The following is a 268,385-nucleotide window of genomic DNA, read 5'->3' on the forward strand; positions in this document are numbered from 1 at the left end:
CCCTAATGGTAGTGCCCTGCTTAAACAGCCATCCCCACCAACGGGCCGCAGTGTCCTGCTTTTGGGGGTGTTCCGGTGAAAATCACAGAGAGAATAGATGAGAGCTTGGCATTCCCCCGACAGTGATGACCACGTCTTTTTTCGGGGGCGCGAAGAGCAGTGCCCTTCAGGTATCATAGGCATGTATAGTCAATGCTGCATTCAGAGCTTGGAGAACACAGCTTTGCAAGTAGGGTTCATAGAGGAAAGTCCACAGTCTACACAAATGTTTACAATGAATAAAGGATGGACATAAAAGTAGCATCTCTCATTTTCTCACATCTACGCTACATCCAGTATTCACTGTTAACGCTTGGAGTGTATGGTCTTTCCTTTCTTCATAGGGTTCAATCAGTGCCAGATGAGTTGTGTTCACTATGCAAGGAACACAATGAACTCATAACTCCCCACCATCCCGATATTAGCAGGACAGTCCTGCTTTTTGGGCACTGTCCCACCTACGGGCCGCAGTATCCCACGGGTGGCCAGAGGCGGAGTCTGCCAACGCTGCTCTAGTTGAGCAGCGGTGAATGGATCGCATGTCCATTTAATGCCTGTAGAGGTTAGGGGCAGCACAGCAGCTGCCTGAGTGCTGGGCTCACCCCCAGCATGACAAGAAAAAGGAGAGTCACCCACTAGGAGGCGTGGAATAGCAGGCATAATGTCACACCGCTTATTGTGTGTGCGCGGGCTTACCTACAGCGTCTTGATCTGGGACTGCAGAATATTGGGATGTATGCACAACTCCCAAAATACCACAGGTGCAGAAAAATTCCCCATGTGTAAGAGACCTAACAATCTTAAAGGACCTGATGGCATTTAAATACTACATTATGGTATAAAACTTACAACCAGATAAATATGCAAGAATAATATAATGACAATCTGGGTGACATGTCGGAATTTCATGTTCAAATGCAATTTCCAACTTAAATCTGCATTCCTTATTGTAACACATTTTATAGAATACCAATAAAGACAAATGTTTTTACACACATGAACAGGAGGAGAATGTACATGCCATTACAGTAGTATTACGCACTTTAGCAGAATTATAAAGTACACTTTATAACTTGGCAGTTGCTTATTAATTATATTTCTATTTTGAATTTAAAAAAAAAAATACATATCCTTACTGCAGATACTGTTGAAAAATGTTAGTTTTCATTTTCAAATTAAAATGGGATAACATTTATATTTTAGTAGTTACTAAATTAATAGCAGTACAAGAATATCCGCTACACCAAATACACAATTGCACTGCTTTGGCTTGCATGTAGGCAAGTCCATGAATGGGTAAAAGGTCAAAGCAAGCTCTGCGAAGTATTAAATATGTTAAAAAGGTAAACAGCTAGGATTATACAAACTAAATTGCATAGGATATTTAAATATAAGGCAAAGCAGGTGTTCAGTTAAAAATGTCAATGAAAAGGGCAGGGTGGTATAAAAACATTGTATACTTGGCTATCTAATCGCAGAAATCACAGTATTGTGCTAGCACTGGAAACATTAATGGTAGCCGTCTCAATGAAACTTTACAGTAAAATAACCTTTACATATTAACATGCTTACATCTCACTGTAAAAACCTGATCAGTGTATTAAGCACAACAGTGCTTTTGAAGTACCTGATTAATATTAGTCTACCTTCTGTATGCCATTTAAAAAAAATGCTATTTAAAAATAAGATGACAAAAAAGACTGCAGACACCATACGCGGTGTGCACATTAATTTAATTGCTTGTGTCTATCAATGCAAGATCCTACCCTGCAGAATCTTTACCAAATGAACATAGAACATAAAAACACAGTATTGAAGAAATTACTTACAGAATTGACCATTACCATTAATATTTGGTTAAAATATTACAGATTTTTACTTCACATCACCTCCCAGATGTTTCAGTACTCCAACATAAAAGATTTCTGTAGAGCTGCTTTAAGTGGTTAAAGTTATGACATCACACTTTACAGAACCACAAAAACCTAAGTTGATTTATTGCAAAAAAAAAACTGCTAGCAACATTAATAAATAGATATGTAAAAATAACAGGCTTATCAGAACTAAATGTATTTAAGGATTAAGCTGTAATTACCAGTAAAAGCATGTTTCTATGAATACCAGATTCAATTTTTGTAAATCTATTTAAAAAGAGAGTATCCAATTCTGGACAAACCCCATTACATGTCCTGTCAATCATTTGTAGTCAACAGGGGTTGTAAGACCTACAGCACAACACAACTTCTTAATCCTTTCTCAATAGTTCCAATGAAATCAACTAAATTTGGCAGGATGGATTGTAAAACCATGTGTGACAATGAGCAAGTAATTGCAGAGGTTCCTGGAGGTGTGTTTGGGGTTATATTAGGGGTGATTGTTTAAAATTACACAACCCCTTTAGGACAGTGTCAAAAAGCATTCAAAGTCTTTAATGGTTTTAATGAAAGAACTAGGGCTTGTACGACCCTGAACAAGGGTCAATGTGAAAAACTCTACCTATTACTTTATGGGAGTCTTTACATATGTCAAGTTACCCAATTGTTTTACATATTAGGTCAACTTGATGTTCAGGTTTAGAGGCCCTTTAATTAACATAAATTACAAATTAAACCAGCCCTCCAAATAATAATTTTGAGGCTGGTGGGAAAATAAAATGACACTTAATTATATGTATTTTTAATTAACAATCTGTAATGATATTCTAATTACATAGGCTGTAAAAATGAATTGCATAACTGAACATATGGTTCTGCAGGTTGGATACAGACTGTATTATAACTTTGGAACTGAATATCAGAGGCTAAATGAAGGGTGGTAATTTCTGAAGTCCAAAACAAATAAATGTCACACAGATGATCATATCAATATAAAATAAAGGAAGCATACGTTTAAAATCAGAAGATACAACAATTACTGCTTTGACTATGATAGAAGGCCAGCATTATGTTACTATGCACTGCAATGTATTAGTGGCCTGTCTACCACATTAAAGTTCATCTAGCTTTTAGTTGTATTAGTGTATGAAATAAAACTAAGACATTAGCTGTGTTAATAGCAAAGCTAGTGTTAGGAACAAGAACCATTGTTTCCACCACAAAAAGTGCATAAAACATAGTAATACTACAAAACATGGCTAAATATGTTGAACAAATGGTCCTTGTTGGGTTTTCAGAGTAAAGTATTTACATTTAAGTCTGACGGTTACAGTGCACAATTCAGTCTGGGTCTCACTGTCTTCTGAAATGTCCCTTAAGAGGCAAATTCCATTTTCACAGAATTTATTACAGAAGACTTCAGGTGCACCGATAGACTCGCTTGACGCGCAGGAGGGTTTCTCATGCTAGAAACATTCATTTGACGCTCTTAGTTGGTGGTTCGGAATCGGTAGACTGTCTCTCATCAGTCCATGCTTTTCTGGTATTAGTCAGAGCAAGCGTTTTCTCTTTATCAACTACAACATAATCCACCTTCTCTTCTGCAGCACTGCTCCCCGAGCCGCTGCTCTTTTTCTAAAGAGTCAAATGAAATCATCACCATTAATCACCAATCAAAACAATTCATTTTTTCAATATAATATAGTTCTGCCAGATTTTCTTACAATAAAGTTTATTAACATGCATATTAAAAATTCATTAACATGCAACATTTTTTAATTAGATTGCAGCATAACATTGCTGTTTTTACCCCATGTTATGCAATTCGCTCTTGTGACTCACATATCGCTTATCCCCACCCTGTGTCTTTCTTGTTTACTCAATGGAGGACCCCACTCTCGGCGCAGTACATAATACAGATGCAAAATTCTTTATGCTGGGTGGGTGGCACATAGCAGAATGAATTGTTACTTGAAGAGCAGTGCGCCTCCCTTAACCATGCGAGCACAGCCAGAAGGCATCTATGTGTATGGAGTCTATGGCGCTTGCATTAGACAGACACCATGCATTACTGTATAATAGATATTTTTTGTGATTAGTGGAAAGCTTATTTTATATTCCCAGAATTAAACAGTAACCAATTTATATAGAATCCATCTCCTGGCATGTTTGTTAAATCTGGCATCATTGTGCAACAAATCATTATTTTTGTTCCACTGTGCTCTAACACAATAGCAGTCTATGTAGACCCAATTACAGTCCTATAACCAGGGTAGAATAGCTGAAGATCCAACTTTGCTGCCTAAATCATCTTATTTCTAAATCCTTTTCTTTGTCAATTCCTTTCTGGACGATTCATTTATGTAGGCTACAGAGATCTTTCTAATATTAAATATGTAGTCCATCCAAATCAAATATTATATGTTTTCCCACACTGCCAGGAACGTCTGCCATTTGGAAGACATTCTGGGGGCGCCTCTGTAATGTCTAATATGTCTACCACCACTAGCAAGAGAATCCTGAATTCCAGCAATTCTGACTCATGGGGGTTTTGTGTTAGGAGAATGAATTGAATGACTGTCGCACTTATATGACTGAAGCATTGGAATTCCCAATTCTCTTGCAAGACAAGCTCTGCTAGTCAGGGTCAGAGGGTTTAACAAAACTACAGAAAAAAAGTGGGAAAAATAAATTTGATGCATATAAAAAGGATTTTTTAGATTGTATTTCTCTTTTCATTTGGAGAGAGAGAGAGAGAGAGAGAGAGAGGGAGAGAGAGACAGAGAGAGAGACAGAGAGAGAGAGGGAGAGAGAGAGGGAGAGAGAGAGACAGAGAGAGAGAGAGGGAGAGACAGAGAGGAAGAGAGAGAGAGAGAGGGAGAGAGACAGACAGAGAGAGAGAGAGAGAGAGAGGGAGAGAGAGGGAGAGAGAGAGAGAGAGAGAGAGAGAGAGGGAGACAGACAGAGACAGAGAGAGGGAGACAGAGAGACACAGAGAGAGAGAGAGAGAGAGAGAGAAAGAGAGAGAATATCTGTATTTGCACTAAATGATAATTGATTCATTAAGTCACATACTTTTCTTGGAGGTGTTGACTTGCCAGAGTCCAGATCCAAGTCTAAGTATTCAACCTGCTTGTCTCCTTTAGGTTTCACCATGGGACTATTCCCTCCATCAAGGCTGTTGCTCTCAAATAAACTCTGCAATTATAAAAATGGTGAGTAAATTAAATACTCCAAATACAATGAGCACCCAATAGTTCAAAGCACGTATGCAAAGAGACAGGGTTAAGTTAGGGTATGTACACACACAAACAATGTATTGAAACGGACTATGAGGACACAAATTCATGGCCAGATCTCAGTGCTAATAACTAGACTAAGCTTTCTGGCATTTAATCGATGAAAAAACAAAAAAACAAAAAAAGAGGACTCAACATATTAGTTAGAAAGAAAAGCACTGTCTTAAGTGAGAGAAGAAGAAATTATAAAAAACAGTATAAGGGCATCAATAGTTGTGATCCCACAGAGCTTGTTATACATACAGATAAAATATACAAAGACCTTTTATAAACAAGTATCATATGTATACCCAAATGGGATAATTTTATTGGTGCAACAGTTATGTAGCACATATTAGCAATACTGTTAAAGTGCACTTGTAACTTACAATATGACTATAAAAGACTATCAATTTATTAGAAACCAGTGACAGCACAGATATCTTAAGTCCAATGATCAGTAGTTCCCATAAACCTAATAGACTGCATTCTCCAAAAAAATCAGTTCAGTCTGCCATGGTGTAGGTGCAACTAGGGGGAGATGCATGATCTTTATTTTAAGGATTCTTATAAAAGATGTTTATTTTTATTACAAAGCACTGCTGGGTGAGAAATCACAGAAGCAAATAAACCTACTAAAACTGAAAACAATACATTGATGCAAGATACTTGAAATTGTTTACTTAACCCAGCTATCACATTATTTAATGTGATTATTTAATATACTGGCTATTCTGAACCCGGGTAGAGATCCTTACAAATATCCAAATTATAGGACAGTGTTGGCTAACCTTGACACTCCAGCTGTTGTGGAACTATATATCCCAGCATGCCCTGCCACAGTTTTAGCATGCCCTAATAGCAAAACTGTAGCAGTGCATGCTGGGTTATGTAGTTCCATAACAGCTGGAGTGTCAAGGTTAGCCAACACTGTTATAGGTCAATATCAGCAATGAATGTTATTTCAAATTATGTGACAATTATTAGCAAAAAACTGGGCTTCTCTGGCAAATTCATTCATGGCCTCTTGGCCCTATATTGCTTTTTTTCTTGGCTAATGAAGTAAAATTTTCCCCCTTGGAATCACCAATCGTATTTAATGGACCCTGATCCACCCTGTAATAGTCCCCTTGCAGTATGTGATCAAGCCAACAAACTCCATGCACTAATGGTTTTGCACCCTCCCATGACACTTGCTTTTTGATAGCCCATGATTTATTATAGGCCATACTTCACTGACATTGAAACCACTGCTGACAGTAGTTAGAAAGCATATGAATTACATTACTTGTGACAATTATTTCCCCTCCTTTGCTGACATCAAGGCAAAATTCAACATTCCCAATAAGAATGTTTTTCAATGTTGAAAATAACACACTTTTAGAGGAAAATAAGCAACTGCCTACCGCCTATCTAGTAGACCACTAAATATATTTGTCTTTTAATAATATGAACCAGGCATCAAGGAAAGGCCCTGGCGAACTCCTGCGAGTCTTCCCATATTTTTTAAAGCAGCAATCATTTTAAAGAAATAATCCAGTTGGTTTTGCATTTAAAATTATTGCATTTAAAAATACGGGAAGAGGAGTTCCCGAAATGGCTGCAGCTCGAAACCTATTACATAAGCCCCCCCTTGTGTCCAAGTTATATGCAGAACTGAAAGTATTGTTAGGTCTGTGAGACCCAACCGAGGCAGCTTGGGAGGCAGACCTTAGGTGAAGAAGATTGGGTAGAGATGAGACATACACAGATGTATCAGCAGACTGCATTAAGAATAAAAGGGAATAAATACAAGTTGTTACATCAATGGTACATAACAATACATAAAATAAATCCAGATATCTCCAAACAGACAGTGGAGGGGCTGCCCAGCAAAAGTATCATTCCTCTATATATGGTGGCCTTGGTCAAGGCTCTCTGCATCTTAGATATCTAAAATTTTGAACACTCCGTATTATTGATTGACATCCCCCTCTCACTGAGATTCTTCCTCCTTCATCTTATGGTTCCACTTGACGCTCAATAATCAGAAAGAATTTATACAATCTATTTGTTAGACCGCTAGCAGATTAGATATAGCCTACAGATCTTTTTAGCCAAGATGTTCTTCATAGAATCTGGTATACCTACCATATGAAGCTCATAATAACATAATATATAACTGCTCCAAAGCCTTCATTAAATCTTGGAAACTATCCTGCTTTACTGCTCATCCCATTTAATTAAGAATACTTGAGATCAGATAGCCATAAAAGTATGTTCTCATCACAAAATAAAACTAAAGTAGAAATTCTGTAGGTTCCCTTATAGTAGGCCTTCCGGGATTACTAATCTTAAAAACAGTTATGCTTTCACACCTGTGCCCTTACCCACTACTGGGCACACATACAGCTATATTGGCACATACACCAGCAAAATGGGTATGGCCGGTCCCAACAAATTATACCCATGAATCTCTAGATCTCAAAATTGTCTTGAAATTTTGGCTTGCCAGAAATTCAGGTTGGCAGATGAAAGCTGTTGGACTGTGCATAGTCACCTCGTGACTGCACACCCTGGACCTCATTTTATTTGTCATGAGTCACGTCACCGACATTTGTGGCCAAATTGGAAATTTTGCAGGTTCAGCTGATGGATAACCAGTTTACTAAGAATACAAGATGCTACTTTGCTATGGATGTATACATTTTTGTTACATTTGTTACTCTGCCTGAACACAAACATTCAAAACTGTAAAACAAAGTATAAAAAAAAACCAGTACATTATTATTAAAAGACACATTTTGAATATGACTCTGAAAAATTTGAAGTCATGAGACAGTAAAGCTAGGGAAGGAAATTGTAAAGAAATAGATTTTACATACTGGGCCATCACTGGGAAGATTTGGGTTCATGGGTACATAATTCTCTTCACTGTCCTGCGAGTCACTGCTGGAAGCTGTACTATGAACCGAATCTGGTCTTGGAGGCATAGGGAACCTGGAAGAGCTAATAGCCACATATTATTATTATTATTATTGAGTATTTTTTATTGAAATGTATTGAAATTTAGATATGAATAAACAAATTAAAAATAGTAACAATTACAACATATTAAAATATATTAAAATGAGCATGAGCAAAAAAAGAGACACAGAACAGCAACACACTGGGTATGGAGGAGAATTCAGATAATACAAATATATAATAGCTACATAGCAGGGGTTGGAGAAAAATAACAGGAGAATTAAGCATCTGAAAAATGTGTAGAATTATATACACAGGAGTGAGGCATAGTGAGGCAGCCGAGACACCCACAAAGTATGATAGAAATAGGGTATCCAGAGCCAAGAGGGGGAGAGTCAAGAAGCTATCTAGCGGCCGCAAAGATCTCCAATAATTTAGGAACAAAGAAACCCAAGTGGGTAGAGGTAAATGGGAATCCCATGAACCCCCGGAGCTTTATGTGAAGGGTAAGCCTTCATAGCATCCTCAACTTCTTCAAGGGATGTAGGAAAATCCAGATACAGAGTGCTAGAATCGACAAGGTCAGAAGGATAATTCAGAAGGGGAGTAGAGGACCAGAGACCTATAAACATCAACAAAGTGTGCACAAAAATGAACAGCCCCGGTGCACAGTGGTGGGAGCAGCACTGAACAGATTTTCAGGAAAACGACATTTTGTAGTGAACTCTCCCAGAAATAACCTGCACTTTGTTTAATTTTGATCTGTCAAGTTATAGCTGCGCAATGACAAAAACTAAATTTATTGACATCATCAATGCAAGAGATAGTGGTGGCACCATGCTCGTGGCCAATAAGGGGTGGGGTGGGCGGGTTAGAGGTGCTTTGGACCCGCATTCACTGAAATAGGATAGGTCACATAGCAGTCTGTGCACAGGGCACACAGTGACATTGGTGTGAGTGGTGAGTGAAGGCGCTGCTGCCACCAGTCTGTATAGTGCTGCGGGTCACGTGGGCAACACCCAAAATAGGGTCCCTATGCAAAGTAATACAAATAGTATACCTGAAACAAAACAAAATGTAGATAGAAGCGATTTTATCGTCAGTGAAGCCGCAGGCAATAGCTAGTAAGCCATAAATCTACCAGCTTGGTCCACTTGCAAATAAGAATCATGAGCAGAGAAAAGATGATGATGCTTCGATTTGTCAAGAAGAAAATTAGTTCACTGCTTGAGAACAGTTAGCCATTCAACCCTACCTGCTGAAAGGCCGCTAGCACAATAAACATCCTCAAATGCTCGAAATCTAAGTTCTAAGAGGGGAATTTAATTGTTATTGGGTGCCCGGAAGTAATGGGCACCCGACGGGCAATATTCAACTGTTTTGCTGATGGGTGCATGTGCTGAAGACGCCCATTAATAATCGCAGTTGTCACGCCCAAATGCACCGGGATTAGCCACGCAAAGTGGCTAAACCTGTGCAAACTACTAGGTGTTATTAGTTTGGGTGCCCAAAAGCCTAACTGTTGGAGGATTTTGGCTTGCCTCCATAGGAGAGTAAGAGCACAAATAATGGGCACCCGCAGCACTCACACTGATCGGCACACACAATTAAATTGCTCTAGGTCAACTCAGATGGGAGCTATGGCAGCCCTTAACAATTGAATTCTTCCTAAATCTGCCTCCTACTTCTTGTGAAAAACCAGGGTACCTGGGAAAAAAAAAAATCTTAAAAAGTATCCCAATCTAAGGTGGCAGAAGGGCCAAACAAATTAATAGCAAAGAACTCCTACTAGGCTACAAGCAGTTTCATAGGCTGCCCTATCTGTGTCAACCTAAAAGGGTTAGGTCTTCAAAAGGAGGCACCCCTAGGAACGTGTAGGTTCAGTGGCAACAGCAAAGGAAAGTGGTTTGAGACCTCTCTAGACAAATACAAAGGGGTAAATTTACTAAAGTGAGTTTTTAGAAGTGAGTTTTAACTAGCACCTTCTAGAAGATAATAGCTAGAATCTGATTGGTTGCTATGGGCAACATCACTTTTAAAACTCACACATAAAAATTCACACTTTATAGTTTAAATAACCTGTAGTCTCATGAAGAGACAGCATAAAAGAGCAAATTAGGATAATACTCAAGTGCATAATAGTTACATTCTGGAATGGCACCCCAGCCATGGGCTTGCAGATCAAGCCATGTTGCGGTCTCCTGAATTCACACAAACTATAGGAGAAATCTTTAAAAAAAAAAAAATGTAAACTTTGGCAATTACAAAGGACCCTTTGTTCTAGCAAGATAAAATATAGAACTCAGGCCTTATAAAACAGAATCTTGGCAAAAAATATTATCGGGGAGCCCCCCTTGGAAGGGGCCAAGTTGGTATATGGTGAGAGCGTTTAGTAGTAAATTGAGGAGTAAAGGAATCGCATCTAAAAGCCATAGTCAACCAGGATTCAAGGAACTGCTCTGGATTAGCACCCTCAATTTTCTTAAGCCAACTAAACGAATATAATTGTGGCAGAGAATTACTTCAATATCTGTAAATTTTTGCTGGCACACTGGTCGACTAACCTCCTTATTGAGATCTCAGATGGCAAACACAGGAACACTACAATACTCCAATTTGTATATATGATTCTCACCAATCCTATCCCTCATTCTCCTGCATATCTTGGCAGATAAGGAATACATCAATATGGACCTCCACCACAAGGTCAGTTACCCATTTCATGTAATATGTCTGTGCAATGGCTTGAAGAAGCTGTTCTTTAGTTACAGCAGAAGGATCAGCCGAGACATGAGAAGAGTGTGCAGGAGCGCGAACCCTCCAACGTCTTCAATGGACACAGAACGGGAGAACTTTACCATCCTGGCAACCGCCAAGGCCTGTGACTTCCAACTCATAAGGGGAGTATAACAGGAGATGGGTAAAGGAGGAAGTGGGGAATAGTAGACCAAGACAGAGGTCAACCAGGTAGCAGCAGGTAAGTTACAATATCAGGGCCTCACTGTAACACTGAACTGAAAACTGGAGTTGAGGAGCTGACAGAATACCTTTTTCCCCAGCAGTCACTAAGTAGCCCAAGGAGTCCAGCACCACAACAACTGCAAGTAGAAGCAGATTTCTCAGCAGCAGCAGAAGCGATGCAGAAACAACATCAGGTTTTCAAGATGGCAGATGGTCGACGACATCAGCAGGAAGCCAACAACGCAACAGCTGCCGGACAATAGCAGTCACCAGGCAGGAGCCGTCAGGCGCCAAGGAAAAGTCCCACATCCCAGCAGAGCAGCAAGCAGGAGAGTGCGGCAATGGCGGCTAGGAGGCCCCAAGGCAGAATAGAGCAGTGGTGAGGCAGATCTGGGGACCAGATCCCACAAAGTGCAACAGGAGAGTGTCTGGTAAGGGACATGGGAGACCTCCATTGGCCACAGGATAAATGAAAGATACACGCTGAAAAAGTTTGGCCAAAAGAATCTTTTTTTCCCCCTTGTGTGTTAATACACAAACTCAGGAACAAATAAGCAATTAAAAATAAAAAATAAATTTGTTTGTAAACCCAGTATTTTAAATAGACAAAACAGAAAACAATGGGGGAGATGTATTATAACGGCACTGAGACACAGCGCATCAGCACTAGGCTGATGCGCTGTGTACTCAGGCAGGGATCGCCAGAGGGGGGAGTTAACACTCCTCCGCTCAGGCCGATGAGATATTCATACATCTCATCGTTAGTGCTTCCTGCTTCGCCTCGGTAAAGAGGCTAAGCAGGAAGCGATATAGCGGCACTTAACGTGCAGCTATAATACATCTCCCCCATTGTATTAAAAGAACCAAGAATACTAAAAGATGTAATGGGGGTCTTCAAAGTAATTATCTTGGTAATGTTTTACAATATAAACAATAATGCTTAATACTACTTACTCTCGTGTGAAGCTTCTAGTGACAGGAGAGCGTACAGGCAATTCTTCCCACTCAGGTACCGGCTTTATTTCCAATGGTGCTGGCTTTACTGCACAAAAACACACAAAGGTGAAAATGATTTTGATGTTAAACTAATAAAATTATTTATGCCACAAACCTTGAATGTAAGGAGTTTTTTCCTACAGCATAGCTAATACTAGCATCTATGTGTGACAGTGCCCATACCCTGTCATAACATAATACAGATATGGGATATGTGTGTGTTATATTTTCCAGAGTTTTGGATAAAATGCCTAAAATATAGCAAATTACACTCATTCCTCTTCAAAATATTTTTTTATGCCTTCTTTCCCTTTCTGCTTTTAAAAACGTTGCTGATAATGGATTCCCTGAGAAAATATCCCTTTTACATCTGCTAAGCAGCAGAGACCAAACTATTGTTCTATTAGGCATTCTAACTAAAGATGGCAGCTTTCTTTGCACTACATTGGGACTACTGACAGAAGTCTGCTGGGTATAGGAAAATACCTCCCGTCGTCATCAGAATTTTATATGAAACGCTTTAGAAACGTTCACATAAGCAAACTCGCATTTTAGGCTTAGTTGTCCTTTAAATTTAACAAAGTGATATTTAATTTTGTTTATGTTATTAACACAGAATACCCATTACTGTGAATTGTTTAGATTTACAGGTTTATGCAATTTCTGTGCATGTTGTTATATTACAGTAAAAATACTCTGTACTACACAAACTCAAGAGCTTAGTTATCACATAGTGGGGTAGATGTATTATAGCGGCACTTAACGTGCTGCTATAACGCTTCCCACTACACCTCTTTACCGAGGCGAAGCAGGAGGCATTACCGATGAGATGTATGAACATCTAACTCTCCCCTCCGGCGCTACCCGCTAGTGACCACAGCGAATCAGCCTAGTGCTGATGCACTGTGTGTCAGTCCCGGCCGGCTCCACTGAGCATGCGCGGGATCTCGCAAGTATCGCGAGATCCCCATGCGCAGCCTGGAACAGACAGCTGCCACAGCAGGGACAGCGCTGTCCCTGCTATGGGGATGGGGCAGCGCCAGGCTGTAGCTGTCGATAGCGACAGCTACAGCGGGCCGAACGGTCAGGCGATCTGACCGTTCATACATAGCCCAGGCCAACAGCGCTGCTATCTTGTAGATAGCAGTGCCGATAATGACAGGTTACAGCCCAAACCCCGATCATACATCGGGGAGAAGCGGTATCAGCGCACATAACATGCGTTGATACCGCATCATACATCTCCCCCAGTGAGTGAAGTCACAACCAGATAAACCTCTGTTATGTGATCTAATAAATAGAAACCCATGATAAATTAGTTCACTAATCAAACCGTAGCAAAAAGATTTGGACATAGACTCGCACACAAATAAATATAATACATAGTATGATTTACATATTAAAGCTAAGGGGGAAAAAACATTTTGATCGACTAATTATCAAAGTTTAAATTTTTATGCGATATAAGGTTGGAAAATGGACACAGAAAAAAACAAAAGAATTTCTAGTAAAAACTTGCATACACAGTTTACAAATAACATTTCTCTTTACAAAGCCAAGGCTATAGGCATAGCTAACTGCAGTGCTGTTAACATACGGTGCAGTGCAGACATCAGCATTGCTTTACATGTGTGCACAACAGTTGAAAACAGGACAGAGAGGAGAACTAAAGTACATACCCTTTTTTCTTCTGGGAAATTCACCTATGGTTTGTGAATCAGTTCGCTCTAAACCAGGAGGTTTAGGTCTTAAAATTTTAGGGCTTTGACCTAATTGGCAAAAAGAAGACTTTAATAAAATTTTTATCTGTGTAATAAAAATAAAATAAGGCAGGAACGAAAAGTGGGATTCTGCATTGAAAGCAGCGGAACCCAGGCAGCACAGCAGGGTTAATTTACTCAGCAAAAGCAGCCCTGTCCAGAAACCAATTTACAGCTGAGCTGCTCTCATGCTGAAAGTAGAAGCACCAAATTGTAAAGAAAAATATGCTGCATGCCAATAGCTTGTCTGAAGCCAGCAAAACAGAAGGATTATTAAAAGGTAACCTTTATCCTCCATTTCCGTCCCCCACAGCAACTGCTCAGTGTACACACAATACTCACCTCATTTTATTTTTCATTTAAATAAATTGTAAAAAATTATTTCAGTGATCACCTGTATAGTGGGTAGCAACCCTGTATTGCCACAAAAAAATGCCATAACTAAATAAAAATAGAGGTAAAAAAAATAATATATTGTGTAAGGACAGAAGTATTGAAATGTTTGTTGTAAGGCAGGGGTAGCCAACCCTGGTCCTCGAGAGCTACAAACAGTGCATTTTCCAGGTCTCCTCTCAATCACAATTGAAATAATTAGCTCCACCTGTGGATCTGTTTAAATGTGTTAGTGAGTAATAAATACACCTGTGCACCAGCTAGGTGGTCTGGAAAACGTGAACTGTATTGCAGCATACACACTTGGCGATTAGGAAAGACAGTACGATTACGACATCGTATTCGTACAGTCGTTCCTGATCCCCTGTAGTGCCTACACTGAACGAGATGTTATTAAGTGAAGGCACCCCCCTCCCTCATCCCAGAACATGGCCAATCTGTCGTTATCGGCAGATTGACCTGCATGTTCAGGCGATGATAGATGTTGGAAATGACCAGCGGGAGCGCGCATCGCTGGTCGTTTCCGACATTATAGTTCATGGTTATTGAGAGATTGAACGATTACAATGTCGTAATCGTTCGATCGCTCATTAATATCGCCTAGTGTGTACGCTGCTTTATAGCTCTCGAGGACAAAGGTTGGCTACTCCTGTTGTAAGGGAGCCAGCATCAATTTAAAACCCATTCTGATTAAAATATATCACCACAGACCAGTTATTTTCAACCTGTTTTCAACTTACGGCACAGTCCCTCACTGATTGTGTGCTTTAGCAAGTAGCAGTCCCTCACAGGAAAAAGAACCACACACATATTGCCCCCACAAAAAAATAAAATAAAACACAATGGCCACCACAATACAAACACACACACGGCCCCACAGAAAAAATAAACTAACCAGCTGAGAAGGCTCACTGTTGTCCCTGTCCTGTCCCTCATCAGCTGGAGTTGCTCAGTCACACTCAGTGATTGAGCACACAATGCAGAGCTGGGAGCAGTGTGCAATGCGGAGTATGTGACCTATGTCATGCCACCACGTCTCCATGGGTCACAGCCTGGGCATGCCTGAACCTCCCTGATGAGCCCAGCACTGCCCAGGCCATTAGTACAAGTACAGTCAGCTCTGACTACAATGACCTCGCGGCACACTTGACAACCGCTCAAGGTCCACTAGTTGAAAAACGCTGCCATAGGCTGACCCTTTTATAAAAGGAAAATAAGTTGTGGCATATTAGTGTATCCTACCTAGGGGGATATCCAATCAGCCGCAGTAAATTACTGTGGCTAATTACCTCGCCTGGGGCTATCCAATTAGTCCCAAAGTTGGCCTGACGACAGCACTTATCAGTTTTTTCTTTTTCGGGACCTAATGTGTCCCGTAAAAGAATCCACAATAACTGCCGTCTTTTCACCTGAAAAAAAAAGGTGAAAACACATAGGTCCGCGAGCTTATCGCGGCACCTATTGGTTTTCGTGAGAACTATCCTATTATTTCGACCGAAATAGGATAGGGTGAAAAAAAACATTGGCATTGATCGTGGGGGTCAATTAATGCCCGAACAATGTTCGGGGCTAATTGGATACCGCTCCTAGTAGTTATGCATTCAAGTTTAAATGTAGCTTGAATTTTAACAATGACTTGTGTTACACTGAACTATTCAAGAAGAATGTACAGTATAGCACAATACAAAGCTAAGACACTGTATAATTACATTCAAATACAGTGAGGACCTGCTGTCAATCCCCACCTTCCCTTGTACCAGTGTGGGTGGTGGCTTGAGAAAATAATCTCCCCAACTCGTGATCGACTCTAACCGATGTCAGTCAACCCTGGGCTTAGTTGTCAAACTTTGATTGAAACTTTAATTAAGTAGTAAGGTCACATGTACATTGCTTGGCAATTAATAAAATGATGGCAAAGATGAACAAAACGGTTTCGATGAATAAAATGCTGTAGATAGACCCTGGAATTAAATTTGCCAGACATCTTCTGTTGACCTCACATCAACATGTAGAGTTTGGATAGAGCATCCATAAGAAGCCTTTATGTATATTTCTTATTATATTATTGTTGTTTGCCACATCAGCAGCTGGAATGTCTATCATGTTTTAAAAACTCTACTTTGAAAACCTTAGCCACACTGCTCAATGAAGTACATATGAAAGTGTAAAATCACCAGTAGTTGCTTGGCCACATCTGTTCAATAAAATAGCTCTGTTGTGATGAGCTATATCAAGCAACAGAACTTCATGGAATAAGGCCACCTTATAAGTAGGGTATAGATTCTTGGAAATGTAAACACTCAACCCAATGTTCAGAACAGTAAAATAATTTTAAGAATGAAACAATCCTGTAATGGCAGTGTTATGGCACACGGGTTAGAATTACTGTCTCAAAGCAGATGGACCATCTGCTTTAAGACCGTAACTAATTTTCAGTAAGTCAGCTGAATGTATGAAATTAAGATCTTTCTCCAATAAGGTACACAATCCACAGCACAACTGACCCCTTCACAGCACATCCCTCTATTTTGCACTCTTTTCATAAAAAAGTGTAAAATTAAAAAAGGGTCAATTGTTAAAAAACAATAAATAAATAAATTCTGTACTCACAGTAAAATCAATTCAATTCCTCTGAGTCCATCTGGGGGATACTGTGACTCTGGGTTTAGTGCAGAGGCTGAGGAGTAGGCATTAAATAGTTAACTATAGGAGATGAAACTCCTCTTAAGCACTCCCACCCTCTCCAGCTAGTCCATTATTTATCTAACAAAGCCAAAAGGAGAACACAAAATCACCAAAATATATATAACTGAAACATGTCAGAAGCACAAGCAAGTTAACACATAATGTGGGGATGCAGTATCCCCCAATGGAATCAGAGGAATTGATTTTTCGGTGAGTACAGAAAAGTCCTCTTTCGTCTCATCTGGGGGATACTGTGATTTTAGAACTTCCCAAAGCAAGCATCAAGTTCAAGAGGGCGGGTGGGGGAGACCTGCACAGGCATATGTACAGAGGACCAAGTCACCGCTCTGCACAGTTACTCAACCGAGGCATCCTGTTGCACTGCCAAAGACGTATTCACGGTCCGAGGAGAATGCGCCCGGATAGGGTCAGGAACCAGCTCACCTAAATCAAAGTGAGCCTGCTTAATAGTAGCAGTGATCCAATGAGCCATGGATTGTTTGGACATAGGTCAACCACGCCGGTGAGAGTCAGAGGACCAAGAGACAGTCCGACTTCTGAACCACCACGGTTCGGCCAATTTAAATCGACAAATGCTCTGACAACAGCCAGGAATAGGAGAGGGCTATCAGAAACATCAGGATTAAAAGCCGGTAAAACAAATCTCCTGATTCAGATGGAGTGAATAATTATAAGGAGAACTGGCTGATAATGCTACCAATTACAAGACTCGCCAAGCAGAGGCAATGGCCAGAAGAAAAGCAACTTTCCAAGAGAGCCAACACAAACCCACTGACTCCACAGGCTCCAAAAAAGCCAGTTGGAGAGCTGCCAAGACTAAATTTAGGTCCCAAGGGGAACAGGTGGAACATATGACAACTACACATTCAGCACCCCTTGCATGAACGCCTGAACATTCGGAAGCGAAGCCAGACGCATCTCAAAAAGGATTGATAAGGCCGAAACCTGACCCCACAATGAGGATAGGTGAAGGCCTTGAGACAAACCCTCCTGCAAAAAGGCAAGGAGGCGTGGTAAGCAAAACAGAGAAGCAAAAACACCTCGGCGCTCACACCAACCAATATAAGCTCTCCACACCAGGTGGTAAACGGCGGAAATGGTTGGTTTACAAGCCTGGAGCAGAGTCCTTGCGACAGCTGCAGAAAACCCTTTGTACCTTAAGAAGTTGGTTTCAAGGGCGATGTCGACAAAGCCAGCCGATGCTTAGCTGGGTGCAGGAACGGTCCTTGGTGTGAAGATAATCCCCGCAGTAGCAGCTGCCACGGCAGTTTCGACAGACATAAATAGAAGGTCCACATACCATGGCCAGTCTGGAGCAATTAGACATTGGGCCATCTCTCTACTGACACTATGAAGCACCAGCAGCATCATGGAGAAGGGCAGGAACAGATAACAGATGAGAAGACCATCTCACAGTGAAAGCATCCATGAAGACCGCCTGAGGATCTATGGACCACGCTCCGTAATGAGGCAACTTCTTGTTCAGTATGGACACCATGTGGTAGATGTCTGGGAGACCCAAGCATTCAACAATAAAGGTGGTACGTATCCTGGTGCAAAGCCCACTTGCCCGGGTGAACCTTATGCTGCCTGAGGATATCGGTCTTCCAAATTTTCGATCCACGGACTCAAAATGTCAGAAATGGGTGGAACAAACCTATGCAAAACTCTAGCAGTCTCCGCCATGGCCTGTTAGCTCCTCGTCCTGCCCTGGAGGTTGATATATGCCACAGCCATAGCATTGTCTGACTGGAGTTAGAGAGGTTTGCCCTGAAGAAGACATTGAGCCCGCACAACAGGACATTTCACATCGCCCGAAGTTACAATACATTGATGGAAAGGGCAGCCTCCTCCCTGGACCAGAGACCGTTACTGGAATCCAGGCATCAATGCTCCCTATCCTGAAAGACTAACATCCATCGAGACCAGGGTCGAGTTCCATATTGAGAACTGACAACCCTTGGACAGGTTGGGGAAGCGAAGCCACCAAACCAAGGGGACAGAGGGAACAATTGCCTGTCCAGGCGAAGGTGCAATTCAATGCAGCAGGGCCCTGGATGGAAGAGAGTACATGGTATTGCTTCTAAGGTCGCAACGATCTTCCCCAGTAATTGCATACATTGCAGAGTGGATAACCGATGAGGAAACACAACCGACTGCACCCAGGATTGTAGTGCTTGAATTTTTGCTACTGGGAGAAAGACCCGTCAACTGGTTGTATCAAACAGAAGTCCCAGGAAGACCATCCTCTGTGCCAGCACTAGGTTGGATTTGGGAAAATTGATCATCGAAACGTCTTCCTACAACATGGATACCACCACCCGCAGCTGCCTGTAAAAGAGTCCGTGAGAGTACTTTTACCAACAAGTCATTATAGTAAGGGATGACAGCAATTCCCGTGCGACACAACAGAGCAATCAATGGCGCCAAGACCATGGTGAATACTCTATGGGTGGTAAACAGGCTGCAGGGTAGTCCCAAAACTCGAAGTAACTAAACCCAATGGTGAACCGGTGGAACTCATAATCTTGCTCCCAAAATGGAAACGTGCAAATAGGCATCCCTGATGTCGAGTGATGACAGGAACTCCCGTCCTTTCATGGAAGCCTCCAGACTTCAGTGCTTCAATGGAAGACTAATTTTGAATTTTTGCACTTTTGAGATGAGGGTTTAACCATTTTAGGTTTAGAATTGGACAAAAAGACCTGTCTGTGCCTGCACCAGAAAAAGATTGGAGTAAAACCCCATCCCCTGTGGGGGCACAGGAACCGGAGATACTAACACCTGAAGTCAGGAGAGATTCTACTGCCCCGAGCAAGTTAACTCACCAGATCCAGTTCCCTGGAAGAGTGGAGGTAAAAATCTCAGTATATCCTAAAGACAGGCCAAGTCCAGCTATCCATAAATGACCAGAACAGGAGAAGACAGACTCCTACCCTCAGAGTTCTGACCTGGAATAAGTCATGCGGACGGCTTGTCACACTGACTAGGGCTATGTCTGCGGGATAACCTGGCCACATGACCTTGGGCACTGCTGGCCCTATGGCTTGCAAAGAGGCCCCTGGTGGGTCAAGAGAAATGAAAGGACCGAAATCGGGAAGGCCTGGTATGGGCAGAAACAACAGAGATCTGTAGTCTTACCTCCAGTCACCTGAGTGATGATCCTGTCAAGCTCATGATAAAAAAAAAAGAGAATCTCCCGCACAAATGGAATCACTTCCAACACCTTCTTTGATTCGGTTTCTGCCTGCCAGGATCACAACCAGACGGTTCTTCTGGCATAAATAGACAAGGTGGACAAACCAGAAAAGAGTGAAATTACATCCAAAGACGCATGACCGACCTAGATGGAGGTCTGCTTCAAGTGGTCAACAAGGACCAGGAAGTATGAGTGTACACACTGCACCAGTTGGTCCGACCAGACCCCTATAGCCTTGGTCACGAAGGTCCCTGATAATGAAGTGACGTCCCTGCAAGAAAAAACAGCAACCTAAGTAAAGCTTCACACTTTCGGTCTGTGGCATCCTACAAATAGCGCTACTTGTCGAGGGAAGAACCGTGGCCCTCGCAATATATGCATCCACCAAAGGGGGAACCTCCCACTTTGTCGTGTCTGCATCCACAAAGGGGTAGATGTACCGGAACCCAAAGATGAGCTTAAAACGCATGCCAGGCTTCTTCTAACACAAATGCAAAAGGAGTTCATGTAAACTGCTTCCTTTTCCTTTTAAAAAATTCACTGTAGCTTGGAGGAGCATTTTGATAAGCATAGTGCAGCTGTAAGTCTATGAGGGGTGTAACCTTAAATATATACGTATATATTATAGAGGTAAATATATAGAATTGTATTTTTTTTAATCAAGTCCCAGTGGGACTGAACCCATAACCTTAATCATAGTAAAGAGCTACTGTTGGATTTTATATATTAATATATATAATATAAATATATTAATGAAAGAAACTAAGGGCCTGATTCATATTTGTACCTAATGCCGATGTTCACGCAACTGATCGCTTATTGGCTGACTGCACACGGGCCAAGGTACATTTACATTCTCTCCGAGCAACACTGCAATCACAAAGTGATTGCCAGAAAGGGACCGCTTGGAGGTGTTAACGGGGAGTAGTTAGAAAAATGCAGGCATCATGGCCATTTATCTGCAGTCAGCTGCGAGCTCGCACTTGCTAAAACATGGCACCTGTGTCACTACTGCTTTGTCCAGTCTGCGTAGCCATAGGTCTGCCCTTAACCTCGATGTTCATAGTAGTTGTGTATAGGCTGTGAATGTGTACGCAATTGCGAATTATTTTGCGATAACTCCGGTGGGCGTCTCTTCATTTATGGGCGGCACCTTCACTGGCAAACAGAAAATTGCAACTGCGAATGCAAATGTGTACAAACATGAATTATACCCTAAGTAAACTAAACTAACTAAGGTGAAAGGAAGCAAACTATAACCAAAACTATTGTAAAACTACAAGCTAGTAACTAGCATCACTCCCTGTACTGTAGAATCCTCGGTGCAAGTGGCATCTGGCATCACAGCCAGGGAAACTGAAGCAGGAAGACAAAGAGCTAAGCTCTGCCCCTTGCTCCAGGAAAGCTGGGAAGATGGTGCACGCCATGTAACATGGCACCAGGGACAGGAAAAAAATGGGAACCGGTAGTCAGCAGCCCATCGCCCCTGGAACTAGAGCTACCATTACCTGTTCCAGTTCCAGGAAATCTGTCCGATGCCGCTCAGCTGTACCCACTGTGGCAGTGCTCTGAAAGATTGCTGCACTCCGGGATGTGGTGCGGGCTTCAAGGCAATTGCTTGTAAAGCAGCCTGTCAAGGTGAATGATCCCACAGCACCTGCAGGTGCTAGGTGACTCTCTGCCGGGAGTAGACTACTGTACAGTCATGGGTCTATTCGCTGGCTGCCGGCGCGGCTTTCTAATGTCCGCTCTCAAACTAAGCCCGACTCCAGAAGGGGATTCAGTCTACTGGATCATAAAATCAGTAGTCAAGCCTTGGGTGGTATATCTATATATATTTTTTTTTAAAGAGCACTATGTAATATTTGTGAAACAAACTTGTACATGGAGATGAATTTACTCAGAATGTTACAGCCAGCCACCACCCAGCTATACTTCACACAATTTACAATGAAGTGCATTTGTATTGCCATACAAATTAATAGCCATCAAGCTTATAAACTACACGGAAGTGTCAAAAGTCATGGGATAGATGCCACGTATAGTGTAGGATCCTCTCTAGCCCGACAAAAAGCAGCAACTCGGCGTTGCATCGATTCCACAAGTGAACGGAAGAGCTCTGGGCAGATCTTTACCACGCCATTTGGATAGCTTCCCACAGGTCCCTCATATTTGTAGGTGCAGGATCTTGGGTGCAAATGAACCTCTCCACCACGTCACATAAATGCTCGATTCATGTCGGACGAACACGGTGGCCACTCTATTTGTCAGCACTCTAGAGCATGCTCCTCAAACCAATTCTGAACAACTTGGGACCGATGAATAGTGTCATTAACCTGCTGAAGTATTCCATTGTTGTGGGGGTATATGAAGTCCATGAAGGGCTGCAAATGGTCATCAAACAATGCAAGGTAGTGGTTAGGTGGAGCAGTGACCCAACCAATGCCACATGAACACACCCCACACCATTATGGAACCACCACCAGCCTGCATGGTGCCTTGTTGACAACTGGGGTCCATGGCCTCATGGGGTCTACCAAAACCTACCATCAGCCTGAAACAACTGGAAACGTGACTCATCGGACCACGTCATGTTGACAGTCCTTCAGGGTGCAATTATCAATGTCACGAGCCCAGATGAGGAGCTGTGTCCGGTGTCGTAGTGTTAACAGGGGCACTCTGGTGGTCTTCTGCTAAAGAACACCGCACTGACCTGCTGGATATGCATCTGGTACATCCTGCATTGAATGTGGATGTGATCTAAGCCAGTGTCACTTGTATATTACCACGGACAATTCTGGCCAGATGCTGCTAGTCTCAATAATTAAGCACCTGTGGTCAGTCACTGCGCTGTCCACAGTGGGTAGGAAAGGCTTCCATGAGGTATTCCTGGTACCCATGTGACACCATAGATCGAGGAAAGTTGAATGTCCGCACAACTTCGGATATGGAATGTCCCATCCCTCGAGGACCCACTAACATGCCCCATTCCAACTACGATATATCAGATCGCCTTGTCTTGAGCAACCTATCCGATGTTCAAACTAACTCACAAGGTGTCATATTACAACTGATGCAGGTCTGGTCATTTCCAAAATGTCACAGTACAGTGACACAACCTACCATTACATTTACATAATGCTATCCCATGACTTTTGGCACTTCAGTGTATGCATTCAGGATGTATTTTACTAGCAAATATATTTATGTGAAAAAAATAAATCAACAACATAATGTTGCACCAACATCTATTGCTAATTCCAGGTATTAAACCCCTAGAGATTCAACCTTTTAAATCAAGAGGGTTTAAAATATGAAAAATCAGTAAATCTGGCAAATGTTAGATATATTTCTTCATAATCAGAGGTGCATTTATAAAATGTAGCACTTCTGTCCATTTACAACATATTCAAATCATAACAACTGGATTAGATCCCATTTCAGCTAGTGATATTTACTTGTATCTAAAGTTGTGAATATTACCACGTGGAATAATTTATTCCTAAGCAGAAGTTTATGGTCAGTGTACACAGGTTATTTAGAAGTCCATTTAAAATTAATGGTACAGTACAAAGTTGTACATGCTTTGCTATTAATCTTGCAAGAGTCCTCTTAACAACCTGCGTAAACTAACTGTCCAAATCTGCATAGGAATCAAAGTTCACATGAATAGAACATTTCAAAGCTGGATAAATAAAAATCATGTAAATGGGGAATGACAAACATATAAAGTATTTCATATGCTGCCCTCTCTATTACATAAGCATTTATGCTACAATTGCACAACGCGGTAGCCATAAAATCACTGCAGAAATGAAACCAAACATGAAAAAATTAAAAGAAAACATTTGGACTCTCTAAAACAGTGGAAAAGGGAAGGTTGACAAAGCTTTTCACAGTGAAATGTGTGTCAAGAAACCACAGGTTGACATGGTTTATTTATTATATAATGCGGAATATACAATTTAAGAAAGCCAATCACTAATATACATACAGTTGTCCACGTAACAGAGAAATATGGATAAAGCAGATTCAATATCTATCTGCTGTAAATTGTGTAATACCCCTTTCAGACAGAAATCCAAATTACCGGGTTAAACATTTCAACCCGGTAATTTGGTGATTTACACGGGAACTTTTTCTGTCTGAAAGGGTCATCCCGGGTCTAAATTCCCGGGACTTCGACCCAGGAATTTACCAGGGTCGCAGACACGGGAATTTAGTCCCGGGTTGACCCTTTCAGACAGAAAACATACCCGTGTAAATCAGCAAATTACTGGGTTGAAATTTTTGACCCGGTAATTTGCTCTTCTGTCTGAAGGGGGGTACAGACTGGGAATGGAAAAACAACCCGGTACTCAAAAGTCTGGAAAAATACGTGTTTTTTGCCATTTTCTGTCTGAAAGTGGTAGAGCAAAATGCTTAGTGCTACAATGAAAAATAATTAGGTTATTCTTTAAAAATGTTATTATAGGTTGAGTATCCCATATCCAAATATTCCAAAATACAGAACTTTTTTTTAGCATGCCTGAGATAGTGAAACCTTTGCTTTTTGATAGTTTAATGTACACAAGCTTTGTTTAAGCCACAAAATTATTGAAAATATTGTATAAAATTACCTGCAGGCTGTGTGTATAAGGTGTATATGAAACATAAATACATAATGTGTTTAGATTTGGGTCCCATATTTCATTATGGTATGCAAATATTCCAAAATACGGAATATTCCGATATATAAAATACCCCTGGTCCCAAGCATTTTGGATATGGGAGACTCAGCCTGTATATCCAATATTAAATGTGTAACAACAATTACAGCTGAATTACACTCAATCTGTATGTCCCTATTGGAGCTAATCTATACCCATTAACAGGAATTAAATACATAGTACATTGTGATCTGAAGCATTCTCTGTTGATTCTTTTGGCATGCAAATTTTATTGACGGCGCAATAAGAACATATTCTATTTGATCGTTAAGCACTCTTTGTTACCTTTCTTTGCATGTAAATTTAAACATTCCAAAGGGAATTTTAGATTATACTTGCATATTAACTACCTGTAGCAGTCTGTATATACCACGAGATGCAGTCAGCATCCCGGTGTGCGAGATGCCGATGGTCTAAAAACCGGCGCCAGAATGCCGACAGTGTCGTGATCCTGGCTCCAGTACCCCAACCGCCAGCATCCCGAAGGTAAGTATCCGGGGTTAGGTACTAAGGGATGAGGTTAGGCTTAAGCACTTGGGAGGGAGGGTTAGGGTAGGGGTAGTATACTTATCTACAGGTTACGGGATTCTAACTGTCGGGATGCCGCTGGGGTATTTGGACTGGCGGCATCCCAAGTGCCGGGAACCCATACCCAACCCTATACCACTACTAGTGTTGATTATAGGTAAACACCAGGTTTGGGTTAAAGTACACTGTATTTGTACCTGTGAGTAATTGTATTGGATGGCTAAATATTAATACCTAATGTTGCAACTAAGTAATTAGTTTGTAAAACACTATGGGTCATATTCAATATGGGGCGAAAAGTCAGAGGTCGGACTTTTTGCCCTCATCGCCGTTTTTTGCAGGGATAAAGTATCGGGCGGGTGCCCGCTTATTCCGGCATTCAGTTAGGATCCGTCGAAAACAGGACCCGGCGGAAAGGTAAGTATGGAAAAGTCCATTCAATTTTCGGGAAATCTTCCTGTGACCCCGCTAAAGATGTCCTGACATGGGGGATCACTATGGGTACCACCGATTTGGGCTGCTGAAGGTAGTCTGGGTTTTTAATAGCCGCGTCAGGTGCATAAATGCGGTTTTAGAAGAGATGAAGAATAGCATTTAGTTTTTTTGTGAAAAATAACTAGTCCCATCAAATTTGGGGTACATGAAAATGGGTGCAAGCATAATTTTAAGTCCCTACAGTCATTTTTTTTTAAATTCTTCAAAAATGCACCTGCATGCTAGAAAACACTTGCCGCATACTTGGGAAGCCCTCTTGAATGAATTTAGCTACTTTAGAAGTTTGTCCATTATTTTTTTGATCACCCCAAAATAAAAGTAAATTTTTTGGGGTGACCAAAGGACATTTTTTTTTAAAATTTTGACATAGAAAACCTTTGGAGGACATTACAAGGGATGCAGACTACTCTTCATTACTTTATACCCCAAAACCCCAATTCTGCACTTTTTTTCGCCATGTAGTACATGGTGAAAACTTATCCCCGTTTTATAACAGAGACTTTTTGCACCTGTGAAAAAGTCTTTGTAATTGAATATGGAGATAAGTGAAACTGGCGAAAATGACGTCATCGGCGATAAATTATTGCTGATAACGGGTTTTCGCAGCCTAATTGAATACGGCCCTATGTACCAAATCTCAGCACGACTACTTCAAATACTTTGTAACAGCAATATTAATTACATTAAAATAAAAGCGACTAGACAATCACATGTGTAACTGCAATCTGCAGCACTACAGATTGTTATATTGGCACTTGAATAGAACCAGAATCTCTTAAGGAGATCCATTATATACAGGCAACTATTAGCAGAAATAACTTATGAAACAGTGATGTGCTAACATACGAATGTGCCAATACAGAACAACAGACTTCTGCATAATATAACCGCAATGGATTTCTCTTATTTGGACAAATGATACGACTAAACGCTACTGTAATTGTATCTAATATTACCTTTTTTTTTTTGTATGATTGCGAATATGCACTTTTAGTGGGAATCAGTTGGGAAGGCGATGGACGGAATCCCGACCGCCGGCTTCCCGACTGTCTAATCCCGGTAAGGGGTTAAAAGACAGGCGTTGATATCCCAACGCCGGGAGCCCGACAACCGCCTTACCGATCGAAGGTAAGCCGGGTGCGGACAGCGGGGAAGGGGGGGGGGGTTAGGCTTAGGCAATTGGGGGGGAGGTTAGGGTTAGGCACCCCTAAGGGAGGGTTAGGGGGTAGAATTAGGTTAGTAAATACTTATCTTTGACGATCAGGATTTGTTCCTCTGCCAGGATGCCGCTGTCGGGATTAGAACCGCGGGCCATGCGGCCGGCAGTGAATCGTATGTATTCCCCGTTAGTTACTGAACAGTTTAAATATCAATTGCGGTCTACAGTTTACTGTGTATAGCTGCCTGCTGCTACTGATCGATATGCCTGATATCTATTACCTTTTGGTACGCATATATGAATTATTTGTGTTCTGCAAATAAATTGTGAAATCTTTTAAAGTGCTATGTTGTGCCCACTTATTTTCTTCTTTTAGACCTTTGTGTATGCCCAAATGATTTGGGGTAATTTATGAACAGGAAGCTGCTGAATTTTAATTGGAAGTTCTTAGTGTAAAATACTTGCATATATTTGTGAAGGAGTTAATGCAGAAAATTCATTTTGGGATTATTTATTATTCCACCTGTGTCCTGGATTTCTCGTGAAGTGCAGCTGTGTTGTGTGTTTACGTATGTACGTATGTATGTATGTATGTATGTATGTATGTATGTATACGTTCCAGTCCCGAAGGACCTTTGTCAAGGCTTCAGTATTAAGTCAGTCACATAGTAACAGATGTACAACAGAAGCATCAGTCTTCAAAGCATAACAAGTGCAAATAAACTAGTCTCTATTTATACCGACCTTACCTCAAGAAATGCGGCAAACAAGATGTGTCATGTGGGGTGTAGACTGGAACAGACGTCACTTCTGATACCGGAAGTGACTGACTTAATGCTTAAGTCTTGACAAAGGTCCTTCTGGACTGAAACATTTACATACCACTCACATGTTATATTGGATCTGGATGATTAAAACGTGAAATCTTATTTTAAACCTCTGGTGAGTGCACTCCTGTGCTCCTTTACGTCATATTTATGGATGAATAATGCACTTATACATGGACTATTTTTGAATGGCCCTTAAGGCAGCACCCCTATCTTTGTTGTACATTCTGGGATGTGAGTACGGGACTACACAATATGTATACAAATATTATCATATACACACATATATACATACACACACATATACACTCATATATACACATCTATAGATCGTTCCCGCTAGGCTGTTTTAGCGGGGCGCCGCACCCGGCATCTATTCCCGTAAGTGCCAGGCATTCCCCCAAGAGCGACGAAAACTTTGGGCGCGCACAGAAGTGCCCTATACACACATGCATGCACATATATTGTATACACATACTTTTTTCCTTTGCTGCTACACTAGGGTTGTGGGAATATATATTTTTATAGATAAAAAAAAATGTTAACATAGATATTTTATATATATATATATATATATATATATATATATATATATATATATATATACACACATACATACATACATATACACACACACACACACATAAAAACACAATGGCAGGGTCTCTTATTTACAACCCTGCTCATTAATGCTAATAACTAATCAGAAAATTGAAGAGCGATTATATAGAAGAAGGGATTACATCACTTTAAAGTACATATGTCAAATTAAAATGTAATATTAAGTCAGTTACAACAATAGAAAAATAAAAATAAAATATAAAAGGAGTTCATTTTTTGAGCGCATTTATTTTATTGTATTTCCAAACAGCCTATATATAAAACAGATTATCTGATCTTAAGGTTTTAATTAAAAATTTACAGCAGAGTGAACGATAAAAACTTATCTAACATTAGGATTAACAATATAAAACTAAACATGTCTAAATCAAAACAAACTGAATACTGGACTTCCAGTGTCAAGTGCCCAACGTTTTTTTTTTTTCCCAGAGCATATTTTAGAATGTTAATGAAACAGGATTATTGGGCCAATACTACTCTCCAGTGTCTTCTCTACTCATTAAGTCTATGAAATTAATACAGCAGCAAGGCACTTTAAACACTGGGGTATGTGATCAGACAACTCAGCCAGGTCTATAAAACTCCTATACAAATACACAAGTATCCTACATTCTTTTATCCCCCACCCCTCATACAAAATCAGAGTTTTCCCTTTTATGCTACATCTTCACTTCAAATTAATATTTTAGGTCTAAAGCTTGAAGAGTACAAAGCTGAGTTGTGACTTTATACACAGACCCCAATGTTTTGTTTTACCAACACAAACAAATGGGAAGCACTGCCTGCATATCCCATTAAAACCACATACAGAAATGCACACGTCATAAAATGGCAAAGCATACTGCAATTATATTCAACTAAATATGTCAAATTATTTGAAATGTAGCTCGTTAGAAAATTCTTAATTGAATTGTGATCACTTTTAATAATGGCTGCAGCTTCTTTTCACAACATAATCAGATTGCTGTAGTTTTATGCATTTATTACCTAAAGTGAAATAAAATAGATTGTAAAGTTTGTTTGAAATGTTAAATTCTAGGTTGTTAATACAAGTTGCTTCTATTGGAAAAATAATTTGTAAATGTCACATTTAAAGCCATGCTGACTGACCCCAGTTGTTTTTAAGCTTTCATAAGTGATTTATCTAATGGAGTGATACAGAAACATTTGTACATTATATAATGTGTAAAAACGATTTCAAATAGATGTTAGAACTGCTCCAGACTTTTCAAATAAAACCTGTATGTCTGCACTAAAAAAATTATTTACCCCATGTTATAGACGTCCCTAGACGAGGAGACCATTGATGGTTGACTGTTTTATACCATTGTCTGGAAACCATTGACATGTACATATGAAAGGAGCCGTGGCCGTGCACTCACAGCATGTGATTTGGTTCCCTTGCTCATACCCCCTCTCATGGTGGCTATTTATTGTTGGTTAGCAAATGACTTAGTTGGTTCTATACTACACAACTGGGAGAGCAGAGATAACCAGCTTTATGTTGCCTTCCCAGAAACTCCAGCTTGTAGGAATGGCGCCTTAGGAACATTATCCTAGGCGGTAATGCAGTTTTAAACTTACATATAAAATCTTATATAAACCTCTTAATACACACCAGTGACAACACAGGAAATTAGCTTTTTCAAGTCCAGTGTATGCTTAAAAGCTGCTTAGCCACATCTCATTGTATTTGCAATCACTCCCATTGAGATAAAAATACAGTTTCAATGACATTGGCACATGCCCGATGCACTGAAATAGAACATGGCGCATGTGGAAAAAATACTTCCGCGTGACGCAGTCTTTCCATGACAATATGTGCCACCTCATTTGTTACTATGAATTTAGTTTTCACGTCTGCGCTCAACTTAAATATTTTACAGACACACAATTTTAAAGCCAGTGTGTGTGTTGCCCATCAAATTAAAAGAAACTGGAATTTACACACACACAAAAAGTGTAAAACAGCAGCGCAGTGTTGGTCTACATACAATAACCTTGCTTGTTACTAGATGTTTTTGCAAAAGAGAACAATAACATTCTCCTCACAGCTGTAAGTCACACAGTACAGGCAAGTCACACAGGATTACATATGTGCTGCTTTGTAAAATACTGCAGAGCCTACTTATTTAAGCTTTCAGTAAAATATGTACATTTGACCACATCACCAGTGTATATTTGACCACATCACCAGTGTATATTTGACCACATCACCAGTTTAAAAACATGCCTTGTTTTCATTAAGCACCAGTTTAAGGAAAGTCCATGAAGAGCTGTTGTTATAGCTGGGTCAATGTGACTTCTCATGGTACATGTTGAAAGCTCCTCACTTATCTCGAATTCTGCAGAACCCACTGCCCTATAATGCAGCCCCCATTGCACAGCGTGTGCACAATGTAGAATACCCAGTGTCCGCAGCAGACGTCACAGCCTAGAGTGGAACTAAAAGTCTGCTGCCCAAGCTTGGCCTAGTGATTAATGCAGTTGTGACAGGTACACTTTAAACATATTAAATCCTCTCAAAGTATTAACAAGCCCATCTATTTGGTAAAAATGTCACATTCTCTTGAATATAGAAGCAACTTGTATTTTACACTATTTCCGTTATAAAATGAATTGATTCATGACTGACACAAAGATGAATGTTTTTAGGTACATATCATGATTATTCAGTGCTTTTTTAGATTTTAAATTTACAAAATGACAGACCTGATTCTTTTATGGAAAAAAACTGCAGTACAGTAAAGTTAGTATAACCTACAGATGAGTTACAGTTATCTCCAGTTATTCACTTATGTCATTAATAACATATTTAGAACATTCCAAAGTTCTGATTTGATCCCAATTAAAAGCACTCTAATGTAAATTATTTATTATTATTAATGGTGTACTGTGCAGTGAAATGTTTACGTTGGACATAGTTTGATAACTTTTTGTGAAATTAAACCTATAAAAAGGTCCAGGTCCTCCCTTTATCTGGTCTGTCATTTCCAGTTCTACTAACCAGGCCAGCGGTGATTATACAAACAACCCTTATTGCCAGGACAAATTCCAAAATATTTTACGGTGAAGAATTCTCATGTGTTTTACACAAAATATTTGAGTGTAGGACATACAAAAAAGTGATACTGCAAGCAGAGTGAACACCACCTTTGCAGAAGCTAGGAAAAAGTCTGCAAATGTAAAACTACTGTACATCAACCCGATATCTGTTCAACAAACACAATAAAAACACTAAAACAGAATAGGGTTAGGGTATCTTTAATATTCACGAGCTCTGAGCCATCTGTAAGGGATTCCTCTATTTAACAGAAATGTATTTATATGTATGAATAAGGATTAACTGTTGACCCATCTGTGTACAGATTATATTTAAAAAAAAGTGGTTTAGTTAGAGATTATGGATCTTAAATATTCTAGCAGCACCTTTCCAAACCAAAAATATCACCATCAGTCTTTTAGTTGCTTTTCAGAAAGCAGGTTAGATTTTTAGCAGCAGTTGTAGTATTGCTCACTAGAGGCAACAGCAAGCAGCAGTTTTCTCTGCAAACCCAACCTACCTTTTCTATCTGGTTTGAGATTTCTATCCACTGGAGGAGGTCCAGAGTCAGTAGAGGGAACTGACCTCCTTGGAGGGGTCTGTGGGCTGGACCTGAAGCCCATATGGGCTGGTGGTGGTACTTGCATCCCAAATGATGAGAAGTCAAAAGTGCTTGGAGTCATAGGTACATAGTTGGTTTCTTGGATAGGTTCCGTGAAGCTGTTGGAATGCTGCCGAGGTGGAGAATTGGGGTTCATAGGAACGTAGTTTTCATCTAACTCATCAGTGGAGAAACTTCCCACTGTTAACATGCTTCTGTTTTTCTGCAAGAGTAAGGTCATACATTTAATGGTGAATGCATGAAGGTATACAGTTATACATGTATGTATGAATGTATGTTAACTCAATAAAGCAAACACAAATACTTACAAAATGACTGTGAAAGCCCTCAAGAGAGCTAGATCTGTCACTGGTAAAGGGACGGGGAATATCATAGAAATCTTGAGAACTCATATCTACAAACACAAATACAGTACATAAACAGTTATAAACAGTTATGACATGAAAAAGAATAAGATGAGAAGAAAATATAGTTAAGATGAACACAGTTAATTTTGTCGACAAAAATTTGGACTAAAAGTCAGTCAACTTTTTTTGAGGACTAAATTGAAATAATAATATAAACATTTTGATGAAATTGTTAGATTTTAAATTTAGTTTGTTTTAGTTGCTTATTTAAAATTGTTAAAATTAACACTGATACTACATACACTACTTTACAAATTTAACATAACCCTACTTCAAAAATATAAACAACAAGTATGTGTTCTAGATATTTGCAGAAAATAAATATGACCTGTGTGAAGGAAAACAGCAAATTATAACTTACCAATAATTTTGTTTCTTCAAAATACTTAATGGCAGCCATTACATCCCTTTCCCCTAGTATTAGACTGGAAGTTTTTCCCTACCTGGTCCGCCCACTCTTGGTATACAGGTCCCCTCCCCCTATCCCTCCTCAGTCTTTTAGGCGTCTCCTCACCTCTTAGGGAAAATACATTATGGAGGGTGTATTATAGGCTGCCATGAAGTATGTCTTAGAAATAAAATTATCGGCAAGTTATAATTTGCAGTTTTCTTCTTCTTACTTCATGGCAGCCATTACTATGAGATATACCAAAGCATAATATATATATGGGAGGGGAGTAAATAGTCAACAGCAACAAATCATGCTAAAATGACTGAATTTATTCAAGCCAATACCCCTCTGAGGACATGACTCCCAAAGTGGGCTTCTGAAATATCCAAAGCATAATGCCTTGAGAAGGTACGAACAGATGACCAGGTAGCTGCTGCACAGATGTCTTTCACAGATACTTCAGCCTTATTTACCCTTGAAACTGCCATTGCTCTGGTTGAGTGCGCCTTCAGATTCTTTGGAGCTTTATGCCAATTTTCTTCAAACACAAACAATCGTTTAATCCATCTTGCGATGGTCTGTTTTGTGGGTGCCCCAACTATCCTTGCACCCGTGTACAGGACAAACAAATGTTTAGTCTTCCGAAATTCTTTAAACTGTCTAGATAGACAGAAATCCACAGCGCCAGATCGAACATGCTCTTCTCGCTCATCTTTTGGTTGCAGAAACAATTAAGGCAAAATAATTTCTTGGTTTAGATGAAATTTAGTTGATACCACTTTTAGCAAGAAACTTGGATTTGTCCTGAGAACAACTTTGTCTGGTAGGATATTTAAATAGGCCTCTTCTACACCAATAATGCTTGAAGTTCACCAATTCTTCTTGCTGAAGTGATAGCAGTTAGGCAGACCACTTTCCAAGTTAGTAGCTTTATTGGAATTTCATGTAATGGTTCGAACGGAGTCATCATTAATGCATCCAGTATTAGGTTCAAATCCCACGGGGCTAAGGTCGATCTCACTTGAGTTCATTCTTTTCATTGCTTGGCAGAACATTTTTACAAGATTCTCCTCAGATAGTCTTCTATCCAATAAAATACTTACTGCCGCTATTTGCAGCATAATGGTTGAAGTCGTCAGACCTTTCTCAAACCCATCATGTAAAAACTGCAGCACTTGAGGTGTATCAGCCGTCATCACATCAAATCTTGAGCCAGCCCAAAATATAAATGTTTTCCAGATTCTAATGATATCTGAAGATACTCTCTTTCTTGCATGCATAAGAAACTCTACCACTTGTTCAGACAATCCCTTTTGTTTTAGTAGTTCCCATTCAATTTCCACACCATCAAATGAAGAGACTTTGAAGATTCGGATGTAACAACTTGATCTATCAGACCTGGCGTGACTGGCAAAGTCCATGGATCTTCCACTGCCATTCTCACTACTGTTGGGAACCACACTCTTTTTGACCAAAAAGGAAGCACTATTATCACCTCTACTCGTTCTGCTCTGATCTTTTTTAGCACATGCAAAATCATTGGAAATGGTGGGAACACATATCCCAGTTTGCACTTCCATGGTAGAGAGAAAAAGTGTCCAATCCACTTGTTTGCGGTAGGTGGTATCTGGAGAAAAAGCCTTGTACCTATGTGTTCTGATGGGTTGCCATCAAATCTATCTGTAGACGACCAAACTTCATCACTATACTCTGGAAAACTTGGACATCCAGTTCCCATTCTCCTGGTAGCACTTTGTGTTTGCTGAGGAAATCTGCAATGACATGGTCCTTCCCTGGTACACGAATGGCTGACAGGGAACAGAGCTGTTTTTCTGCCTAATTGAGGATTGTTGACATTGTTGACACTTGTTACATTAGGACTCGGGTTCTGGTACCATCTTGATGATTCAGATATTCCACTACTACTATATTATCTTTAGCTTTTTCCCTTTAAAGTGATCTTGGAAACCCTAATTTTCTTCTGATTTGAGGAAATCAACCTTTCTTTGGCATTCCAGAGTCCTTGCAGACTTAACGCTAACAGATGTGCTCCCCATCCTGTCGAGCTTGTGTCGGTAGTTAGAACCAAATACTGCGTTTCTGACAATGATGTTGTTGTGGAGTTTCTCTTTGTACTTATTCACCACCTTAGGAGAATCTCTCAATGTAGGTTTATCCGGTAAAATAAAGCAAACCCTTTCCTGCTGTACTGAAGTAGGTTCCACTGTAAAATCCCCATTCATTCTCCACCATGCCCATAGCATTATATCTATGGTAGATGACATCATTCCCAATAGGTGTAGCCCAGAACTGTATTTTGCCGCATACCTGAACTAAAGACGCCAGTCTTCGGATCATTGTACATCTTTCTTCTGATAGACACTCAAAAATACAATATAGCACTGTCTGCACAACCAGAAATGGTATTTGCTGTGCGATTTAAATGACTTTTCCCAATTTATTATCCAGCCGTGATACTGAAGAAACTTTATGGTTCTGTGCATGGCTTCTCTCACTCTGTCTCTTGAGCCTCCAGCAATTAGCAGATCGTCTAGATATGGCTATACTGCTATACCTTGTGTTCTTAGGTAAGATATAAGGGTCACCAACACCTTTGTAAATTTTCTTGGCGACGTAGTCAAACCGAAAGGTAGGCAAGTATATGGGAGATATTTTCCTTGAATGCATAAATCTCAGAAACTTTCAATATTTTCTGCATACTGGAACATGAAAATAGCATCCTTTAGATCTAATGATGCTAGGAATTGTTTTGTCTCATGCCCATCAAACTGGATTTAAAGTTCAGGGTTTCCATATGAAATTTCTTAACTCTCACACATTTGTTCAACTGTCAGAGATCTAAAATGGTTTGGAATCCTCCTTTAGCTTTCTCTACCAAAATAGATTGGAGAATAAAAAACGCTCTTCTCTTCTGACCGCGGGACAACTTGCACAGCTTTTGGAGCTTATCAATTTCCTTATGCTGTCTTCTAAAATTTTGACCTCCAAAGTTGGCCCTAGAACCCTTCATTCCACCAATTTGTCTGTTTTGGGGATATCTAAAAATGCTATCCTGTATTCCTGCGACACTACTTCCAGAACACAGCAGTCTCGATCAGACTCCGTCCACTGACTGGTGAACTCCAGAAGTCCCCTACTGGCACATGTGTCGGGATCCTGTAGTAGTCATTGTCTCTGATTGCCTCTACTGTAGGGCTTATAAAAGGATTGTCTCCATTTCTGCCACTGTATTGCCGCCCAGGTTTAGAACTACTGGCTTCTTTATACTGCTGCTTCGCAGATGGCATAGGATACCTACTTCGTTTATCCTGAGGTTACAGATTTACCTCCCATCTTTAGTAAAATTGTTTCCAATTCAATACCAAAAAGTAGGAAACCCTTGAATGGTAAGGAGACCAGCTTATTTTTTGAATGGATATTAGCTGCCCAAGGATGCAGTCATAGAGCTTGTCTTGCCATCCCTCTTGCAGTCATAGATTTTGCAGAAAACTATCATATCAAGCGATGCTTCGCACAGATATTTGATAGCTTTACTCATAATAGAAAAACTCCTCTGTAAATAATTCCTTGAAAGTTTTTCTAGATCTGTATGCATACTAGATGCTCATAGTTTCAAGGTTCTGGATACTGACGCTATTACGACACCGGGCTTCAGGGACACTGCTGCAGAGCTATGCAATTTCTTTAAAGACCTTTCAATTCTTTTATCCATGCTGTCCTTTAGAATTGCCCCACCCTCTAAAGGGATAGTAGTTTTAGAAATAACCTCAGCTACAGCTGCATCAGCTTTATAAAATTGTTCATCCTTGATAGGATACATCCCATCAATTCTCTTAACATTAGCAGACATTTAACATTTTGCCATTTTTTATCAATAATCTCTATCATAACTTTATGTAATGGAAAATGTCTGCTTCCTTTGGTTCTATCTCCAAATAGGAAATCCTGTTAATCACCAATTTTCACTGTATCATTCTAATTCATAATAAATATATATATATTTCTTCAATAGACTATCCACAATATCCAAATTTAATGTTTCTTCATCATCATCATCATCATCATGAACTTCACCAGACTACTCACTAGATACATTCTCTTCATCATGTTCGAGAACAAACTCCGGTGAAATTGATTAATAGTTTGAATAGACTAGTTTGGGATCTAGATCTCTTAGCTCCCTGTGACCGCAAAAATTCTTCCTTAGTAACAGATTTTTTTTTCATCCATTTCATTAAGTCTTGTAACTGTTTGACTGACTAGCCGACAGGGAAGAATCTTTCTGACAGTCATTGCAGAACTTAAGTCCATGTTTCTTCTTATAGTTTTTTTCTTCTTATAGTATCTCTTCCTAGGTCCTTTTAAAGCTGGAGACACACTGCAGTACAAAATATCTATTACAAAACACCCTAACTAACGCTAATATAATAACCAAAAAGTGCAATCTACGAGGACTTACCTCTCCTAGGAACATACAGCTTTTCTGGGGAGAAGGCTCCTTTTCCATTATTTGTCAGAGGCTAGATACCAGCAACAGCCAAGTAATCGTATTGGAAGGTGGCAAAGCAGCTCCATTCCGTCTGGTGTGTGGTACCATCTTTAATCCTCTCACCCCTCGGTTGAACTCCTGCAGCAGCATGCTGCCGCTGGGATGGCCGCGTCATCGGGACTTGCGCCCACCGCTATCCGTCCCCAGCACCGTTACCTTGCACAGCTTACCTGGCACTTCCACCCACCATTCCATGTGGGGGAGGACAGAAACAAGCAGCGGGACCACCTGTAGCGGCAGTAACACCGGGGTACATTGGACGCGCTCAGGGGTCCATTCGATGACAATCCTCAGCCTCTCCCCAGGGTGCTACCCTCCTCCAGATTGTAGCTACCAGAGGCGCATTTACTGGGAATAAAAATGAGGTAAGTCCCTTAGAACAATAAACAACAAACTTCCTACACTCCCTCTAACTAGGAGACAGGAAAAAGACTGAAGAGGGATAGAGGGGGGAGGGGGGACCTATATACTCAGAGTGGGCGGACCCAGTTGGGAAAAAACTTCTTGTCTAATACTAGGTGAAATCTCAGAGTAATGGCTGCCATGAAGTAAGAAGAAATATGATTGTGTATTACACTTGTTCTCACAAACTTAAGGCATTAATTTGTATATGACATATGGAGGAGTGCTATGGTAAGTCAGTAACACATTCTCACTCACCTTACTATGCCTAGAACACTAAACACATACTTAAAAGGTATGCTGACTTCGAGAGAATTTTAGAGAAAAGTTATTCAGTAAAGGCCATTACAGTATCATGAAACTGCAAAAATTAGGACTAAAATTAGACTAAAATTAAAACTGAGGTCCACTGACTAAATCTTGACTGAAACCAAGCAAAAAAAAAAAAAAAAGACTAAAATGTGACTTTAAACCAACTACAATTTTAAATAAGCTAAGTCAAAAACTAAATTTTAAATCCTTGTCAAAATGAACACTGGATGGACATACACCTTAAAATAGGGAGCCTTGAGCAGGGAAACCTAACGGGTCCAGGTTTCAAGGATATCCATGGTTGACCACAGATGGCTAAATCCAGAGATTCCCATTTTACAGATTTTGGGAACTTCTGCCTTAAGATCATCTGTCCAACCATCTAACTAGTCCGTTTTCCCAGTATTTGGGAGCAATGATCGATGGTAATTTGCTCCCATACATTACCAGATTTTTGTCCTAACCAGAAAAATTATTTAATGCTTGGACAGATAATCTTAAAGTGTAAGGCCAGCTTTAATCTCACACTATAGTTACTGTAATGATATGGGTAGGTGATTGGGAAAGTGATACAGGTTGAGTCTCCCATATCCAAATATTCCAAAATACGGAATTGTTTTGGCATGACAGATAATGAAACCTTTGATTTTTGATGGTTCAATGTACACAAACTTTGTTTAAAAGCACAAAATTATTAAAAATATTGTATAAAATTACCTTCAGGCTGTGTGTATAAGGTGTATATGAAACATAAATGAATTTCCTTTCTGTACACAAACTTTGTTTGAACCACAAAATTGTTTAATATATTGTATAAAATTACCTGCAGGCTGTGTGTATAAGGTGTATATAACACAAATGCATTCTGTGTGTATATTTGGGTCCTATTCCCAAGATATTTCATTATGGTATGCAATTATTCCAAAATATGAAATATTCCGATATCCAAAATACCCCTGGTCCCAAGCATTTTGGATATGGGAGGACTCAACCTGTAGTTGGTAATGACATTGCAATAAAAGGTCTATTTAATAACATAACTGAAACACACAAAACACTTATAGCCATAGCAATCACATTTGCGTTCATATTATCATATGCAGTGTAGCCACAGACCTTGCATGTAGATACAACAGTACCAGAACACAGACGTAAACATCTGTTGATTTAGCCAAGAGACAAGAAACAAGTGTACATGTAGAACAACGGTGGAAATTTAAGGCCTTAACCACACAGGCATTGAAAATTTATTTTCAAAAGCATAGACAATAACTTTGTCCTGGCTTCTAACAGTGCGTAGTCTCAAACTGTCCCTCCAGGAAAATGTACTTAACGAACCCCTCACAAACCTTTATTATATATTACTAGCTCTTATACTTGTGAACATTGCAGGCCAAGGCAAAATTTATGCAAAACAATAGGTTGGCAGAATGTGCGCTCCTTAAAAATGTGTTTACTTGGCTATAAGGTGTGTTAAATGATTACAATCAACACTTACTCGTTCAATGATGTTTATATTGTTGAATTAATGATCAGATAATATAGTAGAAAACGGTATTCTCAATGTCAGGTGGTGTGTAGGAAGAAGGCTCACTATGTATAACACCAGTTGTTCTCAACTCCAATCCTTAACACTTAACTATTTATTTCCACAAAAACGCTCAGAAATTGTCTTTTTTTTATTTAATAAAGTTTAAAAAGTATTTTTTAATAATATAGTTAAATATTTTATTGAAAAAAATTATAGCCCCCCCCAGTGGTTATAAATCCTAACAGTACCACTCCACTCCCTTAGTAGTATAAAAAAATAAAAAAAATAATCAGTTTTCTAAATCAACTACCCCTGTAAAAAGCCTGTTTTCTTGCACCACCTCCTACCATGTGACCAGTATTTTTTATTATTATTATTTGACCCCTCCAGCCTAATATGGCTTTATTTTACCCCTCCCCTACAGATACTAGATCCCCAGGGGTTTACCTCCCCACCTCCATTGGCATATACCCCCTCCCCCACATGCAGAGCACAGTGGAGGTCGAGTGAGGGGGGGGGGGGGTCTGATGATCAGTCCCCCCCTTGCTGTAGAGATTACAAAAATAGTGCTTGGAGGGGAATTAAGTTCCCCTCCAAGCACTTCTGGCTGCGGTCGTATCACATACGACACACTTCTGGCTGCGGTCGTATCACATACGACGTCGCCAGGCAAGTGGTTAAGAACTACCAATAGATCACAATTTCAGGACTTCTGGTCTGTGGAAGCACGTGGGAGAATTACTGATCCATCAAAATAGATTAACTCACCTGTGCATGATTAAAAAAAAAATGCAAAAACATGACCTGTTAGAGGTACTTGAGGATTGGAGTTGAGAACCACTGAATCAGACATATGTAAACTCAGCTATGGCTTATTTAAAGGAAAGCTCACTTGGCAAGTTACATTAAAGAATGCTGTACCAGCATATGGAGGAGCCTCTTCTCATTTTTGTCTGTTGGAATAGTAAAATACTAAAAATATTTCAGAAATAGAGTAGAGCGCTGTTTGTTTAAGGCAGTGTTTACCACCTCCAGTCCTTAGGGAACCCTTACAGTGTATTCATTACGGACTGACATTTAAAAAAATCCACAGGTAGGTACTAATTATTTCACTTGTGATTCTGTGGAGAAACTTGAAAAACATGCACTGCTCGTGTTCCTTGAGGACTGGAGTTGGTAAAAACTGGCTTAAGGTTTAGTGCACAGATTGGTTTAATTTGTCCACACAGGGGTTTATTTTTAATTTAGCATCAATGAACTAGGGATTATTGATCCCTATTACACAATCTTCTTCTCCATCTAATGGATGGAAATATAGTGAGAGCATTGTACACAACTTGCACAGTACATTAAAGAAACTTACCTTTCCTATATTTATTTAGCTCTAAACTAGAAACTGTATTACTACGTGATGCTGAAATTCCACCTGTGGGGACACAGTAGCTGCTGTCAGTCTCTGAGGCAGTGCGGTTTAGACTGTGTTCAGCTGGGGAGCGCTCAGAAGAGTAATTAGGTTTTGGAGGTCTGGGTGGGGGAACGTCTGCAATTGTCTCTAACTTTGATAAAGATTGCCCCAAAGAGTTTTCATGAACAGTCCTGGGTATTTGATAAGTGCTTCCCGAGCTAGGAGGAATGTCATAGCTTATAGAAAAATGCCTCAGCTGTGATTCTAACAAAGATGCTCCAGACAAATTAAAAACACTCTGGTCAGCATCCACGTCTGTACCAGAAGGGGACACAGCTTTTGGCAAAATATCTTGCGAGTAGCTTCTCGGTAGGTTGTAAAAACTTGATTCTGAAGAGGAGCCAGTACGGGATGGAGAGTCATATACACTAGTCTGCTGGAAATACCCATTTAAGGCATGTTTCTGTGTGGAGGAACCTTTAGGAGTGGCAACATTGTCATTGCAGTCCGTTTCAGATGGTACCGACTTTATAGAATCCGCGTGAGACCTGAACACAAGGACAAATATTTAGACTTTTTGAAAATGCAAAAGTATCATCAACAACATATGCTAACTCTGCTTTGTAATGAGAAAGAAACAAAACATATTACAGAGGACAAGTAAAAATCAACAATTAATGCAGATAAAAAAATAAATTCTGATGTGCCGCCTCCGAAAGCACAATTATCACACATCCTTTATAACTACCACTGTTCCGCATAGATTTTCTTTTCATTCAAGCTCCAGTGATGGAATGTTTATGCCCCCCAGGGGAAAGTGCTCAGGTGATTCTGATCATTCATTGTAACAACCAGAACCATTGTATATCATCACACCATGCCTTAAACTATTTATGGGATGTATTCGCACACAGGACTACTGCACCGTGGCACAAATATTATGTAAGTGACAACATTGTTGTTGCCTAAGGTGGCACAGCAGTGGGAAAAAGGCGATTTTGCATGATGAAAAGGGAGTTTGGCTTAATGCAGGGATTTTCAACCCCAAATCCTCAAGTAGCTCCAATGGGTCATGTTTTCAGGATTTCGGTCTGTGGAAACAGGTGACATAATAACTGACCAAGCAAAATAGATGAGCTCCCTGTGAATTAAATCCTGAAAACATGACCTGTTAAGGTACTTGAGGATTGGAACTGAAAACCTCTGGCGTGCTATGTGCTTGTTTGAAGGAGGCGGGAGGAGAATTACAGTGTGCCCGGGGCACAAAAACTCTTAGTTACACCTCTGGGTATACGTTAATGTTTTAGAACACCCGAGTGCTCCGTAAGTAAAGATGTTCGATAGGTGGACATTTAATTTGTTTCTAGAGGGGAGCTGGCACAACAGAAAAAAAACTGATGAGAAAACTTCAATGTTAGAAATGCATCATTCAGAAAATTAACCACTACAAAAGGTTAGTCTTTTAAAGTAAAACTAAACAGAGATTAATGGATGGTAAGTTATGTCTCCCAAGATTGTCATATCATAAGTACCATTCCTGCAACACAATGCCTGGGAGAACACAATGTGTGATGACGTTCAGTAACAGGGGCACTGAAGATCATACATTCACAATATTAACTGTTAAATCTACAAAGCCAAAGTCATCATTCCATTTTAATCCAAAATACACAACTGGGTGAATCGCAATACACATGCAGGGTGCACTTCATTGCAGTAACCTCACACTCACTGCCAAGAGATCTTTTTGCTCTCGAAATCTTCAAGTAGCAGGTACTCCTCATCTGATGCAAGTGATGAACTAAATTCAGAGCAAACTGCAGCGGCAAGAGATTTGTGCGGTATAGCAGGGGTCCTCAACTCTGGTACTCTGTGGTTCACACAACACAGACATAGAACGTTCCAATTGACTGCAATCATTTTTAGACCACCATCATGTGCCAAATATGTTAGACCAAAATACACATCTCATACACCCAGTGTGTTGAAAAACGCAGATGGTTAAATCTTTTTTCTATGGTAGTCTACCTCCGAGATCCAGCCTTAGTGGATATTGACACTTAACAGAGCACAGATTAACAAATGGAAGCAAACAAGTATTACATTAGAGAATCTTACCAGTACAATTATGTAAATACTCCTGTTTGAACACTGACTTGATGAGAACACACATCTATTTACTAAAGTCTCCAAAAAAAAAAAAGTTAAAAAACCCCCACAACATTCCCGTTTATGTTGGAACAAACATGACTAAATTTGGACCAGTAGTTGTAATCTGTATAATTTATGCCCATATCCATGGCTATGTCAGTGTATAAATTTGTAATTTTATACCACATTACTCCAAAGTGATCAGCCTGATCCAACTGTGGCCGGAAGTAACAGCAGAAAATTTGGCTAATCAATGGCAGAAAATAGGAAAATGTATTAAAATAATAACAATACACTTGACTTTTATACCAGTGTCCCCTTCAAAAAAAAAAAAAAAAAAGACCATCAGGTCTAATATTTAATAAATGTAAAATAAAGAGTTGGTAAGACACCAAACTTTCTTATGACGGCTAAACGAGAACTGTGCTATATGTTTGACAGGAAACATAATTTGTACTACACCTGTGAATGGAAACATGATAGCTCTGTAATGTACTGCCCTACACCAGTCCTGAAATAGGATCTAATTCCCGTTATTATTAAAACTACAAGGACTATTTCTATTATATTACATCACAATATTTGCTTCCAGCGCTTTAAAGTACAAAATTTGGCTACAAAAACTATGCTGTGCAGTGTGTGTACAATCAGCCCAAAATGATCTTTGAAATCTCCCAAACATATAAAAAGGTATAAATCTCAGCGCTATTTATTTCACAAATTAAAAACTGAAAAAAGCAAAAGTAGAAAGATGCATAAAATACAAATTAAAAGATATGGAGAATGAAACATTTATCCAACCACATAAAAATGTACACTTGTCACTCATTGCCCTTCTTCTGTGCCCTTTGGAATGCAAGGACTGTTTGCAACAAACTGGCCTCTGTTCTTCATCTCCAAATCTCTTAACGCTGGGCACAGATTCCCCACTGCTCTCTCAATCTGGGGTCTCTCTTTCTTATACCCCTCAAAATGAAAAAAAGGTGTTGTTGGGGCTGTATATTCACTTCCTACTCTGAGCCTTCTTTCTCTTCATCTATTGCCCTAAATCTCCCTTTGCCTCCCAGCTCAGAGAGGATTGTATATCTCCCCAGTCCTTTTGACACTCTTCAATCTGGTTTATGTCCCGTCCACTTCGCAGAAACTGCCATCACAAACGACCTTCTCACTGCAAAAGCCAATATTCGCTTCTCACCCTCTTAGACCGGTCACCTCTGACACAGAAGACCATGCAGCTGCTCATCTCATTTACTTGCCTTTCAGCATAGGCCTCTCCCCTTACTTCACTGGCTTTGTCCTTCAGAATTCACATCCTCAATAAGTCAAACTTTCTACCAATCTCAGTAGCTCCAAACGTGCACTCAAAACACATTACAACTAGGGGTGTGCAACGGCCACTTTTCGTGTTTTGTGTTTTGGATCTGGATCTTTCTTCGTGTTTTGGATATGGATTGGTTTTGCCAAAACCACTCTTCCGTGTTTTGGGTTCTGGGTTTTGTGTTTTGGATCTGTATTTTTTTTTTTTTTAAAAAGAATAAAAACAGCTAAAATCACAGAATGTGTTGGTTTTTCTGCTCCTATGCTATTATTAACCTCAATAACCTTAATTTCCAGTCTATTCTGAACACCTCACAATAGTGTTTGTGGGCCCCCACAAAACAAGCTGGCAATTAATCTGTCCCTGCACAAACTGGCTCTACGGAGGCAAGATGTCGTCCTCATCCTCCTCATCCACCGATTCCTCACCCTCTTCAGTGTTGTGTACATCCTCATCCTCACAGAGTATTAATTTGTCCCTGCTGGAATCCACCACCACAGGTCCCTCTGTACGTTCTGGAGGCTGGTCTCCCTGGAAGAGTTGATAATTCATTTTATGAACATCATTTTCTCCACATTTTGTGGAAGCAACCTCCTACGCCTTTCGCTGACAAGGTTCCCGGCTGCACTAAACACTCTTTTGGAGTACACACTGGAGGGGGGGAAACTCAGGTAAAATAGAGCCAGTTTGTACAGGGGCCTCCAAATTGCCTCTTTTTCCTGCCAGTACAGGTACGGACTGTCTGACGTGCCTACTTGGATGCTGTCACCGATGTAATCCTCCACCATTCTGTCAATGGTGACAGTATCATATGCAGTGACAGTAGACATGTCAGAAATTGTTGCCAGAAATTCAGTCCGGACCAGATGTCCAAACTTGGTCCTGCCTGCCCTGCATCACCACCAGTGGGTTGCTTAGGATACCTGAGTTTTTTCCTGGCAGCCCCAGTTGCGGGAGAAAATGAAGAAGGAGCTGTTGACGTGTCACGTTCCGCTTCAGCTGACAGTGTTTTCACCAGCAGGTCTTTGCACCTCTGCAGGCTTGTGTCGGCCGGAAAGAGAGACACCACATAGGCTTTAAACCTAGGATCGAGCATGGTGGCCAAAATGTAGTGGTCTGATTTCAACAGATTGACCACCCTGGAATCCTGGCAAAGTGAATGAAGGGCTTCATCCACAAGTCCCACATGCTGAGTGGAATCGCTCCGTCTTAGCTCCTCCTTCACTTTCTCCAGCTGCTTCTGCAAAAGCCTGATGAGGGGAATGACCTGACTCAAGCTGGCAGTGTCTGAACTGACTTCACGTGTGGCAAGTTCGAAGGGTTGGAGAACCTTGCACAACACGGAAATCATTCTCCACTGCGCTTGAGTGAGGTGCATACCCCCTCCTTTGCCTATGTCATAGGTGGATGTATAGGCTTGAATGGCCTTTTGCTGCTTCTCCATCCTCTGAAGCATATAGAGCAGGGGTCTTCAAACTTGGCCCTCCAGCTGCTGTGGAACTACACATCCCAGCATGCACTGCCACCTTTTTGATATAACAGCATGCTAAAACTCTTGCTTCAGGTGATGGCGGGGCAGGTTCAAGAGTGTTTGCTGGCGCTCCAGTCTTCGGCACGCAGTCGCTGAACAGCGAAAGTGGCCAGACATTTTTCGGGCCAGTCAAAGCGTCTCCTGCACGCCCGTCGCTTTTCAGAAAATCCTGCACCACCAAGTTTATTGTGTGAGCAAAACATGGGACGTGCTGGAATTTGCCCAGATGTAACAATATTGGTGGCGTTGTCAGATATCACAAATCCCCAGGAGATTCTAAGTGGGGTAAGCCACTGGGCGATGATTTCCCTCAGTTTCTCTAAGAGGTTGTCGGCGGTGTGCCTCTTACTGAAACCGGTGATACATAGCGTAGCCTGCCTTGGAACGAGCTGGCGTTTCTGAGATGCTGCTACTGGTGACGCTGCTGCTGTTTGCTGCGTAAGGTGATACATCTACCAAGTGGGCTGTCACAGTCATATAGTCCTTAGTCTGCCCTGTCCCACTTGTCCACATATCCGTGGTTAAGTGGACATTGGGTACAACCACAATTTTCAGGACACTGAGGACACTTTTTCTGACGTTTCTGTACAGTCTCGGTATCGCCTGCCTAGTGAAGTGGAATCTAGACGGGATTTGGAACAGAGGACACACTACATCCATCAATTGTCTAAATCCCACTGCACTAATGGCGGATACCGGATGCACGTCTAACACCAACATAGCAGTCAAGGCCTCAGTTATACGTTTTGCTTCAGGATGACTGCTGTCGTACTTCATCCTCCTCGCTAAGGACTGTTGGAGGGTCAATTGTTTAGTAAAAGTAGTGGTGTTCCTACTTCCTCTCTGGGATGATGAACGACTCCAAGCAGCAGCAACAGCAGGAGGCGTAGCAATGCAGGATCCTCCGGAGGAATCCCGGATAGGAGAGTCAGTCATGCCAGTGACATGGCCTGTAGGACTACTTCCGATCCTGACTAAGGATGAAATTGACGAGGAGGGAGTTGACGGTGTGGTTTGCAGGCGCTTGGATACAACAGGACAACGGGATTTAGGTGTCCTTGGACTGCTTACGGTCTTACAGAGTTCGCAAAATACGCGCTATAGCGCGTATTTACGCGCTACAGGCTGTTGGGGACCCAATTTTTAAAACCAAGTGGGTCCCACAGGACGCGCTATTTGCAGCCAATCGTCGCCGACCGCGGCATCCTCACAACCAATAGCCGCCGACAGAGTTTCCTGATCTACATCTAGTCCCCGCAACTCACCCAATCTCCAGGCAGCTCCGACAAGACACCAGGACAGCCAGGCTCCGCCCACTCCCCGGGAGAAACAGCAGCAGCACCTCCAGCCAATCACTGGCTTTGTCTCTTTAGCCAATTGCAGCCTGCATTGTCTTCCTCCCCCTCTCTGAGCCCGCCAGCGCAGCGCGTCGGTTTGCTGGTCTCTTTCCTCCAGCTCAGGTCGGTCTCCTGCGGTGCATTGCATCTATGCCATGAGAGAATGTTAGGCTTAAGTCTATGACCCTGTATGTGTAGATGTGTCTCCCCTGTGCCTGCAGTGCCTTAGAGCCTACCCCCAGTACTGCCTGTACTATCTATCCATCTGCTATCTACCCTTACCCCTTCCCTACTCCTAACCTAACCCCGTCTTTGCCCCTCAGTCCTGCCCAGCTGCTATCTACCCTTGCCCCCTCCCTACTCCCATAGTGCCTGCCCCTAACGTAATCCTTACACCCCAGTACTGTCCTAGTTGCTATCTACCTCCTCCCTACCCCCAAAGCACTGTCCCCAGTACTGCCTGCCCCTAACCCCCTCCTTGCTCCAATGCTGTCCCAGATGATTTCTACCCTTACCCCCCTACCCTTAGCACTGTCTGCCCCTAGATCTATCCTTGCCCCCATCACTTTCCCAACTGCTGTCTGCACATATCTCCACCTTGCCCCCAGCACTGCCTGTCCTTACCCCCCACTTCTCTCTGCCTCTATCTCCAGCTCTACCCCAACTACTGCTTACCCTTAACCCCCTATACCCCAACTGCTATCTTACCCCAGCACTGTATCAATATAATGTGATGGGACCCAGAAAAAGAGGAATAGGACCCCAATTTTGTAAAGTGAGGGGTCCCTGGGACCCACAAATTTTTCCGCTCACCGCGATCACTGGTCTTAGCCAAAGTTTCAGAACTTGACAGTAACTTTTTATGAACGCGCTGCAGGTGCCGTATAAGGGAGGATGTTCCTAGGTGGTTAAAGTCCCTACCCCTACTTATTTCACCTTTACATATGGTACATATGGCAAGACAGTTGTTGTCCGGATTTGGATAGAAATATTGCCAGACCAAAGAGGTGGAATGTTTGGTCTTCTGCCTAGGCATGACCGTGATGGGCTTTTTCATCCCACGGACAACAACTGTCTCCCCCGGAGCCTGATTTAAACAAACCACATCACCATCAGAATCCTCCTCACCAGCTTCCTCCTCAGCGCCAGCTACACCAGTATCCTCATCCTGTTGTACTTCAACAGTGACATCTTCAACTTGCATATCAGCAAGTGGACTGTGGGTGCTCCTTTCAGCACTTGCAGGGGGCGTGCAAATGGTGGAAAGAGCCACCTCTTCCCGTCCAGTGCTGGGAAGGTCAGGCATCGCAACCGCCACCACACTTGGACTCTCCTTGGGGATTTGTGATATCTTCTTAGAACGCACAGTTCTTCGCTGTGCTTTTGCCAGCTTAACTCTTTTGATTTTTTTAGCGGGAGGAGGGCTTCCATCGTCATGTGAAGCTGAACCACTAGTCATGAACATAGGGAAAGACCTTAGCCGTTCCTTGCCACTCCGTGTCGTAAATGGCATATTGGCAAGTTTACGTTTCTCTTCAGATGATTTAAATGTTTTTTTTTTAAGGTCATTTTCCTGAACTTTGTCATTTGGGATTGTATATGCCCTCTACTATGACATTGGGCATCGGCCTTGGCAGACGACGTTGATGGCATGTTATCGTCTATGTCATGACTATGGCAGCAGCTTCAGCACTAGGAGGAAGTGGTTCTTGATCTTTCCCTATTTTATTTTTATCGGAGAAAGTTTGGTCCTCCATTTATGTTATATTGATATATACGTGCGGCTAAGGCGCACACAAACACAGAAAATAATTTTTTATTTTTGTTGGAGACTAGTGCACCACCCTTTAAGAAATGAGCCAGCCGGCTCTTTACTTGTGGGGCACAGGCGCACGCTTGGCACTGCTGCTTTGAGGATGCACGTACAGTGCAGACAATTCACAAACACAGAAGAAAATGTTTAATTTTTGTTGGAGTGCACTTTGGGGGTTACACCACCCTTTAACAGACAACAGACAGACACACGCTTGGCGCTGCTCCCTTGTTGATGCATGTGCAGCCACAGTGCACACAATTCACAAACACAGAAAATATTTTTTTATTTTGTTTGGAGTGCACTTTGGGGGTTACAGCACCCTTTAACGGTCAAGCCAGCCGGCCCTTTACTTATGGGACACAGGCGCACGCTTGGCACTACTTTGTTGATGCACGTGCGGCTACTGCGCACACAATTCACAAACACAGAAAAAAATATTAATTTTTTTTGCACTTGGGGGGGAGCACCCCTGATGGACAGAGCACCCCCTGGACAACACTACAGCACCCCTTTAGGACTGGGACACTGCACAGGACTTTGGAGTGGACACAGCCCCTATGGACAACTGACTGCACAACACAGCCCAGCCAGCCCCTATGGACTTTGGAGGAGTGGACACAGCCCCTATGGACAACAGCAGCACAGCACAACACAGCCAGCCCCTATGGACTTTGGAGGAGTATACACAGCCCCTATGGACAACAGCAACACAGCACAACACAGCCAGCCCCTATGGACTTTGGAGGAGTGTATACAGCCCCTATGGACAACAGCAGCACAGCACAGCACTACACTACACAGCCCAGCCAGCCCTAACTCCCACCCTCCTTCTTCACTGTCCACAGCCGAGTGAGAAAATGGCGCCGACGCGAATACCTTATATAGAATCCAAAACCTGCGAGACACGGAAAGAGGGATGATGACGTTATGCCTCGATTTCAGATCAGAGTCAGGCGGGAAAAGTCGAGCCTGACTCGGATCGGGGGGGGGGGGGGGGGGGGATTCGGATTTCAGAAATCCGAACCCGCTCACCCCTAATTACAACGTATCAGCCGCCCACCTAAATCTCCGCCCTTGACCTGCTCTTCTTCACAGTTTACCCTCACCATGTAGGCTCTCATGGGTGGGCCCTATTTCCTCTTGCTCCACCCTTAGCATTATCCATGTCATCTGTGCCCCTTGTCTTTTATCTCCAAGTTCATTCAACTCTGATACTGTATGCTTGCCCTTTCCTTGTGTGCAGGTTAATTAGGTGTCAAACTGACACTGAACACCCTGTGACTTGCCATTGCTTATAATCATTTTATTACAGTATGTTGTTCCCAGATATGTCAGTTTACCCAGTGTTGTTCTCCTATACATAGTAATGGAGTGGACAAGGGGGCGGCTCACCCTCCCAAACATTTCAAAGGCGGTGGCCGCAGATTGCCAGGGGCTGTGCTTTAGCAATAGGTTACAAGGCCCCTGCATTTCACGGCAGAGAAGGGTTAATGTGCGGTCTAAGACTGCACAATACATCTCCTCCTCTGTGCAGGGGCTGGAAGGAGAGGAAGGGAAGGAGAGGGAAGGGAAGGAGAGGGAAGGGAGGGAATCGGAACGATTTTATTGCCCCCCCCCAACATATAATCGTTCCGACACCCCTGCTTCTATGTCATATTACACTGTTAATATATAATATATAAAGTCTACCACAACTGGAAAGCTGACCAAATATTTCTTCTTAAATTAACTATTTTTAATCATAATTATTTGATCTTTTTAAAGGCATATGCCAGATCGCCCAGCCATATCAAATAAACAGGTTTGATATTCCATAAAACTCCAGGGACCAATACCAGAATCTTTTAAAATCACTAAGGATTTGTAAGGAATTCTTGTCTTTGAACAAAGGCTGGTTACACTGCGATATGTTGTGCATGTGTTACACAGACATTGAATATCAACGGATTCCATTGAAACTGAAATGCCAGTAAACAGCTCTATCTTTTTTCTTTATTCGGATAATCCATGTTCACTGCTTCAATGTAAATGAAATATCATAAAAACAAGAGATATGGTAAGAACTTACCTTTGTTATCTCTGTTTCTACGAAGTCCATAGGGTCCACAGGGTGACCTTGGGGGTATAGCTGGATCCTGGATCCTTGGGCACCACGGAGTTAAAGCTTTTAGCTGCTCCCAGGATGCACTTGGGTCCAACCTCCCCTATACCCCGCCCCCGAGCCACAGGCACCTCAGTTGGTAAGCAGCCCAGGCCGGAGGAGGAGACGAAACAGAGAGAAGGAAGACTGGAACACACAAGAACCATACTCACAGAAATGGGAGACGGAAAACCGGTGACCAGTCACAGAGCCCATATGAAGCCAGGTGCGTCAGGGCGGGTGCCCTGTGGACCCTATGGACTTCGTAGAAACAGAGATAACAAAGGTAAGTTCTTACCATATCTCTTGTTTTCTACTTCAGGGTCCATAGGGGTCCACAGGGTGACCTTGGGGATGTCCCAAAGCAGTCCAACTAAGGGCGGGGACGCTCCTGTGCTGATAGGAGAACCCGGCGCCCAAAGGATGCATCCTGAGAGGCAAAGGTGTCAAACACATAGAACCTCAAAAAGGTCTGAATGGAAGACCAGGTGGCCGCCTTACAGAGCTGAACAGCAGAGGCGTTACGGCTAGCAGCCCAAGAAGGGCCCACGGACCGAGTGGAATGAGCCTTAACAGAGGCTGGAACAGGTAAACCCTCCTGCATATAAGCCTCAATAATAACAGAACGAAGCCAACGGGCTAGAGTCTGTTTGTTGGCAGGCCAACCCCTCTTGTGAAAACCAAAGAGGATAAACAAAGAATCCGACTTCCTCACAGAACTAGTCCGGTCCACATAAACCTGGAGTGCCCTTACAACGTCTAAGGAAGTCTCCCCAGCCGAAAGATCAGGTGACTGAAAGGCTGGTACAACAATTTCCTGATTAATGTGGAACCTGGAAACCACCTTAGGCAGGAAATCAGGACGAGTGCGAAGCACCGCTCTGTCCTGATGAAAAATCAGAAAAGGGGGACGACAAGAAAGCGCCCCCAAATCTGAAACCCTCCTGGCAGAAGCAATTGCCAAGAGGAAAACAGTTTTAAAAGTTAGCCACTTGAGCTCCACTGACTCCAAGGGCTCAAAAGGAGGACCCTGTAAGGCCCTAAGAACCACCGCCAAATCCCACGGGGCCACAGGTGGCACAAAGGGAGGCTGGATTCTCAAAACACCCTGGAAAAAGGTGTGTACGTCCGGCATAGCAGCGATCCTGCGCTGGAACCACACCGACAGACCAGACACGTGTACCTTCAGTGAAGAAAGACGTAATCCTAAGTCCAAACCAGACTGAAGGAAAGCCAGAATACGCGAAACTCGGAACACCTGGGGATCATAGTTTCTGGCCTCGCACCACTGAAAGTAAGTGTGCCACACTCTGTGATAGATCCTCGCGGAAGCAGGCTTGCGCGCCCTCAGCATGGTGGTAATAACGGAGCTAGAAAAGCCCCGAGACCTCAGGACGGCTGTCTCAAGAGCCACGCCGTCAAAGATAGTCGACCCAGATCCGGGTGAAGACAGGGCCCCCGAGACAACAGGTCCCGCCGTTGAGGTAGGAGGTACGGAGCGTCGATGGACAGGCTCCGCAGATCGGAGTACCACGGCCTTCTGGGCCACGCTGGGGCCACCAGGATCAGTGTGCCTCCGTCCTGTTTGAACTTGCGCAGGACCCGAGGCAGCAGAGATATCGGAGGGAACAAGTAAGCCAGTTGAAACAGCCATTTCACCGACAGCGCGTCTATCAGACTTGCGCCTGCGTCCCTTGTCCTTGACCCGTACACAGGCAGCTTGTGATTGTAACGGGACGCCATCAGGTCCAGCTCTGGCAGCCCCCACTTGTCCACGAGTAGTTGGAATACCTCTGGATGAAGCGACCATTCCCCGGGATGCACATCGTAACGGCTGAGGAAGTCTGCCTCCCAATTGAGGACTCCTGGGATGAAAACTGCCGAGAGAGCTGGAAGATAGCGCTCCGCCCAAGCCAGGACGCGGGACACCTCCGACATCGCAGCTCGACTGCGAGTCCCTCCCTGGTGATTGATGTACGCCACCGTGGTGGCGTTGTCTGACTGCACCTGAACGGCCCTCCCGTGAAGAGCGGTGCCGGACGACTGCAGGGCTCTGTATACTGCCCGCAGTTCCAGGATGTTGATGGGAAGAATTGCTTCCTCCGCCGACCAACGACCCTGAAGTGACAAGGAGCCTGTCACCGCCCCCCAACCCCGGAGACTGGCATCTGTCGTGAGCAGAACCCATTCCGGGATCCAAAAGGGGCGCCCCTCCAGGAGATGCGCTGTCTGCAGCCACCAGGCTAGGGACAGACGCACCTCCGAGGACAACACCAGCATCTGAGAGCGGATCCTGTGTGGCAATCCGTTCCATTCTGAAAGAATCAGCCCCTGCAGGGGCCTGGAATGGAACTGGGCAAACTCCACCATGTCGAATGCCGACACCATGGACCCCAAAACTCTCATCGCTGAGTGCACCGACACTCTGCCACTGCTCAGACAACTGTGAATCCGCAGCTGTAAGGAGGAGACCTTCTCTGGAGTCAGAAAAATCCGTTGCTGACGAGAGTCCAGCAGGGCCCCCAAATGAACCATCCGTTGTGATGGGATGAGGGAGGATTTCTTCCAGTTGATCAACCAGCCGTGCGCCTGTAGACAAGCGACCGTCAGGTGGAGATGCTGGATCAGTACCTCCGGGGAGCTTGCCAGCAAGAGGAGGTCGTCTAGATACGGTAGCAACCGTATCCCCTGGCTCCGAAGGTGAGCCGCCATGACCGCCATCACCTTGGTAAATACCCTTGGTGCCGTGGAGAGGCCAAAGGGTAGAGCCCTGAATTGGTAGTGGTTGTGGAGAATAGCAAACCGCAGAAACCGTTGGTGCGATGTTGCTATAGGCACATGGAGGTAGGCGTCCTGGATATCCAGGGAGACCATATAATCCCCCGGTTCCATCGCCAGTATGATGGAACGCAAAGTTTCCATCCGGAATTTGGGAACCCTGAGAAACCTGTTCAGGGACTTCAAATTGAGGATGGGGCGATGAGAGCCATTGGGTTTCTGCACCAGAAACAGCGTAGAGTAATACCCCATCCCACGTTGAGACTGTGGTACGGGTATAATGACCCCCGCCGTCAGCAAGGCCTCTATGGCTTCCTGAACCTGCAAGGCCTTGGTTTTGTCCTGAGAAGGACTTGTGCAAAAAAACTGGCAAGGCGGCCTGTGCCGAAAAGACAGGGCGTACCCCTGGGAGACCACTTCTCGCACCCAGGCATCCGTGGTGGTATTGTGCCAGCACTGGGCGAATTGAAGAAGTCGGCCTCCCACTCTGGGGTCCCCCAGAGGGAGGCCCGTCCCATCACGCAGAAGGCTTATCTTCTGGCTTGGAAGAAGGGCGCCTAGCACTCCAGGCTTGCTTCTTTGGCTTTGAGGCGGTCTTGGGTGCGGACTGCCTCGGGAAGGACTGACCCTTTGCCTTGCCCTGAACCCGAAAGGAACGAAACGCCGAGCTCCGGACCTTAGCAGGTGTAGTAGCTGAAGGGAGGAAGGCTGACTTGGATTTTGCCAGGGTATCTACTATTTTGTCCAGGTCCGGACCAAATAGTAATTCCCCATTAAAAGGTAAGGCCTCCAAGCCTTTCTTTGAATCCGCGTCTGCTCTCCAAGACCGCAACCACAAGGATCTACGAGCAGACACTGCTGCCGCCGAAACCCTAGAGGTCAACAGGCTAGCATCCAAAGATGCTTCTCCAATGTAGGAGGCGGCATCTCTCATCTGTCCTAACAACGCCCTCTGGACGTCCGGAGATTCATCCGTAAACGTGTCCTCCAAGGCGTTGGCCCACCCCTCAATGGCCTTGGCCACCCAGGAGATGGCAATGGACGGCCGGGCTACAGCCCCTGAGAGAGAATAAATAGACTTTAGACAAGTCTCCACCTTCCAGTCCGTAGGATCCTTCAGCGAGGATATAGACGGCAATGGCAAAGTAGCACTCCTGATGAGGCGTGTTACATGGGAATCGACTGCAGGCGGAGTTTCCCATTTCTTACAATGCGCTTCCGGGAATGGATAATTGGACGCCAAGCGTTTCTGTGGCAGGAAACGCTTACTGGGCGTCTGCCAGGCCACCGCCATGTGATCAGTCAACTGATCAGACAAGGGGAACGCTGTAGAAGTAACCTTAGCTTTTTTAAAACTAGGATACCTTGACTTGGGAGCGGGTGCCTCATCCTCAATCAGAAGAATAGCCCGCACCGCCTTAACCAGAGCCCGCACATTGATGGAAGACTTAGTGTCTACCTCCTGGACTGAGGCATCTGAGGCTGAGTCATCCTGTACCTCACCATCATCCGAGAACCCCTCAGAATCCGAAAGATGCGCAGCCTGTGCCATGACTGAGCGTTTAGACGCCCTGGAGGGCACGTCACTGCGCAACATCGACTGAAAAGCCGAAGATGCTGCCGCCAAATCTTGGACAGTGTGGGAAAGCGCATCCACCCAGGGTGGAGGAGCTGTCACAGGAGCCTGAAACGGCACCACAGCCGGCTGTGCCACAGGGGTGGACTGAATATACATTGGCAACCCCGCATAGGGACCAACAGGCTGAGACCCCGGGGGAGTCTGCAATAATTGTGGGACACCCGGGGAATGGGGGATGGCAGGCTGGGGCAACGCCCTAGTAGGGGCGGCAGTCGGTACCGACAGACGGTCCGCGATGGACACCAGCACCTGGGAAAACATCGCCCATGGTGGCTCCTGCGAAATGGGAGGTTTAGACGTACCAGGGACCGCCTGGCACCGTCCGCACAGGCCGTCCTGTGACAAATCCTCCCTATCCACTCCTGCAGAACAGCGCCTGCAGGAGAACAATGCTGGAGCCCCGGAGTGCTCAATCTCCTCCTCAGACATGACTTAGGAAGAAAACGTGCGCACTCACCAGTGTGCTGAACAACAGCCCACAATATGGCACCGTGTAGCACACAACTGTATGTGACGGACCTCACAAATACGTGATCTATATAGGTGAGGTCAGTAGAAACACCCTTCCCCCGCACACCTGTAGGGCTTGTAGGAGAAGGAAAGGGATAGGTACAGGCTGACAGTAAGTAGAAAAAAGACACAGACAGGCAGCACTAGCAAAAGTCACATACCATGCAGGAAGATATACTCACTGCACCTTTCCACTACAATCAACCTCCCAGATTCAGTGTCTGGGAGGGCTATAGCGCTGTGTACACTGTCCTTCTGCAGGGGAGAGGTACACAGGGGGACCGGTCCGCGTGCTCCCTGAGAGTATCCACGCTGCCACAGAGAAAATGGCCGCTGGAGACCTCAGAGGAGGAGTGGCCGAGTATCTGCAGCTCAGCGACGCCAGACTCCGAGCTGAAAGGCGCGCTGAGCTGAGGGGAGGAGCCGCTAGACAGGGAAGGCTTCCTCCCCTGGCTAGCATATTAACCCCCGGGTTGCCGGCATCCCGCTTGCCGCGATATTAACCCTGGTGGTCTAGTGGTCTGGCGGGGTATGCCTCCGCTGGAGGGGGGGCCCGCCGCCACCGCTAGCGCCCCCGGTCTGTCCCCTAGACCGGGGGCATGGGACTGCATTTGAAAGGAACCCGCGCACCGCCGCTAATCAGCGGTGCGCGGCTTACCTGATCTCCCCGGCGTCTTCCGGCAGCAGTCCCGGGGGAAGCCAGAGTCCGGCTAGTACAGACTCTGGCTTCCCCCGCCGCGATCCCCAGTTCAGTGCTGGCGTCGCGGCGCCAGCAGGGAGAAGGAGCGGCAGCGTGGGCGTCTGTACAGACAGCCCAGCGCTGCCGCTCTGGAGAAAAACTGTAGTAAAAAATAAATAAATTTAACTAAGTTAAATAAAAAATTAAAAGCTTTAGGGGGCTGCTCCTGCAGCCCACCCCGCAGGGTGACCCGACTCCGGCCGGGCACCATCTAAAACTGAGGTGCCTGTGGCTCGGGGGCGGGGTATAGGGGAGGTTGGACCCAAGTGCATCCTGGGAGCAGCTAAAAGCTTTAACTCCGTGGTGCCCGAGGATCCAGCTATACCCCCAAGGTCACCCTGTGGACCCCTATGGACCCTGAAGTAGAAACATCACATTCCGTCACAGCAGAACTGATAACGCTGCTACCTAACTAACAATTCAGAAACATTTACCTTGACGGCTCTGGTTTCTTGCTTTGGCAGTTGATTAACAGCAGATAGTCCTGGGGATCTTCCTGGCTGTTTGCAGATTCTAAGGGTGGTATATTGAGGAGCTGGTAGGGTGGAGGGAGTGGACCATGGTGTGACACTGTCTGAGTGGAGAATTCGGAACTTGCAGCCATAGGAATCTCAGTTGGGGCCTGCACAGGAACACCATGAGGTTTCACATCTGCAAAAGCAAATACATAGAATGTATACAAGAGGTTGCCATTCATTCATCTTACTAACTAAAATTTGTTAATGAGCCCCATGTCATGATCAAATTAGTATATGCAAAACTGTAATGAATCTGGAAATCCTATTCTAGTAAGCCTAAACAGCCTGCAACAAGGATCTGCTATAAAATTACACTCCATTCTTTTTTCGGGATGCGGTCACAATATCAGCTGTCGTGACGCCGGCGCCAGAATCCAGAGACCTGTCAGAATCCCGGCACCGTCATCCCGACGGTAAGTATTCTGGTTAGAATTAGGGTGGAAGTTAGGTTTAGGGTGCGGGGAAGGGAGGGTTAGGTTTAGGAGAATGATTAAGATACTTAGCGATAGCTGTCGGTATCTTAACCCTATTGGGATGTCGGCATCAGGATTTTGACTGCCGGGACCCCGAGCGCAGGCATGCTGTACCCAACCCCTCTTTTCAGTGTTGTTCCATTTGATTGGACGCTTTAATTATTGAATAAACTTTACCTATAAGTTACCAAAAACAATATGGGAATAGCAGACTAGTCATACAGAATAGAAAGGAGACTAAAAAAACGGTTAGATAGCAGTGTAAGAAATATATGTACATATGTAAGACAAAAGTGGATTTTGCTTATAAACATACCGTAACATTATACTTTACCTAGCAGACTACAAATCTTTGTTCTTTTGCAAAGCTGGCATTATACCAGACAACAGGATCATAGACCTTTTTCTTGTAATAACCCATTAAACAAAAGTACTGTAAATGCGATTGCTTCTTAAAACAGGAGATGCCTATACTGTACTTATTGGGGTTTAGCAAAAGCCATCTAGCATAAACTATTGTAAAAAGTCACCCTCTTCATGTAGGATTCAAACTAATATTTGTAAACAGACCTGCATATCTGAAAAGATAAAAATTCAGTTACTGTAGCAATTTGCTAAGATACTCCGCTCCCTAAAGGCTGAACTCCATTTGTTTAAAAAAGAAAAAAAGTTTCAAATAGAGAAAAAAAAAAAAATAAATTTAAATGTGTAATTTAATAGATTAAAAAAACAAAAAACAGCAGAACTTAAATAAAAGTTTTCCTACTCGCTGCCCTTGTTATTGCCATCCCGATATGATCTCAATGTTTACAGAAGCTTTGAAGATTGAAGACGATTAAATGGTCTTCTTAAATAGAAGCAAACAAATTAGGCCAAAAACTACCTTTTCTAGAACATAAAAACATATGGTAAGAAATGTGTAAAAGATGGGTATACACTGGAGCGACAGGCATTCATTCAGACATCGGAACGAATGCCCTTGAGCGGGGATTGCCTGTACAAACTAGAACGAGGTAATGAAGGAAGGAACAATCACTATTCCTTTATTAGCACACCACAGGTCCCTAGTATTATCGCTAGGTCTGAGGTGCAGCACATCAAACCTAGCGGCTGCTGCTAGCGACCGCGGGAGCGAGCAATCACCCACACGCACTGAGCGATGTAGGCTATTTGTCACTACGAAACGGCAAATCAATCCAACATCGCTCCAGTGTGTACCCAGCATTAGAATAAAGACAACCAATGTGATGTGGTAAAATAAAATATTGGAGGTAATAAAATGGCATAAGAGGGTGAGCAAACAAGTGCTAGTTGTTGAAACTAGACCCTACTCAAAATCCATTGTGGATGAGATCATTTGAAAAGGAAAATGTAGCAGAGATTGAAGCTGAAAAATGGACAGAAAGCCTAAACCCAAAACTTGTTTTCTAGTACATAAGTAGCAAGCAAAACAAATGTAAAATATTGGGCCACTAAATGGGGTAAAAAAAAAAAACTATAGAAGTGAAAAGAAAGCTTATCTTTCAAATGATTATGTCATCAGTACTCATAACAGATGAAGAGTACCCGCAAATAGCAATAATGCACACCAACACATTTCAGTGAGAAGGCAGAGATGGCACCCACCCACATGCTCTAATGGACGCAAATATGGCAAATGGTATAATATTATTTCTTACTCATTCATAACTGGGTCATTGCCAGAACACTGGTATCACATTTGCTTTCTGACCATCTTTAAAAAGCAAACATAATGATAACCAGGACACTATAGCCCTGTAAGTCTAATTTTTGTCATCAGTATTATGTGCAGAAGTGCATTAAAAGCTTATGCTGAATTAAGACACTAACTTTTCAGATGCGAATACCACAAACCAAAATCTACAATGGACAGCACAAAGGGTAAACAAGCTTACAGTCAAACAAAATCTGAAATTGCCAGCAATTTGGTTTCAATAACGGCAGGCGCCTCAAGTTTCATGCTAATTGGCTCTTTCACATGGTTTTACCTGGTTATATAATTGTATACATGTAAGCATTAAGAATGTTCAAACATGTATATAGCTTATTTAATCAATATTAACAGTATATCAATTTTGTGTGGGTTCATTATATTAGACTATATGATTCTTAAATGGTTTTAAAAACCAACAATAAAAGCTTAACTACTGTCCTAATTTTATAGGTCAAGGATCAGAAATCTGAGTGTCCGCCCTGAGTGTGTTCTGTGCTGCATAGGTTCAGACCAAGGACCTCAATGTGCTAAGATTGTATATTCGCCTCGAGAGAGAGACAGACATTTGATGTTGGCATTTTGCAGATGTCGACATTAATGATGTTTGAACGTTGACATCATCAGTGTTGTCCTTCTGCTGTCAATATTGTGAATGTGGACACGCTGAACGGCAACATCTTGACTGCATATTGACTTTTACAGTACAATGATAAGATTACCAATAATTTTTTAGTAAATACTATGAGATGGAGAGTAATCCTGGGTACACACTAGGATTACTGATCAGTCAGCAAACCAAACCGCCGTCCTAGCGGCCAATTGGTAAACTTGTATAGTTTACCAATCTCCGCTAGGACGGCGTCTCGATGTGTCTGGGCTGACATCACAATTTTTGGGTAATCAAATTTGCCTGCCTAGTTGAGATGTTCGTGTTGGCGGTCCCTGCAGCAAGTGTATGGGTGGTCGGTGGGTTGCCCGTACACACAGCCAGATTCACAAATTTATATTTCAGATATAATGGCATCGGCTCTGCTGCATGGCCGACTTGAGATGTCGTTCACAGACATGGGGTGTACAAACCCGCCAATGCACTCGCAATGTAATGTAGTCATTTTTAAAGAACTTTAGTATGGACTAGACAACCCATTCCATTTAATAATTAAAAACAAAGCAAATCAGAGCAACTTAATGACACCATAAAAAAAAAAAAACCCACAGCCAGTCTCAAACAACATGAAATTGAAACAATTTCATACCATTAGGTTACTTAGTTTCCTAGTCTTCTGATAACTTCACAACACAAAGCATAAAAGTTTACATGTTCTGTGAACAATGGTACTATATTAAAGCGCTGTCATCTGAATGGGATTTGAAAAGTCACTAAACAAACTATATTTTAGGTTTAGTTGTCCTTTAAAGCATATTATTTACTAAAAACAGAGTGGTACGGAATGTCACTGTAATTGTAACCTGTCAGCAGACAGCTGTACGCTTCACGTGTGACAACAATAGTGGTTGCAAAGAATGAAGACTGAAGCACAAATAGACCAATGTCTATTTCTTCAAGCAGAAGCATAAAGGCTGTTATTAACTTAAAACTTACAGTATGTTAAGTATATGTGTAAACTTGATGTACATCATTTTCTTAGGTTAAAAGGAGAAAAAAAAAAAATCTCATTGTGTAAAAACATTGAACATGAACACGGCATGAAAATGAATGCACCTCAAATGTGACATACAGATCACCAATTAGATAGATTCTTCTAGATGTTTCTCAGAGTGCCCAAGATGGCAGCCTCTCCCTGATCAGATTCTGCACTTCTGCAGAGAAACAAGTTAGTTTAACCAGATACCGCAGTACATGTGTCATAATACAGTAGGAGGGCATTATCCTTCTATAGTATAACCAGGACATACTTATATGGGATTGGGTACAGGACACAGGCGGTCAGAGCCGCAATACTGACAGCGGCATCCCGACAGTCAGAATCCCGAACCAACTAGGCGAGTACCCTAACCCTCCCCACCCCCTGAAGCCTAACCCCTAAAGGGGCATATCCATTAGCAGATACATTTGAACGATGAACGATTTATCGTTCAGTCGTTCAATTTATCTGCTAATGGATAGGCTCTGAACGATAAAAATGCGCACTCCCGCGGCCGACAAATTAGGTCTTTTGTCTCTCCAACATGTTGGTCAATTATCGTTTATCGCTGGCAGATATTAGAACTATCTGTCGCGGTAAACAACGAACGTTTTTTTAATGAAAATGACTAGAAACCTAAAAAAAAAAATCCACTCCCAGAATGAGGTCATGCAATATCGATCGTCGTTTGCAAAAATCTGTCATGTACATGACCGATATCTGTCACAGCAGCCCCAGGAATTTTCAAGAGATAAATCTTTTGTCTTTCAGAAAGATCTGCTAATGGATAGGCCCCTTAACTCTCCCCTTCCGCAGACTAACCCTCCCCCCCTCCCCGCAGCCCAACCATAACCCTCCACTCTTGCAGCCTAACCCTGTCACCTTCCGCAGCCTAACCCCCACCTCCGCAGCCCAACCATAACCATCCGCTCTTGCAGTCTAACCCTAACTCTCCTCCTAGTGCCTAACCTTCCCCCTAACACTTACCATCGGAAATGCCAGCTGTCGGGAATTCTGGCGCCGAGATTCTAAGCTCCAGAATCCAGACCGCCGGGATGCCAACTGCATCCCCCTACATGTGCTCATAATAAATAGAATCCTGCCCTACACAGAAATAGAGATTGAAAAAAGGCCACAACAGAAACGCATCTCTATCACCTATAGCTGATGCCTGCACTGATAGCTAGCTTCATCGCAAAGCCTTCTAGAATTTTTAACATAGGAAGCAGCAGTAGAAAAAGGGCACAGTCTTCTACATGACTCTTCATGCACCTCAAACATCTTATCTGCCCAGACAGTGGGAAGTTTAACAAAAGGGATTAGAGACTACATAGAAAAATGCCTGCACTGTGACCCCTAACCAGAAATCTCCTACAGGAAAATGTAAGTATTGTTTCCCATCATCCGCTGCACAAGATCTGTTGGCTGCACAACTATCCACAATAGTAAGATTGAAATTAAAAAAAAAAAAAGTACTGCTCATCTCACAGCTTCTGAGAGACAGAAAACCTTTATCAAAGAAACAAACACAGTTCCTATAGAAGTTCATTGGGATCCCAGATGGCTCATTCTCTGAGACATTCATGAATGGGTTTATGATCGTTTGCAATTTGGACTATACTTTCAATGAGACACCATCTGTTCCTGTCATCATATCCGCAAAAATGTTTTGACCAAACAAATGAGATTAAAATGTAAGAGACCCATACAATAAAGGCCCAATATGTCCTTAGTCTCTTAAAACTAAGAAATCCTATATAAAAAGGCTTAAATTAGTATTTTTTTTAGAAAAAAGAAATATTGACGATGGTGGTCCTAACGATAGTTGGCAGGGCTTAGAATTTCCAGCCAGACCCAGCATCTCATAAAAATGTAGGGACAGTGAGCTTTCCGGTTCCACAAATGTGGATGTTGTCATCCACTGATGTATATAGGGGGGAGATAAAATAGGCACATTTGCATTCTGGGGGAAAGTTTACAGTTCTTCAATACCACCATCTTCAGAGCACCAGGAAGGAGAAGAACAGTCCATGATAATGATATTCACTGGACACACAGAATATGCCTATATTAGAACAGACATTTTAGCACAAAACATCAGAGGATGCACCTAATTGACAGCCTTTAAATGCCAATGTTTTTCTGCAAATAGCTACAATCATTTATTTTATGTGCGAACATATTTATTAAAAAAGAAATTCCTTTAAATATATCTCTGTATTTACTGCTGGCGGAATGGGGACTTACATATTTCTGAATTGATGTTTATCATGGATGTCCTAACCAACTGCTAGTCAGGGGCAAAACAAACATGTATTATGAATTTATTGCCCATTGACATATGTTTTATCAGTTATTATCCTGCTGCTCTTCCTTGCTGTGAAAATACTCCAGATTGTCAGTTAACACAGGTTTAACCTTGAATCGTTTGCCCTAAATAGGAAAAAGTAATGTGGTGCATAGAGCCAAAAGCAACTCTAAAAGGTCTGAGTAAGTGATTGACAGGTTTTGGGAGGACAGAATTTTAAAACCTGTTTTAAAAGAACAGCCCAGCATGGGCAAAATGAATATGGCACTGTCAGTGGCTCACCCTGGCACAGACCTGTTTCTTCAACGTTTTCAAATATGAAGCGATATGGGATTGCCACAAAAGGGAGCAGACTGGTGCCAAACACGTGTCTATGTCTATGGGGTCTATTTACTAAGCTGTATTAGGAGATAAAGTGAACAGTGATAAGGTACCAGCCAATCAGCTCCTAACTGTAATTTTCCAACACAGCCTGTGACATGGCAGTTAGGAGCTCATTGGCTGGTACCTTATCACCGTTCACTTTATTTCCTAATACAGCGTAGTAAATAGACCCCTATAAGCTTTAACAGAACTTTGTATTCAATTGTCTCTATACATTGCTAGCCAACAAAAGCAATTACTCCCTCTATTACTTACTAACTGTACTTTGTCACATCTTTAGGTTTCACATATTGGAAAAAAAAAATCTATTATGTTTTAGGTTTCTGTGGTTTTGCTGCTGTATAACACTGTTGTGCTACAGGTTTGTTTTAGGTCAGAGCAGCTAAATATAATTGGCATTTGAACATAATACCATTGTTTCTGCATAATCTGGTCGACCACTGCATTTCTCCATTAAAAAACAAAACCGTAAAACAGCTGCCATTTAGGAAATCTGTAGGTTTCCTTTAAAAGGACATTTTACAGTTAAAAGAGCAAATACTAAACAAATCAAATGTGAACTATATACAATATTGACAATTTGTTGTAGCCTGAATTTTTTTTTTTTTTTTTTCACATTGTTCCAATTCTAACTAAATCTGCACTTGATTTATTTTTATAGCCTTTGTTAGATCAGACACTTTTTTCTCCATTTGCAGAAAACCATATCATTCCCACTGATTTTCTCTAGTGTGCCTCTCGTCACTGTACACGGTGTGTGCTTTCTACAAGGTAATTAGACTGGGGGTGCAGTCTCCATCGTTTATTGGGCAAAGACTTACCTTCTTCAGTTGGATTGAATCCACAGATGTCACATATGTTCCGAACCCACTTATTCATTTCCTCTTCACTTTCAGCCACCAAATAAAAGATACGGTCAATGGTTTTTATATCAAAAATATAACTATGTTCAAATTCTTTTTTTGGGAATACCAGTCCAGCATCAACTTGTTCACACAGGTTCAAGTCAATAATACGAATAGGCTTCTTTGCATGGTCATTCTTATAGTATTCTAGCACATCGGGATCTCCCGTTAGACGTCCGCTGCGTAGGATGAACCATCTCCGCTTCCATGCCTAGGAAAAAAAAAAATAGGATGTGATTAATCTTCTATTATGCTACACTAGTTGTGAATGATCAGTAAATCTGCTGAACATTATACTTGCTAATATTAAGTACCAAATCCTCTACTGAGAGAATAGTTTAACATTGGTAAAAGCATAAATAGACACAATCAGAACCGTTAGAGCCAAGATGGACTTTTTGGTAGTTAATATTTTACACAAATCAACTTGTACGTTGCTAGTTTAATGCATAATGTAAAACTGATCATATATTGAGACCCAACTGCTCTTAGACCTGTGATTTCAAGTCAAGAATAGAGAAAAATTAAGAAGTTTCATTGTTCTTCCATTAATAACGCACAGTTACATATATTTAAAGCATTTTTTCCTCGTACCAATTTCCTTGTTACCAATTTCAAAGACTCTCCTAATTAGAGTAGTTCAGCCTATGCTTTCGGTGTTTAGAACCAAATATGAGCCTAGAATGTCACATGTGGCCTCCTAAACCATTAATATGGCATGACTGTTCATGGGTACAAGACTGCTTAAAAACAAAATTTACGTTTCAAACCGAACGCATTTTAAACATATTCACATATACTCTTGGGCCACCATAAGTTTGAGAGAAAAACAAGAACACACTGTGTAAAGTGAAATGAATTCAATTTAATAGACATCTTTAAGTTGTCATACCAAAACGTCTGGTAAAGTGTGAAACAGCTGTATGGAATGGTTGTGAATAGAGTAAACTGTGCAATGCCAGACTGCTCACAAATCTACTATATTAATAAATGCTGAGAGTAGTGTGTATACTCCAAAGTCTCCTCAAGACTTTCATACCTGCTATCAGCAGCAACTGGGGGTACCAGTGGCAGAAATGCAAGGGTCTATGGCATGTAACCCCTTTCTTTTTAAACATTAGCACTGCTGAAGTTACAAATTGTGGACTACTTTACAGCACCTTAGTCCGTGAATGTACACTGCAATAACAATAAAGGCAACGCAATTGTTCATGTACTGGTCAACACCACAGAAAAGCGGTATTTTACACAATGCGTTATGCTTTGTGACTCAGCCCAGCTACGGCACAAAACAATAAGTACATATGAATGAGATTTTAAACAAAACGCTGTTACAGAAGCAAATTCTAAGCTCTTATTTTTAGAACTTTACATAAAAACGTCCCACATAAAATCCTAGGATTGCATCACAGCAATAAGTTTTAAATTAGTGTCAGAGTGCAAAGATGTCACTAACATTACTAAATAGTCATCCTTTTCAACACATCCTCAACTTCCCCTTCTCCAAAAAATAATGTCGGAATAGTTTGGATTACTCATCAAAATGACTGTTTATGGCTTTGTGTTTTTCTCAGATGTCTAATTGCTTTGCCTAGTGCATAAGCACACTGCTGTTTAGTACATAAGCACCTGCTACTCTGTGTTTTTCTTTTCCCCCCCAACAATAATGAGTCACTCATTTGGCCTGGCACAGATTAAACTAGAATGAGGGAAAAAGCAAATCACTAACTGTGCACTTTAATAGGGGAAATACAAAGGTCCTCTGGCTGTGAGTACAAAGAAGAGTTCAGTAGTAGCATAAAGCTTAATGCCAGACAAGCACACTGACATCAGCAGCCATGCTAATCATAGTACAAAAGTGCCTCTGCTTTGTCAGACTGAACAAAACACCACATAAATTACTCTTTGTAATTGGAGAATCTCTCACATTCTTACAGCACTTCTATTTTTGGATTTAACCCATTCTTAACTGCAACAAAATATTTTGCCTACTCATGTTATTAGAATACATTTAAAAAGCATAAAAACATTATATAAAGTTTTAAAAAGTACCATTTATCTGACAAGTTCAACACAAATATGTTTCCAGGTGTAGTACAAAAGACAGTTAAAAGGTTGACAATGTCTTGATAGACACCAGATGTGAGACAGGCATTGTTGACCTTGTAACTGTCTATCTATATGCTTAGTAAATGGACCCCAAGGTCACCTGCAGCTTTCTTACTAATTATTGTAGATGACTGTAAGGTGCTGGCCTTCCAACCGTGTGTCAAAAAATTTAAATTCCAAGATAAAAAAAATAAAAGCAATTGTACATGCATATGGCGTTAATAAACGCTGCTATGCATGCTGTAAGTGGCCGGGTGTATCGCATGCAATATGTGATGTTTGATACATCCCACCCACAATATTACTGCGACAAAAAGTAATGCAAATATAAAACTAGGGCACGTATTCAATTTGAGACGAAAAACCAGAATCGGCGAAAAAAGTTTCACAGATGACGTCATTTCGCCAGGCGAAAAAGTATTGCCGTATTCAATTTGAAAGACTTTCTGCCTAGGCGGAAAGTCAATGCAATGTAATAGGCGGAAAAGTTTAGCCTATGAATAGCAGGCGGAAAAAAGTGCAGAATTGGGGTTTTGGGGTGCAACGTTGTGGGAACCCCCGTGCAGCCCTCAGACAGTCCCCCAAAGGTAAACTGCTTCAAAAAAAAAAAAAAAAAAAACACTTTCAATTTGGGGGCGAAAAAAAAATGTTGGGGGACAAAGTTAAAAACTAGTGAACTTGACTCTGGGGGGTCCCCAAGTATTCCCCAGGTGTTTTTTTCATTGCAGGTGCTTGCGGCAGGTGGGTTTTTCACATTTTTTTTAAACTTAACTTTAACAACTGTAAAATATGCTGGCCCCCATTTTCAAGTACCCAAATTTGCTGGGATAAGTTATTTTCTGCAAAAAAACCTCCTGAATACTATTCTGCACCACTTATACAAAAACGCTATTTAGCAGCTATTGAGCCAGTTTAAAAACACCAAATACCTTCAGCAAGCCAAATCGGGGGTAACCATAGCTAACCCCCATGTCAGAGCATCTTTTGGGGGGTGTCAGGCTGATTTCCCCAAATGTGACAGTACTTTCCACTTGTTTAATTTTCCCCGGGTCCCATTTTCTCGTACTTTCAAATCGAATACGGGGATACGCAGGAACACGCACGATACTTTTCCGCCTGCATAACACGCGATGTAGGTGAAAAGTCCGGGAGGCGCAAAAGTATCGCAGGTCCGCTCAAATTGAAGACGGCTCTAGGTGAGAAATTAGAAATTTTTGTCCTAAATTATCCCTATAATTTTATGATGCAGATGTAATTGTCATGGAAAGTCCACCATGTGTAATGATTTAATAAACTGGTAAAAACTATTTAATAAGTATATAATGGGCAGCAGCAAGGAACAGGATATTGTCTTCCATTATTTAAACCTGAAATTTGGGGAAACCGTAAATTTTTCCAATGATTTTACTCCAATTAGCTTGGAACTAGGGCAGAACTATGGGAGACAATGGAGGCGCCTGCAGCCGGGCTCCAGCACTGAACGGGAACCTTGAAAAACATAAAATGGGGTCTGACTAGAATGGCAAAAAACACACTGCCTTGGACAGCTGCCTCAATTTAACTGCATATTTATGCCCATCCAAGCGTACATATATAGTAAAAATATTACATACACAGTCAAGTTACAGCCATTTAAGTTTTAAAAACATTTAAATAAGTCACTATTACAGAACACAATATAAAGTCATGATTAAATATAAGTAGTAAAAGCATTTCTTCATAGGATTTTCAAACCAAAAAATATGTTTTATTTGAAATAGGGAAAATGGTTTACAATGAAGACAGTTAAAACTTTAAATATAAGTTAATTAGCACTTTAGGAAATTGTTTTCCAGGAAGTAAAATTGATATGTAACCGAACAAAATAAGGAAAAAACAGGCTGAATGGAAGTTTCCACTCCACTGACCACCATCCTGATCATCTGTTCTGTATGCACATTTGGATAACATTTCCTGTTTTTGAACTATTGTCACCACTTGCTAGTTTTGTGCTGTTGAAACTAACTTTAGAATAGCTGTGTAAACAAATGAAAAGTTATGATCATAGCAATGAATGTGCAAAAAGCAAATATAATTTTAAAAAGGGGGATCATCCAATATATACACAACTGTTTATTTTCACTTACAATTGCTTAAAAAATAAAAATAATCTATGTAATAAATAAAAGACATACGGTAAGTTGGGTAAGTATACAATATATTGACCTATCCAACGATGCACAGTGGATCAAAACAAAGAGTGTGTACACCCAAATTCATCCTTTGATGTATTGGTTGGTCGCACCACGCGATCCCGACAGTCATTGGGCCATTTTCAGGATAAAATCTAATTGTTCAGATCCATACATGGAATTAAATTGTTTCATCATCTGATCAAATGGTCAGACAGTCTGGAAAAAAACAAAAACAGTAAGCTTCCCATACAACTTACTATACATGTAGTAAATGAAATGGGAAGTTACACAGCAGTTTTCCTAAGGTGTAAAGGGTCATGTTGTAGGGTCAGAAAAATGCTTCAGTTCACTGATGTTTGGAGGACATTTGTTTCTGGATTCTTTTCTTTTTCAGCCATTTAACTGTGGAATTGATAGTGTACTTCACCTCTACTCCCCTTTAACTCCAGAAATTCTGGTATGAAAAAGGCATTTACTGTGGATTCAATGGCTGTGAGGTGACCAGGTCCTTTGACTACCACACAAATCCAAAGCACCATTCCTCCGCCATCGTGCAAGGCAATGGATAGGGTGTGCCCACTTTGGTCTCATCTCGAGAATACAGTTCTAATAGGTGCAATTTGTTCAGATAGGACTTTGCCAACCTAACTCTTACTGCAAAGTTTTGGAAAGGGGTTTTCATCTGGCTACAATTTAATGAAAGCCACACTATTCTACTGGCAGGGTCATGAACTCTACAGATTTATGTCCATGCAGTAAATGTTAGATTCCTGATTGAAGCTGTTGCATTATTGGTGATTTACTAGAGCTTTGTCTGATCTTTGGGTCAATTTGATGGGACTTCCAATAAAAGGAAGTTTGGCAATGGTCTCCATTGTACCCCATGTATAAATAATACTTCTAACAGTATGGTTAAGAGGGAGAGAATCCCCACATGCAAAAGCCCCCATCATCCAGAAAAGGGGGGAGGGGGTGACTGCAGAGGCAGCATGGTTAAATTAACTAGGAAGTTTGAAGCCCCATATCAGGGGAAAAGAGGGGTGAAGCCCTCCTGAGGGAGGGCAGAAAAAGCAGAGGAACTACAATGAGAGGAAGTGCTGCACAGAAGGCTGAAGGGGAACTGTATGAAACCTTTGAAAGGGATAAAGTGGAGAAATTGCTCATAGCCGATTGGTTGCTATGGGCAACTTCTCCACTTTCTCTCCAAGGTTTGAAACATCTCCTTCCATACAGTTGTATCCATCACAACTGCAATATTCATTAGGCCAGGTTTAGCTAGCAGACTTATAGGGGGAGCTTTATAGCGGAGAAGTTGCTCATAGCAACCAATCAACTTCTGCCATTTGTCTAGCACAGTCTGTAAAATGAGGTAGAAGCTGGTTGCTATGGGCAACTTCTCCAATTTATCTCTCTTGAAGGTTTGATATATCTCCCCCCTGGTTAGTATGTACTATGCTATACTTTCCAGAGCTTGGACCCGATGGGTAATGCCATTGTTACCCAATAGAAGCCTATGGACTTGTTACTGTAATTCTTCTGGGAGGGATCCAGTCAGATTTCTACGCGACATTGCATGTGCAGAGGGATTTATGGGTATTAAAGCTGGAAGTGCCTCCATCACAAAATACAGCTCTTATTGGGAGAGCTGTCCTTTGTAATTTTAATCGCATTTCTAGGTACATTCTGGTGTAAGGGTCTTTCCATGCCAAATCATCACAAAAAAGTAACTTTTCAACCTGACTGTCTCAGATTTTCATGACATTTGGTAGGATGATAGACGGTATAAAGTAACTTACATATGTAAAATTTTAGCCCTCAGTGATACACAGTGTTCATGCTACAGGATTGCAAACATTACCAAAAATTTTATATTTATGCTTGTAAGGTCAACTAAAACCAATCATATCTTTGCTTCTAATTGTGGTAGAACTTTCATGTTGGTCTTGTTTTGAAGCTAAGGGACCAGAGTTTTCATAAAAAATAGTTTTATATTTAAATATTGACTTTTATATTTAAAGGTCACATGATGGAACCTTTGACCTTGAATATCTAAAAAAGTGCATGTTTAATTTTTTTGTAGATAATGTATGTTATACACTTAAGCTAGCCATAGACATAGCGATGTGCTCACGATGAGCCGATGTGTATAATGAGCCAATGTGTATGATTTCCCTTGAAACTCGTGTGCAGATCTGCACACGATCTCCACACGATTTGGTGTCCAATCTTCAAACGATCTCTCCTGCATCTAGACTTCCACAGTGCATCGTGTCCTAGATTGTCAGATCTGCCCTACTGCACGGTAGATCAGACGATGCGATGTGCGACCAGCGGGAACTCGCATCGCATCGTGATTGAGAGTGGGGACTCACAATTTACTCTCAATTTGGCCATATTTTACACGATCTGTCATTCCAATGTGTCAGAATCGGCCAGATCGGGTAAAATATCGCTGTGTGTGTGGCCAGCATTAAATACAATCTCTCTTTGGTACAAGTTTAATTTTGGGAAGCCTTTGGGAATAGCAGTAAAAAATTATTAAGTACTGCAGTTGATCCCTTCTTGCACTAACCCTGCAAATGGCAAGTTCAGACTTGTTTTGTAGTGTCTCTCTCTGTGTTCTAGGGATGGCCATCGATGGTCTTCAATCGATGGTCACCATCGATGATAACCATTGATGGTACAATATCAATCTATGGTGAACCATAGATGGCTTGCACCACTCTATGGCCACTGCTGACGGGTGTCTGGCAAGCCGCGGGCTAATAAAAAAAACAAACAAAAAAAAACCAGGAGGTGGGGCTTAGCAGACAGTCAGGGGGAAGGGCTAAGCTCTGGTTCATAAATATTACAAAAAAACATCGGTTTCCACTTTGCCACCGCTGGCAGAAAAGAACTGGCTCACTGCCATCAATGGCAAAACCATCAACCATCGGTAGTAAACAACTGATATTTGTAAACTATTGATGGTCGATGGCCATCCCTACTGTGTTCTTCTCAGTCTCGCTGCAGCTTCTGCATTGTGAACTAGTGATAGAAGGGACTTAGACACTTTACCTAATACAGTTTATCAGTGAATAGTGGTAGTTTGATCAAGAGTGTGACAAATGAATAAAAAGTACATCAAGACTCAGTGCTGCAACCCAATTTATATTAAAGGACACAGCAGCCGTAGAAAACAATCAGGCATAGCTGGAATATTGAATATATCCTTTTTTATAACTTCTGCAATTTTTACATCTTTCCTTTTGCAATAGTTTTATTATTTCATTCTTTTCCTCTTGATAGATGATGCTCCCACACTGCTTAAACTTTCATTCAATGACTGCAAAGCTAATTCAGTCCTGCATGTTGCCACTTGTGTCACTTTTCTGAACAATTTATGTGTTTGGTCCTTCCTCAGCAGTTAAAGAATCCCTTTTTAATTTGTTTTACAGTTATCACAAATCATTTGGTCACTATTGACATGTGGCTGTATTTTAATCATCCATGGTAGCAACTTCCTTAATTGTTTCCTACTGCTACTATCCTTTAATATCAAATTGGTTGCAGCACTGAGGCCCTGATTCAGAGCCGGACGCTCTGACAGAGCGCTCGCTCTGAATCTGGGCCGTCCTTCTTAATTTTAGAGCGGCCTCCTGGCCGCTTGTATAGCTGTGGGTGACCACCCACAGCTATAGCGAGCGGACAGGAAGATGGTCGCGATGGTCAAGACCATCGCGACCATCGGGCTTGCGACGAGACCCGTGTGGTAGGGTCTCGTTGCCGCAAGCCCTGGAGTGCTTTCGGCTCTATCAGAGCTCCCACTGACATCACTTGTGATGTCAGTGGGGCCGGCCCCAGACGGTAGGGGTTCCCATGGGAACGCCTCCGTCTGGGAAGCCACGCCCACCAAAGGGGGCGTGCTGTCACTCACCATCGACAGCACGCCCTCTTTGTAGCGAGACCCAGAGCTATCCGGGTCTCGCGCATGACGGAGCCACCTCTATCGTGCGCATGTGCACTGGGCCAACATCAACTCTCTTGCGAGCGCTCAGCGCTAGCGAGCGGGTCTGAATTAGGCCCCGAGTCCTAATGTAATTCTTATCCATTTGTCACGCTCTTAATCAAACTGCCACTATTCACTGATAAACTGTATTAGATAAACCAGAAGTTCCCAAACACAGTCCTCAAGGCACCCCAACAGTTCAGGTTTTCGAGATATCCATGTTTGAGCACAGGCTGTTAAATCAGACTGTGGTCAAGTATGAATATCCTTAAAACCTGGACTGTTAGGGTGCCCTGAGGACAGAGTTTGGGAACCTCTGAGATAAAAACTGTCTTAGGCCCTCATTCAGAGCCGTACGCTCTGAGCAGAGCGCACGCTCTGAATGAGGGCCGGGCTCCATTTTCATGGAGCGTCCTCCTGGACGCTCGTATAGCTGTGGGTCACCACCCATTTGCGAGCCGGAGCCTGCGGTTGAGGTTTTCAACCGCAAGCTCCGGAGTGATTTTGGCTCTATCAGAGCCAAAATCACTCCCACTGACATCACTAGTGATGTCAGTGGGCCGGCTTCTGACGGGAGGCGTTCCCGTGGGAACGCCCCCGTCAGGGAGGCACGCCCCGGCACGCCCACCAAAGGGGGCGTGCTGTCAATCAACATTGACAGCACGCCCCCTTTGATCGGACACAACGAGCGAAGGACTTTCCTTCGCTCGTCGCGTCTGGCGCATGCGCACGACGGTGCTTCCTCCGTCGTGCGCATGCTCAGTCCATAACATCGACCCACTTGCGAGCGGACAGCCGCTCGCGAGTGGGTCTGAATCAGGCCCTTAGTCCCTTGTATCATACTTGCCTACTCTCCCAAAACGACTGGGAGCCTCACGAAAATCTGGTGGCTCCGCCCCTCCCCCCAAGCAAGTCTCCCAGCCGGCTGCCTGAAACCCTCTTGCAGCTCCGACACAATGCCCCACAGCATGCCGAATTGCTTCATCATGGCCTCGCCACCTGCTTCACAATGCCAGTCATCTCTGGGCCAAAATTACGCGATCGCGTGGTTACTGCAGCACTTTCTAATGCTGGGTAATATCCATAGCCACGCCACGCCCCCCATTATGCCGACCTGGCTGCCCCTCCCGAAGGCAAGCCTGTCATGTATCACTAGTTCACAATGCAGTAGCTGCAGCCAGACTGAGTGGTGCAAACCATCGATGGTTCACCATAGATTGTTATTGTACCATTGGTGGGTATCACCGATGGCACCATCGATGGAAGCCGACCGATGGTTATCCCTAGAACACAGCGCGAGACACAAGACAAGTCTAAACTTGCCAGTTGCATTGTTAGTGTAAGAAGGGTTCAACTGACATACTTAATATTTTTTTTTACTCCTGTTCCCAAAGGCTTCCCAAAATGAAACTTATACCAAACAGAAATAGTATTTAAGTGTATAACATACATTATCTACAAAAAAATTAAACATGCACTTTTTTTTAGATATTCAAGGTCAAAGGTTACATCATGTGACCTTGTAATGTAAAAGTCAATATTTAAATATAAAACAATTTTTTATGAAAACTCTGGTCCCTTAGCTTCAAAACAAGACCAACATGAAAGTTCTGCCACAATTAGAAGCAAAGGTAGATTGGTTTTAGTTGACCTTACAAGCACACATTTTAAATTTTTGGTAATGTTTGCAATCCTGTAGCATGAACACCGTGTATCACTGAGGACTCAAATTTTACATATGCAAGTTACTTTATACCGTCTATCATCCTACCATATTTCATGAAAATCTGAGACTGTCGGGTTGGAAGTTGTGATGATTTGGCATGGAATGACCTGTAATGAACACCAGTATGACCCCGGTAAGTGGCGGGATGTACCATATCGTGGATGCGTTACTTTGTATATCCCACCCCCTAAGTGAGAGCTGTGATTACTAAATAAAAGTTCTGCTATGTGAAAGAAATAAAAAAATAAGAGCATCATATATGGAGAGTTGCAGAGTCAGCGTGAGTAGCAGCTCTGAGTAACACGTAACACCTGTGGAGTGAATAACTGCTTAAGAGTTGTGCTTATGCCTAGTCCCTGTAACTGAAGATCAGCACCTGCCTGATAAAAGAAGGGGAATAGGTTTGGGATGACGACCACTAGCAAGGAGATGTTTATATTTTCATTGACACAACCCAAGTACTGTGCAGGAGTGGAGAAGGTGTGCGTTCAGCATCTCAGCGGTCAGGATGCCAACGCTTACATTACCGACGCCGGACAGAATCCCGATGTCGGCATCCCTACCGCCGGGATGCCGCAAATAAGTAAAGGGGTGGGGGGAGGGTTAGGGTGCAGGAAGGGGAGATTAGGTTCAGACAATGGTGGGGTTAGGGTTAGGCACCAAAGAGGGAGGCTTAGGGTAGGGAAAGGGGGAGGGTTAGTATACCGAAAAACAAGTGTCGGTATGTTAACCCTGTCGGGATCCCGGTGTTGGGATTCTGACCGCCAGGATCCCAACTGCCAGTATTTCATACCGATTCCGTGGAGAAGATGTAGATCTTTTTCTTTTATAATTTTGTTGTGTACTCATGCACCTCATACCAGATACAGGGCTCCATTTACTAACGAAACATAACCCCTTTAGCACTCGCTAAAGGGGTTATGCCACTTCTCTGCATTTAATAAACAGCAGTAATCTTAGATTACTGCTGTTTTCACAGCATCGCTCTCACCATCTTCAGTGAAGCCTTCCAGGCACTGCCGGGTTCACGTGTCATACACATGTGCAGATGGACTGTCACGCATGTGCATAACACTGGAGCCCCGTTGCTGGCAGCGTTAGGACTTTGCTAAACCCGCCGGAGGGGTAGTATTAATAATTACTAGTGGCACTGTCGTTTGTATCACAGTGATACTAAACGAAAATTGACGCTGGTTTTTATGTTCGTTTATAAATGGGGCCCATACAATCTTAAGGGGTTTACAAAAGTAAGCAAAGAATATTCTGGCAGTGTGATCTTTAGGTGGTCACAGAGTATTAAGGTTTTCACTCTTTTAGGATAAGGGGCTACTGATCTAGTATAACAGTAGTGGCATAAGAAGCCAGTGAGGTAATTAAACAAAGAACCCTGTTTGCATGTTGGAGCTATCCCCTGAAAGGTACTTGTTGGAACAGCTTTCTGAATGCTTCCAGGTTCAATGGTTTTGTAGGCATGCAACTTTTTCTCAGCAGTTGTAAATGATAGGATCTACCTACATAAATGGGAGTTACATTTTGTTTTAGGATGCGATTATATCATGAAAAGCACTTGTGCAACAATGTACAACAAAAATGATCAGTGTGTCATTCACCTTCATGTGTTAGCAGCCTGCTGGGAAAAAACTGCAGCTAGATTTCAAGTCAATTTGGAAAGTATCCCAACCATAAATCTAGTTGTAGGCAAATGAAATGAATTAATAATTACAAAAAAGCAATACATGCAACAAAATTGAGCTAAGCACGTCAGTTGCACATGCAAATTCATATCCAAAGTAAGTGTTACTTCCTCAGTCTCATTACATGCCAGACTGAATTGCTTTAATAGTAGTAACCATTATTCAGGAACACTTCATTAAATCCATGGACACAATACACCACTGCAATATTAGGACACCACAAAACTACACATTAAAGGAACACTACTGAAACAGAACAGAGGATAGAGAACGTTCACAATTCAAGATGCTCTGCGAAACAACAACATCCCAACACAGGAATGTGACCTGCAATAGTAGAAAACAATTGTGTGTCCATACAGCAAATCTGGTAAATGAATGTTAAAAGCTAAAAATGTTAAAAACTAGAAAACAGCTTTAACAAAAAGAAACAAAGCAAGAAGAAAAACGAAAAGAAAAAAAAAGACATACCACAATCCCATACCACACCACGGCAGAGAATCAGGAATACAAAGCAAGGGTGGAGCCCATTCAACAGCTCTGTTTTCCAGCTAAGCCAGTTATCTGGGATATTAATTGTTATCTATTGTCAAATTTGCATTCGTTCAATAAGGACACATCCGTTGCTCTTAGCAGAGGAGACCCAGCAAGAAAGGCTTTAAAACCATTGCATCGCCACATCCCTGGCAGCAATCGAGTTAGACGGGGAGAGAAGAAAAACAGCTCCATTCACGCAACAGGACATTGGAAGTGCTGGTCTGAAAAGCACATATTACACGGCACCAGCATCATCCCCAGCATGGACTTTCTTTTCCTTTGAAATAATAACTGCAAACACAGAGGGGGGAAGCAAATTACCTTTGTTTCTCAGCAGAAACATGAAATGGTGTCCTGTCTATAAGTGAAGGTAGTTTTAACGTGCAGGGCTGATTTTCTTTCCTGTAAGCTTCCCATCTCCATGCAGTACCCCATCCTAATAACCTTTGACCAACAGGAAGGAGACACAATGGAAGTGGAAATAACAGTGGCTGCAATCATCTAGTATGATTTAATGCATGGGAGGTTGGGGGTTTACTTTTCCCTCTTGCAGCTAGAGGGGAGATTGATGGAAAAAAGTCAGCTCTTCTCCCCAGCAATGCACAAACTTTAAATCAAGTGTTGGCTCTAATAGTCGTTTTATAGGAAAATGATGGACGTAACAGAGGAATATTACACTGACTCCATACTTGCAAACTCTGGCCCTGTTCATTTGGGTCATTTTATAAATGTCAGCATCTGTTAAATGTACAACAGTATGAAATGCATTGGTTTCTAAATCACAAATACAGTCTTGATTCATGCAATCTAGGAGTATGTAGACTATGACAATGGTATGGTTTCACAAAAATATAATAATTAACAGCAGCTGAGGTATGGAGGGTATAGGTAGTATATATGCTCATGATGATCCACACACTTTATATATTAAATCAATAAAAAAAAAAAAAGAAAAGTTAAGTACTACAAGTAATTTCTGATGCATTGGCTTCCTGGCTCCTCGCATTTGTCCAGCCCTGCTTTAGGAATAGAAGATAATAACTTAAATAAAATACCTTTTCTGCAAAAATAAATAAATAAATTAAAAAAAGTAAAAACATTATATTAGCCTGTACTCTAACATCAACACTACTTGCATACTTTCACACAAACAATATTTATATACATAGCTAATGGCATGCTTATATAGACATTGGTTTTGCCACTCACAGATACGTATGTGCGATATTGGACATTTTCCTCAATAAAAAAAAAAATGAGCACGTCTAATTTGTCTCATGTGTTTGATTTGAGTCTCATTATCTACTTTTAGGACTTGTGTGAAAATCTGAGGTAGTTTTAGGCCAAATTTCAGCAGGAAATATGGAAAATTCTGAAGGGTTCCCAAACTTTCAAACACCACTGTATGTCTGTAAGACGCTATTACTAGTTTTAACACTTAGCAGTTTACATAACGTGTGGAGCAGGCAGCCCGACGGGACCCCCGGGGGGACTTCGGGTTAGGCACCCCCCGGGAGGGTTAGGGTAGGGAAAGGGGGGGTTAGGCAACACTGGGGGGGGGGGAGGGGGTTTAGGCACTAACAAGGGGGGAGATTAGGGTTAGGCACAACTAAGGGAGGGTTATGGTTGGGGGAGGGAGGGTTAGGTTACTTACCAACCCCAGTCGGGCATTAGGTCCGTCGGGGTTCCGCTGTCGGTATTTGATCTGGCGGCTATTCAGCCGCCGGCATTAAATACAGTTTCTGTTGAGCATACATGGTTTTACCATATTAGGTGCATTTGCAATAGATTTCAAAGAATAGACGCTTGGTTAACCACTCAACCTCCATTTTTTCTGTTGTGAATACTTGCATGTAACTTTGCAGTAGGTATTTTGAAATCCAAATTTGAATACCTCCTCAAAGATGCAACCTTGAAAATGTATTGCTTGGCGATTCCATTTTCATAACAATCTGTATACTGGGTTGTACTGTCTTATTTAGATTTACCTGAAAAAGTAAGCATGTCCAAGACACACACCTAAATCTAAAAGGCAGAGAATATTTTCTCCATTTAATGGAGATGAAAATCAATACTATTTATAAAACAACAACCTCTTATTAATGAACTGCCTCTCCCAACATATAGAAAATAAATATGGGCCACTCCTCTGAACCCTCCCTTCCCCCCAGAATCACGCCAGATTACTTAAAAGGCAGACGGTAGCAATCATTTTTAATTGACTGACTTTTATGACACTTGAGCCTCAATAACAATGATCAGATTGATGAAGTCGAATATAATGAATCCAAAACAATTCTAAAAATAGAAAAGGTAGATACAAGAAATATTCAAATTACATAAACGAGATTTGCTCATTTCACTGGCCAAATGTTGATTTGATATCTGTATGTTTGAAATCTGACAACACTATAATTATTTAATATGTTTTGGCTCTAACACTGGAGGCATTAACTCACACTAGCTGACTATCAGTGAATGTCACGGAGACTCCCTGACAATGTGGTGATCTCCATGATTCCCTGAAGAATTTAGCAATCACTCTGAGACTCTACTGGGTGTTTGCTACCCAAAAATGACATCATCATCCTCTGGAGGAAACACTGGGCAGAAGAATAAAGAGATTGGGTGCTACAGGAAAATGGCTGGCGTCCAAGGATATAAGATGAATTACAGGTGATTTTGTGCTCAAGGAAGTGTGCTGATTTATCGAAGATGTGTGTTCCATTACAGGGCATGTTTGTTGCATTACAGGGTGTGTGCGCTTCATTACACAGAATGTATGCTGAATTGCATTAAGCTGGTGGAAGGGAGATCGTAAGAGATCTGGATTACTTTGTACATCTGTCCGGAGTGGTAGTAATCCCAGACAGGGTGTGTCCAGAAATCATGCTCAGCTCCTACTAACCTTGCGAGTTCAGTTCCCATGCTCTCTGTGGTGACTGTGGGCCTGATTTACTACAGAACTAAACTGCGAATGCAAACGATGTTCAACTGCGATAGTATGCTAATTCATTGAGATTGCAATGCTGCCGCTGCACTACATAAGAACGCCTACTTTACCATACACACATCCGTAATGTTTAGCAAGACTGAGAAACCATCGGTACAATAGAGTACCGTCGCAGCCTCATGCGCAGTATGCAACAATCGGCCGATTGCGTGCGTATTAGCTGATCAGGCCTTGTGTTCCTTCCTGCAGTGAAATCTAATTATGGCCAGTTAAAGTGGGGTAACTCCTGGAGGCCATGGAAGCATTAGCCTCCCGACGCCAGCTGCCAGGGGGTGTCTAGAGGGGAGTCGCTGCCACATCTTCACATGGTGCAGACAGTATACATACAGTTTGTGTAAATGGCTGTGCACTACAGGCAGTGTGCCGCTTTTTACACCTGATGCAGTTACACAGTCTGTATTGCGTAAATGTCCCTGCCTCCTGGATTTCACCTCTTAAGCTGGGTACACACTGAGCGATGTGTACCCAGCCGATATGGGGAGATGCTTGGGGGGGGAGTGATGGGGTTGTTAGGGGGTGGCGTCTGGAGACCAAACCTCAGGACTCTCTGTTGGGAGATCCACCATTGGCCAGTAACCCCCTACTGTTTGCCTGCATGTATTTACAGTCTGCTAGCTCCCACTTAGCTCCTACCGACACTCAGCAGGAGCCAGGCCTGACAAGAGAGCACAGCAGCAAGGGACCCCGTACTGTGAGCATCAGTCTGAGGCACTGAATGCAGGCCAGTGGTGAAGACTATGTAATGCTTTTTCATGACAAGCTCCTACCACATAACTGTGTGCGCACATGTGCCTGGGTCCTCATATTACTCCCAACAATTGCTCTCCCTCGCACTCTGAGGCCACACTTTACTTTCCAAGAACAGACTAGGTCCAGTTGTCCATTAGAAGTCTATAATTCAGATAACACATTGTGCTAGAAGGATGCTACAGGCAATGCCAGGGAATGTTGTGAAAGCCTGAGCAGACCTGGCAAGGTTGTGTCTTTTGTCATTTTACCGCAGACTTTAAAAAAGGTACCAAACATTTATTACACTTGCAGAATTACCTTCTTTCATTATAAATAACAGTTGTGTTTAGCGGCTGTCCTGTAACAGGTTTCCTAGGTAACTAAGGACAGCTAAAAAGTAGTCTAGTCAGGGAATCCGACCCAGCTCCCTCCCTGGTCTGCACTATAGAAAAATATGGCTGGTGGGGACGTGCAAGTGACCATGTGTGCTCCAACGGCGAGTGTAGGGAGGGGAGTAAAGTTTTTATTCACCTTCCCCTGAATGCAGCAGTTCATGAGGTGTGATGTCTAACCCACCAGCTTTTCCTAGTTGGCAAATCTCAAAATGAACAATTTACATGTATGACACCCCAATTCTAGAAAAAGTAAAGTACTCTCTTTTCGTCAAGACTTCAGGGTCTATATACTAAAGCTTGGAGAGAGATAAAGTGAACGGAGAAAAAGGTACCAATCAATCAGCTCCTAACTGTTATATTTCAAAGTCAGCCTGTAAACTGACAGGAGCGGATTCTCTCTCCAAGATTTAGTACATAGGCAATATGGTGTAAAATGGTAACTGTGCACAGTAAGCGCTGCAGTTACCGCTTCTCTGCACTACTGCATGTAGTAATCAGAATCGGTCACTAAACCCTGCTACAATTAGCGTCCAAATTTAAAAAGAGGCAATTTCCCCCCCCATAAATGTACACAAATGCTGAGCAACACTATTAGGCTGCTTTTCACACTCAGTCAGCCAGCAGCGTTCCCCACTGTGTGTATATTGTTTTCACATTAGGTCATCTGTAAGACCTGAACTTGTACCAGCCTGGCTGGATTCAATCAGCTAATGAGATGAGGTCATCATTGTGTGGTTTCGCAGTACAGGCCATTACTTTAATTCCCTGACATCCTAATGCAGTAGTGCCATCCACTCACTAATCTGTTTACTAAAGTATTTAGAAAGGAACAGTAGTAAAGCAATACCGAACAAGCAAATTGGCAGCATTTTATATCTAAGCTAATCAATGACAGGACAATTAAACAGCCTTTTATGTAAAAAAATATATTCTGCTCATCTTAGAAACATAGAATTTGACTGCAGATAAGAACCACTTGGCCCATCTAGTCTGTCCTTTTTTTATCTTAATATATAAAAAACAAAATGTCCTGACTCACTAACTCATCACCGCCCAGCCCAGACCCCTGAACCTAGAAACATGAAGTTTAGGGAGTATATTCATCTTCCATGACCTAAGCAACCACTAAGCAAGGATTTTTCAAAATTTGACTCCTAAGGGGCTGAAAAGGGGTAAAATGTGGTGATGGGCCATATTGCTTTATAACCCCAAGTACTTTGGGACTGTAAGCTCATCATCTGGGACGAGAGTACCATGGTGCACAAAGGGTTTTTTGTGGCACCGAGCAGAACCCTCAAAGACATCAAGGGAAACTATGGAGTGATGGGGTGGTGTCACCATGCTGCTGGCTGGAGACTTCCGCCAGACTCTGCCAGTAGTACAGATGTGAACTCGAGCTGACGAAGTTAAGTTGTGCATCGAGGCGTCGTATCTGTGGCCCCTCATCTAGAAATTCTCTCTCAGGAAGCATGAGGGTCCACTTGAGTGGCAATGTCTCTACTGGGCAATTCTCCAAACTCCTGCTCAAAAGAGGGGACGGAGAGTATCCAGAGTCAGAGGAAAAAGGTGACCATCCCTTCAGACCTAGGCACAGTAGTGAAGACCCTAGCTGACTTCAAAGCCAGGATGTACCCCGATACTGTAGATATCCAAAAACAAATCCATAGACTGGCTGTGCGAGTGTGCCATTCAGACCCCCAAGAATGGCACCCTACCATCATTAACGACATTCTACTTCTGTACTCCATTTCTGCCCCTTTGAACTACTGGTCAGTGGACTCAGTAGTGCAAATGGATGATGTGGTCCACTGTCCCATAAAGTTCCTCAACACCCTCAACTCTCCTAGCACACAATCTTCCCCTCAAAGTGGGGGTTCCAGTGATTTTGTAGCGGAACCTCAACCCATCCAAACTCCGCAAGTAAAGGCCCTCCACAGGAACATCATAGAGGCCACTGTTTTCAATAGCTGCGCTCGGGGGGAGTGGGTGTTCATACCACGCATACCATCAGAGTACTCCTATGCGTTCAACAGGCTACAGTTTGCTCTCAAGGTCTGCTATACAATGCCCAACAAGTCCCAGGGGCAGTCGCTGAAGGTGGCAGGGATTGACTAAGGGAGGACTACCACCCTCCTTTACCCAAGACACATAAAATGAACCAAGCATATAAAAGTTAAAATTGGATGAAGGAAATGGAAATCTATATAATGAAAAAGCATGTCTGTCTGACCACAGTTTTGGACCTAGCTCCACCGAATTTGGCATGGTGGTGTAGTTTGACCAGGATTAGGTTTTTGCCTAAGTTTGAACTTAGGTGCATACACACAACGATTTTTTTAAAGATTTGTCGATAACGACGTAGTTATCGTAAAAAATAAATTGTTCAGTTTAGGAGTTATAATGATGAACGATGATCACAAATGCAGACTCCCGTTTGTACTTATCGTTCATCGTCTATTTTAGCAAACATGACAATTTTCATTAAGGGAAGGAACATTCTTTGTTCATCGTTCAAAAAATCGTTCATTACACTTCAAAAAATCGTTCACTTTTTCAAGGGAAAATCCAACAGAAAATCGGTGGTTACAAAATAGTTACGTGTGAACGCACCTTAAAGGTGCCCACAAATATAGCGATGTGCTCACGATCAGCCGATGTGTACGAATTCCCTTGAAACTCTCCCCGGCAGCTCTACACACGATCTCCACACGATTTGGTGTCCAATCTTCATACGATGTCTCCTGCATCCAGACTTTCACAGTTCATTGCTTTCCTGGATTGTCAGATCTGCCCTACAGCACGGCAGATCTGACGATGCGATGTGCGACCAACGGGGACGCGCATTGCATCGCTATAGTGAGTACTCACGATTTTGGCATAATTTACACACTTTGTCACCACAATTTGTCGAAATCGGCCAAATAGTGTAAAATATCACTATGTGTGTGGCCAGCTTTAGTGTCAAACTTTATAACTCATGCAAGTTTATATTAAATCCAGAGTTAAGGCCCCCCATACAAGGTGCGATATGCACCTTGCGACGCGACGGCCGATTCGATGGCCGACATGTCAGGCGGTCCCCACACACAGAATGATCTGCTGCCCGACATGACGGTACGCATCACCAGATCTCTTGTGCAGCAAGTAAGATCTGGAGGAGATATACGATACCACAGGAGCGCGCAGTGGCCAATATCCACACACGGAACAATATAGCAGCGATATAGTCCCTTTTAAAAAGTGACTATATATATTAGTCAGCCCTTTGTGTTTGCATGCAAGTGCGTAACTAGAACTTTGTGGGCCACATAGGAAGATCTTAAAAGGGCTGCCCCAGAGGTAAATAACATACATTTGCCCCCACACAGAGCCCATTCAGGTTAGGCCACACATTATGCCACGCAGTAGTAGTTCCCCTTACACATTATACCACACAGTAATGCCATTTACAGATTATGCCACATAGTAGTAATAACCCATATAAACACATTCAACACAATAGTAGTGCTCCTTACACATTATGCTGCACAGTATTTCCCCTTATAACATAATGCCACGCAGTAATGCCCCTCACATTATGCACCCCCCCAGCAACTTACCTCCTCATGGCCCTCCAGCAGCCTCTCATCTCCCAGTGTGTGCCATCAGCAGCCAGCAGGTGTATATTTGGTACCGGGCTGCCAGCTAATTACAGCTGGCGCACCAGCAGGCAATGGCAGAAATTTATCTCAATCTGGCGCCAGTTGCCAGCCAATTGGGGCTCGCGGACCAGCAGCCAATCAGGTGCTGCCCCTGCTGATTAGCTGCCGGTTCGCGAGCGGCTATTGCCCTGCGACTGGCGGTGCTGTCTCTCCGTGTCTACAGCTGGCGCTCCGGCAGGCAATCAGTTGGCAGGCTAGCACCAATTCAAAACATCTGACAGCTCGGGTACCATAGCAGCCTCACCCCTTGCACCCACGGTAGTTACACAATTGTTTGCATGCATGTTAACAAACAGTGGGGTCCTTTTCAGGATCAATGGAATGGGGTTATAGGCGAGCACAATGTAATCATAGGCTGTAGGTGTACTTCAGGGTCCAGTCTTCAACCCGGGTAATGCCAGGTATCCCAGCTAGTAGTAAATATCTAAGGTCTACTAGGTTGAAATCAGGTACATCAGCTGGTAGTCTATGAAATATGATTTTCTGCATGAGCTACTGTAAATTGACCATACTGAAAATTAATGAACACTGAAAATATAAGACCGTTAGTGCATACCCCCTGCATTTCAACAATCAAAAACCTACAAGCAGCTGGATCCTGCCTTGCAGTACCAGATAGCAAACACCGAAAACTCAAAACATTTGAACCCTTCAGAAAAATTTGGACTCGAGGAGTATGCCATTATAAAAATATGGATGCCAACTATTGAGTAAACCTAGAAGTAAAACTAAAGTCGAAACACATTTAAAACCAAAGCATTGATGTATTTAAAAATGATAAATGGGTAACTAGCTCTGACGTATTAGAAGAACCATGTCTCAGCAATTCCTGAGAATCCATGTTCATAGGTCTCAAAGTGTGCATTACTGCTTATTTAAAGAGCACTTTTCTCCTACGCAGTGAAATAGACAACACGTACTATACACAACAAACTAAAATGGACTTTATGTCCCTCTCTGGTGACTGCAGTTTAAAATTGACTTTAAATAACAGGGATATATACACTTGTTCAACATTCAGAATGTCGACAAGCAGGAAATCGGCAGTAGTATGCCGGCGTCTGTATACTGATAAAGTTAAAATGCAGCTAAAAAGCATTTTAACAGTATTGGCAGTATAACTGTAAAGATGTTGGTAAAGCAGCATGTTTACAGTTATACTGTCAACAATGTTAAAATGCTTTAAGCTGCATTTTAACTTTGTCGTTACACCGGCAGCGGCATTATACTACTGCTGATCTTCTGCATGTCAACATTATGAATGTGAAGAATGCTTTCCATATAAAATGTGCTTATTCTGCTGTGTGGTGCCACCAGAAAAGCTTACATCAGACACACTGGCCTGCACAAGTAGTTTTCCTAATAAAAGCACAATCCAATTTAGTCCAAAATCCTATTTTGTAGCATAACAGTAGGTCTTTGACTTTTTTAGGTGGGAAACTAGATTAGCTAACAAAAAGGTGAAAACATACATAATTCAATAAAGATGGTACCCTGGATGGAAATCAAATGAAACCTATTGTTCCAAAGCTGTGAGAAAGCAATGATTGCTTGTTTATAGCATATTTCACTTTTTTTGCTTCTAAATGCACACCATATATGCCATTTGCTGCATTACCTATTCTGAGAGGTAAGTACAACTCTTGAGTCAGGTTTGCATGGCTACAGACAGTGGTCTCTCAACCTGATCTGTTCCTCCCCTTACTAACCTCCCTCTATGCAGCGGACGTGTGTGGATAGGGTGGAGGGGGTGTATTAACATAACGCGGGGATTGGTATGTGTGGGGTCAATGTAAAGGGAGGTTGCCGGGGGCTATATGCAAAGTGGCATCTCCATTAAACGGTATCCAACCACAATGTACATCATTAGAATGGACATAAGATCAACAAGAAAATGTCAACATGGTTAAGATTAAATGTTCATAATGTTGACATTTTGACACCAGACTGTCGACAGTAAATTGTGGTGTTATTTTTAGGGTTAAGATAAAATCTACAAAAAACCTGTATGTCGACATTGTGGTTTCGACGCACTCAATATCGACAATTTAACCATGTTGACATTTGCGAATATGAACATATTGCTGACATTCATAACCTGTCGACATTCTGAATGTCAACTTTTCATATTACACCCTATTAAATGTGTATGCTACTAATTTTATTTTAGGGCTTGTCACAGACGGAGGCTTGCTTCTTAACTAAGACAGATATTTAATGAAGGAGGCTACTTATTAAATGTAATGCTCATAATTTGATGACCAGATAGCTGGCAACAAAGGTATTTGACTTAACTTTCCAGGAATAATATATATCCACAGGAACCCAACATTCCTGGATCCAGACATGCAGGTATGCCTTGAGGAATGGACAAAAATCCCAGGGGCAAGATGTGGCAAGCTCATAGAGACTTATCCAAAGCGACTTGCAGCTGTAAATGCCGCAAAAGGTGACTCGACAAAGTACTGACTTTAGGGGGGTGAATAGCTATGCACACTGAAGTTTTCTGTTATGTTGTCCTAAATGTTGCTTGATTCACAATATAAAAAAAACAAAAAAACACAACTGCACAGTTGTAAGCATGTTCTGTGAGTGAAATGATGCACATCTTCAAACAATCCATTTTAATTCCAGGTTGTGAGGCAACAAAACATGAAAAATGCAATTGAGGTGTGAATACTTTTGCAAGGCACTGTCCATTTTTACAGCTAGCTGTGTGATCTGAACTGGGGACTGCAGCACAAAAGCAAGTTAAATCCCAGTGTTGGACACAAGGCAGATTATAGATATAAGGGCCTATGTATCAAAGCTTGATGAGAGAGGAAATTGTGAGATATAAATCACCAATCAGCTTCTAATTTACATTTTATAAGCTGTGTATGAAAAAATGACAGTTAGGAGCTGATTGGTTAATACTTTTTCTCTCACAATTTTATCTCTAAATCAAGCTTTGATACATGTACCCCATAGTGCAATATTCAAATAGAGTAGGAGAGTCTGTATTAAAAAGCCTACTTACTTATTAAAATGTATAGCTATAAAACTTTATGTAACTATCGTTTGGATTACTCTGCAGTCCTGGTTGAGCTAAATTCCAGACTGCAGGGCTGCATTTGTAATGCCCAAGGCTAAGTGCTGTACTCATACTATATAAAAATGTTTACAAGTATTGACTTGGCACTTTCAGATAATTCTACTTCTGTGTGACCCATACAAAAGTGTATTGAATGGCAAAATTACCTGTTAAGTTTATTGGGTCAAAAGGCACAGCTATTAACATGTTAATTAAGCCTTTAATAATTTGCACTAGGGATCTGGTCTTGTGGTATAGCTTTATTTCAGAGTTTTGAATAAGAAAGAGATAGCCTAGCCTAAATTACTTTTTAACCCGAACAGTGTGGTGTGTAACACAGAGGGGGTCATCATCCCTGTTCAATATTCAAAGGATAAACACAATTATCAGATTAATATCATTTGGGTTGAACTCCAAATTGGGAATGCTTCATTGCCTGATAATAAAAGTGAATATTTGTAAAAACAAAGATTATGAACTAATCCTAATTGGTTAAAATGACAGGAGGAAAAGAATTACCCCCTGCTGTAGAGTATGCTGGAATTGTATAAAAATTAGCTCAGTATATGCATAACCTCTTTAAGAGGACTTCTGTATCATCTTGCATGTTGCGGAGTTATTGCCTTTGTAAAGACATACCCTTTGAGCAACAAACTTCCCAGAATAGTGCAAAATGCTATTCTGTCTTCAGCTGATCCGAGCTACAAACTCTACAAACTCAAGACCTACAGTCTACAAACTCAAGACCTCTGCCACCTGGGAGTCGCCGGTCACAATCCTGACTGCAGAATGCCAGTTTAGGATTTATGATAGGCATCGAAATACCGACACCTATCATAATCCCAACGCCGCAATCCATGACGTGTGCCCAAACGAGGTAAATCCGGGGCGCCTCTCCTGTTAGCCGCGGGTGGGGGCATTAGGTTTAGGGCAGTTAGCAGGGTTGGCGTTAGGTTTAGGTGGGAGGGGGGGGGGAAGGTTAGGCACCCCTAGGGGGGAGGGTTAGGCACCCCTAAGAGAGGGTTGAGGGGGCAAGAGGGGAGGGTTAGATCACTTGCCTGCCGCTGTCGGGCTCACGTAGTCGGTATTTGAACCGGCGGCTAAAAACAGCCACCAGCATTTCAATCCCATTCCCAGACACCTACCAAGTGAGTGACCAGTGGAGAATCAGCAGATACCAGAAAGGTACTGTTCCTGGTGCCGGTGGTCAGATCCTGGGAGTAGGAGGTTCCAGGTGGCAATTCCAGATGTGGAGCCTGTTGGTGGCAAGTAAGCCCACTCTGGTTGCTTAAACAAGAGTAACCTCCTCTACGAACAAATCTGTGATCGTCTGGCAGAGTAAGGTCATCCGGTCACAGACCCCTACCCATTGTAATAGCTGGAGAAGGACAAAGAAATTATTATTTTTTTTACTTTTATACCACACAATTAGTATTGTTCTGGTATCTACAGAAAGCTTATTACCAACAGGAGCACTAGGGATCATTTCTGAAAGAGCAAAATTGTGGGCCTGCTGTGCAAGTGACGTGTCATCATGGGCCATTTTTAATCTAACGCTATGGATTTTTAATGATATGCATGAAATCTGCGTGTGCAGGTGCACAGCAATTGACATGTTATGACAGGAAGAACTGGATGAATCAGGCTAACTACTTCTACTCATACTCACAATAATACTAATACTACTCATTACCGGGAAGAAATTAAAATTCTATTTAACAGAGGGTGCATTTAGGGGAAATGCCTTATTTTCAGGCATAAGCAGAGCATTTGATCAGGAAGATCTGGTTTGACTATCCTCCAGGATAAAAGCGGCCAACCCCAACTGTAGACACCAGCCTTTCCTTTAATGCAATTGTTTGGGATTAATAGCTCTTGAAGTGGCAACAGTAAAGCAGTGGTCGGTATGACTAAACCAAAACAGTTTATTTAGCTTAGAGAACAGTTTCCAATGATTTCAGAAACAAAAATATTTCAGCCAAACTTTGTCATGGGGGAAGTATTTTCCCTGTGCATTACAGACACCATTGTGCACCCTGCTGTGGCACACCAGGTATATTGTTTTGCTTTGCACTGTAATTGAAAAATTTATTTGGCTGTACATGAATTTAACTACTCTTTACTACTCCGCTCCATTTTTTACAATGTTTACACAGAACAAAAGCTGGCAGGTCTACATACACACTTCTGGGTTTGTGCAATTGTAAGCAGTATGTATTATAGCAGGTTTGCCTGATTGTGCTGCTTTTAAAGAACAGACCCTGACATTTTTCTATCAATGAGCAGGGTCGGGACGCCAGTATGAAAGGGGTCTCAGCTTGGTCGTACCCGTGCACAAAAACCCAGATGCGACCCGGCAATGCGGTGTGAAAGTGGTAGAACTTAAAATTCACAATGAATGAATAGATTAAAAAAAAAAAAAACCACTATGAGAAAATACAATTATATCCAAAAAAAAAAAACCATGCACACACAAGAGATTTCATGTTACTCATTTACAATTTGTATGTTATGTGTTGAAGTGATGGGATAAGCAAAAAACACACGTTACCACACTTTCATCTTCAGCCATGTCTAATTACATTAATGATTTTCAAAGCTTCTACATACTAATGGATTGTAACAGTTGATCTCTGTAGCACCTTAATAAAAAAATGTATAAACACAAAAAGAAAAAAAAATTTTTGCCCTTCCTCACACATCCATCACACTGTGCAAGTAATCATTTCAGTAGGCTCAGACACACTGCACTTTAATGCCATTACAGAGGCTTGAAAGCTTTAATGCTCATTAAAATTGTATAAGGCTGAATGAAAGATTCTCATTAGCCCAGAAGATAAAGTGCATCAAATAACAACCACATGTGAAAGCTGAACAAATATAGAAAATATGATCTCTAGAAATCAAAAATACTAATTTACAATCAAAATCACAAAAATAAATAGTCCCATTTTAAGAAATCATTTGTCAAGTTATAAAACCAAAGTCACAAAGATAGGTGTATGCATTGTGTCACATACAGAAATATTACCTTTAGCCTTATCTGTACGGACAGGTTTTGTTTCCATACAATTCTGCCCCAGTGCAATACATTTAAGCAAGTATGTGTAATACTACTCAATAGAATAACATTTTCTATTTGGATATTTGTACAATTGCAGCACTAAATCCAAGTACAGCCTAACCTTTACCCAAAGCTCTTACTATACAAAAGTCATTACATTTAGCAAACCAGCATGGTCAATACTAAATAACGCAGTAAAAATGTACTGGATTGAACCTATCAGCAGAAGTAGACTTAGCCGAATAGTAAAATTGAAAACAGAAAGCAAACCTGTTTCCCATGGTATCTCTAAGAACACAGCATCCCATTAGTCTGTAGGAGCACAGCCCTGCAATGTATGACTGACCTTGGTCAAAGTTAGTGACTACAACTACTCTGCATTAATAACACAAATGCAGTAATACACAGGGGGCTACCAGGAGCATGATCTGATTGGTGGACTGTGACAGCTCTTTTGCATAAAGATAATACTGCCTCACATATTTGTTTTTCTTTAATGTTATATAATGGGAACATAATAATCAAGGATACATAAATCCCTCTTTGAAAAAGTGTGCATTCAACAAGAAAAAGGTCATGGTTTCTCTTTAAATAAATAAACCTTAAGCAGTGTAGGCAGCCAACTAACATTATGTTCCACACAGATGCTGTGGAAGAGACTTGCAATAGGCATATTACATCTTAAGTGTTGATTTAAAGACATTCAGCAAACTCGCGTGAATACAATCATGCATTCAAAGCTGCACTATCAGGGAGTAAAATATTTTACGAATGCGCTTGCACTGTTTAGCTGCTCACAGATGAAATCTGATTGGTCCTCCCGATTACAACCCCGCCCAATCACCAACAGCACTAATAAGATTATTCTTATAATTAGTGAATTTAACAGTTATCTCGACTGACCTAATTTACAAACTAGGGCCCCCATTTACTAACGAGTTTTATCACCAGAACAAGTGATAAATGTCACTGTGTATGATAAATGGTGCTCCAGCCAATCCGCTCCCAACTGTCATTTTTCTAACCGTTGACAGTTGGGAGCTGATTGGCTGGAGCACCATTTATCATACACAGTGACATTTATCACTTGTTCTGGTGATAAAAGTCGTTAGTAAGTGAGGCCCTAGGTTTAATAACAAAAAGGAAGGAGAGAACACCTTCTGTCTTCTACACAAAGGGCCCCATTTACAAACAAAAAATAACCCCTTTAGCGCTCGCTAAAGGGGTTATGCCAGGTTTCAGTATTTAGTAAACAGCGATAATCTTAGATTACCACTGTATTTACAGCATCGCTCTCGCCATCTTTGAGAGGGGTAAGTATTACTAAATACCAGTGGAATTTTCATTTGTATCACAGTTATACTAAATGAAAATTCCCGCTGGTATTTCGTTTCGTTTGTAAATGGGGCCCAAAATGTATAAAACCGTGCACATAGTAATTTCATCTAGCAGCCCCTGAGGCCTGGGACAGGATCATAGTAGTAAAAGTTTCCAAGTACTGCAGCTTTATTATCAAAATGATTTGCCAGCACATATGTAGAGCTGAATTACAAAGACACTGCACTTCTAAATTGTTTAACTATATCTATCCATTTTAATAACCTATATATAGATAGTGTAGATGCATATATATGCCATTCGCATTGCCAGACAACTGTACTGTAGATTGAAATATTATCCACCACATTACATTGAAGGGCTGCATTCTCCTAAATATTGGTTCAGGGCCACAATTGTTGGAAGTGACAGGTGCACTTTAGAGCAACACAGAGTTGTACCGTATATACAAATCCTGGTAAACGTAGTCAGGATTACACATTGTAAATTGGCACGGTTTCCTTAAGAACAGAACATTATTGTAATGGAGTACTGAGATATGTGTTTTGTTATTGTATAAAAACTATGGTTACAAGCCGCAATAAATAAGCTTACCATATGAGAAACCCTAGCCGTGCTATAATAAGTTTCCATTTCTTTTCCCACAAACACGCTTCCAACATTAAAATGTATTGTATTTAATATCTGAAACACTGCTCATTGTATAGAACAAGTGCGTGATTGTTTGTTCTTGGTAAATGTGAAGCAATTACAGCTCTTTATTCATCAGAACTCTGTTTCCAAGACACACAATAAGACTTGTGTGTATTGATGCTGGTGACGGACATTCGATGTAGGATAACCCCATTGAACGCGGAGCCCTTAACATTAAGCACAATAAGTTTAACAGTATATTAAATCAAGCCTGACATAGGATAGATGACCTTGTCATAGACACAGAACAGATGGTCCACTTGTGGTCTGTCACTAGCTTTAGAACATCTTCATACTAGCTGTAATAACCAAAGTCTATCATTATAATGATCACTGATCCCTATGCTAATCATTGGCTTATTTATAACAAACAAGTTTTGCAGCCCTATACCAGCAATAAAATATGAACTGAGCACAATACAAATACATAAGGGGCAAGAGAAACAATGAGATTAGTAAAAGCCAATACAGTGAGACAATAGTAAAGGTATTAAGTTAGACTAGACAAGTACAACAAAAGTAAAACAATCAAAGAGGATAAGGAAACAAGAAGTAGTCTAGGCCAGCGGTTCTCAAACTCAGGGCCTGATTCAGAGGCGCTCGCTCTGAATCAGGGTGGGGATTTTGAATTTTTTTTTTTGGCCTCCAGGCCGCTCGCTAAGCTGTGGGTGACCATCCACAGCTTTTACGAGTGGCCTGGCGATGGTCGCGATTATCTCAGGTCTCGCAAGCCCGATTGGACTTCCTGCTCTAATAGAGCAGGAAGTCCACTACTGACATCACGAATGTCAGTAGGGCCGCCCACAAACGCCAGGCGTTCCTAAGAGAACGCCTGCGTTTGTGCAGCCACCCCCCCCCTCCCCGCCTACAAAACGGGGTGAGCTGTCAATCAACATCGACAGCCGCCCCATCTTGTAGTGACACCCATTGCAACGGAGCTGCCGTCACAGTACGGGTCTCGCGCATGCGCACGCCGGAGGCGGCGCATGCGCAGTCGGGGAACATCGACCCGCTTGCGAGCGGGTTTGAATCAGGCCCTCAGTCCTCAGGCCCCACACAGGTCACATTTTCCATGTCACTCAGCAGATGCACAGGTGTATTCATTACTCACTGACACCGTTTAAAAGATCCACAGGTGGAGCTAACAATTTCACTTTTGATTCTGTGAGGAGACCTGGAAAACATGCACTGTTTGGTGTCCTGAGGACAGAGTTTGAGAACTTGTGGTCTAGGCCATATTTGTGAGAACCAACATGGAGCGAGAGGAGGGAGTAGTTTTAGGATGGGATAGGAAAGAACACAGGCATGGTAGGGTTGGAGATAAAAATGAGGAAGGGACAAATGGAGCAAGAGCTGAGAGCAATCTAGTATGGGCAGGGTAGGCAAGAGGGAAGAAAAAAAAAGTATGTTTTGAAGAAGAATAAGGAAGTATTTTGGATCAGAAATGTAGGACAGGAGAACATTAAAGAGACGGCTTTATTGGTGAGGGTGAGCAGCTTGCATTGCGTCCCGAAGCAAATGGGGAGCCAAAACAGGGCTTTGCAGAGGCACATGAGAAGAGGAAGATTACCCATGCCGCAGTCACATTCAGAATGATAGCCATATTCAAGGCAATAGATGACAGGATCGAGAATGAGGGTATAGGTGAAATCCAGGGAGAGGAATGTTTTGAAGATGTAGGTGACAGGATTATGTAAGGGACTAGATGTTGGGAATGGAGTTATGGATGGAGCCAATTATGATCCCCTAGTAGTAATCATGAGGAAAAGGGGAGCGGTAGACTATTTCAACCTTAAGGAAATGGGAGGTGAGAATAGGGCAGCGAACAGAGACACTTAGGAATATATTTACTAAAGTGAGAGTTTTTAGAAGTGGAGATGTTGCCCAAAGCAACCAGATCCACTTAACATTTAACAAGCACCTTCTAGAACAGTGATTCCCAATCGCGGTCCTCAAGGCACACAAACAGTCCTGGTTTTAGTGATATCCATGCTTAAGCATAGATTGTTAAATCAAAATAACTGAGGTACTGATTAATGCACCTATGCTCAAGTATGGCTATCCTTAAAACCTGGACTGTTAGTGTGCCTTGAGGACCGTGGTTGGGAACAGCTGTTCTAGAAGATAATCGCTAGAATTTGATTGGTTGCTATGGGCAACATTTCCACTTCTAAAAACTCACTTTAGTCAATGTACACCTTAGAGTTCGCCAAGAGTAGGTCATTAGTCACTTTGATGAGGATAGAATCAGAGGACTGGAGAGTCGGAGCCCCATTGTAATGGGTCAAGGAGAGAAAGTGAAAAAGGTGAGAAAATATGTTAAATGCAAAACATATAGGCAATTCAGAAATGACCGATTAGAAGCAAATCATAGATCACAATAAAGCACAATCTGTAATCCATTTTTAGATACTTACATCTGTACTAAAAATAAAAAATAATGAAAGATCCATTCAGGATGTGTGGCTTCTATGGCGAACACACCTGAGCAGTATGGATCTTGCACGCTCCTAATAGGCCCAAAAACAACAAGTCTTTGCCAACATAAAAAATGCACATATTTTACATCCATAGAGCAATATTGTGAGTTTGCCAGCAGGGTCTTCCTACCTCTAGATCTGTCTGTTATTACCCAGTTTTGTTCTATTAATGTTCCCACTGTAAAGCGCAACGGAATATGTTGCGCTATATAAGAAACTGTTAATAAATAAATCTCACATTCCAATGAAAGAATAAAAACAGGTAAAATTTTTTCAACAATGACAAATCAAAGTGAATGTTTTTAGTCTCATAGAGTGTACACTATATTTGTTTTCCACTTATTTTTTGTAAAAATAGCCCACACATCTTTAGACTAAATGTTGGAGCAGCGCTGGAACACCCCTATTTGATCCCGCTTTCTTCTAGTAACTTTTTGGTGGAGTTCAATCTAATTACTACTAAACCTCCACTGGACCTTTTTGATTGGTGCAAGTTATCTTCACTTCTCACTAACTTCACTCAAGCAACGGCCTTTTTTATCTGAAATATTCAGCCAGTAAATTCACTAGCAGAAAGTGACATCACTGACCACAGAGCCATAATAGGGCGGCAGTAAGCCCTGTGTCGGCCTCACTCCCTAAACCCATGACGTGACACTTAGGGGCAGGGCCGTCGGCTCTTGAAAGTTGAGCACTGCCCAGAGCTCCACAGGCTGGCAGCCATGAGCATCCCTTGGACGCTCAAGGTGGCTCTGCAGCAACGATACAGGGTGCCATTGGACTAGGTCATTTAAAGCTGTGTTAGGATGTCATGTGTAAAAAAAAAAAAAATACACAAGTTAAATTAAAAAAATATATATATGTTTAGATTGCAGGTCTAGATTAAAATGTTTAGATTGCAGATTTGCCATTACTATATAATTTAGAGAACATCTATTACGCCATTTATTCACCAAATTAATCATTCATTTGTTGGTGGTGGTGAGCGGGAGGTCTGCTCGCTCAAACACCGCACTGTAGACAGTGGCTACAAAGAGGGGCCACCTTAAGAAAAAGGTCTTCTAGGTACTAGTACAGCTTTAAATAGAGATCCTGCAAGAAATATATTCTAGGAATGTAATACATACCAAAGATATTATCTGTTCATGAAAGGAAATAAAAAAATGTCCATGAAGGCTTTTTTTTAATGTAATGCTAATTTCAAAATATGTTCAGGAAAACAGTGTGCACGCTCATCCATGAGGCATTCAATTGTCTAGCAAGGCCAGATATCAGTATTACTTGAATCAGACACACAATATTCTACTCAGGATACTAGGAAAATAAACAAAATGTTTTTTTTATGCCCCCTACCCATTTAAATGGGGGTGTATTATCATTTTAGTATGTTTGTCCTAATTTATGATTAATTCACCAAGACACAGACATTTTTTCTACTGCTCTCATTCACCTGCATGAACAACTGATAACTACCATGCAGCGATAACAAGAGTCCTTTACTCTTGCAGAACGTGTCTACAAGCCAAAAAAAGGATGTTGAAATCCATCATCCATCAGTCCTCCTCAATACGCTCTAAGATGAGCTCCACCCTAAACTGCATCGAGATTGTGTTAGATGAAACTAAACACATTGAATATTTCATAAAGGTCAGTTTGTAACCATATAAATTTCCAGATTGACAGAAACACAAAAGAGAAGAGAAGGAAATGCCTAATGTGGTGCACTTGGAAATAGGTTCTCTATGCCATGGTTCAGGTGTATTATACAATGTATATATGGATTAACCCATGCATCTTCAGAACCTCATTTCATCCACTGTAAATTAAAATTACAGATGGGTACTGTTATAGTCACCAGTTCATGTAGATTAAATCTGTTATTACACAGCTATAGTTAATAGGTAGTGTTTTCCTAATGCTCCTGTGAGGAGGCTAATTATACAAAAATCCAAATCTGTGAGTAAAGAATAACCTTATGTGAACATAAAGATACAGGAGTGATACTGAGTGACCTATATATAGGCATATAAGAATATCAGTGATTGTTATAATCACAGGAGCATTTGGAAAACACTACCTATTAACTATAGGTGAGTAATAACAGATTTAGGCTGTATTCAATTAGTTTCACACCCGCGATACTTTTTCGCATGCCGCACTTTGCGTGTTTTAGCCGCGGAAGCTTATCGTGCGCGTCCCCACTAATCGCCGTATTCAATTCCAAAGGACGCGAAAACGCATCCCAGCGAAACTAACAGGCGAAAAGTGTTGGCAGAATTGGGGACATCAGCCTGACAGCCCCCAAAAGATGCAATAACATTGGGGGTCAATGTAGATGTCCCCGATTAGCCCTACTGAAGCTATTTGGGTTATTCAAGTGCTGCCAATTGCTCTCAAATAGCAGCTTTGCACAAGTGGTGAAGAATAGCATTAGGCAGTTTTTTTTTGGTGAAAATAAGTATTCCTGTCAAATTTGGGGTACTTGAAAATAGGTGCAAGCATAGTTTTAATTGCTGCAAAAAACGCACCTTCAGCAAACACCTGCAATAAAAAAAACAAAAAACAAAACACCTCCTCCATACTATCAGACCCCCCTGAAGTCTATTTTGTACCCCCACTTTGTACTTTTGACCCCATTTTCAATGTGCTTTTTTGGGGTGTTCCTCTTTGCTTTTTTTGACGGTTATCCTTTGGGGGTGCAGAGTGGTTTCTGCACCTTTGCACCCCAAAACTGCAATTCTGCACTTTTTTTCACCGGCTATTCAGAGGCAAAACTTTTTTGCCGAGAACAGTGTATTGACTTTCTGCAATGGCGAAAACTCACAAGAATTGAATACGGCGGAAACTTTCTGCCTGGCGAAATGACGTCACTCGCGATACTTTACCGCGGATTCAGACTTTTCGCCTGGAATTGAATACAGCCCTTAATCTATATGATCTGGTTAATATAACAGCGCCCATCTGTAATTTTAATTTACAGTGGATGAGATGAGGTTCTGAAGATGCATGGGTTAAACAATATATCCATTGTATAATACACCTGAACCATGACAGAGAACCTTCGGCCAATTAGGGTCAACTAATTAATTGTTCAGACAGACTATTGTGGATACCCTTATTAGAAACAAACAAAATTACTCTTAAATAAAGGGAGATACACCATCCAAGATATACACTATATGGGTATTCCACTTTTTGGATCCATAAATTATTTTGTGGGAGAGTAGGGGCGTTGCAATACATATATTTTAATTCACATAATTCTGAACTATTTTGACACTATCTATTTTTAATCTAATTTTTGCTGTTAATTTTGTCATATGTATGTTGTTACTAATTAGACATTAATAAAAGTTATATTTTAAATACTTATTCCAAGTGCACTACGTTAGGCAGTTCATTCTTTTCTCTGTGTGTTTCTGTTGGTACATGATATATGCCTGTAGTAGCACCCCCCAACTCACTATAAATTAAGGGGGTTAGCACTGTTCCCTACCAAGGGGTACACAGTTTTTTATAGTGCAGCTGGGAAACCTGTGTGTAAATTTCCAGATTGTACAGCTTTAAATCAGGATTTTGGTTACTTACCGATAAGTCCCTTTCTCAGATTTCACAAGGGACACTGGAGTCTCAGTACAGTGGGTATAAACGTGGGTTAACCGGTAGCTGGCACTTTAAGTAATCTGTATGGTAGCTAGCTCCTCCCCCTCTATACCCCCCCACAGGTCAGTCTATAAAAAAAAAAAAAAACTGTGCCCGAGGAGAGCTGGAAAATAAGGAGAAAAGAAACTACAACATACATAAACAAACCAGAAAAGTTTTATGAAAGAAAACACAACTTTTCAAGCAGACCATGGTGACAAACAGCTGTCTGAACCAAGACAACAAACTTATGAAGGTGTAACAGCACCGGGCGGGCGCCCAGTGTCCCCTGTGGAATCGGAGAAAGGGATTTATCGGTAAGTAACCAAAATCCTGATTTCTCCTTCATCCACTAGGGAACACTGGAGTCTCAGTACAGTGGGGACGTCCCAGAGCTCCAGTCCCGGGCGGGACAGCACTGAGAACCCTGCAAAACAGCACGGCCATACTGCGAAGCAGAGGCCGCAAAGGTGTCAAAACAGTAAAAAAAAAAAAAAAAAAAAAAAACTCAACAAAAAAGTATGCCTGCCTGACCAGGTGGCCGCTCGACAAAGATTAGTCAAAGAAACCCCACGGGCAGCCGCCCATGAAGGTTCCACCGAGCACGTTGAATGTGCCGTAATAGAAACCAGCGGCTGTTTAGAAGCGGCCAGATAAGCTTGTCTGATTGTCAGACGAATCCAACGAGAAATAGTCTGTTTCAAAGCCAGCCAACCATATAAAAACAAACAGACAAAAAGCACATCCGACTTCCTGATAGTTGCTGTTCTCTCCAAATGAATCCGAAGAGCTCTAACAATGTCTAAGGATTTGGAGCCCTGAGAATCTTCCTTTAACACTGGAACTGACATTGGCTGGTTTATGTGAAACGCAGACACCACCTTAGGAAGAAAAGACATCTGCGTATGAAGCTCAGTCCTATCCTCATGGAACACGAGGAAAGGCGAGCGTCAGGATAGAGCCCCAAGCTCCAACACACGTCTAGCTGAGGCGAGTGCCAAAAGAAGAAGAACCACCTTCCAAGTTAAAAACTTAATCTCCGTCTGTAGCCGTTCAAACAAAGCAGACTGTAGAAACGAAAGAACCAAAGTCTAAGTCCCATGGAGCCGTAGGAGGCACAAATGGAGATTGTATTCTGATTACTCTCTGTAGAAAGGTCTGGACATCCGGCAATAAGGCTAGTTTCCTCTGAAAGAAAATGGACAGTGCCGACACCTGAACCTACAAAGATCGTAGACGAAGGCCTGCTGATAAACCGGCTTGCAGAAAAAGAAGAAGACGGGAAAACTTGAAATCAGACGAGGGTGAACTGCGGCGTTCACACCAAGATACATATGCCTTCCAGATACGATAATAATGTTTTGATGTGACTTCCTTCCGAGCCCTTATCATGGTAGGAATCACACTGGAAGGAATACCCTTCTTTCTTAGGATGGCCCTTTCAACAGCCACGCCGTCAAACGAAGCCGCTTTTAGTCCTGATAGATAAACGGACCCTGTAGGAGTAGATCGTCTTGCAGAGGTAGAGGCCACGGATAGTCTATCAACAGATGCCGAGACCTGAGTACCACGCTCGTCTGGGCCAATCTGGAGCCACCAGAAACACCTTGGCCCTTTCTCTTTTTATTCTTTGAAGCAGACGAGGAAGAAGCGGAATTGGAGGGAACAGGTACACGTAGTGAAACTGCCAAGGCGCTGTCAGTGCATCCACAACCACTGCTTGAGGATCCCTTGTTCGAGAGTCGTACAGCGGTAATTGATGGTTCAACCTCGATGCCATGAGATCTACTTGAGGTTGATCCCAACGCTGAATCAGTTGTTGAAAGACCTGAGGATTGAGCGCCCATTCCCCTGGATGAATGTCCTGTCGACTGAGGTAGTCGGCCTCACAATTTTCTACCCCTGGGATGAAGATTGCCGATACCGCCACTGCAAATTCCTCTGCCCAAAGCAGAATGCGGCTTACTTCCCTCATGGCGGCCTGTCTCTTGGTGCCGCCCTGTCTGTTTATATATGCCACAGCTGTGGCATTGTCTGACTGCACTCGGATTGCTCGACCCTGTGACAGAGGCTTTGCAAGCTGAAGAGCATAGAACACTGCCCTTAATTCTAGGATGTTTATAGGTAGTACTGCCTCCCACTGAGTCCGGCCCTGGAAGTGTCCTCCCAGAGTCACTGCCCGCACCCTCTCAGACTTGTGCCCGTGGTGAGGAGAATCCAATCCCACACTGCAAAACGCTTTCCTGCTAACAGGTGAGAGGAATTCAGCCACCAAAGGACAGATGTTAGAGTCCTGGAGGACAATAGCACTCGCTTTTGAAGAAAGAGATGTGACCCCGACCACTGGGACAGTAGATCCAATTGAAATGGCCGAGCATGAAATCTCCCGTTCTGGATGGACTTGAAAGTCGCCACCATTTTCCCTAGATTTCGAACACACAGATGTACTGATACTCTTCAATGACGCAGTATCAATCGCATCATGTGCTGAATGGAGATACCTTGTCCAGAGGAAGGAACAACTTCTGTTCCACAGTGTCCAAAATCATCCACAAGAACAGCAGGTGCTGTGTAGGTTGTAGACATGACTTTTGGTAATTGAGGATCCAACCGTGTTGTAAAAGTAGACTCTGAGTTACCTATATGTCTTGTAACAATTGTGTTACCACCGGCGCTTTGATAAGGAGATCGTCCAAATATGGAACGATAGCAACACCCTGCCTCCGAAGCATGGCCATCATCACTGCCATTACTTTTGTGAAAACTCTTGGTGCTGAGGAAAGACCGAAAGGTAATGCCTGAAATTGAAAAATTAGTCTTTCAATGCAAACCGAAGGAATGCCTGATGCGGAGGCAAGATGGGAATGTGAAGGTAGGCATCCTTTATGTCCAAGGACACAAGAAACTTTTCCTTCTCAAGGCCGGCAATGACCGACTGCAGGGACTCCATTTTGAACCTGAAAGCACGCAGATAAGGATTGAGATCCTTCAAGTTCAGAATGGGTCTCACCGATCTGTCTGGTTTTGGAACCACAAACAAGCTGGAGTAAAAGCCCTGACCACGCTGATGGTTCGGAACATTCACTACCACTCAAGACAACAGAAGCCTGTCTCTTGCCCCCTGAATCACAACCCATTTTTCTACTGACACTGGTAACTCGGTTGTGAAAAAACGAGGTGGTGGTTGGATTTTGAAATCCAACTTCAACCCCTGGGTAATGATGTCCCGAACCCAGGAGTCCTGGCAAGACTGGTTCCATTCTTCTTTGAAGTTCTGCAGTCGACCTCCCACCTCGGGATCCCCCAAATGAGAAGGTAGAGTGTCATGCAGAAGGTTTAACCGTAGATTTGTCCTGTTGGGACGAGGATGCAGTGACTCTTCCTCGGTCTCTGTAACCCCGGGAGATAGCAGGAGCTCCTCTGGAACGGCCTCTAAATCTCCCTGGAACACGAAAGGATGGTCCTTTAACTTGTTTTCTGGGAGGCGGAGCCGCTGACGGCAGATAAGTTGAATGCCCACCTGTGGCCTGTGAAATCCATTTTCTAATTCGGAACCAAACAGGACATCTCCTGTGTAAGGAAGAGCCTCCACTGCTCTCAGACTCATCATCAGCCTGCCACTGTCGTAGCCAATGAGCTCTTCTGGCGGAGATAGCTAAGGCCGAGGACCTAGCAGAAAGGTTACATATGTCCTTTGCGGCTTCCCCTAGGAAAGTGGCTGATTCTGCAATCTGATCTGCCAACTGAATCAGCTCTTGGACTTGGACCCCTGTCTTAAGGCCCTCTGAAAGCTGTGTAGCCCATGCTTCTACAGCCTTATTGACCCAGCAGCTAAATAGCGTGGGATGAAGGGACACACCTGCCACTGTATAAACAGATTTTAAGGTGTTTTCTAACTTCCTGTCGGAAGATTCTTTTAGGGAGACTGTTCCTGGTACAGGGAGTACTATCTTCTGAGACAGATGGGATACTGAAGGGTCTACCGCAGGAGTTTCTTCACATAATTTTCTGCTTTCTGCAAAAAATGGGTAATAAGATAAAAGCTTACATGATTTTTTAAACTTTTTATCTGGGTGTTTCCATGCCGAGGTTAGGATATCATCCAGTTCCTCAGACTCCGGAAAAGTGGCGGCCTGTCTTTGTCTTTTATTAAAAATAGACTGTCTATCCTCCACTGGATCTATATCTTCAACAAGTAATACTTGGCTTACTGCCGCAATCAGCACCTCTACGCCATGAGATACAGGTTCCGATACCTGAGGAATCTGTTCCTCTGGTTCCTGGACCTCACCTTCCTCTGTCTCCTGTATCTCCTCTTCCTCAGATTCATCCCACCTAAGGGGATTAGGAAACAGTCTTTTCGTAGGGACCTTAGATGACGAGGCTGGAGGAGGTACCTGGCTCGACATAACCTTTGCGAGTCCCTCTACAGATCTGGCTAATGAACGAGCCCAGCCTGGTTCTAAGATGGCAGAAGACAGAGCTCTGGCCAACTCTCTGTCTCTGCGAGAAGCTTCCAGCTCTACAGACAGATGGGACATGACTGATGCAAATTGATCAGTCCAGTTAGGCTGCAGTGGTGTCAGTAGTCCGTGACTCTGAAACACACTTATCACACAGAAGGGAAGTTTTTGACTGTCCCTGTGTAAATTTCTCTGCACACTTTTTACAGGAGAAAGATTTCTGTGCAGCTTTAGATCCCTTAGAAGACATTGTAATCCACTGGTCACACACACACACACACACACACACACATTCAAGGTAAAGGACAGTGAGATACACACAGACACAGAGACTGTATAGAAAAAGGAGAGATAAGAGCGTAGAGGGAGATATGCTTTTGCCTCACTAGTGCTGATACTATGACCAGTGCTGTTACACACCATATCACTGTGTAATATATGAGCTGTACTTTAGTAAAACAGCTAGCCTGACCCCACTGTGCACTCACAGACTTGGCAGGCAGGACAGTCTCCGTTCAGCAGCAGCTTCTTATGCTCTAAAATGGCCACCAGCCTCTTTCTGGGAGCGCTGGGGCTGCTGGGAGGCAGGAGCAGAATTGAATATTAGGCTCCGCCTCCCCTGAAATGGTGCCCGTTCTCCGCGCTGAGCGGGCTGCTTTCCCTCATACCCGCCACTGTCCTGGCTCTCCTGCTACTCAGGCAGCCAGGACAACACTAACCTTGTCCAGCCTAATGCTGCCGGCGGCGGACGTTGCTGGTGGGAGACCACGACGTGCACACCGCACGCAGCGCGTCTTGGTCTCCCCAGAGACTGTGGTCTCTGCAGCGGAAGACCCCAGTGCGAACCGCCAGCAGCTGTGGTGGGGTCTCCCTGGCAGACAGGCAGGGGCAGTGAGCTGCCTGTTTGATCCTCAGCGCATATTCTCTGCTGTAGGATCTTCTTTTAATTTCTTAGAAAGCCCTGAAGGAGTGATCCAGCTCCCAGGGCACAACATTTAGACTGACCTGTGGGGGGTATAGAGGGGGAGGTGCTAGCTACCATACAGATTTAAGTGCCAGCTCCTGGTTAACCCACTTCTATACCCACTGTACTGAGACTTCAGTGTCCCCTAGTGGATGAAGGAGAAAGGAACAGTTTAATTAATGGTCAATAAAAGGAAGGATGCTGAGTGACTAAGAATAATTAAACGCACTAAACAAGACAAAAAAAAAAAAACAAGTGAGGAAAGCTAGATTTATTTCAAAGTCACTTTCCTTCCGGGTTCGGACCCGCATGTGTACGGAGCATGCGCGGTAGTCGGCTTATGCATGGGTCAGTGGGGGCCAATGGGTAGGGATCGAAAGATCCCGACACTGAGAAATATGAATCAGAGTAGCACATAGGCTACTATGCCCTAATGACCAATTGAACATAAATGTAAACACAATTTATGTTATAGTAGGGATTACGCTCTCTTTAGTGAATGTTGTAGATGTTGTAGATTGGACCCCACTTGCAGAAACACTGTGAGTGAAATAATGCAGACTGGATATATACCAAGGGGGATGTACAGAGTAATTTATTGATGTCACTCGCAGTATAGTGAGGACTAACTGTTTAAAATACATGCATGTGGCAGCTAATAATCTGCGTGGTTTATGCAGGTGAACCTATGCAGGTGGTGGGGAGAGATGGGAGGGGGAATGGACAGGCACTGGACAGATGGATCGTGCAGGGGACAGTCCAGTGACGTGACTAAGTGTGCAGGGGGATGGCGTCCCGCACCCCACTGCACTGAGCAGCTGATGGTAGTTATGAGCTGTTAGTATCACAAAGTCAGGGTTGAAGTATAACAAGTCTAGATGACAGTCTTGGTGAGGCCTCACCTTATCTTCTTTCTTGGTCCGGGTCCTGGTATCTTCTTTTGGCAGTCTTCATCCACTCCTGCTATAGCCGTTGGTCAGACCGTGTTCCAGCGTGCGCCTTCAGTGCGGCTGCTGGTTTGGTCTCCACAGTATGTCAGGTGCTGAATCCCGTCCGGACCCGCAATCTCGCGAGATCTCGCGGGCTGGAGGGGAAGAGCAGGCTCCAGACTACTGTGCGCTCAACTCTGCTGGAAGGAGACTTGGGCAAGCGGAGGGACGTGTGATAGATGTGTGTGATGAGAAGCTCCTACGCGTGTCGGCTACCTCTAGCCTTCCTCAGGGAGTTGTGAATAGCACCATCTTAGAGATGGGAATATATAGAGTCCTGTGGGCGGGAAGTCTGTAATTAGTCACTGGGCTGTTAGGGGTTGTCATGGTAACGATCGGGCTGCACTGCTGTCCAGAGTGAGAATGACAGGTGATTTGGATTGTCTGAATAAGGTCACCAGGGCAACTGAATAATGTGAATGAACCTGCATGGTGCTTAAGCATAATATAAAACAGCGAACATTTTGTGAAGTTAGGGAAATAAAGGCGGTTGCCCTTTGGTTAATTGAATGAAAATAATAAAAAAAACAAAAACAAAAACATGGGTAAACTGAAGTTTAAAAAGGAATGGAAATGGGTGCAGTCCATACTTGTTGATGGCTATAGAATTGGCAATGTGTAGGAAAGACGTATATATATATTATTATTAATCATAATAATGGCCATAGTAATGTGCCAAGTATGGTGTTGGAAGGGTTACAGTACAAGTATATGTACTGGGCAGCACCTGTGTACATCATGCCATATGGAAATGGCGCTGGTACCGATGTGGGGTAGATGCATAATCGAGGGGATAACACTAGTTGTTTTAATGGACATATATGCACTGCATTGGTTCTTAGCCCGTAATGACCGTTTTTACCTCATTCTCCAAATTGAGTCCATGTGGGGCAAGTGTATTCAGTTCTATCATCCATTTTAGCTCCTCTGTATTAATCTTTTTGTCATAGTTGCCCCCTCTCCAATTCTTGGGTACTAATTTTATTCCTATGTAGTCGAGACCTGTCGGGTCTTGATTGTGTTGATCCTTATAATGTTTGGACAGGCTGTGGGTTTCCAGTCCTCTTCTGATGTTTGTAATGTGTTCAGAAACTCTCACCTTTAATTTCCTTTTTGTTCTTCCCACATATTGTTTTCCACATTGACATGTGAGGAGATAAATCACCCCCATGCTGTTACATGTAAGATGATCTTGAATTTTATATGTTTTTTGTTTCTGGTTGGAGTTGAAGAGGCATCTTTTTTTGGTGGAAATTGGGTTTAATTTACATGCTTGGCATGATCCACAGTAGTGGAAACCTGGGGTCAGTTGTTGGCCTGTCAGTGTCTTCTGTGCAAATGTCTTACTCTTTATATGATTCCGAACAAGTTTTTGTTGCAAGTTTGGTGCTCTCCTAAAGGTCAATCTAGGTCTGAGTGGTAGCAGGTCATTAAGGACTTCATCCTCTAAGAGGATGTGCCAGTGTTTTTGGATGATTCTGTTCAGATGCTTATAATCCTTACTGAATTGGGTGATGAAGGCAGTGTTTGTTGTTTTTTGTGCAGTGTGACCGGTTGTGTATGACAGTAAAGGTTCTCTTTCCTCTCTTTCTACTTTTTCAAAAGCAGCCTGAACTATTTCTGGTTTGTAGCCTTTGTTCACGAACTGTTGTTTCATCAGCTGCCCTTGTGCTTCGTAGTCTGATGTTTTACTGCAATTCCTTCTAACTCGTTTGAATTGGCCTAGGGGGATATTGTCTAACCAAATCGGGTTACGTCCGCTTGTTGAGAGTATATAGCTGTTGACGTCTACTTTCTTTTGATATGTTCTGGTTCCTATCGTCCCTTGTTCAATGTATAGGGTTATGTCTAAAAAGTTAACTTCCGCCTTGCTATAGTTGGTTGTAAAAGAGAGGTGGTTATCATTGTTATTGATGTAATTGAGAAATTGTATGAGTTCCTTTTCTTCCCCCTTCCATACAAACAGTACGTCTATATAGCGACGCCAGAGGACCAGGTTTGCACCGAATTCGTGTTCTGACCAGATGTTAAGGTCCTCCCACTTACTGAGAAATAGGTTGGCGTAACTCGGGGCAAACCTGGTTCCCATCGCTGTCCCAGTGTCCTGTCTGTAAAATGAGCCCTCAAACCAAAAATAGTTGTGTTGTAATGTGTTGCAATCAGGGTATCATCAGCACACAGACATGGGGCACTCATTTTTTAGAGCTGGAAGCAGGCGCACTAGCCTGCGGAAAGATACAACTATCACAGACCAAGAGGAAACTAGAGTTAGGGGATGCAGAGGAGTGTCAAACAAAACATCCCAAAAGTCAGGAACATCAGAAACATCTAACACCAAGGCCATAGGAACAGGCATATTTAACCTAAGTAACATGAAGCTGGAAAAGGAACACATTACTTTGTTAGATAAAGGTCTGAAATTTGCACCCACTACAGGCCTTAACAAATTCGAAACTTATTTAGGTTTGCATCGCTTTACCAGAAAAATAACACTAGCAAAATACTTCAGCAAAAATCCACGCACACAACAGAAAAGTGATAAATTTAAACATACAGACTTCAAACCATCTTCCACTTTTTACCCATTACATCTAAAGGGTTCATTGATATAGACATTTCATAAACTAGTCATCAAAGACATTGATAAACTAGTCACTAAGCCCCAACCCGTAAACATGAACATCACTAGGAAAGAGAGACAAGCATTAAAAGACCTAAGCACCAATAACGACCTAGTCATTAAGCCAGCAGATAAGGGAGGAGGTTTAGTCTTACTTAACAAACAAGACTATTACAGAATGCACCAGATTAGTAAGCGACATAAAAAATTTACACGAAATTACCTACAGATCCAACCAAACAATACCAAACTAAACTTCGGGATTTACTACAAAAAGGCCGTGACCGAGGCATCCTGACGGAAAAAAAATATAATTATTTGGACAACTCTCATCCAGTAATTCCCGTTATATATTACTTGCCCAAAATCCACAAAAGTATTACCAACCCACCAGGGCGGCCAATAATATCAGGCATAGACTCCTTGACCAGCAACTTGTCCCAGTATATAGACCACTTTTTACAGACCCATGTACGAAATCAGAAATCTCACATAAGAGACACCACTGATATCCTAAAATATTTGGAGAACTTAGAATGGCATACAGATTACTGGCTATGCACAAGTGACATAACATCACTCTACACGGTTATAGACCACCAACAGGGAACAGACGCCGTTAAACATTTTCTGCAACAGGATGTAGACATGGACTCGCAACAGATTCAATTCATAACTGAATGCATATTGTTTATATTACAACACAACTATTTTTGGTTTTAGGGCTCATTTTACAGACAGGACACTGGGACAGCGATGGGGACCAGGTTTGCCCCTAGTTACGCAAACCTATTTCTCAGTAGGTGGGAGGACCTTAACATCTGGTCAGAACACGAATTCGGGGCAAACATGGTCCTCTGGCGTCGCTATATAGACGTACTGTTTGTATGGAAGGGGGAAGAAAAGGAACTCATACAATTTCTCAATTACATCAATAACAATGATAACCACCTCTCTTTTACAACCAACTATAGCAAGGCGGAAGTTAACTTTTTAGACATAACCCTATACATTGAACAAGGGACGATAGGAACCAGAACATATCAAAAGAAAGTAGACGTCAACAGCTATATACTCTCAACAAGCGGACGTCACCCGATTTGGTTAGACAATATCCCCCTAGGCCAATTCAAACGAGTTAGAAGGAATTGCAGTAAAACATCAGACTACCAAGCACAAGGGCAGCTGATGAAACAACAGTTCGTGAACAAAGGCTACAAACCAGAAATAGTTCAGGCTGCTTTTGAAAAAGTAGAAAGAGAGGAAAGAGAACCTTTACTGTCATACACAACCGGTCACACTGCACAAAAAACAACAAACACTGCCTTCATCACCCAATTCAGTAAGGATTATAAGCATCTGAACAGAATCATCCAAAAACACTGGCACATCCTTAATGACTTGCTAGCACTAAGACCTAGATTGACCTTTAGGAGAGCACCAAACTTGCAACAAAAACTTGTTCGGAATCATATAAAGAGTAAGACATTTGCACAGAAGACACTGACAGGCCAACAACTGACCCCAGGTTTCCACTACTGTGGATCATGCCAAGCATGTAAATTAAACCCAATTTCCACCAAAAAAAGATGCCTCTTCAACTCCAACCAGAAACAAAAAACATATAAAATTCAAGATCATCTTACATGTAACAGCATGGGGGTGATTTATCTCCTCACATGTCAATGTGGAAAACAATATGTGGGAAGAACAAAAAGGAAATTAAAGGTGAGAGTTTCTGAACACATTACAAACATCAGAAGAGGACTGGAAACCCACAGCCTGTCCAAACATTATAAGGATCAACACAATCAAGACCCGACAGGTCTCGACTACATAGGAATAAAATTAGTACCCAAGAATTGGAGAGGGGGCAACTATGACAAAAAGATTAATACAGAGGAGCTAAAATGGATGATAGAACTGAATACACTTGCCCCACATGGACTCAATTTGGAGAATGAGGTAAAAACGGTCATTACGGGCTAAGAACCAATGCAGTGCATATATGTCCATTAAAACAACTAGTGTTATCCCCTCGATTATGCATCTACCCCACATCGGTACCAGCGCCATTTCCATATGGCATGATGTACACAGGTGCTGCCCAGTACATATACTTGTACTGTAACCCTTCCAACACCATACTTGGCACATTACTATGGCCATTATTATGATTAATAACAATAACAATAATACCATTTGGCAATCATTATTTATTTATTTTCCTAAACATATATGTGTGTCTTTTGATATATATAATTAATTTCATTCTTATTCCAAATCAAGTTAGTTTAATTTATTTATTCTCATATAATGTATACCACTCCAAAATAACCGGTATTGATTATTCAACACCAACCCCTCATATATATATATATATATATATATATATATATATATATACATATATATATACATATATATATATATATATATATATATATATACACAAACACATACATACACATACATATACATATGTATATACATATATATATATATATATATATATACACACACACATTATATATATATATACACACACACACACGTCTTTCCTACACATTGCCAATTCTATAGCCATCAACAAGTATGGACTGCACCCATTTCCATTCCTTTTTAAACTTCAGTTTACCCATGTTTTTATTTTTTTATTTTTTTTAATTTTTTATTATTTTCATTCAATTAACCAAAGGGCAACCGCCTTTATTTCCCTAACTTCACAAAATGTTCGCTGTTTTATATTATGCTTAAGCACCATGCAGGTTCATTCACATTATTCTGTTGCCCTGGTGACCTTATTCAGACAATCCAAATCACCTGTCATTCTCACTCTGGACAGCAGTGCAGCCCGATCGTTACCATGACAACCCCTAACAGCCCAGTGACTAATTACAGACTTCCCGCCCACAGGACTCTATATATTCCCATCTCTAAGATGGTGCTATTCACAACTCCCTGAGGAAGGCTAGAGGTTAGCAGACACGCGTAGGAGCTTCTCATCACACACATCTATCACACGTCCCTCCGCTTGCCCAGGTCTCCTCCCAGCAGAGTTGAGCACACAGTAGTCTGGAGCCTGCTCTTCCCCTCCAGCCCGCGAGATCTCGCGAGATTGCGGGGCCGGACGGGATTCAGCACCTGACATACTGTGGAGACCAAACCAGCAGCCGCACTGAAGGCGCACGCTGGAACACGGTCTGACCAACGGCTATAGCAGGAGTGGATGAAGACTGCCAAAAGAAGATACCAGGACCCGGACCAAGAAAGAAGATAAGGTGAGGCCTCACCAAGACTGTCATCTAGACTTGTTATACTTCAACCCTGACTTTGTGATACTAACAGCTCATAACTACCATCAGCTGCTCAGTGCAGTGGGGTGCGGGACGCCATCCCCCTGCACACTTAGTCACGTCACTGGACTGTCCCCTGCACGATCCATCTGTCCAGTGCCTGTCCATTCCCCCTCCCCCCACCACCTGCATATGTTCACCTGCATAAACCACGCAGATTATTAGCTGCCACATGCATGTATTTTAAACAGTTAGTCCTCACTATACTGCGAGTGACATCAATAAATTACTCTGTACATCCCCATTAGTATATATCCAGTCTGCATTATTTCACTCAGTGTGTTTCTGCAAGTGGGGTCCAATCTACAACATTCACTAAAGAGAGCGCGATCCCTACTATAACAAATTGTGTTTACATTTATGTTCAATTGGTCATTTAACACAATAGTTTAGATTGGGGCATCTAAACATTGGGATCTGTAGCACTCACATCAATTGCTTCTAGTACCTACAGTGAGCGCCGAGAAACGGATCTACGTGATCTCCCTCTACATGCTATGCCCTAATGCCTTCAGAAGATGGCATTAGCTTTTGGGGCCAAGCTCCGGAATGTAAATCATTTAGGAGCTTGGTAAATCTGGCAGTTTTACAATTTGTGAGCTGCTCTTCAGGCCTCAAATAGCGGGAACACAGCCAATACCGGATATAATTGCTGAGGCCCCTGCTTGTTATATCCTGAGGACCCTCATCTTCTGCAGGACAGACGTTTTCGGGGGATTTCCCGCAAAATATCTTTGGTAAATATGCCCCACAGTGGCAGATAAGATTGTTAAAAACTAAATGCAACACTAAGATCCTTCTAAAGGACCAATAAATCAAAATGACATTATGTTATATTATAAAAAAAAGTTCAGATATTTGGACTCAACTATATTTTACATTGTAATGACATTAGCTGTGCAATTGAGTGCTGTTATCAGCCAAGGTGGCCATTTCCTGCAGTGGGATTACTGACAAGGTTTGCTATGTATGGAAAAAATATCTTATCCTCAGTACTGCTTTTGAAGCATGTACATTTGTTACATTAGTATCTGTTATTATACAAGCCTCATCGTATTTAAAATATCATAAAATATGATCATTTTATTATTTACATTTTAGACAGGCGTAGACATTTTCGGGTAAATGTAATAGGGTGCAGAGTTCTGACAACGGCGAGTCCTGTGCGAGACTGGCCGATGTTTTAAAGTAGCAGTTATTTAACAGGTAAAACCTGGTTGATTTTACCTGTTAAATGGCTGCTACATTTAAACATCGTCCAGTCTCGCATGCGACTCGCCGATGTTACAACTCCGCACCTTAGATTACATTTACCCCTTTGTTACACATCAACACAAATGAAAGTATGAAATTACGGTACTTCCTCTATCTTTGCGGCCCCCTGCTGGAGGCGCTGGTTACGCTACTTAAGTATCTTCACTAGTCAGTGAAGATACTTAAGTAGCGTAAAGATCAGCCAGTGTCCAACGTCATTCCCTACCATCCAAGTGGGCATGGAGGTGGAATATATCCATGTGGTGAGCGAAGCGAGCCACCGTGCCCGCTGCGTGGCGAGCCCGCAAGGGGCAGAATGGTATTTCCTCATCTTTACGCTACTTGCGTATCTTCACTGACTAGCAGGGGGCCGAAAGATGAGAAAGTACCGAAATTACTTTTGGACAGAGCGAATAACAGTTTTCCAAAAAAAAGAAAAAAACAGTTGTGCTGAAAAACTTTGAAGGAACTTTGTAAACAGCTGAATAGGGAGCTAATTACACAATAGTGCTGCTGTTAATTATGGAAATAGGTTTAATTTAAAAATGGAAAATACGTGAAGCAAAACAGACTGCAAATACTCCCTTGGTCCTCCTCAGTAACATGAAAAAAGAAAATGTAACTAAAGTTGCAACTACTATATTTAAGGAATTTGCTTCCTTTGTCTGTTTCCTGAGACAAAAATACTTCTCTTGCAATGGGAAACTTCAGGTCTACAAATAGTCAAGTAAAGTGCTTCCTTGCAGCTCATTATCTGTGGGCAATGCACCATGGGTAATCTTTATATGGACTAAAGTTAACCATATAGTACAGGGTTCCAATTACTGTTCGGTGCACTATACGCTGCTTACTACCAATTCAACCTAATTATTAAGCTATTCTTCTTTAATGTGTCCAGAATGTCGAACATGTGCTCTTGCTGTCTTTATTGCTGTACAGACTGTAGCGTTGCCAACTTCTGAAAATAAATAGAAGTTGCAATAAACTAGTTGTTTCCTCAACTGAATGTCACCACTGTTTCACCCGCTGCAATTACTGTAGTCATACCAATGTGATATTTTCCTAAAAACTAACAGTTGAACCTCAGTATGTTGTTTTTAAAAGTAAAGGCAATTTGCTAAAGGTGGGTACACACCTGACATATCTACAGTTCGAGTAATCTGCAGATATATCTGTAGATGATGGTTGTTCATATACATTGAGCGACCATCATCTATACGGTAGCTGTGGGTCCCACTGGGTATGACCCCTCCCTGCTGCTTTGCTGTATGTGTACACACTTGCCGATGGACAGATAAGTCTGCAGACATATTTGTCCATAGGCTGTGCAGCACAGCCAGTGCAATATGTCTGAACGACGTCGTTCACAGATATATCGTCTGTACACACTGGCCAACGGGCAGCAGATATATTGGCTGATCAATTCATCTGCCAATATATCGACCAGTGTGTACCCAGCAAAAGTCTCACTTGCAAGGGTTTTGTTTCAAAACCTATTGTTGTGCAAGGTCAACGGATTCTGCCATTTTTCATGATGGATCATATGAAAATAATGATAGGTTGCAATGCTCGGCTTGCATCTTTAGATATCTCCTTATACAATGTTCCAGTGAGAAGAATGATAACTTCCATTTATATTAATAAAAGCAAATACATTTTGTCCAATACACAAATCTTACCAAGCTCACCTTTTTTCTGCAGCCCATTTTTCTCAGGATAAAACATCTAACCTCTTTCTTTTTTAAGAAACGCATATTTATGGACATTTTTTTGTCTAGCACAATATAGTTAGAAACAAAGTACCTAAAGATTACTAAACCATAGATTATTCATGTGTTAGTAGGCTATTTAGTCTTTCAGGAATCAAAGAATAAAGGCATTGACTTTGGGACTGGGTTCAAATAAACTATGGCTGTAGTGCACAACAGGTGACTGCAAGTAAGGGCACCCACTGTACCTTCTAGCTTGAATATAGTTGGAGAACGTTTACGTCCTTATTTACTAATCAAAAACCAACCGAGGTATGGTGGATTTAGAAGTGTACTTACAGTGAAAGCGAAGATGGTAACATACAAGTGGGTCTTGATGCCAGGACTGAGGCATCTATATACTAAGCCTTGGAGAGAGATAAAGTGGACGGAGTTAAAGTACCAACTAATCAGCTCCCCGACTGTCTAATCCCAGCGTTGCCTGTCAAAGATGATGCGGGGGGGGGAGGAAGAGCTAGGTTTGGGGCTCCCGGGGAGGGGGGACTTAGAGTCAGGCACCCCCCCCTGGGAGGGTTAGGTTTACGCTAGGGGAAGGGGGGGTTAGGCACCCCTAAGGGTGGGTTAGGCTTAGTACATAGACTCAACGACCATGTGACAGTATCATTGGCCAAATAGTGATCAAGCTGTTCAGATATAGGCCCAAACAGCCACATAGCAACAAATGTGCTGAAGTATAGAAAATTAGCGTTCCCGCTATACTGCGGTCTGGGCAGGGCACTAATGGAGCTGGCAGGGAAGGGGGGCGGGTCATTGTGACATGCCTCCAATTTGTCACACTTTGGGGCGTGCCTAGTACTTACGGAGGTGCTGGGCTTCCCCCAAGCTCTCTCTTCATGGTGAATAGATGCCATGTGCATGGCGTCTATTCACCCAGGTGGTGATCGTTCACTGCAACTTTTCCCATTCATGGGACAGTGTTACACTTACAGCTCAGCTTTATACATTTAATACAAACTAGTGTTTGCCCACAGCTTTGCTCGCGTGGATGTCTGTTGCTGCTCAGCAGAACTAATTTTATAAAGACAGTAGTGGAATCTAATATTGTGATGTATATTTTATATTGTAGACATTGATTACAAAGTGTCTTTGTAAACAATATTTGCAGTTTTTCATTCAGGAATTAACACAAAAGATGCTTGGGGCGATCAACTTGTGAGCAAGCCACTTAACCTACAGTAACACTGAAAGGTTGCAAGTAACATGAGCAGCTACTCTATGATATGTAGTATTTGTCTTGGTGCGCCATCTACTGGATTGTCATGTATACTGCAACCTCATGAGTCAAGAAAAGCCTCAGTGCTTAATATATAGTTGGATTTGCCTGCAACATAGATCTTGACTCATAATAAATAAATATATTCATACATATATGTATGTTCATTCTAGTACCCTGCACCTGTCACAAACCATGCAGCTCCTCTTTCCTGCCTGAGGTGTTGCTCTCTGCTCTGGTGCTTCTAGCACACTTTGGTCTGTATCTCAGCGGTTTGTTGTATTAGCTGAGTGTGCTAAAAGCACCAGAGAGCGACACCCCAGGAAGGAAAGAGGAACTGCACGGTTTGTGACAGGTGCAGGGTGCCATAATGAAGATCGACAGATATCCATTTTGGTTGAGGTGCCTGTGCTGGTCTCTAAAGTTCATAAACAGTCCCTGAAAGTATATTTGTCCCAATATTTATATACATCTAGTTATTTTGGCTTGAGGAGTCTGCACACTGCAGGCGCAGAGGGTGAAGCATCTGGCTTTTCCTTTATTGCTCCTCTCCCTGACATCACATTGAGATAATACATACCTCAGTTTGTTTCTAGGTAACTAAGCTACACAATATTAAAACGAAATCCAAAATTAATCCCATAGTTTTTACGTGATGCCGGAACGAGCAGAAACAAAAATTATGAAAAAAAAATGTTGTCTCCATAGTTCATACACTGTCCCAAGGAGTACAATTCTCCAAAAAACAGACACAACCATTACAATTTCATTAGAAGTTTAGATTTCTACACCAATCCTGGAAATCAACCAGTCACAGGCCCAATTTTAGTTTTTTAGCAATTTTGCACAAGCACAATTTTAACAAGCTATTATCTCCTAGTCTAAAGCTGGCCACGCACATGGCGATCTGCACACAATCAGCTGATGTGTACGATTTCCCTTGAAACTCTCCCTGGCAGCTCTGCACACAATTTGGTGTCCAATCTTCAAACTATTTCTCCTGCAGTCAGACTTTCACAGTGCATCGTGTCCTAGATTGTCTGATCTGCCCTACTGCAAGGCAGATCTGACGATGCGATGTGCGACCAGCAGGGACGCACATCGCATCGTGATCGTGAGTGGGGACTCACGATTTACTCACCATTTGGCCATATTTTACACGATCTGTCGTTCCAATGTGTCGGAATCGGCCAGATCGGGTAAAATATCGCTGTGTGTGTGGCCAGTATAAGGGTTATTTTATTTAGCAACAATGCAAAAACACTAAGCAGGGTTTCCATTTAAAAAAAAAAAAAAAAAGAGAAAAGAGAAAGATATGATCACCTGCTTGAGACAGTATACCACAAGGCAAACCAAACCAGAAAATCAAGTTTCAATTACATTGTATGTAAACAGGTCTTAGGGCAAAGCTGTGGCAAGTTAAAACATTTATCAGATTAGGGGGAAAAAAATAAATAAAAAGTACACAGCGCTTGACACACTTTGAATTTCCCAACTCCATGTTTTATTTAAGTGAAAACTGCTCTTTGCCAGATTCCACAATACTAAAGACTGATCCAATCTTAGTTTTACAGGTGTCCATCATTATTCTATATTTCTTTCAGTTTAAGTGAATGTTCCCACAATGGCATTCTATTTACACAACATAAAAATACAATTTGAAGGCATGAAAAGAACCTGAGAAGGTTTCCCCATGCACACTTGAATTCTGTGCGAGTCTCCCCCACAACTGCTGCAAGATATTCCAGGAATCTAATACAGAAAAAAAAAAAAAGTTCATGTTCTTCCAGATTTCCTGACCCCAATTTCAAAGTGTGTCCCCTTAATCTTGATATAAATTTTACTTTTAAAATATGTTTAAAGGTTTCTATATCTGTCCCTCCTTTCCTCTAAAAGGCCCCCCATATATATATCAGCAATCAATTGGGGCAAAACTGCCTTTTGCAGTTTATTGTGTAAAAGATTCTGACGAAAAAGTGATTGGAATTGGTGAATCAGGTTGTCCAACATGTTGGATTTCACAGACCAATCGGGGCTGTAGCTTGCTAGTGTATGGTAGCAATCAGCCAATTTGTGATTTTTTTTGTGATTGCCTATCTAAAGAAGACTTTAGGCGCGTATCCACTTGCCAATATAAATGGACAATTGAACGATTAAGACATCGTTATCGTTCATTAATCATGCAGTAAAATGCCGGCGACCAGCGATACGCGCTCCCGCTGGTTGTTGTCAGCATCGCTCATCGTCTGAACATGACGGTCAACCTGACGATATGGTCAGGTTGAGTATGTTCGGTGATGAGGGAGGGTGCCTGCACTGAACGACATATCGTTCAGTGTGGGCACTGCCAGTAATGAACGATTGTACGATAACTATATTGTAATCGTTCAGTCCTTCATTGTCGGCAAGTGGATACGCACCATTACATGTATAGGTTGAAGTCTTTCATGATAGGTTGTGTTATGCAGTCCATGCATCATTTTTAACAATGCATTTTTTTTTCAGATAGGGCCTTGGGAGAGAGGGCCTAATTCAGTTGGCCAATGTTTTAAGCCTGCCATGTGACTTAATCGCACTGCGCATGTGTCCCGATGGTTACTGCTGAGACAGAGTGAATTTAGACGCAAGAGCCGTTGATTTCAGTGGGCATTCCTGGGAGGTTACAAGGGAGTGCTTGGGCAGACGAGAGCATATCTGACAGCGACTGCAGGCACTGTAAAGTTAACACAGGAGGCAATGCTCAGACAAGAAAAATTGCACCTGCTGGTGCGAGCGATGGAAAAATGTACAGAGACGGATTAGGGCAGTTGCAAATGGGCGTCTCAATATGATCACAATTAGTGATCAGTTAGGCTGCATAGCCATAGGCTGCTATAGTCAGTCTTAGATTCAAAGTGTTAGATTATAAAAGTGTAATTACAATTTGATAACGAAGACGGAGTTACGCTGGAGAAAAACTGAGTGAGAACATCCTCAAAGCCAGAACACATTCTGAACGACATCAAGCAACAACAAATTTATGTGAATTACCTAATTCACCATCACTAACAGCTGCTGTATGCATATCCAGGAACTCCTTACTGCACTCACTGCTTGGACATTGCAAGTACTTCCCTATCGGCGTGCTGCTTTTGTTGATTGAGCTTGTTGTCCAAAACACTTCTGACTGGTTCGGCTCTGTACATTGTAATTTTTGCCTTCGTACTACTGAAAATCCTGTTTGTATTGCCTTTTTCCATTGCATCACATCTATCCACTTTAATCAATCTTTATTTTAATAACTAATTCCTGCACCCACTACTCACATCTCTCTATATTTCACTTTTGGAGATGCGCTCATCAGCAGTACTGTTCTTTTACCTGTATTTTTGAGCAGTTAACAACTTTTAGCCACACCGTCTCTACATCACACAGCTTCCACTCCAGATTTCATCTCGCTTATTACCTCGTCCACAGCATGAACACTCTTACTTCCAACACCCCCCATATTCAGTGTCCACATAATCCTCTACTTTATCCATACCTATCCTCCCCCTCTTGTCTCCTCCACTTGCTGTCCCCCCTTTTTTCTCTCTCATCAGTCTGCTTTCCAACTCTCTGCTTCTTTCCCCCACCTTACCTGTTCCTCCACTCTCAACCACCTCCTTCCCTCGCCTTGCTACTCCACCACTAAGCCCCATTCCCTCCTGGTTCTGCCTGTCACCTCCAGGGCTGCCAAGAGGAATTCGGGGCCCGGGTACAGCAACATCCTGTGGGACCACAGCATGCTGGGCATGGCTGCACACAGTTGCGGGTGGGTCTAGCATGTGAGAAGCACCCACTCACAGAAGCATGGCATAGCACCCAGCAGCTGGGAAACACTATTTAGCTCACTGTCCATGAGCTAAATAGGACACAGTGGGACCACAAAAACTCACAATGTCACAATTTTTGTAGTCATGGAGGCCAACTTCCACATGGGTCAAAATGGACCACAGCTATCTTCGATGCAGGCTAGACAGACATAAGAGGCTATAGAACCAGAGAAGCAAATTCCTTTCACCTGAACAAGTTCTATGCCGACATTAATGCAGACATTCAAATCTGAAACACATTCAGACATCATACCTAGCCTTTAAAAGGTTAAAGCAGACACATCTAAATTAAGTTAATGAATCATATTGAGACTAGCTTTCCTGAACTGGTCAGTTTACAAAATGAGCTGACTGTACATAAGGCAACAGAATCAGAGTTGGAAATTATTAAACATAAAATGGAGGACAGACCACAATGGATGATCAGCCTGTGAGTGGTCCCTCAAGTAGACTTCCAAAAATGTACACTACCCTGTTCCACTGCATGCTGCCACAAACTTACCAATTACTCATAGATCATATACTAAAGCAGGGTACACACTTACCGATGTCTGTACCTAGCAATGCTACGCCCGATGGGCTGACATATTACATGATCCGGTGCACAACATGTCAAGCACCGGCTTCATTCACCTGCCTGCCATCAGCAGCTGGGTTGTTTTGTCAGCCCTACATGCAGGCAGAATGAACGACCCCGACGAACGACCTGCATGGTCGTCCATAGTAGGTACACATTTGCCGATGTGGACGATATGTCGGCCCGATCCGCCGGATTGGGTGACATATCTAATGCACAGGTTCTCAAACGCGGTCCTCGGGACCCCAAACGTTGCATGTTTTGCAGGTCTCCAGACAGAATCACAAGTGAAATTAGCTCCACCTGTGGATCTTTTAAAATGTGTCAGTGAGTAATGAACACACCTGTGCACCTGCCGGGTGACCTGGAAAACGTGACCTGTGTGGGGTCCTGAGGACCGAGTTTGAGAACCACTTATCTAATGTGTACCCACCTTAAGACATCCAAAAAGTCAAAGAACTGATGACTTCCTCAATGCCTAATAAAATGGCATTTATTCCATGTTAAAAAGCAAATAATTAAGAAAGCTAAACCACTACAGAAATGATTTATTAAGCAGCTACTTTAGCCAGAACAAAATAACTTCAATTCAATCACACTGGTCATCAAAATGCATATCTGCCTAGCTAAAGAAACAGGGTCTCATTCAGACCCGCTCGCAAGCGGGTCGATGGTACCCAAATGCGCATGCGTGAGACCCGAATAACGACGGTCAAGCCGTCGTTATGGGTCTCGCACCAAAGGGTGCGTGCTGTCGATGGTGACTGATAGCACGCCCCCTTTGGTGGGCGTGCCGGGGGCGTGGCTCCAGGGCTTGCGGCAGCGAGACCCTACCGCAGGGTCTCATCGCAAGCCCGATGGTCGCGATGGTCTTGACCATCGCGACCATCATCATGGACGCTCGCATAAGCTGTGGGTGGTAACCCACAGCTATGCGAGCGTCCAAGAGGCCGCTCCATTTTCAGTTAGGACGCTCCATTTTCAGAGCCGGACGCTCTGGTCAGAGCGTCCGGCTCTGAATCAGGCCCACAGTCTCCTCCAATAGCAAACAAACCATCTCATTTACAGAAGCTGGCTACAAAGTACTGGAATAATCTTATAGCGTACCCAAAAAATGATAATAAAAACACAAAAACATATGCTTCATGCTGGGTATACACTGATCTATCATTCGTACAGATGATGAATTATATATTGTTAAGTGTGTCAGCTCGTGTGTACTCACAATATACCTGGGAACAACGTTGTTCATAGATATAGTGTCGGCCATGCAGCACAGCAGATGTGATATATTGTGGGATACTGTATTCAATTCTTTACTAAAAGATAAAAAATTTACTGTGTATGTATATCAACTGATTCACCCTGATTAGTTAATTTAAAAACACACTACAGTACATTTCTCTGAAATTGCTCACATTAGCAAGTTAATGCTTTGATCATTTCTTTGTCAATTACATATTAATTTTCTTCTTAAAGCAATTTTATTATTTTTCCCACCATTAATGGGAGAGTCCAGTCTAGTTTTTGTTAATCCTCTCGAATGGCTTTCAGTGCAAGGAAAGTACATTTGCCTTTTCCCAGTCACCTGAAATTACACCTGCAGCGATTGGTTGGATAGTTTGGTTAATGGTAGTGCAAGCCCTAATCTTTATCATTGTATATATCATGCAGACCCATTTATCTACATTTGACTTAAAAAAATAATTGTATCCTATCTTCAGTGTGATCGCTTCACTCTCCACTCCCCCACTACCCCCTAATGTCTTAAAGCAGCATTCTATGGGCGGTATTCAATTGTTGCGAACCTGTACGTGCCCAACAGGAGCTATTCCATTGTTTCCCCTGACGGGCGGGATTAGCTGCCAGCGCACCATTTCAGCTCGCAGCCCCAGCGGGGTGCGAACTGAAATGGGCGAAAAGTGACATGTTTGCGCACCCAAACATCACTTTTCGCCCAGCACTTTGGTCGGGGGTAGCTGTTTTACGCGGCTAAACCCGACCACTTTGGGTGCGTTCAGCCTGAAAAACTGCAACAATTGAATAGCGCCTTGCGATCTCCCGTCACTTTAGATGGGAGAACGGGCGCGCTATAACAATTGAATACCGTCCAATTAGTTGTTATATTTCTACTGTCCAAGCTCTATGTCTGCAGTTTTGTACTGGCTTGGACACCAATGTCTATTACACTTTTGGCCAGGGCTATGAACCCCCAGGCAAAATGCAGCACCTGGGGCTCCAATGAGGGAAGTGGTGGTGTAGATAATTTTTTTTCCTTAACCATGTAATTCAAATACAGAACAGCTTCTAGTAGAATTTGCAAAACAATATTAAATTCCGATAGTCTACACATGTAAAACTGTAAACATTTAAATTTCCCAATGAAATTCTATACAATTCTTTACGATTGGACACTTGGTACAGTGATATTTGCAGATCTACAGGATACAAATACATGTAGTATTGTCTGAGAAATTAATTATGCTACCGTGATGCAAACACGACAATAGGCCTGATTCATTGCTGAACCCAGTTTCCTGATTATCGGGAATTATAAGTAATTAGTAGTATATATCTATATTTGTGACAAAGTAGGGGACTTACCATATGTCTTTGGAAGAGATTCCGCTTTCACTATTGTACAGTCAGACAAATCAAACAGAACACCTGGGCAAATCAGCTGTATCTAAGGAAGGAAGGAGCTCTCAAGGTGGCCACACACATGGCGATTTGCACACGATGAGCCGATGTGTACGATTTCCCTTGAAACTCCCCCCGGCAGCTCAGCACACGATTTCCACATGATCTGCACACAATTTGGTGTCCAATCTTCATCATACGATTTCTCCTGCATCCAGACTTTCACAGTGCATCGGGTCCTAGATTGTCAGATCTGCCCTACTGCACGGCAGATCTGACGATGCGATGTGCAACCAGCGGGGACGCGCATCGCGATCGTGAGTGGGGACTCACGATTTGACCATATTTTACACGATCTGTCGTTCCAATGTGTCGGAATCGGCCTGATCGGGTAAAATATCGCTATGTGTGTGGCCAGCATCAGACTCAGGGGGATAAGTGAACATGGGGGTTAAAACAGCCAATTAGGAGATAGTTGTGGTGGACCTTATGCTTTAATAAAAATTCTGGATCCTGTGGGTGGGGCGACTTATGTTAGGTCAGCTGGCTGATCTGATAGTCAGTTGGACTGTGTTAGCTTAGTGCTAGATATCGCCAAGAAGAAAACAGTTTATTTGATGAAAGAAGACATTAAAAATTTTCAACAACTATGCTTTGATGCAACACTGAAATAGGAGAGAAAATATACCTTCTTCATTGCAAACAGAGATATGACTGGCTAAACTGCTATGGTACAGTAGTTTACCTTTTTACCAATATTTGTTTATTTGGGATTGCTACATTATTTTTTCTTTAATTATTATTATTTAATTTGGATGTGTTAAACAACAGCACTAGCTTAGATGGCAGATATGCTATGGGAGAGCTTCTCTGGAAGTTTCGGCAACACGGAGCCCATCTCCTGTAAACCCGAATGATTAGGTCACCAGTGTTTCTACTGAATTTAGAAGGGAGATTACATTTTACAGTACATAGAGATTGCTTTATCTATATGACCAGCAAGAGATTCTGGCTCACTGAAGTGGTTGACAACCACATGACACTGGCACTCACTAAATATCATTACTCCTACACGTGGTATCAACCATCACACTGAGGGCCTGAAGAACTGTGTGTTAGAGAACAATTGGGGTAGATGTATGAAGCAGTAAAAAAAGAGTGGAGAAGTGTGCCAGCTTTGAGGTTGCATTTATCAAATACATTCTATAAAATGATAGGTAGAAGCCGATTGGTTGCCATGGTAACTTCGCCCCTGGCACACTTCTCCATTCTTTTCATTGCTTCATACAAATGTAAAAATAAGGTGTGCAGGTAATGTGACCTTACTTCAGTGGAGCTTTGCGAAGCACTGAACGAGTATCAGCTTTGTTATGTACATAATAAACTATTTGAGTGCTTAATTTTACCACCACTTACTTATAGGATCCCTAAAACTACAGAAGAATTTAAAACATTTGCACAAGCACATCTAGAGTTCCTGCTAGACTGCGGGCTGTGCAGGGTACTGGGGGAGCCGGCAGGGAGCCTCTGTGCTCCCGAAAAAGGAGCGTCTACATTTCCTAACAAAGGTTCACTCTTCAGGGCTTTTGACACAAGGTTCACTCTTCACAAGGTTCACGCTTGACACAAGGTTCACTCTTCAGGGCTTTTTCACTAGGGTTTGGTATAACAGGTAAACAATAATTAGATATAGCGTTCCTGCTAGGCTGTTTTAGCGGGGCGCTGCGCCCTGCCCTATTTCTAAAGGGCAAAAAGTACCCACCCTCCGGCACGGTGCCCCGCTGAAACAGCCTGCGGGTACCATCCCTACCCAAGGGTCACAGTGTCCCGCGGGTGGAGAAAACTGCGGTGTACTGGTCACCGCCAGTGAATGGATGCCAGGCGCATGTGCCCGGCATCCATTCACACTGACAGCAGAGCTTGGGGACAGCCCGGCATTTCCGTAAGTTGCTGAGCACACCCCCAAGAGTGACAAAAAGCACCTTAAAGACATGCCCCCTTTTCATTGGTCATGCCCCCAAATCGGGGGGGGGGGGGGGGCATGAAGATGTGCCCTCTCTCGCCATGCCCCGGACCTAGAGTCTACACTAACATAGATAATGTCTAGAGAGACAGCAGTTGTTAAACAGGAAGTAGGTCGACAGGGACAAAAGGACAACACTTTTTTTTGTAGTCCTGGTCTTCACCCTAACCCTCCACTTAGTGCCTAACCCTATCTGTCCCTTCTAGTGCCTATCCCTAGCCCTCCTGTAAGTGTAGACCATATTTGTACAGACAATTTTTGTGTCACTCTTTTCACCCTGTCGACCTTCTGTGTCAACCATTTGTCCCTGTCAACTTACTGCCTGTCTAACATCCGTTGTCTACCTAGACATTGACAATCTAATTACTATCTATGGCTGGAACCCTGTTCTCTATGCAATGCTTAAAAGCTGGGTACACACCTGACAGATATATATGCAGATCGAGTGATCTGCAGATGATGGCCGTTCATACACACTGAACGGCCATCATCTGCTTGTGCCCTCGGGTCCCGGCGGCTGGGGGGTGGGCCAGGGGCGTTTCCCGCCCCCCTCCTCGCAGCTGCCGCTGTGTGTACGGGCAGTCCGCACAGCCAATGCAATATGTCGGTGAACGACGACGTTCACCGACATATTGCGGGAACACACTGGGCGACATGCAGCAGATATTGGCCAATCAATTGATCGGCCAATGTATCTGTCAGTGTGTACCCAGCATTAGAGCACTGTACATGCACACTGACACCATAACAGGTATTTGTGCCTATACTAGAACCTCAATAGCAACTGAAAGACAGATTTACCCAATATAGAAGCGTAGCAGCTTATTTACGAATTTCTTTGCATTACACCAGCGTGATCTCATCTTTTATGCATTTAAGTAATTTCTTTTAAAACTGATCTGTCACAGTCACATAAGAATCTCTGGAATTACCCAATTGACCCTGTTAAAAAAATATATAGCAAACGGTTGTAATTATATTTGATATAATCTACAATGCTTTGAGACGGGATAGTTAGTCAGAAAATGGTCGCCGGAATCTTGACAGCAGTCGGAATCCAAGGGCCAGAATCTCAACGGTAATTATTAGGGTTAGGCTGCAGGGGAGGGGATAGGCACTAGGGGGAGGGTTAGGCTGCAAGAGGGGAGGATTAGGACACTTACCTAGTTGGGTCAGAATTCTGACTGTTGGAATACTGCTGTCTGTATTCTGACCGCCGGGATCACGTACTCAATCCTTTGCTAGCACGGCCCTCTTACAACTCTATAACCCAGTCTTATTTAATTATTGTTTTCTAAAATGCAATGGAATATGCTTGCTGGCACTATATACATGTTAATAAATTATAGGAGAGCTCTTTAAGCTACCAATGTGCTTATTGAATATGCATACCACTTATTTGCAAAAAACAGCACTGGTATGAACTGCCTAAAATAGACACAGATATGGGTCCTGTGGTTTCACACCACCACCAAAAAAAAAAAAAAAAAAAAGTTTGAGAAACTGGAGAGGGATTTTTCTTAAGAAATTTATCTCTACAAATAATCTGTATGGAACATTATTTTCTGGTCATTTTGAGTTTTGACAAACAGAACAAAAAATGACAGCTATAAAGGCTGTTTAGCTGTAGTGAATCTATCTGCTCTGTGTGCCAGGTAATTGTCAGATACAGTAGCACTAGTTTCAATATGTACAGCTGCATTTTCCAGTAGTATTTAATTTGTTGGGTTTGCTGCCACCAACAACTACTCGATGATTTCTAGAGGAAAACTGATGGTGTGACAAAGTAAAGGTTATTGGGTGATGCAGTTGGAACATATTTTCAGTGATATTCACCGAGCTAACCATGGAAGAGAAATTACCAGTGACACTATCCATGGAAAGGGTAAACCATGCACCTACCTAGCACACAAGTGGGGCTGATTCTGAGATTGGAGCAAAGCAAAAAAAAAAAAAAAGAGCAACTTGGCAATACCTTTCTGCATTGCAGGAGAGGTACATGTAAAATGTGTATAGAGATTTAGGGCTCTATTTACTAAGCAGTGTTAGGAGACAGAGTAAAAAGTGATAAGGTGCCAGCCAATCAGCTCCCAACTGTCATCTCACAGGCTGTGTTTGAAAAATGTCTCCTAACACTACTTCGTAAATAAACCCCTTAGATATGGTAGGGAAGTGTCCAAAATCAAATTCACATTGCAGTATAAAAATAAAGCTGTTCTGCATCTGTGGGTAAATATATTTACCCCAGTGTGATGATCCTTACTTATACTCCTTTTACACTGGCCAATTACACATCAATAATTCGGGTTAACCTGGCTCAGTGTAAAAGGGACAAGGGTTGGATTCCCGGCAGCAATCCAACCCAGGTAGTGAGCACAGTTGAACACTGGTGTATCCCTGCAGTGTGAACGGGTGACCCCAGTCATCCGACACGGGTCCCTTTCCCAGCATAGGAAGATGTGGAACCCCAGCACTTGGAGATGATGTCATCTCCCAAGCATTGGCAGGAGAGAACCACTGCACCCGTGTGCAGTGTAAATGGCGCCGACCCGGGAAACACACAGCTGTAGCCGCAATCTGGAAGGGTATCTGACCAGTGTTGGAAAAGCGTTCTAAATCATGGGTCAGACCCGGGATTTTGGTGTAAGCGGGGTAATTATGCACAACCATGAGTGAGAGGAACAACAACCCCTACTGTATATGTTTGAATCAGGCCATTGTTACATATTTATCAAGTCCAGGGACTGGTTAGTAGTTTAGTTGAGATCTAGAGGGGTATTCAATATGAAACGTTAACTTCACTGTCAAAGTTAACGTTTCCTATCGGAGTCTTTACCTGCGTTAAAGTATCGGGCGCGCTCCCGCTTATCCCCGTATTCAATATAAATTTAACAAAAACGGGAAATTCCGAAGTTGGTTTTGCGTAAAGTTACGAATTTTTCCTTAAAAAAATTGTAAGACCCCCCTAAAGTTGTAAAAACATGGGGGATCACTATGGGTACCCCCATTTTAGCCTTTAATTGAAAGTCGGGGATTTAAATAGCCGCAGCAGGTGTTTTTTTTCCGACATTGAAGAAGTGATGCAGAAGAGCACTAAGGTTATTTTTTTCATTTTTTTAAGTGGTCCCATCAAATTTGGGGTACATGAAAATGGGTACTAGCATATTTTTATGTCCATAAAGTAAGTTTTTAAAAATTCTGCATTTGTGCACCTGCCGCTATAAATCTATTTTAGAAAACACCTGCCGCATACTTGCAGAATAGCCCTGAACCTATTTCCCTATTCTTAAACAATTTTTTCCCATTTTTTTTTTTCACCCCAATTTTTTAATTCATTTTTTGGGGTGTCCCTATTTTTTTTTTAAACTTTTTTTAACAGTTCTTTTTTAAATGTCATTCCCAGGGGTGCAGGCTATTTTTTTTTAAGCCTGCACCCCTAAACCCCAATTCTGCACTTTTTTTTCGACACCTATTCAATGGTGAAAAGTTATCCCCGTTTTTTATCAAAGACTTTTCAAAACTGCGATAAGTCTTTGAAATTGAATATGGTGTAAAAGTAAAACCTGCAATAATGACGTCATACCTCCGATATTAACGCAAAAACAATGTTTTCGCTCCCATATTGAATACCCCTCCTAATGTCTTTTGGACATACAGTTGCACCAAAAGTAAAATAGGGAGGAGGGGAAACATTACAGGTAAACGGACCTTACTAACTTACATGAATACTTTGTTTCAATGTTAACCGTAATTGTGCTTTCGTTCTTTTGAATGTTTATGAAGTAAAGTGCTATATACCAGAACAGTTTTTCCCAACCCCATAACCAAGTTAATGACAGAAAATGTGTTGTCTTTGAGTCCATTAACGCAGAACATCCTTACAAAACAGTTTAGTGGTTTACAAATGTTGTGGGGTTCAAGCTACTAGACAGCTACTTTGAGGCACTTTACTGACAATTATAATAAAACCAGAAAGAAAGAAAGAAAAACAGGAGTAGCTCCAAGTTGACTGCCTTAACCCTAACTGTGAATGTTTAACGTCTTAACAATGTTTTCTTAAAACCATGAAAATGCAGTTAAAAGTACAGAAAACAAAACAAAAAAAATACTGTTTCTTTCAATAAGTATGTACTGAAGGACATTAATAGAATCTGTTTTGTCGCCTCATTTGTATAGTGTAAGTTGGAAAAAGAAATCCAGTTTCATAGGTTGCTAAGGACAACATCGCATTTTTCATTCAAGTATCCTATAAAGCTGCACTACAATCTACTAAAAGGGGGTCATGTAGAGGCCACAGCCCCAGGGGCTGCTCCAAGAAAGATCCACCCATCCCTGTTGCTGTTATTTAAAAGGTGGTTAACACAAGTGTCCCACAGGGCTCCAGCTGGTGAAAGAGTAGAATCTGCATTAGCAGATATCACTAGGTGGTAGTGCCACTTTAAAAACAAACTAAAAAAACAATAGATTAAATACAATTGTAAACTGAAAATTTATCATTATATACAGATGTGTCCTGTTACATCTTTGCTGCGTACGCAGCAAGTCACGCCATGCATGGTGGGAAGCGTGTGCCTGGGAGCGAATACGTGCACTGAGTTTGCCATAGGAAAGCATGCAGTAATCGCATGGCGCTATGCGTGCGCATGTTTGTAGCAGGACACATCTGTAGCTTTTCAATAACCAGCATCTACGCACGTTTAAAAAAAACCAAAAAAACCATGCAGCCTGAGACAAAAACCTTTCTTAACTTTAACAAAGTGTTCAAAGCCTGCTCTCAAAGCATCTTGGCAGTAAAGCTGCCAGTACGGGGCAGCAAACTAGCAGCAATTGACAGGGGAGAAGTCGACTATGCCATAGTTGGGGTGCTATACGATGTAATGAGGAGAGCTCTTTTCAAAGCATGAAGTTGGCTGAATGATGGTTGAGTAGATCAGACTGGTATGAAAACCAAACCGAAAGATTCAGACAATTTTTTAGCCATTTTCAGGCTATGAACAATCATCGTTCCATGATATACACTGTCATTTAGTTGCCTGGTTTGCATGATTATCATGAAGTGTATGGCCAGCTGAAGACTACAGCTTCGGGATTCTAATTGAGCGCCTGAAAAATTTCTGTGGACTGGATGGCACAGTTCTTAGCTGGTTCAAATCATTTCTCACTGGCAGGTGACACAGAGTTTCTTCTGGAGTAAACTCTTCATCACCAGTGCCACTGCCATGCAGTGTCCCACAGGGTTCTATACTATCTCCCATGCTTTTAGCAGTATACATGCTACCATTGGGTGAAATAATCAGACGTCATGGCCTGGTCTACCACTGCTATGCAGATGATACACAACTGTACCTGTCCTTTGCTCCAGGTACAAAGGACCCAATAACAACCCTAAATGGCTGCTTAGCTGAGCTTCAGGAGTGGATGCGTGCCAGTTGGCTGCGATTGAACCCTGATAAAACAGAGGTCCTTATGATAGGTCACAAGTCAGGGCTACAGCATAGCCAACCAACAGGGCTTACACTTGGGGGTTCAGAATTACAAAACACTAAACATGTGCGGAATCTTGGTGTTGTCCTGGATAGTGGCTTGACACTTAAACATCAGGTATCAACCACAATCAAATCCTCATTCTTTCATCTGAGGAACATAGCCAGAATCAAACACTTAATTCCCTCAGAAGATCTGCCTAAAGTCATACATGCATTTATTTATATCATCACACCTAGACTACTGCAACGCCCTCTACCTCGGTCTCCCAGCAAAAGAATTACACCGCTTGCAGATGGTACAAAATGCAGCTACCAGGCTATTAACCAACCAGCCCCGTTCCAGCCACATAACACCCATTCTCTACTCCAGTGATTCCCAACCACAGTCCTCAAGGCACACTAACAGTGCTGGTTTTAGTGATATCCATGTTTCAGTACAGGTGGATAAATCAAAATAACTGAGGTACTAATTGAGCCACCTGTGCTCAAGTGTGGCTATCCTTAAAACATGGACCGTTAGTGTGCCTTGAGGACCGTGGTTGGGAACCCCTGCTCTACTCCCTTCACTGGCTGCCTGTCAGATGGCGAATTGTTTTCAAGATAGGCTTACTAACTTACAAAGCCCTTCATGACCATGGCCCAGGGTACCTGAAGCAGCTTCTGATTCTTTACTGTACCACTCGATTACTGCGATCCGTTGATGAAGGACTATTAACAGTACCTAGAATCTCACGGAATTCGTCTGGGGGTCGAGCTTTCAGTTTTGTGGCTCCAACCTTTTGGAACTCACTTCCCCACACAGTTCGAGAGGCCTCCACTCTAGAATCCTTCAAAAATAGACTCAAGACTTACCTCTTCACCCAAGCAATTTCACTAATGTCCCTTGTTTAAGCTTATTTAGTATTTTGTACTGTAAATGTAAAGCACTTTGAGTCCTTTAGGAGAAAAGCGCTATATTAAATGATTATTATTATTGGTTATGTGGGCCATACATCTAGTGTGTCAATCCCAGAATCCCTGATGCTGATTGACCAAATTCTACAAGTTAAAAATAACCAATTTAGATAATTTTTTGGACAAAATCGGCGAATCAAGATTGTCCAACATGTTGGTTTTTGCCGATCACCTGACCCAGGCATTGGCAGAATAGGGAATTCGCCCAATACACTTCTGGGGCGGGATGCAGGACGCGATACATCCCGCCACCCTTCGCATGCATTAATTACGCCGTTATGCATGATGACAAGGCAAGAGGACAACTCACTCGGTAAGAGCTATCCTTTGCGAGTGAGGGACTTCCGAGTCTATGACCCAGAAGTCCCACTGACGTCCCTCTGTGCATGCGCAGAAGGACCCTCGCTGTGGGGGGTTGCTGGACGGGATCGCTCAAGGGGGCGTCGCGAATAGAAGTCCATATCTGAAGATGGCGTTGTCCACCGCAACAAAGCCTGGGAATCTATCACATTCCAAGGCTTGATGCATGTGAGAAATGCGGTCAGACCCTCGAAAACAGCATTTTCAGGGGTTTGACCGCATTTCTGACTTTGTTGCATGCCGCCCCAGATGTATGGCTTTTAGAACACTTGGGTTTCTTTTTATGTGCTCATTATTCCTATTTGTTTAGACAATTTATTTTCCGGTGCTTCGACCCTGTGTGTAAGAGGGATCCAATCAGATCCCTCCCAGCTCCTGCCATCTTGTGCGCGTGTTCTGTGAATGCGCAGAAGGATGCCAGAGGGACTTCTGGATCGTAAACCCAAAAATCCCTCTATCGCAAAGGACAGTTCCTATCAGGAGAGTTGCCCTTTGCAATTTTCTAGGTGCATACCGGCGATATCGCGGTATGTACCAGATAACTGGCGGTATGCATAGCAACGCGGATGCAATGCTTAGTACATCCCGCCATATAGCTTTAATGGAGTTGTATGCTGAATAGGTAAAGAAACACAAGTGTATCAAAATCAAATAAACTTGTGCATCTCTTAGATCATGGTTGATTTGTAAATAAGTGTTTTATTATTATTTCAGTCAATTTCCGATTAATATAAGCTCTATCAAAAATAATAATAATAATAATGATGTTATTTATATAGCGTTTTTCTCCTAAAAGGACTCACAGCACAAAATGCAAAACAAGCTTAACAATAGACATTAGTGAAATGCTTTGGTGAATAATATTTATTTTACATAACTCCACTATAGCACTGTTTTACTGTTTATATACAGATGTGTCCTTTCTTATCGATACACCATGCAGCGCGATATGCCAGGCGTGAGATGCCTGGTCCCGTGAGACTGCTAGCGTCTGGCAGTTTTTAATGAGTCTTTTTTTTTTTTAGTTGGAAAATGTGTCTACGTTGCAATGCGACGCGATTAGGATGCACCAGGAGACTGTGCCGTTTCATTTGCTATGTGATACTTGTACCTGCGTGCGACTGAGATTGAAAACGAAACTTGGTGTGGAAAAAAGATGCAGCCGTTGCAGATGGGGAGATGTACTAAGCCTTAAAAAGTGATAAAGTGAAGTGATAAAGTACCAACCAGCTACTGTCACTTTACAGGCTGTGTTTGAAAAATAGCAGTTAGGAACTGATTAGTTTGTACTTTATCACTCTCAAGGCCAAGTACATCCCCCCTAGGTCGCACACAGATATACAAGTGTCACATATCAAATTAATCAGCACAGTCTCCTGGTCCGTCCTAGTCACATTGCATTGCGACATAGCAGCTATCAGTATTCAATTTGAGGCGAAAAGTCCAAGGTCGGACTTTTCGCCATCATCGCCGTTTTAGTAGGGGATAAAGTATCGGGTGCATGCCCGTTCATCCCCGTATTCAATTAGGATTCGGCGAAAACGGGACCTGGCAGAAAAGTAAGTAGCAAAAAGTCCTGCCAGTTTTTGGGGAAATCATGTTGTCACCCCCCAAAAGATGACATGGGGGATCACTATGGGTACCCCCGATTTGGGCTACTGAAGGTAGTCGGGTTTTTAATAGCCGCGACAGGTGCTTAAATGCGGCTTTAGAAGAAGTGGTGAGAATAGCAATTAGGTTTTTTTTGTGGGGGAAAATAACTAGTCCCATCAAACTTGGGGTACATGAAAATGGGTGCAAGCATATTTTTAAGTCCCTAAAGTAATTTTTTAAAATTCTTCAAAAATCCACCTGCCGCTACCACCCGCATTTTAGAAAACACCTGCCGAATACTTGGGAGCCCCCCTGAGGCAATTTTGCTAGTTTTAAAGTTTGTCACCCAACTTTTTTTTTCACCCTCAAAATGAATATCTTTTTTGGGGCGTCCTAAGGATTTGTATACAAAATGTTTTACAAAGATTACATTAAGGGGACATTCCAAAGGCTGCAGGCTTTTTTTTTTTATTCTGCACCCGTAAACCCAAATTTTGCACTTTTTTCGCCACCTATTCACTGGAAAAAACTTATCCCCTTTTTTTTTTACAAAGACTTTTCACTACAAAAAGTCTTTGAAATTGAATATGGGGATAAGTAAAACAGGCGAAAATGACGTCATCGGCGATACTGAATATGGCCCTTAGACGCATTTCTGGCAAAAACACGCAAAAAAGATGTCAGACACTAGTAGTCTCATGGGACCAGACACGCCATGAGGGGCTGGTTGGCGCAACTGCAGCAAAGACGAGTGAGGACACATCTGTAGGCAAAATAACAGCAAACTTCTTTAAATAGCTCTTTCTTGTTTTGTGCATAAACCAAAGAGCAGCGAGATATGTTGTCATCATACCTACGGAATCTTATATTGTTAACAGAAAATGTGGACTCCAGCAAAATCTGAAGAAAGTGAATGCAAAGCTTAGCTCGGCAGCAGATGATAAGCACAGTTCAGCAAACTTCCAAGTTACAATATTTCGATTTGCTTAATACTACAAGTATTATGGGCATCTACCGGTCATAAAAAGTAATTTTAATTAAGAATATTTCTGTACATTTTCTCACGAATGTGATATTTATACTATTTATTGTAGAGATGTTCAGCAAATTAGTGCTGTACAAACTGGTAAAATAAACATAACCAAAAATGCGCATCAGATACATGTTTTACACGAGTCTTCTATACGTTTCACTCTCACGAACAGAATGTACTGTGATTGTGGCATATAATAATGCATGACAAATAGTCATTCTGCTCTCATTTTTTTTAAGCCGTTTTCTGGCTTTAGCAGCTTAGAGGTGTAAACAAGTCTGTATAGAGATCAAAAGGACAGGTAAATGTATACTAGTTTGCTCTACAAATAGAATGTTCTTTTACGTTATTGCCATCAGTACTCAACTTGCAGCCTTTCCACTGTCTGCAGGAATCTGCCCTCTCAGCACACTGTTACGTCCTGAGAAGAAATCTGTCAGCCAGGGTTCCCACACAGACTATACTACCCACAAGAGCAGACTGTTTTGAAACAGAACTCTTAGCTCTGAGTAACACCAGCAGTGCACACTACAAACATAAGCCATGCTCCCTCCCATTAGTTAGGACAACTGGCACAGATATCACCCAACCCCCTCCATAGGTGGCATGTGTCCCAATAGGAATGAAGAATGGAATGCTGTGCAGTTTATAGCTCTGTTTGCAGTCATACAAGAATATATACAAGGACTCATATGCAATACAAAATTAATGCAACCAAATATAAACCTGAGTTATACCATAACTTGTTTTAGAATTCAAACACAATTTTTTTTTATTTTTAAATTTATATAAATATCTGCTTTATAGAAACATAGGGTCCCATTTAACGAGATATATGCCCTTTAGTACTCGCTAAAGGGGTTATGTTCTTCTTTCAATATTTAACAAAACAGTGTAAACTAATTTAAGATGCCTACACACTAGACGACTCGCAAACCATGCAATATTGTCAACGATTTTCCTTGATCTCCCCGACACTCCTGGACATATGGTATCCTGCTTTAAACTGTGCAATCTGACCAATGACCTATCGTGCGTTGATAACGAGATTGCCAGATTTTACTGCATGTAGGTGAGATCTGAGGATATGACAAACGACCCGAGGGGCTGTACATCGGGATCATTATTGTTCGCGGACACTACACGATTTGACGTTCCAATGCGTCGGAAAAGGCCAAATTGTGCAAAAATAAAAGTCTAGTGTGGTATTGCTGTATTTCACCATCAACTACACCAAGGGTTCCCAAACTCCGCCATTAGTCTAGGTTTTAAGGATATTCATGCTTGAGTAAAGATGGTTAAAATCAAAATGACAGGTATTAAGTCACCTATGCTCAAGCATGGATATCCTTAAAACAAGGACTGTAATGGCGTAAGCCAGAGCTTCCCAAACTCCACCATCTATAGATCACAAGAGCAACATGATCTCCATTGCCTGCAATGAGGACCCAGCAACAGCCTTTCAAGCTTCAGAGATGCCTCCAGGCGTTGCTGTGTCCCCGCCAGGTGAAAGTGTCAGGCGCATGTGCAGACTGGCCCGTTGTGCATGCGCATGACAGAGAAGCTCCACGCTGCCAGCAGAAGAGCGGAGAATGCAGACGAGGAGAGGGACGTCGTCTGACCATGCCGCAGAGGTAAGTAATGTTAAATATCAGCGGCATATTTGCTAATATCACTGCGATACTAAATTAAATATACACTGCTGGTAAATCTCATTGATAAGTTATGTAATAACAACATCAACAACAACAACAACAAAAAAAAGAAGTTCAGGCCACTCTCAGAGTTCTGGAGACAGATATGAAACAATGTTACTTTAGAGTCAGCACTTTCCTAATAAATAAAGCACAGGCCAGGCACTACTTTCCATAGAGAACTACAGCAAACTGTCCAGGAAATACCTGAAAAGGAGGAGGAGAGGTAACTCCAGGCAGATTACTCTATACAGGAATAAATCAGCAAATGCTGTAACAAGAGGTGACACTATTATCTCCAGTACAGACAGATCCAATGTCAAAAATAATAACTCTCTATAGGGCACAGCCAAAACGCAGCAGCGCTTGTAAACACAATGCACATGCCTCATAACCCCCTCCCTGTGCACTGCTGTGGGCACTCATGGCACATGCCTCATAACCCCCTCCCTGTGCACTGCTGTGGGCACTCATGGCACATGCCTCATAACCCCCTCCCTGTACACTGCTGTGGGCACTCATGGCACATGCCTCATAACCCCCTCCCTGTACACTGCTGTGGGCACTCATGGCACATGCCTCATAACCCCCTCCCTGTGCACTGCTGTGGGCACTCATGGCACATGCCTCATAACCCTCTCCCTGTGCACTGCTGTGGGCACTCATGGCACATGCCTCATTAACTCCCTCCCTGTGCACTGCTGTGGGCACCCATGGCACATGCCTCATAACTCCCTCCCTGTGCACTGCTGTGGGCACCCATGGCACATGCCTCATAACTCCCTCCCTGTGCACCCATGGCACATGCCTCATAACTCCTTCCCTGTGCATTGCTGTGGACACTCATGTAGTTAGTTTACCCCCTCCCTGGCCACGGCTACGGGGACCCATGAAGTAATGTTACCCCCTACCTGTGTCTTGCTGCGGGCACCCATGTACTTAGGTTACCCCCTCCCTGTGTCCGGCTGCGTGCACCCATGTAGTGTAGTTATGTCACCCACCCTTGTGGGGGGCTACAGGCACCCATGTAGTTAGGTCACCCCTGCCCTGCAGTAGTGACCCAAGGCACGCTGAGGCCCACTCCCTGCTTTCTCCTACTCCAGCCAAACTCGCAGAGTGTAGGATACTTACAAAACGCTTCAACTTTTTCTCCGGCGGTGATTTGCGGAGCCAGCCCGAGCATACCACCTCCCCGCCGCCTCCAGATCCCACTCCGCCGGCTCCTCCGGAGCTCATCATCCTTCTACCGCTCAGCACCGCAGAGAGTCCCCTCCTGGTGTCCACCGGGAGCAGGATGATGGAGCCGAGCTCCAGGGTCGATCAGCTGCCCGGGTACTGCGCTTAGGGCCGCACACGCTGAGACTCCAAAACTTTGGAAAACTTTTAGCTCCGCTCCTGTGTTATTATCCGGGATAGAAGGAGGGGAGAGGTCCGGGGAGAAAGAGGATCAGGCCGGCTCCCCACCCTCCTCTGGCCGCCCCTTTCCCCGGCAGGAGTCGCTGGGCGGCAGGCTTCTTCTTCTTCTCTCCTTCCTTTGGCTACAAGTTCCCCCCTTAGGAACAGTAGTCGGAACTCTCTCAGCATACACTCTAGCAGTGATCCCGGACAAGGGGGTATGTGGGGGGGATGGAGTCGCTCGGAGCGCTGTCCTCTGACCCTGCAGGGGATAGATCGTGCGACAGACACATTTTTTCCCCCAACAGTGAATCTTTATTTTTTTCCTCCCTCCTTCTCCCAGTTCCTTCCCCTCCTTCCTCCCCCGCCCCTCGCTGCCAGCGTCGTCCTGCCGTCCCTCCCTCTGTCCTCCACGCCTCTCCCGTCTCTTCTGCACATAATTATATCATTCTCTCTGTGTAATTTGACTGCGCTGGGTTCCTTAGGATTGCCACCAGCGCACAGTGCCCTGTGTACCCATCAGTGCCCTGTGTATCCATCATGAAAACTATTCATGAACCCATTCCTCGCTGGCCCATTGCTGTCATAACTTTTTTAAACTAATGTAATTTATGGATTATATATATACTGTATATAGCTTTATGTAATGAATATTCTGTAGGTGGTTTTCAAAGTCAGTAGCTTTATTCAGTCTAGTAGTTGCTAAAACATAACCCAGGTGTGTTTGCACTGTCAGGGGTCACAGCGCAGGCTTCAAAAGTGTCCTAAAAACGCATGAACAGGTGTCCCCATGTCATTCATTAATCAGTGTTCTGTAAATCCATCTACGTTACATTCACTTCCAATACATGCAGCATAAGCCAGCTAACCAGTGTTTTTACTTTTCTATTTGTTTTTTCCCATAAATCCTATGATATTTGATAACAATCGGGGCAAAATTTTCCCCATAAATCTAGAAAAATTATCTATTTATGCATTTTTTTCTTATGTACAGTGGGCCTGATTCCGAGATGGACGCTAATGCGATTTTTATTATGCAGATCGAGCAAATGTTTGCCATTGCGCATGCGTATAAGCTGCACTGCGCACACGCTGTGATTGTCTTTGCGATTCCGGACGCACAGAGGATCCTTTCGCAAAGTGAGCGACAGGTAGTTAGCGTTTGGGGGAGGTAATGGGGTGGTCAGTAAAATGCAGATGTTTCTGACCATTTAAACAGCGTTACTCTGCGTGCCAGGAGAGCTGCCAAGTCTACGGCTGGTGAGACCTGAGTTACATGGCCGCTTCATGTGCGTTGATGCAACCGATAATAACACAGGTAAGCGACGTCGTACACATATGAGAAGGCAGCAGTGGGCGTCCCTATGCTTGGGTCGGCTTTGGAACTATTAGCATATTTTCGCAGCTGCGTTCCGTGCAAAACCGCAGCTGCGATCGCATTAGCGTCCATCTCTGAATCAGGCCGTGTTTTGTTAGCATTCACATTAGGTATGTACCACAGCACTTTAAGGACACATTTTGGTGAAATCTGGAATTGGAAACACTGGAACTAACCCATAGAGCTAGAATCAATACTAATGATAAGAATAGAAATCACGGATATACTAAGAATCGTGTTAGCCAAATCAATCAAAAATGCAGCCAGCTGGGGGGATCACAGTATAAAACCAGCCCCATACTGGTCAGGACAAGTGTGGAAATCCTGGAAAAGTGGAGAGCCCAAAAATAAAATGGGGTTTCCCTCCTGAGGATCTACCAGGGAAGAGTATAAATCCCCTTCGCTAGCCGTACCCTGGAAGTGACATGAGTGTGGGCGGAAGTGAAGATTTCTGCCCACACTTTCCATGAAAATAAGAAAGTTGGTCCCTTGCGGGCTCGCTTCACTCGCCACGCTGCAAGCTCAGTGGCTCACTTCGCTCGCCACATGATTATATTTGTCCTCTATGCCCATTTGGATGGTAGGGAATGACGGACACTGGCAGATAATGTCATTGTACAGAAACGGAAAGGGATCTATCTCTTACCGATCTTACTGCTTTTTCTATGGCTTTTGCTGCCATAGAAACCATCCGCTGATTGGCTAAGGATGTCCAACTCTTAGCCAATCAGTGCTTCACCATTCTCTAGTGCAGTGACCTACGGGAACACTTAAGGTGCGTACACACTTGGCGGTATTACTGAGCGATTGCACAATTACGACATTGTAATCGTGCAATCGCTCAGTAATCATGCACAAATCGTGCACAATAATGTCGGGAACGACCAGCAATGCACGCTCCCGCTGGTCGTTTCCGACATCTATCATCGCCTGAACATGCAGGCCAATCTGCCGATAACGTCAGATTGGCCATGTTCAGGAATGATGGAGGGCGCCTACACTGAACGACATATCGTCGTAATCGTACTGTATTTCCTAATCGCCTAGTGTGTACGCATCTTTAGATGTCGGGTAGAACTGTACAGAGTGTATAGTGTGTCTGTGGGCTCAGGTATTTGCGGTTTTTAGTTTTGCCAAGACCCTGGCCAGTGTCAAAGCCGGATGATTGGCAGACAGGGTTTGCGTGACGCCATCTTGCGAATGGCGACAAGACTCCATTTTAGAATTAGAGTACACAGCGCCATATTTTCAAAACAACACATAGTACACAAAACACAGCGCTAAATTGCTAATTAGTAGCACATTCAGCTTTTGAACGATCCCTACACAACCAATACTGACTTAGTCCCATACACTCAGAGATACCTTTCCAGCTTAGTGCTGCTCGCTAAGTACCCCCCAGACGCACAACGCTATTTAGTGTTGTTTCTCCCCGCATACATACACTGCACACTTACATAAAAGGTTTCATAGCTCCAAAGTGTAATATTCAAGATTTATTCATTTGTTACAAATGCTGTGAACAAAGGTTATTTGGTATCTTAGGCTTAATACATGATAAGTAAACCATGTTTGGTGTTATCCTGATCTGCACTTTCTCAACAGCTTCCCGGTATCATCGGTGTTAAGATCGCAACATGCATTCTCAACTTATGGACCGTAGAAAGTTAAAGCACCAAAATGTACTTTGTAAAATTAACAGCCTAGATTTGCATGCAGGGGGGAATAAGGAGACAACAAGCTCTTGGAGGCTGATCTGTGTCCATTTGAAGTGACCTGTTTAGCATTTGTATCACACTGTTGGGATAGGAGTTTCCAGGTGGGGGTTTGGGAGGCCCTTTTCACAGGTGAGGGGAGGAGTATGGCATTCTGAGAACACACAGGCTGGCAGACACACTTGGAGCAGGGAATTGAGAGAGAGAGGTCTTCCTATCACAAGACAACCAAAAAATGGGACTTTGTACCCCGGGAACATGGCTAAGTATATTGTTGCTAAACTGTACAGTAGTTAGTCTATTTGGGTCTCTGTAGCTAGTTGTGTGTTTTTATCTGTAATGTAGCTTATAAAGATTGTGTGTAGTTTGGTAAGGGAATTCATAAGTCTGTGTTAGCATACAGTGGATGATATAATGTGATCTAGTCTGTAATGTTATCATCTACACTGTAGTGTACAATAGTCTGCTCATACTGGTTGTTTTAGCAGCATGCAGGAAAGGGATTGATTATGGAGTTTTTGTAATATTTGTAATGATTGATGCTGGTTGATATAATTGTTTGAGATCCCCTGGTGAGCTGTGTTAGGGCCTTCCCATGTGCTTGAACAATAGTACTGCTTGGGAGAGATAGGCTTAGTATGTGTTGTATACTCATGAATGTAATCATAATATGGAAGTTTAATTAATAACAGCTTTGAATGGTACAAGTAATAATCGTGTGTAAGATAGACATTGCAGTTCTTGTTAAAGATGGTTACCAGCAAGTGGGTTAGACAATGGCATTACATGTGATACTCCCCTCCCCCCCATTGAAACATGTGCTTGAATCATGGAAGTTGTGAATTAATAGTCTTGTTATTATAGTTATAATTCTACCCAGTTTTGTTGTTGTATAGTGCAATTAGGTTGTTGTAGTTATTATAAGTATGATCATTAATGGTGATGTCAGTAGGGCCTCCAACAAATGGCAGGCGTTCCTTCTGGAACGCCTTCGTTTGTGCAGCCACCCCCCCCCTCCCCGCCTACAAAATGGGGCAAGCTGTCGATCAACATTGACAGCCACCCCGTCTTGTAGCGAGCCCCAGAGTGAGTGATTTCTCACTCGCTCTGGGGCTCGCGCATGTGCAATGGCCCACCATCGACCCGCTTGCGAGCGCTATGCGCTCGCGAGCGGGTCTGAATCAGGCCCTAAGTACCTTTATCTCCTAGTCTAGCTCACGGTCAGATCCCATTCCATGTGTACTCTGTGACCCACCTGCTATGGCTGGCTGAAAAGTCTAACTATGTATTATTTACAATAGGCATGGACCTTGCACCAAAAGTGTACATCATCATATCAGATATTGGTACAGTAGTCCTCATGCCAGAGTAGCTTCTGAGTGTTTGAAACCCCATTCTGACTGGCCATCCAGGTCTTAGAGACCAGTCCATGGGAAAGATCCTGTTACTTATGAGGGCAGGGTTTGGGGCTCAGTATTGAATAGTCATTGATTTCATAGTGGTGGCCATGGACATTCATAGAGCTATTAACATTTAATTATAATACATAAATTACATAAAATAGCTACATATAAGAACTGACAGAGAAGTGCTACCAGCATTTATAACAACAAAAAGGGCAGTCAAAAGGGTGTAATTGATATTGGCTGGTACCACACTCTCATTAATGTGCTCATCATCTTTCTTATTAACATTAAAACGCTGTTTCAGAGATAGAGGGGCTGATTCTGAGCCATACACTGCTGTAAACAACGTTAGCACATTTTGGCGTAGTCGCATCTGTGACTTTATGCTCACGCTAGCATCAGCCATTCTCTAGTGTACAACCGTGCGTCTCCATGCGGAAGGTCTGGGACGCCCACTTTGAGCGGCTGCAGTTGCAACCTATGGGAGCACAACCATGGACCAGCTCCATTCTGGGAGCAGAATCTCCATCAGAGTATGTCCTCCAATGTATGTGGTTAATCAACCTATCCTGCTACACACCCATGACACTCCCATAACACACCCATAAGAAGGAATATCTCCTTGTGTCTGTATAGCCACCTCCCAGTGCCCGCCCATGAATGCCCAATACACTCCAGAGTCCGTGTGGTTAATAATTTCCTGCAGTCAAGCTCTAAAAATATAGCATTTTCGGAGCTTGATAAATTTAGGTCCCCATATTAGTGTATGAGCAGAGCCGTAACTAGACTTTTTGGTGCCCTGTGCCAGAAAGAGCATTGGTTCCCCCCTCATTTTTCAAAGGGACATAATGCACCCAAAGAAGGGCCATTTCTTCATGGGGAAGGGCCAGGTAAGAGATAGGAGAGGCCAGGAGATGCTGGGGATGAAATAAGAGGAGCTACAAGCAAGAATGATAATAAACAGAAATTTGACAGGTTCAAACAGTGGGGCTGATTCAGACCCGCTCGCAAACGGGTCGATGTTTGCCCCCTGGGCATGCGCCACCTCCGGCATGCTCGAGACCCAGCCAACGATGGGCGCTCCGTCGCTACGGGTCTCGCACCAAAATGGGGTGGCTGTCGACTGTGATTGACAGCTTGCCCCGTTTTGGAGGCGGGCAGGGGGGGTGGCTACACAAACGGAGGCGTTCCCGAAGGAATGCCTCCGTTTGTGGGAGGCACCACTGACATTACCAGTGATGTCAGTGGTGAGATTCCTGCTCTATTTAGAGCAGGAAGCTCACTGGGGCTGGCGGGACTGGGGCTTGGTCGGAACCATCACCTGGCCGCTCGCAAAAGCTGTGGGTGGTCACTCACAGCTTAGCGAGTGGCCAGGAGGCCAGCTTCATTAAAAAAAAAAAAAAAAAACACGCCCTGATTCTGAGCGAGTGCTCTGATAGAGCGTCCGGCTCTGAATCAGGATCAGTGTCCACCTGACCTGTGGTGCCCTGTGCGATGGCACCGGCCGCACTACCCTAGCTACAGCCCTGTGTATGAGGACAGCTGGCAGCATTGGGGCTAAAAGGTAAGCAGGAGATATCAGTGATAATTTATACAAAAGTTGGTGACAATGTTAATTTTAATTTGCTTTTGTAGAAATTAAGTGATGATTAATAGACCCCTATGTATTATCTGGTTGAACCTCTGCTATATCATATGACAATTACATTGGTTATATTGCTTCGTAAACAGGCATTTTCCTGACCACGTGATCCCCTATGAGTATGAATACCGACTGTAGTCACTGTTTCCCCAGGGAGGAACAACTTCTTCAGAGGTTCCCCAATGCAAAGAAACCACATATAGGTGAGGCAGAATCTCAAGCGACTGGCCTATACCTGCCACGGACCTGAATATGGGGGGGAACCAAAAAACTTGGGTGTACAGGGCCCCATAATTTCTGTTGCCAACCCTGCTTACAGGGCCAAACTCCAAAAAGTTGCACTTTTTATAGCTTGATACATAAGGTTAGGCTAAATCCCCATTGAGACTAATGGGGACTGTGGTCTGCAGTGCTCCTTTTGCAGGAGATTGCTATGATATCTCCTGCATTAGGTTATAGCTACATACAGGGGCTGGCTGGCAACTTTTAGCCTGGGGGGCAAATGCATGCAGGCGGCTCTGGCATAGGAGTAGCGTGTAGCCAGGGTGCCCAAAGAACGTGCATGCGCGAGAGGACCCCCTTATGCAGACCTCCAGTAGTGCCCCCAGTAGTGATCCCCCCTATGCAGTGCCCCTTATACAGTGCCCCCAGTAGTGGTCCCCCTGTGCAATGCCCCTTGTGCCCCCAGTAGTAAGTCCCTTATATAGTGCCCCCAGTAATGGTACCCCTATGCAGTGCCCCTTATATAGTCCCCCCAGTAACAGTCCACCCCACAGGCAGTGCCCCCAATAGTGGTAACCCTTATGCAGTGCCCCTTAAATAGTGGCGCCAGTTGTAGTCTCCCCCTATGCAGTACCCCCAGTATTGCCCTTTTTATAGAGGCCCCAGCAGTGGTCCCTCGATTCAGTGCCCCCAGTGGTAGTCCCCTCCCCCCTATGTAGTGCCCCTAGTAGTAGTCCCCTTCCCCCTATGTAGTGCCCCTAGTAGTAGTCCCGTCCCCCCTATGCAGTGCCCCTAGTAGTTGTCCCCTCCCCTTGTAGTGCCTCTAGTAGTAGTAGTCCCCCCTTGTAGTGCCCCTAGCAGTAGTAGTCCCCCCCTTTTAGTGCCCCCAGTAGTAGTTCCCCCAGTTGTAGTCCCCCCTTGAAGTGCCCCCAGTAACAATCTCCAGTAGTGGTCTCCACCTTACAGTGCCGCCAGTAGTGGTCCCCCCTTGTAGTGCCCCCCCCCTGTAGACGCCCCCCCTTGTAGTGCCCCCAGTAGTGATATCCCCCTTGTAGTGCCCCCAGTAGTGGTCTCCCTCTTGTAGTGCCCCCAGTAGTAGTCCCTCCCTCTTGTAGTGCCCCCAGTACTGGTTCCCCCTTTGTAGGGCCCCCAGTAGTAGTTCCCCCTTCTAGTGCCTCCAGTAGTGGTTCCCCCCTTGTAGTGCCCCCAGTAGTAGTAGTCCTCCCCTTGTATTACCCCCAGTAGTAGTAGTCCCCCAGTTGTATTGCCCCCAGTAGTAGTAGTCCCCCCCTTGTAGTGCCCCCAGTATTAGTAGTCCCCCCCTTGTAGTGCCCGCCCCTCCCCCAGTAGACACACATAATAAAAAAAATAAAAAAACACTTACCTCAATCCCCGCTCCTGCCGTCGCCATCCGCTCCTCCGTCTGTCCTTCCCAGGCCCGGACGCTCTGCATTATGGGAGAGACATCATGACATCATGACGCCTCTCCCATTGCCCACTGCGGGAGCCGGAAGATGGAGCGGCTCCCGCAGTGGGTGCAGCAGCAGCTAATGAGAGTCTGACAGACTCGCTCCCGGCCGGCTCCACTGAGCATGCTCAAGTATCGCGAGATCCCTGCGTGGAGCCCTGGAGCTGGCAGCCGCAGCGCTGTCCCTGCTGTGGGGATAGGCTAACGCCAGGCTGTAGCTGTTGATAACGAGAGCTACAGCCGGCCGAACGGTCATGCGTTATGACCGTTCGTACATGGCCCTGCCGTCGGCGCTGCTATCTTATAGATAGCAGCGCCGATAATGACAGGGGCGCACAGACCCCCGATCATACATCGGGGAGAAGCGGTTTCAGCGCACATAACGTGCGCTGATACCGTGTCTGGGCTTCGTACATCTCCCCCAATATATTTTATTTGTAGAAATTGTTACCATTTTATTTCCACTACTACTTACTTTAATAAGAATTGTGCAGAATTTTGCTGTAGCTTTTCAATATATTTTATCTGAATCCATTCAAGAAAACACAATTTGATTAGAGTGTAGACACTTTTGATACAATAGACGTAATATGTATGGTTAACATTGTTATAATTAACTAGCTGGGTTGCCCAGGTTGATTAATGAACCTTGAAGTACATCTGCAGTCTTCATTTTTTACATTGCAGACCAACATTGGAGAGCATGGCATATGAAAATGTGCTTGGAGGAAATGTATAAAGCCGCACATCCACTAGGTGATGGTGGCATGACAGAACGATTACAACATTGTAATCGTACCGTCGTTGCTGTTCCCCTGCAGTGCCTACACTGAACGATTGATCGTTCAGTGTAGGCACATCAATCATCTCTGAACATGGGCAATCTGTCGTTATCGGTAGATTGACCAGGATGTTCAGTAGATAATTGATGTTGGAAACCACCACTGTACTCCTGTGTTACTGATGTTACCGCTGTTTAACCCAGTGCTCGAAGTGGGAATTTTGAAGTGGGGGTATGGAAATTTTTGTTGAATCCCTCCCCCCTACCCCCGAGCTTTAGGGATATTGATAATTCGCTTCTGCTTTCCACCCCCTGCACCTCACACTACCTGCTTTCCTCTCTCACCCCCTGCACCTTACAGTGCTTACACTACCTCACCCACAGTACCTCTCAGTCCATGTCCGTTGTCTGCGCTGACAGAGACAAGCTGCTTCTCTTCTTCTCCATCACCCGGATGGCAGTGGGTTCTCTGTGGGTGGCCCTGCACCAATCAGGGGCAGATCTATCAGTGGCACATCTTTGATCGGCGTTTGCTGAAACAGCTGCTGCTGCTGCTCCTCCTCCCCTTCCCGCTGGCAGTAGGCTTTCCACAGTCACCCAGCACCAAGCAGGGGCACAGCTTTGATTGGCGCTGGGACAGAGTATCGGATCCCAGCGCCAGCGCATAAGGGGGCAGATACGGCGGTAGGTTAAGCTTTGCGCCAGCCATGAACTAATCACGGTGGACCGGAAGCCAATCAGAAGCAGCCACGTGGCTGCTTCTGATTGGCTGCTTGTCCGCAAGCCGTGATTGGCTAGCGGCCGGTTCCAAATTTGTATGGCCACATCCGATGCTTCTTTTTAATTGGCTGCTGGTCCGCGATTGGCTCATGCGGCCGGTGACCAGTATAAACTAATGCCTAACGCCACATATGCCCTGCAGTGGGTCAAGCTTGTGCTGAAAATAGATGTGTCCCCGGCTCTTGGACACATCTCCAAGTAATGCTGCTGCTGCTCTTTTGGTGCTGGGATCCCATATTTGCTCCCAGCACCAACTTTCAATCGGGACACTAACTGAAGTGGCGGTATGGCATACCGCCGTATACCGGCTCACTTCGAGCACTGCTTTTACCAATAAACCTGCAAAATTGGTGTATTTGCGTGGACTAACCTCAATTTTACATCTGTTGACCCCTATTGTTGTAACCACCCACAGGGCCATAACTAGGGTAGTGCGATCAGTGCCATGGCACAGGGCACCGCAGGGCAGGGGGCGCTGTTTGGGCCTGTCAATTTTCCTGTTTATTATCACTGTCACTGTAGCTTCCTCTTCTTTTATCCCCAGCATCTCCTGGCCTCCCCTATCTCATCCCTGGCCCTTCCTTATGAGGCCATGGCCTTTTTTCATGTGCTTTATCTTATGTCCCTATTTTACAAAATGGGGGGGGGGGCGCGCCAATGCTCTCTCTGGCACAGGGCACCAAAAAGTCTAGTTACGGCTCTGACCACCCAGGTACCACTAACATGTCATATCAATAACAATAAATATACATACAAATATAAATGAGCTCCAGTCGTGATTTACCTGAAAATGATCCAATGGGGGTGGTCATGGTCAGGGGTGCCGAGAGGGGGGGAACGGGTACAGATTACCCCGGCCCGGGCTTTCTGAGAGGTCCGACGGGGGCCTGGGTCCGGCGCCACCCCCCCTCCCTCACAGCAGCTCAGCATACAGCGTGTGCTGAGCTGCAGTGGGAGACTGCTCATGGCTGCTGAGCAGCAGCCACAGCAGTCTCCTATGCCTGTGGGGGGAGTGATCACACTGATCGCGCCCCCCCTGGCTTTGAGCAGGGCTGAGGGGGCTCAGAGCGCCCCCCTCCCCAGTGCGCGTCGCTGCAAAGCTTGTTTTTTCCCGGGACAGGGGCGTGGCCAAGCCTCCCGCGATTAGGCCATGCCCCATTACCCGGGTCCGCCGCGGCTCTTGGCGGGCCTGGTCATGGTGCTTATTAAGCCTGTGCAAATGGGGTTTATGCAGTGCTTGTGACAGAGGTTTTTGTGTAACTTGCCTAGTATCAGGGACGTGCAGTCAGGGTAGAGCCTCCCTGTCAGACTGCAGAAGTTTGACAATAAAAATGATTAGAATAATACAAAGAAAATATTTATAACTTAGAAATATCTTCCTTGTATTATTTTGATCGTTTTTATAGGCATAACTCACCAAAATTGCAGCACTCCCTGGAAATACAGGTAGAGACAACAGATGAGGTAGTAAGAGTTGAGCATCACCTCTGATAGCTCAGACACTGCCTGGAGCTGGGGGCTGGGCCACAAAGCAACCAATAAAACACAGAGAAAAAGAGCTAATGAAGGCATGCCTCACTGTGAGGCGGTGTGCCTTGAGCTCTGATGGACACCTCAGACGATCAGGTGACTGGTCCAGGAAGTACTCAGGCATCGGAGACCTAACCATCAGAGCTCAGCAGCAGCACTGAGATTGGAAGAAAATTTTAATATGCAGATAGAGGAAATACACAAAGGAAAAAAGGTGAGGAGGGTCTGCTGTGGACAACAGGACACTGCCTGGGGGCTTGTAAATCACTCTGTAACAAGATAGGGGGTTTCCCTGCAGACACCAGTAGCTGGCACCTCATCACTATGCAGGGAGTGGGACTGGCACCTTCTTTGTAAAGATGGGTACACACTACACAATGTGTACCCAGCACGACATCGCTCTGATACTAGCCAGTGCCTCCCCAGCCATTGACCTCACTGCATGTCTCTGCCTGGTATTGAGTTTTGAGTCTCAAGCCTGCTGAAAGGAGTCTGTATGGTGTCTTTAATATGGAATCTATATAACCTATATCAATAATTTTAATGCGAGCTGTGCACAATAGTAGCGCCATGAATGCACTGCAGTAAGCAATGATAGAGTAATGATGTATTAAATAGCATGCACAGGGACAGGGGCTCAGAATGGAGCCCGTCTTTGCGATGTAATCGGAGTGAAGTGACCGCTTCAGCTGACTCTTCACTACCCTCTCGGCAGAGGCGTTTCTAGAGAGGAGGGGGCCCATGTGTAGTCTTTGACACGGGCCTCCTCCTCTCCGCCCGGCGGCCGGCAGCGCACTGAGCTGTGCGCGGCCAGCGCCTTAGTTATAGACTCTGGGCACTAGAGTGTACCCAGAGTCTATAATGAATGCACAGGTCACCGTGGCGGCCATTTTCCCTGTACTGCGCATGCGCAAACGACGGGAAAATGTCCGCCGCGGCCATTTTCCAGTCGTTTTACAGTGCTGGATGCCCGTGCCGACGTGGGACTCCGGAGAGGTAAATAGTATTATGGGTGTAGGGTGTGTGGTGCGGGGCCCCCCTGGACCCAGGGGCCCGTGTTCCCCGCACATCCTGCACCCATTATAGATACGCCTCTGCCTCTCGGGACTCCTGTGCATGTGCGGTCTACTGACCACGTATGCACGTCGGCAATTGCCGGGGAATGCTCCTCCTGAATCCTCTCCCAGTAATTTTCTAATCATCTTCAGATAAGGGGCGGAATGTAGCAATGGGAGAAATGTGGTCAAACCCTAAAAATGCAGGTTTTATCCAATCGGATCCCTCCTAGCACCCCCTGCGGCACGCACGTCCTTCTGCACATGCGCAGAAGGATGCCAGAGGGACTTCTGGGTCATAGAACCTGGAAGTCCCTCATTCGCAAAGGACAGCTCTCACTGGGAGAGTTGTCCTATGTGATTTTCTTCATGCATATCGGCCTAACTAACGCTGGCATTGCATCTCCCATGGGGGTTGCGGCTGCTGTCAGAAAATATCGAAGATATCTGCTGCGATCCATCCATAATACATCTGGGGGATACATAATATTTGCAGGTATGCTGCCCAAATTTAATGATAAATAGGCCCCATAAACAATTAGGGCTATCTTAAAATAGCCTACATTTTTTGCTAAAAATGGCAATTTTCTGGCTTATAAATCCAGACCCTGTTACATTCCCCTCTTATTTAAAAATTAAAACACATGGATTACTATAATTGGACTTTTTTCATTTAATTTACCACTAAATTTTTTATACAAGGCTGTATTTTTAAATAGTCAGTGTTTAATTTAAAAAAATAAATAAAAAATGTAAGTAAATCTTGTGAATGGCTATATATGCAATTAAGGATGTAAAGTGTTGCTGCACTCTAAATTTGTTTGCTAAATATACTTAGCAATAAAACTTCCATAGGCCACACCATTACATATGCCTGTGCTATGTATGTAATATTTTTAAAAGGTATTTTGGCTCACATAAGGTGAGAAGATTTATGGTAGTTTGGATATAAGCCACAAAATCGATTTACTATATTCACTCTGCTGCTAAATAAGTAGAAATTATGTTTTATTTTTTAATACGGTATATTATTTTTTATATAGTCCATACAATTTAATGCAGTGCTGTAGACAAATGTTGAGAAACAGTTTACTTGCCCTATCATGCTTACATTTACTCATTTTTCTTACCTGATAAATGTGAATACAATATCTGATGCCAGAATCTGATGCAGGATCTCCGGCAAATCTCTGAAGCAAGGGTCACACTTCTCCTCCACTGACCGATATTATAGATCTAGCGGCTCGATTGTAAATGTGCAGACATTGATCAACTCCTATGTGAAGTGCATGCAAAGAAGCAAGTTTAAAACAGGCCTTGCACAGAGAAGGATGTCGTAATTAATATAAGATCCCTATCATTGCTCCCTTCAGATTCCTACTGTTTTCAGTATGTTATATGATATCACAAAGGTGTACACGAGAACAGAAGCCTATACTAATGCAGTTTGATAGTAACTCATAAAAAGTCGTTGGTTTTATTTGGCAAGAGAGATTTGGTGATCATAGGTAAAAGAATTAGCTAAGCTTTGCATATAAATCAGGATCAACACTGGAAAGTAACATTTGTTATTGATAAGATAGGTGTTGGCATTGTATACTAGTGCCTAGTGCCTAGATTTAGATCATCACTTTATACCAGTCACCCGATTGGTGCACCATTGTCATGGATTGGCCTTAGCAGTGTATACCAGTCGCAAGATTAGTCTCAGCAATCAACAGCCTAAAGCTGGGTACACGCTACACCACAGGTTCTCAAACTCGGTCCTCAGGACCCCAAACAGTGCCTCACAGAATCACAAGTGAAATAATTAGCTCCACCTGTGGATCTTTTAAATTTGTTAGAGAGTAATTACTACACCTGTGCACCTGCTGGGTGACCTGCAAAACATGAACTGTGTGGGGTCCTGAGGACAGAGTTTGAGAACCACTGCGCTATAACAATCAAGCAGCCGGCCGACCGGACGGCGCACTGACTAGTTGGACAATTTTGTAAGCTACACACACTTACCAATCAGCAGCTCGATATGTCTGACCAGACATCACAACTGGGAAGCATTTAAATTTGCCCACCCAGTTGTGATGTCAGTGTCCTCGGTCCCTGCAGCCAGTGTATGGGTGGTTGCCTGTACACACATGTAGATGCACAGATAGATCTGCATGATATATCGACATCGGCTGTGTTGCTGGGCTGGCCTGATATCTGTCTGTGAACAGCGTTATTCACAGACATACCAGGTGCACACACCCACCGATGTGCTACTATTATACTTAACGAACGATATATCTACAAGTGTGTACCAAACTTAAGCTAAACAATGTGGATCTCATGTAGAGTTGTACTTCTTCGTTTTTCCATGAAATACGCTTTTTTCATACCTCACTTTCATATGGTAAACTTTCTTTTCCATCTGTATGTAGATGTGTTTGTATCTTCCATTTACAACTCCTAAGCCTTAAGCTGGCCACACACTAGACCAACTTACATCCAACCAGCCAACTAGTTGATTGGTTGGAATGAAAATCTGGTAACGTATGGGAGTAACTGATGATCAGCAATTTGCTCCTAAATGCCAGAAAACAGATGAAAATGGTCGTTCAGACAAGTTTGTTAAATGTTTGATCTAAACTATTTGTTCAAACAACAGTTTTGGTCCATTTTCCAGCGTTTGGGAGCAAATTGCTGATTGTATTCCTTACCAGATTTTCATTCCAACCAATCAACTAGTTGGCTGGTTGGACAGATAATCTTTAGATGTGTGGCCAGCTTAAGAAAGACCCTGCAAAAAGAAAATAGGGGTGATTGCACTAAGCACAGACCTCCTATCTTCTTAGTAAGCAACAACACTTATTCCTAATCACTACATTTTTATTTATTGGCAATGACAATCCTTGTCAGCAGATCAAGAAGGTACATCATAGAATTTTTTGATACATCAAAGATCAAAAGTAAAATAATATACAAAAAGTATTCCTAAAAGAGGACACTCAAGGGTTGGTACAATATATTTTAATGTATTCCTAATAAAGTTTTTATATATATATATATATATATATATATATATATATATATAACTAATATTAATTGAGTGCTTTTTTTTTTTTTTTTTGTAGAAATACATACTGGAATTCTATTAATTTCGTGCTTCGGGGGACCAATTAGCATTGGTGTAATGCTAATTGCGGATTACTTTCTCCAGCTAATTGTGCCTAATGCTTTTGGGGTGTGTTTATATGATCTCTGTCTGTTTGCATTACTTACTTTTAAAGACTTAACAACAACCATTGTGCCAAACAAGCAGAAGATTCCCATTGCACATGTCGAAAGGTGACAGCTCTGTAAGCGTCTATAATGAATAACTATATAATTGTTTAAGACCAATCGGCCTGCTGCAAGTATACACTATAAGAAAAACGTATTTTCTCCAGAATGTATTTTTTTTTCTCTTTTGGATTGCAACAATGGATGCATTTTTTATTTTATTTTTCAATTTTAATACAAGTAGTTTTTTTAAAAATATGTATTTATTATTATTAATAATAACAATTGTATTATTTTCTTTTCTATATTGTGCATTAACTTTTAGTCATTTACTGATATTATAACATTAGCAAATAGTGTAAATGTAGTGTTCTAAAATCTGACATGCACTGCACAAGATCGAACAGCATAATTATAGTGTGTTGTTAATACCCACATGTATCAAAATAAAATCTGTACAGATGGTACCAAGTAAAGTTCCATTTTAAATACAGAACTGGAATGCCTGCTGCAAGATTTTCCAAAAAAAGAATTATTTTGTAATAAACTCAAACATATTACCAAAAGAGGCCTTCTTGAGGGAAACTGTTATGATGCAGAGGTATCTCTTAAGAGCAGAGTCCAGCAATAGCCTTGGGGACTGGTTATTCTTGGCAAGGTGTGCCCTTGGGCCGTGTTACAGCATTGAGGGCTGGTGATGCTTGATTAGATGCGGTCGTGTAGCAGCCTTGAGGGCTGGTGATGCTTGGCGAAATGTGGCCTTAGGGCCGTGTAGCAACCTTGAGGGCTGATTATTTTTTCTACAAGATGCGGCCTTTGGGCCTTGTAGCAGCCTTGAGGGCTGGCGATGTTTAGCAAGATGCAGCCCTTGAGCCGTGTAGCAGCCTTGAGGGCTGGTAATGCTTGGCAAGGTGCAGCGTTTTTATATATATATATATATATATCTATATATATAACTAATATTGATGGAGTACAGAAACACATGAAAACGCTATCACCGGCACCCGAGCAACCTACGACCAAGATAGAAAAAGTCACTGGAGCCAATCCGGTGAGTTCAGAAATGACAGGCAGGAGGTGGGAGGAGTTCAGCGATTAATCACCCGGCATTCGCATCTCCTAGCAAAGCAGCGGCTTGTGACAGTACCCCCCCCCCCCCTTGACAAGGGGTTAAGGAACCCCTGGACCCTGGTTTGTCAGGAAAGTTCTCAAAAAAAATCCTGTCTTCAACATAGGAACGTGCAGAGATCTTTTGGAAACCCAAGAGCGCTCTTCCGGTCCATAGCCCTTCCAGTGGACTAAGAATTGAAGATTCCCTCGTGAGACTCTGGAATCAAGGATTTTCTCAACAACAAATTCCTGACGACCCTGGATAAGAACCGGCGAAGGTCTGGCTGAACATCTAGGAGCAAACCTGGAGGAGAAAAACACCGGCTTCAAGAGAGAACAATGAAATGTGTTGTTAATCCTGAGGGTACTGGGTAATTTTAAGCAAAAGGCCACAGGATTAACCTGCAAGATGATTCTAAATGGGCCAATGAATTTGGGACCCAACTTCTGTGACCTCTGGCAAAGGTTAATGTTCCTGGAGGACAGCCAAATCAAGTCTCCCACTTTGAAGTTACAGGGCCTACGATGTTTATCAGCCCAAACCTTGGAATGACCTGATGCTTGGAGAAGAGAGGGGTGCACCTTCTTCCAGACCGACCGTAACCTAGAAATAGATGAAGATGAGGGAGTTCTGGTTGATGTAATCTCAAAGAAATTAACTCTAGGATGAGTCCCAAAATTGCAGAAAAAAGGAGAAATGGAGGTGGAAGAATGGCAGGAGTTATTGAAGGCAAACTCAACAAAAGGCAAAAGAGAAACCCAGTCAGAGATGTCTGGATGAACAATAGACTTGGATGAGTGAAAGTCCTTCAGGACTGCTTTACGAAACTTCTCAGGAACAAAGAGCAACCCCGGTGGCTTTTCAGGAGGAGCTTCAGATTGACCATCCCAGTGGGCGTCTGCCAAAGTTCTAGTCAGGACTAGATGAATACGAGAAGCCGGAATGATGGTTTCCTCTGAAACAGCAGGAAAGTGAGTAGTGAGAAAACTATGTGAGAGGCTGTCTGTCTTCAGATTCTTGGGAGATGACATAGTTGAAACGGGTGAAGAATAGGGTCCATCGTGCTTGCCTAGCATTCAGCCTATTGGCGGTTTTTATATAGGACATATTCTTATGGTCCGTCAAGACTTTAATCACACGATTAGCTCCCTCTAACCAGTGCCTCCAGTCCTCAAAAGCCCACTTAATAGCCAAGAGCTCCCGATATCCAACTTCATAATTTCTTTTAGCAGTGTTGAATTTTCAGGAAAAGGCACATGGATGTAAAATGCCATTGTTAAGATCCTTCTGAGAAAGGCTGGTGCCCACTCCAAATCTCCAATCTCGGAAGTGTCCACCTCGACCACAAATGGAAGATCCGATTAGTTTGTTGCAGAACAGGAGTGGAAACGAAAGCTGTCTTGAGCAAACTGAAAGCTTGGATGGTGTTAGTTGACCAATTAGCTACATCAGCCCCTTTCTTGGTTAATTCAACAATAGGTGAGACAATGGAAGAGAAGGACTTAATAAATCTGTGGTAATAATTTGCAAAACCAAGAAAATGCTGAAGAGCCTTCAGCATACTGGGTTGCTCCCAATCCAGGACAGCCTTCACTTTGTTTGGGTCTATGGCGAATCCTTGAGAGGAAATGACATAAACCAAGAAGGAGACCTCCTCAACTTCAATTCACATTTCTCCAACTTGGTGTACAATTTGTTCTCCAAGAACCTCCATAACAGCTGCCTCACATGCTAACGATGCAGCCCTAGGGACTTAGAATAGATGAGTATGTCATCCAAGTAAACCACCACAAAGACTATAAGAAAATCCCTTAGTACCTCATTAATGAAGTCTTGAAAGATGGCTGGGACATTGGAGAAACCAAATGGCATGACAAGGTTTTCGTAATGCCCTGAATGAGTGTTGAATGCCGTCTTTCACTCTTCTCCTTCTCAGATTTGGACAAGATTATAGGCTCCTCTTAGAAAATATAGAAGTCTCCCGAAGCTGATCAAAAAGAACAGAGATGAGCAGCAAGGGATACAAATTATTGATGGTTATTTTGTTTAACCCCTGGAAATCAATGCAGGGATGGAGTGAGCCATCCTTTTTCTGGACAAAAAAGAAGACTGCTCCCAGCGGAGACTTGGATGGCTGGATAAACCCCTTCTGCAGGGCCTCTTGGATGTATTCCTGCATCGCTTTGCTCTCAAGAATAGACAAGGCATATAATCTGCCTTTGGGAAGTCTAGAACCAGGAAGGAAATCAATAGCACAGTCATATGATCGATGAGGTGGCAGAATGACAGCCTTCTTTTTAGAAAATACCTCGGCCAGATCACGATATGGAGTGAGTATAGATGATGAGGAGTCTGACTGGATGGCAGCAGCAAGACGAATCGGTCGAGAGAGTCACAGAGAAACAGGAGGATACCCACTGAAGTATTTCTCTGGTTTGCCATTGAATCACAGGGTTATTTCTCTTGAGTCAGGGCAGTCCAAGCACTACCAGAACAAGTGGGCATTGAAGCAAGAGAAAGGTCAAATCTTCAAGATGCAAGACACAGACAGTCAATCAAATAGGAGGAGTAAAGAAGCAAACCGGATTCTTGGACAGATTATCGCCATCGAGACCAATAAGTGAAACTGGATGTGGTAAGGGCACAGGAGTTAGCCCCAATGTATTAAAAAGGCCATATCCATAAAATTATATGCGGCTTCACTATCCACGAAGGCAGGGACGCGGATATGAGCATCTTGTAATTGAATTACTGTGGAGATAAGGACTGAATTTTCAGTAGAGATGGATGCAAGGCCTACATGTAACTCTCCTAATACACCTAGGCCTTGCCTTTTCCCGACTTAACAGGACAAACCTGGGCTATATGTCCTTTTCCGCCACAGTACAGACAAAGGTCCAATGAATGTCTCCTGCGCTTCGCCTCCGATGGAAGACGAAAGACCTCTAATTGCTTTGGCTCTTCTGGTTCAGGTGAAGACATCCAGAGATCATGAAGCCAGAGAAGGCAAGTTCTTTTCCACTCTTCTCTCCTGGAGTCATTGGTCGATGTGAATGGCCAGGTTCATAAGGCCATCCAAGTCCCCAGGAGAAGGATATTGGACCAGGATATCCATAATTTCATCAGAGAGTCCCCACCAAAATTGACTCCGCTAAGCAGAATTATTCCATTCAGAATCGACAGCCCATTAATGGAACTCTGTACAGTAATCCTCAGCTGCCCTGTTCTCCTGCTTCAGGGACCGGAGGCTAGCCTCTGCCATAACTGCTTTGTACGGATCATCGTAAAGAAGACCAAGTGCTGTGAAGAAGGCATCCATGGTCTGAAGCGCAGCATTAGTAGATGGGAGACTGAAGGCCCAAGTCTGAGGGTCTCCCTGTAACAGGGAAATAATGATCCCGACTCATTGAATCTCTGAGCCAGAGTATCTGTGCCAGAGTTTGAAGTAGAGTTTACAACTCTCTTTGAAATTCAGAAATTTTTTGAGGTCCCCTCAAAAAACAGTCGGGCAAATTTAATGTGGGCTCGACCACAGCTGCTTGGGTAGGTGTCTCGAGTCTCTAGCCATGTAGCAGCCTTGAGGGCTGGTGATGCTTGGCAAGATGCGGCCATAGGACCTTGTAGCAACCTTGAGGGCTGATGATGTTTTCAACAAGATGCGGCCTTTAGGCCGTGTAGCAGCCTTGAGGGCTGGCGGTGTTTAGCAAGAAGTGGCCCTTATGCTGTGTAGCAGCCATGAGGGCTGATAATGCTTGGAAAGATGCGGCCTTAGGGCCATGTAGCAGCCTTGAGGGCTGATGATGTTTTCAACAAGATGCGGCCTTTGGGCCATGTAGCAGCTTTGAGGGCTGGCCGATGTTTAGCAAGATGTGGCCCTTGAGCTGCGTAGCAGCCTTGAGGGCAGATGATGTTTAGCAAGATTTGACCCTTGAGCCGTGTAGCATCCTTGAAGGCTGGTGAAGTTTAGCAAGATGCATCCTTTGAGCTGGTTAGCAGCCTTGAGAGCTGGTAATGCTTGGCAGGATGACGCTGGAGTGCGACTTCTACCAGCGGGTTGACACAAGCAGCAGTACACAGGATAGTGTGTACAAGAGATGCTGGTGTGTGACTTGTGCTGCCGGGATTACACAAGCGACAGGACGCTGGGGTGCAGCCCGTGCTGCCTAGATGACACAAGCAGCAGGACGCTGGATTGCATATACAGGAGACGATGGTGTGAGCCTTGTGCTGCCGGTTGACACAAGCAACAGGATGCTGGGGTGCGGCCCGTACCGCCTAGATGACACAAACGGCAGGAGAAACGCAAGACAAGCAGAGGTACTGGACACTCGACTGAACAGGAAACTAACCACCAGAACCGGAAACACGTGAAAACACTATCACTAGCACCTGAGCAAAATACGGCCAAGATGGAAAAAGCCACAGGAGCCAATCCGGTGAGTTCAGGAATGACAGGCAGGAGGTGGGAGGGGTTCAGCGATTGATCGCCCGGCGTTTGCATCCCCTAGCAACGCAGTGGCTTGTGACAGAAACAAACTTTTAAATAGAATAACACTTAAAATACACATAAAATAAAATACAATCTTAACTATTGTATTTCAAAACGCCATAAAAACCTTTTAAGCATATGTGATGAATGCCAAACATGTGTGTTTATAAATGAGCAATGTACTATATATAATTTTTTTCTTTTTGCAAGGGAAGCATCACATTAGTTATCAGCGCAACCTCTGGTCAGGCCACCCATAGGTCCTTACACCATTCCTGGGAAGAGCTGACGGGTTTGAGCTATGTGTTGGGATACTGCTAGACATATATGTAGCTGTATCAATTAAGCGGCCACTTATTTGTTCCCCCTACACAGATACCACATTCGAAATTAATAGTTTAAGTGCATTTGATTTGGCTTCTTGTGCAGCCAATATTGAAATATGAGCTAATGTTTGGCCCTCTATTGCAGTGGCTAATCGATCAATGTTTAGATTTATTATTGTGTGTATGTGTTTGCCACTTTTGTATTTTTTGAGAATTATGGTGCATACACACGGTCAGATTTCCTTGGTCAATTTGAACGATATCGATATATCATTATCGTCAAATCGACCAGTTTCTGGCCCCTTCAAATGACCAAATGATGGTCGATGCGCAGGCATGGATGGTCGATATTGATAGTCGCCCATGCATGCTGGCCAACCTGGTCGATATCAACCAGGTTAGCCTGTTTACTATACGGACCCGCAATCATTAATCGCGGGTCATTATAGTCGATGGGGGGTTGGTGCATGTTGCTGGATGTTCAATATCGAACATCCAGCACATGCAGGACGATCAGACAATGATATCTGATAGTTATCCGATTGTCCCATGTGTACGGGCCATTAGATTGTTTTGAATAATCAGAGAATACAACATATCAGAATCTGTTCTAGGGGCTTAGTTAGTAGCAGGAGAGGGGGATGTTGATTGCTGATCTTCTTCTGGTGCTGGAATAGTAATTAGAATTAAATTAAGTGTTTCTATTTCTTCATTATGTATGAGCACTGGATTAAGGGACCTATACATCTAGCAGGCGATTTCACGACCGCCTGATCAGACCGTTACCGCCGTTGGAAATGCTGACCAGCAGGCATAGATAATTGCCAATCTGACAGGGGATCGTTGCAAATCCTCATGTTAAAAATGCCTGATTTGCTGATCACAATCATATTTTGATCATGATCGGAAAATGAGTGAAATCCAACATGTAAGATTTCACCTATCCCCCATGTTTAGGCTGTGCACCATGATGACGGTGCTCAGTCTAAACAGGGCTTTTCTCTGCTACCGTTTATTCATAGAGTGGGTGACCGTGGAAAAACTTGTTGTTTCTCCTGTGGTGCCTCTACTTCATTTTGGTATTGCATCACCATACTTATGTATGGTTAGTGCGATTCATGAAGAAATTGATAACATGATTTTCCATTTATTTTTTTTTCTCACTAGCAGAGTCCCTGAACGGCATCATTTGTACATTTGTATGTTAAGGCAGGGGAGTGGAATACTTCCTTATCCTTTCCCGGAACTCCTCCATGTTAGCTTCCCCCCTTTTTGTCCCATCAGCCACCACTGCAGCTTAAAAGCGCATGTGCAGGAATAAGAGAAAAAAATGGCGCATGCACAGGTAACAGAGGTCTGCGAAATTTAAGGTATTGAAAGCTTTTTTAATAATACTTTTATATTGTTAATTATACTCCTGTGTACATCAAGAAATAGTATATTAAAAATAATTACCACATCACATTTACCTATAAGGGGGTTACATACATTGAAAAAACAAGAAGCTTAATTGTTTTTGACATATTTATTGTGAAATACGAAGAAGTGTAGATGATATCACTGTTTTTGTCTTAATTACTGAATAAATTAACAATAAATTCAAATGATAATAGAAACAAAATCATAATTATTGAAACAATCGTTAATATCTTGGTTTTTTGTCTTCAAACTTTGTTTTGTCGCTTTTTGCTCATAAGCTTTTTCTGTGTCATCTCTGTGTATCATCCAGCAGTAGTCAGCCATCATGCTGACGTCCCAACGACCCTGGTATCTTCTTTCTACATCTTTAACGTCTTGGTGGAACCGTTCACCCTGTTCTTCACTGTAGTCTGAGATTATTTGGGACATGCTCAATTTGGGAATTCCCTGACAATTTCTTTGCAGTTTGGATTCTTGACATTGCCTAAAAATGTTTAAATTACTTGTACTGGATGAGTGGAGTGTACTGTATATGTACTGTGTGTGTAGTGTGTACTGTGTGTGTCTGTATGTGTGTGTGTATGTGGCAGTAGGCAGGGGTTAAAATTAGCCGGCTCTGTGTTGCATCTGTTGTATTTGGTTCCACCTTCACCAGCTCACCTTGTACTTGTAGTTGTTGTGTGTGTGCAATGTTCCTTTAGGCAGTATGGGGTTTAGGCCCTTTGTAAATTTCAGCTACAGGACCATGAGGACTTTAATCTGGAACTGGGCGGGGGGGGGGGGAAGTTTTATGACGAGAACTGAATTGCAACGTTCTATACTACCGCCTGAATTCATTTAAGACAATGTTTTATAATAAATGTAGGCAGAATACATTTATTACTTTAAAGAATATGAAAAAAATGACTTTATAAATACACGTTTTGCAGAAAAACGTGATGTGATATGCAAAATCAGGAGTCATTTTCATGTTCAGAAGCCAAAAATCTATAAGTATCACATAAATTTGTTCAAAAAAGCTTTTGCATTGCAGACCTGTGTAATCAGTAGATGCTACATTACATAAAATAAAACACATAAGGGATAAAGGTTCGCAGCACGCCTCAATATGGTGCGACATCGCAAAACTGCCTGTTTTATGTAACCAGGGAAGAACTAAAGTACTTAGGTACAGCTCTGACGCAAGATCTAGACCATAATCCGAAAGGGGAAGTCAGGATAGAGAGACACTTCAGGCACACACACAGTACAGAACACCTTGATGCTAAAAGACTGTGGGCCTGATTCAGAGCCAGACGCTATTTGCGCTCACTCGTTCAGAAAAAGGGGCCGGATATTTAAATAGAGCGCTCGCTCTTTGCGGTCTGTTGATGCCTCTATGTCTGAATGAGCGAACAAAACATGCGCTCGCTATTTTTTAAAAAACGCCCCCTGGCCGCTCGCATCCTACATCATCTCCGCTATTTATTAGATTAATCGAGTACATCGAAAGGCATCTGAACTGCTCGCAGTGCTTGTGGTAGCATTTTCCTACCGCAATCATGCGAGCAGTTCAGGCTAAAAGACAACCAAGTGACATGGTCGATGACACTGCTTTGTTAATTATGCACACCCTTAAAATGCCCGTTTTGACCGTTTGGCACGCCTGCGTTCGGATCACCACTCCCCGTTTTCAAGCACCTTCCCCTGTTACCACCCACAAACGCCTCATCCTGTCACTCAAATTAGCAGGCATTCACTATTTTGCAAGCACACAATTTCCGACCGCAATGACTGGTTCGCGCATGCGTATTACAACCCATACGCATGCGCAGTTGTGCGAACATTGCTCGGAGCGAACGAGCGGCCGCTTACGAGCGGCTCTGAATCAGGCCCTGTGACCCGATCATGCCTTCCAGACCTGGAACCTCAACGCTGACTGTCAGTCCAAGACAAGAGCACACAGTACAGGATAACCAAAATAGTCAACCTAGATTATACAGTAATCCACTATAGCCACAGTGTGTAGGGATACTTGCAACACAGTCCAGATGATGTCCGCACAACACAGAGTGGAATCTACGCAGATGATAAGATGTGTGGCAACAGCAGATGGCATGTACCGCAGAACTGGAGCTGGAGTTGAAAGCTGTCTGTGTATAGCGTGGGAGCCGTAGCACTGATAGATGGTACACAGCGGTAGATGGAATGCAGACGTTGATCATTCTGTGTGTGGCATGAAAGCCGCGGCGCTGAAAGACGATACACAGCGGTAGATGGAATGCAGACAACAGCAAACGGTCTGTGTGTGGCGTGGAAGTCGCGGTGGTGAGATGGTATACAGCAGTGATGATAAACAGTCCCCATGGTTATCTGTATGTGGCATGGAAGCATAGAGCACAATTGTCCTTGATAGTGGCGCACTAGATAAATTATATTAACTTAAATTATAACTTTTATTCATAAATATAAAAAGTTTATTGACAACAGAAAAATATTAAAAGGAATACATTATTCCTAGACACAAAAATACAAACATAATTCAGACATGACAAAAAAATAAAAAGTGAAAAAATAGTGTTTTAAAATCAAAGTCTCTTGATGTGTTTATTTATTGAGTACTAAATGTGATTAATTCGTTTAGCCTTGAAAGAGCTGTTACCAGCGAAACGCGCAAACAAGCGGCTGTGCAATTCTGTCCATTTAACATGCAAATACAGAAGGAGGTGTCACACACCTTGCTGCATTTGCGTGATCCCAGCACTGCGACCCAGGTTGCAGCCTGGGGTCACCATCAAAACAATCGAGGCTATCAGTCACGATTGTTGTCGATGTTCCATTGGCCAGGCTGTGGGAGCTAAAGCTTGCGAGGCCAGGAAGTCTGAGGGCAGCCACGCAGACCCTGGCCTCGTCCCTCCCTGAAAACGGGGGTGACATTCCTGCTCTGCCTCCCAAATGCCGCAGCCTGATTGACTGGGACACACTCACAGTCGGAGGGCTGCACATGCGCAGTCCTCCAAACATCGGAGATGTGCGCTAATCGTGGTGTTAGCGTACATCTCTGATTCAGGCCCTTAGTCCTTAGTTACTCACCTTTCGAAGTGGTGGCTTCTGTATCCAGCATCGGAAGCAGGGTATGTGAGTGTTTGTAAATGTGTATGAGTATGTGTGTGAGTGACCCCCAGTGTGAGTTATTCCTCCCATGTGAGTGTATTGCCTGCGTTGGGTGAACTACATCTCCCAGCAGCCCCCAGGACTCCCAGCAGCCCCTTCCCCAGTGACAAGATGGAGAGGAGGCCACCAAGAGCCATGGAGACTAACTGAGACCCAGGGGCATAACTAGACCTAGAGGGGCCCCATAGCAAAATTTTCACGGGCCCCCTAGGTCCCCGGCCCTCCTCAGTCCGTGCACCCCCCTCTCAGTCCGCGGCCTCCCATGCACCCTCCTCACTAGCCTTTCCTCAACTTACCTGCTCAATGGTCGCGGTGCGCAGGGCAGGCACACCGCCTCTCCTTGTCAGCTTCCTCTCCCTCGCTGACTGATGCTGGGAGGAACCAAATGAAAAGGTCTATTGCACAGAAACTTTTAATAAATATTGATTTACAAAAGGAACCCCTAATTATCAACTTAAATCTATGTTAAATACTCGTATGTGTTTGGGGGCGCTACCACAGAGAGTGCAATACAAGTAGAACAAGAGGGAATGTATGTGGTGCACGAACAAAATATAAAATAGAACTTTTATTCCATTATAATTAAAATGTTTCCATGATGTATATAAAAAAATAGCAAAATATAATAGAAAATGTAATAGATAGTAGTAGTAGTAGTAGTAGTAGTAGTAGTAGTAGTAGTAGTAGAAAGTGTTTGTAGATATGAAAATGTCTAATAAAAATTATTTTGTGTATCACTGTTGCCTGTTTATTGCGACTTCTTCTATTTATAAATAGTGTGTGATCCATCTACATTTGATCCATTAGAAAAATTGTTTCTAAATGGAGAATGGTTGCTAAATAAAACTGTTCCTATTAAAAGGAATACTGTGATGATGATATAGATCTTCTGGGGATCATAAGCATCAGTATATATTTATATTACATGTCTCCACATGCCTAAAGTAAGGACACCTATAATTATCTCCTATACCTTAGAGATTATGTGGTAATGAGTATTAGTTAGGATTGAACAATTTAATATTCAGTTCTAATAATTCAGCTTGGATTGTTCGTGCAGTTTACAACCAAATATCATATCTTATAAATCCCAATAGCTAGATATTTTTAAGAGTGATTGTGAATTTTATATAGCAACTCAGAGACTTCGTTGTAACAAATGTAGCGTTGTAACAAATGTAGCATAGTAATCCACTTGTCTATATTACACTGTGTTTGCTCCTGGATAATTTGAATGAGCCCAGTAATAGCGCTGTCGCTTAATTGAATCACTATCTCAGTCCACAGCATTTATCAGCTACAATTCCTATGCTGTATTAATTCAACATCTGCTTATGTTTATTTGTGAAGATAAGCTAAAAGTATTCTGTGGCATTTATATTAGGAATCTGTATCTGTTAATACCGCTGCACACGGGTATATCCCCTGTGTGTCAGCCACGATCAGCCACAATAAGCTGCAGTCAGTGTGTGATTACTAAAGCTGCATAAACACACAACGATTTTGTTACCAATGATTTTATGAATGATCTTCTGTCAGATTATCTGTCAGATTTTTTAAAGTGTAATGAACGATTTTTTGAACTACAAATGATTTTTGTAACTTCCCTTAATGAAAATCTTTCAGTTGGTCAGTCAGAATGCACTACAAACTACAATCGGGAAAGCGCATGAATGATAATTGTTCATCGTTATAACTCAGAAAGTGAACAATTTTTTCAATTATTGAATGATAACAATGTCGTTATAGTTAAATCGTTCCAAAAATTGTTACGTGTGTATGCACCTTTAGGCATTTGAATGGGATTTAGCTGAGGATAGACAGACACATTGTAATTAGAGACCATTCTCTATGTGTCAGCTGCGATCAACCACAATAAATCACATTTAGTGTGTTATCTTTAGGACATGTTATCAGGATTTTGTTTCAGACATACAAACACATAGTATTAGGAGACCAGGTACACAGTGAAACCGACGCCAACACGCATTTCGCTATATCGCTTTTACAAGGCTAACCAGAGCCAGGAAGCTGGGTATTGTTTTAAACATGTGGTGACCAATCCCGAGTAGCCACATCATAGTAAGGGGAGTGTTGTTGATCAAATCCAGGTTTCGTAGTTACTGCCGTATGTCTATCACAATGACATCATCCTATCTTTGTAATCAAGGAGGGGTATTTTAGATGCTCACGTCTATCTAGTGGATTATCTTGTCAATCAAAAGATCTTATAATGCAGGTCTTTAATATAGGCCCTTAATCCAATATCTTAATGCCCGCCGCCAGACACCAGCCCCTCCGCCAAAAGGACCACGCCATAGCGCCCTTACAGGTCTTACCAATCATCCCTTATGCCGGGAAACTGTGGTTTGTGACATATACACATTGTTATAATAATAATGTTATGTATATAATTTTTTTTTTATAGGAACGATTAAATTATACACGTACACATGATAATAGGAAATTATTAGACATTATTATATTTTTCACTGATATAAATATATTTATATCACTTATAATTAATATATAAATTTGTAGAAATTTGTGAGATACAATATAATGTATTAGGACTAATTGGTAATATTTTAGTTAAGAAACAAGTTTAGATGATTTTTGGAATAATATAATGAGTACTAAGGTTGAGATTAGACTATAAGATAAATATATAGTATTCAATTAATGTCAATAATAGGTTATTCAGATTTTAGGGATTCATATTAAGGACAATTATCTTGATATATATATTAATTTTTTGTTTTATTTTTTTATTATTTTTTATATCACAATCTATTTAAAATATTGGATTAAGGGCCTATATTAAAGACCTGTATTATAAGATCTTTTGATTGACAAGATAATCCACTAGATAGACATGAGCACCTAAAATACCCCTCCTTGATGACATAGATAAGTGTTACGATCCTCTAGCAATTGCTAGGACCGAGATGGAGGTATTGGAGATACGAGGCACATCAAAGAACAGTTACAAACAGAATATTAAAATCATGGCAATTTACTTTATAAATGATATGGTGGACCTGGAGGGCCAGTACAAACACAACATGTCAATAGTGCAGTAAGGAGCTGATACAATAGGACCGTCAATAGAATATACTGTAGATTTACAGCCCAAACTAGAGTTGTTGAATGGCCAGGAGGCCTGGTTGACAGCGATGCTTGAAACATGGAGTGGAGGCAGGATTGCTGTATGGCCTGGAGGGCCTAGTAGACAGCGATGCTTGAAAAGTGGTGTAGAACCAGGATTGCTGTTTGGCCTGGAGGATCTAGTAGACAGCGTTGCTTGAAACGTGGTATAGAAGCAGTATTGCTGTATGGCCTGGAGGGCCTAGTAGACAGCATTGCTTGTAATGTGGTGTAGAAGCAGGATATCTGTATGGCCTGGAGGGTCCTGTAGACAGCGATGCTTGAACCCCGGGTACTTGGGTCATTTAGAAGCTGGTGAGCAGAGAACATGCAGCATGTACATATTATAACTGGAAGTCTGGCTGCACAGAAAGCAAGTTGCATAACCAAAAGTTCCACATGAAAACTCTACAGCCGACAGGGTGGCGACAGTCCCGGAAGTTCAAATAGGATCAGCTGCCAATCAGGCAACACTAGGATGAAATATGTGAAATCCTCTACTCATAAATTGGGACCTAGATTCATCGGGCCTTTTCGCATTATTGCTCAAGTGAATCCCGTCGCTTTCAAGTTGCAACTACCCTATTCTTTACGTATTAACAACACTTTTCATTGCTCTCTCCTCAACCCGTTTTTTTCTTCCACGAGATTTGGAAGTAAGCCTAGTTCCAAACCTGGTCCAGTGATTGTCCATGGTCAACAGTTATTTGTTGCTGAAAGAATTCTGGACTCCAAGTTCTCCAGAGGTAAATTACAGTTTTTGGTTCATTGGAGGGGTTACGGCCCAGAGGAATATTCCTGGGTTTCGGAAGATGCACTCCATGCTCCCAGACTGAAAAATCTTTTCTGTCAGAATTTTCCCGATAAACCTGGATCCGGGGGTTCTTCAACCCCGTGTCAAGGGGGGGGGACTGTTTCAAGTCCAGTCCAGGACTTGTCTCCTGCCAGTATTCCTCCTGCTCCTGACCACATACGCCTCCTCCCAGGATCAGGGAGGAGGCGTAGCCGACCAGGAAGGGGCACTACCAATGAGCAGGTAAAGCGAGGAGAGGGAAGTGAAGAGGGTCCGGGGGACCGAGGCCTGGCACTGTAGATGCAGGGGGAGGGTCGGGCCCCTGAGTCGGTCTGGGCCACATAGCAGCAACACCCCCTGCACCTGTGGTAAATACGCCACTGCTGAGACCCCTGGACAGGTGAGTATCATTTTTTTTTTTTACATGCCGCAGGGTTTTCAGCTCTGAAAATCCCTCAACCACTTTCTTTAATTGGATACCGCAGGTTACGGGAGCTCGCACATACGTGGTAAATCCAAAATTGGGCGCGAGGGGCGCAAGGTTTTTCACCTCGAGCCCAATTTAATCACCCCCATAGCATTGATAATTACTATGAGGATGATGTTGAAAAATGCCTTATAATTATAATATTACAGTGGCAAATTTAGGATTTATAGAGAGGGGTTTTAGAGTGAGCATGGCCAGTCTATGAAGATGGTATAATCAGCACTTAACCAGCTTTAATATGCATCATACAAAGTGTACTGTGTGTCATAATTCCAGCATATACAGGACCAGTGATCACAGTAAGCCATTAGATAAGCAGTAGGGCCATCCTGCCTGAGCCAAATTGCTGATTGTCATTTGCTCCCATACATTACCAGATTTTCATTCCAACCAACTAGTTCAGCTCAGCCGGGCTCAGCCACTGCATTCCCCATAGTGCAAGTGTTTAACTCGCAAATTGGCCCTCATTCAGAGCCGCTCGTAAGCGGTCGTGCGCTCGTAGTCATCCGATGTTGTTAAACCACGCATGCGTCGGTGTAACAGTGCGCATGTGCGTGCGGCTGATTGCGATAATTTTTTCAGTCGTTCGTCGAATAGCGAACAGGAAGTGACATGTCAAATGTGATTGACAGAACTGTTCGTTTTGGGGCGGTGACGGGAGTGGAGATAGGAAAACGCAGGCGTGTCGATGCTTTTTTTGGGTATACATAAATTATCTGATGCGAACGGCCAATGTGAACGGAAGAAGGGTTATGTCACTGTCTGATCCACTTTCCATTCAAACTGCTCGCTCAGCTTGTGGTCTGGTATTCTCTACTGCAATGACGATGGTCTCTTCGTTCTTCCCGAGGCTCATCGATGGTTTCCTGATTTATCAATTGAGGCCTCAAAAACAATCAGTTTTGAATTGCAAAAATGCTTGTAAGGTGTTTAGCCAATAGCCTTTTTTTTTTTTTTTTTAGGGCAACAATATTGTACGCAGGTTTGTTGTTTTTCTTCATTTTTTAGGGGCCAAGAAAACAATCGTCCTTTTGTTTTTTGCTAAGTGTTAATTAAAACTCATAAATTGTTTTTAACCCTTGGTTTTTTTTTTCAAAAAAAATGTTTAGATTTCCGTTGTATTGTTTGTAATGTTGTTTGCGGGATTACCTTTTAACCAGTTTTTGAATAAATTAACAATACAATTGTGCAGATTTTCAACATTATTTTATTTTTTGTAAAAAAATGTTGGGGAAATAAAAAAAACTTGATAACGTAAAAACAAATAACAAATGATTTTAAAAACACACAAACAAAATAAGTGGCATTTGAAATCCACAAACAAACACAATTAATAAAAAATTCACAAGAAAGGAGAGGGAGGTTTTGGGCATTAAGGAATATGGGGCAAACACTGAGAAGGATTGTGGGAAAATTAGCCAGTGCTGTCATCGCCTTCTGGCCCGTTTGGCCAGGGTAGGGAGGGAGCCTGAATGGGTCCGGGATGTCCTTCTGCTGGCCTGGCCAGAGGCAGATGTTGTGGACTCTGGACTAGGCATAGGGCTAGGCACATTTGGAGGGATGGCTGTTGTTGTGCCAGAGGTGGAGGGTCCTGATGTTCCGGGAGGAAGGGAGGCCGGCTCCAACATGTGCTGGCGAATGAGCTGCTCCAGGGCATTTGCCATTCGCACGTTGGCCCCAGTATTTTCCGCCAGGGCCTTAGCAATGATCACGTTGGCCGCAGCACTTTGCTCCAGGGCGTCCGCCACCCATAGCAGATTGGCGTCCATCCTCACCAGAATCTCGGTCTGCTGATCCGTTTTAATATTGAGATCAGTGAGGAGGCCCACTGCCTGCGAGGGGGAATGCCCTGGACTGTCTGCCACAGGGTCCACAGCCGGATCTACTGCTTCCTCCCCTGCAGAGCCAGGCGAAATTCTGCAGCCAAAGCTCCCCTCTGGAGCAGACTCATCCGCCTGTGTCTCTGTGAGAAAAGAGTAACATTATAATCTAGATATTGGCCCAAACACATTAATGAGTTGTTAACATTACAACATTTACCTGGGGCAACATGAGGAGCCGCAAAGTCTGGCATGTCGGTATCCATGTTCGACAAGCCAAACACCTCCTCATCCTGCACACACCCCTGGGCCAGCTCCTCCAAATCTGTGAGCTCCAGTGACACAGGGGTGGGACCCCCACCTGTCCCCCCTGCATGCCTAGCCCTATCAGCCAATTTTTGCTTAAGACAATATTTGAAGTCGCTCCATCTGTGGGGTAAAAAGTTGGCATTATTCCTGCAGTATTTGGACCTGTAAACACTTTTTACTAAAATGTAGTTTTTACGTACCAGGCGTTTGACCTCCCAGGTTGAACGTTCAAAATCACCCACCCTATTGACACCACTGGCTATGTCATCCCACATTTTCCATTTCTGGCTTGCATCCATATTCCTTGCTGCCTGTGGCAGGTTGTCATTGCACATTTGCACCAAAACCTCCATCTCCTTTCTTGTGAATTGTGGCTGTCTTTTTTTTTTAGGTTTAGTTGGCCTACTAGGCCCAGCAGCCTCTTCCATGGCATCCTCAACACCTGTTTTTAAAATGGGATTAAAATTTAAAATGTAAAATTTTCGCAAAATTATTGTTAAACAGTATCCTTTTGCCCAAAAAAGAGAAATACTTACCTAGCGCCTCTTGGCCAGTGCTTTGCTGCTCTGTAGTCATTTTGGACTTTCAGGTCTCACTACAGCAGACCGATTTGGCTTTTCAGTGACGTTTTTATACATACGTCAGCATTATTCGGCCGCATCATTGACTGTGCGCTCCTATTGTCTGTCCTTAATTTGAGCGGGAAAATAAAGACTATTTATGGCTTGGTGTGACTGGAGTCGATGTGGCATGTTGTTTGTTGGAGGGTTGGTGTAGGAGTATTTTTGAGGTTTTGCGGTTGACTGAGTAGAAGGAGGAAATTTTTGGAGCTTTTTTTTAGTTTATTTCTAGCTTCTTTATTTTCCGTTGTTTTTTTTATTTATTGTTTGGCTATTTTTTGGTGATTTTTTGAGTAAGTCATTTAAAAAACCACCGTAAAAAATAATAGTAAATAGTTTACAAATGTTTGTAATATTTTTTTATTTTGGTTTACAGTTATTTTGGCATTGCCCCAGTGAAGTTTTTGAACTTTGGGATATTTGTCTGTTTTTGGTAAGTGTTTTTGTTTTCATGATTTTACAAATTAGATGTGTTGTTGTTAGCATATGTTTCGCAAAGTAATGTTGTTTATTTTCTGGGAACAATCATGTCATACCACTAAATGTAGCGTACTATTTAGCGAACTAATGTGTCTTGTTTTAACTGTAAAAGTAGCGTACTATTTAGAGAACTAATGTGTCTTGTTTTAACTGTAAAAGTAGCGTACTATTTAGCGAACTAATGTGTCTTGTTTTAACTGTAAAAGTAGCGTACTATTTAGCGAACTAATGTGTCTTGTTTTAACTGTAAAAGTAGCGTACTATTTAGCGAACTAATGTGTCTTGTTTTAACTGTAAAAGTAGCGTATTATTTAGCGAAGTAATTTTTTTATAAATTTGCAGTGTAAAATCATGTCTTAACACTAAATGTAGCGTAGTATTTTCTGAACTAATGTGTGCTCCCTTCTTTATTTTTTCACGAAAACAATTTGTTTATAATCATATTTTATTTAATGAATCTTAAACATATTTTCTACTTTTGAAATGTAGGGTGTTCTGCACATGACACGTCCCTTGCCTGTAAGCATCTTTGGATTTCTGAGAAAAGATAAGTATATTTTTCTTAACACATTTGTCTAAAACAATCACTACCTGGCTTACCATTTCAGGTTGATGTTGGTCGTATTATCTCGGCCATGGTTCCAGAACCCGACACACCTCAACTGCGTCCCAGGCATAGGCCTCGTAGACGTGCAAGGCCCCAGATATATAGAACACGTGTCACCCTTTTTGGAATGCCAGATGATGAGGTATTAAGGCGATACCGTCTGCCGCCACAAATCATCATAGACACTCTCTCATTAATAGAGAGTGATCTTGAATGGCAAATTGAAAGTCCTAAAGCAATACCACCACTTACGCAATTAATGTTGGTGATACATTTCTGTGCCTCAGGATCCTTTCAAACCACTGTGGGAATAGTTGCGGGAATATCCCAATCCTCCTTTTCAAGGATACTGAGGGCAGTGATGGAGGCCCTTTTCAAACACCTCCATCATTTTATTAAAATTCCATTGGATATGGGTACCCTTAATGTGGCGAAGGCCAATTTTTACCAAATAGCTGGCTTCCCACACATCATAGGTGTTGTGGATGGCACTCACATACCACTTCTGCCTCCAGCAAGGCTGGAGGCTATTTTTAGGAACCGCAAGCACTTTCATTCACTGAATGTAATAGTGGTATGTGATGCCTCCCTCCAGATCCTGTCCCTGAATGCCAAATTCCCCGGCAGTGCACATGATTCCTTCGTCATCCGGCAATCAGGGATTTGGCACAAATTAGACAACCTACAAGCTGGTGATGCATGGTTTCCTGGGTAAGTTGACCCCTTCTGTTGCAACCAATGCAAAGCTTGTTACACAATGGTCCTGATGTTTGTTTTTGTTTTTCCACAGGAGACAGTGGTTACCCTTGCATGCCCTGGCTGCTCACTCCTTATTTGGCTCCCACACCAGGGCCACAAAGTGAGTATAATTCCACACTTACAGCCACCAGGCAGGTGGAGGAGTGCTGTATCGGCCTTTTAAAAGGCCGATTCAGATGCCTCCACCGCTCTCGTGGCGAGCTCATGTATTTGCCGGCTATGGTTTCGAAAATTGTGGTCCTGTGTGGGATATTTCACAACATCGCCATAAGGAGTGGAGTCCCAATGCAGCCAGAGGATGCCTTGCCTGAGGATGGCCCCCCCGAGGTTGGTCGGAGGTCAGTATGTGGGGTGGCCATATGCGATGACATTGTGGCCCGATTTTTTAGGTAATTATTTTAAAAAAAATCAGTTAATTGACACAATGTAGACATGTAAGATTTTAATGGCCAATTTTAATTAGAGTTTTCTTGTTTTTTGTCTTTTATTCCATAAAATTAACCTAAAAAACGATGCCTACTACCTGATCCAAAAAATTGACTTCATGTGGACACATTGGATATAACTTCGGGAACAATGATTTCTTTGCCTCATTTGTGTATTCATGTTGGCATGGTACTTCTTCAAACAGTTCTTGATTGTTGTTGTTATTTTGTTCTTTTTGGTGTTGGTTGTATTTTTGTGTGTGTTTTCACTGTGTGAAATGATTGTGCCAATTCACTTTGTGTCTATTATTTGTGTGCATTAAAATTATTTTTTACGTTAAACAAACATTTCCTTGTTAAATTACAAGCAAGTGTAACGTGGTCCTAAAAAGGCAAACTTGCTTAATGGCTAATCCTGTAATGTGTTAAATTGTACATTATTTTACCCTGCTTTGTGGCTAAAAACAAACACCAAAGCTATTATTGTGAATCAGTATGTTTTCTAATCTAGCCCTAAGCAGGTTTTATTTAATTTTTACATTAGCCACAAAAACATAAAAAAAACATTTGCAGTTAATTCTACAAACCTATTGGTATTGTTAGGTGTTTAATGTGCCAGCTTACATACTTACTTGAGCTTTCTACAATCTAATTTACATTACTTAAAAAGTCATGCTACAATAGTCGACTTATGTAAGGTTCAACAATCTAATATTTCCAGACAAGGAATGAGACTTTAATAAATTAAAATAAATTTTATTTTTATAAACATTTTCTGGGTGGAAAATAAAAAAAATTAGTGGCACAGGAGCGCCGACATATGATCCAGGACCATGAGCATCCCTATGAAATGGCCCCTCAACCTCTGCAAGCCATCCAACATTTCTTGCATCCACCTCTGGTCCTCTGTGGGTTCAAAAAATGTGTGGATTACTAAAATGACACCTTAATTTATATGTTACCAAACAACTTAAAAAGCAGACTATACAAAAACAAAAGAAAAAAAAATACCAAGAGGGACAACTATGGCAAAACATTAGAAAAACTTAACAATTTTGAACAGCACAGGCAAAAGGACAACATCAACAAAAAAGCAAACATTTCAAAAGCAACCATAGTTTAAAAGGGAAACATACCGGTCATTATGCTGACTGGGCCAGGAGCCCCGATATCGCCCTCCTCAGAGGTGGGCCAGTGCTGGTCGGATGGAGGAGGGGTAATTTGGCTGGAGGTTGAGGGTGAGGAAAAGATAGGGGAGGGGTGGAGGGGAGGGTGATGAAAAGATAGGGGGGGTGGAGGGGAGTTTGAATTTGGAGGGATGGGAATCGGATGAGAGGGAGGGGCATCACCAGTGGCGGGCTGGGCCGGGGGGCAGGGTGCCATGTGCCCCCTGGGCCGCAGCGTCATACAGGCCGCGGGCAGTCTGTGTCACTGTGACACAGACTGCACCGCGTGTGTAGCGCTGACCGGATGGAGTTCGGTCAGCGCTACACAGCACAAACACTCAGCCGCCGGAGCCGGCAGCTGTGTGTTTGCTGTAATCAGCAGCCGCTGAGAGTCTGTCAGACTCTCATCGACTGCTGCTGCTCCCACTGCAGGAGCCATCTTCTGGCTCCCACAGTGGGTAATGGGAGAGACGTCATGAGTAATGACGTCTCTCCCATGCAAAGCGGCCAGAGGAGCTGTTAGCGGCGGGACCAGGAGCGGGAGTTTCAGGTAAGTGATTTTTTTTTTTTATTAAGTCTCTCTCTACTGGGGGGGGGACTACTGGGGGCACTACCAGGGGGGGGATTACTATGGGGGAACTACCAGGGGGGGATTACTACTGGGGGCACTACCAGGGGGGTGGATTACTACTGGGGGCACTACAAGGGGGGGGACTACTACTAATGGGGGCACTACAAGGGGGGGACTACTACTACTGGGGGAACTACAAGGGGGGACTATTACTACTGGGGGCACTACAAGAGGGGGCTACTACTGGGGGCACTACAAATGGGGGGACTACTACTACTGGGGGCACTACAAAGGGGGGGACTACTACTACTGGGGGCACTACAAAGGGGGGGACTACTACTACTGGGGGCACTACAAGGGGGGGACTACTACTACTGGGGGCACTACAAGGGGGGGACTACTACTACTGGGGGCACTACAAGGGGGGCTACTACTGGGGGCACTACGAGGGGGTACTACTACTACTGGGGGCACTACAAGGGGGGACTACTACTAGGGGCACTACAAGGGGAGGGGTCTACTACTAGGGGCACTGCATAGGGGGGAGGGGACTACTACTAGGGGCACTACATAGGGGGAGGGGACTACCACTGGGGGCACTGCATCGAGGGACCACTGCTGGGGGCTCTATACAAAGGGCAATACTGGGGGTACTGCATAGGGGGGAGACTACAACTGGGGCCAATATTTAAGGGGCATTGCATAAGGGTTACCACTATTGGGGGCACTGCATGGTGGGTGGACTGCTACTGGGGGCACTATATAAGGGGCACTGCATAGGGGGTACCACTATTGGGGGCACTATATAAGGGGCTTACTACTGGGGGCACAAGGGGGACCACTACTGGGGGCACTATATAAAGGGCTTACTACTGGGGGCACAAGGGGCACTGCATAGGGGGGATCACTACTGGGGGCACTACTGGAGGCCTGCATAAGGGTGTTCTCTCCTGTGGCACACGGGGGCACTGCATATGGGCACTACGACAGGGGGCTGCACCTAATCTTTATTTTTACCTTACATTAATCCCATATGGACCCGCCTCCTCACTGATACATTTGAGGGGGGGGCGCCGTAGCACTCATGTTCTTTGGACACCCTGGCTACATGCTACTCCTCTGCCAGGGCCGCCTTCATGCATTTGCCCCCCAGGCTAAAAGTTGCCAGCCAGCCCCTGGGCATCACTGCCTGCCAGGTCTGGGGTGGAGGGGGAATTTGCGGAAGGTTGGGGAGAGGATGTATGGGAGGGAGTGGGGGATAGAGGACGAGCCCGATGTCGTCGATTTTGTTGACGTCGAAGTCTGCGCTCAGCCCCTAAATGAGTTGGACAAATTTATATTAGTACATATTTAATATTTTTTGCAAATAAAAAAAAAAACATAATTTTTTTTAAAAAAAAGGCTATACGGAAAACATGCACACGCAGGTATGGCCAAAATAAAGAAACAGGGCGATACGGAAAACATGTACATGCAGGTATGGCCAAAATAAAGAAACAGGGCTATACGGAAAACATGCACACGCAGGTATGGCCAAAATAAAGAAACAGGGCGATACAGAAAACATGCACACGCAGGTATGGCCAAAATAAAGAAACAGGGCTATACGGAAAACATGCACATGCAGGTATTGCCAAAATAAAGAAACAAGGCGATACGGAAAACATGCACACGCAGGTATGGCCAAAATAAAGAAACAGGGCTATACGGAAAACATGCACACGCAGTTATGCTTACATTTAAAATTTTTAAAAAATACACTTACTTTCCTGAATTTGCAGCCGCAAATTTGCCAAAAGGCGTGGGGATCTGCGGTGGAGATCTGACCAGCGCCTTTCGAGCTGGCCGATATTGCGGCGGTAGCCCAAGGTACGCAGCCGGCGCCGCACTTCCGCATAGGCATCACATAAGTGATGGGGGCCGGATGCTCGGTTATTCTCCGGTCCATGACATCTGTGAGGACCAGGAGTTCGCGACGACAAAATACTGCGGCTCTCATGATGGCAATGATTTTTTCAACAAAAAACAGTTTTAATAAAGGTCCCAGAAAAATTTTGATTGGCTAATGTACTTTGAAAATTAACAGAAAGCATTGTATTGGTTATTGTATGTCATGTGACTTACACCCTCACAAATATAATGTGAGTTATGATAGGCTTGATGCAGTGACATGCGTAAGCTAATTTAAATAATATTAATAAAGATGAAAAATCTGCATATAAACAAACGCAAAGCTATAGTAGCATTCAAACAAACTTTAAAATTTGAAAAACCATCCCCTTGGTACAAAAACGTAAGTATTCTGCGGAAGGAATGACACACACGAAGAATAATAAAATTTATTGACGTTGTAAAAAAAAATGGATTGCAAAGATGTGAATACCAATTAAGCTAATGAATATACTGATTGCTATTAATCGATTCAAGTATGTTGGCAGAATGAAATAGCAGGCAATCGAAAAATGACAGGCCCACTTCCGGATTTGACTTGTGCGAGCGTCCCCTGCAACCAAAGAGGAGACGGACGGTTGCTATTTTGAACGTTCGCTAGCTAGAGGAGGGGTTGGGAGACTATGGGGCAGAAGATTAGCTGCGAGCGAACATACGAGCGAGCGCTTGAATTTATATTTTTTCGTTCGTACGCCGAATGAACGAACGGCCACTTGCGTCCGGGTCTGAATCAGGCCCATTGTTACTAACTGAAAACTCTAAAAAAAAAACAGACCTGCTTCAGTCTAGCAAGCCTAGCCTGAGCAGGTCCGAGTTACACAAAACATGCACAGATCTGTGAAATCTGTGCATGCTTCTGTGTTTAAAAAAATAGTGAAATGTAAAATTTTTTAAATAATGACATGGGTTCTCCCCTAAAACCACAACCAGCACCGGGCTTTACTAAGCCAGTCCTGGTTTTGAAAATACAGAAGAAACACAACATAGGGTTCTCCTGTATTTTCATCAACCTGCACCGGGCTCAGTGAGCCAGTTCTGGTTCTGCAAATACAGGGGATAATAGTAGGGGTCCCCCCGTGTTTTCCATAACCAGCACCTGACTATTTGTAGCAGGGGTGTAATGCCACAGCCGGCCAGAGCATTGGCACCTGACCGCTAATCAGCCCAGGCCGGGGATCCCTGGGGAGGTGGGGACCCTTCCAATAAAGGCTATCCTCGACACCCCTGGGCAGTGGATGGCGGGTTGATTGTGTAAAAAAAAAATAGAATGATTAATATTGGGCCTGATTAATCACAGATCACAATTGCAACAGCGTATACAGGTTGGCCTATGGTGTCATACTGCACATGCGTATGCACCACAGAGCTCATGTGCAGGCCAGTATTGTGATCACGCTGCGATCACGTATGCAGATACAAAGCCATCACAGAATAAGTGACAGGACGTCAGTGTTTGGGGGTGGTGACAGGGAAGTGGTTGGAGAAACGTAGGCGTGCCTGTCTGTTTCAATGCTGTTTCCTGGGCGTGCATAAATTAGCCACTGCAACGACATTCGCAGCTTGAGTACTCACTGCGTGCGACGAGAGTTGCAATTTCTGAGACAGGTCAGATCTGCTGTAATTCTGCGTGAGGGCCCGATGTTACTCACTGTTTACGATGTATATGCAGAATTGCGAAGTCTTACAGATGTGAGAAAGCGGTAGTGAGTGTCTCTATGCTGGCTGATCAGTTGCAAACATAAGTATATTTTCACAGCAGAACGGCGTACCTAATCACAGCTGCGATCGCAAAAGCAATCCATGCTGAATCAGGCTTATTGTCTTTTACTGGAGAACTAGAGGTCCCAACAAGCCTCCCCCGCATGCTGGTACTTGAAGAACCACAAGCACCAGCATGTGGGGCACTAAGGGCCCGCTGACACCTCTTAACGATACTGGATTAGAAACTCTATATACCCCTACCTATACCTTCTAATAATCCTACCTATAAACCTCTAAGGATGACGCTAATTTGCGTACGCAGTCATACAGTAAATAGAGACTCCAGACTTAGCACAAAGTATTATTCAAAGTATTATTCAAGTAAAAGTACAATCAGTTACACGGTATTGATCCAAACACAATTTGGCGCAAAGGAATTATACAGACCCAAGTACAGTATACATACACAGCGCTTCTGGACCAGATGTTAGGCATCAGCAAGAAACCCCTCGTCTATCAACATTCAGCACGAAGACTAAAAACCCAGCATTTGAGCACACATATTTATACCCCCCAGGAATAGACAAAACAATAGAGACGTTTGTTGCTGATGTCATTGGTTCCCAAGGCGGATACTTCTGTTACAGAGTGTTTAACAGGCTGATTCAAATAGACCCAACCTAGCCTCTAACAACTGGGGGTCTCTGGATTCCCGCCACATGCAACATCCTAACAGTTGTTCATATTATATACATTTTGTTGCTTGAAGTCTCTGCGGTCCATAAGTCGAGAATGTATGATGCGATCTCCATACCGATAATACCGGAATTCTGTTGAAAGAGTATGCATCAGTACAAAACCAAACACGGCTTACTTAGTATGTATAAAACCTTAGTTACCAAATAATCTTTACTTCACAGCATTTATACTAAGTGAACAAACTTAAATCTTATACCTTAAAGCTTATGGAACCTTGTATGTGGATATGTAATGTGTGAGTATACAGGGTTTGATATAAAGACGCTAGTTAACTGGGGACAGATGCGTGCGCATTTAGCTACTAGACAGTGTTTTCATATAGGATCTTATGCATTCGCTAATATGCGACTAGTTAACAGCGCAATTGTGCGTATTAATGTGTATATGAGAAATGATGAAAGATGCAATCGCATGGTGCTAATAGTAATATCACCATATGTACTTAATTGTGAGTTTATCTAAAATGGCGCTTGGGTGGCCATTCGCAAAATGGCGTCCTGCGATCTCATTTCCAAGATGGCGTCTTGCGGCCAGTCGCAAGATGGTGTCACCGCCAATCAATTTTAAACTGATCTTGTGTCAGCCAATTATCCAGCTTCAACAGTCCACCCTTTGATAGCAAACAACATGCTATCACAATCTGATTTCAAAATATAATTTAGGCTTACATTTATATACTATTTAGTGTTATTATGGGATTGCACAAGGTGGTTCTTAATCCATCAATAATGTGTCTCTGGGTGGGGACATAAAACTACTATTACTACTGACCACCATCATGGTTTTGTTCTTGCATTTTACTCTATTTTTAAATTTTCCACACTTCAACACAACAGGAACACACCGGACACATATGCCAATTATTATGATGACGATCAGTATAAGGATCAAGAATTTGCCTATGCTGGCTATCACTTCCTGAACCCATTCCCCTAGACCTGAGAACCATTTTACTGGGTTCAGCCATGAAACCCATCCTTCTATCTTTTCCCCTACTTCAGCCACTGAAATGTTATGGTTCTTACGAAACTCCCATTTTAGCTGCAGAATTTCATCCATCTTTCGGTCTATCACCTCCTTGGGGTCGCTAGTATCATTGGTGACGTAGGTGCAACATTTTACTCCAAACTGGGTGGCTAACGTTACGCAATACCCTCCAGTAACAGCAGTTAAATAATTCAACACTAGCCTGCGTTGCACCAGTTCTTTCTTGTACGCTTGCAGTTCTCTCCCTGTATACCTGAATGTGTCATCATACATCTCGGTGATATTATCTATCAATTTAGCAAGTTCCTGAATATATCTAAAATTTAATGTATCCCGAGCAATCCTGGTGGGATCCAATGTGACTAAAACTTGAAAGCCAGTTGTCTCACTGATTAACTGAGTGGCCATATGCACGTCACCAGGTATCATATTTCTTTTGCCTCTGTGCTCATATTGTGTGTGAAGATATGGTGACGGTGTATTTTTATGTATACCAAGCATTTCAACATGTGTGAAGGTCATAACTTCTGGGACTACTCTTCCCAGGTAATACAAACCTTCGGAACTCGGGGAGAGCCAATTATACGCTTTTGTTCCACATATAAAATATACATTATCATGGACAACATAAGGGATGGTATGCATCATTATCATTAAGCACATTTCTCTTGCAAACAATCCTATTTCTGGGTCTTCCATCTGGTTCATGCAAGTCTCTGGCTGTATTATTTTATCACAATAACCATCAGGCACCTTACCAACAATTTCTTTGGTGGAACTCAATGTATACCGATACCTAAAATGTTTCCCACCAGATTTAATTGAGCATAACAGATCATGGTTTATGGACTCATTATCAGCTCTTTGCGAGAAGGTCATCGTCTGATTATTCCCCGTCACTTCCCAACTCCCGGGTCTATTGGGGTTGGTTATGTTTAAACACAAAAGTGATCTATCTACTTGGAATTGATAGAGTTTGAAATGAGGTGGTTTGGATGAGAGGAACTTTCCATCCAACGTTTTCCCTTTCTGTAATTCTAAAATTTCCGTGATATTCAGTGGAAATGGCACCAACCCTACGTTATGCTGTCCCTGTGGCACATGTGAACACACCCAGCAATCAGTTTGATTTAACACTTTGCCTACCATGCTATGATAATCCTCTAAAGGATACCCAATCCAGTACGGGTTATATTTAGGTTGGCACCGTTGGATACAGTTCTCATCAACTAGGGACCCACATAGCTCACAAATACAGGAATCTTCAGACGATAAACCTCCACACCGTCCCTGAGTATCCGGAATGACAGCTCTCTTAACAATAACAGTACTAAGATTGGTCAGACACTCCCCTGATTGGCATTGCACTCCTCCTGACTCCACTCCATCAGCACTGCCATCAGCTCCCATTTCCTCAATCGGTCTCCCATCACAGAAACTGGATATTCCCGAACTGGCCAGGATGGTGAACATTCTAAAATATATGATAATATGAAAATGAACACAGCAGGCCCGTCCATTGTCACAACAAGATCTGCAAATTTATCTTAGTTCAGGTATCTCAGTACGACCTTTTCAATCCTCCCGGAACAAGCTCGCAAGTGACAGGTCCACGCTATCAGCCTTGTCTCCGACTTGTTTCTCCACCGGTTGATTGACCTTTTTGCAGTGAGTGGAATGGACCCAGGTATCTCTCTCGGCCACCTTCAAATATGTAGTACTTGTCAGCAGCACCTGGTATGGACCTTCCCACCGATCAGTCAAACATCCTGAACGCAAGAAATTTCTGATCATAACATATTCTCCTGGTTCAACATCATGACAGTTAGTTTCAGGTATATCATGGGACAACAATTTCAGTTTCTGCTGCTGTTGCTTTAACTGCTTACCCATTGATATAAGATACTTTACAGTTACCTTGTTGTTACCCTTCAGGTCTTCCTGTGGACTTATAATCAAATGAGGTTGTCTACCGAACAGTATTTCAAATGGGGACAGATTTAGAGGAGGTCTAAGAGTGGTCCTTATGCTATGCTATATGTTACCAAAGGTAACGCTTCTGGCCATCCTAGTCCAGTCTCTGTCATGATTTTACTTAACTTATTTTTAATAGTCCCGTTCATCCTCTCTACCTTGGCACTGGCTTGTGGTCGGTAGGGGGTGTGAAGTCGGCTATTAATACCCATCAGCTTACACATATTTTGAAAAACATCACCTATGAAATGAGTACCCCTATCACTCTCGATGATTTTAGGGATACCGTACCTGCATACAAATTCCTGAATTATTTTCTTGGCAGTAAATGCAGCAGTATTAGTGGCCGCTGGGTAGGCCTCAACCCAATTATAAAATACATCCGTGCACACTAATACATACTTAAGGTTCCTGCAGGGTGGTAATTGGATGAAATCAATTTGCATCACCTGGAATGGTCCATCAGTCGGTGGAATGTGGGACGGTTTGGTAGGGATCGCTTTCCCTATGTTCTTCCTCAAGCAGGTCAGACAGGACATTGCTATCTTTCTGCTTGTGAAGAAAAACCTGGTGCACACCAGTATGCTCTCACCAACTTGCACATACCTTGTTTTCCTAGATGAGTCAGACCATGTGCTGCCTCAGCCAGGCTGGGGTAATATGCCATGGGGGCTACTGGCTTACCTTGTCCGTCCCTCCAGAGCCCGGTGGACTCTTGCCCACATCCCTTAGACTTCCAAATGGACTTTTCCTGAATTGAACACAAATTTTGCATCTCAATTAATTTCAGCATATCAATTGTGTGGAAAGACATAATTTTTTCAGTGGGAGAAAACAGTTTTAACCCTGCTGCCCATTTTGCAGCTTCATCGGCTCTTTTGTTGCCCAGTGACACCGGATCATCCTCACATGTATGGGCTTTACATTTAATTACTGCCACCGCTTTGGGCAGTTGGATTGCTTCTAAAAGATGTTTTATGTGTCGGGAATGTGCAACTGGTGTGCCTGCTGCTGTCATAAAATTTCTCAGACGCCATAGAGCCCCGAAATCGTACACCACCCCGAACGCATACCTCGAGTCAGTGTAAATGTTAGCAGATTTGCCTGCTGCCAGTTCACACGCTCTAGTTAGTGCTACTAACTCTGCCACCTGGGCTGAGTGAGGAGGACCAAGAGGCTTAGCTTCTATGATGTCTGTGTCATTTACAACAGCATAACCTGTACATAATTCACCTGTGTCTGTTTGTCTATGACAACTCCCATCCATATAAAAAGTCACATCCACATTCTCTAAAGGTGTGTCATGTATGTCAAGTCTAGCAGTAAAGGTCTGATTCAGATATGTCATACAATAGTGCGTATCATTATGTCTGCTGAACACACCTCCCACCAGCAACTCATCTCTTTCCACCCTTTGTACATCATGTTGTACATATGGTAAATACGTTGCTGGATTCAGCGTGCTGCAACGTTTAACAGTGATGTTTGCAGGTGCGATTAGAGCTAGTTCCCATTTGGTAAACCTAGCTGAAGAGACGTGTCTGGTTTGAGCTGAGTTCAACAGAGCAGATACAGCATGGGGAGTGTTGACAATCATATCATGACCAAGTACTACGTCCTCACTTTTACTCACCAATAGAGCGGTAGCTGCTACACTTCTCAAACAAGTGGGGAGTGATCTTGCTACAGTGTCCAATTGGGCACTGTAGTATGCTACGGGCCTACTGGCATTACCATGTTTGTGTGTAAGGACACCTGCAGCACAACCATCGGCTTCCGTACAATACAAATCAAAAGGTTTTTCATAATCAGGTATTCCCAATGCAGGAGCTTTTGTCAGACTATCCTTAATATTAAGAAAAGCCTGCTCTGTTTCCTCTGTGTGTATGACACGATCGGGCTTTGAGGAAGAGACTAATTCCTGTAAAGGCAAGGCCAAAATAGAAAAACCTGGGATCCACATTCTACAGTATCCACACATTCCCAAGAAGGTATGAATTTGCTGTTGATTCTGTGGCAGTGTCATGTTTTGTATGGCCTGGATTCTATAATTTGTTGGATGTCGTAACCCCTGGGTTAGGCAGTGTCCCAAATATTTTACTCTGGTTTGGCACGGCTGTAGTTTGTCCTTACCCACCTTGTGTCCTGTATGCGAGAGATGAAGTAACAAAAGTTTAGTATCATTCAAACATGACATAAACGAGTCAGAACATAGCAATAAATCATCCACATATTGAATTAGAACAGATCCATTGGCAGGTTGGAAAGATTGTAAACAGTCGTGCAATGCCTGGGAGAAGACACTGGGGCTGTCTATGAAACCTTAGGGTAACCGTGTCCATATATATTGTACACCTCTGTATGTAAATTCGAATAGATACTGACAGTCAGGGTGGAGAGGCACAGAGAAGAAAGCAGCAGAGGTCAATGACAGTGAAATGGGTTGCATTTGGTGGGATCTGCATCAGGATGACAGCTGGATTTGGCACTACAGGGAATTGGCTCTCTACTACCTTATTAACACCTCTAAGATCTTGTACCAGTCTATAACCCCTCCCACCACTCTTCTTCACTGGAAAGATTGGACTGTTGGCTACACTAGCTGTACGAACTAAAATTCCCTGTTGCAATAATCGCTCAATTATTGGAAAAACCCCTAGTTCTACCTCCTGTTTTAGTAGGTACTGGGGAATTTTTGGAGCTTGCCTACCGCTTTTTAAATTTACCATTACAGGGCTTACGATTGCCATTAATCCAGTTTACTGTCCATCCTTAGTCCAAAGGGAATCTGGAATTTGGGACAACATTTCATCTACCTGAGATTGATTTTCATTTTCAATGTAGAGTGATACATTGTCCTTTGGGGAGTGTCCAATATATCCCGCACCTCATGTACAACTCTCTCTGGGATATCTAAAAATACACCATCAGGGATGCAAAATATAACACATCCCATCTTACATAACAAGTCTCTACCCAGCAGGTTAGTAGGAGCCATAGCAGCCAGAAGGAAAGAATGCCTGGTATGCAAAGGCCCAATAGTAACCTCCGTGGACTTTGTTAAAGGATAATGTTCCACTTTACCTGTTACACCCATTGTTAGTACTGTCTCGTTGGTCACCTGTAAATTAACGGGATATTTCATCACTGACCTGGTCACCCCTGTGTCTACAAGAAAAGGATATTCAGTACCAGCTACATCGACCATCATGACCGGTTCTTCCCTAGTACTTCCCGTTAACCTGACTATCTGTAGACTACAGGTATGACCTGACCCCTAGCGTTGGCTACCATTCTCCAATAAAGCATTTACAGCCACAATTGGAGCTGGTGCCTGCTGAACATTTGCTGGTTTCTGTGCATATCCCTTATGGGGATATCCAGGTCTTCCCTGATTTGGGGTTCCTACTCTTTTTACTGTACAGTTTCTACTTAAGTGTCCTGTTTGCTTACAATTAAAACATGTCTGTAAATCGGGTAATATGTGTTGTTGTGAGGTTTGAGCAGAGGGTAAAGGTGGTGGATATGGGTAAGGATAGGGAGGGTAAAGATATTGTGGGGGATATGAGTATGGGACCTGTGGTTGTATTGGGTTAGTGGAATAGAGCTGTGTTTGTTGTTGCGTGGGGTTAGTGAGGGCATATAACTGTTCAGGTGTAAGTGTGTGTGCAGGTGCGAGTGTGTCTGTTGGCTGTGATGTTACTGTCATTCCCTCCAGAGCTTGGATACTGACAGCCATTCGTTTTTCGCTCTGGGTCTCTCTCTTTTTTTAGATGTTTTTATCATGTTCTATGGCAGATTCTATGAGGGTATCTATTGTGAGTCCCCTCCAGCCAGGCTGTGAGGTCTGAACCCGAGTCTTTAAATTCTTTTTCAGACTGTCCATTAGTACCGTGACTATCATTCCCCTGTGGTGAGTGCTATCTTTAATATCTTCTATCCCAGTGTACTGGGTGATAGCCTGTAGAGCCCGGTCGCAATAATGTTCTGCAGTTTCGCTCTCTTTTTGCCTAATGGTGAAAATTTTATTCCAGTTAACTACTACTGGAAAATATATACCTAATTGAGTTACAATGCGGGAAATGTTACCTTGGTTTACTTGGTCGGTTAAGGGAACATCACCATCCAATACACAATCCGTGATAAATTTTGTCACGTCGGTATTGCATGGCAGACAGGCCCTTAACACCACACGCCAATCTTTATTAGTGGGCTCATGTGAACTACCCAAATTTCTCAAAAATCTTTGACATTTGGCTAGTTCCTTTTTGGGATCGGGGAAATCATTTATGATGGAATTTAGTTCTGCTCTTGTCCTAGGACAATTAAATCATTTATGATGGAATTTAGTTCTGCTCTTGTCCTAGGACAATGCATTACCACTTCCCTCATGGGCACTATATCGTTCGCATCTGCATTTACATTCAGAATGGTTATTGTCCGAATGGGATGCAAACCGGTAGCGCTGCTACCTTTGACCTGGTTACCTGGCTGGGGGTTTAATCGGCTGCTGCTACGTATGGTATGAACAACTTCCTTTATGGGTGCAGAGGGTGTTAGCACTTCCCTTGCTGTTACCGATGGAGATGGCGGCACCACACGTGATTGTGGTGATGCAGCATCTATCATTTGCACAGCATGGGAAATGGCAGACATTACAATAGGCTCATCATCCACATCATAAACATTTTCTTTATGGTTGCTTAAGAGAGGGTACAAATTGCTTGTTACATTTTTATGGGTATTTTTGGTAACTGTACTTGCACCTCCATCCACATAAAGTGGGGGAGGTGAGCGTGATCTGCTGGCAATACTCTCCACACCGCTACCTTGCCGCATGTGCGCGCCATTTTGCGTCTCGCCCGTATTGCAATTTAGCGTCGTGGATGTATTCTCTGGCAATGCGCTTGCGACGCTAGTTTGCGTCGCTTGCACATTTTTTAAGCCATGCATCCCCTTCATGCTGCCACAATTTTAAACATTCATAATATTTAATCTTTTTCTCTCGGGAACGCATCAGACTGATGTGATCCCAGACATTATCTAATACATCTTTATCAAAACTACCAATTCTGGGAAACGGTCTTACACTCTTCATCGTCATTTTAAACCATACCTCACAATACCTTATTGCATAAGTACTGTACTTAGTATGTATAATACGATGAGCCAATCCAATCGGCGCCTCCATTGGCAGCACATCATTGTCTAACATCTCTACTGTTTGCGCGGCTCCCATTTTGAGACAAAATCCTACGCTTTTCAATAAAGATTTAATCTGGTGAAAGACAATCAAGATACTTTCACTTACCTGTGGACGATTTAAGTCGGCGGTGCCCACACACCTGGATAAGATTTGAAAAAGGCAACTTCCACACCCGGATAAGATTTAGTAAGGCAACTTCCACACCTATGGAAGTTTGTATGTCGGCTACTTCCACGCACCTCTCTACAACAAAGACAACATGTACACCTGCTACTGTGTATAGAACGGTAAGCTGCTTACTGAGAGGCTAGACTAACCCTTGCACCTAGCCCTTAAGGATCATATGATACCCTTAACTGTAGGGAACAAGTTACCCCTACCAACAAATACTCACTGTTACACACTTTTTCCTGCGCAGAAAAATACACGTTAACCCAGATATTGATAACAATTGAAAAATGTAAACGTCAATGGCTTTATTTAAACATGTGGCAGCACAACCGGAAGTATGTATACGCTATTGAGCGACCAGTCACATACACAATAATGCGACTACCACACAACCGTAAGACAACCTCTTTTAGCTGCGTATGCAAAAGTGCGTCTTTGCTGTGTTCAAAACTGCGACTCAGCCGCGTACTCAATACTGCAGCACCCATTTAAACATTAGGTTCTATCAACAAAGGAAAACAAACTTTTTCCTCTCTTGTCCCTGGATTCTAGTCAGCTTCCTTGGCTCACAAGGAAATGGATAGCGATCTTTCAGCACAAAGCGGTTGCAGGTAAACCCTGCATGTGGCCACTCCACCCTTTGCTGAGATATCGATAGCCGTATGTACCGTGTGAGTAGGTAAGTGACTTCATACGAGCCCCCAACTAATGATACTGGATTAGAACCTCTATATACCCCTACCTATACCTTCTAATAATCCTACCTATAAACCTCTAAGGATGACGCTAATTTGCGTACGCAGTCATACAGTAAATAGAGACTCCAGACTTAGAACATGTGGTTCCAAAGCACAAAGTATTATTCAAGTAAAAGTACAGTCAGTTACACGCTATTGATCCAGACGCAATTTGGCGCAAAGGAATTATACAGACCCAAGTACAGTATACATACGCAGCGCTTCCGGACCAGATGTTAGGCATCAGCAAGAAACCCCTCATCTATCAACATTCAGCACGAAGACTAAAAACCCAGCATTTGAGCACACATATTTATACCCCCCAGGAATAGACAAAACAATAGAGACGTTTGTTGCTGATGTCATTGGTTGCCAAGGGGGATACATCTGTTACAGAGCGTTTAACAGGCTGATTCAAATAGACCCAACCTAGCCTCTAACAACTGGGGGTCTCTGGATTCCCGCCACATGCAACATCCTAACAGTTGTTCATATTATATACATTTTGTTGCTTGAAGTCTCTGCAGTCCATAAGTCGAGAATGCATGATGCGATCTCCATACCGATAATACCGGAATTCTGTTGAAAGAGTACGCATCAGGACAAAACCAAACACGGCTTACTTAGCATGTATAAAACCTTAGTTACCAAATAATCTTTATTTCACAGCATTTATACTAAGTGAACAAACTTAAATCTTATACCTTAATGCTTATGGAACCTTATATGTGGATATGTAATGTGTGAGTATACGGGGTTGATATAAAGACGCTAGTTAACTGGGGACAGATGTGTGCGCATTTAGCTACTAGACAGCATTTTCATATAGGATCTTATGCATTCGCTAATATGCGACTAGTTAACAGCGCAATTGTGCGTATTAATGTGTATATGAGAAATGATGAAAGATGCAATCGCATGGTGCTAATAGTAATATCGCCATATGTACTTAATTGTGAGTTTATCTAAAATGGCGCTTGGGCGGCCATTCGCAAAATGGCGTCTTGCGATCTCATTTCCAAGATGGTGTCTTGTGGCCAGTCGCAAGATGGCGTCGCCGCGAATCAGTTTTAAACTGATCTTGTCTCAGCCAATTATCCAGCTTTGACACTCTAGTTCACCTGCAAAAGAGATATTAAAACAAAGACAAGGGACACACACTGTGAATGTATCATTTTATTAAAATATACATGCATACTCACCTATAATTCCTGCAGCCATTCAGGTCTACTTGTCCAGTAGCATCCATGACATCCGGTAAAAAAAATCCATACTCACCTATCCCTTGGATCCGGTCCTCTTAGGTCCATGTAGACATCCAAGTCTTCAGATAAAAACAAACCGGCAATACCAGAGCCCACGACAGGTTCCGTCCTCTAAGGACGGCACCTTGCGAATGAGGGCTCAGCCTCTGCATTTCCCATAGAAATGCATGGGCTGAGCGTTCATTGGCTGAGAGAGGCGGTTCTCTGCTTCTCTCAGCCAATGTTTGGTTCCCGTGATTGACTTCAATGGTGGGAACCGCTAGGTAACCTTTAGCAACCTTTAGTAATTAATGCATGGAATCAGTGGGCTCTGCAGTAACTTTGGTGACTGTCCTAACTGAGATACTGACAGCCTTGAACAGCAACTCAATCTACCAAAACAGCTAGTGAAAGAGCCTTAAAGTGCCAGTGTGCCTGAGCTTTAGCAATGAATGAGGAAGCCCTGGTCCCCATCTGGGCTACAGTTATGTATCTATGTTCAATGAAACAAAGATGGACATTGACACCTACCATCAAGTGTTTGATTCTGTTTGATGCTCACAATGTTAAGGAGACAGTCTGGCCTTGATATCTGGGACAATGAGTAGGATTTTGGTGGGTTAGCATGCACTGAGCCTGGAGGCATGTGAAAGCTATAACTATTGTGAACAGTCTTGCAAACATGCTTCACGATCATCATTGAGACATACTGTGCCAGATTGAGGACATTGGCCCAGAGTTGAATCCAGGCTTACATGGAGAGTGAAAGCCAGTTCACTGGTCCCTGAGGATGGAGTGAGAGACCTAATGGTGTTGGAACAGCTCTAATTAAGTCTGACCCCAGGGTTTTGAGAATGAAAGTCATACTGCAGGAAGCCTCCCAGTTTGTGGATGAGTTTGTGGTGAAACAAGAATGCGCAAGGCAAGACAGTGGAACTGGCAGCACCTCACTGAGACTATGGGCCTGATTCAGACCCACTCGCGAGCGGCTGTCCGCTCGCAAGTGGGTCGATGTTATGGACTGAGCATGCGCACGACGGAGGGAGCTCCGTCGTGCGCATGCGCCAGATGCGACGAGCGAAGGAAAGTCCTTCGCTCGTTGTGTCCTATCAAAGGGGGCGTGCTGTCAATGTTGATTGACAGCACGCCCCCTTTGGTGGGCGTGCCGGGGGCGTGCCTCCCTGACGGGGGCGTTCCCACGGGAACGCCTCCCGTCAGAAGCCGGCCCACTGACATCACTAGTGATGTCAGTGGGAGTGATTTTGGCTCTGATAGAGCCAAAATCACTCCGGAGCTTGCGGTTGAAAACCTCAACCGCAGGCTCCGGCTCGCAAATTCGATGGTCGCGATGGTCTCGACCATCGCGACCATCACAATGCACGCTCGTATAGCCTGTGGGTGGTGACCCACAGCTATACGAGCATCCAGGAGGACGCTCCATGAAAATGGAGCCCGGCCCTCATTCAGAGCGTGCGCTCTGCTCAGAGCGTACGGCTCTGAATGGGGGCCAATGTTCTTTAAGAATTGTGACTGTTGTTTCAATTGTGATTGTCCTGGCTACATGCATTATGATTTCTCTTGGAGCTGGAGGTGTACCAAAAGTTCTATGACACCAGTTTCTAGGACCTTTTCTAGGTGCACATCCAGAACCCATCAATGTTGGCTAACTACCTGAGGCCCTCAATTTACCACAAGAGGAGCTATACCTTTCTGCAGCCACTGAGCTGAAGAGATATATCTGGCAATATAAAGGGCCATGTGCAGGTGGTGTCATATCAGAACGTCAGGGTGATGAGGGACATAGGTGCCTCTATTACTTTGTTGCAGCCTTTGTGTCCCACATTTGCATATCCTTCACAGAATTTCCATTGCTACAGCCAAATGGCAGATCAATAGCATCCCTGTAGCTCAGGAATGGGGAACCTCTGGCCCGGGGGCCGTATAATGCCCCCAGAATCATTTGGTCAGGACCTCGGAGCTTTATTCTGCATAGAATGACACCCTGCAGCCAGAATCTATGCAGCAATGCCACCTGGAGCATTCTTAGGAAGCTTCAGACGGTCACACCGTTGACTTTACAGCTCTCCGGAGCATCCTCAGGATTCTCCAGGCATTGCTGTAATCACTGGTGATTGTTTCCCCGCCCCTGTGTGATATCACACGGAGGGGTCATCACCTGCACCGGCCCCGCGAATAATATTTTATAAATCAAAATGGCCCTCAGCAGAAAAAAGGTTTCCCACCCCTGCTGTAGCTGGATTGGAGCCATGACTGAAAAAGTGGAATTGGTAGTAATATCAGGTCTGCGGTAGGTAGGATGCATGGAAGGAAAAATCTGTTGGACAGGAATTTATGTGAGGGAATAGTTGGTGGTAAAGGAGGCATGACGGAAAAGCTGGAGGGCAGAGTGGCATGTGAGGGAAAATCTGGCAATAGTTCTTTTTATTTTACAAAATGACTGGGAAACAGGTTTTGGAGGGAGTAGAGGCGGTAGACTGAGCTTTGCCTATGGTGCCATGAAACCTTGCAGCCAGGGGTGTAGCAACAGCAGAGCACGTAGAGCATAAGCTCCAGGAGCCGGCAGGAACAGAAGAAGCCACTGCAGTGATCTGCAGGGTGCAGACATGTACAGACGCTGCCGGGGCAATAAAGTTTTTTGCTGAACGGCAGCAACAGAAGCCACACAAGAAGTTAAGTGCAGGAGGATAAGGGGGTTGGAACTGGGGAGGCACATGAGGCTTTGGAGACACTGTGGGACTAGAGCTGAAGAGACAAAAGGGGGCTGAAGACAAAAAAGTGAGCTATAGCTGGAGAGATAGAATGGGGCTGGAGCTGGAGAAACACTGGGTGGGCTGGAGAGACAGGTGGGCAGTAGCTGAAGAGGCACAGAGGACTGGAGCTGCAGAAACATGGGAGAATGAGACTGGAGAGACGCAGTTGGTGCTGCAGAGATACAAGGGAGGATGAGGCTGAAAACAAATTAGGGGAAGTGGTTAGAGATTATCCACAACAGGGAGGATTACATGGATAAGGGTTGAGGACAGTAATCTTTATTAAGGCACCAATTCTAAAGAAACATTACTGAAATTGGAAAATACTGTTTAATAATATAAAATTGTTTGAGCAGGGAAGTTCACATTTTTCCCTGCACCAAAACTTTTGTTACTATGTATTTTCTGGTTGAACCTCTGCGATATGCTGCTGACATTGGTTATATATCCTATGCAAACAGGCACCTTCCGTACCATGTGATCTCATAGGTGAATAGTGAATATAGACTGAAGCCACTATCTGCCCAAGGAGGAACAGTTTATTCAGAGATTCCCCAATGCAGAGAAACTGCATACAGGTAAGAAAGATTCTCAAGTGACTGGCCTGTACCTGCTGGGGACCCAGGAATGGGGAAGGGGGGACCATAAACTTGAGTGTACTAGGCCTCAAGATTTTTATTGTTGGCCCTGCCTGTATCATTTTTATACTTTCCGTTTTATGTAACTATTTGATGATTGTTGGATGTCCAATTTAGGTCAATACATTTTGTTGATATATGTTTTGGAAATCTTATATTTTCTGTTTTGCTGTTGCTACAAGAATTGCTGAGTATCATTGAGTTCATTGGACTAAGAAAATTATCTACATAGAGGGTCCCAACTAAAGATACCTTTTTGGTGAATGTAGCTGCTTAATATCGGGTGAGTGTTATACTTAAGAGAGAGGAAATATTCACCATAACTTTGGGGAATTATAACAACAAATATAACAGTAAAGAAACCTTTTGAGGGATGCATCTCATTTGGTTGAGGTGAGTCCAAAGGTTCCTACAACCTATGTGAAAAATGTACTGGTATCCTGTGTTTTGATGAAGTCTCCTTGTTATGTCTCTAATGTTTTGGAGGATATAGGAAACCTCTACAGGGACTACTGGAGTGATAAAAAGTACATCATACCTTAAACCTAACAGCGCTTGTGGACCACTCTTTTTGTGTTTTATGTTTCTCAAGAGGTGGTGCACTTGTGAGTTGAAACTTAGCTGCAGTTAGGGGGCGCAAGTTCATAATTTATAGATTACAGTGTCTTAGCATAAGGTGATATATGGGTGGTCTATTTCAATCCACTATAGATAGCACCCTGTCATTTTGGAGGCACTATTGCTCCGTCTAATGAGATTCTGTATTTCTGATAAATTGCTATTTCGTCACAGCAACTGGTTTACATTGTACCTAATAGGTCCATATATATCATATGCTGTTATGAAGAGATTAAGAAAAGCTTTCACCCAGCAATGTAATGTGCTGCAAAGGACCTGTGCTTTCTCCAGTGGTGTGCTTCTGCTTTACAGCTGCAAAATGGCTACAGGTGGACACAATACTTACAGTGAGCATATGGCCAAATCTCCTCACAAATGGCTACACCCATTCCACTGCTTCCCACCGCCCCACGATTATGGTACCCCACCTGTCATTTTTCTTCTGGATCTGACACTGCTCTCCACTTTTTGTTTTGGAGATAAGCCAGACCCATTGTAAATCTCAGCTCACACATCCAATCCTTACTGCCACTGGCCTTATCTCTTGCCAGAGCTTCAGGTAATTACAATGATACATGTGCTGTTTTTTTGTGGGAACAAAAAGCAACATCTTGTCCCCTAAGTGACTGGACTACTGCTGTCCCATTAATCTTTATTATTGCTTTCCTTGGGCTTCCACTAGGTCCCTGCCACATGATCAAAAGGAATCATGAACACTAGGTAAGGACCCTGAAAGTATATCTAAGGCAGGTTTTCCTACAGGCCGGACAAGACTAGCAATACCTAACGATTGTCACATGGACTCCAGGCTAGTAGAATCTATGCAGGAGCCATTCAAGTGTTTAGTCATCCCCAAGATGACTGCCTCACAGCACTGAGGTCGTGGGTTCGATACCCACTACGGCCCTAACTGTGTGGAGTTTGTATATTCTCCCTGTGCTTGCTTGGGTTTCCTCCCACACTCCAAAAATATACTGGTTGATTAATTGGCTCCCAACAAAATTACCCCTAGTGTGTATATGTGTGTGTGTGCATGAGATAGGGAATATAGATTGTAAGCTCCACTGGGGCAGGGACTGATGTGAATGCCCAAATATTCTGCGGAATATGTGTGCGCTATATAAATAACTGGTAATAAATAAATAAATAAATAAGATGTCCCCTATATATTTGAAAATGTGCCATTTTTAGTAAAAGTGGAAAATGTATCTGTGGAACAACAAGCTGTTTCCCCTTGAAAGATACACTGTACTATAAAATAAATTGTGTTCCTAGCAGGCTGGAAAGGCTTTTCTAGCCCAATAATTCTTACCACAACTCTAAATTCACTTGTTAAAGTAGCATCATTAAGCTGGTACCATGGAAAATCCTATATAGCAAACTGTTCTGTGTCAGTTTACAATCCTCTTATTTTGGTCAACAGGGTTCTATCCATAGTCTCTCCCAGCAGGACAGCACTGTACCTACCTCTACTCACCTCTTGTCACAGAGCCAGTCCTAGGCATACACAGTATAGGTAAATAGAAAAAATATTGTAGTACACCCGTGCTCCAATGCATTAGGAGTGCAACTTAAAGATGTGACCTACACACATCACTTAGATTACATATACAAACAAAAATAGTTAAGCGCTCCTCCTTCTGAGGTATATACCAAAATCGCTGTTCAATTTCCAATGAAAAAACTCAATTTTCAATAACAATAAAGTCCCGAATCCTTGGTAAAACATCACAGGTGGTGGATGTTTTCAGCAGCTATTCTTTCCCTCTGGATGGTAATTTTCAACACACTAGTATGTACCCCTTCAGTGTCAGACAGCATCTCAAAGAAATCACAAAAGAGGATCTCCCAACGTGCAGAACTGTCAATTTTATTTCCACTTTAAAGTATTTGCATAAAACATTTAGAAGCATAGAATAAACAAATGGCAGTGTAGCACAAATATCCTTTTTAGATAGTAACAGGCATTTAGGGTGAAATAGCTACCCCAAAAGCAGTTCACCTTAGATTCTAGGTAGTGGCAGCCCCACAGATCAACATGTTTCAGCTAAAAAGCCTTTATCAAGATAAACCTATGCTGTTAGATCCTGGATATATATATATATATATATATATATATATATATATATATATATATATGGGTTTGTTACTAGTCCCACCCACCACTGTACTTTTGGGTGTGGTTCCATAAAACTCTATCTGTCTAATTCCTACCTCTTGGGTAAATGTTATGGGAGTCCCTCACCGGATACATCACTAATGTTTCAATGTCTTTTGGCTCACCGAAATCCTTTAAATGTATCTTTTCAGACTTGATATAAATACCTGCGTTCCATCCCTTGGAATGCATGACACTTCTGCTGGAAGTTGGTGCTCGTTTACAACCCAGTATTCAGTGGCTACGGCTACATGCCACATCACTGGGTGCACACGATACTTCCGCTGGAAGTCGGGCATAGTAGCGTTCATGTGATTCCGCCCTCATAGAATGAAGCAATTTACATGGTGGTGGTGGTGCATCTTTCCGCCCTTACGATCCGTCACTTCCACCCACAGAGCTATGCCGCTCATCTCTTGGAACACATAGATCCCCATAGTATTAACCTTTTAGAATTGGGCCAGCTGCTCCATGTGTTAAGTTTTTATACAAATCGAGCAATGATGTTCAATAGAGCATGACCAGTATAGAAGAAATACTATCAATTACTAAATACATACCTACTGTACAATGGTTTTTAACATAAATAACAAATAACATACTGTAGAATTGATACACTAACCACAATGTAATAAACAGAATAATTAAAACGTGATTATAAAACCCCACATATACTTGTCCTAAAATACACCCTGCAGGCTCGCTAGTAGTGAATAAGTTATATAAAAATGGGTATAAATCATTCTATAAAAAACATTTGATTTCAAAATCATTATTTAAGCCAAATGGGGTTAGTGTTTTTATTTCATATATCAATTTCATTTCTGCCTTGGCTAAAAATCTCTCAACATCTTTGGTACGCCAATTACTTTAGACTTTTTTTATTCCTATAATATTCTTAATTTCATTCACTGAACAATTGTGTATTTCCTTAAAATGATGGGGGAGGAAATGATTTTCAACACCTCTTTTAATGTTATGTAAATGTTCCATCCATCGATCCCTAAGTCTTCTGGAGGTTCTTCCAATATATTGTAGTCCACAGGCACACTTGATCATGTATACACAATTTGTGCCTTGGAGCATCTGGAAATATCTAGAGGTATCTGGAAAATCCTAGGAGAACCGGGTCAGGCTGGACATCTAAGCTCCGCTGCGTCAGTTCTAGATTTCTGAAGTCCTGGCTGACAATGGCTGTTCTCTGATGGGATGTGCGGGCTTTCCGGCACTGCTGCGTATATGACCGGCAGCAGCAGAAAGCCTGTACAGCCCTGCGTCGATCATACAGTTTCTATCAGTTTGACGCTGGCGTGACCTAAGGCCACATCAGTGCCATGCACAGCAGAAAGCGCACCATGAAGGAGAGAAGTAGAGGGAAAGCAGCAAAGTAAATTATGAGTGATTGTTAAAGATTTATGCTGGGGACTGGATTGCTGGAGACACACAAAGGGGAGATATTTGATGGCTGGAGACTCACAAGGGGGAGATATTTGATGGCTGGAGATACACAAGGGGGAGAGATTTGATTGTTGGAGGCACAAGGAGTAGAGTAGAGATGGCTGGAGATACTGACAATCTATGCATCCCCAGTCACCCACTGTCATGTGGCCATGTCCATTCGGTGAGGCCACTCCCCCTACTCGGGTTCCTAGGGCATCAAATTGGTCAGGGCCGACTCAAAGAGGATTTAATTAAAGAGAAAAAAGTATTTCCCTAAAATGAAGGAATATGGTAGCACCATCTCATTTTAAAATACTACTGCGACTGTTTGTACTTTGGGGGTGATTCAGCAGTGCACGGAATTGCAAAGCTGCATGCAGGCAGCTTTGAAATTCTGTCCTTGCAAATATGCAAGTGCAGACACCCCCTGCTGCATTTGCGATCCCAACACTGTGACCAAGGTTGCAGGCTGGGATCACCATCGGTTGCGATGGTGGACGGTGCCTAGCCGTCGGCCAACTGAGTAAGCCTCAGCTTACTCTGGCGGCCGGCTTGCGAGTCCAGAAAACTGCGCCCGTCGACGCAGTCCCTGGACTTGCCACTCCCGGAAAACGGGGAGACTCCGCCACTGAACCGCCCCTTAAATGCCTCTGCCTGTCAATCAGAGGCATAGAAGGTGCTGAGTGCAATTATGCAGGACCCATTCTGCACACTTGCGTGCAATGCTGAATCAGCCCCTTTAATCATAACTGATAAGAGAGTTCTGTCATGTAAATGGATCCATGTAGACTGTCAACTCAAAAACTGCACAGTCACCGACTCTGGAAGCACAGTGCTACAGGCCAGGATGAGTTTATTTTCAGCATCCAGCTCTACAGCTACCTGAAACAACCAGGATTTCCCTACTACTGGACTCATACCGCAATAGGCAGGGTAAACTGCAGCAACATGAGACAGAGTACAGTCCATGGGTTCCTTTAGCAGGGGACATTGGGTAAGCAAATGACTCACACCCCTGCACCTTTTTTCATTATGTGATCTCTCATGTTAGGGTCTTCACTACTTGATGTTTTTGTTGAGGCACAGCCTTAGGCAGAAATGGTCATAGCTTATGTTGGGTACACACTGGCCGACATATCGGCCATTCAATTGAAAGGACGATATATTATGTGTGTCGGCCAGTGTGTGCAGACGATATATTGTGTGTGTCGGCCAGTGTGTACAGACGATGTATTGTGTCGGCTGAGCAGCACAGCTGATGGTCGATATATCTAGACTTGCTGCAGAGGCTACCGGTGATTGACATCACAACTGGACGTGTACATGTAAATGCCTGCCCAGTTGTAATGCCAGGCACGACACATCAGGCCAACGATTGGTAAGTGTGTATGCACTAACCAATTGTTAGATAGAATAGCCTAGTGTGTACCCACCTTTAGACATATTTTGAATAAGCTAAGATTTCTTCACAGTGATGGCAAATTCTTGAAATATATGTGGATCATTTTGTTGGACCCACCTCTGCAGCTCTGTATCACACGAACAGGTGAAATGTCTATCGCCAAATTCTCTTTGAATTGTATTGTTGAAGTATCCTTCAGTTGAAGCATTTCTTATTAATTTTAGACATATTGGAAAGCTGTGACCTAACCAGTTTTTATCTTTCAAAGCACCAATCATGAAATTGTTGGGATTGCCCAATGGTTGTAACTCCAATGCGAGCCAACCTTTCTCGCTTTAGGTATTGATAGCCCATTGTCTTTATTTCATTATAATCCAATTTTGAGCTTTACTTAACAAAGAAATAATGCACCAGCATCTTAGCCCAATTCTGTTCACTTTGTTAATGAGGAGGAAAACATGTACCCTTTCAAACACCGCCATCTTGTCCCACTAATGTACTGTATGCACCTCTCTAAAAATGGACAGAGCCAGACAAAAATGTGACAAAATCACTGTTGTCTTGCGGACCAATGGTTTTAAACATTTGTGAATTAATCTTATAGTAAAGATATTATGGAGACCAGGTTATAGCATATCCCTCAACGGGTTGGAGTCAAAATTCCGGCACATGGGATGCTGGCACTTAGAATATCGTCATTGGAATCCCGACACCTGTCAGAATCCCTGCGCCGGCATTCCGACCACCAGCATCCCAAAGGTAAGAAGCAGGGTTAGGGTTAGGCACTAGGAGGAGGGTTAGACACTAGGCAAGGAGGGTTAGTGTTAGGCACTAGGTAGGGAAGGTTAGGTTCAGGGTGCAGGTATGGAGGGTTAGGGGTAGGAAAAGGATTAGGATACCTACTGACAGGTGTCGGTATCCTAACCCTGATGGCATGTCTTCAGTACCATCCTCCTGCATGTCTTCAACACCATCCTCCTGCACCTCTCCAGCTCATCCCCCTGAATCTCTCCAGCTCCTCTTGTCTGTCCAGCTCACACACCTGCGTGTCTCCAGTTCACACCTCTGTGTCTCTCCAGCTCACACACTTGCGTCTCTCCAGCTCACACCCTTGCATCTCTCCAGCTCACACCCCTGTGTATCTCCAGCTCAGAACACTGCATCTCTCAAGCTTAGACCCCTACATCTCTCCAGCTCACAATCATGTGTCTCCCCAGGAACATCCCCGTGTCTCTCCAGCTCACACCCTTTTGTCTCTCCAGCTCACACCCCTGCATCTCTCTTGTTTACCACTTTGCATCTCTCCAGCTCACATCTGTGTCTCTCTTGTTCACCCCCTTTAACCTGCATCTGTCTAGTGCCCCTACCGGTTCTCTCCAACATCCTCTCTTACCTTCTTGTCTTCGGGCTATCACAGTGACTGGTCAGGTGGCCCTTGCTACTATTTGCAGTGTGGCATCGGGACGTCATGTAAGCTGCGCCATAAAAAATATCCATGGAGCTGCTGGGAACCAAGGAGTGAGAGACAAACTGCGGCCCAATAGAGTACCCTAGCATCACCTGCTTTATCTAATAAGTACAGCACAAAGAGCCCGTGGGGCAGGCTCTCTCACTCACTGTGCAGGGTCATGGTGGAGTTAGTTCCGCCCCACTTTAACCAATTTAATCCCAGGCTGTGCACCTGGCTTGCCACCAAGCAAGACCGCACTGCAGGTGATTGCGGCTGCGTCCACAGGCCACAGCTCCCTTGGCAATAGCCCTGCAAGGCCGCCTTTTAAGCCGCCCCTGCTGTAAAGATATCCTTGTGGTTATTAGTGGTACTTTTTTATGTTCATTCATACATACTTCCTTAGAGAAATACTCACATTATTCTATTGATTATAATAATGGTTTTCAGATATTCAAATTTCTGTGTGTTTGCTAATATTCCAGTGTAAATCAAGTAGTAATATTTATAATTGTGGCATATATTTTTTATAGTTACATTTATCAATAGTTTTTTTTTTTTGTGTAATTTACACTGCTAGATTTATTACAGACAAGACTACGGGAAAATTGTACAGAAAATACCTTTTTTTTATGCAATACGCTATAAATCGCTATCCCAATGTCGCTGGCTATAGTAAACAGCTTACAAACCTCAGGAAAAACCCGCTGGAATCCCACCAGAAAAAAAAGAGGTAGTTCTGGCGGACGTGATTGTACCTATATATCCTGCCAAATGTGTCTGTAGCAATGTAGAAGAGGAAGGGAACATCATGAAAGGACTCATTATGTACTCTGATGAGGTCCCACCCTGTCTATGGCAGGATACAGAGGTGTTGATGTAGACCAGAGACACTCATTGACACATTCCTTATATGAATTCAGTCAAAATGCAGATTATTTGTGCTAATGTTGTTTTAACCCATTATAATAAATCTACCTCACTATTTGATTGCAATGTGTTTCAGCTCCCATGAAGCTCTCTTCAAAGAAAGGTAGTATACCTTCACACTGTTCCCAAAAGTTGGACCATTGAAAAGCCAGTACCCCATAAGATGGGCCAATCAGGCATCACAGACGGAACTCACACCTGGTCTGCACAGCTGTAGCCACTGAGAGAGCCCCTGGCCGGGTAAGAACATGGGCCAACACCACTGATCCAGAGCCTAAAGATCAGTGGGGAATGGGATTGAAATGCCGGCGGGTGTTTAGCCGCCGGTTCAAATCCTGACAGGATCAAGATCCCGACAGGGATAGGTAAGTACTCTAACCCTCCCTCAGTGGTGACTAACCCTAACCTTCCACCTTAGTGCCTAGCCCTAACCTACCCCTCGGGGATGCCTTACCCTAACCCTCCCTTACCGCTCCCTAAACCTAACCCTCCCGGGGGGGTGCCTAACCCTATCCTCTCCCTGGGGGTGCCTAACCCTGACCTTGCTCCCTAGGGGTGCCTAACCCAAATCCTCCCCAAACCTAACCCCGCTAGACTCCCTTATCCTAACCCTCCCCCCCCCGGCAGCTAACGCTAAGGGCATCCCGGACTTAACTTCATTCAGGATCGCGTCCTTGGCGTTCCAGCATCAGGATTATGATAGGCGTCGGTATTTTGATGCCTATCATATATCCCTAGCTGGCATTACGCTGTCGGGATCGTGATCGGCGGCCTTATGGCCGCCGGTCACATGACTACATCCCAAGCAGTGGTACTGTGATACCAACTACTACCTCCTAAACTTATCTATAAGAACTTTAAATTGTGCTAGAAGTCATCTACACATATTGTCTAATTCACCATCAAAGCCCCACTGGTTCCTGAGAGCTATTATTAATATTACTACTATGACTGCCATCTGTAGGACACCCCTCTCAGACTATTGCTAATTAGATATCCGAGAGTGACCACTCCATCAGATAACTGGGAGTATGGGACTAAGGGCCTGATTCAGCAAGGATCGCAACTGCGATTCCACACACAATTGGCCGATTGTTGTGTTCTGAACATGCATCGCAGTGCACAAATCAGCCACTGTAATCAGGACTGCGGCCGCAGTGACTACCCTGACCCAATGCAGAGCAAATGACAGGAAGTGCCATTTGTGGGAGGTGATGGGGGGGGCGGTCATTGAAACGCAGGCGTGCCAGAGCGTTTGATCGCCGATGCAGGGACGTGCATACATTTTCCACTGCGATGCCATATGCATCTTGGCCTTTCACAGTGTGTGCGATGAGGTTACCAATTTCTGAGCAAGGTCTGACCTTGTGCAAGTGTGCGTGAGGCTCCGATTGTACTTGATGTTACCGATGGGTGACCACCCACAGCTTTTGCGAGTGGCCAGGTGATGGTCGCGACTATCGGGCTTGCGACGAGACCCTTGTGGTAGGGTCTCATCTGCCGCAAGCCCCAGTGAGCTTCCGGCTCTAATAGAGCCGGAAGCTCACTACTGACATCACTGGTGATGTCAGTAGGGCTGCCCACAAACGGCAGGTGTTCCTTCAGGAATGCCTCCATTTGTCCAGCCACCCCCCTGCCATGCCTACAAAACGTTTGTAGTGAGCCCCGGAGCGAGTGAATTTCTCACTCGCCCCGGGGCTTGCGCATTGCGCACGCTGCGCGTGCTCAGTGCCCCTCCATCGTCCCGCTTGTGAGCAGGTCTTAATCAGGCCCACAGTGTGCTGCTAGTCAACTTTCTTTTTTACAAAAGTAGTTACAAATTGTATTGAATTTAGTGTGCAAGTAGCATTGCTATTATCAAGGCCTAAATTCATAACCTTTTGTTTATTGACCTTAATCGTTGTTTTCGATTCCACTCCCCAGATTATCATTTGTATTTCTTAGTGTTTTTTTAGCAACATGTTACTTACCCTACACAGCTTAGTGACAACAGCAAATGTAGACACCTTACATTTTAAATGACCTACCATGTCATTAAATAAAGATTACAAAGGACAGAGCTCAATACTGTTATCAGTGGTTCACCACTAATAACTTCAGCCCAGTCTTGTTTATTTATTATTTATTTATTAACAGTTTCTTATATAGCGCAGCAAATTCCGTTGCGCTTTACAATTTGAATCAAGATTAACATTATACTGGGTTGTAAAAGACATACATACATGACATACATAAGGGTAAGAGGACCCTGCTCGCAAGTTTACAATCTCTAGGGAAATAGGTGTTGATACACAAGGAAAGGTGCTACATATTGCAAATTGGTCCAGCCCAATTGCAGATAAGTCTTGTCAGTCTTGTTTCACTTATATGTATTCACACTTCTAAATTATCTATACAGATGCTGTTAAGTGACTTATGAATTCAATATTTTTTAGAAACACATATTCTGCAAGTAATAGTGATGAATTATAGATATATACCATTTGTACTAGCACATACGCTTCATTGTGCAAAGCTGTACTTTTCACTGCTTCTCCAACTCCTCCATCCTCCCTACACATTACTGATTTTGGAGCTCTAAGGGGGTATTTATCAAAGCTGGGAGAGAGATAAAATTGTGAGAAATAAGGTACCAACCAATCAGCTTCCAATTTACATTTTGCAGGCTGTGTTTAAAAAGTGACAGGAGCTAATTGGTTGGTAAAATATTTTTTATAACTTTATCTCTCTCCCAGCTTTGATAAATACCTCCCTAAGTATGAAGCAATAAGATTGGTGACATAGGAAAAAGCAGATACTGGAGAAACTCAGCACAGCAGATGCTTTCATATGCTAATCACCTTTTACTGATTCCTGAGCAGAGCTACAACTCCTGCCTCCCACACATCGTTCTCAGCGATTCTTACTGATCTAGAGGGCTGGAAGTGGTGACATGGCATGTGAGAGGCATGATGCACAGTTTTGCATATTCAGCATTTTAAAATTCGGCAAATAACTTCAGAACATTCTTCTAGAGGATGGTATGAGTAGAGGGGTATACAATCGGGAAGCCGGCTGCTGGAATCCCGGCAGCCGGCTTCCCGACTGCTTTATCCCGCCATGGGATAAATGACCGGCGTCTATATCTATATCTAGACGCCGCTCATTTCCCCGATGACGGGAGACAGGCGCCCGGCATCCCGATCGAGCGGATGCCGGGCGCCGCGAGCGGACAGCCGCGGGGGGGAGGGTTAGGTTTAGGGCACCCGGGTAGGATTTAGGATTAGGCACCCACCCGGGAGGGTCAGGGTTAGGCTAGGGGGAGGGAGAGTTAGGGTTATGCACCCCCGGGGGGGACTTAGGTTTAGGCAGCGGGGAAGGGGGGGTTAGGGTTAGGCACTTAGAGGGGGGACTAGGGTTAGGCACAGGGGGGAGGTAAGGGTTAGGCACCCCTAAGGAGGGTTAGGGTTAGGGGAGTTAGATTAGACAATACTTACTTTACCACGATCAGGATTTCCAGTGCTGTCGGGCTTCCGCTGCCGGGCTCTGCTGTTTTGTCGGGCTGCCGCTGCCGGGATTTGAACTCCCGGCCATATGGCAGCAGGGATATCATACCGATTCCGAGTAGAGGAGGGTGTCCCATGAACAGTGGTGGGAGAATGGGCTGGTAGGCAGGTGGTATGAGTATTGGTGGGTGTTCCATGTAGAGTGGCAAGGGATGCTTCCGTCTGAAAAAAAAAAACACAATACTTACCTTTAGCCCCTCTCCCGCTCCTGCTTCCGCTGCCGCTACCATCCGTTCTGACCGCGGCTCCTCGGATCTATGTGAGAAACGGCATGACATCATGACATCCCTCCCATAGTACTCTCTCTGCCGGAAGTCGGAGCTCAGGAGTGAGCTCCGGCTTTCGGCTGTCACTGCAGGGAGGGAGCCGGGTGCCTGCTGATAACAAATATCAGCGGCCGCCCGGCAAATGCAGCCTCCCGGCGGTGGCGGCAGCTGGGGGGGGGTTGGGACCGGCGTATTTTCGGGGGGGGGCTCAGTGGCGCACTCTAGGTGTCGGCGCACCGGGCGACGGCCCTGTTAGCCCGCACCTACTAGAACAGTCACTGAATGCAGTACTCTGTAGCAGGCTTAGATCTTGCTTGGGGCCTAGCAGGCTAGGAAATACTGAAGCCTGTGTGTCTGGAATGTGACAGAGAACGCTGGCAGAATCGGAAAGTGACCCAGCGACAGGGGAACAGACCCGGGTTGTGACATCCAGATCCAAAACATGGGGGTCAGCGCACATCTCAAGTATAATAAAGCATAGCATTCTCATAAATTATAACGCTTGACTTCTTTGACAAGCACACAATTGTATCTTCAAATGTTCCATCTCCAAGTTTCACAACCTAGGTTGTTCCCTTTTCGAGGATATACACAACATTATAAACAGGAAAGAATGTTTTGCAACCTTTAATGGTATGACACAGTGTTAGCTGAGATTTTCAAATGTGAAGAGCTATGGAAAAAAGTACATAATGAGAACTGATTTACAGCACAGCACATGGAAGTCTATTATTGGCTTAATGGCATAGAATGTTTGTTCTTATTTTATACTCCATATCACTACAATGTTGAGCATAAAGTAACTGGAGGTCATTTAGAAAGTGCACATCAGTGCAAGTGTAGCTTTGTGTTCCTGGATTTGCACCACTGTGCATAGAGTACATATATGCCAAGGCACAAAAGTTTGCTGAGTGAGATGGGTGCTTTCGTGGTGGAGTAGCAGTTTAATATACTGGCCAATGGGAGAGGTTGAGCAGAACCAGTGTGCACAGTATAGGCACTGGTATTTATCTTTTCACAGAACGATGATGGGGAGGTCATTGATTGGAATAAAGTGGTGGAGGGAGTGCATTCTCAGGGTCATTCCTTGTGGATGTCCATTTCCACTCAGCAAATAGACTAGAATGATGAAGCAGCCTGATGGTGGCACCAATTACCTTCCTATAACTTTATAGTATACACCACAATCTAGTTTGCAGGTGACAGTGAGTGAATAAGACATGACAGTTGGAGTAGTCAGTGTCTTCTAGTTAATGAAAACCAGTGAAAAATACTCAAAAAACATGTTTGAGACAGGCGGCATAGTAAGTCCTTCTGATCAATTGTATTCATTTATGGACCTCATTTTGCACCACCATGTTGCACTTTTATTTAGAAGCACATTTCCAGCAGTACTCTGTGTACACACAAAATTGTTACATATAATAAACACAGACCAGGTGACTCCTCACTCTCCCGCAACCTGATCAAAGGAGCAACCATCGCGACCATCGGTCGTGATGGTGATCCCAGCCTGCGACATTGATTGCAATGTCTGACACCTCCTTCTGCATTTGTATCTAAGATGGACGGATTACACAGCCGCTTGTGTGCGGATCTGCAAATCCGTCCGTCTCTGAATCAGACCCAAATACACTTGTTTAAGCCTGTGTCTTTCAGCATACATCTGGATCTCTGTAATGTGCGATTTGCACACTCACTTACCCCATCCTGGTCTGGCATGTACACAGTGGTCAATTGATGCTCTACTTCATGCTCCTTTAGGAAGAATTCCACATTTAGATATTCTCCTCCGTTTTCAGACTTCAAGACCTTCAGTCTGTGTTCTACCAATTTCTTGTAGTCTGCAATTTTCTTAATTTCACCATTTTTTGGGTGAAATAAGTGTGTGGAATTTTTGTGAAATCATCAATTACGAAGTATCTGTATCAGTCACTTATTGATTTAACTTCCATTGTACAACACACACATCTGTATGCACCAGCTCCAGGGGTACCTCAGCTCTGCTTGCTGATTTTAGAAATGGACAACGACTCTGCTTTCCTGTTAAACAGCTTTCACACAGGGGATTTTCTGTAACAGATATGCCTGTAGCCGTCCCACTCAGTAGTTTCTGGACATTGTCATATCCAAGGTGACCCATTCTTCTGTGCCAAAGTTCCATGTCTGTGAGACATCTTCATTGCATAACACTTGAGTTGTGTAAAGGACATATAATTGATGACAATGGGTAGTAGGTACCTGTTGCTATAAAAGTCCCTTTTTATTTTTTAATTCAAACTCTTTTTATTAATTGAAAAGAATACAAGCATATTCCAAGGTAATACATATTTTTGCTCCGTACAAGGCACTTTCCTTTTGCGAACTGGTCTCTTTGACCGCCTTGCTCTAGGACACTGAGATTTGTCCCCGCATCTGGTATATAAGCAAACTTTGGATCTTAGTGACTTTGGCTTTAGGGCCTGATTCAGACCCGCTCGCGAGCACATAGCGCTCGCAAGCAGGTCTATGGTCGGGCAGAACTTCACTCGTTTGGGGCTCGCAGCAAAACAGGCCGGCTGTCGATGTTGATCGACAGCTCGCCCCATTTTGAAGGTGGGTCGGGGGGGTGACTGCACAAACGGAGGTGTTCCCAAAGGGCGGCCGTACTGACATCACACATGATGTCAGTAGTGAACTTCCTGCTCTATTAGAGCGGGAAGTTCACTGGGGCTTGCGGTGGACGAGACCCTACCACAAGGGTCTCGTCGCAAGCCCAATGGTCGCGATAATCGCGACCATCGCCAGGCTGCCCACACAAGTTGTGGGTGGTCACCCATAGCTATGCGAGCGGCCTGGAGGCGGATTTTTTTAATAAAAAATCCACCCTGATTCAGAGTGAGCACTCGCAAATAGCGAGCGCCTCTGAATCAGGACCTTAGTCCCTATATTTAAGTCAGCAGAGACTGTCCCAACTTTTGGAGCTGTAAGCACTTAATTTCCAATATCTTTAATTGTTATAGGATCACAGGTGGCTCTTGTAGTGAAACACTCTTCACTGCAGCTGAAACGCCTTGGAGTTTGAGTATATACCAGCAATTTTTCCTGTGGCTGTCTGTGACACTCAAAGCTGACTCTACTTTTCTGTTGCACTTCTTATTCTGCATAGCATTTAAATTCTTCAATTTACATTCAGATGCTTTGTGACCTATATAACATTTGCACTTACATTTTCTGGGCCAGGGCGTATCTACCCATTGGCCAGGATGGCACTCGCCAGGAGCGCCGAAAAGGGGGGGGCGCCATCTGGAAGTGCCACCAGCAGTCAAGGGGTTGACTAGTCCCCCGGCTCCACAAGTGTAGGGCAGACCTCAATGAGAGTTGTCTGCCCTACACAGTTTACAAACACACAGCCAATGTGTTTGTTATAGCAGGCTGTGTGTTTGTTATAGCAGCCAGCCAATGAGATTCAGACAGACTCTCGTTGGATGATGCGTCATCCACGGAGGGAGCGGGCTGGAGCTCACTCATGAGCTCCATCTTCCGGCTCCCCCCGCAGCGGGTGATGGGAGAGACGTCATGACATCTCTCCCATGGTGCAAGAGAAGAGCCAGTACTCAGAGTGGACAGCAGCGGTCGCATCAGGAGCGGGGATCAGGTAAGTTGTATGTTTTTTTCTTCTGTGTGTGTGTGTGTAAGCCTGGCACAACAGGGGCACTGTATAGGGTGTGGCCGCTACTGGGGACACTGTATAGGGGGGCCGCTACTGGGGGGCATTTAAGGGGGGTGGCCACTACTGGGGACACTGTATAGGTGGACTACTACTGGGGGCACTGTATAGGGGGGACTACTACTGGAGCACTGTATAGGGGGGACTATTTTGGAGGCACTGTATAGAGGGACTGCTACTGGGCACAATGCAGGATAGGGGGAACTACTACTGGGGGCACTGTATAGTGGGGGCTACTACTGGGGGCACTGTATAGGGGGGACTACTACTGGGGGCACTGTATAGGGAGACTACTACTGGGGGCAATGCAGCATAGGGGCGACTACTACTGGGGGCACTATAAAGGGGGGACTACTACTGGGAAAACTGCAACATAGGGGGGACTACTACTGGGGCACTGTATAGGGAGGACTACTACTGGGGGCACTGTATAGGTGGGACTACTACTGGGCGCAATGCAGGATAGGGGGAACTACTACTGGGGGCACTGTATAGTGGAGACTGCTACTGGGGGCACCTTATAGTGGGACTACTACTGGGGGGGCACTGTATAGGGGGGATTACTACTGGGGGCAGTGTATAGGGGGATACTACTAGGAACACTGTATAGGGGGGCTACTACTGGGGGCACTGCAACTTAGGGGGGACTACTACAGGGGGCACTGTATAGGGGGGACTACTACTGGGGGGACTGTTTAGAGGTAACTACTACTAGGGGCAATGCAGCATAGGGGGACTACTACTGGGGGCACTGTACAGGGGGGACTACTATTGGAAGCAATGCAGCATAGGGAGGACTACTACTGGGGGCACTGTATAGGGAGGACTAATACTGGGGGCACTGTATAGGGGGGACTACTACTGGAGGCAGTGCAGCATAGGGGGGACTACTACTGGGGGCACTGTATAGGGGGGGACTACTACTGGGGGCAATGCAGCATAGGGGGGACTACTACTAGGGGCACTGTTTAGGGAGGACTACTACTGGGGCAATGCAGCATAGGGGGGATTACTACTGGGGTCATTGCATGGGGGGGGGCACCAGTCCATTACATTGCCAGGGGCGCTAGAGTGTTGTGGGTATGCAAGCCAACTTCAGTAACAGGCAGATGAAGATGGAACGCTTGGATCAAACAGATCTTTTGCACCCAGCATGGAGTTGCCTCATGTCCAGATAGTGATGATGATGGCTGTGGCTGCAGATGGAACAACAGTCCCGGCATTCCATATTTGGATGCATGCCGTCCCGGCATTCCACATTTGGATGCATGGATGTTCGTCATACACTGGCAGATTCTCACATTAGCATATGTTAATAAGTAGGCTTCCGTGGACGAACGGAAAAGCGCCCGCAAATGCGTTAGACTCAGAATAAGCCCCATAGAATATACAGGGAGGGGACAAAAAGAATGGAAACACCAATAAAAATTCCCTCAGTAGAGCATCGGGCTACCACGTGTCGCGAGTATTGCATGTTTGCATCATGGCATGGAGTCTTCCAGTGTTTGAAAGTGGGTACATGGGGATGTAGCCCAATTCTTCTACAAGTAACCTCAGACAACTGCCACAAAGTTGATGATGGTTAGGTTCTGGTGATTGAGGGATCTGGACAAATGGATAAGCAGTGTTATTCTCATCAATCTTTGGGCCACCACCTGTGGATGGGAACAATGTTCTCATGGCAGACAGCCCTCTATTCAGAAAATCCATGCTGTAACAAGGGATAAAGATACAATTAGTAACAGTGTCAGTAAAGGCGGGTATCCACTACAAGATCTGAAAACGACTGCATGATCACTACATTGTAATCGTTCAGTCGTTTGTCAGTCGTGTGATGAGCCTGCACTGAACGAGCAGTCGTTCAGTGCAAGGTCATCAATCATCTGGAAACATGCTGAAGCTGACGATATCGTCTAAACGACCAGCGGGCATGTGCATCACTGGTCGTTTTAGACACTTTTGCAAACGATTTGCAAACGATTGAACGATCAAACGATCGTTATCATTCAATCGTTCAAGTAAATCGTGTAGTGGATACCCCCCTTAACAATTAGCAGAGTCCTTGCCTTCTAAGGGATGCACCTAAAACATAATAGGAGAAAGTGTCTTACAACATTGTAGATCAAAGTCTATACAAACCAGACCCTTATAAAAAATAGCAAATGTAGAAAAACCATACCCTTATAAAATTAGCATTAAAATAAATATGGGAGCCAATATTTATACACAGTATAAATTAAAGGGATATACAGTATATACTGAGCCTTGTAGAGAGATAAAGTGGAGAGAGCTAAAGTACCAACCAATCAGCTCCTGTCATATTTCAAACACAGCCTGTAAAGTGACAGTTAGGAGCTGATTGGTTGGTACTTTATCTCTCTCCAACTAATCTCTTACCAAGGTTTAGTACATAGACCCCAAAGTCCCTGGTAGTAGGCATCTGTATGTTTGTTCTGGTTAATCTCGAGAATCACTGGGCAGATTTTTTTTTTTTTTTTTTTTTTTTTAATCATATAGGTTTTTATTGAAAAGAGCATATGAAAGTACAAAATTGTTAAACATTTTTTTTGTTTGCAGTAAACAAAACAAAATACAGTAGACAAAAAAGACAACATTTGAGAGATGGGTGGAGAGAAAAACAGATATTATAGAGAAATTCAGAAGATGAAAAATATCTAAATGAGTGTAAAAAAAAAAAAACCAGCCTGAGCTGAAAACATGAGAACTAGATAAGAAAGGAGGAGGGAGGCGGGAACGAGACCAAGGGTAAAGGGGAGCTAAGATAGGGGAGCAAGTCAGGACTGATAAAGAAGGATAAGAATAGAACAGAGGGGTTTCTAGTTTAAGCAAGGCCAGGAAGGATTGTGTTGTGTACAGCATATCAAGGCACCCACACTGCATGAAACTTGGCCACTGTGTTATTTTGAAGACTAGTAGTGTATTCCATCTTAGATACAAACCAGATTCGATTTAATAACTCTTGATGTGTAGGTGAGGAGGGTTGCTTTCAAGTTTTAGCAATCTGTAGCTTAGCAGCACAAGTAATGGGAAGAAACAGCTTATTGGAGTGCTTAGGGAGCTGACAGACTGGGTCACAGAGGAGCATAGAAGCATGGGTGTGGTGGGGGTAAGCAGGCAGTGCAGACTGTATAATTGACTTAACCATTGTCCAGAAGGATGCCATGTGAGGACAAGTACACCAGATGTGGAGAAATTAGCCTACCTGGCTGCACTGTCACCAGCAGCGATTTGAGGTGGAGGGGTACATCTTATGCCAGCGTGTTGGGACTAGATACCATTGGGTATAAACTTTATAGGAGGTCTCTTTGGCGGAGACACTGATAGAGCATTTGGAAATGGACAAAAAGAAAGTCCACATGAAGATAAGCCGTTGAGGCAGATTTGTCTAAAGTTGGGTCAAGGACACAATTGAAGTCACCACCAAGGAATAGGTAACCTATCCGAATTTTGTGCAGAGCATCAAAAGAAGACCTAGGGAAGCATTGTTGAGCTGAATTGGTAGTGTAGACATTGGCAATTGTAACGTCTATGTGTCCCAGTCTGCCAGTCACGATAATGTATGTACCATCATCATCCATGTGCACATAGTGTTGAGAGAAGGGTAGTCTGTTATGAATCAAAATGGCAACCCCATTATGTTTGCATTTACTAGAGTAGTACAACACAGTGGGAAAAAGCATGGTATGCAAGGTAGGATGGCCGGGGGTCCCGGGAAATGACTCTCTTGTAGCAGGACTATGTCTGCTTTCATATTTTGAATCTAACGAAATAGGTGAGTCCGTTTCTGAGGAGTATTGAGGCTCCGAACATTCATAGAAGCTATCGTGATCGGCATTCTTGCCTAAAACAGAGAGAAGATGGGATAGAAAAGTGAGGGAGAGAAAAAGACCTGACTCACTGAAAAGGGGATGGGAAAGATCAGGGAGGCAAGAGAGCAGAGTTTGTGAGAAGGGTTGATAAGGTGTGGGGGAAACTGACTGGGTACATGATCCCTACAAACTAAAAAAAGAGAGAAAAAAAAGAGCTTAAAGTAAGAATGGAGGGGGAGGTACTCAGTAGTTAGGACTGGGTTGTCCAATAAGGTGAAGGCCACTTGACCAAGAAGCACCTCGAGGAGGAAGGTGGGTAGTGAGGGCTTACTTTAGTGGTAGGGGGGAAACAAGAGAAGAATAGCAAAGAGGAAACATATCCCCTGGGTGTAAGGAGTGAAAGGAGACGCGAAAAAGAAAAAAAAAAGGAAAAAGGTAAAGATAGAGAGAGTCAAGAGAGAGAAATATGGAGAGAAAAAAAAGGGGAGAATGGGGGAGCAGCATGAGGGCTGTTAACTCATAATAGAAATGCCAGAGGGGAGATGAGAGCCTCACTATGGGCTGAGAGCCACAAGGGGATCCAGATCAAACAATACAATGGGCCATTAAGTGAATGCGTGAGATTTGGAGAGGGCAGTGCCCCAGAAGCTGAGTGTGTCAAGCCCCCTCCTGCCAACATGCAGTACAATATAACAAGGAGATTATAACCATAACCATGGGGAGTACAGTAAATAGGAACTTGCATAGTCAGACATAATATAAATATATTACAGGATTCTCAACTCATGGGCAAAAAAAAAGACAAATAACTGATACACAATAAAGGAGAAACCAGTAATGAATAGTGTTACCCCATCCAAGGTCAGAGCTTGTAGAACCGGAACAGAGCTGTAAATCAAGGTGAAAAGTCACTCCTGATGATGAGGACGCTCCATCAGAGGGAGGGCTGGATTCTTCTAGATAGGTGGGCAAGTCCTTACTCTCTTGTAGACCTCTAATGAGGATGGTCTCATCGTTGAGATCAACAATGAGTTTAAAAGGGAAGACCCAGCGGTACCGGATACCTTTGTCTCGAAGTACTGTGGTGAGATCCCGAAATTCTCGTCGTTTAGATATTGTGAGAGGGGAGAAATCTTGGTAGAATTTAAGGCTAGTGGAATCATAGGGTATGTGAGGTTTACCTTTGGTGGGAGTGAGAACAAGTTCTTTATCTTTAAAACTTAGAAAGCATATGACGATGTCACGAGGGGGATCCCCTTCACGAGGTATAAGTCGGAGAGTGGTGAAGTGCTGTGAAATATCGGAACCCCCTTGTCTAGAAGTTTTAGCCGTGGAGTTCCGCATGTGGAGAGAGCCAAAACAGATGAGTTATATATAAATAACACATCTTCAAAGCTAAGAAAGCACCAGTGAACCAAGAGGTCAGGTCGGCAGTTGGAGGGGTGAAATAATAGAGATTGTGTCCAACAGTAGTTGGGGGTGAACTTGGGACACCCAGGGGATGTGGAGAGTGCTCAGCAAATAAACATCATAACTGTGTAGGCAAACAGGAACCTGCTAGAGTTACAGACGATTCAGGAACCATACTTCAGAAGAAAGCTGGAGGGAGGCTACCTGTTGTATCGCTGGCCATGGAGGACATAAGGCTGCAATGGGGAAGGAAGGCTGCAACCTGTAAGGACACAAAAAGTGTCCCCCAGCTCATATGAACCAGCTCCCAAAGAAACCCTGGAGGTCAGCAGGAGAAGGAGAGATCTTCTGCAGGGAGACAAAAAGGGTCCGATAAGCTGCAACAGCACCTTGGTATGAGTCAGTCCCACAAGCTCAGGGTGCAGTAGTGGTCAGATCTGAGCCAGTTTGAAACAGATGAATGCAGTCTTGCAGGTAGATATGTGGAGCCTGACCAGCTGTACTTCACACTGACAATAAGACCGGGTCAGTCATCACTGCAGGGCACAGCAGAGTGTGAGAGTCCCCAGCCACAGGGAGAGCAGTGCGGGCTGCAGCAGAGAGCTGGAGAGCAGGGAGCAGGAGTAGCCAAGATGGCTCACTTTAGAGACAGAGATAAGGGCACTGAATCGTCCTCGAGTGATCCACAGTGCATCCGATCTGGGCTCTGGCTGATAGGTGCCCCCGATTACTTACTGTGGAGTTCCAGGGTCCCGATGTGCCAGACGGAGATGGGCAGAAGATGCCATCCGGCAGAACAGCAGTACAAGAGTCTGCAGTTGCAGGTAGTGGTGCAGGCCCCGGCCATGGGAGCCGATCGTGGGAGAAGGAACATCTCGGTGACCCTTTTTCACTGCAAGATGATGGAGCCCACATCTTCTCCTTAAGATAGTTAAGCCACGCCCCCTCCACTGGATGGATTTTGATGCAGTTTTTACCATTCTATAGATCATTTATTGAGGAAGGTTTAGGTGTATGAAACATTAATGTATGACAAAAGGGAGCTGAGCAGTGACAATTTTAGTAAGGCAAGTCAATGAAAAAACGGTCCCTAGTAGGCATCTGTCTGGTAGTTCGGAGCTAAATTCCAGGACCACTGGACGTGGACGGATTTCGATGCAGTTGTCACTATTCTATAGAGCATTTGTCGAAGAAGGTTTAGGTGTATGAAACATCAATGTATGACAAAAGTGAGGCAAACAGTGATTTTAGTGAGGCAAGTCAAAGAAAAAACGTACGTCTGAGTGCTTTCTTGGCATACGCTGCCTAAACCATTATAGATATATCACAACGATGGACTTTTTTATACCATGTAGAGATTAATACGTATTATCTGGTTTCTACAGAAACATTGATGTAAGACCTGTTACTGATACAAAACATCAGTTTTCCCCTTTTTTTACCATTTCTATTTCATTTATGTGATAAACAATTCTATAATTTCAAACTAGTCCAATTCCTAGCCGTTGAAGAGAGAGGCCGCTGGAGAGGAGGGGGCCTCCGATGGAGACTGCACATGGGCCCCCTCCTCTCTTAATACGCCCCTTGCCAATATGGTCCATCCAGGAAGGATTTGGACAATATAATTCAATAAATATATTATACTAAGGGAATTAATAAACCAAAAATTCTGACATTTTTCATTAGCCTATACAAGGATGTATTACAGGGATTTTGGAAAGTCCCTCCGCAGCGATCGTGTGCTAAGTGTGTGACAGTCCAAAATTCTAATAGGGGAGCTACACCAACTGTTAGGCGAATCCCGGCCAGCGACGCTTGCCAGCATTTGGAGTGGCAGTTGGTGTGGCTCCTCTATTTGAATTTTGGACTACGCTGGAGCCCCACCTCTGGAGCCGCCACTGTCTGTCATACACTTAGCACACAGTCACTGTGGAGGGACTTTCCGAACTCCCTGTACTATATAGTATTACTAACAAGAGTACAATTGGACTTTAAATTAATAATACACCTTAATAATACTATTTTATACTTTGTATCTCATGAATAATCCATCATGGATCCATGCTTATCATGTATCTTTGCTATAAATATAGGTAAACAGCAGCAGAATTCCAATAGCCACTGTCATTGCCACATTTAGGTTGATGGAGAAAAATACATTAATTATTACCAAATAAAGATATCTTAGGTAAAAAACAAACAAATCAATATAAAATATACTCTAGGACCCTTTATCTAAACTGTAAGCACTCACAAGCGTGTCTCTCTTTAACATGTCTGTACCTCCGTTGTCTACCTTGAATGTACTTACTGTATGTTTAACTTGTATTTTTGAGATTTTTATGTTTAATTTGTACCTATAAATTTTGTACCTATAAATTTGCTACATATAATTACACTTGTATAATTTCTACTTGCAGTTTGTACTTGTATAATTTATTATGTTTAATTTGGGTTTGCGTGATTTCTATGCTGTCTATTAGATGCTGCGGAATTTGTGGTGCCTTACAAATAAATGGTGCTGATGATAACACAAATAATGGTGTGGGGGAGGACAGAACAAATGCTCTCTGTCTTGTTAGAAACTGGTTACTGTTGCTCTTACAAATGTACTTAAAATAAAGAGAATCACCACATGCTACATGTCCACTCCATACTTTTATTTCCAAGATGCATGAAAATCAAATGAAAGGTACTGAGTGTTATCATGTGACAGTGTCTATCTAATATAAAATAGACATTACACATCTATATTGTCTTTGCACTGAAATCAGAACTGAAAATGGCTTTAATGATGCAAAAATAAACGTACAGTGCAAGTATTGTAATCAGTTCTTTATTTTAGCTGCCTGTTAAATTATTCACAAACAAATCATCTGTGCTTCTGTTCACAACCACAACATTATAGTACACAATGCAGCTACAGTGTGCTGCTGAATGCTACTGATCACTGCCAAGATTCACAGAGAATCTATTTAGTGGAGCCAATGACACCAGGTCTGTATCTATCTAAAATAAAGACATGCCGATATTCCAGAATACATGGCAGCAACTGCATTTTAAAAAAATGCTATACCAAACAAATTGGTATGCAAATCATACATAGGCCCCCATTTACTAACGAGTTTTATCACCAAAACGAGTGATAAATGTCACTGTGTATGATAAATGGTGCTCCAGCCAATCAGCTCCCAACTGTCATTTTGGTTGACAGTTGGGAGCGGATTGGCTGGAGCACCATTTATCATACACAGTGACATTTATCACTCGTTTTGGTGATAAAACTCGTTAGTAAATGAGGCCCATAATGACAAATAAATCAATTATGTGTATACTGTACGTTTACATCCTTTTTTTCACAAGAGCAGTGTAGTCACTGTACTGTAAATCAGTTATTTTGCTTGTCACTTACTTTATCAAAAATTAAGCATATAGTCCATCGTGAAATTGGAAAAACATTAGGTACCGTTGTTTTGAGGAACAATATATATGTTATTACAAATGTACATAGCAATGATTTAAAAATGACAAGAGTTACGTAATAAGTTTACTGAATAATTGCAGTGTATGAAAATAATAATTGAAATAAAAATGTGTTATTTCATTACAACGAAGACACTATCACATTATTAAGCACCTTTCCAAAAATAATGTCAATTTACCAAGCTATGCAATGCAGACATGTACTGCTATGGATTAACCTACCTTGCTATTTTGGATTTTTGGAATTTTTTTATGTATTAAACTGGATACACACTGAGACGGGCATTTATTCCGACATGGGAATGAATGCCCTTAAATGCCCATCCACACTTAAACAAGTTGATGAATGACAGAACAATCACTGTTCATTAACTTATAGGTCTCTAGCAATGTCATCAGGTTTGAAGTGCAGCACATCAAACCTAGAGACCATCGCTAGCGACCTAGGGAGCACACAATCGCTGGTACACACTGAGCAATGTATGTGATTTATCGTTACGAAGCGGCATATTGGCCCGACATCACTCCAGTGTGTACCCAGCTTTAGACATGGGTTGAATCAGCAGGATTATGAACTCTGGACTTTGTCAAGGGTGGCTAAACTCGGAGAACACCCTGAAAAAAGTTCTATAATCTGGCAGAGAAGCGATCCTTCGCTGGAACCAAACTGACAGCGCAGAAACCTGTACTCTCAGGGTGGCCAGGCGGAGACCGAGGTCTAACCATGCCTCAAAAGCAAATACCCGGGAAAACCCTAAAAACCCTAGGGTTATACTTTCTGTGGGAGCACCATTGAGCAAAGGAGTGCCAAACTCTGTAAAAGATGCGGGGAGAGGAAGGCTTTCGTGACCTAAGCATCGTCTGAATCAGAGCTGGAGAAACCTTTGGCTCTTAAAATGGAAGACTCAAGAGCCACGCCATCAAAGATAGATGAGGTAGGTGTGGATGCCAGCAGGGACCCTCTGCTAACAGATCTGGCAATAGAGGAAGAGGAAACAGTGTCTATGGATAGATTTTGTATGGCGGTGAACCAGTGGCGCCTGGGCCAAGCAGGAGGTACCAGTACTGCTTGAATTTTGAGGACCCTTGGGAGGAAATAAATTGGAGGAAAGAGGTACACCAGCTTGAGGTCCCACCTCATCGCCAGCACGTCCACGAAGGTCGGCTGAGGGATTTCTGGTCCAGGACCCATACCTGGGGACTTTGTGGTTGTGACGCAAGAGCATGAGATCTACATCTGGTAGGCCCCATATGTTCACCAGGAGTTGAAAACTCCTGGTTGGAGAGCCCATGGTGTGTATGTCCTGATGACTTAGGAAGTCCGCTTCCCAGTTGAAGACTCCCGGAATGAATATTGCCGAGATAGCCAGAAGATGACATTCGGCCCAGATCAGAATGTTTGCTCACTTCCCTAATGGCTGCCTGACTTTGTGTGCCTCCCTGATGATTGAGATAGGCTACTGTGGTCATGTTGTCGGACTGGATCTGGAATGGCATGCCTTGGAGGAAGTCCTGTGCCAGGATGAGCACTTTGTATACTGCACTTATCTCCAGGATGTTTATGGGCAGGTGACTTTCCTGATTTGTCCGTCTTCCCTGAAAGCTATGATGACCTGTCACCACCCCCCATCTGCGAAGACTGGTGTCTGTGGTGAGGAGCACCCAATATGGAATCCAAAATGGATGACTCTTGTCCAGATGAGGCTTTTGTAGCCACCACGAGAGAGAGAGACGAACCTCTGGAGTGAGAAGGATACTCTGGGACCACATTAGATGATACTGCCTGTTCCACCGGGAGAGAATCAATTGTTGCAGAGGCCTGGAGTGGAACTGAGCATTTTCCACATGTTGAAGGTGGATACCAGTGACCCCAGGACCTGCATTACTAATAGAATGGATACCCTTCACTTACGGAGCAATTTGCGCACTCACAATAATAGGGCCGAAATCTTGTCCCCTGGAAGAAACACCCTTTGTGTCTGAGAATTCAGAAATGCTCCCAGATGTAGCATCTGCTGTATTGGAGAAAGGGAGGACTTCTTCCAATTGATGATCCAGTCGGGCATCTGTAGGCAGGCAATGGTCAGCTGGAGATGGTGTTGTAAAACAGCTGGAGACTGTGACTATATCAGGAGGTTGTCCAAGTATGGCAGTATTCTGATTCACTGACACCTGAGGTGGTCCGTCATAACCACCATTAATTTGGTGAAGACCCGAGGGGCCATTGACAGACCAAAGGGCAGTGCCTGGAATTGGTAATGTTGTTGCAGGATAGCAAACTGTATAAATTGTTGGTGGGATTGCACGATAGGCACATGCAGATACGTATACTGAATGTCCAAGGAAGCCATAAAATACCCAGGTTCCATTGCCAGAATAATTGACCGAAAAGTCTCCATATGGAACTTGAGTATACAGATAAACATTTTGAGAGTTTTCAGATTCAGAATAGGACGATGAGACACATTTGATTTCTGAACCAAAAACAGATTGGAATAATAATCCTTTCCTTGTTGACCCACAGGAACCGGGATTATCACCCCTGCCCACAACAGAGAGTAAATGGCCTCCTGGAGGGCCAAAGCTTTGATAGAATCTGATGGGGGAGTTTGCAAAAAAAGTTCTGGGGAGGATGCCTCTGGAAAGTGAGGGAAAACCCTGAGAGACCACTTCTTGGATCCAGGCACCTGTTGTTTGATGTCAGGAGTCCTTAAAATGAAGAAGTTGGCCTCCCACCCTGGGTTCCCCCAGGAGGAGGCCAGCACCATAAGGCAGAGGGTTTGTTGTCTGGCTTGGAAGCTAGACATCTGACTGGTGAAGACCTCTTAGTTTGTGGTTTGGTGGTCCTGCGAGAACTAGACGGTCTGGAGAAAGGCTGACCTTTTGCACTTCCCTGAGGGTGAAAGGAAGAAAAAGAGGACTTCCTAGGCTCTGCTGTTGCCACTATCTTATCCAATTCTGCTTTAAAAAGTATGTTTCCATAAAAAGGCAGGGATTCCGGAGCCTTCTTGGATCCCACATCTGCTTTCCATGATCTTAACCAAAGGGCTCTACGAGCAACAACCGAAGATGCTGATGCTTTAGTGGCCTGGAGGCCATCGTCTATTGTGGCTTCTCCCAAACAGGAGGCTGCTTCCCCTATGTGGGAGATATATGTCAGCTGTTCTCTGGTAGCATTTGGTACAGTGTCTTCCAATGCCTTCATCCATTCTTCAACAGCCTTGGATACTCAGGCCACAGCCCTAGCCGGTAGGGTAACAGCTCCAGACAATGAAAATACTGATTTAAGACATGTTTTCTATTTATAGGATCTTTAAGGAAAGATGCGACGGTTTAGGAAATGTAGCGCTCCTGACTTTATGCGTCACATGAGCATCCACAGTAGAAGGGACTTCCCACTTAGTACATTCTGTAGGTGGTAAAGGATACAAAGATGCTAATCTTTTTGTAACATGGAACCGTTTATTACGCCATGCTTCTCCCATAAGTTGAGTGAGCTGCTCAGACTTAGGAAACTCAGCTTTTACCACCTTCTGGTGTTTAAACAATGGAGCCTTAGCTATAGGAGCTGGCTTGTCATCCTGTATATTTAGGATTCATTTGACCACCCTCACCAAAGAAGGGACATCCACTGTATAAGGATGGCCCTCCTCTCCTTAGACCCTGGAGAAGAACCTGGTGCATCATCTGACTCCTCCGATGATGTGTTTGAATCTACATGCTGGGCGGACTGACAAAATTATATTGTCTGCTTAGGTGCTTTAATGGCTACTGGTCTGTTTGCCTGGAGCATTTGATGAAACGCAGCAGCTGACTGAGCCATACTCTGACTAGAGTGGGCATAAACATCCAACCAGGAAGGATGTATAGGGGGGGGCAAACATAGGCTGTAAAACTAGTACATAAAGATGTACAATAAAAGGCGCCAATAAGTGTCAACCCAGATGAATGTGGATAAATTATATAAGTAAATATCTAATATACATAAAATATAATGAAATAAATATATATATATATATATAATAAACCATAAATGGTGTATATCCTATAATGATATAATATATGCAAAAGAGCAGCTGCCGTTATTGTAGGGTAGTCACCCCAAAAAATAGCTAGTAAAAGAATCTATGTGGCATAGAAAAAGTGGCACATGTACTATCATGCATATATGCCTAGCGATCTAAAGAAAAAAGGCTGTGAGAGTATCCTTTTAACAATAAAATTCTGTTTTTATAAAACAATAACTAAAAAGCTGGTACATACGTGGAATACATACAGTAAATCAAATGATATAATGAATAATTGGATTATGATCAAATATCATCCTGTAGTATGCATAGAAATACATAAAAATGGTATTATGTCCACCAAAGGAACAGGTGTAATCCCCAACAAAGTGCTTCATGTGCAGGTAAGAGACTGTATAAAATTACCGGTGCCACCTGGTGCATAGGGAGAGCAAGTCCAAAAAGTCCAGCAGGGTTTCTAATATTTTCTAATATATATATATATTAGAGATGTGCGGGTTCGAATTTACTCGGATTTACTCGGATCTCAAAACAGCAATTTATTGGCTATCGGCTATCACGTGGTTTGGATAGCCAATAAAATAAATTACTTTATAATACCATTGTTCACATTTTGGCTGTTGACATTCACAATATTGAGATTATGTCAGTTCTAAAAATAAAAATTCCACTGCGCTAGTGCAATTACCACAGTGTTAGAAATAGAATTTCCATATGTCATTAAGCAATGGATACACTTCTGTAAATTTGAAACATTTAATATAAATAATGGAACAGGCAGTGTGGTGGGAGGGGGGTGGTGGCACGATCGTGTCATAAAGACCCTGATCACAGGTATTGTACAGTGGAGGGTGGGTCTACAATGACGCAATTCAGTGCGCAATGCATCATTGCCCCCCTTACCAAGCACAAGTGGGCGGCTGCAGGAAGGTGTGGGCGGCTGCAGATGGGGGGGGACTTCCCGGGGGAGGCAGTTTTTGTATGGCTCTGTGGCTGTGCCTTTGGGACTGCAGCCTCATTCACTGAATCGCCCGCGACACTCCCTTAACAGGCCCATGAGATGGACTTTTTTTGCGTTCACAACTAGCCAGCTCCCAGGAACAGCCATCCCTTTGCTGCCTCATTTCTGATGTTGTCTGTCCCGATCGCAACAGCACCTGTGTGTGTACACTCTGAGTAACGCATGCGCTGGCCGGGTTTTCAGAATTTTTGCAAATGCGCAATTGCAAACAATAGCTTAACTACATGAACATTGGCACTGTGTGCGAATTGCATGCACCTGAGAATCGGGCCCATACAGACAAATAGAGCTGAAGAAATGTTGTTCGGCCTTATGCAAAATAGTCTAAATTGGTTTAAGAGGGCATTTAAATATGAATATATATTTTCACTATCATCTTAGAAATACTGCAAAGGAAGCTATTTCACCAGGGTTCTTTTACCTTCTGTAAATCCTTTTTATATTCATCAGTTAACAGAAAATAAAACCTGAGTGAGTGACTGGGGAACGGTCATTTCTCAGCATGATACTAAGGTACACAGCTCAGAGAGGAAGTAATATCTTTCAGTTTGTACCATCATCACTCAGCAAGTCACACGGAGATAGGATTGTGTGGAATGCAGAGCCCAAAGGGTTTCCCCACCTTGTAAGTTTACTCATGAGAAACACAAAAACTTTAAAGGAACCCGGAAGTGGACATATACATATTTTTTTACATTTTATATCGATCAATTCAGCTCAATCAATTCTTTGTGGTTATTTACAATATTTATGAGCTTTTACAAAGTTCCTTGATATCTAGTCATGACATCAGACTGGAAAGCTCATGCATGGCTTTAAACTGAAAGAAGCTGCAGGTTGTAATATTACTTCAATATATATATATATATATATATATATATATATATATACATATATAATTCAGCAGTTTGGAAGATAATTCTCAATTGCCGGTAATATCGAGCAGCTTTCAAATGCCATAATTATATTCAGGCACTGATTCTGAGTCACACGCTGCGAGACCATGTTAATGTCTTTTGCTGTAGTCGCTTCTGCAACTTTCTGCTAATGCTAGTTTGAGCTCCTCCCCTGTACAAGTGTGCATCTGAGTGCGCAGGAGGCATGATGCCAGTGCTGTTCAACTGCAGCCTTAACATCTGAAGCATAATTGGGACTTGCACCAACCCCATGCTAGGTAAAAACACAAAAACAACAAACACAGGCGCCTCAGCAAGGATCAGTATAATCCAACTACTGCTCTCTCAGAATGTAGGTGGCTGGACCCAAACAATGTGCAGTAGAAAGAACCACAAAGGAAAAATTAGTGCAAAAGGAAGGTAAAAAGACCGTATTTAATACCCCTGAACAAAAAATATTTCAATAAATTACAAAATCCACATACATATGATAAAATACAATGTATATATAAATACATATAAAAAAGAGGCTGATGAATAATGCCACACATCAAAAAAAATCCAGCTCTCCAGAGCAATATGTTAAAATGATATCCATTATACAAGTTCCTTTTATATAGGGTATAGCAGACGTTAATAAATGCTACCACATTAGGTGCACTGATTAGACAGTCATAGGGGTCTATTTACTTTAAAATAAAATGCCAATATAAAGGAACTTACAACACAAGTCATTATATTTCTATCCATATGCATTAATGTAATTAAGTAGCCGTCCACTCCAAAAGGCAACAATGTACTGTATATGTTATGTTGATTTGAAAAAACGTGAGGGGGGAGTTAGGGGAGCTATCAAAGCTCAGTTACTCACAGAACTGTGGTATATAGTTGACTGCCCATTAGGAATTCCTTAGCATTGCTGTCTATACAGCAGTGAGGTGCAGTGAGGTCAAGGGCTGGGGAGGCACACATATAAAAACACAGTTTTTGTATCTAAACTCTGGAGAATATGATAGGGGAGGGAGTATGACTCCCCTGCCTACCCTGACTGCACGTCCCTGGTATACTGTAATTGGATCCAGTGTGGATCATCAGGGGATAATACCAGCACTGTCTCCCTCTACTGTGTGAACAGCCGGACTCTGCCGCTGTGGAGTGCTATTGATCGGCAACGGTGAGAGAGTCCCGAATGGTACACCGACTTCAGATTGAGCGGAAATTTCCTAAAGTGGGGGTATCCCACGAACTTTAGCTGAGCTGGAGTACTGCTCTCATCCACGCTCAGTCAGATGGCATCCCCGTTAAATTGTGCCACCCTGTAACCAATAGGTCCGACAGTCTGGCCAACGTGATCAGAATATGGTGCCTTGTGGTGGCTATAGCAGACCTGGAAACCATAATCTCTGACATGTTTCTCGGCCATATACATGTGGCCATTTCCTCAGAGGGAATGGAAGAGAAATCCTGCCTTGTTGCTTGTTCTTAAATCCTCTCCCAAGTGGAAGTAATTACCTTAAAATGAGACATGTATTACATATGATCCATAGATGAAAAAAAATAAATTAGATTGAAATAAATTGAATTGACCTCCCTTTATAGGGCCCTTACAATATATGAATTGTTTTACATACATACAATCCAAAATTATGATGAAAAAAATCCTAAAATACAATATAATACCTCTCTCAATAAAATAGATGATATTGTTGCTATAGACTCATTCAAATGAGCCATATATATGCCTACAAATGAAATATACTTTCAAAATGTTTTAACTAATAGTTACTATATAAATGAGGGAATGTTTTATATATATATATATATATATATATATATATTATTTTTTTGTTTATGATTCTTGATGTTTTTACGGCATACATATTTAAAAAAAGCAACAATCAAATGAATACATATTACCGTCTAAGAGGAGATGACAAAAGGAGGCACAATTAACATCCAAAAAATATATATATGTGTGCCCAATGCATATATATATATATATATATATATATATATATATATATAACACTAGGGTAATGCCCATTGTACCAATATATAGACCTATAAAGTATACTTTAAGTGGGTAGAAAAACCTGATTTAAATGACATAAAAGCCTACATGCCCAGGGGTACAGATGGAAATGGGATAGATCCACGTATCTGTAACAAATCCAGATCCAACGATGCATGATAATCTACAACCGGGGAATCAGCGAAAGGTATAGGGAAAAATGGGGACTTTAAAGTGGATTTGTGATACATATTTCGCCTTACAGATCAACTTTGCTCTCGATGTCTCTCCCCCACACACTAGTCTCCGTTGCCAAGCGAAATCAGATATTGTTCAGTTCGACTGTCATTCAAACCAAGAGTGAGTCTCCATCAGAGTATGGCCTCCAGTGTACATGATTACCACAGCCACTCCTGCAATACTCCCTTAACACGTCCATAAGACAGACTATCTCTGTGCATCTGCATATCCACCTCCCAGTCATCGCCCAGGAGCGCCCAATACATTCCAGAGTCTGTGCAGCTCAAGCCATCCTGTGACTCTGTACGCAGACAATTTGAGACAGATGCACTGTGTGACTTTATATAGATTAAGACACGTGCAGTCACAAAACATGACCAATTTATATGAACATCAGCATAGCGTCCGACTCAGAATCAGCCCGTTAGTAGAGATGAACGGTTCGGTTTTTCATTTAAAAATTAGCATAGTGTATTTTTCAGGTGCAGCGTATGTTACTGTACTGAGTGGGTGGTGTTATGTCCCCATCAGCTGCACACCAAATATCATAAGGGGATAAAACAAATTTTTTTCTTTTGTTGGTGTCAGAAAAAAAACCCCTCCAGTTTTTTAATAAATCTACATGGTACAGGTAACGGTCCCTTCTTTCCCTATCTCATTGTACATTCACTTGGTGTAGTGGCAGTTAAGTTCAACAACAGTAGCTTTACTCCAGTCCTAGTGTAAAAAAATCTTGACATTGTCATTAAAAAAAGTCACCTCTTTCATGTGGAATTTTTTTTTTCCAAAATCCTGACAACATTTGTTAAGGCATCTGTACTATTTGTGAGGCCAAAGTAAGTAGAGGTAAGGACATTAACCATCTGGGCACCTCCTCCCTGTTACATCTATTATGTCATTCGCAGAGTGTTCATGCAAATTATTTATCAAAATCTGTAAAATAATAACAAGAAGTCTAGCGTCAGCCACCAACAGCATGGATAGATCCCAGCACAAGCAATTTCCACCACCAACACCTTCATCATTAACCTCCTTAATAGTGATCGGAGATAGTCCTCCTGCATCCAATTTGCAAAGGCTATCTGACTCAATTCTTGTGTGCTAGCACTTCTGCTGGGAATGAATCATCATCACAGAAGGGGACCAAGAAGACTAGTAGTTTCAAACAACAATTGACTGTGAAACAATCATTTTTTTAAGAGGAACCAAGTATGACAGCTGCCATCCTGTTGCACAGTGGATCACTAAGTCCATGATGGCTATTTTAGCATTACATATGGATCCAATATCCTCCATTAATGCATCTGGTTTTAGACAATTAGTTGAGGTCATGTATCCACACTACCAAATTCCATTTTGATTCCATTTTACCAGTACAGCAATTCCTGCCCTGTACCAGGACGTAAAAAAAAAATATATATATATATTCTTGGCCTAGAAAATGCCATTGTACCGACTATCCACTTAACTACAGATATGTGGACAAGTGGTACAGATAAAATTAAAGATTAAATGACTGTGACAGATCACTTGGGTGTATAACCTTCAGCAGTATCTAACACACATTGCCGACTTCACTAATAGGCCTCCATTGTCAATCTGTTGGAAAAACTTACCTTGCTAAGACTCTCCTAAGAATTTTTAATTTTCGATAATGCAAGTAACAGTGTACGAGCATTACAACTAGGTGATTTTCAACATACATCCTGTATTGCGCACACTATAAACTTGGTGGTTCTGATTTTTTTTTTTTAAATGACAGGTGCGTGCAGGATATGATCCTGGACCTGAAAAATTTCTATACATTTTCAGCATTTATCAACCGCATATAGAACATTGCAGTGGCTGCAACAAAAAATCCATATCCCATGCCACCAACTGAAGCAAGAGGTAGTAACCAGATATAATTCCACCCTTAATATGCTTCAGCGACTGGAGGAACAGCAAAAAGCCTTCCAAACGTACACTTCAAGCCATGTCATATGGAGAGGGGAGGGGGATTATACTTTAGTCCAGCACAGTGGAGTATAGTTCCATTATGCAAGCTACTGAAACAATTTGAAATTATAACCAATGAAGTGAGCCAATCCGAGCCAGGTTATACCCTTATTTAAACTACTGGGTTAGCAGCTGGCGGAGATAAAAGAAAAATTATTTTTCTAAGTAATAATAATAATAATATAATAACAATTTTATTTATATAGCGCTTTTCTCCTAAAGCACTCAAAGTGTTTTACATTTGCCTTTACAGTACAAAATACAAAATAAGCTTAAACAAGGGACATTAGTGAAATGCTTGGGTGAAGAGGTAAGTCTTGAGTCTATTTTTGAAGGATTCTAGAGCGGAGGCCTCTCGAACTGTGCGGGGAAGTGAGTTCCATAAGGTTGGAGCCCCAAAACTGAAAGCTCGACCCCCAGATGAATTCCGGGAGATTCTAGGTACTGTTAATAGCCCTTCATCAATGGATCGCAGTAATTGAGTGGGACGGTAAGGAATCAGACGCTGCTTTAGGTACCTTGGGCCATGGTCATGCATGACTTTGTAAGTTAGTAAGCAAATCTTGAAAACAATTTGCCATCTGACAGGCAGCCAGTGAAGGGAGTAGAGAATGGGTGTTATGTGGCTGGAACGGGGCTGGTTGGTTAATAGCCTGGCAACTGCGTTTTGTACCATCTACAAGTGGTACAATTCTTTTTCTGGGAGTCCAAGGTAGAGGGTGTTGCAGTAGTCTAGGCATGATGATATAAATGCATGTATGACTTTAGGCAGATCTTCTGAGGGAATTGATTCTGGTAATGTTCCTCAGATGAAAGAATGAGGATCTGATTGTGGCTGATTTTCAACATATATCCTGTTTTGCGCACACTATAAACTTGGTGGTTCTGAATTTTTATTTTAAAATGACAGGTGCGTGCAGGATATGTTCTTTGACCTGAAAGATCAAGTTCTGTTATTCGTTTCACCAGGACCAAAGGAAGAGCAAAATCTTGCAAATGGATAACTATATTTTGGCAACCATACTTGATCCTAGGTTAAGTCGTACATAATGTATTTCTTTACAGCTAATACAGATCATAAGAGATGCAAAGAGCTCCTTGTGAACAAGTTGTCACATGAAAAAGTTGGCACATGACACAACGATGTCTCCTGCATCAGTTTCTCCTGCAAATGCTATTGCCAGGAAAAAAAATTACCTTTTCCAAGAGACCCACAGTTGTGATGATGAGTCAACTCAGCACACCAGAGTGAAACATTATGACATCTGGTCAGGCTTAATAGACTTGCCCACATATATTGACATCTCTACCATGACTCAATCTGATACAGAAAGCATCATTAGAATGGTGGAGGATTACTTTAATGACAATGTACAAATTAGCATTTCACACTGTCCCTTTGAATAACGGGAGGAAAAAAAGGCAATTTGGAGCCCCTTGTTCAAACTTGCTTTGCTTTACTGAAGCTGTCCAGCCTCCAGTGTGTACTCTTTGAAAGAGTATTTATCACAGCTGGGAACCTTGTGAGGGTGATGATAAAGATGATAATGACATATTCCACTGTGACAATGATTAACAACACTGTTAGCAGCCTTAGGGGGGTATTTATCAAAGCTGGGAGATAGATAAAACTGGGAGATATAAAGTACTAAACAATCAGTTTCCAATTTACATTTTGCAGGCTGTGTCTATAAAATGATAGGAGCTTATTGGTTGGTAATTTATTTTTTACAATTTTATCTCCCAGATTTGATAAATACCCCCCTTAATCCCATTGGTAGCTTAGTTTGTAGGGCCTAAACAAACCAAGCACTTCAGTCACAAAAGTGCCAGTCCCTGTCGCTGAAGTACTGTGCATGTCCTTATACAACGTGCACTCTGCGCTGCCTCTTTTACCTGTCCGGCCACTGACCAACACTAGGTCCCAGAGAGGCTGTTGCCGGAAGCATGACCTCTGACCTGTGCCTTCTGCACATGCGTGGCTCACCACCACCACGTCTCTCTCCTCTATCCTGCTAGTAAGAGGACATACTCCTGAGTACCTCCCGGAGTGGGTGAGCATACAATGACCCTATATCCACTGTGCCACCACCACACATTATATTATGTATTGCCACTGTCAGCTCTGATAATCTCCATACAATCAGTGCATATACCCAACACACCACAATGCCCAGCAACTCTACCAATGCTCCTAGCTGTATTTGGCGATTTTAGATAACCTATACCTTCATTTGGAATCGATATGATATCCCGGCTGCCGCATGGCCGGGAGTCCGAATCCCGGCAGCGGCAGCCCGACAAAACAGCAGAGCCCGGCAGCGGAAGCCTGATAGCTCTGGAAATCCCGATTGTGGTAAGGTAAGTATTGTCTAATCTAACCCCCCTAACCCTCCTTAGGGGTGCCTAACCCTAACCTCCCCCCTGTGCCTAACCCTAATCCCCCCTCTAAGTGCCTAACTCTAACCCCCCCTTCCCCGCTGCCTAAATCTAAGTCCCCCGGGGGGTGCCTAACCCTAACCCTCCCGCCCCCTAGCCTAACCCTAACCCTCCCGGGGGGGTGCCTGACCCTAAGTCTCCCCCGGGTGCCCTAAACCAAACCCTACCCCCACCCCCCCGCGGCTGTCTGCTCGCGGCGCACGGGCATCCCTTCGATCAGGATGCCGGGCGCCGGTCTTCTGGCGTTGGGGAAATGACAAGCGTCTAGATATAGACGCCGGTCATTTATCCCACGCCGGGATAAAGCAGTCGGGAAGCCGACTGTCGGGAATCCAGCAGCCGGCTTCCCAATTGTATACCCTGCATTTAACCGTATTTACCTGTTCCTGTTTCTTCCTGGTTAATAAACCTTCACCTGCTTAAGTCATCTGCCATGTAAACTAACCTTCATTTGCACACTGCTGCCACCTACTATCATAGTGTCTGCAAATTTAAGAAACATTTATGTCCAGCTACCTGTAGGCTAAATCACTTCCTCAATCATAATGGAACATTATACTCGGCAGGCTATGCATTTAAAATGACTATGTTATCAGATTCAGAACACTGTGATCAATTTGAGTACAATGGAGTCAGCATCTCTTATTCTTGAGCTCAGGAACAATTTGTCAGTAAAGAAATTTACATACACCTGGTGCATCTTTTTTCTACTGTTCTAGACTTTGTGCTCTCCATGCTACAGGAAACACTTATCATATAGTTTTCTACATTATTGCTCATGAAAGTGTTCCATGTTAATCTGTATTTTCAGTTTTTCTCATAGCAAGTCTTTAACTCCAATCAAGTACAAGAATATTTTGTACCGTCATGCTATTGTGCTCAGTGCTGCAGGTTTTTTCCCCTCTTCCCGTCTCTCCTATTCCTCCTGTTCCTTCCATTATCTTTCCATCTTTCTCCGGTCCTTCTCCCCATCTACACCTATTCCTCTCTCCTGTCCCTCGCTTTCTATTCCCTTTCTTTCCCACTTCTCCCTTATAAATTCACTCTCTCTCTACCTATTCTCTCACTCCCCCTAGTCTCTCCTTATAATCTCTCTGTCCTATATTCTCTCTCTCCCTATATTCTGTCTCTCCGCTATATACTCTCTCTCTCCTGTCACCACTATAGTATCTTTCTCCCCTATATTCTCTTTCTCCCTCTATTCTGTCTCTCTTCTGTTTCTCCATATTCTCCCTATATTCCATCTCATCGATCAATGCTGAAGGCAAGCAGCAGCAACAATGAATGTCTGCAACACTGTACTTATAAAAGCTCTATTCACCAATGTATAGGCACCCCAGTTAGGTAGAGTTGAAGGGTGATTTTCATCACGATTGACCATGTGTGTGCGCAACACAATGGCCACATAGCACCTACACAGGTGGGGACTATGGAGACCGTCAGTGAGAACCATGGGGTCCTCCATTTGTCTCTTACTGTTGAAATGGAAAGGCTGTGAGCAGTGGCAGGTGGGACCTAGCACCCACTGAGAGTTGTGAGGGAGTGGGGCCTTCCCTCATCTCAAGTGCACAGCTGCTAGACTGACATTATGCTGCTTATGTTATAAATGTGAAAACTGAAACAGCAACATGTTGAAAGAGGAGTGTACTGCTATGCATACTCCAGGATTCCTGTCTGTCCAGGGAGGCTTCGTGCCCTGTTCCAAGATGGCCACTGGGTCACTACTGAGTATGTGCAGGGGCCATCTTGTCTTTACTATGTACTGTATAAGAATGACATGGTGGTAGACAGTAGTCTCCTATTTAGCTCCTAGAGAGAACCTGGTTAATACCTGTTGTAAAGCTGTTCTAGCATCTTGCATCGCTACCTACAAGCAGTATACACTCCCTGGCTGGTGAGCTGTATGAAACCCTGCTTTGCTCAAGCTCCACCACTAGTGTGTATGTAACAGTGAGTATGGCTTTACCTGCTATCAATAAACCAACACCACTGATTAAGTAATTGGGATGTTCATAATTTGAGCCATCCCCTGGTTTGTGCCTACAGTACATAACTCTGTAATATCAACACCTGCACATACATTATTTCCAACTCAACACTCCATTCATTATCATCAAGGGCATTTTAGCAAGAGGCAGAGCCTGTTTGCAGTTTTTTGTTTGGGCCATTTGCCCCGAAAAAATGGAGCTGGCACATGTGCATTATTCAATAACTTGAATAATGCCAGTATTTGCTATCTTCTATGGGCGGAATTCAATTGTATTCGCGGCCCGCATCTCCCGTCTAAAGTGACAGGAGGTCGCGGGCCGCTATACAATTGTCCAAGATGTTCGCGCTGATCGCGCCCATAGAGGTCAGGTTTAGCCGCGTAAAGCAGCTAAACCCGACCAAAGTGCTGGGCGCGATCGCAAAAAGTGATGTTTGGGCGCCCAAACATGTCACTTTTCGCACATTTCAGCTCTCATCCCCCAGGGGCTGCGAGCTGAAATGTAGCGCTGGCAGCTCATCGTGCCCGACAGGAGCAAGAATTGAATAGCTCCCTCGGGCGTGATAGCGGCTATAAAGAATTGAATTCCGCCCTATGAATGCACCATATTTATGGCAAATACTTCAGAAATATGGCGCTGGCACACTATTTTAGAATAAGTTGGCAGAAAAAGATTCTGACTTCTTCTGGGGTGCATGATGAGCAATGTGGGCCCCCCCTTGACCCAGGGGTCCATGTGCACTGCACACTCTGGGCCTGATTCAGAGCCACTCGTAAGCGGCCGCTCGTTCACTCTGAGCGATGTTCGCACAACTGCGCATGCGTATGGGTCGTAATTCGCATGTGCAAACCAGTCATTGCGGTCAGAAATCGAGCGCTCGCAAAACAGCGAGGGACTGCTAATTTGATTGACAGAATGTACCGTTTGTGGGTGGTAACAGGGGAAGGTGCTTGAAAACGGGGGAGTAGAGATCCGAACGCAGGCGTGCCAAACGGTAAAAAGGGCGTTTAATGGGAGTGCATAATTAGTAAAGGAGCGTCATCGACCACGTCACTTGGTTGTCTTTTAGCCTGAACTGCTCGCAGTGATTGCGGTAGGAAAAACCTACCACAAGCACTGCGAGCAGTTCAGATGCCTTTCGATGTACCCGATTAATCAAATAAATACCGGAGATGACGTGTGATGCGAACGGCAAAGGGGCGTCTTTACAAAATAGCAAGCGCATTTTTCGTTCGCTCGCTCAGACATAGAGGCGTCAACAAACCGCAATGAGCGAGCGCACAATTTAAATAGCCGGCCCCTTTTTTTGAAAGACCGTCCGCAAATAGCGTCCGGGTCTGAATCAGGCCCTCTGTACCTATTATAGATATGCTCCTACTTACATTCTACTTCTGTACCATTACCCCACCACCACACACCTGCTTTCCCGATGCCCATCCTCTCTTCACACTTTTCTTAACTCTAAAAACTCTGATCACACACTACCATAACTTGGTACTCCTCTTGTGATTGTACAATTTCTTCTTGTAGCTGACTTTGCTATGTTTTATTTGTTATGTGTGATATCACTGCTCGAAGTGAAAATTTTGAAGTGGGGGTATGGAAATTTTTGTTGAAACCCCCCCCACACACACACACCTCCTGAGCTTTAGGGATATTGATAATGAGAAGTAGCCTCTGCTTAGCTTTATCACCCACTGCACCACACACTACCTACTTCCCACTCTCATCCCCTGCACCTAGCACCTCTCACCTCCTGCTTCTCACAGTGCCCACCCTACCCACAGTACCTCTCAGTCCAAGTCTGTTGTCTGCGCTGACAGAGATGCTTCCCAATCCCCGGCTGACAGTGGGCTCTCTGTGGGTGGCACTGCACAATCAGGGTCACATCTTTGATCAGCATTTGCTGAGACAGCTGCTTCTCCACCTCCTTCCCGGTGGCAGTGGGCACTCCTCAGCCGCCCTGCACCAAGCATGGGCACAGCTTTGGTCGGGGCGCTGGGACAGCGTATCGGGTCCCAGCGCCAGGGCATGAGTGGAGATGCAGTGGCATGTTAAGCATTGTGCCGGCCATGATCCAATCATGGGGTGGACCAGCAGCCAATCAGAAGCAGCCACGTGGCTACTTCCGATTGGCTGCTGGTCCACAAGCCGTGATTGGCTAGTTCCAAATTTAAATGGCCACAGCCAATGCTTCTCTTTGATTGGTCGCCAGTCCGCGATTGACCCACGCGGCTGACAACAAGTATAAACTAACGCCGCATATGCCGCTGGCACCAGACCTGATGCTAGGTTAAGCTAGCACTGATAAGAGATGTGTCCCCAGTGGGACACATCTCCAAATAATCCTGCCGCTGCTCTTTTGCTGCTAGGATCCCATATTTGGTCCCAGCCAGGGCCGGTGCTAGGGTGTTCGGCGCCCCTCTGTCAATGTTCAATTTGCACCTTCCCATTGTTTATAAAGGGACAGTGTGCGCCTTTGGCATGCACTGCAAAAAGGAACATGGTCTCACTAGGAGCATCACATTGCCAGCTATATAATGCAGAGAGCGTCTCAATGACTGACATATACTGTAATACAGAGAGCATTGCAGTGACTGTCATACTGTTTAATGAAGAGACCGTCAGTGCTGTTAATGTAATACAGAGAGCATAGCAGTGACCTCCATATAATGCAAAGAGCATTGCAGTGACCACCACATAATGTAGAGCACATAGCAGAGAGCATTGTAGTGACTGCCATATAATATAGGGAGTGTTGCAGTGCCTGCAATATAATGCAGAGACCATCAGTGATCACTATATAATACAAAAAGCATCGCAGTGACCACCATATAATGCAGCTACCATCAGTGCCCTCCTTACAGGGCTGGTTCTAGACCAAGTAGAGTCCTGAGGGAAAGTCCCTTTGTTGCCCCCTTAAAAAAATATATACAGTTTTTTATGTGTACTAAATAAAAATACACCTTACCTATATGGTGGTTTCTCTGCGATGGGGAACCTCTGAAGAAATTGATCCTCCCTGGGCAGATGATGTCTTCCATCAGTATTCACTATCCATGTAGGAAATCCCATGGTCTGGAAGACGCCTGTTTATGTAAGAATATAACCAATGTCATCATCATACAACCCACCATATCCCCTTCAGCCTCATGCTTCGTGTCTCTCCAGCCTCATGCTCCCTGTGTTAATTCTGGCCTTGTGCTTCTTGTGTTACCTCCTGCCCTGTGTGCAATTTCAGCCACATGCCCCCTGTGGCACTAGGCTCCTGCTTCCAGGGTATTTCCATCCACATGTTCCACCAGTGTCTCTCCATCTGCCTCATCCTCGTCTCTCTCCAGCTGCCTCCTCACTTCTTCTGTGTAACAACAGCGGCCTCATCCCTATTGTGACTATCCAGCAAACTCATTCCACCCCCCACCACCCCTGCATTTCTACAGCAGGCATCCACCTCCCTATGTGGACTGTTTACTAAGCCTTGGATGGAGATAAAGTGATCGGAGATAAGGTACCAGCCAATCATCTCCTAACTGCCATGTCACAGGCTGTGTTTGAAAAATGACAGTTAGGAGCTGGTTGTTTGGCAAATTATCTCTATCTCCATTCAAGGCTGAGGGGTCTATTTACTAAGCAGTGTTAGGAGACAGAGGGCCTGATTCAGACCCGGTCGCGAGTGCTGTGCGCTCGCAACCGGGTCGATGGTGGACCAGTGCGCATGCGCACAACGGAGCAACAAAGGGGGTGAGCTGTCGATGTTGAGTGACAGCACGCCCCCTTTGGTGGGAGGGCCGGGGGAGTGGCTGCCCAAACGGTGGAATTCCCATGTGAACACCATGTGAAGGTACCAGCCAATCAGCTCCCAACTGTCATCTCACAGGCTGTGTTTGAAAAATGACAGTTGGGAGCTGATTGGCTGGTACCTTATCACTTTTCACTCTGTCTCCTAACACTGCTTAGTAACTAGACCCCTCAGTAACTAGACCCCTGTGTCTCTCTGGCTTCAGCTCCGAACATGTTACCCTAGCTCCCCACGCCTCGTTAGCTCCCCCATTTGTCACTTTAGTTCCAAAATGACAGTACAGCCCCCCATATATCACTCCATCACCACCTGTGTCAGATTCTAGCCCCCCCATATATCACACCTGCTCCCACCTGTCTGAGTTTAGCCCCCATATAACACACCTGCTCCCACTTGTCAGTTTAGCCCCCATATAACACTCCTGCTCCCACCTGTCAGAGTTTAGGCCCCATATAACACACCTGCTCCCACCTGTCAGAGTTTAGCCCCCTCATATAACACACCTGCTCCCACCTGTGTCACAGTCTAGCCTCCCTCCCCCATATGTAACACGCCTGCTCCCTCCTGTGTCAGGCTCTAGCCCCCCCCCTCCATTACACCCATAATACTTACCTCACTGGGAGCATTCTGTAGGATTTCCCTCATGCTGGGATAAAGGCTCTCCCTCATGCTGGGATAAAGGGAGCGTCTACAAGCTACTTGCCACTATACAAGTGTATTCAATAGTGTTTGAATACACTTGTAAAATGGCAAATAGTTAGCTGACACTCCCTTGTTCTCAGTGAGCTCTCACAGACTGGGAGAGATGGGATTACACTGCAGGGAGACAGGCAGCTACTCAGCTGTCATCCACCCTGGCGGCTCCTGTAATGTGTTACACCACAGAGCCGAGGCTGAAAGTGAACACCCCTATTATTAATACATGCCCCCCCATATTGGGTGCACCCTTCACCCATTTTTAATACATGCCTCCCCCCCGTTTTTTCTGCAGGAGAGGCAGCACTTACCTGAGCATTTGCTGCTGCAGCCTGCATCTACATATCGCTAGGTGGGTCCTACTCCTCTTCATGACGGCCGGCCCGGCTCCTCTTCACATCTAAGGAGCCGGCAGGAGAGAAGAGAGGAAGGAGGGGCGGCCAGGGGGAAGAAGTGTAGCGGTTCCGTTGGTGAAGGGCCACTTAGGGCAGGCTCAGACTGCTCTCTGTCATTAAGTTTGACAGGCAGCACAGCAAGTCAATTGCAGCGCAGCAGGGAGGGGAGGAAGGGGAGGACTTGGCAGGAGGGGGGAACAGCCGGGGGCGGGACTTGGAAACGCTCAGGTTCTGCCGCTTGTCTCCGCAGCAAGCTGCTGCTGCTGCCTGTCATACAGTGTGACAGGCGCAGCAGCAGCCGGCAGCAAGAACAGCGGACTCTGCAGCATCTGCAGGGAGAGCGCCTCTCCAACCTGGCGCCTCCCTGCAGTGCAGGATCCGCTAAGCGGTTTGCGCCGGCCCTGGTCCCAGCACAAACTTTAAATCAGGGCACAGACTGAAGTGGCGGTATGGCATACCGCCGTATACCGGCTCACTTCGAGCACTGTGTGATATTCTATTTATTATTAATCTGTACCGTTCTTTATTCCTCATTTTAAGAATTAAAAAAATAAACTAAAAACAGAATTAAGTACTCGTGTATTGGTTCTGAATGAGTGTTTGAGCAACTTATTAGGTACAATACTTACAGAATGTATTAAAGGGGCTACCACCACCTGCCAACAGGCACTTCTCCCTCATGGCTAACTTACTTGTTAGCTGACCTCAGCATTAATAGAAAATTTCCAGTTCCCAGAATTGATGTATTGCAGATATAATTGGTTCACTCAATCTCTTGTGCAATCTTGAAAGCAGCCGTAATTTGCACTTTCAGTATCAGGGGTTTTCAATATATAAATATTTTTTTAAATCTGTTTAATAAGGTGTTTTTTTAACCACTTAACTGATGAATTCTTTTTCCAAAGACTGCTCCAAAATTGTCAGGTTTTTTTTATGATTGAATTAGGTCAAGAAAATCTAATTAAAACTTATTCAACACAATTTTATTAAAGAAAATCTTTTTTTCCTGTTTGTTTTTTCTGTTTTGAAACATAGTATACCATAAAAATAGCTATGTTTTTCAAATTCATGAATTTGAACTTTAAACACTTTTAAACTATTTAAGACTTATATAAAATTAATTTAGCAGTAATTTTCATAGTAATGGCCCGGCGTCTGCAAGGAGCAGCGCCGGGCTGATCAGTGAAGGGTGGGGGGGGGGGTAAGTGGCTGGGGGGGAGCAGGCGGAGGCTGCCTGTTCCCTTCCCTAGCAGCGCAGGGGTTACACAGGAGCATCAGCTCCTTTTATAGTAATAGCCCGGCGTCTGCAAGGAGCAGCGCCGGGCTGATCAGTGAAGAGTGGCCAGAGGGGGGAGTAGGCGGAGGCTGCCTGTTCCCTTCCCCGGCAGCGCGGGGTTACACTGCATAAAGCAGCGCCGGGTCTAACAAGGGGGACATTGTTTTTATTACACTGGAGCATCGGCTCCATTTAGTCTAATTACCCTGCGTCTGCAAGGAGCAGCGCCGGGTGTGTGTGTGTAGAGGGTGGGGAGAGGCGTCGGGCTGCTGATCACTTTTCCCAACAGTGATCAGCACAAACGAATACAATGCGTAGTTGCAGAGGGACTGGAAGGTCCCTCTGAGGCTGGTGGCTGCTGGAAGATTCTCTTCCAGCAGCCACCTGCAGGGCATTTCTGAATGGCCGTATCTGATACAACCATACCAGGCAAGTGGTTGAAAGTTTTACAATGAACATGTGAACTTATAGAATATACTAGAAAAGATTGTATTGTAAGATAGGGCATCAATATCGATATTAGAGATACAAAGAGGCCATGACCTAAGGAGGTAGTCAGGTTAATGTAAAACATCAAAATATTTGAGAATAGACTATTCGCCAATGTATGTCAGAATATAGTAGATAAACTAGTAATCCTATCTATAGCTAGGATAGAGAGTATTTAGTTTTATTAAAAAAGGAGTAGGAGGAGGAATTAAATAGCAAAAGTGAGATATAAAGGTGAGGGGGGAGGAACAAGCTGGTCTATATAGCCAAAGTCAGCACTATGTACACAAAATATGCAATGATTAAATTATGGATAGGGGGGGTTCAGCCTCAAAGTGGTTGGTCCATGGAGTCCAAACATTGATGATGGTGCTGTGTAAGTGACTCTTCCCATTGTGTATGTAGATCATCCTGCATTACTTGTGGCTGATAAAGACGGGGCTTCCATTGAGATGCAATATGACATTTAGCCATATTCATTATAGATTTGACTGGCTTATGGGAGGGGCGTGCGACATGGGAAACAGCCCTGGAGAGTAAAGAATATAATAGGGTACTTGACAATTGCAATCCTGTCTCTGATATGATTAGGTCATGAATTTGCATCCAGAAGGGTTGGATATGTGGACAGGTTCACCAGATAAGAAGCAAGGTTCCTTGTTGGACACACATTTGCCAGCATAGCTCTGTAGCTGCAGGATATACTCAGTGTAGCAGAGTGGGTACTAAGTACTTTTGGGTATTTAATATAATTTTTATGAGTCCAATTCACATTCATTATATTATATTTGTAGTTTTGAATCTTCTTTTTTTTAATTCTAAAATATTCTGGTTAAGTGGGACTAAAAAATAATGTTTATAGTGTTCATAATGACAGTTAGCCTTCTTATTCAGAGCTGTCTGCATTAGATGTGTGCATTTTTGCTGGTTTTGGTTCTAATTCGTCGGCTGGTTCTAGTTTTGCCAAACCACTGTGACTGGTTTTGGATCACATAATTTTAGCCTTTTTTGTTCCTAGAGTATTAGTAACCTCAATAACATTAATTTCCACTCATTCCCAGCCAATTTTGACCACCTCACAGCTCACAATATTGTTTTCAGTATGCAATTTTGAGACTGAGTGAGAGCTGTCATACTTGCTTCTCCTGGCAAAGGATTGTTTCACTGTCAGTTGTTTTTTTTTTTAAATAGTAGTCCTCTTGGTCCCCTTCTGGGATAAAGATCCTGGATAGGGAAGTAGTCACCTAGCCTTAACAAATTGGATGGAAGACTACCTCCGATCATTATTATTTTAGTACCAGTTTGACAAGGTTCCCGGCAGTGCTGAAAACTGGAGGGTGCGAAGCTCAAGTAAAGCAAAGCCAGTTTGTGCAAGGGCCTCGTAATTACCTTTTTTTCCTGCCAGTAGTCAAACGGACTGTCTGACATGCCATTTTGGTGACTGTAGCAGATGGAGTCACAGTAGAGGTCTCATTAATTGTAGGAAATTCTTTTACACCCGACCAAATGTCAAAACTTGGTTGTGTTGACTCATCTGCATCACCAGTGTGTCTTTTGGGGAAGCCATCGCTGCATCACGTGCCACTTGGGCTGACAATTTACTAACCAACAGCTCTTTGCATCTTTTCAGATGTGTGTCCGTTGGGAAGAAAGACGCGACATATGATTTAAACCTAGGATCGAGCACGGTCACCAAAATGTATTGATCCGATTGGAAGGTCCTGACAATCCTGCTGAAGCGAATAAAGGACTTGATCTACAAGTCCGACATACTTCGGGTAATCGCTTCGTTTCAGCTCCTCCTTCAGTTTCTGAAGCTGAATTACCTGACTCAGGCTGGCAGTGTCTGAACTCACTTCACATGTGTGACTACTTCGAAGGGTTTCAGCACTTTGCGCAACACGGAAAGTATTTTCCACTGAGCTTGAGTAAAGTATATAAATGATATTCCTATGTCAGTTTGCTGTGTAGCTTTGGATGGCTTTTTGCTGTTCCTCCATCCGCTGAAGCATATAAAGGGTGGAGTTCCACCTTGTAACTATCTCTTGCTTCAGCTGGTGACAGGGCAAATTCAACATTTCTTGCAGGTGCTGCAATCTTCTACATGCACCTGCTGAATGGCGAAAATGTCCAGACATTTTTTGGGCCACAAAGAGCATCTCCTGCACGGCCCGGTAATTAAAAAAAAAAATTGCACTACCAAGTTGATTGTGTGAGCAAAATATGGGACATGTTACCCAGCTGTAATGCTCTCAAAATATTGGTGGCGTTGTCAGAAATCACAAATCCTGAGGAGAGTCCAAATGGGCTAAGCCATTTTGCAATGACTACCCTGAGTTTTTCTAAAAGGTTGTCAGCAGTATACCTCTCAGTGATACAGAGTAGCTTGCCTCTGAATGAGCTGCTGTTTCTTAGATGCTGCTGCTGCTGTTGGTGCCGCTAAAGGCAATACACCCACCCCGTTGGCTGTTACAATCATGTAATCTTGCGTTTGCTCTGTTCCAGTTGTCCACATTTCTGTGGTTAAGTGGACAGTGGGAACAATGGCATTTTGGAGGACACTAATTAAGTTTTTTTAACGTCCCTGTACAGGCTGGGAATTACTTTTCTAGTGAAGTGGAATCTAGATGAGATTTGGTAGCAGGAACACAGGACCTCAATTAATTGTCTTAAACCCACTGTATTATTGGCTGATATAGGATGCACATCTAATGACAGCATAGGCGTCAGTGATCCGCTGTGCAACTGGGTGACAGCTTTCATACTTGCTCCCCCTTACAAAGCATTGTTTAACAGTCAATTGTTTTTTTTTAATTACTACTAGTAGTCTTCCTGATCCCTGTCTGGGTTAAATATTCACTCCCAGCAGCCGACGTTGTGCTCAAAGATTCTTCTGAGGAGTCCTGGATAGGGAAGGACTGTATTAGCCTTATCAAATTGGATGCAGGATTACTTCCGATCAGAGTGGTAAGTAGAGTTAGGGACCTTAACTGTCTAGGAACCTGAAGTGATTGGTTTGTTAAACTGTGCATGTCCTGTTTAATATATACAACATAAGGGTGGGTGGAAGGGCATAAGGACAATTCCATCTTGCACCTCTGTTCTGGCATTATGTGTTGCTTATGGCATTCCTGTCTGACATTTTTAATTGTTTAGTTTATTAAGCTGCCATCCTGTCCGCCACTGCTGTGTGTCAAATGTTTTTACAGATGTCCTATATATTTTTTTTTACTGCCGTACTTTTGTGCCACTGCTCTGACGCTTACTTTTTTTTAAAGTTTCATACTGTATTTATTTCAACTAAAATCACAATTAGGTATACTTGCAAAATACTCAACCTTGATTTGTAAATACCAACCCGGTGGGCTTTTGGCTTTCCTTGATCACAGGATAGACATAAGAATATCCTTAAGAGAGACCTAAGGAGTAAATAGGGTTGAAGTTGCCAAAAGGATAAATAAAAAAGGGGCAGACTAGATGGGCCAAGTGGTTCTTATATGCCATCAAATTCTATGTTTCAAATTCTACGTTACCTCTATAATAAAGGTATATTGGAATGAGAAGCACTGGTCTAGTAACAAAGGTTTATTTTAAAGCGAGAAAAGTTTCCATGGGTTGAGGAGATCATACATTTAAATCAGCATAGAAGCAGCCATAAAAGAAAAGAATGAACTCCTATAATAGTTGGAAAAACTAAGAAACCTCTTAATGGCCTTCAGGGTAGTAGATTGAACCCAGGCAAGGTTAGCATGGAGCTTACTTGGATCCATAGAGAACCCTTAATAGGAGATTATGGGCCTGGATTCTGAGTGGCACACAAAAGTGAACAAAGCAGCATGCAGGCCCGCCAAGAGACGTGGCGGGCCCTGGTAATAGGGGGCGTGGCCTAACCGGGAAGGCATGGCCACGCCCCCTAGCCGAGAAAAAAAAAAAGATTTGCAAAGCCAGGGGGGGGGGGGGGGGGGGCGCGATCAGTGTGATCGCTCCACCACACAGGCATAGGAGACTGCTGTGGCTGCTGCTCTGCAGCCACGAGCAGTCCATATTTCCACCACCTTTCTGGTACCTTTGTGCATACACTGTGTAACGCTTGTGTCATAGGGGGTTTCAGAACTTTTCACAAATGTGCAGTTGCATATAAATTCTCAGATGCATATAATTGCTCAACTACTAGAACATTGCATTTGGATTGCATGCGACTCAGAATCAGGCCTTATGTAACCCAAAAGTTATACTGTATTTGTATACTTGTAACCCCAACAAACTTACCAAGGACTTTCTGCAATTTTTCATATCTTGAAAATCAGCAGGAGTGTTGCAAAACTGGAATGGCATGCCGAGGTACTTGTAGTGTCCAGAATGAATATTACAGCCATATTCTCAATTGTCCCCAGATCAAATCTAGATTAGAGAATAAGCCCTATGAAGATATATTTTGGAGAACGCAATTGCTCCACTAATCTGGTCAGAAAGTTAGCAAATGAGGGGTTATGGGTATTTACGTTTCACTGTGAATTTATTTAACTTCTCTCCAACAGGTGATTTAGATTGTTTTGCTTATAAACTCAGCCATGGCTTTTGATTTGGGAAAATATAAGTCGTAAAGTCTCCTTTTAGGCAACCTGACTCTAAAAACTTCTGTGAGAAGCAGTGGCGTCACAAGGGGGGTGCGGGCTGCACCCGGGAGTTACCTGCCGAGGGGTGACACCAAAGTGCCGACTGCTCCTCAGTGACAAGAGCCGGGTGTTGCACTGTAGCATTACATGCAGCACTTGGCTCCTGACACAGTGAGGGAGCCCTGGGGACAGCCAACATCTCCTGGACCCCCAGAGTGTTTTAAACAGGGGTTCGGGCCACGAATCCACCCATGAATCCACGCCCCTGTTCCACAAGGCCACACCCCATTTTTGCCGGCAAGTGGCTTTGTCACGCACACAACTACCCTCCCTACCCCTACTCGAACCGGGTGTCACCGCATGGAGGGACGCCACTGGTAAGAAGGCAAGGTGTTAGCTGCTATTTTATAGACTACATTCAGGAATTCATAAGGAAAAGTAAGATATGTTAAAGCAGAGATAAGTGCATGTAAGGGTAAGGAAAGCTAATACAAGTTTCACTTCAACAAAGTGTCACAACTCTAACTGGGATAATATGGATGTTGCTCGTACTTGTAGGATTTGAGAATACCAGCGACCCCAGCTGCGCCCGCTACACAAGTCACAGACCTCTGACTGGGTTTCTAATGCACAGAGCTGGTGGATTATGGAGGAACCGAAGGCAGACAGTAAACTGGGTGATGTGAAGTATACTGAAGAGTGGTTGTCAGAAATGGGACAACTTGGCAGGCAATGCTATACCAGAGGGCATACAGAATGAGGCCAGAAGAAAGCCAAAGTCGGAACCAGAAATTCGCTAGAAGCATTGCCAAGGGAGCAGGCGAGGACAATCATCGGATGGACTGGATCAGAACACAGGTAAGTTTGCAGGGATATCAAGCAGAACAGACACTGGAGATCAGATAGTGAGCCTAATACTCTGGCACTGAATAGTGCCCAGAGACTTTATCATACAGGGAGGAATACAAATTTGGCACAGCGGTGCGAGCGTCCCTACGAGAGCCACAACTGCCTGTGATAGATATGCCCGCAGAACAGATGTCGGCAGTGGAGGGTCCTACTGAGACAGGTGTCGGGTGGCTTTAGACCAACACCCATCTGCCAGTGAACTGTGGAGACCTTACACTGCTGGGCCTAATAAGCTGGGCTCTGGTGTGCTGTGACATTATCCCCTCCTCTAAGGGTGGGCACTGAATACCCCACAAAGGGTTTATGTGGAAATTTCTTGTAGAACTTATGTACCAGTTGAGAGGCATGGACATCCAAACACTTCATCCAACATCTCTCCTCTGCACCAAAACCCTTCTAGTCCAACAAATACTGAATAGATTCTCTGGATATTCTAAAGTCCAGGATTTACTTTACTTCACATCCCTCCTGGTGGTCAACTGAGATGGCAGAAAGAGGACACTTAGAAGTGGAGAACCAATTTAGAATTACTGGTTTCAGAAGAGAGACATGAAAGACACTAGAGATCTTGAGTGTAGGTGGAAGGATTAATCTGAATGCCACTGGGTTAATGACTGGTAACAATTAAAACAGACTAATTAACAAGGAGAAACTTTCCTAGTGTGCACCCTCAAATATAGATGTTTTTATTGAAAGCCAAAACCTGTCCCCCAGCTTCAACAAAAGTAACTTTCCTTCTTTTATCAGTGAAGAACGAGAAGAAGCTTTTTGTAAATTCATCTTCACTTTACTTCAGACTTCAACAAGATGTCTAACAGTGTCACAGACTGCTGGAGAAAGAATTGCCTGACAGGAAGTTAACTCTGGTTGGGATGAAAATCATTTTGGATACAGAACGGAGAAAAGCCTGATGCTTCATGGAAATTATTATTATGGGTGAATTCAGCCCATGGTAAAAAAATAACCAAGATATATTTCTGATAAATTTCTTTAGATCTTCCATTACTTATTCTGTTTTTGCCATTACTCTGAGGATGATAGGCTCCTCCAAAACTCAAAAGTGAACTGTACCTCCCGATCTGAACTGTCTTCATGAATTCCATTCAATCTGAAGATTTTTTTATTAACAGTATTGGCTAGTCTTGGGGCTGAAGATACAGAATGGAAGGCCTTAGAAAAACCATCCACCACCACCTAAACTGTATTGAACCCTTGACAATAGTGTAGCTCTGAAATAATGTTCATGAAAATATAAGTCCATGGAAGATCAGGAACCAGCAAAGGATGCAAGGACCCTATAGAAACGTGTGGCTGGATGTCATGCTGGGTGCTAGTAGAGCAAGCTGCTTCAAAGTCTTTTACATCCAGCCTCACCGACAGCCACTCAAATTCCTAAGGATCAGGTCCAAAGATTTCTTCATCGCACATGCTCAGTAAAAATTGATGGATGTGCCCATTGGAGTAGTTTTAAATGAAGCACAGATTACACAATTGTGTTTCCAGGAGTAATCTTTACTAATAGCCATAGAAAAGAATCACGTTTTTTTCAAAATGGGAATATTTTCACAAGTAATCTCTTCCTCAGTAGTACCGAATGATAGAGACAATGCATCGGCCTTGACATTTTTGTTTCCAGGATGGTATGTAATGACTAGATTAAATTGGTCAAAGAACAACAATCACCTGGTCTGACAATAATTCAAACAATGTGCTGTCTGCAGGTAAAGTACATTTTTATAGTCAATAAATACTGTCACAGGGAATGTTGCTCCTTCTAACCAGTGCTGCCACTCCTGTAGAGTAAGTTTAGTTGCTTACAGCTCTTTGTCCCCAACAGCATAGTTCTTTTTGAGAATCGAAAACCTATGGGACAAGAAATGATAGGAGTACTATTTCCTTGCTGTAAGAGAACAGCCCCAACTCCAATTGTAGAGGTAGCCACTTCTAAGAAGAAGGGCAGATCAACATTTGGTTGCCTTAGAATGGGGGCTGAAGTAAAGAGCTGTTTTAGATGACAGAATGCTTTCTCAGCTTCAGAAGGCTAAACTTACCATAGATGGAGTAGCTGTGATACTCAGCGAGGTGATAGCCACAGGATACCCTGAGTTGGCACAAAAGCCATGGGTATAGCCGAGTACCCAAAGTGTGGGAGTTTAGTAGCGTGCAACAAGATGCATAGATGCGTTAACACTGTTTGTACAGCGTGGATCGTGCGATGAGAAGCACGGATGTGTTGGCACTGTTTGTACAGCACATTGCATTTATTAATGTACACGAAGGTGTTGGAACAGCTCATGGCATGCAATGAGAGGCTCAAATGTGTAGGCACTCTGGTAGCAGCAAGTAGTGTGCAATGAGATACACAAATCTGCTGGAACTGTGGGAACAGTGCATAGCATGCAACAAGAGGCATGGATGTGTTGACACTGTGATACATGGAGTAGATGCAATAACCCTGGAGCTCAAAACTAGACAGCAGGTGTATCAGAGTACACACATGCACATAGGATCTGATTCGGCATGGATCGCAATTGCAACAGAGTACGCAGATTGGGCGATTGTTCATACCGTGCATGCACAGTACTGCTCGTGCGCGGTGATCACACAGCGATTACGCATGCATTGAGGAATCCATCACAGAGTGAGTGACAGGTCATGAGCATTTGGGGGTGGTGATGGGAGAGTGGTTGGAGAAACGCAGGTGTGCCTGTCCATTAGAGCGCCATTGCATGGGCGTGCATAAATTAGCCACTGCTGTTGCCTACGCAGCTTGAGTACTCACTGCTTGCGACAAGACTGGCAATCTCTGAGACAGGTCATACCTGCTATAATTGTGCGTCAATGTTACTGATGAATATGCAGGACTGAGCGGTATTACAGATGTGAGAAGGCAGTAGTGGGCGTCTCTATGCTGGCTGAGTGGTGGCAGACAATAGCACATTTTTGCAGCTTCATTACGTGTGATTACACAGCTGTGATCCATCCTGAATCGGGCCCATAGATGATAAATGCAAATAGGTGAAATTGGCACAACCAAATACACTAGCGTGGAGTCTAAGGGGTAAATTTACTAAAGAGAATGTCAACATGGTAATAATGTCGACATAGAGCATGTCATCATTCATCATGTAGACATGTTAGAATGTTGACATATTGTCCCTGGTAGCCCAGCAGTCACTTACCTGATGGCTGCAGCGGTTCTCAGTGTGACTTCCCAGTTCCTGTAGTCATGTGACCGTCACATCCAAGTCGGACCTCTGATGTTGCAGCATTCTGGTGAGCATTTCTCCCCTATCCCTAATCCTCCCTCTAGGGACTAACCCTCACCTTCCCTCCCTGCAGTCTAGCCTTAACCACCCCCGGCAGCCTAACCCTCCCGTCCACATCGTAACCCTAATGTCAACATTCTGACAATGTCTACATTTCACATGTTGACATTCTGAGAATTCCGATAATGTCGACGTCACCTGTCATCATTTTAAAAATGTCAACATAACTGTCGACATTCTCATTGCCAACCTTTTAACTACATCCAGTAAATATGCTCAGCTCATATAAATACTGAAGGACAGTTATTTTTGCCAGCAAAATACTGTTCTTGGATTACTGTCCGTGTCTCATGTTTCTACCTTCTCATGACCCTACTCATTCAAACTATACTACACCACTGGTAGCTGCACAGAAATAAGTCACCAATTACTGCTTTATTATAATAGGCTGATAGTGGCTATTGCTAGGTAGCAGCATTAACTGTAATTTAACCATACTTCAAATTCTGCAAGAGTTTCCATATCAAACAAAATGTTTTCCTCACTTACCGTCCCAAGTGCGATGGGCAAACTGAATAGTAAAACTGGAGCTTTAGATGTACATCACAACTAACCAGGACAACTGGGTAGATCTGCTAACTATTAATTAGTTTACCCATAATAATAACATGCACAAGGCCACCTCCATGTCTCCGGTTTTAGAAAATATTAGTTTCATTCTCCTCTTTTTCTCCATGTCCAATTATGATGTTCCCACTGTAGATTCAGAAGTTCTCTGAAATTTGAATCAGTCAAAGAAAACTTAACTAATGCCTCCCACCAATACAAGTCATTTGTGGACAAGATAAGGAGTAATGTTCCTAAACTAATTCCAGGACATAATATGTGGTTATCTACTCTGAATCTTCATGTCCAAGTCCAAGCATGAATGTGCACCACAATATATTGGGCTTTTTGGAATCCTTCAAAACACTAATCCAGTAGGATTCAGGTTGAATTTGCTTACCTCCCTACGTGTCCCAATGGTGTTTTGTGGTTTCTTACTAAAACCCTAGGGAGTCTATCACTTCTCTACTTCCAGCTCTTCTTCATCTTCCATTAAGGTGCAACAACAGTTTGAAGTTAATACATTTTTCGAATCCCGTGTTTTAAAGGTGTTCTGCAATTTCTTAGTAATTGGAAGGTTTTGTACATGAGGAACTTTCTTGGGTTAGTGCATATGATGTTCACACTCCTTGCCCTCTGAAGTTGTTCCATAAAAGATTTCCTGTCAAAACTCTTTCATGTCACTAAGGTTTTGTCGATTCGGGTCGGAATCCCTAGGGCTACATGTTTGTGCTGAAGTGTAAAGGAAGAAAATAGCTTGACTATACAATTCCTCATGCAACCAACAGGAAGTAGCAGAGACTGATGTTGCTGGATGATATGGGAGAGGCAAAGAGACTAGGTGCAGGCTATAAAGATCACCCGTGGTAGTAGTATATTGGTGTCGTTACCACAATTGGAACAGGCTGTTGCAGATACTGGAAATAGATGCTATAGCACCATAGAAGCAGGCTGCAGAAACTTGAGGAAAAGGTGCCGGAAGCACAATTGAGGCAGGCTGCTGGAGATACTTGAATTGAGTGCTGTAGCACAATAGAAACATGCTACAGGAATGTATCAGGAGTGAGTGCTGGAAAGAAATACTGAGCAATTAGCTGAAACAGGTGCAGAATGCTATCAAACACTTACTGAAGCTGGTAATGATCAGATGCAGAATACTGTTAAGAAAATGCTGGAGCTGATTACTGGAACAGAATGAAGGATAGTAAAACAGAACCAGGAGCGAAGTGACTGATCTCTACAGTGAGAAGTTGTACTGCAATATGTGATCAGCAGTAAGTGTTGATAGGAAGCTGGTTTGCAGAGCAGGTCATGTGATCACATCCAAGATGGTGGCTTTCATTATTCTGAATGTCGGGAATCGCCGGGAGTGGGGTGCCAGCCATCTATACAGAAGAGTGACCACAGGTATCAAGGGGTGGTGCAACTGCAACATATGGCAGTAAGGTGACAGCTGGACAAGGGTACCAGGGATCCGTAGCCCGATGTGTGCCTCCTTTTATAGTCCATCATTAATAGGAGGTGTACTGTCAGACTAGTCTCCTGCAGTCTGGTAGTCTGATCATGCACACAAACTGGTATGTTTAAAGAGGAAGAGAAGAGCTTGGATGGCGGCTTTGAGTTTTCCAAAGAGATATTCTATGCCTTGCACTCTGTACAAGCCCACAAATTCTGCATAGTGCCACATGCATTACCCATCTCATGCTATTTGGTCCTGTCTACAATATGAGCTCGCTTTCAAATCACAATCTGCCCCACTTCAAGTACTACAAAGAACATCACAGCTAGGACATTCTTGCTGTCATGACAAACAATATTTATCTGAATTTCCAGTGTTGAAAGTTGTAAATAACTTGAACAGAACTGTAGTGAAATCAGGAACTCGTTCAGAACCAGTGTTTTTATTGGAACACAGGTATTTACAATTTATGTCCACATAACACGAGTAAAACTAGTTTCAGAAGGCAACCATAAAGGTGTCATTATGTACACTTTCATTTTTATAATTGTCTTATGCTCTAGAAAAATACTCTGAGCCTGTAGAAATCAGATTATAATATCCATTGTGTATACTTTCCTTAAACAAGCATGCTATAGGGAAACTCTTATACTTTCCTCCCATCACATCTGGTAAATTTAAATGCTGGCCTGAGCATAATAAATTATTTGAAAGCACGTGCTTCTACATAGGTGTAGTCTGTGAGTTAATTGGCAAATTATATTCATTAGGTCATCCTTAGGGTCTTGTATCATAATTACTGACTTTGTAGTTCACTATGGGAAATCCTGGACAAATCTGCATAATCAACTGTCTATACACACATCACATGTGGCAGCAACAAAGGATTCTGCCATCATAATATAACCCTAAATATGCTTGCCGACCTTAAGTTGTTTTTTTCTTCTCTCTCTCTCTCTCTCTCTCTCTCTCTCTCTCTCTCTCTCTCTCTCTCTCTCTCTCTCTCTCTCTCTCTCTCTCTCTCGTAAAGTCCATGTAGAAATGAGCAGCACTGTCATAGGGAACCTACACACCAAATGCAAAAAATATGAAATCAAACCATCATAAAAACTGTATACAAAACAATGATGATGCCCATACTCAGTGTTACTTATCTGCAGTCAGCAGTATACTTTGCGGCCACGCAAATTGAGATCATCATGGATAATGTGAGACTGTCCAACGATATTGTTTCGGTGCTCCTGCACCTTCTTCAAGGACTGCTCAATTATACTGGCCAAACTAGGGCTACAGTATATATACCTGCTGAACTCATTACGGAGACCACCTGTGTGTCAATTAACCATTGGCTAATCTAAATATCACATTGCATCAAATTGAGCACAATACAAATCACACTAGTGTATATATAAAACAAACCAAAAGTTGCATGTAGATCACCAAACTTAGGGTCTGATTCAGAGATGGATGCTAATGTGATCGCAGCTGCTATTTCACATCCACCGCAGCAGCAAAAATATGTTAATGTCTGCAAAGATCACCCGAGCATAAGGACGCCCACTGCTGCCTTCTTACCTGGTGGAAACCGCTCATTCTGGTAGAAGTTGCAGGAGTATAGCGGCAGAGCACAGCACCAGCGGAGGCAGGTGTCTGGCCCCTTAGGACGCCGGGCCCTAGGCACCCGTCTTTACCGCCTTGTCAATAAATATTATCAAAAATATCCTTTGAGAAATTTCTGAAAAAAAGAAGTTTGATGGATTCATTTTTTCGTAAGTAATTTGGCAGACGTAGTGCAATGCATGTTATATATTTGTTATATTTTACATCAACCACAATTTTAAGTATTTTTTTTTTAAATATAATGTGTTCTATATGACTCTTGGCAAATTAAAGAATAAAAAATTGAGCATACAATGTTTAAACTTAAAATGTAATATTAAAAAAAAAAATGTAATTACACAACAGATTTAATTGTAATTATTGAATGCTATCAGAAAAAAACTTACTCCTGTCCTACTTCATCTATCTCCTTCCTAAAGCTCGCTAAATTAAATATGCACAAATAGGGTTTATAAAGGTTTAATAAGGTCAAACTCGCGTGACTTCTCCCATTGCATACAATGTTTTCCATCAGAAAAAGCCCCGGTGTTTAGCTTGTGCAAACACGAAGGAAGTCGCAGGAGATTAGTAGCTTCTTAATCACAACCTATAACATCGGAAAGTTACTTTGAAAACCCGCCAAAAACTCGCTGCTAGTTAATGTGTGGAATCTACGGGGGACTCAGTCTGGTGGCTTCTGTACATATCTTTAAAACAAATTTTTTTATTGAAGCGTCAAGTGTCACATTTACAGACATCACAATGAACAATGATACAAATGCAATGAACACAATAGTTGTACAATAGTGCAAATGGTGTATACTATTGTCCAGGGCCGGATTAAGGTCTGTGGGGGCCCCTGGGCAACAAACATGTGGGGGCCCCTATTAAATGTGACAAACTGGGGGTATGCGCAATGGGGACCTTATGCAGAGCCCCCAGTAGTGTCAGTACCCACAGTGGTAGTGCCCCGTATGCAGTGCACCCAGTAGTAGTGCCCCTTATACAGTGCCCCCTATGCAATACTCCCATTAGTAGTGCCCCCTGTAGTAATGCCCTCTGTATAAATGCCCCCAGTAGGGCCCTGTAGTTGTGCCCCAAATAGTAATGCCCCCCCAGTAGTAATTGGGCATGTGCCCAATAGTAATGCCCTAGTAGTAATGCCCCTTGTATAAATCCCCCAAAGGAAATACCCATGCAGTTGTGCCCCAAATAGTAATGCCCCCAGTAGTCATTCCCCCCTTTAGTAGAGCCCTCTGTAGAAATGCCCCCAGTAGTAATGCCCCTCTATTAGTGCCCCCAATACTAATGATCCATCTCTAGTAGAGCCCCCAATAGAAATGCCCCGATTAATGCCCCCAGCAGTAATGCTTCCCCCCCGAGTAATGTTCCCAGTAGTAATCCCCCCCCAGTAATGCCCCCAGTAGTAATGCCTCCCCCCTCCCCGAGTAATGCCCCAGTAATAATGCTCCCCCCTGAATAATGCCCCCAGTTGTGATGCCTCCCCCCTCCCCGAGTAATGCCCCAGTAGTAATGCTCCCCCTGAATAATGCCCCCATTAGTAATGCCTCCCCCCTCCCCGAGTAATGCCCCAGTAGTAATGCTCCCCCCTGAATAATGCCCCCCACCAGTAATGCCCCCAGTAGTAATGCCTCCCCCCTCCCCGAGTAATGCCCCAGGTGTAATGTGTAATGCTCCCCCCCGAGTAATGTCCCCTTTAGTAATGCCCCCCTTTAGTAATGCCCCCAGTAGGCCGCTTGCACTAAAAAAAAAAAAAATAGAGCTCATACTTACCTTAACCTTAGCCCCGCGTCTGCTGCAGTCCGCTTGGCTGCTCCTCCAAACTATGGCAGAGACGTCATGACGTCTCTGCCATAGTGCTCTGCGTGAGCCGGAAGCTGGAGCTCATGTGAGCTCAAGCCTCCGACTCCGGCTGCCGCTGCGGGGAGGGAGCCGGGCGCCCGCTGTTTACAGCGGGCGCCTGGTAATAGGAGCCTCCCTGAGGCGCCGGGGTTAGGTTGGCCGGAGGAGGCGGAACTGGTTCCGCCTCCTCCGGTCCACTTTAACCCCGATGGGTGTGGGGGCCCTTAACGTGTGGGGGCCCAGGGACGATCGCCCCTGTCGCCCCCCCGTTAATCCGGCCCTGCTATTGTCCGAACAGCAAAGAGAAGAATCAATAAATTAAATTTATATATGGAATAATTGCCATACATAAAAAAATTAGAATAGTACAACAAATCATTGTAATGACATAATAGAAATGGAAATATAAGTAAACTAAATAGCTCGCCACCCCCCCACCCCCCCGTACTCCACCAAAGGTACATATAAAAAGTTATTGAAAAGAAAAAATCAATACTGCAATCTTATCGGAGGGTCATTAGCTGCAAGTTGTAACAGATACCAGGACGAGTTCTGTAGACTATTTTGGATTTGGTAACGCATAGAGGTAGAAAGTGTCTATATAACTTTCCCACATAAGGAAGAATTTCTCAGTTTTAAGGTTCTTATCTAAAATGACTTCAACCCAATTCATTCTAAACAAGTAATGTAACTTGGCTTTAAAAAGAGAAAGTGAGGGCGAGAGGGGGTTATCCAGGTTTGTAGAATAGCCTTACATGCCGCTGCACTTAATGCCAATAAGAGGCGTCTGCAGGGGCGGATTGGCCGTTATATTCAGCGGGATAAATCCCGGTGGGCCGATTGGTCAGTGGGGCCGTTTGTGATCTGTGGTCCTGCCCCCCCAAATCACGTCACAGGCTGTCCCTGTGTTTGCATGACAGCCAGCCCTCCTCTCCACTGTTCTGTGCTGTGTGTGACCAGAGAGGGGAGCCCAGAAAGGTGAGTGCCAATGGTAAGGAAAGGGGGGGGGGGGGGAGGTTGTGTTGTTGTGTATATCATGTAGGGTGTGTGTTTTATGAATGCATATTAAATAAGTCTGTGTGTCTGGTGTCTGTGTCAGTAAGTGTTGTGAGTACTGTCTGTGTCAGTAAGTGGTGTCAGTAAGTGGTGTAAGTACTGTCTGTCAGTAAGTGGTGTCTGTGTCAGTAAGTGGTGTCTGTGTCAGTAAGTGGTGTAAGTACTGTCTGTGTCAGTAAGTGCTGTCTGTGTCAGTAAGTAATGTCTGTAAGTACTGTCTGTCAGTAAGTGGTGTCTGTGTCAGTAAGTGGTGTCTGTGTCAGTAAGTGGTGTAAGTACTGTCTGTGTCAGTAAGTGCTGTCCTTGTCAGTAAGTGGTGTAAGTACTGTCTGTCAGTAAGTGGTGTAAGTACTGTCTGTCAGTAAGTGGTGTCTGTGCCAGTAAGTTGTATCTGTGTCAGTAAGGGGTAGATGTCAGTAATTGTCTGTGTCAGTAAGTGTCTTTATCTGTGTCTGAAAGTGGTATCTGTCAGTAAGGGCACTGTGTGTGTGTGCGGCTATGGGTGTCGTGTGTGTGTGCGGCTATGGGTGTCGTGTGTGTGCGGCTATGGGTGTCATGTGTGGGTGCGGCTGTGGGTGTCGTGTGTGTGTGCGGCTATGGGTGTCATGTGTGTGTGCGGCTATGGGTGTCATCTGTGTGTGTGCGGCTATGGGTGTCATCTGTGTTTGTGTGCGGCTATGGGTGTCATCTGTGTGCGACTATGGGTGTCATGTATGTGTGTGCGACTATGAGAGTCGTGTATGTGTGTGTGCGGCTATGAGTGTCGTGTATGTGTGTGTGTGTGCGGCTATGGGGGCTCTGTGTGTGTGCGGCTATAATGGTAGTGTGTGTGGGCGGCTATAATGACAGTGTCTGTGTATAAAATTGCATGCAGCTGAGGGAGTGGGGTCCCAAAGTGATATCTTGCTTAGGGCCTGATGAGGACTAAGGGTGCATACACACCAGGACGATATCGGCACGATTAAGGTAATTGGAACGATGAATCGTGTAAATCGCATAGTGTGTATGCACAATTGCGCGCTCCCGCTGGTCATATGCGACGTCTTATGATTGTCTGTGCTGCACAGCCAATCATAAGATAACGCATACGATAAGGTGCCAATCGCACAGTGTGTACAGACAACCGGACGATCAGACGATTTGTTGTCCAATTAGTGCAATCTTGACGTCTTCATATAGCCACTCCCATTTCCTCCCACAATTCTCTGCCTTCCCTGCATGGTGTCCGCTCCCTGGAGGCCTGAAAACGCGATTTCTGTATTGTGCAGCCGCTGCAGCTCATACAACTGGTATGTGTGTATGTGTGATTGATGCATGTATGTGTGTGCCTGCGTGGGACTGAATGTATGTATGTGTGTGTCTGCATGAGTGTGTGTGAGTGATACATTACATGAATGTCTGTGTGTGTGATTGATGCATGTATGTGTGTGCCTGCGTGGGACTGTATGTATGTATGTGTGTGTGTCTGCATGAGTGTGTGTGAGTGATACATTACATGCATGCATGTCTGTGTGTGTGTGTGATTGATGCATGTATGTGTGTGCCTGCATGGGACTGTATGTATGTATGTATGTGTGTGTAGTTTTTAATTTTTTTTTTTACCCCTTATTTCAAGGTACAAATGCCTTTGGAGAAAGATGCTGATTTTGTCAAAGAATTTATTCAAGGGTATTGTGACAATGAATGCCTTTGGAAAATACGGTCCAAAGATTACTGTAATAAAGAGAAGCGAGCCAGTGCTATTCAGAGATTGATAGCCAATTCCAAGCCGTACCATAGTGAAGCAGATCCCAAATGGATAAAACAGAAAATTTTAAATTTTAAAACCGTTTTCTTAAAAGAACACAAAAAAAGTTTAACATCAAAAAGATCTGGGGCTGGTACTGATGACATCTATATACCTACATTTCATTAATAAACTCCTCTTGCCAGGGCACAGCCCCCACACCATTGAAGTATGTCATGTAGTCCTCCCGTGTCTGCTTTGCACGAACACTGAGTGTTTGCAGACTTGAAAGTCCCAGTGATGTCCACCTGTCCTCCACTTCTGGTTGATCCAATTGATCAGGCATAAATGTTCTATTGTTTCCTGTTGGCATTTAGCGCGTAGTAGGTTGTGCAACACACAGCATGCCATGACAACCCAGTCGATCTTGTCGACCCTCAAATTAATTGGACCATGGAAAATGCGGAATTTATTGCTTAGAATTCCAAATGCACTCTCAACAATGCGGCGACCTCTTGATAGTCTAGAATTATAAATTTGCCTCTCTTTGGTAAGTGCCCTTTGGGGGTATGGTTTCATAACATTCTCATGGAGACTGAATGCCTCATCAGCCACAAATACAAATGGTAATCCATGTTTATTTTGTTCAAACGAGGGTATGTTTAAAGTGTTTGACATCAGTTTTTCATAAAATGATGTCTGCTGAAAGGAGCCACCGTCAGAACAACGACCATTCTTACCAATGTCGACATAAATAAACTGATAATTAGCATTGACCACAGCCATCAGTACAATGCTAAAGAAGCCTTTATAGTTATAAAAATAAGAACCGCTATTGGGAGGTGGTGTTATTCTGATGTGCTTGCCATCAATGGCTCCTCCACAATTGGGGAAATTCCAGCGTGCATCAAATTCTTCCCCAATAGCTTTCCACTCCTCCATAGATGTGGGTAACTGTAATAAAAAATATAGATATCAATGATTTTAATTAATTACAAGTCAATTTCATGCCATATACAGTCAGGTCCATAAATATTGGGACATTGACAGAATTTTCAGATTTTGGCCTCTATTCACCACCACAATGGCTTTGAAATGAAACAAACAAGATGTGCTTTAACTGCAGACTTTCAGATTTAATTTGAGAGTAATTACATCCAAATCGGGTGAACGGTTTAGGAATTACAACAGTTTCCTTGAGGTATTGCTGTTTCAACACATGTATGATGGCTTTACACGTCTCTGGGATGATAATCCCTAAAGCTTGCGGAGATATTAGAGATCCAAACTTTAGATCCTGCAGGGACCTGCCTGTAGCCAGGAAACGTAGGGTTACCACCAGTCTCTCCTCAGCAGTGATGGCCTTGCGGAACTTGGTGTCTTGCTTCTCAATATATGGAGTGACCATAGCAAGCAGCTCGTCAAAGGTGTCATCATCCATCCTCAGAAAATTCCTGAAGTCATCAGGATTGTTCTCCCGAATTTCAGAGAGCAAAGGCATATGAGACATGGAGTTTCTCTGCAGCAACCACTCCTTGGTCCAGCAGGCCCTCTCCACTCTCCTCCTCTTGCGAGCCTTCTGGATACCAGGGAGTGATGCCACAATAACAGCATAGGCAGCACAGCTTGATAGCGATAACTATCCATACTTTATGCACCAAATAATCACTTTGTAGAACAAAGTAGAGCAGTAAGCAATGAAGAGCTTTCAGCAGGATAACCTAACCTCAGCAAATACAGAGCAATACTGCAAAGCTAAAATGGCATTTTTCCTATTTCCTTTTTTTACAGGACAGCCCACTGTACACTGTACAGCCCTTTATTCTAATTTCCAGGGATCCCATGGACGGTTGTTCTAGTGTGTATTTTTAGCAACGATAAATTGCATTCGATTTGACGATCTTATGCGAAATTGGACAGTGTGTACGCTCAATTTAGGAAGTTCTGCCTTCAAGGGAAATTGGATAGGAAATCGGAACGATTACAAATCGTTCAGGTGTGTACCCTGCCTAAATCTGCCTCTGCATAGGGGGCAGGGGGCTATTCTGTACTAGTCTGGGGGGGTGGGAGAATGATCATCTATCTGTCTGTGGAGGGGGTTATTCTGTACTAAGGGGACATGTTCTGTCTGAGGGGGAGGGGCAATTTTGGGGATGTAGTTAATGTCCCGACAATCAGGATGCTGGCTGCCGAAATTCTGGCACCGGAATCCCAATCACCAAAAGAAGACCAGCGCTGGAATCCTGACATGACTGGGGATGCAGGTGCTGGAATCCCGGCAGCTGGCATCCAAATCGTAAGGACACCGGGACAAAGTAAGTATAATCCGCGGTGGGGGTAGGGTTAGGGTTGGGCTGCGGGAGGGGGGAGGTTAGGGTTAGGCTCCAAGCAGGGGGGGCTAGGTTCAGGCACCAACAGGGGGAGGTTAGGGTTAGGCACTAAGGGGGAGGGTTAGGCACTAAGGGGGAGGGTTAGGTTTAGGCACTTACCAGGAGGGTTAGGGTGCGGGGTAGGGAGAGTTTGTATTAGGGTATAAAAAACAAGGGTTAGGGGGCAAATAGGACAGGGGAACAGTACTCACCGTTCCCCTGTCGGGATTTGAAACAACGGGATGCTGCTGTCAGTGTACTGACAGCCAGCACCCCATCCATTGGTATTTCATACCGATTCCCTAGTTTGTGCTAAGGGAGATGATCTGGGGGAGGGCGGGATCTGCTGTACTAGGGGGAGATGAGCTGTCTGTGGGGATCATCTGCTGTACTAGGGGAAGATGATCTGTCTGTGGGGACAACGATCTGCTGTACTAGGGGGAGATGATCTGTCTGTGGGGGAGGGTGATATTGTTTGCTAAGGGACGATCTGTCTGGGGAGTGGGGATATTCTGTGCTAAGGGAACATGATGTGAGAGAAAGGGGGCCTATGCTGCGCTAGGGCAGGAGGACGTCAGTGGGGAGACACAGGATAATGGCACTGGGGAGACGCAGATTGTACCAAATGAGAAAATATATTTTATTAAGATACAATTGTTTGATATGTGAAACTCCCATTTTGTCCTTCCCCAAAACTTCTGTTACTATGTATTCTGGTTGCATGTTGATGACATTGGCTTTATTCCTACGCAAACAGGTGGCTTCCGGACCATGTGATCCCCTGCATGAATAATGAATACCGACTCAAGACACTGTCTGTCCAGGTAGGATCAATTTCTCCAGAGGTTCCCCGCTGCAGAGAAATCATATAGGTAAGAAAATGCACATTCACATGCTCGCTGTGCTTAGGACTGGGGCATGGCTATCAGCTCTTGGAACAGTGGGCATGCCCCCAGCATGATAAAATGGGCGAAGTGGCTTGCGAGCATGGCATATTACATTAGGACACACCCCTTGCAACTAAGCCCCACCCACTTTTTCTGCCGCACCTACGGCGCGCGCACATGGGGCCTCTTCCACAGTTTTTTCCAGGGCCACTTTAATTTCCCAATCCGCCCCTGGGTGTCTGCTACCTTGAGTAATACGAATATTGGGGGGAATTATACCAAACAAGGCCCATTCCGACGTAAAAGGGACATAATTAACCAAATTAGCAATGGAGTAGGTATGCACTTGAAGCCAAAAACCACGAATTATAGGGCATGCCCAAAGGCAATGATACAAATCTGCTGACTGAGCTCCACACTTATAACAATTTGAGTTTGGTGAGGATCCTATCAAGAAACTCCTATGGGGAGATAAATAGGCTCTATGTAGGATATTTAAAAACATTGCAGTATAAGGGGAGTAAGGCATCAATGTACATGCTTTATCATGAGATCGAATGAAATCATCTACTGTCAGATGAGGAAATCGGGCTAGCCAAGGTGCAAGGTTTGTGTGAGAATTGTCAGGTATAAATATGGGACGAAGAAGGGTATAAATGATGGAAATGGCCTTTGTTGTCAGAGATTGGGTTTGTATGAGGGTATCCAGTGGGTTATTCCAATCTAAGTCTGAAAAAACTTGTACAACTGAGCTAATATAGTGTTGCGCTTGCAAAATTGCAAGAGGGTATGCTGCTAATGTGGGATAACTTTCCCTAGACTCCTGGAACGTGAGGGGCTTTTTGGTGGATTTATTAACAAGTGTTCCTATATCACCCACCCCCTGAGCACGCCATATGTTAAATGGATAAGATGCCCTACCATTTTGAAAGTCTGGGTTGGAAAGAAAGGGAAGGTACAAAGACTTATACGCATTGAGTCCAAATTTGTGTCGAAGAATGTGCCATGTTTTCCTGGTCTGCCAAAGCAATGGGTTATCCCGTAACGCCTGGCTAACCTCCTGATCGTGAGCGTGAAGAAAACTAATAAGATCACCACCCTCCAAAAATTCCCTTTCAAGAGAAGTATTAGCGTGTAGGTCTCTGCTGCACAGCCAGTCCTTAACGTATCTAAAATGAGCAGCGTAGAGGGGGCGTGGCTACGGGGAGCATGTAAGAGCACGCAGCTTGGTGCGCTCTCCTGACTCAATTATCCGGACTGCATATCCTGCCTGCTCCCCCAGGATTTTCGTTCGGTAGAGACTGTGGTGCGCTGCCTGTCTGCGGCTCCGGTGGCTGTTATACCTGGCAATCCAAGTCCGAGTGCAGAGGGGCCTGATCACGTGTCCCGCTGGCGCCATCTTCCCCACGAGCGCAGTGTCCCGGCGGCTGTCTGCATCCCTCAGTGGCACTTCACATCGGAGGCTGCCAGCGGAGCAGCAATATAAGAGGTATTCCTGCAGTGGCTGCTTGTGTGAGTGGCTCCTCTTTACCCTTCATATTGGATCTGGTGCTCTGGTCATTGTGCAGCGATGTTCACACCCACACAGCACTTCACAGGCTGAGGCTGTCTACCCTTCACCATATCCCCTGTCAGTTGCTGCTAATACTACAATTTCCATCTGTTTCACACACTATTAAGGAGTGGCAGTCTATATATTCTCTTTCCCAGCACTATTGTCTATTGTCTGTACTATACAGTAATTTACATCCAGACTCTCTCCTGGAAATATAATCTCACGATGGGGAAGAATTCCACTACTGCGGCGAAGCTGGAAAAATTCTCCAGGGTACCCCCTGCTCAATCCACTTCTACTGCATGGGGGGATAACTCCCCACCTACATCTCCAACAGAGTTGACAGCATCGGCTGAGCCATCAGACGCCGCGCTGCAGCGCATTCTCGAGGCTGTGACGGCCTGTGAGACTAGGCTGTCAGAAAAAATTGGAAAAGTGCAGTCGGATCTCTCAATTATTCACCATGACCTGCAATGCGTGCGTGAGAGAGTTGGCGAGGTGGAAACTCGCACTTCTACCCTGGAAGATAAGTTATCACCTTTAAGTGTCCGAGTTAATTCTATGGATTCACAGCTCCTTTCTATGCAGAGGAAAATGTCTGACATGGAGGGACGCCTAAGGCGAAATAATATCCGCTTCGTGGGGTTACCAGAGAAGGTAGGCGGGTCCCAATCTGGAAAAATTCTTGGAAAAATGGCTGTCAGACACGTTTGGTTGTACTTCCTTCTCATCATATTTCACAGTTGAGAGAGCTCACAGGGTACCCTTTAGACCCATGCCGCCAAATGACGGATTCGCAAAAGGTTAACATTCTCACTTGGAACGTGAGGGGTTTAAATGACAAAGTCAAGAGATCATTGGTGTTTCGACAGGTGAAACAGTATGCTTCAGATATAATTTGTTTGTTGGAAACTCACTTAGTTGGGGGGAAATTGTTGTCTTTGAAAAAACCATGGATAGGCTGGACATATCATTCTACACACACCTCTGCATCTAGGGGCGTGTCCATATTAGTGCGTAAAACTGTCCAGTTCTCCATGGAACAGGTGCAGTGTGATGCCTGGGGTAGATATGTGTTCCTAAAATGTAAAATTAACTCTATGTCTATACTGTTGTTGGCAATATACATCCCTCCACCATACTCGCATGATGTTCTAAAAAAAGGTGGCTGAATTTATGGCCTTATTCCCGGACACACCTGCTCTGTGCCTGGGAGATTTTAATAATATACTAGACCCATTGTTAGATAGGCACAGCAGGTCTGCTTCAGACATACGGGGGAGGGGCGCTGGGTTTTCAAATATGGTCCGGGGAATGGGCTTGGTAGATGCCTGGAGGACGAGATATCCTAAAGTGAAACAGTATTCGTGCTTCTCGTATACGCATTCTTCGTTCTCCAGGATAGATATGGCTTTGGTTACAACAGATTTATTGCCAAGGGTTCATAAGATTATATATGAAACTAGGGGTATATCTGATCATTCCCCATTGACAATTAGTTTGGATATGGAGGGTTTATGGGGTCAACAATTCTGGAAATTTAACCTGATTCTGGTCACCTGATATCTGTGTTTTATAACAACTTACTGAACAAGCATCATAAATCTGATTTGGTATCCATAAAACAACAATGGGAAAACGACATTGGGGTACTGTCGGAGGATGATTGGAGCGTAGCCCTTGCCAGTCCTCGCCTTGCCACTATGTCTGTGAGGTATCAGCAGATACAATATTTTATATTACATAGGGTATATATGACACCTGTCCGGTTATTGAGAATTGGGGGTAGAACGGAATCAAAATGTCCCAAATGCAATTCCTCCTTCTGGCATATGTTATGGCTATGTCCTATAGTGAATTCGTTTTGGCAGAGCGTGATCAGAATTATTGTCTCTACAGGTGTGCCTCAGGATATTCTTACCCCTGCGGCATGTGTTCTGGCTGTTATAAATGCAGACATAATTGACAAGCCTGTTGTGAGATACACTAATAACCTTTGCACACTTGCGAAAGTGTGTATAGCAAGAGATTGGATGGCATCCTCTGGGCCTAGCATTGATACCTGGATATCTCTGGTTGGAGCTGTTGCCGCACATGAAAAATATGTTTATATTGCTAGGGGTATAATACTGAAATATTATAGAGTATGGGATAGATGGTTGGATTCTCCATTTGGCCGGTCGGGTGTGGTATCTCCGTGCCCATATAGTGGATAGTTCCAAGTATAATAATAGTTGGTCAGTACTTTAAATGCAGAGATGTATGTGTTGTCATTACTATATGTGATAGAGACAGTAAAATTTAGTTCCTGTCATTTTCATATGCGGTGAAGTGTGTTGCACAATGATGCTGATATAGACAGAAGAGAAACCACACATGTATATAATTTGTTTAATAGCAATATTGTAAAGTTTACATTTGTTTATATGTTGTAACTTTTCATGTACAAGAAGAAAAAATACAATAAAAATTTATTGGATTTAAAATGAGCAGCGTAAGAATACAATTGTATACTAGATAAATTAATTCCCCCGTTTGACCTAAGTTGTTGCAACTTATTTAAACCAATTCGTGGGCGCTTTCCCTTCCAAATGAACTTCCTGAAAATATAATTGACCAATTGTGCGTCTTTGTTAGTAAGAAGGAAGGGAAGAACTTGAATAGGGTACATTAGCTTAGGAATCGACATCATTTTGATCAGGTTAGCCCTGCCTAAGTAAGATAATAATACGTTTTTCCAACCATCCAGCTCCATAGAAACAGACCTAATTACGGAGGAAAAATTTAAGTCATAGAGAAGATGAGGATTACTTGAAATCTGAACACCTAAATACGTGAAACTTTGCGTAGCCCACATAATGGGGATATTGGAAGGAAAAGGGATGCGAGAAGAGGGCTGACCCAGACGAAGCACCACCGACTTAGTGATATTAACCAAAAAACCTGAAATGGAGCCAAAGTCAGCTAAAACAGCAAAGATACGATCAAGGGACACCGAGGGATCTGACACATCTGTACATATCTTTAAACTGGCCCATAAACTAGTGTTTTACAATAACTTCTATATGATGTTAACACCCAACCGTAGTGCTTTTGCCATAACCTCTCTCATGATTAAAGTCTTATAGTTTGTAATGAATTTTCTCTATTTATTACTAATAACCTCTCTTTGCAGTTTATTTAAGGATAATCAGATCTCAGGACTATTAAAGGTTTTAATCTAGAAGACATTATGGTCTTATGACTTCAATAGTGGGAATCGCTAGGTAACTAAAGTGCATTCCCGCCATTGAAGTCAATAGTGGCTCGCCTCTCTTAGCCAAAGCATTTCTATGGGAAATACAGCGGCTGTAGCGTCATTCACGAAGTACTGTCCTTAGACTACTGTGGATGCCTACATGGACCAAAGTGGACTAGAACTAAGGGGTAGGTGAGTATGTTTTTTTTATTTACAGGTAGCAATGTGGATTCTACTGAACCAGGGGACATACCGGTGCTAAGGACAAGGTAAGTACGTAATGTGAGTGCAGATGGGTGTGACTGTATGTGTAATAAACGATTAAAAACTTTGGTGTGTGTGTCTTGAACTAGAGGTACCAGTAGGCCCTTAATGCCCCGCATGCTGGAACTTGTGGTTCTACAAGTACCAGCATGTGGGGGAGGCTTGCTGGGATCTCTAGTTCTCTTGTAAAGGACAATCTTATTTATTCTATATTTTACAGATGTGAGACCTGCTTCATGGGGTCCCCCAGCACACCTGGGCAGTGGTTGTCGGGGGACCCCATGAAGCGGGTCTCACGTCTGTGGCATTACACCCACGCTAGAAAGAGTCCAGTTCTGGTTGTGGCTAATACTGGGGACCCCTAATCATTTTGTCCCCCATATTTCCACAACCAGGCCTGCCTCACTGATCCTGGTTGATGAAAATAAGGGGAACCCCTATGGCTTTTTCCCCCGAATAGTTTCACAACCCGCTCCCCACGTAATTTTTTTAAAATTATTTTAACACTTTTATATCTTTCTTTCACACAGAAGAATGCACAAATCTCACTGATCTGTGCATGCTTCTGCATAACTTGGACCTACTCAGGTTATACTTGCTAGCCTGAAGCAGGTCTATTAATTTACGAGTTTTAGGTAACTAATATTATGCGAGTTAAAAACTTGCACTCTATTACATTGGCCGAGTTGCATGTTTTCCATGGGAATACATCTGGAGGCAAGTTTTGGCATTGCGTATTGTGGAAATGCGAGTAACATGCAAGTTTGCAAGTTTTCGGCATCCCATTACATTGGGTGAGTTCTTAAAAAAAGTGAAAGTATAGCGCTATACTCGCACTTTTAAACAACTCGCATCCTATTACATTTAGCCCATGGTACAGTATCTGTAGTGTTTGCTGGTCACAAAAATGCTCTTAATATTGAATAGCGAGCACAAAAATGGGAAAGGCGCAGTGTGTACCCTATCAGAATCATTATTTCAGGCCAATCTCTACATGCAACTGGGCGGCAATGGGAAAGGTTTGCTATAACGTGCTGATGGAATTGTAGGCACTACTGATATAAAAATGTTAGCTATCTCCGCTTATCATTAAGTAGACCGCTATGTGTTTTGTTTCTTTATGGATCAGTGTTCTTTGTAATTTACTTTTTGCTTCTGTAGTGGGAGGGGATTCTTCCTTAAGCTTCAGTTTGTTTAAAAAAGGTATTCATTGTATAAATGGACCAGGGTGGGGGTCCCAAACCAGTATCTTGCCTATAGGTCTTAATCCATCTATGCTGCCTATTACATCCAGCGAGTTGTATGTATAACATTAGAAACATTTAGAGGGCATGTTGAGTTACAGCAAGAATGTTTGATGCGAGGTTCGGGAGAGTTGCTATGTACTTACATTCTATTACATACTGCAAATTCAATCTCGATGGGATCTCACTGGAATTTTGCACATTTGTCAAACTCGCACTCTTTTACACTTACCCCTAAATATTTTGAAACGTTAACCAGGGCAAGTTATTTGAAATGCAGGTTGGAAGCCAGACTGGACTAGGTCATGTAGAGAATTAGAAGGGAGAAAGTTTCTTTACATTAGTAACCTTTTTTTCATATAGTGCCAACATACAGTACTATGTAGTGATGTGCAAAAAATATTTATCCATTAACATCATACTTGCTTACTTTTACACTGTCTGCTCTGGAAGAAGCCTAGAGGAGAGATGCAGCTGACTGGAGGTGTGGGCAGGGCCCGATGCTACGCGTTTCATAGAAAGAGGTCATATTGGCATTCATGTTTACATGCAATTTGTGGTATTTGTGGGAGGGATGCCTATCTTCCATGGTACGGGGGACTACACACAAATTCAGGAGTCTCCAGCAACTTCTGGGAGGGTAGGCAAGTACAATGAAAATGCTTCCAGTGGAGTTTATAGTCTATATTCCCTACCATACACAAACACATGCACTAGGGTTACATTTGTCAGAAACCAGTTAACCTACTAAAATGTTTATGGCATGTGGGAGAAAACCTGAAGCACCTGGAGAAAAACCATGTACAAGTTGAGAGAAAATACAAACTCTACATAAATTGTGACCATTGTGCAGCCAAAAGTAAAAGTTATCTGAAAAATTTGTTTCAATAGTTTAGATACATAAGATGTGAACAAAAAGGGGGTGAATGGAGATAATATAGGGATTAAGTGGTCTTAATAAATATTGAAGTCAGCTATTTTACTTATTATATGGAGCAATTTGCAAATACAACAGGGTTGCTATGTCCCCAGTCCACTTGGGGTTAAGTATGGAACTTAACAAAAAAACCTCTATGCTAACTGCTAGGCTAAGTTGAGGTTCATACTGTGGTATCCCCTTTGCCAGTTTGTATTGTCCACCTCAGTTTCAAAGGCATCCAATAAGGACAGACACTGCATGCTGGTTCCAAGTAGCCATGTGGTGCAAACACAGGTAAAACAGAACTACGCCCCAATCGCTGGTGTATGCACCTTATAAACACTTACATGGCACCATTAGGTGGCTCCAACACATAAAACGCACACATTACACTATCTATAACATCTCCTTTTTAATATACTATAACATAACCAGCAATGTTGTCTATTTTTTAAAACTATAACTGAAGTCTATTAGGTGGCCATGACTAACGTCCACTATGAATATAGGCAGGATTCCGTTGGACAGGGGTCTGCATAACTCTAGCAGATGACAATGGAGTATAGAAACTGCCATCCGGTATGGTTGCATGTTTCATATTCTTCTGCTATGACGACTTAAAAGGCTTTCAAATTCTCTCACTGCAGCCAACAACAAAAATATCATCTGCTATCGGCTCAATGCCACCACGTCCAGTCAACAATTCATGTTATTTTCACTGGTAGACCTCGGGTGCAACGGAAGTGTAAGCCATATTTTCCTACCCTAGGGGTCCAAAAGATGGTCATATAGCTGCTTCCTTCATTCATCTTACATTGCAGGAATGCATCACATGCATCAACCAGCTTAAAAACTTATGCTTTGGCCAACTTATATATAACTTCCTCCAATGTTGGCATATAATGAGATCTCTGCAGTGCTTAAATTTAAAAATATTGGATCAACATAGATCCTTAACTTGTCAGGCTTTGCTACAATGACCATGTTGCTAATCCAGGCAGTTGGTTCAGTAACAGGAGCAATATGCCAGTCTGCTTCATACTGGTCAGGTAAAGCCTTCACCCTTGGTTAGTGGACTATGGGCATAGTGTCTGGAGCACACTGGAATTGTGGGACACTTGGATCAAGTTTAAAATGTAATTCTCAGATTGAAAGACTTCACTGGCCCCTTAAACACATCATCATAGGCATCTATATGTGCTCTTTCCTCAATGGTCCAGATAAATACATAAGATGGAATATGATCTGAGCAGTAATAGTAACTAGCTTAAGCCCCAAACGCTCACATGTGAACCTGACAATAAGGGTTTCTGATGAGCCTCCACAATTTCCAAAGTTAACATGTGGTTATGTCCAGTAACAACAAATTCTGTTCCATCCCAGTGATTTCATCAGCTGTCTACAATACAGCTTCAGTTTGGTGTCACTTGGCTGTAACAAAACTCTAGGAGACAATTTCATCTGATCTCTCAGGTTTATCACATCACATGTTGTACCTGAGTATAATTGTCTTGGTTGCCTGTTATTATTCAAATTCAGATGTGCAGGTCACTTTTGTCCTGCTGATCTTACAGTCCCAATGCATTATGTTGAATAAATCACAGCACTATGGGTATCTGCTCCAGTTGTTTCTTCCACTGTGTACTTTCCTTGCTGAATTCCATCTCCTGCTTGACATGCACACTTTAGCAAAGTGATTGGTAACACCACATGAACTACAGATTTTCCCAAACTATGGGCACTGCTCTTTATTTGCAGGTTCAATATTTAGCTGCTGTTGAGCTCTCCTTCTGATTTTTTTTTATACGATCAGATCACCCCTGCTTTGCTGTTGTCTTTGTGCAACATTCAGATTATCAAGCTGTCTACCTATTGCTCTGATTTTCTGGTCAGTGAGCTCTACTGTACGACACTTTTCAATAGCTGCTGACAAATCTAAATTCCATTGTCTTAAGAGACGGCGACGTGTGCTTTCACAATGTATGCCCATTACTAATTTATCTCGTATAAGTTCATCTTTTAATGTGCCATCTCTCTCACGTTGCTGCCTTTTCTGTTTAACAGTAGGTTGGTGCCTCTGCCTGTAAAAAGTAATGAAACTGTATTATGATCCAGTGGTCAAGTCATGTTGAAGTGTTAATTTCTTATTGTTCGATAAAGTGCCAAATGATCGAGCGATCCCTCTACACCAGGTCCGGCCAAACTGTCAATAGCGATCTACAGTTATCTTGCGGAGCTCCCGCAGGTAGATTGCGATCAACTTACTTCCAGCAACTTGGAACTGATGTGAATGGTAAGATATTCTCTATAAAGCGCTGCGGAATATGTGTGCGCTATATAAATAACTGGTAATAAATAAAACACTGGCCTCTGAAGCAACGAGAGGCTAAAGCCTTTGATCCCTGCAGAGGCCAGCATTCCCAGTGATGCAGTGCACGGATGAAGTCATCCGCGATGTGCTGGATCCAGTCAGCAGCAGCCCTGACAGCATGGAGCACTGCCAGCATGAAGACAGGCAAGTACTGCACAGGGGTGTGGG

The 268,385-nt window shown here is 43.2% G+C and overlaps 1 protein-coding gene across 3 annotated transcripts; it reads right to left on the reverse strand.

Moving 5' to 3' along the window:
- Positions 1–1,753: 1,753 nt before the first annotated feature.
- Positions 1,754–138,036, reverse strand: GAB1 (GRB2 associated binding protein 1). Of its 3 annotated transcripts, XM_088445785.1 has the most exons (12): positions 137,432–138,036; positions 65,019–65,313; positions 57,568–57,784; positions 42,907–43,044; positions 41,133–41,722; positions 32,465–32,550; positions 32,055–32,358; positions 13,774–13,863; positions 12,053–12,140; positions 8,056–8,179; positions 4,989–5,111; positions 1,754–3,548 (listed from the first exon to the last, which is right to left on the reverse strand). In XM_088445785.1, the coding sequence occupies exons 1-12, from the start codon at positions 137,537–137,539 to the stop codon at positions 3,390–3,392; spliced, it is 2,322 nt and encodes a 773-aa protein (XP_088301911.1). In that variant the 5' UTR covers positions 137,540–138,036; the 3' UTR covers positions 1,754–3,389. The 3 variants fall into 3 exon arrangements, with proteins under 3 accessions (XP_088301911.1, XP_088301908.1, XP_088301910.1); XM_088445782.1 differs by lacking the exon at positions 42,907–43,044; XM_088445784.1 differs by lacking the exons at positions 13,774–13,863; positions 42,907–43,044.
- Positions 138,037–268,385: the final 130,349 nt, after the last annotated feature.

The sequence above is a fragment of the Taudactylus pleione genome, unplaced genomic scaffold (assembly GCF_031769625.1).
Source record: "Taudactylus pleione unplaced genomic scaffold, aTauple2 ptg000389l, whole genome shotgun sequence".
NCBI classification, from domain to species: Eukaryota; Metazoa; Chordata; class Amphibia; order Anura; family Myobatrachidae; genus Taudactylus; species Taudactylus pleione.

Excerpts from the sequence above, each read along its gene's own strand:
- GAB1 (XM_088445785.1), bottom strand. The coding sequence starts at position 137,539 with ATGATGAGCTCCGGAGGAGCCGGCGGAGTGGGATCTGGAGGCGGCGGG. Across the intron at positions 32,551-41,132 it reads GCTAAATAAATATAGGAAAG|ATATGAGTTCTCAAGATTTC; the intron begins GTAAGTTTCTTT and ends TTGTGTTTGTAG. Across the intron at positions 5,112-8,055 it reads ATCTTCCCAGTGATGGCCCA|AGTTTATTTGAGAGCAACAG; the intron begins GTATGTAAAATC and ends TTATAATTGCAG.